This window comes from Pagrus major, chromosome 20 (assembly GCF_040436345.1).
Source record: "Pagrus major chromosome 20, Pma_NU_1.0".
Taxonomy (NCBI): domain Eukaryota; kingdom Metazoa; phylum Chordata; class Actinopteri; order Spariformes; family Sparidae; genus Pagrus; species Pagrus major.
Genome location: NC_133234.1, coordinates 6,197,042 through 6,485,399, shown reverse-complemented (window position 1 = coordinate 6,485,399; position 288,358 = coordinate 6,197,042). Strand labels below are relative to the sequence as shown.

The following is a 288,358-nucleotide window of genomic DNA, read 5'->3' as shown; positions in this document are numbered from 1 at the left end:
ACAAATACTCCAGTAATTATATCGGCAAAATGTATTCAAAGTTCCTTTGTAACTAGTATTCTATATTATTATTAGGTAGTTAATACTGCTGCATTAATGCATAAACATTTTGACTGGTCAAGCTCGAGCTAGTTTTAACTTTTAATAGGGTTAGCTAGTTTAGTTCAGTGGTTCCAAAAGGTCCCAAGATGAAACCTGGGAGTTCATGAGATGATTCATGGGAGATCTCTGATCTTTTCTTTTTGAGTTCTTGAGATAGTTTGGGCCTTAAATTGTTTTTTTTTAAATGAAACCATGTGTGAAGTTCTTTAGGTTCAATTTAAAATGTAGCTGTCACATTGCTGTGCTTATGCTCTGGTTAAGTCTAGGCAAAACAACTCCACTTAGTCTGGGTTAGGAAAACATGTTTTGGCTTAAAATACCTGTTATGCTGCCACAAACATGGCTGGAAATTGTCCCAAGGTCTCCTTAAAATTATCCAGTGGTGTCATGCTTACAAATATTGAAGCACAGTCTTGGAACTGTGGTCACTGGCTCGGCAGCCTCCTGCCTATAACTCCACCACAATCCCCTTCACGTCTGGATGTGACAGTCAGGTCAGAGATGTTATGTCAACAGGATATGAAATGTTTTGTAGAAATATCAATATGGTCCATAGCCTATTACATGTACAAATGTGAATCTGTCATTTGCAGAAACATTAACTGCATTAACATTTTATCTTGGTGACTGGGCTGAGAGGGGACCAATGGTTTAATCATTAAAAAAATGCATTGTAATTTATGAACTTATCATATTTTATGTAATTTGAAAAGTAACTAGTGACAATAGCTGTTGGAGTGAAAAGTACAACAATTCTGTACAAATGTCTTAATGTCTCAAATGTCTCAATATTGTATTCAAATGCTGTTCTTCAATGAATATTGTTGGTTACTTACCACTGCTAATATTTCTGAAACATGTATGTGCAGACAGTCATGGCTGCCTATAAGGCTTTAGTAGTGTACGTTGCAGCCTGTATAAAGCTAAAACACTGGATATGACCATTAAGTATAAATCTTAGTCTGAATTTCGTCTGCAGTGATGAAATCTTAAATCTCAGTTGAGATTGGTGTGGCAAATAAATTGCTCAGAATCCCCCAATGTGGCAAATTAATTCCGCCGGTGCTTTGGGGAGTAGTTTGTGCAGGATTAGGAGGAAAAGCAATTTTTGTGAGTTGTGATTTCACCCTTGTTCTTACAAGAGTGACATCACATCACAGTCGCATGTAAAACATTTCTGGTTGATGTTGTGAGTAATGTCAGTGCCTTTGTGTATAGGAATACAATTCTTTGCTCACATAACTGGTTTCTTGTCAGATAGCACACCCTTTGTGGTTGATTGTCAGTTAGTATCAGTGTACTAGCATGGTCAGTAAATATTCTAAGGTGCTTATCCAGTTTGTTGCTATTTCTGGAACTCTTAAGTATCCAAACCAGCCACCAACCACCATTTCCCATTGTGTATGCTGCTGTAATTAACTGGGTTGGCCTGTACCAGAGAAACTATTTTAGTCCTGAGCCTGAATTATCACTTTTCTTTAAGCCTTAAGGTCAGAGTGGAAAACTATTATGATTAACACCAAAAGGGACCCAAACGCAAGACACGAGGGGAGAGTGGATAAACAAATGAGTGAACGAACGAGTGGCCAGGCCGCCATCATCCCCCGGTCCCCCATTGGTGGCCCAGGGACTGCAGAGGCGCAAACTGACCCAGGGACTGGAGAGGCACCGACCAACCCAGGAGAAGGCTTGGCGAGGCATCTGCTGGGACCCCGATGCTGAAACTCAAGCGGCGTCAGCCGGGAGACCCGGCACCGAAACTCTAGAGGAGTCACCTGGTGAGCTGACAAGGACCCGGGCAGCAGTGATGACAACAAGCTGGGCACAGTGATGACGAGGAGCTTGGTACAGTGATGATGAGGAGCTTGGTAGGAGGCTAGCAGGCTGTTGGCTGATTAACAGGAGGCTTTTCTTGAGGTTGGAGTTAATTGTTAGGTTACGAACCATTAATGGATAGTCTAATCTGGGTCCATAGTTGGCTGGTTTGTACTGTTACGGTTAACACAAAAAGGGACCCAAATGCAAGACACGAGGAGACAGGGCCGAAGTTCAAACACAAAATCCAAAAATCAAAAATCAAAAATACCTTTTAAAGTATGAAAGGAAGGCAACAAAAGGCTGGTAACAAAAGAAAACAAAAACAGAGGAGGCAGGTAAAGTGAACAGGAAAAAAGATGGGAAAAGGACAAAGGGTGGAAGCGAGAAGCAAAACATGACACACGAGGAGAGAACTTCAAAATAAAACAGGAAATAACTAAACCAAAAACTCAAAACATGACAGAAAGCAATATGCATAACACACACACACACACACACACACACACACACACACACACACACACAGTTCCACATGACCACCTCAGCTCTCTGGGATAAACAAGCCCACAGATGGTCTGGTGTCACACCAGCTGGGAGACTCCCAGGGTGTGGGGTGTTGCCTTGCTGTTCCTCCATCTTGTTTGTTTCAGAGTGTGCTCTCCCCCTGCTTCAGAGAGATACATTCCTTACATGAGCTTCACATATTACACACAGGTGCTTATCATACTCTATCTCCCACATGCCCAGCAGTATTGTGCACGCAACACACATGGCTTGTGTTTGCACTGAAGGGTGTTTCTCAGCCCAGAAATACCACTCTGAAGCTAGTGCCAGTGGCTAGTTAGTGTAGCTAAGCATAAAGATGGCAAATAGGGGAAACTAAATCCCCCAAAACAGCACCACCCTTTCAAACCGTGTAATTGCAACGTTATGTGATGCACAGGGACTCAAAAATACTTTCTCCCCATATGTTTACATTGTGAAAGATGCAGCTGTTGGTCTGTTTTTGAACAAATGAAAACGAATGGCACTGAGGTCAAATTACGTCAAATATTTTGCATTTAAACAATTAATGAACCAAGTTAAAGTGCTATGGAAAGAATAATTATTTCACTACATTGGCAAACGTTTTTCACTTGTTCAAACAGACACACATTTAAAGCCTTGATTTGAAGGTCCAAATGGCGGAAGCGCATGTGTTTACAAGGCAAAGGGCAAGACAGTGAGTCATCCCATAGTGTATATGAAACATTTCAACTGTATTTTAACACAGTACTACTATGTATGACAAGGTTTCCAACAATGATAGATGGGTCCACGTACAGTATTTCAGCTCAATGCCAGAGAACAAAGAGAGGAGCTGTTTTGGGTTGTAGTTGTTACCAGATAAGGATTTTAGATCAGTAGGCCAGAGGTAAATCATGTAATCTGGTCTAAAATGATGAAGAAAATGACAACTTTTCCATCCTGTCATAGGTTGTCGATAGGCGCTGGTAGGTGTTGACCTTGATCAACACGTACAGTTCTATATTAAGCCCGTGATTAGAGCTGTTGCCATGAATGTTAGGAAGTGAGGCTAGCACCTGTTCCTGGTTATTGGCATGTACAGTACGGTGGGGACATTTCAGAGGCTCGTGAGCCAAAGATACTGCCCCGCGAGTGGGAAGCACATCTGCAATTCAAGGACGCTCAACATTTCACTTGATTAAAAGAAGAAAAAGACCAAAGAGAGGGGAAGATAAAGAGTATATAAAAAAGCCCCATCCAGTCTTTGTTATTCGCTGATAAACCCGGAGCTGAGACTTTAATGAATACAGGCTATACTGTGTTTGGCCAGGAAAGAATCTCAGTCGGTCGCAGCTTTCAAGTGCTGCCAAGTCATTTTAGTGGGGATCATCCATTCGACCCTATTCTTATTCCAAGCCAGACAATCATTCAACCTAAAAGCACCACATCTCAGCAATATGGAGTCATAATCCATATTTCATTGTGGCTCTATAAGCCCCACAGCCATGGAAAGAGCTGAATGTATTGTTGCTGTTGCACTTTCCTTCTCCTCCCCTGCCTCTGAGTCTCTGTTTGTTTTGGTTTGAAGGCGCAGTTGAAGGTTACAGTACCGAAAGGGTGTTGCACACTTCAATAGGTTTAAAAATAGACCTTGCAGGGTTTCTGCGTCATTGTAGGAGAATCCTCGCCTCACATACAACCCCTCCTCCCTCCTCCTCCCACCAGCCAGCCATGCCTGACTTCACAGCAGGGACTACTTGTATGCTAATACGGCATGGAACACTTCTTTCCTCTCACACCTGCATCATAATCTGCTGACGTAACTGCTGAAAAGGAATGAATACCCTTTTGAGGAACCTGGGTGGGTACTGCTCTAGAGTTATGTAGCGTACACTGCCCTCTCAAGTCAGAGGCATGACAAGAAGCTGGAAAAGCTGGCTGGTCTGGAGGAAGAAAAGTGTGAAAGAAGGCAGAGACAAAGGAGGGAGATACACAGATGTTTTTCCGACTACATAAATGGCAAACCATGTAGCCATGACAACACATTTCCTTCACCTTTTCATGCTGATAATGGCTTGCTGAAGCAGAAAGGAGCTGTTGAATTAGGCCTTAGTAATTCACCAAAGGCAAATACGTGTACTGAAAATGTCTTGCCTCAGAGGTATAAACTTGTTTATTAAGATGTGGGAGATAGAGAAAACACTTCAGGGTCTCTCAGGTAATGGTTCCTATACAGATAATCAGTGGGAAAATAGCAGCGTCAGAAGATTCCACTGACTTCTGTACTGCAGTTAGATGTTTAAGCTTTGAGCTTCAGAGTTTGTTTTATCTCCATTGTTTCAGTTAATCTGAAACAAGAGAATTGATGTGCCTGTCAGATGGTATATCAAGTATTAATATACTTATTTTCTCCAATCCTGTTGGGAAAGGAAAAGCGAGACACAGAGGGCACAAAATGTCCAGGGCTGAAATTATTAGTTGATTACCAGCATGGCCAAAGAGAAATAAAAGTGCGCCGCCCACAATGCAAAAGTCATTGAGACAGTCGATGTGAATATGATTTACAAAAGGTTTAAGGGTGCTTTGCAATAGAAGAGAAACTCTGTGAAACATTAAAGATGTAAACCATAACAAAGGAAATCTTGACTCGTGTTAAAACCACTTCCTATCTTTTTATGATTGTCTGTTATTCTACAGTATTGCTGACCATTGATCAAACATCCTATCAGGACACACTACTATGGTTTAAACATACTGTGCATCAAAAATGAGGGTTGTGTTGACATCCCGGATGTTGCCTGGCTGTCAGTTGGATGTCCTAGCAATGTCCGTATTCAGCTATTAAGCTACACGGTTTGCATTCAGCAGCTGAACACTACATAAAAACTGAAAATAAGTTGACTGTGTCTAAAAATAATCAGTTGACATTGGCTCACAAATGGCACAAACCCTCCTGGTAAATGTCCTGGTGTCAGGGTTAGGCGTGAGTCATCCACAAAGATCTCCTCACTAGCTGGACTTTGTTGCTCTTTATATTATGCCCTACCTGATTTTCAGGTTGAAAGCACTGAAGTCATACTTCTCCAATGAGTAGTGATCAAAGACAGCTTGGATGAAGTGTTTTGGCCCTTGCAAACACCCCAGGCTTAAAATGATATGAAGGGATTTTAATTTACATGTAGATGCACATAAAATGGTCAATCAATTGTGAGACAAATGTTGTATTAAAAAAGCTAGCTATGCATGAACTTTTTTCATATGATCAATATTTCCTGGTTTGTGAGAGACGGTCTGACTGGATGATTATTGGACGTGGACACAATGCCACTTGTTGGCACTAGTTGGTTCATAACCACATTGCAATCACTGGCATCTGACTGGAACCATTGTTGGCCAGCGACACAATTTTACAGAACAAATTTGAATTTGGAATTTAATCAAGTTTAACAATGATTCATTTCTTACTCTTCAAAAAAGTATAACTCGCATGTAATGATTTCTCCAGTATCTAGGATCCACTATGACTCTCTTTCAATGACAAAATTATGAAACCATGTTCTAGTGTCACCTTAGCTCTCGCTACTATACAGTCTGACAAAGTTACAAACTTTTATAATTTTAACTCCGTTGTTGCTGCATGTACTGCCTCATTGTCACAGATTAGATGATTTGCTTTGGCATCGTAATTACATCAGTAAAAGTTTTTACAATGGAAATAGCAATGTCTGTTGACTTCTCCAAGCTGCTTGGATGTTGTTTGTTGTTTGAACTTTATTATTATTTCCGTGACACTTGTAGTGAGTGTCACGGAAATAGTAATACAGTTTTTAACTAATTGTACAATAAATATAGTCATTAATAAATTAGTTTACAAATTAATTTATTAATCTATTTATAAATAGACTAAATTACAAAGCAATTCATTATTTGATATTTTAATTGGCAATAAAAAGAGGAATTAAAAATAAATATTAATCCATCAATAAATAGTTCAAATTAAAAAGGGATTTACAAAAACAACATTTAACAGTCAATAAGTACATCATCTAAAAATGCACCAATGAATTCATAAGTAAATAATGGAATTTAAAAATCTATTTGAAAATACAGTTTAAAAAGACAAATAAATAGCTGGATTCACAAATTGAATTAAGAATACAGATTTTAATCAGGCATTTAAAAGGGCAATTTCCTTTATCGATCTGTATTTTCCTTTTCCTATTAGCTATTTGATTTGTGTAGTCATTTAGCTTCTCCTTTTAGCCTCTCCATTTAGCCTTTCCGTGACACTTTGGTCCTTGAGCTGGTAAAACAATGCAAATTAGCCGATGTAACAAGCTCTCTGATTGGTTATTGTCATGTGCAGACATATAACATGCCTGGATGTGCATTTGAAGCGAGCGCACTAGAGACTTCCACTGACCAAGCCGGCTAATGTCCGGTTTAAAAAGTCTGAGAGACATATCTCTGAACATGGAAAAAAAGAACAATCTGCACGCTTTAGCTAAGACACCGCTCCAATATCTCTCCTTCTCTATTCCCAACTCATCCAAACCCCATCATTCTCTTCAGAGCCTGGGAAGTTTCTCCTGTATTTGATGTTCCCCGTCTGTGTAATTTAATCTCAGTGATTCCCTGCAGCTCTCTCCAACCATAAACCTCTGCTCTAATAATAGGAAGCCCAGGCACAGTCTCCTCTCTAATCTCTGCCTCTGTGTGTGGATGCTTGTGCGTAACTGCTCTTGCCTCTGCACCATAGAGATAAGGCTGCATTTGTTTTGGCCACTCTGACACCAGGCTAACTTTCACTCACAAATTGCCATAGTGATAGAGAATCAGCGAAGAAGGAGGGAGTTTGGAAGAGTTGGTGAAGACCAGACTCTTAAACCATTAATGTTTAGTGCGACTTTGCTGTTGTGGTGCAGGCTTTATATTGTGATAGGGCACAAGTACACTGTACCAGTCTTAAGTGCAGCATTAAGACGAGAGAGGAATTTTACTGTTTTAACAGTTAAGAATAGGCTCTGTTGGCTTTCACAGCTCTGTCATGTGTGTCTGGAGCAGCTTACTTCCAACACTCTGCTGTGGCCAATTTGGGAAAAATCAAAACATATCCTCCAAATGAGGTTTATACTGTATTTACATAGCACTGGGAGGCTTTAAAAACACCTAATATAGAAGGCTGAGGCAATGTTTCATACCTTTTATATCTGCAGCATTCATGATGGGCCTCAGGCCAGACTTTGACGAATGCATCATCACATTTGGATTACGGAAGGTTTGACTTCCCTGCTCGAGGCTGACTATTCGCTAAACCCGTACCCCAAACCTTTGATTTGACCACATGAAGAAATGGTGTGTATACAGCGATATTTGATTTCTGAAGAGTTTGGGTGACATCTTATTCCAAAACGTAAACCACATGAACAAAAAAGGGTACTGGAGGGATGCAGTATATTTGTAGGCTAGCCCAGAAGTTAGCATCATGCTGGTTTCCTCAACAAAATGCATGTGGGATTATTCGATTATTGCAGAAAATAAGCTCTGTGGCAAACATAAATTTATGATACACGTTTTTGTTCAGCAAGATAATCTTCAGAGATGAAGAGCACTTTATTTACTTATATTTGTGTGTGTGTGTATGTATATACTGTATATATACCCCAAATTTACACTTTTACACATTTACACATTTACACTTTCTGTTACTTTTGGATTACTTCAATACCAAACATTCAAATAATGACTAGAGAAATTAAATCAATATGACTTTTATTTAATCTTAACAAGTGTATTTGGTTTCACTTTAGATCAGAGGGATGTTGTGTGAGACTCGTTAAGTGTTGTGTTGCATGCACAAGTGCATGGTTATAGACTAGTATATTCTATTGTTCTTTATTTTATAATTGTGATTGTTTGTAATCCTATATTTTACTGCATCCATAATCTAATTACATTTTCTGCAACTTTACCAGAATACAGTTGCCTTTTTTGGATTCTGATCATGTAATCCTGTTCACTATTCCCCAAGCCTGCCTTAATGGAACCACCATGACGTAAAAAGCTAATGAAGCTCATTAGCTAAGCTAATGAACTACATTGCGATAAGCGTCTTACTTCACTATACTATACACAGTTTACTATAAATTAATAAATCCAGAAGTTGTAAAGTTAGAGTTAGAATGGTTTGCAAATAAAGTCAGCCTGTAAAAATGGATTAGTGAGTAGATTAGTGATTAGATGAGCCTAGGTGTTTGGCATGATGATGTTTAATCTCCCCAACAACCTCTGTAGTCTCATTTAGCAACCCATCTCTTTTAAGACTCTTGCTTTATAATTCAAACGTGGGGTGTTCACTGACGTATTTTATGTCGTATAACAAAATGTGAAATGATCTTGTGTTAACTGCAGGACTTTCAGGCCTTCAGGCATTTAACCGTAAACCCATTCAAAAAACCCACTGATATGAGATGAGGGAACCAAAAGTGCAGAAATACGAACATATTCTGGGTTTTAGTACTCATTCCTGTGGCACTATCCTAAAGATTGTATTAACAATTTCTCAGTGTGTTTGTCTGCTTAAGCATAAACTGCGAACGTTAATAACTATGTAACTAGCTTACTATGATGTCATGTCATTGTTCCGACACCCAATTATTCCAGATCATCACTAGCTAAATGTCTCATTGGACCAAAGCCCCATTTTTCTGAGAGTCTGTTAGCTGTTTGTTAGTTCCTAACCCTGCCCCTAAAATGTAGGGGTGGTACAAACTGAAAACTGAAAAGAAACTCTGCTTAATCCAATGACGCCTCGCACAAGTGTCAACAAAAGCCAGTTCCATGAGCTGTGAAAGTCGAAATTCCGTTGTTTTTTTGTTTTGTGTTTTCGTTGAAGGGTGCTTTTTTTTCTAAAAGCGTGCCACTGCAACACCCCATTTTAGCCAATCAGCAGCAACAGTTAGTCAGCTGTCCTTTGGTTTATGACTGACCTTTTCACAAAATCTTTTTTTATGACTTAAAGTTTATTGATTTTCAAATTTTGGGAAACACAAACCCACGTCTTCAGAAAGAACAAGAGCACAATCTTCAGCTGCAGTCAAACAGTGGAAAGACAATAGAAATAGTATAGGTATAGGTAAGCATAGGTTCATCAATTAGTCGTATCAAGATGACAATACATAGGCCGGATACCAGCTGTACCGCTGTTAAATGTCCATCGGCTCTCCTTTAAGGAGAAGTGCCTAAATAGTGTCCACATATGTCCTTCTGCTGCGCCATTGCCACAACCACCCTACTGCATTCAAGTCTCTTCAGGAGCTATATCCAACAAAATTTCCCTATATTTTTACCAATACACATAACAAGACAGTCTAACGGACAAATGAAATGTAAACATACCCTTTATTCAGTCCAGCACCTATGAACTAACGCATGCTAAAATTAGCTCACTGGTTCCACTGTACAGAGTGAAACTGCAGTGAAACTACTATTTTCTTGATTTTACGAATTGTACCTTTTTGCTTTTGCTTTTTAATTTTACTGTAATCTCATTATTACTTAACGCTTTGGCAACACTGTCTCTTCTACATTCATGCCAATAAAGCATATTGAATTGAATTGAAATTGAATTGAAAACTGCAGAAATCGACCTCTCTACAAAATCTTGAGCATAATACATAATCTGTGTTTGCTCTTGGAATAGAGCAGGTGAGGTTGTCTGAGTTTTGATTGCAGAGACAGTAAATCATAAATGTAAAGCCATGCTCTTTGTCCATGTTTGTCCAGGCTCCATCACCCCACTGCCATGTTTAATTTATAACTCATATCAAAATAGATGTTGTGCCGTTGACTCCTGCCTCTGTCATATTTCTCTCAGAAAAGGGAGGAGGAATCAGCAGTGCACTTTAAGCAGCCTTCTCCCACGGTTTAAATATTTCACTAGCTGAGAGAGTAAATGGCATCCTGATGCGCTACACGATATTCAGCGAAAGGTCAAGGTGGAATGGAAATATTCACATCTGTGCCATTTTTAAGACTCCTCAAGAGCAAGAGCTGCTGGGAAATCTGTCGGCTGGAGTAACATCAGCCTCAGATCATTGCTCTGCGGGTCGATACAGCTTTCATTCCACTACTCCAAGTCCAAGCCTTTCTGCAGTATCGACCCATCCGATGTCCTCTTAAACTTGTGGCTTGAGGATGTACAAAAAATCCTGCTATTTAGCTTTGTAATATGATTTCACATGCATTGTTGTCACATTCAAGAAAGTACATCATCATGTTGCTAATGCTAACTATTGACTGTGCCTTTTAAATTTCCACAAAGGAGTTTCAGTGCATCTATAGAAACATACAGAAAGTGAGATTCAAAGAATGTTCTCTCTCTCTCACCTTGTCTTTTTCCAGCCTGACAAAGATGTGAACTTTTTTGCTGTCATTGTGCAAATTACAGTTACCAAAATCCACTTCTGCAATTTTCGGATTCCTGAAAGGCTATTGTTTGACACACACAAGGATGACACACATCCAAGGCCAGCACTTACTTCTCCTCCCACGTGGTTTAGATTAGAACCTTTCAGCAACCACACAATGTTTGACTGCTGCTGTAAACCACTAGGGACATTATTATACAGGAGTGGAGTGCATGGCAAACGTGCTCGTGTGACTTGCGACAAGTGTAGCTCTGTACTAATTTAAAGGCTAATTGCAGTTTATTAAAACTTGAATCTTATTTTCATAATGACTAATTAGGACCATTCAGTCAGGCCATTGTGCATGCAAAAGCAGTTACTGAGTTCTGGTATCGCAGTGACATCACTATGGGAAGTGAACTCTTTCTTTCCTGGGGCTGTCACAAACATTTAAGTATATACAGTATATAGCCTATGTACTACGCAAAATGCTTTCACATCATCATGCCATTTTACGGTCATTCAATCAATACAACCACCTCATCACCACGTGTCTAGAAATAATGTTTTTATAAAACGTGTTTTCAGGAGAAATGTAATTGCCGCTAACATTCCCTGCCAAAAAAAATTGTATCCACTAATTAACAATGTTTTCTCGTTGAATCGATAAACTTGGCCGCATTATAGTCTTTCAAAGCATATTTGATGTTGCAAATTAGTACTAAATATATTACATTTGTTGTCTATCCTGTAAAAGTAATTAAATACCACCACAACCTGTACACATACTTAGGCTTGCTTTGTATGTGGGGAGCTTAGCCCTGGCATTAAAATGGCTAAACCTCTGCTGACCAAGGTAACAGCTGCTTGCTTGTTTAGGTTCATACCATTAGCAACCAGGTTGGTGTTAGGGCAACCTGCCATTTTCAGTGTGTAGGTTTCTATTGTTGTTTCCTGTAGGGATGGGGATTTTGAAAACACTAACATGCAGATAGTAGAAGGAGGGGATGCTGACTGAAATAGTCAGCCAGTGGCAGTGGCAATTTTTATCACTACAACACATAGTGATCGATATCGGTAAGACACTGTCAGACATAAAATTAATTATAGGAATGGACACATGTTTATCTCACAAATAAAGCTCTGAATTTACATCATGTCTTCACCTAAATGTATCTCCATTGGACAAAGCTACTATTGTTCTGATATAGTCATCTCACAGTTTGATTATATTACAGTGGAGTCTCACGATTGCCCCAACACTCAAGCACCCACTACATGACATCTGAAGGTGCAAGAAGTGGTGAGATAATCAGACAGTTTTTAAACACAGACTAATAGTACAGCCAGGTTATCTGAGCCACTTAATTTGGAGGAAAAATATTAAAGGTCCCATATTGAATGAGATTTCCATGTCTTTTTAGATTATAAAGCAGATCTAGGTGCTATAGAAATACTGTGAAAGTATGAAAATGCTCAATCCACAGAGAAACAACCTGTATTCAGAAACTGTGCCTTTAATTGAGCCGTCAGGACTTCCATAAGGTTGTGATGTCACAACTATACAGTCATCGCCCTCAGCCATGTCCCCAACAAGGCAGTGGTAGCGAAAACACCGGCAGGGCTGATGCAGAAAAATGGTGGGTGGTGGGTGGTGCCTGCTCAGGCCTGCAAGAGCTGCCCAGTCAGAGGGGACTGGTGCTACAGCATTTTTCAAATTGTTTCAACCTGTTTCATTTTTACAACCTACATTAAGGCACTGCTGTTTCGTTGGTTCTTACAGTATTTATGTATTTCTTTGCAAAGGTTTAATCTAATTTAATATTTTCTGGCAGGTCTGCTTTTCAGTTTTTTCAGTTTTTACGGTTTTTAACTTGGTGGAGTTGGGAGTGGGGGTGGGGTGTGTTAGATGTTAGATGTGACAGACGTTTTATGTCATGTTTGTTGTTGTAAGTTGTATGCCGCTACTGGATGTCTAAATTACCCTTGGGATCAATAAAGTATCTATCTATCCATCTATCTATCTATCTATGGATAGTATGAGAAATAGATTTTGGGAAGGATGGCCAAACCTACAAAACAAGATCTGGGTTGTTGCAAAAATGAATTACCTTCTTGTCTTTGATTGCTAAATAACACTTCATTCATGGAAGATGATGCCAAAAATACAATCTTAATGCATGTCTTACCGTCTGTCCTGTTTCTATACATATGCCTGAGTCCAAATTTAGAGGATCTGTTACGCGAGTGGATTTCGTTGTGCCATTGTTTATAAGCTTACAAGCCTAACACCCATGTCAGTTGTTTACTTCTGTAAAAAGACCAGTTCCATGCTCTGAACGTATGCATGCAATCCATCCCCAACAAGTGAGAGTGATACTTTGAAATTACATAACCACTTTAACTTAACTTTCATGCGGCAGCAGAATTTCAAAATAGCTCGCATTAGACATGCAGCCGAGCTGTGAGCAGAGTAGCACTGTAAAATTCACTTTTTCAAAGCCTGAGTGTGTGTCGTGTGTGTGTGTGTGTGTGTGTGTGTGTGTGTGTGTGTGTGTGTGTGTGTGTCTGTTAGAGCCAAACAGTTTCTCTGCATTAAGATTCTCATTACAGGATCAGCTCTTTCATCCTTGGGTTCAAAGCGCCGCCCTAGCCAACGGCAGTGGGCGAGCAGATACATACTACCATTTGATTGAGCGAGAGGAGGGGGAGGAGAAGAGGAGATCAGAGGGGAATGGAGGGACACGGCAGAGTGGAAGGAGAGATGAGGGCGGAATATGAGGTGAGGAGAAAGAGGGAAGCCCTGTGGAGGGCACAAGAGGGGGTGAAAGAGAGAGTTGAACGGGGGGCAGAGAGAGGTGGAACATTGGATGGGGACTAGTTTTTGGATTATGTAACCAAAGTGGAAGGGTTGAGATGAGCGCCTGAGTCTGCATTCATGCATATGCTCCCTTGTAAATTGCTATGTTGTTGGCCAGTAGAGAACAGAGCCATGTACAAGACACCAACAACACAGTATGAGTCTATTATTCACTTGGAGCATTTGAGTCTGCTTTGTGCACTCAGCCACCTCTCTCTCTCTCCCTCACCAGTGGGCTTTTCATCAGCAACTTGGTGAGATCACATTGCATATCAAGTGTTTCCATCAAATTGGTGTTATTTCCTCTCCTCCTCCAGTGTACTGGCCTTTTCACAGGGCCAGAGATATATTCTCTTTTTAATAGCCTCCAGTTCCTGCTATAGCAAATCAATAGAGTTACATTCTGCTGGCGTGGCTATCAGTGGGAAAATGAGCACCTCTGTGCACAGCTACTTACATCTGCCTGACGATATAATGTGTATTTCAGCTCTACATCAACCTGAGACATGAGAGCATGTTGGGAATAGACATGGCTGATGATTGGGACTCATACCGGGATGTGTGTGTATGTGTGTATCTGTACCTCATCATCCTCCTCATTGTCCGGCTCCTTTGTGAACAGGGGATACAGTGGTGATGAGGGGGGTCTGTGTCAGGAGGTGTCACCTTCCGTCTTTCCATATACTGACCTTCTGAGGTTACACGCTAAGCTTGTAAGCATTTGTGTGTGAATGTGCACACACGTGCATGTGTGTGTGTGTGCGTGCGTGTGTGTGTGTGTGTGTGTAATCCCACTTTGTGAGCCAATGAATCATTTGCAGTGATGGGTACTAAGATGCCTTGAGGTACAGAGAGCAGCGAGAGAAGGTCAATTCTCCCATGATTCTGTCAACTGTAGGTTTTCAATCAAGACCCAAGGCCCATCGAGCTCTCAAACTTCCATCCTTACAGACGAAACCAAAGGTGTGGATGGCAAAATAAAACTTAAAAGTTCTCTTTTTTGGATGGTATTGTTGTATGGCCATATATACAGTGCCTATGAAAAGTATTAACCCCCTTGGATGTTTTCCCCTTTTATTGCTTTTATAAATGTAACCAAGTAATGTCAGTTAATTAAAAATATATAATGAAATAAGTGATCGCATAAGTATTCCCCCCCTTCAAATCAGTATGTAGTAGATGCACCTTTGGCTGCAATCAGAGCACTGAGTCTGTGTTGACAAGTCTCAATCAGGCCTGCACATCTGGACACTGCAATTTTTGTGTAGTGTTTGGTGTCCGCAAAACATAACGTCTGATGGCCAAAAAGCTCCATTTTGGTCCCCTCAGATCAAAGAACCTTCTTCCAGTTGACCTTGGAGTCTTCCACATGCCTTTGGGTGAACTGTCGTGGAGATTTAATGAGCTTTCTTAAACAGTCCTTCTCTTTGCCACTCTCCCATAAAGCTTTGACCAATGAAAACCCGGGCAACAGTTGTTGCATGCGGAGTCTCTCCCATCTCAGCTGCTGAAGCTTTTAACTCCTTCAGAGTAGTCATAGGTGTCTTGGTGGCCTCCCTCACTAGTCTCCTTCTTGTCACTCAGTTTGTGAGGATGGCCTGCTCTAGGCAGATTTACACGTGCCATATTCCTTCCATTTCTTAATGATGGTTTTTAACTGAACTCCGGGGGATGTTCAGTGACTTGGGAATGTTTTTGTATCCATCCCCTGACTTATACTTTTTTAATAACCTTTTCGCGGAGTTGCTTGGAGTGTTCTTTTGTCGTCATGGTGTAACTGTAGCCAGGAATACTGATTAACCAGTGACTGGACCTACACACAGGTGTCAACTGTCAACTAGCACCAATTGGCTGGACCTTTGTTGAATTAGGTCAGTCACTATAAAGGAGATTAATATTTACGCAATCACTTATATCTTTAATTAAGTGACATAATTTATGTCACTTTGACATTAAAGAGTTTTTTGTTGTTGTCATGAATGCCAAATTATATTGACCAGTATTCTATTTATAAAAGCAGTAAAAGGGGAAAACATCCAAGGGGGTGAATACTTTTTAAAGGCACTGTATTTCTGTTTTTCTCACTAGGTGTTAGTGGAGCAAACTTGCATCGTACTCGTCAGAGATCACTTGTAAGCCAAAAACAATTCATGCTATCACTTTCCTTGAATTTTCTGTTTATGCTGGATTATCATTATGGCTGAGGCAGATGGAAACAGCTAGCTTGGCTCTTTTCAAAGTGAAAAGCTAAATCTGAGTAACACATTGTTTTATTTGTTTTGCCAAGAAATTACATTACGTAATAATGAAGGTTTTCATATTTATGATTTTTATTGTTCATGGGTTATATAAATAAGAAATACTATGTTTGGTTTTTTTCACTTTTGGCAGGCCCAGGCTGGCATTTCCTTCTAAATTCATCCTGACTCTAGCTCTGTGCTTAATACACAAATATAAGATACATACTGATCTTAACTCCCAAATGAAAACATTTCTGAAAGCTATTCCTCAAAGTTTCAAATGCTATAATTTCAAAAGCTATTATTTTTTCTTTTTCAAATAATCTTATTGCTAATTTTAACATCTAATGACATTATCTCATGACTCACTTGACTTAGCTTTCAGATTCTGTCCTTGATTTCCTTTTTGTCTGTTTATTACTTTTATTGTTTGAACATTTATTACAGTCATTACATTACTCTCATATATCTATCCATCTTTCTCTTTTCTTTGTGAGTTAGGCTATTTACTGTCTTCTGATTATATCCTAGCCTCCATTTCTGTGTGGTACGAATGTAATCACATAGATGACAGAACAAAGGAACATTCTTAATACATGATAAGAGAAAGAAAAAGAAAACCATATCAATCAATCAATCAATCAATCAAACTTTATTTGTAGAGCGCTTTTCATACATGGTAATGTAGCGCAAAGTGCTTTACAGAAATTAAAAACAACAGCAGCAACAATTAAAACAACACACACACACACACACACACATACACAGCCACACCCAGCTACTTAAAACCCAACAGGAAAAATAAAAAAGTGAGTAATAATAAATAACTAAATAGTGATAAATGAAACAGGGCACTAACAACAGGTATTGCTGAACTGAGGAAACGCTATCATCGATGTATTTCACTGAGGAGACACTAGAGGCAGTAAAATAAATAAAATAAAGATAAAATAATAAAACTCTAAAACTAACTAAGAATGATAAAATACTAAAAGAGGTTTAAAAGTCTATAACTGTTTATAAGTGAAGAAATAAAAAATAATCATAAATAAAGTAAAACAAGATAAAACAAGATTTTTAAAATAAATAAATGAATAGAACGTGAATAGATAAATCAAATAAAACCAGGTTTAAACAGGATAAAAACCAATAAATAAATAAATAGAATTCAGCTAAAAGCCAGCCTAAAAAGGAAGGTCTTAAGGTTGCTCTTAAAAGTATCAACATTCTCCAGTGCCCTCAGGTCCTCTGGGAGGCTGTTCCACAAACGTGGGCCGCGGTATTGAAAGGCGGCCTCGCCGTGAGTTTTTGTTCTCACTTTTGGAATGGTTAAAAGGCCATGACCAGAGGACCTGAGGGTCCTGGAGGGTTCATACGATAAAAGCAAATCTGATAAATAAGTTGGGCCAAGGCCATTAAGAGCTTTAAAAACCAATAAAAGGGTCTTAAAATCATATTAACCAAACCATATTAATCACATGCTTTAGCTTTCACAGCTTTCTCATCCCAGATGAAGACAACTAGACTTTTGAGCAAAGTGTTTGAGAGCACTCTCCACCACCATCATCAAAACACCAAATGAGGGAATATCTTTTGGAGGAGTGCAGTTTATCCCCCCAGTAGAGTTCAGAGTCATGATGAATCTATGCCACTCAACCTGTTCTGAAAGCTAATGGTGACCTTGCTAAGACACTTTTGACACATATGACACATTTTAACACACATTGGTCAGCCATATTCATGCTGAAAAAATTTACATACAGTATACCCAGTAAAGAGGCAGTCAACAAGCGTTTGAAACACTGAATACTTTATTGTGTTGTATTTTTTAGTAATTACAGTAGGAAGTAGATTTAGATTTGTGTGAAAATGTCACAAATGAAAAAAAAAAATCTCATAATACAGTAGGCTATTCCTGGAGAAGGGTGTGGGCATCTTTTCATTTCCTCATAGCAGAAGCATTCCTTTACTTCTGCAGGTTGTGCTCTCTGTCGGGCCTGATCAACCTGTTGACTGTCTGAGCACGAATGTTTTATTATTTTCTCAGGTTGCTCCTCGCTTCGAGGAAGCAAATATAATGCACCCTTTCCACCCTTCCTATTTGTGAAGATGCTACAGGTGCTTTGCTTGGGTTGCTCCAGAGCATCTCCAAAACAACCTAGCACAGCACCTCAGCTGCAGGATTTTTACATTTACTTCCTCAATCTTTTAAAGGTTCACACCTAACCAGACTGCAGGCGTACACACTATACCTACTTACAGTACAAACATGAGAATTTATAACATGCACCACACACATCATTTATGATGATTAAGTATTGTATTTACTTCTCTCTCTCTCTCTCTCTCTCTCTCTCTCTCTCTCTCTCTGTGTGTGTGTGTGTGTTTTATCTGCTGGTCTCAGCAAAGTGATTGTGTTCAATATTGATGCAATGCTCTTCATGCCTTTATGGAGTGTAAAATTAACGAGCTGTCGGCTATGCGGATGAGATTAAATGTTATGTGTGAGTGTGTGTTTGCGTGTGTGTGTAGAGTGTGCATGATTCATTGATGGTGGGTGTGGGGAGAGTTGCTGCTCTGCATGCTAAACTGACGCCACAGGCTGTGAGGGTCAGCATGCACCAAGCTCAGGAAAAGGACACCACAGTTGGGAGGAAAGGCTGGATTACTGTCCCTTTAGGTGATAGTAACACTCAGACCTATGCCATCTGCCCTTTATTTCCTATCTATCTTCATCAGAGGATGGCGTTTGCTCCATTGATGTGGAGAGTCAACAAGAAGTACTAGATACTTCATATTCATTATTTATATGAAATATTGTATATGTGAGAAGTGTGTGTTTATACATAAGTTGCATATTGTGTACAGTATTGCAATGGATGAATGACAGTTACATTAAAGTTATAATCCTATTATTATTTTTGTATTATTATTAATATTATTATTATTATTAGTAGTAGTAGTAGTAGTAGTATACTATTGTTATTATATTCCTATATTTTATACTATTGATAATAATATTAATAATAATATTAACAACAACAATAATAAAAATAAATAAATAATAATAATAATAATAATGATAATTCACTTTCAGCATTAGCCATTCAGATGTACTGTACAATTTGTTGTTACCTCCCTATTTTTTTTTTTTTTCTGTTACTGGCGGAGTCCGCCATTGAAATTGCTCACAGGACACAGTGCAGCATATAATTGTTTGTTATTGTTTGTTATTTTACCTCATTGATATTGGCCTCACATTCCTACCAATGCTCCTTCTCAGGAAAAGCATTAAAGTGGTGCGACATGACTTTTTCTTGTGAAGCAGTCAAAAAAAGCTGTCACTGTGTTGAATTATTGTCTAGGGTAATCTCTCAAAAGAACATGTTCACTTATCAGAACGCTATGTAGTTATGTTAGCTTCTTGCAGTATCTCAATCTCTGGAAATATGTAAATTGCTATCCTTCTAATTTGAAGACTTACAGGCAGACAGCACTGGAGGAAAAGGCTCTGGACTCCAAAGCCAAAGCTGCCTGCTGCTGTTGTTTAATGCAGGAGGTATTTTGGGGTGTGGGATGAATAAAACATTAGAGCACCTTGTTTATTTCCATCCCTCAACCGTAACTCGTTCTTTACATAATTGAATTCTAGTCCGTTTGAGGCAGTGCATCTAATTGAACCTCTACCCGTTAGCCAGGGAATGATTTGTTTCCATGCTGACTCCAAACTCTGATTCTCTGAGGGCTGCCTCTCACACAGGAGAGCTCCTCTAGATCGTGTAAAGGGCTGGGGTCAGTGTCTCAATCCCATTTGTGGTAGGAAAGTAGACATTTGCAGCACCTTGCCTTCTTGCCTGAAGATTTGAAGCCCCTTCTGCTTGAGTCTCTGTCCTTGTGTCTTTGTGAGAAGCTGCCACCCTTACTGGCAGCCTTTCAACCTGGATGATTTACACACTAAACAGGACTGCCCCCCTTCCCTTCTCCAGGTCAAAGCATCTCCCTCCCTCCCCTATTTCCGCGCCTTCTTTTTCCACACAATGTGATTTTGTTAATGTGTGATTTGTTGCCTAATCTGTCATGTTGCACATTATAGTACAGAGTGCTCCCCCTGAGAGGCTGTGATTGTGAGAGATGTTTAACCCATTGTGCAGTGGGGTTCTTTATGCACAGCCATGCCCTCTCTGTATGGACGCATTGTGGCTCAGAGTTAAAGATCACATTCAACTCCAACTTCCGCTTTCTCACACTGAACAGCAGCACATTAGCATTCTGCCAGTGGAGCAGAGGGGTTACAGGTAGTAATTATGACATTTTATTTGAAGTCTAAGATCTGAAAGCGGTTGAACTGTTTGTCAAAGAAAAAAATCTGATCAGGATTGACATTGCCCTGTAATGGGTGAGAGCAGTTAAAGTGTCAGTGAGCATAAATATAAGTGTAAGCACTTTAAGTACTTTACATTTATTTTTGGTGTCAGTGAGACAGTTGAATTTCCTATGAAGCTGAGGAGCTGACGCTGGAAAACTGTGATTACGAAGTGTGATTACAAACCTATTAAAGGTATGATAATCCTAAAGTAATGTGATAAAGTAGAAAGGGTGATGACTGGTTTCAATTTTGAATACAATTTCTTAGTGGAAGCATGAAAGTTTCCTTGCACAACACCTGCCGTAAATACAAATCCCAGGCCTGTAACAATTTGTCAGATGTAATGTAGGCGCTAACTACAAACAGAACTCATTGCACCATGACAATTTCTTCAAAACATGTATCTTGGAAGTAAACATGTATGAAACTACATAGTGCAGAAACAAGTGATAGGGAGGCAGAGTGGCTGAGACAGAGACACCATTCACCCTATAACAAGACTGTACCATCAAAATGATTTTGAAGCTGTTAGTTTAAGGTAAAAAAGTTACATAATGTTGTTTTAACATTATGCAACATTTCCTGATTTTGCCGCTTCATAATAAAATGATGTTCCGTTCTGTTGATGTGCCGAGTCAAACCAAGTAGAGCCAGGCCAGCAGATATGATGGAAAAATACCATAAGACACTGAACAGGCCCTGTCGCTCCCAATTAGCCCAGCTGAGCCTCTCACTGCAGCTAATTCAATCCCTCTACCTCTCCCTTTACTCTGGGAGTAAACTACTCACACACTTTACCACTTACTGCTAACCCACTATCAGGAGGTGTACAGTAGTACACTTTGCTCTCACTTCATTGTCTATTGTCACTTATTAAAGATGCTGAATGTAGCAACATTAACTGACCTGTAGATTTGTCATACAAAATGTAAGCATCCAATGTGGATGTTGTTAATGTTATCTTCAATATAAGATTTTTCTTGTATTATTCTATCATACTCCAGGTCATTGAGATACTTTATGCAAGATTGGCATGTGGTTGATACTAAAGCAACCAGAAAATAATCATGTTTAAAATTGTAATTACAACAAAATTTTAACTGATTGCTTTGTGGTTGGATTCAATGTCATCCACATTCCAGTGTTAAAATAAAGTTTTTCCCATTGGCCTGGCACTCTTTCCTACACTGGTTGTTGTTAGACTAAGTATTTGGTTTGTTTGCTGTAAAAGCTTTCTAACCTGTTTTGTGCCATAAAGGAATCTCACTAGTTGTCAATCCAGTGGATTTCCAGTCTATTCAAGCCAATGACACATCACCAGTAATTATCTAACTTGGACAAAAAGCTGGCCCTTTGATCGATGTACGATCAGCACTCTAAAAACCCCTAAATGTACTGTCATTTTGATGAAATACTTCAGTTCAATGTTAGTGAGCTGACCAGCCTGATTATTCAGCAACAGCAGTGTTTATTAAAAACTAACCCTGGATTCTGCCATAAATGATCTGGTCACATCTCTGCTGGGATCTCAAGACATAGCCACTGGCACACTCACAACGTCTTATAAACTCTTTGTGACTTGTGTTTCACAGCCTTTGTTTGATTTAAAGAGGCTATTTGTAAGATACGGTCAGAATTTTAGTTGAAAACATTCAAGAAATTAACAAATTTCAAAAGCCTTTGTACTGTATGGCAGAGATTTCTACTAAAGGTATCATGCTAACCAGCTAGCCCGGCCCATCCTGTCTTGTAATACCACTTTGTTCCGGCAAGAGCTGATAGTCTGATAGCGCCAGCAGTTTCAGCTGGGAGATATGCCAGCTGTTAGCGTAATAAAAGAACTCATCACGGAAGTAATAGTCCTGATCAGAGCCATTATAAATCACCTCCCTACTGTATCCCTTGCTGTCAGACTGACTTCCACCGGACTTGGAAGCTGTGTTCAGTCCCAGTTCGGTGCCCAGCCGTGTTCACTCTCATGCCTAGCTACCAAATCCAGTTGAGCTGGTGGTTCCCCCGTAATCCAAGGTCGCATTCAAGACAAATTTTACAGCCACTGGCTCCAAAGCTAACTGAGCTCACAACGAGCAGCAGTTGTCAGTTAGTCTGGTGATATGCTGCCACCTATGTTTTTGGAGCTACCTTCGAATTCTGGCAATATTTTTAGAAATGACAACTTTTAGCATCAAACCCTTTCACTTTAGAAGTCTATCCTCAACTTTTCTTTGTTTTACGCTAACGTGTTACATGCTAGGATGAATAGCGGGTCCTGTAGCCTGCATAAAGAAACAACAAGCAATTGGCTTATAACCAAGCCAATTGCAGTCAACGTTGTTGCACACTATGTAAAATGCAGAGATATGTAGAAACTGTCAGCCTTGTCCCTTATTTCATTAAAAGCAGTCTGACATATTTAATATTTTCAGCAACTTTGGAATGTCCACAAGACATTCTATGGATTTCAATAAGTTTGGCTGCAAAGCATGAGTTTGTAATGACTGCTTATTAATGATAGACACCATTTTAGGATACTTTCAAACATCAAATGTCAGCTAAACACCTTTTGAAGAAGGAAGAAAGCAGAAACTGGAAAGTTGCACTTCAAAATCCTTGTTACTCCTAAATGCATCCATCAAAAGGCAGTGTATTTGTTACACTGTCAGTTAGCAAGACAGTGCACCTCTCTGCTCAGTCACTGTAAGTGAGTAAGTAAGTGCTGAATAAGAGCATCAACTTAATGCATGACCAGTGACTAAAATGGATTGCATGCTGGGCTCATTGTCAGGGAGACTTCCCTGAAGAGAAAGGTCAGAGGTCCAGTGCTTACAGTAACAACCAGTGTGTCCATCAACAGTCATGTCTCCTGTAAAAGTGACCCTGAACAAAAGCACTGGCCCTACTCACTTGTTGTAAGCTGCTCTCAGGAAGACTGCCAGCTTAACGCCTGAGATGTAAATATGGCACAGTTTTTTAAAAAATGTTCTCCTTGCTTATCTAGCCAGTCATATACAGCCGCAATAAGGAATAATATGGGTCAGAAAAACAAAAAGTAAGCTGATCTCTTGTTTTGGAGGAAGGAGGATGTGTTTGAGGTTGATGTTACAGTCCAATGGAATGAATGAGAGCAGCCTTCTCACCAGCGGGACATATGTGGATCATGCGTGTGTGTATGTGTGTTCTCGTTGCGCACTGACTGACAGCCGGTTTCAGGTGAACGGAAGGGAAACCAGAGACAAGTAGGTCAACAGACACTGGGCTCACTGTCTCAGGTTGATCGGGTCAGTGTTTCCACTCACACCTCACCTTCCCTCGACCGACTGCACAAGAGACGCATCTTAACAAGTTGTTTAGTGTACAAGGTAGAAGCACTAAACAAATACTGTTATTCTGCCTGTATCATCATTTCATATAAGTAAAATACACCTCAATTCCACAATATAGTTGTTTAATGCAATGCAATGACAGCCTTTAGGCTTCATAGAGGGTTTGTTTACGTCTTTGTGCCTTTATTCATTGATGCCCGGCTTACTGGAAGAATTCATATAGAAACTGATACCGCCACACTGCGTTGATTACGAGGGATCTTTACAGGGATGCATTCGCAAAGGATTATGCAAATGTCCTTGCTCAGCAGTCAAGGATGAGGATACAGGATCCTGGGGAGGGAGTTACTTTAGCTGTTACAAAAAACCCAGGACAGCAGCAGTAAACAAAGTGAGATTTGACAGTTAGACACACTAAGAAACAGCCACAGGTCATATCTGCCTCAACTTACTGCTCTGTTTGTCCTCCTTCTCTTCCCTCCTGTTCTTTGCTTATTCTTATCTTTTCCCATGCCTAACCCTAGTGTTTGCATTCCTGGAAACCTCAGGCATTCTTTGACAGCTCAAAAGACATTGTAATCTCAAAGCTTTGCAACTCTGGGAAAAAGACCAGAAAAATACACACATGGAAGAAATTATACTTAAAACACGTGTTTAACAATGTGTAAGGGTATATTTTAATCCAAACTAGTATTTTTGAAATATAAAATAATAAGTGAAGTTAGTATTCAAATAATAAGTGAACAGAATGACAATATTTTCCATGATAACGTGTTTGAGATTTGGACTTTTTTGGCGCATTGTCATAAATTAAAATGATGGTCATTGATTATGATATTGTAGAAACAACACCAGTACGCCAATATCAGAAACACCTTGTTATGAACAACAGATTTTGTCACTTTCAAAAACTGAGATTCATTGTCAAAAAGCTGAAAACAAAGATTCTGTTACTTAGCTCATTGATGACATTTCTAAGATAATGTACGTTTTTCTTAGGACAGCGATTCTCTATACCTATAATTGATGCTGATAATGATTGAATGCAGTCCTGCCTTGCCAAAAAGTGCATACATACTTACATATACACCAACCACCTCTACCCGACCCTTGGAAAATAAAGGGACACATTGTATATTTGTTCATGCAAAGCCCATATTTTCTATGTGGATTAATGATACTGATTGATCATTTAAGTATTTTGTCACCATCATTGAAAGGAGTAAAATCTAAGACTTGACCATCATTAATAAATGGTCAATTTATAGTTAATTAAACTGTAGTTAATAGTAATTTCGTTGTTAAAGCATCTATTAAGAAGTTAGACAACTTTATTCACATCAGTTGCAACTTTTTAATGGCCATCCAAATAATAACAATTAATAGATGAACTTCACAGTATTTATTAACCATTTACAAAGTATTATAAACATCAGTTGGAACTTTACAATAAACAGTTGCTTAATAAATGGTTTATAAAGCATTTCATTGTTTGTTAACAATTAAATAACTATGACTATAAAGTTATTATTTATAAACGGTTAACATAAAGTGTTACTGAAATTACTTTCAAGTAATAATCTCGAAAATTTTCATGTAAATAAATATCTGTTAAGTCACTATCTCTCGCCGAATGAGGTAACACAATGATGAGTGAGCCTGTGGCCCACTGATGAAAGCCGTTGCATTTGCTGTTATACCAAAGTTGTACACTGGGTGTCTATGGCGACTTTCCCGGGAAAATATCACAAGCGGCGTACAGTTAGTGACGCGTTCACCCAGCAGTGGTTGGTCGGCCAGAGAGAGGAGCTGGTTCGCACGTGTAACAGTTTTGGTTGTCCTGGTCTCTGTTAGTGTCTGGAGTAAACTGTTAACGTTACTGTCAATGGTCATGGCCGAACAAACAAAGAGGTGCAAGTCGCTTTCATGTGGTGTTGTTATGGAGGCGTGGCAAAGCTGCCAACTGACAACTGACTGACATCACACAGGTGACACTGGATCTCTGGGAAGCAGTGAGGTCCAAATATACACCTGCAATTGCTGCTTACAGAAATCTTTGACATTGCCACTTTAATTACTCTCATCAATTAATAAAAAAGAAATACATGACAAACTCTGAAATAAATACATATTCAATTAACACAATTAACAAATAAATAAATAAAAATGAAGAAATAAGACATTTCTCATATATGCTTGATAGTAACATTTCACATTATGGGGAAAGCATGAGAGGCTGTAAAGATAATACATATTGCATTAGCAAATACACATATCCATTTCTGTAACCGTGCTTTAAGGTACACACACAGTCCACAGTAATAAATAGTATCTCATTATATCTCAGTTGTGCCCTGCAGCAAAGTGAGTATTTAGACAGTTGTCCAGAGTAGTTTCCAGGGAGTTACTGCGTTAGATTGTGAGCAAATTAGTTTGGACCCTGAGGGCTAAGTCAATGCCAGCCTCAGGGGCTCTGCATGAGAGTGCGGGGGTGTGTGTCCCTCAGCGCAGAGCAATGCATGTAAGTGTACTGGAGGTGGAGGACATCACACGTGTCTCTGCCAGCATCCAAAAATAAATGAGCACTTGTGTTGACCTCTTGTTGATGAATTCATCTGAGGGTAAAGGTCATGGATGTGTAAGCAGTGTGTATCACGTCTTTCTGCTTGTGTTCCTCCATTACTGCTCTTCCCCTTTAGTCTTACATTAACTTTAATACACTCAGGTCCCTCTTCACATTTCCTCTCTCATTTTCATCCTCTCCCTCTCACTCTGTATTTGCTGTGACAGCTGTTGCTCTTTTTAATTTTAGTAGGCCTGTTGGCTGACTGATGATTAATTGGATGGCGGGGCTCAGGTTGTAAATAGATGTTCTATTCTCATGGTTGTTTTCTCCAGTTAGGAGACCACGCAGCTGATTAGAATACTCACTGAATATGAAACATAGCAGGTGCTAGAAAGCCCAGGGTTAACACACAAATACAGTTGTCTGTGTTCCCTCTAGTGTGTGTGTGTTTATGTTTCATTGACAGACTGGAGGCATGTGACTATAAGCTGAATACACAGACATGTTAGCAATGCACATTAATGTATTTTTGCCAGACCAGAACACCCAAGATGTTGCTCCAAAGTCATAGTCCAAAATATAGGCCTACACTATAGCTTCAGCATCCTATTTCAAAAAGGGCAGGTCACAATAACACAACCGTCAGCACGTGTCCCCAGGCGAACAGTGGCTTATGAGGGACCATTACATCGACCCCTGTGAGGGTCGTGTGACTGACGGTAGTTGACTATTTATTAGAATTGCTAGCTAGACTCCTCAAACTATTAAAAAATCAAAATAACACAAGACACTAACTACATTCCACAGCAAAGGACTGAGACACTACATGCCTCACACTTGGATCCCGTATTTAAGCAGGGATGCAAAATTGTGAATACATTAGCAATTTGTACAGGTTTACATTTTATCCTTTTATCCTAACCCTTTTATCCCATAGGTTCTTTAAGTTAAACAGTTCACCCAAAATTAAAATTCAGTCATTATCTACTCACCTCCACTTCATTTTTGGATGAACTGTTGCTTCAAGCTAATGAATTTATTATCATGTTTTTTTAAAGCATATTAGGCATGGCATGGCACAGTTAGCAACATACGCACCAGAATTTTAAGCTAGGTAGTCTTATTTTACTCACATGTGATTCAGATTGCTAAAAAGAAAAAAACAAATGATGGACAGGGCTGATATCGTGATCAAACAGGGCTGACTGATTTCCGCTGATAAGACTGCATTTACACTGCAAACAGGAGCCTTTCCTACACAAAGTCAAGTCATACAATGTAAATATGTCTTTTAGTGTGTTTTTCCATGCATCTCCCATTGACACCACAGTCTGGCCCCAAAGCAAGATTTGGTGATGTAATGATCCTTCCTCCTTTTTTAAGTTCCTTGGAAACAATGGACCACTGAGGTGTGTATTTCTATGTAGAAGAAAAACCCCTGTAACCATCAGTGCAGTACAAAAATAGTTAAAAACCATCAGCAGATGAGACGATGTTTCAGCTTGTTCAGCAAGATTGATTTTTGTAGATAGTAGAAACGTGTTGACTATGTGATATCTCCACCATGCTAAGGAAAACACTGAGAAGCGGGGCAGCATAAGTGGTAATTAAGTACACTTGTGGGTAAAAAAAATCAAAGTATACTGCGCTGTAAGCTAGTAGTTTTATTGAGATCTGTGTATTTGTATGCTTTGCCTAATTTAGAGGAGAGAGAAGAAGATATGTCGTGTTGAGTCCCAGGTGTGTGTGCCTTTGCATGCAGGCTACACACTGGAGTGAAAGAGAGTTTATTATTTTCTTCTGAAGTTTATTTTGGAATCATGTAAGAATGGTTGCACTGTATATTTTCTATTGTTTTGTTCATAAATGCAAGGTACTGCATTGCTGATGTAATGTACAGTTACTGAAGAAGTGATGTAGCTAAACAACTTTGTACTGTATTTTTGACTTCTTTATTTAGAAACAAGCCACTACTGTTTTGTATTTTATATATTTTTGTCCATTTAGTCTATTTTGCCTATCTTGTCTTGGGATATTTGAGTCTAATGTGCAGAGTCCATTCTGATGAGTTATTTCCTGTAGACACTGAGCTAGAGACTGTCTATTGTAAAGGTACATTCACTGTTATTGAGTGGTTCTCCCATACCATTGTTATTAGAACCAGGGTACCAGGATGAATAGTTTGGAGTCAATATGCTGGATGCTTTTTCAGCAGCAGACTCTTACACACACTGTGTAAGAAGGAGCGCTACCGCAGATCATTCATCCCCACAGCCATCAGACTGTTTAACTCAAGCACTACCTGAACAATCACTTTCCACTCACTTGTTTGTTTTTTGTAAATATCTTATTTTTTTTCTATTTATTTTCTATTTAACTTTATGCATATGTGTCTGATTCTTTTTCCTGTACTTGTTGCATCTTGAGCTGTTGTAACAAGTGAATTTCCCCATTGTGGGATAAATAAAGCCTGTCTAATCTTATACAGAAATAGGGACAAAAATAATACAATGTATTTGAAATTAAGCAGAGGACATACTCAGGCAACAGGCCACAACAGGTCTAATGAAGTTAAACTTGTATGAAAACAAAATTGAGCTTTATGGTTCTGGTGGGCAGATCATATTATCTTTGGACAGGGCCAACTAGCTATGGGTTTCCAGTCTCTATGCTAAGCTAAGCTAACTGGCTGCTGGCAGTAGCTTCATGGTGTAGTATGGTGTAGTATGGAGTGGTATCAAAATCAAAACTTTTATCAGGAAAGCCAGTTAGAATCAAACTACTATTCCTTGAAAAAATGCTATACAGACTACAGTCTAACCTTAAGTTCATCCAGATTTTTCCCTTTAGCGATGCAGAGTTTTGTCTCTAATTGTCCAGGTTTTTAGATATCCATCTCTGTGAATACAGTTGGCCTTAACAGTATTCAAATCCCTTATATTAAAGAAACAGCATGTGCTTGCCAGTACATTGGTTTTAACATATTGCTGCCCTTGCTGCTGCTTTCATTTAGTTGGAATAACAAATTATGGATAGAAAAATACCAGTTTTCAGAAAATGCTGTTATTCCAGCACATGGTGCACATTGTTGAGGTGCACATGATGTACTGAAGTTACCTGAAATTACCTTTCAGTACTCTGACGCCTGGAATTGTGTTATCGTCCCCAACAGGCCAATTAATTGCCATGCAAGTGTGCATTGGTACAATTATGTTTATTTGTGTGTTGATTAGTGTTTGTGAATGTGTGTCAATGTGAGAAAACAGCACAAGAATAGACTCTGCCGTTTACTGATGAGCCTCATCTTGCTTGTTAAAGGTGTGCTGCAACTCCTCCAGCTTCAACTCCAACTCCTCTGATGCAGCTAAGTACTGCAACTGACAATCAATTAAATTCTGAGTATTTCCCCACATACATCTGTCATTCTAACTTTACTGTAAAAGGACAAGACATCTTTATCACTTCCTTAAGTCCTCTGTTTCTGATATCTCAGTTTAGCTTTAAAAGCTATAGCGTTCTCAATGCAGGCACACTCACAAATAGGCAAACTCTTTCCGCTGGCTTCCTGTGTGGCACGCACATGGCCACACATACATACACTTTTAGCACTCACCTATAAATAGATCCAGCTCAGTCCACTGCCTCCCTAACGTCACTCCACTTGTCAGTAAGTCTGAGCCTTGGAAACAGCACCCACGGCACCACTAACCTATCACATGATGAGGGGAAATAGCCAACAATCCAGCTGCCCCTATCACCTGACCTGCTGGAAAAAATAACCAGGGCTCAACAGGGCAATGCCAGCAGCCTGGAAGGGAGATTGGGAGGTTGTGGTTAAATCTATGGAGGCATTGGTGATTTTAGAGAGTACAAGGGCCATTTAAGGTGCAAAGAAATATAAATGTATGTAATGACAACATTAACGTTATCTGCGAAGTTGAGATAATTAAACCAGAATCGTGAAAAGACACTCGTAATAAAATCAACTAAGTGAGAGAATGAAAATCTGGAAAATGTGTTATTACTGTATGTATTATATCTAAACAGTTATGGCTTTCACTGGTCCTGAAGTTCCTGTAAAATGTTCATTCTGGATTGACAGTGAATTTCATTATCCTTTATATCATAAAAGAGTCATTGAAGACCATCAGTCATTAGGCAACAAATAATCTGTGCAAGTAGGGGTTGAGAAACACAATGATTTTGCAAGTAATGATTTTTAATAGTGTGATGGCTCATTATTGTTATTGATTACATTCAATTGTCCCAGTAGTGAACCAGCATTCACAATACCAGGACCCTGAAACTGAAGCAGGTGAGTAGAATCCAGCCATCATTCATTTGATTGTTTACACTAGTGCTTTTCCTACTTTGAATGTCTTCCTGGAGTAAATTATCTATATTGTACTGTCAAATTGAACTGATACTCCACACCAAACATACCATGCAAATACAACAGAGCATACACTGAGACAATAACTGATGGGGTAGACTGACTAACTGATTTTTTGTTTGGATTTTGTAACACGATGAGCTTACGCATCAAGTGTTTCCATCCAACTGTTCTTTTGTGCATTTCTGCACAGAATTGAATGAATCATTAAATTTATGATTATATAAATAATTTATGTATGTGTTTAAGTCTTGGCTGCTCTTCGTTATTAGTCAGTGCATGGTAGTGGACCAACCCTTTGAAGCGTGTCTGTGTAACTTTTGAAAGAATAAATAACACAATTTCCTCTTTCAGGTTCAAGTTTCAGGAACAATAAAAAATATTTTTACTCTAATTAATAAACTCAGTAGCTTTGCTGCTACAGTACTTTGTACTACAGTTTGTTTGTCTGATGTAAGCAGGAGCAAAGGCTGCCTAATGGTGGCAAACTTTAGCCAAATATAGCTGTGTAATGACTAGGGCTGTCAATTGATTCAAAAAATTCAATCGCTATTAATGGCATTATTGTCCATAGTTAACTTGCAATTAATCGCAAATGAATCGCACGTTTTTTATCTGTTCCAAACATACCTTAAAGGGATATTTTTCAAGTTTTTAATACTCTTATCAACATGGGAGTGGACAAATATGTTTGCTTTATACAAATGTATGTTTATTATTATTGCAACAATCCAAAACAATGACAAATACTGTCCAGAATGTTCTCCAGAATATCCTCAAAGGTACTGCATGCTCAAAAAATATGCTGAAAGCATAACATGGCAAACTCAAGCCCAACAGCAACAGCAGATGGGCATACTGACCTGAATGTAACATTCTTCAGTAATACTGCCATTCAAAAAAACATTTTCTTTATCCACTTCTGCTCAAGGAAGTTTGTTTCTGCTTGCCTTCCAAAACGTTATTGCTGTACGCTTCCTGTTTTCCCAAATTACGGGCCAGGATCACAATGTGCATGTGTTAATTGCGCTTCAAAAAATGTAACCCTAACTTTGACAGCCCTAGTAATGATATGAGTATGTATCTTGCTGCGTGTTTGAATATATATACATTTAGTAGTTGAAGTGTTCTAACTCTGACTCTTATTCTACCTCTGATAGGAAAGGGTGACAAAAAAGATGCACAAACATTAATTATATTGCTCCCATTGGAGCTGCACATATTTGAGTGTTCAACAGGGAGATTCCTCATGCTCAAATGTCCCATAAAACACAAGTTCAGTCCCATTTTATTTAAGATTTGTTCATAAGGAAAATCCTTAATCTCAGATGTCCACATGTCGAAATAAAAATGAATTTCCCAGCACGGCAATTCAGCTTTCGTACTGACAAGGAGAAGTAGTATACAGTATTTCCTCAGTTCAGGGTTGTGTGTGGAGCTTATCACCAGGCTAAAGGATAAAGTAGAGGACTGTCCATGCAACAGCCACCGTCCTCTAATATCCAATATGACATCCTGACCTGTGGCCACCTCTCCATTCTACCCTTTTGTTGGCTTTATCTCCAAATGCAGTAACTGTAAAGGTCATAAATCTTGGGTGCTCTCTCACATTGGCAGAGGCCACTCAGACGTACATGGCACAACAGCACACAAACCGGCACAATACTGCCCTGTAATTGGGATTTCGCAAAAACCCTATTCTTGAGGCTGAGAAATAATTATTCCCACAGGTTTGTGCTGCACATGAGCAAATATCAGCTGCACCTCGTTCTTGAAGTTCAACCTGACCTTGAATTTTTGACCTCAAAAGTCAGAGCGAGACAAAGAAAGGAAAAGAAAATGAGTCTTGAGATTTGTTTTGTAAAAACAGATTACAGACTCGCATACATACCTAGCATGGATGAGAGCTGCTGCAATGAGCCTCACGCACAACGACAACAGTGACATCTGTGAAATGTCCATAAGTCTGAACTTCCCATCATCCTCTATTCATCTCCTGTCATTTTGCACCTTTCTGTCACTTGTGTGTCCACATAGAATTGAATTGAATAGAATTTCTCAAACCTGTCAACCCAATAGTTGTTCTTGGGAATGGCTTATAACTGATCTATAAAGCCTTTCTAAATTATGTATTAACTCGTAATAAAGCCAGTAGTTACAATGAATAAACCCTTCATAAAGTGTGACTTACTGGAAATCATCAGATACGTGGATGACTTGGTGTCATATTTTGTAAAGTGATAAACAGGTAAAGGTCCAGATAAGTTTATGTTGTCCTTCAGTTTTGAGTGTTTCCTGGCATTATAAGCCCTGGTCAGGCATTAGCTGCCCATCTTGAATCTTCAGCCATACCGCTGTTACAATGACTGTTTTTATTTATTTCCCCCTAAAAATACACAAGAAATGCTAGAAACTATCTCTGCGGAACAGTGAAGAGATTCAGTCTGCTCACCAGCCAATAAATGAATTTGAATTTGATCTCTGGCTCATTTAACAGAATGGGATTCTTGCTTAGCTGGGAGACAATTAGAACCAATCAGCTATGAACACAGCCTTACCATAAATCTTATTTTCGGGCTTGCGCTGTGCAGAGTCCCATGGCTCATTCTGGTCTTACTTCAAACAAGGCAACCCTCCACGTCTTTCCCTAAAAGGAACTTATTGTATTGATTTTGCTGTGTGATAATTATAGCTTTCATTAAAAGAGGCTAAAAAAAAAGGGCAGTCTCCTACAAGTCATTTCACCCCAAGGACAGGTGTGTGTGTGTGTGTGTGTGTGTGTGTGTGTGTGTGTGTGTGTGTGTGTGTGTGTGTGTGTGTGTGTGTGTGTGTGTGTGTGTGTGTTGCCTTGCTGATGTCTAAATATGAGAGAGTGGACAGAAGATATAAATAAGCAGGTCAACCTCTGCTGAATCTGCCAGGTGAACTGTGTCTGCTGTCTTTCTCTAAGTTGTGGAGAAAACAACAATCAACAACATTTAGAGGACCTCAGCACTGAAAAAAATAATTAATGGGGTTAGTGTGTAAAGCTTAGTTTGTGTGTTAGCATGCTAATATTTGCCACAAACTGAAATGCTGACCTAATGATGGAGATACAGGCATATTCAGGGAATCAAGTTATTAATCCTGAGAGGTACATGAATGTTGGAACCAGAGTGCATGGCAATCCTTCCGACAGGTGTGGAGATATTTCAGTCTGGACTAAAGTGCTGGGCCAACCAACATAGCCATCAATAGAGCCACACTGTTGTCATGGATTACAAGCAACACAAATGTAGATGTGGGAAGAAAAACAATAACTGAGCAGACAGGCCAAATGAGAGATAAATAGAAAGTATGGGGAGATGGAAATTAGAATGATTTTGTTATTTCTTTATTTTCTGTGTAGCACAGAGGGCCTTTACCTCAGCACATGAAGCAGACGACTCAGGAGGAATATTGGGATTCAGCTCCACTCCTCGTCCTCTGTTTTCTATTCTGTCTGTGTGAAGCAGGGAGAGCAGGAGAGATAGACTGTTCTCTGTATCAGCACTCCAGGGGCTGCATGGCAGGCACACACAAGTTGCCAACAGTCTCTCCATCGCATGGGAAGCTTTTCTTCTGCATGCACGCATTCAAACCAGCCTAATATCTGAGAATTTATATTAGCTTTGCTCTGTTTTTCGTGAAAGTGCATGCGGGTACAATAGTGCAATGTGACACGGCGTCTGAGAGCCTGTAGCATTATAGCAGAGGGACGCAAACTCCCTTGTGAGAAACATATGTTTCAATGCGCCACACCTAACCTTCGCTAGTCAGAGGAGCTGTTTGTTTTCGACTATCTTCTCTCTATGTGTGTGTGTGTGTGTGTGTTAGGAGGAAGTACATCATTCTCCACTTGAGCAGTAACCTGCCCTTGGGTTACTGCAGTATTTCTGCCTCACTCTCTGTGGCCCTTTATTACTCTCTCTCATGATCTTCCGGGTAATTGTATCAGACATAAACATGCAGACGTGCTTACTAGCATATGCACGTAAAATTGCGGTCACACACACACGCACGCACACACATGCATGCACACACACACACACACACCCGCTCAGGGCAGATGTGCAGGCTTGAATGACTCGTTGTTTCTAAGTGGTTGCTATAAAAAGAAGCTCTCCCTGCTCCAAGTTGATGGAATTGCATAATGAGTGTGATGTCAGCATTGTTCTTCCCACAGTAACAAGTGACGCTTATGGGCAACGGAGGCGGGGATCGGTGTGGTGATCAAAGCAGATGCAGAGAAGAGGAAAAGCAGAGTGCAAGAATATAAAGGAGAGAAAGTCATAGCTGCAGTGAGTGAGAATTTTATGTCACTATGAGCTCATTAGCTTAAATCACAAAATGACATTGCCACAGAGATGTTACTGACACGTCAAATGTCATATTGCATAGAACAGAAGCTCTCACCTGGAGAAATAAGGACATCAACAACAAAACACATCCGGACATACAAGAGAAGTGGATGAAAAACTTGTCCAACAGAGAGCTCACCCAACCAGACAAGGATGTCCTTGCCGAAGGACTGAACTTTGCAGTAACACCAGAACAGATACTGATAGGAGATCTCATCACAGCAACAGAGTCAGCCATCAGAAACAACAAGTGGGCAGACACAGAGGCAGAACAGGTCGAAGGTATCAGCTGCTCTTGCTAATGCAAAAGCACCCCCCTCCAACCTCACTACTGAGGGAAGGAAGGCCCTGGCATCACTCAAAAGAGACCGGGACATCACCATCTTGCCGGCAGACAAAGGGAGATGCACTGTATTGCTAAACTAAGCAGACTACCACACCAAAGTCACTGATCTGCTTAGTGATACTAACAGAGACAGTGAGGCGAGATCCTACTAGTAGCTACAAAAAGAAGGTTATAGAATATCTGCAAAAACTGGAAAAGAGCAAAGCCATTGACAGGCCATTATATTACAGACTGTACCCCGGGGAAGCCATCCCGTGTATCTGTGGACTCCCCAAGATACACAAGGAAGGAGCACTACTCAGACCCATCAGCAGCAGCATCAGCTGAGTTACCTATAACATATCAAAGCACTTAGCCAGTATCTTAGCTCCTTTGGTCAGTAAAATGCAACACCACATCAAAAACTCACAGGATTTCGCCAACAAGGTGAGAGAAATAACACTGGACTCAGACAAAGCAATGGTTTCTTATGATGTCACATCACTTTTTACATGTATTCCCACTCAAGAAGCGGTTGACGACCACCTACTTCCAGTACAGTGATGGTTTCTACAGACAGATGCATGGCTGTGCCATGGGCTCACCGGTGTCCCCAGTAGTGGCCAACCTCTACATGGAAGAAGTTCAGAGCAGAGCCTTGATTACCTTCACAGGAACTGCTCCTAGCCACTGGTTCAGGTATGTGGAGGAGACAGTCTGCCCTTCTTGGACTGTTCAGTAGACACTGAAGAAGACAGAAGCCTCAACATTGAGGTGTACAGAAAACCTACACACACAGATCAATAATTGCTGTCAGAAGGCTGCCAAGCCATTTCAATATTTGTAGACATGACACCACAGGATATTTTTTAAGGAGACCTCAGGTCAATTTCCAGCCATGTTTGTGGCAACAAAACTGGGTGTTTTTAAGGAGACCTAGAGACATCTCCAGCTGTGTTTGTGGCAACCAGAACAGATATCTTAAGCCAAAACATGACCTAACCCTAACCAAGTGGTTTTGTTGCCTAAACCTAACCAGAGCATAAGTACCCCGTTGTCACTTGATAAAATAGAAAAAGTATACCTAAAGAACCAATAAGTTTCAACATAAACAAGTTTTAACTATCTCTAATGTACAGAAATGTACATGGAGATTGGGTTCTACAAAGGTAACAATATCTTTAACCTCAGAATATTTAGACCCACATATCCACTGTCAGTGCTGCAGTGTAACTTTATCTCTCTGCATTGGCCTTTTCCTTGATAAGTAAAGTGCAGCAGTGATGAAATCACAGTGAAGTAAAAGTCACAAGGCATTGCTGATCACATTGTGTATATACAGTAACCACCCCTCTAGACAACCTCTCGGTTTCTCGGTCAACAGGTTTAGCTAAAAATTAACTGATGAACAGGTCTCTAAGCAAAAACACACGCATATTCAGAATGTATTCCCTCCTGGGGTTCTTCTGAGCCCTCATATAATCATCGTGCTGTGAGAGAGATTAAGGGTGGCAACATCAATGTATTTTGGTCACATTAAAATGGAGCAAGCGTGCTGATTTGGAGAAATAGCCATCTAATTACCTTGTAGGATCAGAGAAATAATGAGTGTAAGTGCTGGAACGCAGCAGGAGGGAGAAATAGACGCTGAGGCCTCTATTGTTCAGAGAGTCTGAGTTAACCAGCGGTCTAATGAGCTAGAGAAGGTGTTTAAAATGAAACATTGGAATGTATTTTCTCAGTGTGTCTCCATCCTCAAGTTCAAATACTTTTGTCTGTTTCATATTGCTTAAGACAGCATTAAGAAAACAGGCCGTGATCTATTTTGGTGTTACAGACTATAGTACTGTTGTTAACTTAAAACCTCCCATGTGGTGCAATCCGTGTAATCCTTTTAATTGCTTCCAATCAAGCCAGAGAGCAGGCCCATATTGGGATCTGGCGCTGTCAGAGCACTGTTGCCAAGGTGCAGCTTCAGTCCAAACTTAAAGCAGCAAGATAGATCGTGTAAATACTGCGTTACTTGAAGGACTGGAAACAGCAGGGGAGAGCACCACTGTGCAAATAAACAGTCTCCTCAGCTCTGACGTGTTCACATTGACGTCAGGTTATGTTGTGCACAGCAGGAATTGTTCCCAGTTGTGAATGTAATCATGTCCCAGCTGCCCCCATAATCACACACCTACACACAAGATGTGTTCCTCCTCTTCCTCCCCTTGCCTCTTTTCACTTTTTAATGTTTAGCTGAAGCCTGCAAATAAGTCCAAATATAGCAGAGGGGAGGAGTGAGTGATCAGGATCAACTGAACATGTGTGTGTGTTTCAATGTGTTATGTCTTTCTGTCTTTTCTTCTGTCTTCTGTGTCCTGTTACTTAATCAGCCCTTGTATTTATAGTCTGTGTGCTCAGTTTGTTTTCTGGCTTTTATTCCTCATGTTTTTCCTGGTGTGTACTTTGCCTTTAGATTTGAACTTTGCTTTTCTCGGTTAGTACTTTGTTTAGCTTTTGTGTTTCGGCTTTGTATTTTGGTATTTTGTCAGATCTTGTTATTAAAAGCTAGCTTTTTGTTCTCTACCCTGCCTGCCTCCTAAGTGTCTTGTGTCTGGGTCCTCACTATTTTGCAGCACGTCACACAAACACTACTATTCAAATGTACACACATGCTGTATGATACCAAATTTGTATTTTTTTATATGTATATAATTTAGGGGGGTTCATTTTGTTGTAGTATATTTATCATGGTAAAGATGCGACGCTTCTGCATTTAATATCTGAAAATGAGACTCAGCACTCACCAGAGACTCTGGATCTCTCTATCTTTTTTCCCCCTTCCCTCTCTGTAACGTTCATGAAGTACATTTCCCCTCCAGCTCCAGTCAAGAACATAAACACCCAACAATGGAGGTCACCTCTGTGGGTCGCTGCTGCAGTCAGGTTAATAAATGGGGCTGAAGATAAATCCACCTTTTAATGCCAAAAGTTAAATTAATCTCTGAGATCTTCTCTCGTTGGTAAGCAGCCCTGGATCACAGCAGTATCCAAAGGGAGTCTGGGTGTTTATTCCTCCAGAAGGTTTGGCTCTGCACCCAACTCTCCTCGTGAACTGGGTGGCTCTGAGCAACAACTCTGGGCACACATCACTGAGCATTTTTTCTTTTGTTTACATTGAGACAACCCTAGCAGCAAAATTACTTATTGTATGTTATTCTAAAGTTAAAAGGTCAGTTCACCCAAAGTTGTGCAAATAAAGAAACATTGTTTCACTAATTTCTAGGCAGTGGTGGATAAAGTTCTTTGATCCTTATGAAAGTAAACGTACCAATATCACAATGTATATATAACCTCTCCTGCATTTTACAAGACCCCCTCCAGTCAATGGAGTTGAACACATTATAGAGTTTTTTGTATGCTATAGAGGGGATCGTTAAAATTCTACTATGTTAAAAAATACATATAAGTATAATAGTGTTTCACTGATGTAGCTGGTTGATCTGGAGCCAGTTTTAACTTCTTATATACTACAGTTAGTTTGAAATCTTTAATAATGCATTGTGTTTTATAATCTAATTACATTTTTTTATGTAAAGTCTAAAATATCAAATAATGGAAATTCCCAAGTGCAGTAAAAGTAGCTCAAATTTGTATTTAAGTATAACACTTGAGTTTATTTTCCACCACTCCTTCGAGTATTTATTTATTTTAGGGCTGTCAATTGATTAAAATATTTAATCGCGATTAATCGTATGACTGTCCATTTAACTCGCGATTGTTCTTAATGTACCCTAAAGGGATATTTTTCAAGTTTTTAATACTCTTATCAACATGGGAGTGGACAAATGTGTTTGCTTTATGCAAATGTATGTTTATTATTATTGCAACAACCCAAAACAATGACAAATACTGTCCAGAATATTCTCCAGAATAACCTCAAAGGCACTGCATGCAAAGTAAATATGCTGAGAGCATTACATGGCAAACTCAAGCCCAACAAGCAACAACAGATGGGCATACTGACCTGAATGTAACATTCCTTAGTAATACTAACACAATGTAGTGTCCAACTGTACACTTCTAAAGGTTATATAAACAATGTTAATCAGCCTGCAAGCTGTAGCCACCCATTTAGCTATCGCTGAAGTTTGTCTCACGTAGAGTTGGATATATTAATCACTGAGGCATCTGCCTCTATTTCAAAACCATGAAGATTGGTGGAATTTTGTTTTTGTTGCTCACAGTAATGACGAGACAGTATGGTCCTCAGTTTGCATAATGAAAGTGCTTACCTGATTGTCTAACACTGCCAAAAACTGTTTTGCCAATGGTGGAGTCAGGGGGGCCGCGTTGTTTTGATGAACTTCCAGCAACATTAACACCTACTTATGGCAGCGACTGGCCAGGTGTGTGTAGGTGTGAAAGAAGACAGGGTTTGTACTTTTCTCTTAAGGCCTCTTTTTCATTCTTAAACCAACTACCTAGTATGTCACTTTCTGTGTGTATAACTGAGTGCAACAACAAGAGGAGAGACTGAATGTGTGAGCTTTGACTCATCATGTACAAATTACATAGAAAAGCAATAAAACACTGAATATCTCAAGAGAGATTGGTAAGGCATTGAGTTGCTGCCAGAACAGGGCTAGGATGGCAGCGTCTTCGCCACCACTTTTGAGTGAGACATCAGCTTCAGTCCTGTCCAGTCAAGTGCTGTGATGAGTAGAGTTCTGAAAATCAATACTAGGGATGCAACGATTATAGATTTTGAAGGCATTCATTTATTTCACAACACTAGGGATGTATAAAATCACATGAGCATTTTTAATTAGAGGTTTTATTGTATTTTGTCCCCACAACATGTTTTTGTTGGCTTTTTTTTAAACAGTTGCTGCCTTTCGAAACAGAAATAATACACTAACCAAATAATGCAGTACAAAATAATAAAGAAAAATAAAGAAAAAGTCTTTATATCTCTTTGGAATCAAATATAAGCTACCTCTGTAAACATCCATGTCAGTATTTCCAACTACAATGCTGGAAGTTTTGGAGCATCAAATGCCATCAAACGGGGGAATGCAACATTGTGCTACGTCAAAATATTGGACTGTCGCACACAAATCAGTATAACATTGTATGTTGTATGTTTGTTATAAAGAAAAGGACCAGAGTTTCCATATGCTAGAGTTTTCATAATCTTCAGTATGACGTGTGCCTCTGAAAAACCCTCTGTTTGAAGGACCATGAAGCCCTCACACTTCACCCTACCCCTCTATCCAAGATAGAGGTGTAAGGCTGAGTGGTAGGGGCAGGGGGTGTCTTGGGATTGGGCCAAAGTGTATCCTCCACTGAGCTTTTTTCACCAGATTTGTGGTGTTCAATGACCACAACAGATCATCGGTGATGTGCACTCCAGTTTTGCAGAGGGGGGAACAGTGTGTCTGTGCCCCTGTGAAGTCTACAAGTATCCCAGTTGTCTTCTCTACTTCTTTAGTAGAAAGTGGTTTCTCTGAAGACAGTGTCTGTCAAGTTAAGGAAAAGTCTGTGATTTACCCAGAGTAACCAGGAGATTGTTTCTTGAAAGACAGTTGCCCTTGATAAGAAATTTTCAATGCTTTGACCACCACAAACAAAACTCCATTCATCTCCACAGTGTGAAAGCCATGTTTTCTTTAACTCTGGCAAAGCAAGCCTTTACGGACTGAGCAGATCTCATGTGATAGTGATCAGGAATTATTATATTACAGTACATTATTCAACCTCCAAACATGCACAGGCACACACAGGAACATAATGTACCAAAGCCTGTATGATTACTGAGCCATTAGCATCAGCTGTAGTGCAGCTGGAATGAATTCATGGGAGAATTGCACACAGAATACTTGTAGTATTCTGTAACGAGTATTTGGCCAGAGGTTAGCTTGATAGAAGAAGAAGAGATTTCATATTGGCAGCTTCCCCTGAAACGAACCTTAAACCTTGAGAAGACAAATGAGAAACATGAAAAGGCAGTGAGTCATCTCATCTCGTCTTAACCCTGTCTCAATCTGTATTCACGCAGAGCAGTCGTCCTGGATTGAATCTGTCTGTGGATCCACTGTGCCCCTCTTCGGTGAGTTCACACAGAACTGTGGCTGCTGAGGCTTTCCCAGTCAAGTGGATGTGCTGCATCACAGCAAATCTCTAATGGAGCCGAGTGTTTTTTTTAAAAAAGACAGACTCATTTAAGTTTCATCAGGCTGCTCTTCAGGGGCCGGGGGGAGAGAGTCGTCTTCAGCCGGCGGAGAGGAAAGGAGCTGCCGTGGCATCAGCTCAGGCTGACAGCCAAATCTCCCCTCCTTCTGCACATCTCTTCATCACATAAGTACCAGTGTAAAGTGTTTTTAATGCCATGTTTTTATCTTACTCCTGGGGGCAGTTTTTTTGTTGAGAAATATGAAGGATATCAATAACAGAAAACTTTAACATGGCAGCAATGCACCATAAACACCACTCCAACAAGTATGCCAGATTTTGAATCAAATTTGAGCTCTAAAATCTCAATTTTCAATAAAAAGAACACCATCAAACATAACACAGGCAGCATAACAGCCCTGATAACTACAAACATAAAGACAATGATTCTATGCTATGTGTTTTCATCAGAGTCCATAGCAACCACCATGGCAACAAAAGAAAATGTTGCGATTTAATTGTTTTCTGGCGAGACCTGGAGTAATTTTTGTAATCTCACTAGAGATATAATCATAAAACGTATTTTAATGCAGAAACCTACTGAATGAAATGTCTGCCATTTTTCTGTTTCACAGACAGTCACGTGACTTAGACGCAGAACAGTAAAAAAAAAAAAATAACAGGCAGGAAAAAAAGTAATGATCCCACAAATTTGGAGCCATTATTGTGAAATGAATACAATGTGTCAGGGACCAGCTATTACACATTTTTAATTTGATACTGGGTTGTCATTTTGGAGGATGCAGTTTGTGATGCCATTTAATTGTTATATACTGACAGATGTTTCTATTATTTTGTCCATCAGTGAGTTTAGGCTAAATAACAGAAACAATCCGCCATATACCACCAGCAATTTTAATTTGTAATGCTTGTCAATAAATAGGGAAAAACATACATTGTAATAATAAGTATGTTTCTATTTCAATCACGGAATGTCCCTTCATGACATTTCCTGGATCACATTAATGTAATGTTTATGACCATTAGAAGATCAGCTTTAGAAATACTCAGGGTGTGTGTGTGTGTGCGAGTATGTGTGGCTAAACAGATTGTTTTCTGTGTTTAGGTTGTTATTTGTGTCAATATGTCTGCAATTAAGGACAAAGTTGAGTGTGGGAGTGTTGGTATGCTGCGTTTGCATGTGTGTGCTGTGTGTGTGTGTGTGTGTGTGTGTGTATGTGTGTGAGAGAGAGAAATGGGAGAGTGAACATGATGTACCCAGGCACAGTTTTCCTGGGCCGCGTCCAAGTGTGGGAGTCTGCTTGCAGCTATGTACTATGGGGACACCTCCAATCATGTCGTCCCTGTTCTCTGTCCTCGCCCTAACCTGATATACCCCTGTGACCTCACTATTACCTCCACCCCATGACACATGCTGGCACTGATACCCCCCAATGCCCTTCATTTCCTCTCTTGTCCCACTATCTGTTCACTTCTGCCCTCGCATTTGCCCTTGTACTCCAAACCTGACCTGAGTGCTTTCATGGTTTTTGGCAGCCCCTTAATTGTTTCTGTACAGCAACCCCCACCTTTCCTCCACTTACAACGCCTCCTCTCTTTCTCCCTCCCTACCTTTCACTTGTCCTCTGGAAGTTTCGTGGAGTAGAGATTTTGGTCATGTGAGGTGAGTACTGTGTCCTGTGCCAAGCATGCAGGCTGGCGCCACTGGCAGAAAGACAAAAAGAAACCCAAAAAATACACACTGACACACACACACACACACACACACACACACACACTGTTAAGCACTACACTAACACGTGCACTGTGAATTTAAAGTGGTAATCCTTGAGATCCCCTTGTTTTTATTTTGGCAACATGTCTGGTGGTAGCGGTCATTACGGTGATGTTTTGGCTCTGTGGCCCACACCTTTCTGTTGATGAAGTTTCCAACTACACTTTCTCTTCTGTTCATTCAAAGAACGCTCACTCCTCTGTGCCGGGGTATTTTTCCCAGGAAAGACCCGTGGCTATGGTGTGGCAGTATCAGCCTTGCTGCCAATTTGAGCCTGTGGTCAAACGGGGTACTACAACATCCATTGTGGCTTTGAAAGCATTTTTTCCTCATGGACAAACATTATATAGCAGCATTATAAAAGACATCTGTGAAACAGCTGGCAGGACACTTCAAATGCTACACAAGGTCAGTAATTGATCTTTTGAACGTCTAAATCATGAAGGTTCACTGATATAAAACACACTCAGAGTCTTGAAAAACATGGCAGGGCCAGGGAATTGGGTTATAAACCATACCATGCCGAAGCAAAAATACTGGATAAGGAAGTTACATAAAAATGAACAGGAAACCATTTTGCTATATTAATCCAGTTCTCCTTCATATTTTCAAAGACCTACCAAACACCAGGTGTTTGGTAGTCTCACATAACCAGACCTATATTAGCACTGTGTCAACTCTAGAGAATAGTCCGGGTGCACCAATTATCATTCTGCTATAGGGGGGAAAATGCTCTTGCTTGTCTGTATTTCTTTGAACCAAACACAATCTTTTTGGTTGGCGCTAAACCCAATATGCAATGACAGTGCCCCAGGAAAATAGTGTCAGTGGGAACTTGTTTTGTACAAGCCCCAGCTTTAAAATGGCTAAATCCCCTGAAAAGAAAAGGTAAGAGCTGCAAGGATGTTCCATTAGCGAACAAGTTAGTGTGAGGGTAAGTTGCCATTTTAAGCATTCTGAGCTTGTTCTTGTTCTTTTCCTTTGTGACAGGAACTTTGAAAACATAACACATACTGTAGATTATGGACGGGGAGAAACTGCCGACTAAAATAGTGAGGCAATGACAGACTTACACCAAGTCTGTAGCTGCTGCTAGCTAGCTGGCTGACTTAGCTTGCAGCTAGCTGGACCACCAGGGGAATGTTGGTATCTACACCGCTAGAACAGGACTTTGGACCACTGGACTGTACAAGGTTATTTACAGTAGCTCCAAGCTATTAGACTGTTACCTATTGAGATACAAAGTTGTATTACAAGACAGGGCAGGCTGGGTTAACTGGTTAGCAGGCAAACTTCAGTAGGCCTCTCTGCAACATAGACGTCTTAAGGACCAACATTACAGATGTTGGAATGGTTCCTTTGTCAACAACAGGTATCATTGCAGCACTGGCAGGAGAAAGAGGGGCCTGGCACCTGATGCCAAAGGACTCTGACATCATTGTCATGGAGCAAGTGTGCGAGCAAATGCACTTGCCTCAGAGACGAGGGTCACACGCTCTGCTTTCAAGCCAGTAGGCCCACAGCTACTTTAAGCAGCTACGGAGTAATATAACGCATTTCTAATAGGATTCACAGAAATATTATCACACTTACTATGCCAGTAATGCATTACCACCTGAAAGTTTTCATCCTGGTCAGACCCACTGGGTTGCTGGTACCCTGTTTAAGCTTGTTCAAAGCAACTTGTAACGATAAAACATTTTTAACTTATGTCAATATGGCCATGAAATACATGGTTAGATCTGTTAGATTCTCCACAATTCAGTCGATCAGTTTATTTAATGGATTTAAATGCATTTTAAAAAATGATTCATGGATTTAGTTTGTAGAGCCTGAAATTAAGAGCCTTTTCTACACGAAAAGGTAAGTTTGTGACATGTACATGTTTCAGTCAGTTGATAACTGAAAATATAGAAATCTGTCTTAACTCAGTAATATATCAGTTTTGAATGGACATGTCTGTCTCCACTCAACAAGAGAAAGTATTAAGTTAGTCCAACATGTAAATTTAGCAAGCATCCCTTCACGTCACAAATGTGCCAGAAACAGTTGCAACAGAAGAGAAAAAAACAGTTGATCTCATCCCAAATTCCTTCCTTATTTACGCACCACCACCAGATGTTGATAACGCGTCATCACTTCGCGTGGTGGAAAATACATCAGAATTTAGTTTGTTCACCGGGGTCTTAGGTTTGCATCCAGGCTGAGCCGAGGTGATAAAAACCCGTGCCTGCAGACTCAATAAACCGGGGTGTAAATGTAAATGAGTGTACACTCCCATTGCACACAAAAGACCAATCTTAACGGGTTTAAGTGAAATTTTTGACCCGTGGAAAAGGGGGATTCAACTGGATTTGCCCGTACTTGTTTGGCCCATAGGCCACCCCTACTGCAAGAAAGCGGAGGGAGAGAAACGGAGGTTGCATCACCTTTGCAATGACTGTTTTATCGCACAGTGCAAGGAATCTTTTTTAAACAATACTAAAAGCAGGTTTTCAGCCATTTTAGCTATTGTAACGTGGCAGACTTTAAGCTAGACTTTAAACTTTCATTTATTTTTAATTTATTTTTTTTAGGCTTTCTTTCAGGTGGCTACATGTCTTGCTGATGGTACCATTTACACCACTGCAATGCTCTGCTTCCTTGCAGGTACTATGTGCTGCTTGTCAACACAGGGGGTGAGCTGACCATCACTGGCAGTTAATGAGGTACACCGAGTTGAAAAATAACACAAATATGACAAATATTAAGATAACTGTTCCAAGCTTCTGCATCAGCTGAATGGATAAATAGGTCATTATGTACTCCGAATATAGACATGGTTCGCATGAACACAATGACGTGAATGAAACGGCAGTTCAGTCTGATTATCATGCTAGGATGACACCATCTTAACATTTCTGCATCTGCTTTCGAGTATGTGACAATTTGAAGGTGTGCTATCGAAAATATGTGTAATAAATATCAAGATAGAAGAAGAATCTTTATTTGATCACGTCATACAATGTACAACATAGTGGAACTGGTTCTCTGCATTTAGCCCATCCTGAGGGAGCAGTGGGCAATGTACGTGCCCAGGGACCAACTCCAGATCTTAGCCAGTGTGTTGGTCAAGGGTACCGATTGGAGAATCAACCAAGTGTACATGTTTTGATGGTGGGGGAAGGTAACCCAGGTCGTTCTTGCTGTGAGGCAATAGTGCTAACCACTGCGTCACTGCTGAAATACGATAAATAAAATAATAAAATTGTGTCATGCTCTCACAAAATGTGTAGCCTATGCTTCAAATTCATTAAAAAAAAAAAAAAACATTAGTGAATTCAAGTTAGTCTCTTTTAACAGCTCCAAGTAGTCAGCATTGAGCAAAAGCATTCAAAGGTACACCAGGTTTATATCGACTTGTGTGAGGACAAATCGCTGCAGTACGTAAACATTAATGGTTGAAAACAGTGTACGCATGGCTGCAGAATAGATGGCTGTAGCCAACTCAGAAACCAAACTGAACCTTTAATACTGCCTGAGCTGGAAGTCCCTGGCCCTGAGAGAGTCTGGGCACGCCACTGGATTTAATAACTATCTGTTGCATCAATCAGCAGAAGCATCACCCATAGCAGATGCAATCCACCTTCAAGAAAATCAAAGATTATTAAAGAAAATTCTAGCATTAAGAAAGAGCGTTTGTGATGCGACAAGTTAAATAGTTCCAAGTTAAACTTGCTAAAGATTTTAGGCATCAAACAAGATTAAATATCTTGTTAAGATGGTTTTGCAGTACAAGCTCTTTTGGATAATACTGTAATGGAGGGGGGAGGTGGGCCCAGCAAGGTAAAGAGAGGAATGAGTGTAAGGAGTGAGAGATGGAGATGAACGAGGGAATGAGGGAACTGACGGGATGAGCGAGGGATTTCTGGGTTTAAGAGCTTTGCTGCGCTTTAACACGAGCAAATTATTCAGAGCCGGCAAACAATAGAGCCAAGAGACGAAGAGGACTCAACTGAGATCAACACCATGCAGGAATTAATGAAGTTCTCCGCCAACACACAGCAGAGAGATTTGACAGTCTGGAAGCTTGAGACACTCTCCTAATTGTGTTTTGATAAAATAGAAATGTCACATACTTCATTTTCCAATTATAACTGCTTTACTAATGGAGACTAGCTAAATTTTGTCCATTTGTAATGCAATTAACAAAAGATGAATTAAAACATCTGTTTGCATAGACATTCTGCTGAATGACAATTGTTATTCTATTAACATTTTGCTAAGACAGTTGTACCTGATGAATGTCAAACACAAAATGTCAGAAAATAACTAGTAAAATTAAAAAATTAAAGTAAGAAGCGAGAAAGTGTGCAACGACAACTGTGTCGAATAGTGTTGTCATGAACAGTGATGACTGTGCTGACTAAACTATCACAAGCAGTAATGGAATGTAACTAAGTACATTTACTCAAGTACTTAACTTTAGTTTTGCTATCTGCTGCTACTTTATACTTTCACTCCATTACGCTTGGGATACACTTTGACAACTTTAGTTACTAGTTACTTTGCAGATTAAATGCTGCATCAGAGCTGCCTGCAGTAGCACATTGTCAAATTAATTTATGGGCAATCTGAAGAAAAAAAAGAAAAAAAAAATTGTTTATTGGCCAATAATTGGTCGACCCATAGTATACAATATATACAGTACATACATATGAATACATGCATAATTTACTTTTACTTGTACTCTTTATACTATAATAAAGTACATTTATTGCCAGTAAAATACTTAAGTATATTTGCTATCAGTCACTTCAAATGTGCAAACTGATCGATTAATCGATCAGTCAATTCGGCACTAATTTAAAGTATTTGAAGTAAAAGTACTTCTTATGTGGCAGTTTCCTACAGCAACATTATTATGTAAATGTATGTAATGTATGTAATGTATTAGTGCAGTTCATAAGGAACATGTACTTTCCACCACTGACAACAAAAAATAATTCTAGCTCAAAGGACCAATCATTGGTGTGGTCCTGCCCTGACACAACATTATGCAATTAGCAGCACCAATTTATATCAGTAAATTATGTCACAGAGATTTACCAGCTCAAGGTGGATCAACTCCACCGGGCCAAAAATAGATGTTTTGTTTGAGTTTACCCTCCATACTGTTCTAACCTGAAACTACATCAGACATATTCTTTATGACTCAGATGTTTACAATGCTCTGTCTGCTGGTAACAAGGAGTGTGTAACATAGCTGATCGATCATATATTGATCTCTTTCTCTTTCTGTCTCTCTCTCTCTCTCTCTCTCTCACACACACACACACACACACACACACACACTGTGCCTTCCTGGTCTGCCAGCACCCTGATTAAACTTCTAAAGCAGATTGCATAATACATACAACAGAAGCGGGGCAGTGGAGATTTAGAACAGCAGCCTCCCACACTCTCTTTCTCCCTCTCTCTCTCTCTGATGAAGGGATTGCATAAGGAAGGAGAAGGGATGGATTCAGGTCATGGTGGCTCTGGGAGCCAGTGTGAGTGATTAGACCAGACACACTCAGGCAACTGGAGCTTGCTCCCTGTCTGGAGAGGAGGGATGGAGGAAAGTAAAGGAGAAACAGACAGAGCAGAGGCCGGCCTTCCAGGCTGTCAACCCACTCCTCTTGGCTGCTGTTCTATTCCTGACCAGCCTGTGTGCTGTTCCAAAAATAAAACACTATGAAGGGGTGGGCGAGCACTTGCATTCACTCCCCCTCCTCCCCTAAAAACACACACATATACTGTACACACACTTACTACTCATATTCAGAACAAACACAAATGTCTTCTACTTATTGTCATTGATTAGATGTAGAGATGTAAAACTCATCAATAAAATAAAACAAACATATCCAAATGTTCACCTGAAGGGCACATTTGACAAGAAAAATCCAAAAACGAGAAAAATCATACACATAAAAAAAAAAAAATTCACTTACAGTTTACCCACAATTTTAGGGAGGAAAAAACAAGGGGAAAAAAGATGGAAGAAACCTCAGGAGGAGCCACAAAGGAGGGATCCCTCTCCCAGGACGGACAGACATGCAGCAGATGTCACATGTGCAGAACAGAACAACAGAATCACAATTTACAAATTGCACTGACAGAAAATCTGATACAATGTAATATATGTGAAGTGTGTGGATCCAGGAGGATGACTGAAGTGGTGCCCGAGCCACACAACCTCCTCTCCACCGGGGTGACCTAGAAGACGGCAGGCCACACAGAGGTGCCTATAATCCATATAAACAGAAATGTAACAACGACAATATTTCAGGGGTGAGTTACATGTTGGAACTATTTAATGACTTAATTTATAAGTGCTGTCCGGCATATTTCTTTCCTTTGGAGTTAAGCTGGCTGTTTGATTAGGAAGGCTGAACATGTTGAAGCAACTTCCAGTTTTCTCCAAAGACACTGCAAAAGAAAGTAAACAAGCTTTTTTCCTAGAAAGTTGAGTCAGTTCTGTAAAGCTTCTCAAACAGAAAATAAGAGGTGAACTGTGCTTTATGGTGTTAGATGTTATGTTCTGTTTTCTACAGCTCACACACATGCATAGACCCTTTATCTGCTTATGTCACCTGTGTAACGAAAACACCGCCTGACACACAAATCTCCTTATACCATCAGTAATCAAACACATGACTGCTCTGATTTAAATGTTTAATTTGAAATACACTCCACTGTTATGTAATCTTTGCTAACGTTTACTGTTGTAAGGATTTCCATATCACATGATCAGCACAGGATCTTGTTATGCGTGAAAAACAATCATACCAATGAAATATTCAGGAGCAGTCAATCAAGGACAATCTACTGCTTCTGAAGGTGTCACTCAGTTATCTCTTCACCACATAACATGAAAATATATGAAGGGAGGATGCACTTTCTCCCCTCGCTTTCCACCAGTCAGTCACTGTTTTGCTCCAAGCATCGAATCTGAATCTTGCTGAGTGTGCAATGTGTGTGTGTGCGTGTGTGTGTGTATGTGTGTGTGGTTACAGCAGTGGATCGGAACTGACCACGTGTTCAGTAACTGGTTTACAAGTTGAGGTTGTAAAAAGCTTAATCTAGCAGCTGGATAGGAGACAGGAGCCTGCAGCCCATTTGAATAGCTCCCTTTAGTGTCTTCAATACATGGTCAATTATCTGGGCCTAAGACAACCACCCTTTCCCGCCAGAGGACAGTAAAACTCGAGCAGCACCAGAACAAATTTTACTGAACATGTTCATGCATTGCAGGTAATAACATTCTGACAATGGACCACTGGGCTCCAAGGTTGTCTAACTGATTCATGAATCCATGAGAAAAGACATTAACAGACAGGAAGTGTCATTATGTTGCAAGCCCACAGTCCTGTGCCACTGTGTTTTTTCAGTGAAGATATTAGACAGGTTACTTGAGCTTGTGCTACTCTCTAGTGGAGCAAAAGGGTTACTGCATCAGTTGATCACATGATCCTTGGAAGCTGAAACCAGTGCCATTAAATATGAGAGTTGTGACACTCCCATAGGAGCCTGTTGTAATTGGAGAAAGCGGAAGTCACGCCTGTAATGCCGCAGCTGATTGTTTAAAAGATTGAATACTTCCAGCATTCAACCATATTCATTTTCAGTGTTTCCCAAGCATGCATGCTGGAATGATGATGAAATGACGCATTAATTGACCTTTCATGAATCTACTGAATACTGTTATTTTACATAGCCAGCTTTAGTTGAGTTTTTTAGAAAGATAATAGCTTATTAGATAATATTTGCAATTAGTTGGTTAGTTAACCTCAACAAAATGTAATTAGCTAACTTTACCATGATCCAATATTAGTTGGACTACATTTAACCTTAAATGGCACTCCCTGAAGGATGTTGTTTCTTCGAAGACTGCCCATTTATGGAAAAACGTATCTGCATTCTCCCTGGATATATTATATAATAAAATGTCTTTATTTTTAATGCAGTTGCTATCCTTGTTTATTTTCCACTGCTGACCAAACTTCTCTCTTGGCATTCATTGATATTCACTGGCATGTGCATGTTTATGTCATAGTCTTAACACAAAGATGACATTACAATGTGAGTAATTCTGACCAGCACTAAGATCTTTTCTTTTAGCAAGAATAACAGTACTACAGTGTAGAAATACTGCTATAAGTTTAAGTCCCGAGCATTGCCTTCAAAATATACTAACAGTACTATAAGTAAAAGTACAATGGATTAATTTTTGTTGTAAAATTATAAACATTGATGGCTGTTTTCTGTGAGTTCTGTAAATGAATATGTAATTTACTATGTTCGCAGATGTTTTTCTTTATTAAAAACACTTTCAGAAATCACAAATCCTAAAAAAAAAAAGCCTCAGCTAAATCAGAGCTACATCTTTCTTAGTTTTGTTATGCTAAAAACTGTTATCTGGGGGACGGGGCACAATTAACAGCAAAGTTATATGATTAAAAACATTCAATTAAACATAGAATCTACAAATAAATAGTATTTTGAGCTGTGCCAAAACTGTTTTTGGTCAGCGGCACTGTGTGGAACTAGGGCACCTGTCACATTCAATGGCACTTGCTGAGACATGCACGGTTTGGCTGTGTCTGTAACTTCTACTAATGTGGGAGGAAGGGGTCAAGACATGAGTCCAACTGTAGCTTACTTATTGAGGGGCAGGTCAATGTTAGCAGTAATGTTATTTGTATTACTCAGTCAGTCCAGTGACCAGGATAAAATGTTGGCTGTTTGTTTCTGCAAACTATTGATAAGTTTACATTTGTTCGTATCATACATAGGCAACCATATTGAAATTAGCCACTAATTATTGAAAAGTACGTGTCATATCATGTTCACATTACATGTTTATGACCTGACTTTTATATTGGGATGTGTAGGGGATGGTGGTGGAATTCCAGGTGACAAGGCTGACACCACTGGATTCTTTTGATGATGAACCATGAAGTTTCAACATTTGTATGTGTGTCATGACTGGATATTTTTAAGGGTGCCTTCAAACAAAAAACTTAAACTTTCAATGGGGAATTGGGAAATCTATAGCCATGTTTGTAGAGACAAAACCAGGTATTTAAAACCAAAACATGATCCATTCCTAACCTTAACCCATTGGTTTTTGTACCTAAACCTAATCAGACCATAAACACAGCTTAATCACAACATAAAATTGAAAAATTAACCTAAAGAAATGTAAAGCTGCAACATGAGGAAAATATAAAATTCCAACATATCCAACAAATGCAGAAAGGTACACATTCTGTGCCTTCAAAGTCATGGTCATTTGGGGGCAGCTAAAACATGTGTTAGGCCAGTCCTTCTATTCATTTTAAGTGCAGGTGGTGCATTAAGGCACTGTGGTGGTGCAGACCTGCAAACAACAACAACAAAAAAAACTTATCACAGAAGCCTGTTATTAGACTGGCTGATCAGCAGTGGTGTAGTTTAATGACACCATAAATATAGTTTACAAGTGTAATACCTACATTGGCAGTTTTTCATGATTTCATAAGTGCTGGTTGCTGGAAACAGATACTGAGAGACACATTCAAAGGTCCACCAAATTGCTCCGAGTTTCTATTATGTTCCTTGGTGCCTCAAACAGCATCATGCTGCCAGGAAACTGCACCAGCAGGGGAGGAACAATACTTGGACAACCTTGAACTAATCGCCACAATGCCTAATTTGTTCTGTATGAGGCCTTATGGGAGTTCTGTTAGCAGACAATTGCAAACACATCCGGCAGACACTGAGCAACACTAGCATTTAACTTTTTCAGAGGAGCAATAGATAGAGTCCTTACTGACATCACAAACTGGCTCGGTTTGTGCACAACCATGGACAAGAAGGCTCTGCAGCGGGTGATTAAAACTGCCCAGATCATCCTACAGGTACCCATCTACAAAGCATCAGTGATTTATATACTAAAAGACATCTGTTCACCCTGCTGCAATCTCAAAAAAGATACAGAACTACTGCTGCCATACCACCAGACTACAGAGCAGCTCCTTTCCTCAGGCTGTGAGACTCCTGAACTCATACTCAACATTCCACCATAAAAAAGATGTTTTCTTGTGTAGTATAAAGGGGCTACAACTTGCATTTCATTCTACAACCCTTTGTTGTAAAATGAAAATTAAATTAACCTTGAACATTGTGATGTTTTTTTTTTGTTTTTTTGTCACCTTTAGCTGCTAAATGCTCAACTATGTTGTGACATCTGTGACATCTTTTACAGTATTTTTTTATATAAACAATACGTGTATTGTTTATGCAAAAAAAATGACTAGCTGCTTTTTTTTTTTTTTTTAAGAAATAATTCCAGAATGGGCCCTGAACCAAAGTAGTAGTTAGTAGTAGTGAGTCTTTTTTTTTTTTACAAGCTGTATAGTTTTCAAAATAGCCCACAGTGCTGCAGTGGTAGAATAAAGAGAAATATTTGTCTTGGGTATGTATTCCACATTTTAAGCAATAAACAAAATGGATAAAAGCTAAAATAATTATCAGTATAAAGCAAACATATGCATTTATTATATAAATGCAGTGTGGATACTAAAATAGCTCATCAGATATTATCATCTTTCCCAGTTGTAGCGAGGTTTTGGGACTGATATGGCCTCCAGCATTTGCATCAGACTTAATCGGATTTCTGTTCACAGTACAGTTCATAACACTAGCTAGACTAGCTCAACCTTAGGACTTACTAAATATTTCCAACTTCCCATCAATGAATGCATGCTAGCCTGGATTGTGTTGAACACTTGAAGAAGCCCAAACAGCTTTATGTACACAAGCCTCAGTCAACACCAGAGGATGCTGTAGCTCACACAACGTCTACAAACACAGAGCCACGTTACCTGCACTGCAAATACACTGCTCTGCACTAATGACATCAGGTTTACTGTGGTAAATACATGCATCATATTCCATAAGTGTTTGAATTAGAAGCTACAATGTACCTAATGTATACATTACCACTTCTGCACATGGAAGATGCATTAGATTTGATTGGTTAATAGCTGCAACTGATGTTTTTATCAACTTTCATTATGAGCTATGGCTGAATCAGTCAAAAACATGACAGATGACCTAACATGTTTGTATGAAGTTGCATAAGAAATGTAGTTTAGTCTCAAATATTGACGCAATCTCCCAGAGTGTGACAATGAGATCATCCTTGAAACAATTTGATTTTATCGGAACTAAGCAAAACATTTCTTTCTTGATGCTGTATTTTTCCTTCTCTTTTTACTTTAATGCTTTTATATGAATTCATCTTTTCCTGGCTTTCACTTATCATGGGACTGGTTGCATTTTCAGAAAAAGCATAATAAAGAGCCTGATACTATTGTCCAAACAGCATTTAGAGATATAGTGCTTTGCTCAATGCCACTTCTGAGTGTAATTCCCGGCAGTGACAACATGTCTCAATCATTTCTCCATCCAGAGCAGATGATCTGAACCTCAGATCAGCCTCTACCTACCAGCTTCAAACCTTTCAGCTGCTGCTGCCCCAGGATGATATACTGCCATGGGATCCTGTCCATCCCCAGTCAATGCGTGTGAGTGGCTACTGTATCTTTTCAATAGACGTTCCAAATGATATGACCATAACAGATGCAGGTCATGAATCAAAGGTCTTAAACCACCCGGCTAGCTGATGTGTTCAACAGGTGCTACTGTCCGATCTCCTCTGGATACACAACATTGAGGCACCACATAGAAATGCACATATAGTCAGACCAGCTCTACTGTCCTGGTCTGTGCTGTGTCCTCTCTACCTGGTGCAGGTCTACATCTTAGCCTCGCATGGACCACACGACTATTCCTGCCTTGTGTGAACCGAGCTCAGTGAACGCAATGACCCCATCAAATCAACAAAGCCTGAAAGGAAGGAGAGGAAAAAAATATGCAAGCGAAAATTCATGCGCAGCATATCAAAGCATAACTCTTGTACCCTTTTACTTGGCTCAGCTCAAATTAGAAAAGCATAAATGTGCTTACGAGGATCACACATGTTTCAAATATGCTGAATTTTAATTGATAATAAATTGTGTTTTTGTAGACCCCAGACTACGCATTGAAGTGGTTAAAGGTGTTTTTTTTAATAGACATAGGATGGAAAATCAAAGAAGAGAAAAATAATTCATGGCAGTTGCGGTTGTTTTGAGAGGTTTCAGTTTGAGAGCTGAGCTAGTTCCCTCAGCTGAACTGTAGGCTGAACCAATGAATACATTAAGAGAGTTGGTAAGTTATTCTAGAGGCTTTTTTTAATAAAATCTGTTAACATCGCAACAGCAATCAAAATCCAGTAACTGTGGCTGTTGTAGGCCTCTAATTAGCCAATCCAATCATTTAATTCAGCCTGTATGAAAACATTGGACAGGCTACCTGTCTGTCAACCTATGCACCTGTCACTCCACCTTTTGCGCTCTGCACTCATTGCGTATGACTGGAGTCTTCCACTGGGCTTAGCGGATGTATTGCTAAAACTATTAACGAGCTAGTGGCACAGGAATGGCAGAGAAAGTGCAGCCAAAGTTTCCCAATATTGACATAAATCCTCAACAGCGGTGAGTACTAACAAAATGTTAATTGTTTACATCCAATACGATAATGCTATGGGTTTTCTTACTTGTGAGTAAGACGTGAGGTAGTTGGATAAAGTTAGCAATGACAATGTCGTACTGTGCTAACAGTACACAGTCTATCAGCCTGTTGTTTAGCAGCTAGCTATCTCAGTAGCACAAAGCACACAGCCCCTTAGCGGAAGAACGAGTGAGCAGCAGCAGTGACAGACTGTTGTCCAGCTGCTAACCGAGTCACAAAGCACAAAGTTCCTGAATCATAGAACAGAGCGAAAGCAGCAACAACAGCCTCATTAAGCGTCTAATGTGAGCATAAAGCACACAGCTAGCTTGTCTAGATTTAATGGGTTAATGTTGTTTTTTCTCCCGGTTGGCTTGTAAAAATAAATAGCCAGCAGCAGGGCTGATACAGCAGATTTTAAGTTGTAGTTTCCCCACCAGTAGACACACTGTCAACTGGCTGTCGCAGCTGCAGTGTCTCTGGGCTTCTTGGACAGACGGCCTGTTTGCTCCACCTAATGAGTCTAGAGACACTGTTGCAGCACAGAGCAGCTCCAGAGAATGAATGACCCCGATAGGGGCAGCAGAAGACTGGGAAAGAGGCCGAAGTGGTCCTCTTGTCAGTGTGAAGAGGTCGGAGTGTTACTACAACTCAACACCATGGAAAACACAGCTACTGGGAGAGTTAACTGTTTGAATGAAGCGTGAAGAGTGGAACCAACTAAGACAACCAATCAGAGGCGGAGTTGGACAGGTCTTATTAGAACTCAGGTGGGACCCATAATAATGGGAGGCTGTCTTCTTGACCAGTATGACTGCACCCTCTCCTGTTCAAACAGAACAATACAATGACAAGGAGAGATGGTAGAATGTACTGATTTCCCTTGTTAGATCCATGAACTTTATGAGCAAAATAATCATGTGATATGTTGGTGACATCATCACAGTCCCATGGTAGTATTATGACATGTTTTATCGCAATATCACGAAATTTGGTATATCGTTAAATCACTATTATGTATGTACTTATTTGACTAAAAAGTCTAAGAGAGTTTATATATATATATATATGTATATATATATATATATATACATTTATATATATATATATGTATGTAAATATATATATATATATATATATATATATATATATATATATATATATATATATATATATATATACATATATATTCAATACTTTCCAAATTTAACTTGTTCTTTCTTGCTGGTTTCTACAATCTTGCAAAAGTATGCACATATGTGCCACCAAAAAACATTAATAAACCAAAAGTTTCCAGTAGTAGTCTATGGTTTAAGAAATCCTAACCCAGTGGTTCCCAACCTTTTGGCCAGTACCATAAAAAAAAAGTGCAAAGTGGTATGCAGCTGGAGATTTGGGGTTCAATCAAGAATCAGAATTGTCCCTGATTTGACTCCAGCTGCAGACCTTTGTTGCATCTCTTTCTCTCACTCCTATCTAATAAAGACAGAAAATGCTGAAAATTTGTTGCAAAATGTGACCCTTTATCACACAAAATGGCCTTTGTGTGGACATCGGTTGTGCTCAATTCAACTACCAAGATGAGACAGGGTCATCCTTAAGGAATTGTAGAAACCTAAAGAAGTGTAAGTGTCCTCTACGCCACAAAAAGAGATAAAAGACAAAAAAATAAACCAAATTGTGTGTACGAATAATTTTCCATTTCCATGTCATCTACCTGTGAGTATTGTAGATTCACAGGTAGGTGCACAACATGCAATGTTTAGTAATGTTATCACATTGGGCTGTCCATAAAAACAAGAAATACCAAAAATAAACATTATATATGCACAACTATGGAAGTTCTTTTCTGCCACCAAAAGAAAGAAAATAATGGAAATAATATTTAGTAAAATAGAAATACTCATGGCAAATAAAACAAAATTGTGATTTGATGATAAACTGTGGGGCAGTCTTAAAATCTTGACATATTTATCTCGTAATTTTGACTCACCATACATATTTTTGATTTTTATCATACATACATTTTCATCTATCTTCTTTTTCTGGCAGAAATGAGCTTCCATACATTACATAGATGTATAAAGAAAAACAATTTTTTTGACCACTTTGCTTTTTCTTGGACATCTCATGGGTGTCCCAAACCTGAGGTTGGGTACCACTTCCCAATCTCCAAATAACCCTATTTATATTTTCTTTTCAATTATTTAATCAATTAATTATTTATATTTCATGTTATTCTATCAGGTTTATATTTCTAAATTAGCATTTTGGACAGCACTCATATAGTTCATTCTTAGTGTTCAAGATTCAAATTCTGTTAAAGCTGCAATAAAGTATTCATTGAAATCAGCAGTAAATAATTAAAAATAAAATTGTATCATTATAATCATTAATAGACTCACAAATTAACTATGTAAATAAACTGATACAACTCACTGAACTCAGAATGTGCAAAGGAGCTGTCTATGAGTAAGTGTATGGGACAAATAAGAAGTATATGATTTTGAAACAAATAACTGTGTTCTGACTGGGTATCAAAGAGTCATTAAATGGCTGGCAGTCAAGAGAGCTGTTGGTAGGTTTGAGTTGTTGATCTGAACTTTGTTTATATTGCTTTCAGATGTGATCCAAGGTGCTGCATATCTAAAATTTCTCTACTCCGGGGCCTCAACAGCTGCTGAAGTGCAGGTCTGAGCTCCCCGGTGGTTTTGCCAGTAAAGGAACACCATACATGGGCTGATCTCCTGCCTCCCTCGCCGCTCTGGATGGGAGAAACAGAATCTCATCTGGGAAGTAGAACACCCTCGTTGAAGCCCACCAAGGCCTGTTCCTAGTAACCCAGAGATGCCTGCTGGCACGGCATGAAACACATAACTCTTGTATGGGAGTGGATCTGAGGTTTACAGCTTGGGCTCCTTATCCAATTAGACTGGATCATGGAGGCAAAACAAAATAAGGAGAAAGTTTTACAATGCCATAGGGGTCTTTAGAATGGATGGGTTCTGTTTGGGGGCTTTGGGGGATGGAGTGGGGGTGATCTAAGCTAGGGATATGTTATTCCCAAGTCTCTTTCATCACAGTCTGTCAAAGTAACCACACAGGTACAGGGAGCAGCTGCTGTGTTTCCCTCAACAGGTACAGAGGGACCGAATAACTCAAATTTAACCTAATTTGGTTACAACATCTGAAAGTTTCAAAAGATAAAACTATTCCGTCTGCCTTATAACTTTTGAACTTTTAATACTCAAAATATTATTCCATTTCTGTAGATATATATACAGAGTAATAAAAGGACACAGAAGAAAAATCCCAAATCTTTATTTTCTTCACACATTACACAGAATTATACAACATGCCACTTAATTTCAGAGAGAATGTGAAATACAAAAAAATAAGACAAAAGAAAAGCTTACGTGATAATAAATAGCCAAAAGGTATGAGCAAGTAGATGAAAAATACATGGCTGATTGTGAAAAAATGTAGTGGTTAATAAAATATATTACACCTCATTCATTTGGATGACCCAAATCTACCTACTGTATATGTAATACCCTGTACAGGTTTATGGGTGTATTTATACAACATGAAAAATGAGAAATATGTTATCAATGTATGACACAGGAGTGTTTCCAGGTATCAAAAGTGCCAGGTGGTTATATGGCTGGCAAATAGAAGAATCAAAAGATCTGTTACAGTTAAATTATGTACATTAAAACTCAATCGTGTCTGTTTTGTGCTTCAGTGCAAGTCTGCAACCTCGATTTCTGGTGGAGGCAAGAGAGGGCATGAGGGAAGTCAGAGTCTGGGGGATTCAGGTAACAAGAGGATCATGATGGATGTCTCATGGTATTTCAATCAACAACACCAATAACAGAAAAGCTCTGCTGCGAAAAGACCACACAAAAAGACATTCGCATGTCACATGACTTTTGCAAACTTTCAAAAACAGAAAGACACTCATTAAATGTAGCAAGGATGGTCCTAACATTTAAAACATTACTGCAATTAATGCTCAAAAGCCAAACAGCCTGTTGCAGTTGAATCAGGTTTTCTAACTCTAAACTTTATGTACAGATCATAACCCAAACCCTAACCCTACTGAGGGCTGTTGGTGATCGCTTTGAGAATATCACACGTGTTCTTTGAGATAACCTCTCTCAGTTTCCGTACTCTGCGAGGGCTGGAAGCACCCACGTAGCTCTCCGGCTGAAGGACAGCCATCCCATCATTTGCGTTGCCCATAATGATGACCTGTCCCTCAGTGGCCGCACCTGTGATGTTTGGGCACGGGCAGTTCCAGTCCATGTTGAGGAAGGTGACCTCAAGAGGCTCCTTGCCAAAGAAACGTAAACCCATCTTCTCATCCTTGAGGATCTCTTCCACAGTTACAAGGGCATGGCCCGAGTCCTTCTCCTCTGTCAGCTCCGTCATGCGACCCAGGATGACGAAGTCGCTCCGGCAGAAGCTCGTCACCATCTTACCTCTGGGCTTGCAGGCCTTGCAGTGGTGGTTTTTGGGGTAGGGGCACATCTCCTCACAGGCTTCTTTAGATTCAAAGTTGTTGTCATTGCCCTCACATCCTCCATAGATGAAGGACTGACACTGCCGCAGGCTGCTGCTGTAAGACCAGCGTGGCTCGTATGCCTTACAAGGGCCCTGCAGGCTGGGGAGCCCGCAGGGGCCCGACAGCTCTGGACCGCAGCACTGCATACACTCCTCATACGTGTCGAACACCTTCCTGGGCTGCTGGTTGTTGCTGTGGCAGTGGGTGAAGGAAAAGCAGTTGTTAGTCTTGGGCTCATAGTACCAGATGACCTTCTCCAGCTCACTCCCACAATCCTCTGGGTTATCGGGGGGTTTCACACACTCTTCAGGAAGGCAGAGAGTCACATTCTTGGGCTCGGGGATCTTGGGTGGCTCTGTGAGCAGCACAATGAGTGGGTGGTTGGCCTGCACTGAACCAGATGGGTTCTGAGCCGTGCAGGTGTAGACGCCTGAATCATGCGGCTGGGCGTTGTAGATCACCAGCTGACCAATGTTAGTAACCACCATATTTCCTTGCACGTGATTAGGCCTCATGACTACCCTCTCCACCCCCTCAGGTAGCTGCTTCTCCCAGGTGATCTCAGGCCGGGGTCGTCCCGCCACATCACACAGGAAGCTGGCTGTGTCACCCACATTTATGGTCTGGTGAGCAGGGCTGCTGATCACGATGGGAGGCTGAGGCTCAGTGGGAGGTGGGATAGTTGCCTGCAGAGGAGCAGTGGTAGGACGAAGAGTGGTCGCCTGGGGCAATGACGGGCTGGTGTTGGGCCAGGTGAGGTGGAAGCGGCATGTGACAACAGACAGGGTGATGCCCTTGGAGCACGCCTCTGCATCCATGTAGCACTTGTTGTAGTAGGTCATGCCGTCAGAGGCGCAGGTGAAGTGTGGCTCCCTCTCACAGCGGTCCCGGCACTTGCACACTGGCTGGCCGTCCCAGATGTCACACTCAGACCCCTGCTGAGGGCACATAAAACTGGCGCAGGTGGCCTCCTTGGGCATTCCCACGGTACCTTTCGTCCTGTCCACGTAACGGGCTGCCACACAACTCCGGTTCCCACAAACATTTTGGCAACACTTCTCAAAGGACTCACACTCCTGTAAGAGGAGAAGAGAGACATTATGGACACAGGAGGCTGCATGTATTTGTGAGGCATTTTCATACAGTTGACTTATAATTAATAAAACAGATAATAGATTATTTATAAATGCCATTCACTGTAGTATGCAAGTGGATAATATATATATATATATATATATATACATATATATATATATATATATATATATAGATAGATAGATAGATAGATAGATAGATAGATAGATAGATAGATAGATAGATAATTTATATAATACAGAAAGTGCGAGCAAAACACATTCACACTTTAACATTCACACTAAAAAAGAGGTTAAGGACATCTTCATGACATTACCTGATCAGATTCACACTCTCTTGTGCAGGTGCTCATTGCATCCACCCACAGGTTGGGGTTCATGTCATTGGGGCAGATCCCGGCGTGTGAATAGGTGATTTGAGGCATAACTCCGATCTGGTGCTCCATCCACACTGACACACACGCCAGGAACCAGATCCACCGTGGAAACAGCATCCACCACATCTCCAGAGCGGAACACAACTCAACAAGTGGTGAAGTTTTTTTGTTTTTTTTAAGTTGGAGATTTCTATGCGCTAGCAGTCAAACTCCACTTCTCTAGATATGAATAAAGGTAAAACGACGAAAACCTCAAAAACGCATCACACGTGTGAGTCTGTTAGCCAGGAGGATGTGTGACAGCTGATCGGTCCAGTTTAATATCCCACTCCTGCAGCAATGATGCACTATTTATACTCCCGATCTGCAGCAATCACCGTTAGCATGACTCGCCAAGTTACTCCTAACATGACAGTTATGAGTAGCTCCTGAGCTTTATCAGAAGTCCGTGGTGAGCGTTGGGCTGGGACTGACGGGGCACCTGCCTGTTAAAAGGATTGCTGGTAACCCCGTTTAACCCTTTGTGGGCTCCAGCGGCGCGAAAAGCGCTCTGTGCGCAAGGACGCACGGAGAGAAGAAACTCAAAGGCATCTTGTTGCTTTAAAAATATATGCATATGATTTAACCACCGTACAGGCTAAAACCTCATCTCCAGTTCATAAAAATTGAGAATGTCTGAATTCTTCTATTTTCATTTTAAACTTGTTGTAATTTGAAGTGATGCTGCACATGCGCGCACTTTAATTGCAGCCCACTTTGTTTTAAAAGTGTACAGAAAATGCAGGTACGATACTACACTATGTGTAGAAACTTCATCTGTATATATTAAATCAATGTATTTTTACTCACCTGTTGAAAGAATAGAAACTCTTCTTCAAATTCATTATAAATCCAACAAACTTAGTCATTCTGACATAAAGTGGGGAAATTAGTGTTTAGAATTGTGATCAACAATAAAATAAATGTTGAGTAAATTTCCATCAGGTTTGACATGATAATACAAAGAGAAATATGTTGATATTAATGAATAAATACAGATGCATTTATTCTTGTCAGTTTGGTACATTATCACAAAGTCTGTAGTGAAATATGTCTTCGTGCAGCTTTTTGAAGAAGTAACTGAAATACTGAGGCAGCTGACATGTTGTCTGAAGAGTCTCACTGTAACAGACTGAATAATTACCTGGGTTCTTCTGTTGCTACGCGGTTTCAATACAAATGACTTTTCTTTCTTTTCTTTCTTTATGCTTATTCAATTCATGCTGTGTAAAATGTTTGAACTACTGTTAATTAAAGTCTTTAAAAAATCGCTCACAATAAGTGAAGTGCTCGTAATTTAAAGGTTTTCAATGACATGTTCAGAACTTTTCAATTCACTGCTTTTACAATAAATGTAATATTGATTGAGAGTTTTTCCAGTCTCGACAGAAGGCTACCTACATGTGACAAGTGAGCTGCATAACAATTTCGATTCTTGGACGTGGATTTTATAGTACACATGCTCTACATTCTACAAAGCATGTCTTTGTACACAGGATTAGTTGTGCCATACGACCACTTTGTGTGGATTTATGAAAGTATTCTCCAGACAAACAAATTCCAGAAAAACTGTTGCAAAGACAGGCAGAGGGACATTATTTTGACAAGAAAATCTTGTCTGCAACATTATAACAGGTTATCAACCAACACTCAAGTTTTGATTTATGTGTTTGGCTTCATATCAAGGACTTAAAATAGCAAACACAACTCTTTGATTACATGTCTTTTCAAATCTGACTCGTAGGCCTGCAGAGGTGAGATGAGGACAATACAAGTACGAAAAAAAATATGATCAGGTGATGTGCTCTGGCGTGTGCGTTTTAATGAATGAAGGTGCTATTATGATTTGCTCATTCCTTTTCTGTGTCTTCGATTGGTTTCCTCCACAGTTCAGCTGAGGACAGGGAAGCTATTACACCGCCTTCCAGTGCAATAACAGTGGACTCCTGCTGTGTCAAAGTGTTGGTGGGGGAGATTGTTTGTTCCTGATGCAGACATGGTGTTTTTGTGTGTGTGTGTGTGTGTGTGTGTGTGTGTGTGTGTGTGTGTGTGCGTGTGCGTGCGTGTGCATGACAAGCAAATAAATAAAACCTGTTTATCTCAAGCTTGCCGAGCTTCCAGAGCTGCAGGTCTCAATCCTGTAAGAAGGATTATTTTTGCTCCATTTCACTGCCAATGACAAACAACTGCACATATTCTGCATGTATGATTATCAGCTTATCATAACAACCATTTGTGTCTTGTTTTTTCCCGTTAACTGACTGCAAACCCAACACTCTTCTTGTTCCCTTTTTTATTCACTTTCTGTACAATCAAACTGCAAAAATTCCTTTTTGACATACACATATAGATATTATAAATTAGATAATAAGTAGGGAGAGGTCAAATTTGCTGACATGAATAAAGAAAAAATACATTTTGTCACTTCCTCAAGGCTGGAAGTAGTCGGCTCACCTTACATGGCCCTCACACAGTCTGAACCTGCCGTGTACAAATGACATGTTTCATACGGAGGCGGAATTAATAAACTCCTGTCAAACCCAGTGAGGACGGATACATCTCGGGGCAACAAAAACATCGGAAATGATTCTTTTTAACTCAGGAAAACATCAACACACAAGGGCCTCTGTGGGATAAAATAATTTTATACCCTGAAAAGCACAGAGTTATCCAATGGCAGGCCCTCAGGTGCGAGGTTATTTGAGGATTCAAGCTTCAATAAAAGTAGCAGCTACTGGAAACTTTCTTCAACTAGATTCCAGTGAAATCTGGAGAATTGAACTTCACACCACTGAATTTATATAAGATACACAGTAAGATCAATGTAGGCTGCAACTTTCTGATCCTTGGTCACTGGCTTCATGAGTCCAATTCTAAACTACTACTGGCATTATACTATTAAGCACCTAATAATGAGCTTACTGTACCATGTAGTTTGCATTTGCAGTAAAAAAAAAATAATTCATGAACAACCTACATATATAGTACATGCACACACACACATACCAAATATTCACAAAAGCAACAACAAATAATAATAAAAATAAAACAAAACAAAAGACACAAATTTACTCCAACATCAGACATAGAGAATACAACAAATATTAGCTAAATTACATTTTGAATAACATATGACAACATTTTTGGAAGTAAGCCAGTTCACTCTCCGGCTACGAGTTAGATGAGATGTATATTTATATATGCCCAATTTATATGAAGCTACAGCCAGTAGCCAGTTAGCTTAGCTTAGCATTAATACTGTAAACAAGGGGAAATAGCTAGCCTGTCTCTATCCTAAGGGAACAAAGGGTGCCTACCAGCGCCTCTAAAGCACACTTAAAATAAATACAACTTGTGCTTTTTATGCTAGTTTTCATACAGAGTGAAACAACATACAAAGAGTGAAAACAAGCGGAGACATGTAGCCTGGCTGTATAATTTAGATTCAACAATCAAATTGTAACTTGTGTATTAGTGAGCTTTAGGAGTGCTGGTTACCTTTGAACAGAGCTGCTAACTGCTGACTAGCATTATATTTATTGTACATATATGAGAATATCAACCTTTTCATTGAACTCTTAGCAAGAAAGCTAATATACAGTTTTCTTGTTGAGCTATTCCTTTAACCATTTTAGACAACTGTAGGTGGTCCAACTATAGCAAAAGAACTTTCAAGACATTGGTATACACAAGTGTAACATTGAGCAATACTCTGCGGAATCTGAATAATGTGTGGAAAAAAAGACAAGGAGCTTCTTGCTGGAATTGTTTTTAATCTTCTCAATTCTGGATCCTGTGCCTGCAGCACAAACTGATGCAGCAAGTCGACAGACGGCCAGTCTAGCCAAACCTCCCTGCCATTTCATGTAGCTTTGCCCATAGGCAGGAAGCTGGCAGCCAAGTGCTCATTCATCCTGGGCCATCTGCATCAGTCAATGCTGGCGAGACAAAGAGAGTGTGTGTATGGCATCAATAATTGGAAGAGAACATTGAGAAATGCTTACCACAGCTTCTCTGTAAAACATCAGGCACAGGTCTGTGTGGGGGGCAAGAGACATCTTGCTGCAGAGGGATCTGAGGTAAACTTGTGTTTTTAATCCTGCCATGGTGCTACACTGTGTGAGTTCTACTGGATTAGATTGATTTTCCTTAATCCCAAATGAATCCTGACAACAACCAATTTCTCAAGTAGTAGTAGTTCTCTGTAATTGATGAAACACATCCTCCATAAAAATCCATTGACTCTCTAACTGTTGATGTTGATGCTGATGCAAAAAGTAAATACACAAACCTTGTTCATGTTTGTCTGAACAATATGTGCCACTCAATTCAACTGATTAAAGTCATTCACATTTGGAAGTCATGTTGTCCTTATTGGGTGTTACAGCAGAATAGTATATTTGTTTATGTGTGTGTGGTTATGACTGAGTCTGGTGTTTGAGACAACTTTGTGTGCTGCACAGATGTGACTTGGTGCCAGTCCATGTGAGAAATTACAGGTAGAAACATTCCGCTGACATCTTGACTGGTAAAGATTAGATTAAGTGTCAGAGATACTGAATGAGACAAGGCTTTAGTGACCGGACTAGAGGTAGGAATCCCTAGCTGACTGTGAGCTCACTCTAGTGGATAACTGGAATAATGACATTCTCATTCACAGTCATTATTTTTCACCATGTCTACTTGGCTCACCAGGACTGAATCATTCTTTTAGGTTTAGGCTTTTTATTTTTAAATATGCACTTTATTAGGCACTCAGACAAATCCTACCTTCGTGAAAGTTATAATGTTTCAGTTTTATAATTTAGTTTTAAAACGGTTTGACTCCCTTCTATAGAACCCCAGTACTTGTAGGCTCATCTCCCTTTTTCACTCAGCCATCTTGAAAAGCAGATTTTTCCTGCGGGCTTCCTCACCATCCAGTGTCAAAGAAGGATTTTACCATGTCTTTTTCTTACAAGCTTTGGGTCACCTGTGCCTTGCCTACGCTGCTCTGCCTGGGTCAGCGGCTGTAGGAGCCAAATGTGTGCTGAAACAATCAAGAAGTTGATGTGTTATTCACTGTTTGAACACTGGGTGTCACTGTACTACCAGCCTACAGGCTCAGGTATAAAGTTAGGAAAGTTCCTTTTGACTTTACGTGTTTGACCCCAGAAGAGCAAAGGGTTTTTGACCGCTGTGACGCTAAGGTTGTATACTGTAAGCTGAGTGTTTGGTGTTTGTTGGAACTGGAAATGGACATTGTTCACGTTTATGCACAGTGGAAGAAATATAGAGATTGTCATGCTGCAATCACATAGCCTGTGGATTCTGTGAGGAACGCAACACACAACGTATGGTCATCGAACAAACCGAAGCGCAACAACCAGGTCATGCCGGTGTTAGACATCTCAGTGGTTAAGTAATAGGCTAGCTCCTATAATGGCATTAGGCTGAGGGTGACTGTCACATCACCTGTCTTGCGCTCTTTGGGGCAAGCAAAAATGACGGCTTCACTTTATTGAGTGTGTTCGCTCCCTCCATGTTCACCCAGTGCTGGTGGAGTTGGGTGCGACAGCTTGGCCAAAGCCATGGACTAGCTACAATAAGCAGGATGACAACCAAGTCTAACAGGAATATGACACAGCTTCTGTTTTTAAGGATAATGGTGTCCCAGCAAACTACTACTATCCACATGATGACTTGCCTGACCTTTTAGACTCAGCCAGCGACAGGATGGCAACCCCGCTGCCTCCTCAGTTGCCCCCCCAAGATTCCTGCCATGTTGGTTCAGCCACTTTTGTCTCTGCTTGTGGCATCAGATGTGAATTCTTTGCCAGCTGTGTGACATAACAATAGTTTATATGAAAATTTCAAATCAGGTTTTAGAGTGCATCATAGCACCAAAACAGCATTGGTTAGGGTCTTGTCTCTGTGCTAGTCTTTTGACCATCACATCCTATTACAAAGACTGGAACATTTAATTGGTACTAAAGGAACTGCATTGAGCTGGTTCAAGTCCATTTTATCAGACAGATCTCAGTTTGTACAAGTTAAAATTAGTCACGGGGTTCCACAAGGTTCTGTGTTGAGACCAATACTATTCACTTTATATATGCTTCCTTTAGGGAACATAATTAGAAAACACTCCATTAATTGTAATTGTTATGAAGATGATACACAATTATACTTATCCATTAAGCCTGATGACACTAATCAGTTAGCTAAACTTCAGGCATGTATTAAGGACATAAAAACCTGGATGACCTGCAGTTTTCTGCTTCTAAACGCAGACAAAACAGAAATTATTGTGCTGGGCCCTTATCATCTTAGAGACACATGATCTAATGATATAGCTGCTCTGGATGACATTACTCTGGCCTCCAGCACCACAGTAAGGAATCTGGGAGTTATCTTTGATCAGGATTTGTCCTTTGTCCAGGATTTGAAGGACTGCCTTCTTCGACCTTCAAAACATTGCAAAAAACAGGAACATCCTGTCTCAAAAAGACGCAGAGAAATTAGTCCACGCTTTTGTTACCTCAAGGCTGGATTATTGTAATTCCCTTTTATCAGGCTGCGATAATACATTTTTAAAAACTCTCCAGCTTATCCAGAATGCTGCTGTGTGTGTTCTGACAAGAACTCATATTAGAGAACATATTTCTCCCAGGAGGATTTTAAAATTCAATTCTGGATTTTACAGGAAGCCAGTGCAGAGAACATATTTCTCCCATATTAGCTTCTCTGCACTGGCTTCCTGTAAAATCCAGAATTGAATTTAAAATCCTCCTCCTCACATAAAAAGCCCTTTATGGCCAGGCACCAGCATATTTTAAGGATCCTATAGTACCCTATCACCCCACTCGGACGCTGCACTCTCAGGATGCAGGGTTACTTGTGGTTCCTAGAGTCTCCAGAAGTAGAATGGGAGGCAGAGCCTTCAGCCATCTAGCTCCTCTCCTGTGGAACCATCTTCCAGTGTGGGTTCTGGAGGAAGACACCCTTTCCATGTTTAAGAGTAGACTTCAAACCTCTTTTTAAATGAGGCCTACAGTTAAGGCCTTCACAGGCTCTTAGCTATGCTGCCAAAGGTTTAGACTGCCAGGGGATTTCCTATGATGCTGTGAGTTCCTCTCTTATTCTCTCTATCTGTACATATTCATATCTCATTAATGCATGTTACTGACTTGGCTTCTTCCCTGGAGTCTCTGTTCTCTCTTGTCTCACATGTTCCCATGGATGGTGGTTGGCTCTGCCTCTGTGTTCCTGCTTGACTTCTACTATCATCCTCATTATATCCTCATATCCTCATATATATAATATCTCAATTTGTAAAGCTGTTATTATTGCTGTGGCTACTGTATCCCCCCTCCTCCTTTCTCTTCCACAGCATTCCCCCATCTTGGGAAATGTTGGGTCTAAATTAATCAAAGAGTATGGTCTAGACCTGCTCAATTTGGAAAGTGTCATGAGATGACTTTTGTTGTGAATTGGCGCTACGCAAAGGATATACCAGGATTTATTGAATGATGTGTGTTCTAAATTTTAAATCTGATCATTAATTTATACATTAAATTTGATAAGCTTGAGTTTAAATGGCATACAAGGGGGACTGAATGTGTGCACTGGAGACATTTAATATAAGACCTCTATGAAGTTGGTGAACTTACGTGAGACAAAAAATTAGGAAGAGCTGAGTGGGAATAATTGTTCACGTCAGCCTCTGACCAAGAAGAAATATTTCTAATTCACTACATCTCTGCGGGAAATATTTGTCACCTGAGGTTGACAGCTATTATGCATACTAAAAGTTTGCTTTCGAAAGTTACGGACAGCTTGTAGAACATGATGTGCCAAGAACAATGCCAATGAACTTGTTTCAAGTATTTTCATAACTCTAGTGTAGCAATCTGCCTCATTGTTTTCTCTCTAGGGCACATTTTAAACAGGAAGATCCATATGAAAAACAGATATCCTCAGTGCAACAACACATTTGCAGGACTTAATCATATATTTAAAAAAAAACAAATTAAACTGTTATAATAGCATAAATACTTTTACTCTTGGTGCTTTAAGTACATTTTGCAGATAATACTTTACTACTTCTAATAAGTAAGACTTGCTTACTTGCATTACAAATATTTCTATAGTATCTCTCTATTGTGGTATTACTAGTTTTACTTAAGCAGAGGCTTTGAACACTTCCTCCACCACTGTTTGTTTATATCTAGTTACACTTCTGGAGTTAACAAACCACTTCAAATATGTAACAAAAAGAAACAGATTTGGGGTATTCAAATGGTGTAACTGCAAGGCAAGCAGAGGGGTTAACTGTCTTGTGTCTGTCTTGAGTGATCCGGTGTCGGTTTTGTGGATTTTCACATTCTGCCGACTCTGCACGGAGGCAGCATAAATGCTTGTGTCTTTCAAAGTTCAAATCCGTAGTTTGTCAAACAGGATTTGTGTTAAGCTGTATACAATGCCTACAGTAATTTCAAGACAGGACACAAACATTGTTCTTCCTTTTTTTTTAATAAAGGCATTTTCATATTTCATATTTTGGTGGTACAGAATTCAAGTTTTTTTTATAGATTTGGTTCACAAAAGAATCACATATTAAACTGAGCAAACTTCCCTAGATGAAACAATTCTTTAAAAAGTAACTTAAATAATGGTACAGTACAAAAATAAGTGGGTGTATCACAAAAGTGTAGGTTTTTTCTTATGAGGAAAGTACAGTGGCACAGTATTTGTCTTGGTAGAAAAAATAAAATAAAAATCTTTCTTTCCTTTCTTTCTTTCTTTCTTTCTTTCTTTCTTTCTTTCTTTCTTTCTTTCTTTCTTTCTTTCTCTCTCTCTCTCTCTGCCTCCCTCCCTTCCTTCCTTTCTTCTTTCCTTCCTTCCTCTGTTGTTGATTGTTGTGCAGTAGACAGCTGATTTAAAAAACGATACATTCACTGGCTTTTTTTCGTCCCACTGGCAGAAGGCACTAAAGTACAGAATTGGACCAACTAGTACTTGCACATATGGCTTGTTATTTTCCTATTTAGATGCCAAAGCGAGTTTCCCACACAGGAAATTATAGTCAGTGCAAGAAACTTAAGACAATCACAAAAGAGAATGTAAATGTCCTGATGTGGGTTCAAACAAACTGTTTGCAACTGCTAATTTATCCAAGTCTGCAAAGGAGCTCAGGCTAAATTGAAAAACAGCAGTAAGTGCCCTGACATAAAGGTACTCTTCAGTTCCACTGCCAGCTCTGATGTTCAGAGTCGCACTGAACTAAGCTGAGCTGTCCTCGACCCTGGTTTGTAACATTGGGACAAAAAAGGTGGTTCTACTGTATCAGTCCTGCATCCTTAGCCATGTTGTAGAAGATTCCTCTCTGTGATATAAGGTTTGTAGGAGTATCAAACTCTGCTATCTGTCCCTTGTCCAACACCAGCACTCTGCAAGAAGAGAGAGAAAAGAATGATTAATTCACAAAGCCTGAATCATCTTCATAACAATGCTAAAAGGGCTCAAGGCTCAATACATTTAAAGGCAAGTGACACCATCTTCTAACAGTGTGGCATATCATCAAATTCAGTTTGCATCATCGACATGAATATAATTACCTGTAAGTACAGTATTGCCAAAGCAGGTTTTACAAGGTTTACAAAGTAAAAAAGTTGGGATCTTTATTCTGACATTTTAAGATAAAAGAAAACATGGAATGCACATTTATACAAGTTATACTATACATATCTATACAAGACTGTTGTTGGTCAAAAGAAGCAATTTGTAGATGTAAGTTTAGGGAAATGGACCTGCTGGGATAATCTGCTCAGCAATTTTCAGAATATTTTGACACTTTATAAACTAAGTGATTAAACAATAGTGAAAATAATCATTAGTTGGAGGTCTACGTGGAATAACATTCCTGTTAAAGTGATGGCTTTTAACATTCAGAAATATTGTAGGAGTTGGTCACAAAAATATTTGTCATAACTTCATTTAGATATGACAGGACTGGAAAGAGCCACAAGGGTTGCAAAATTGTGATTTTTTTTATTGATTGATTTTATTTTCATGCAGTGTGCAGAGATAATAAAACATGGGAAGAATCTGTTCAACAACCTAACATTGGATCATTTGCAGCATTTCCTCATTTTGAAACAGATTTTATTAAAAAAAAATTGTGCACGAGAGAAGAGAATTTGCCCAGGTATAACGAGACAAAAGAGCAATCAACTTCTATTCCAAAAATGTTATTTATTTCTTTAGCAATCTCTTGCCAAAATGGTTTGATTAGACAGCATCCCCAAAGTATATGAAAGTGGTCTGCCACTGATTTACCATACTGTGCACCCACAGTCTAAATCACATATCTGGACCAGACGGTTAAAAATTAAAAATCTGAATTGGTATGACCAGGGCTCTAGACTAACTTTTTCCCAGGTAGCACTGGTGCTACCTAGCTTTTCATTTGGTAGCACAAAAATAAATTAGGTAGCACACCTTATTTTTCTTTGTTGTGTGACATTAATAAAACGTATCATGCCGGTGATAGTTTTTATTTCTATACCATAGTTTTGCCTTGATATGACGTAAGGATTGACAATGACCCAAGCTTGACATTTGTAAAATGTTTTAATCACAACTGATTAAACATGAACAGCTGATTACTGCATGAGCAGTAGACAAAAGGTCTTCTTATAAAGAAAAATAACCGTAAAACCGTAATTACCGTAAAATATCAAATAATATCCCAGGCTATGAAGTTAATCTCCATAGCTCGGGCTATTATTTATCTCATTCACAAAACTAGGCGTGTATTTGAATCCAGGGTATTTGGGACAGGCGATTACAGTGTTTCCGCCAGGATTTTTTTAAAGAGTGGCGGCGAGGGTGGGCTGATCGACGGCGGGGGGAGGGGTGCGCGCGACCGGATCGTCGACTAGTCGCTGATGACATCATTCATATTTTTCCCATCATAACTAAAATCCCAGGAGGAGGGAAATGCTCTGCAACAATCTGTTTCACTGACTGACAGCTCATGCACAGAAATGAGTCCACAGTACAGCAGCTTTATAAACAACAAGCTGTAAATCAGTTTGTTTTTTGTAACATATAGGCTAGCCTACAGGTGCAAAAGAAAATACTGTAGCTACTGTTCATTAAACAATTAGGGAGGAAAACGACACACAGGCCTCGTCACCATCACAGTCCTGCTCAGTCACAGTTTCACTCACAGTTTTAGTTTTTCCTGGTTGGTTGCTGCTGTTGTTGTTGTGCGCGACGTAAAGCTGTCGATATGAGCGGAGTTTTTTTTTTGTTTTTTTTAATTGCCGGCAGCCCGGACACACTGCCCGCGGAAGCGGCAGTTTCTCCTGCTCTCTCTCTCCGCGCCGGTCAAACATCAACCCGTCTGTATCTGCTCGGTTTTCCAAACACAGGTCTGTCTCTAGCGCTGTATGTAGCCTATGGATGTGTCTTGTGTGCAGACGCAACTGACAAATACTTATAGACGGACAAGCAAACTTAATCATCATTTATTTTATTTTGAAAATTGACCGGATTCTCTCGCCTTTTCTGTGCCCGACTTCCTGTCTGGTACGCGCTCGTTCTATCCAGCTTGACTGCGCTCGTATTTTTTTCATTCAGCGCACTCAGCTGTTGTTTCAAGCCGCTGCTCTTGTAGCCTACTGTTACATGATCAGCGACTAGTCGACGTCAAGCTCAAAACGTCATTGTGGAGCAGGGGACTAGTCTGTGCAACCTCTAGTGGAAAACCTGCTTTACACTGTTTTAACATTAAAAAAAAAAAAAAAATCATCATTCTGAAGGTGTGGCGGCTTTTATTTTGCCGTGGCGGTGCGCCACGATCAATTACATGTAGCGGAAACCCTGCCGATTAATAGGCTACTTCCTCGCAAAAAAAACTTGTCCAGCAATACTATTGAAATAGGTCTACATTCTACAACGTAGTTTTATTTATTTATGTTATTTTATTAAAGTATGGCTTTGCATTGTTAAAACATCATGCGAAAACACACGCAAGGGAATTTCGTCTTTACACACCATACGCAGATACCCGGTAGTTGCCCGAATTAAGGGTTCAGCTTCGGGACAAAAAAAAAATATTTCTTTCTATTTGAGGCAAAAGTCATGAACAAAAACGTGTTGAAAATGCGCTGAAATTACAAAGTAAACGAAACAATTGTAAGATAATCCACAAGACAAATCACAAGTTTTAAATCAGTCATCACTTTGGACTGATTGACTGACTTACCGGTAGAAGAGGAATCGGCGCATTGTCTACCTTTGGAGTTGGCGGAGTTGTTCAGAAGTGACACCAAGGAAGAAGATTTCGTTGGCTTTAGTGATTATGAGTGACACTGATTGTTTGGTTGTAGCATGTTATATATGCTATATTTAGTCGAATGACTCTACCGTAATATGTTACGTTAACATAGCCGACCAGGCACGTTCTCAGTTCGTTGTTTATGCGTCATATAACGCAGGCTACACTTATTCAGCCTGTTGTTCTCTATTCTATTTTTATTTTAAATTGCCTTTCGTGACATGCGCATGCTGTTATTACTATTCTGTGGAAGCGCATCGTTCGTTTTTCCCGGCAGAAATGTACGTTGTTTAAAGCCCCCAACAGTGCGCTGATGGTCATGAAAATAGAGCCCGAAATGTCTATCCTTGGTGTTGGATATTATCAAATAAATTTCCCCAAAAAATTTGATGCGACTTATACTCCAGTGCGACTTAGCCTATACATGTTTTTTTTTCGTTCTTTATTATGCATTTTTGGCTGGTGCAAATACGGTATATATTATATTTATTATCAACCACACGTCCGCACGGTCACGGCTGAGGAGGGTAGTGAAAGGGGGGTCATCTCCAAGTCGCACCGGTGCGACCTGTTTGAAAATTAACTCGCACATTTTGAAATTAGGTCGCATGTGCGACCTATTAGGTCGCACTCTAGAGCCCTGGGTATGACAGCCATTTCACTATTCTTGCATGTTTCTCAAGGTGAAACCTTTTGCAGGTCTTGAACCATACCCTAAGGGCTACCATGGTGCATTGGTTTAGTTTCTGCATGTAAGAGTCACAGTTTTAAAGTTTTATTTGAAATGTATGTGTATTTAATTTGTATCCTGAGTAAGTACCAAACAATTTCAGAAGGGACATCAATTTGGATACACTTCTCTCCGGATCACTCATTCAGCAAAATATCATCCGCAAATAAACTTATCTTATATTCAGTATCTCCTAATTAAATCCCATTAATCTCTGGATCTTCCCTTATCACCAGAGCTAAAGGTTCTATGAAGAATGCAGAAAGGGCAGGGCTAAGTGGACAAACTTGGCAACACCCTCTCTCTAAATTGATGGATTGGCACAGTTGCTCATTAATTCTTCTACTACCTGTAGGATATACGTATATTGATCTAATGCATTGTACTGATCTCTTATCAAAGCCAAATTGCTCGAGTACTTGATAGAGATAACGCCAGCCAACCGAATCAAAGGCTTTGTCTGCGTCTAAGCTGATTAGTGTTGCGCTAGTATTTTCCTTAATTACATGATCAACTAAATGCAGTGTTCTCCTAATACTGTCCTGTGTTTGTCTTTCTCTGGCTGGCTTGAAGGCTTCATACCATTCACCAATGAAACCATCAGAAAAAGGCATTTTGTTTGCATTCAGTCGTGAGACACATTTTATTATTTCTTGTATGTCTAATTATGTAAATAGACCTCAGTTTGTTGTTTTTACGTAGTTTCTATGACAGAAGCTCCATAGGCTTAGTACCAGTTTCCTACTATTTTTGTTTGCTAAATCTAATTTTTTTTTCTCATTTTCTTTATCGTAGATTTTATTTATTTCCTGTTGAATATATTTACTACATCCAGTAAGCCATTAGCTTAGCTTAGCATAAAGAGTTAAAATAATTCACTAACCAGCAAGCTAGAAGATTTTTCACTCGATTTCACTGAGAGTTATGTGCTGGAACTATTTACTGGCCAAGCAAGTGACTTCCTGGATTTGCTGCTGATTGCTTGACAACCTTATAATGACAACAAGACACCAGGAAGTCTTTGCTCCCAAGCAAGAAACAATTCCAGCACGTAATCCTGTTGGCGAGTCAGGAGTTTTAAATAATGTTTATCTGCTGTTCCTTGAATGGAAATGCCCAAGTTGAGATACACTTATCATTGCAGCTGCTGGAGGATCACTGCAGGTAATGTCATTAATATTTTACCTCTCATTCCCCCTGCTATTGTTGAAAATGATCATTTCTATGACCCTTCCCACCTGATCCATACACTGAGATCCACACATCACTCCTCCTCCTCTTCAATTAAATATCAGTGTATTTTCTCATATGAAGTCAAACAGTTGTTGATCAGACAGAGGATAGTGAAACGGCAGGAACAACTCATTTTTGCGGTGTGCCTTACTTTGCGCCCAGATTATCTGCTGTTTTTAACAAGCAGAAGGTAACTGGACACGCCCTAAATGCACTAGCACCTTTCACTATAGATCATGTGCAATATATCATTTAAATAGGGCCTAATAAGTTTTGGTAAGTGAGAAACGCGGAATGTAAACTTTGTTTGCTCCACAGGACACCTTTTGAAAGGAGTACTGTGATAGTGATTTAGTACTGACCTACATACAGTTTGGGGAGTTGAAAGAAAGAAAAATACAAATATAATAAATGATGATGATAAATTGGATTAACAATCATCTCTATTTTTATTTCATTTATAACATCAGTATGTGATGTTCCTTACATTCCTAGGATTCAGTATTTAGTGACGACTTATTAATACGTCATTCCGTGGTGGAGCCATACTGCATTTCTTCTTCTACCTCAGTTTGTGAAGTCCTCCATATACCAGAATGCTTTTGGACATCACAGAGAAGGTCTGAAAGTTTATTATTATCACTGTTCTTTGTGTACTTCTTCTAGCTGAGTTTTGTTGATGATGAAATAAGTGCCTGTGCTTCCTTTACAAGACGATATATATACCAGCAATTTAAACGTTAAAAGTGTTCATATACAGTAAATATACTGAACCTTGTGTAGTCCATGATTGTGTTGAGTCTGTGAGCAATAGTAAAGACGGTGCAGTCCTCAAATTGAGTCCGAATAGTGGACTGGATGAGATCATCCGTCTCCAAGTCGATAGCAGCTGTCGCTTCATCCAAGATGAGGATCCTGGTCTTCCTCAGGAGAGCTCGAGCCAAACACACCAGCTGCCTCTGGCCCACACTGTACATACAACAATACATGAATCACACGAAACACAGCGCTGCAGAGAACCTTTAGCTTATCTGCTGACAACAAATATTTGTCCAATCACTGGTTTGCTGCATTTCTTCTCTTCTGAGCCTACCTGAGGTTCTCTCCTCCCTCTGAACACTCCAGCTCCAGTTTTGCCGGCTGGTTGCTGACAAACTTCTGAAGGTGAGAATGTTCCAGAGCTTTCCACACCTCGTCATCACTGTACTTCTCAAAGGGGTCCAGGTTCATCCTCAGTGTGCCTGAGAAAAGCACAGGCTCCTGTGGCAGAGAGAAGACTTTGAATATAACCTCGACCCAGACACAACTCCGACAAGAGCAATTCTTCATCTTTGGTATTTTAGTGGCTTGGTAGTAGTTTCAGTAAAACTAAAGCTGTTTTTGTTATTTGACTCTTATTTTTAAAAGGTGGTAGATGAGAGATTTAAGCTTCTCATATCTGTACACTTAATATGAAGCTACATCCAGTAAGTCATTATCTTGAAATAATTCACTGACCTGCACCTCTAAACCTAGCAAGCTAGAACAATTTGCGATTTCACTGAGAGTTATGTGCTGGAACTGTTTACTGGCCAAGCAAGTAAAAAATGCTGTTTTATGACATTTTGGTTTTTGTACAGATTAAATTAATGAGCTGAGGATGCTAATTTGTGAACTTTGGAGCTGCTGGTAGGTGGATGTCTTCACCTTTGGAGAGCACCAGGCTAGCTCTCTGTTTCCAGTCTTTGTGCAAAAAGGAAACTTGCCGTAGCTATAGCTCAATATTTAAGACATCAGAGTGGTATCAATCATCTAATCTGACTCTTGGCACGATAGAGACGACGATTTTCCCAAAACATCAAACTATTGTTTTGAAGGCAGACTATATTTGGGGTACTTAAAGGGACAGTTCATCCCAGATTCCAAAACTACGTATTTTCCATCTTACCTATAGTTCCTACACAGCAAGGTCTGTGGTTTATCTTACCAACATCTTCATCTCATCAACTCACACCAAAACAATTTGGATGGATAAACAGCACTGCATGTCAGATATGGAATATGGAAAGTTGCTGATAATAATCTTCAAATTATACATTATCCTCCAAGCAGGCTCACTGAGACAAGAGTTTGAGAAGTCGTAAAGGCACCAAGATTGTCTCTCAAAATTTGCTCAAGTATTTGTGTTATAAGACTGGGCTTTAAAATAAAACATTTTTCAAACCAGATCATTTTTCATCATCACTTGTCTTTTGTGGAATGTGTATGAATGTTTGAGTACCTGTGGAATGATGGTGAGTTTGGACCTCAGGTCATGCAGGCCTATCTCAGCTATCTTCACTTCATCGACGGTGATCTCTCCTGCTGCAGCTTCCAGCAGTCTGAAGAGACAGAGCGTCATGGAGGACTTGCCAGCTCCTGTACGACCCACGATACCAATCTGTACAGAAACACACACACAGCTGTGATTAATGAAGCCATCCTATTGACCCAATATTGTTTATTGATCGCTTCATCACACACTCGCTACCTTCTCTCCTCCTTTGACATTAAGTGTGAGTCTTTTTAGGACGAGGTCCAGTCCCTCTCTGTAGCGAACGCTGTAGTCGTGGAACTCCACATTACCCTCCATCGGCCATTCAGGTGGGGGCTTCTTATCCTCCACTTCCCAGGGGGCCTGTGAACACAAACGCAGCATTTCTGACTAGGAAAACTTTCTGAACAACTCATTAGCCTGCTTGGTTTTCTGCACAACTGATTTGTTTATCACTCTGTGTGTGCAGAGTCACTCAGAGCTGCCAAACATATTATGTCACCTCTGGGACACACTGGATGCTCCAAACAAAGGCTTTCACTAACAACTATACCAGCTTTAGAAGGGGCACACACTGCTGAATGATGACTGCTGTACAGTACACTGTGTACAGATATGTATCAGAGGGGCCCTTGTTGGCACCAGGTGATCTCACATTTCTGGATCTAGTTTTAGTTTATAGGACCTGTGTTGTTTGAGAACATGCCTTGGCAGCAGGACAGTTTTCTCGGAATGTGGGTAAATTCCTACTTTTTAGCTGTAGCACAAAGCCAACACTATTTTACTCTGGAAAGCAAACACATGCACAGTCCAACTTTAGCTCCAAAAGGGACAGAAGTGGACACATTTTATATGCACACACACACACACACACACACACACACACACACACACACACACACACACACACACACACAGGTAGAGTAAGTACCACCAGATACCTCTGTCTTTGTTTCAGAGTACTCTTTCACTCTCTCCACTGCGACGATGTTGTTCTCCAGATCTGAAGACATTCGCACCATCCAGTTCAGAGACATGGTCACCTAAAAAAAGCAAAACACGCTCGAATGTATTTCAGTGATCCCAAGTAGGTACTTCTGCTGCTGCCTGAGGCTATGTGGAAAGATTATGGAGTAGTTCAAAACATTTGAAAATAATAAGAGCACGCTTATGACGTATTCAATTCAGTCCAAAACCTAAGATATTCAATTTAATACAATATAAAGCAAGGACAAATCTGGTAATAAAGGTTCATTAGTGCTGACTGAAACCTACAGATCTGCAGCAGAACACAACATTGACACCTTATGGAAAATTGACAGCGAACTTGATAGCACAGTTAATACAGAGCAATAGTAGAAATTTGGAGTCATGTTTCTTCTTTAAATCAATCACAATTGTCTTGGGCAGCACTTAACCCAGAATGCAGTGACGGTGACGCTGCAAAAGGGTGTCAGAGGGAACTTATTTTGCACATGGGGAGGTGAGCCCTGGCAATTAAATGGCTTGCGTTCCATTGTAGTCAAACTTATGGCATGGAAAAGTGCAATGGAAGGGTGGTACATGCACTGCAACACTTTTAGATTGGAAGTCAGGAATACTGACTTGCAAATTCCGACTTCTGACTTGCAAGGGAACGCACCATAAATCCATGTAAAATGAAAGCAGCTGCTAGCTTGTTTACATTTGGACTGTTAGTGAACAGGTTAGTGTTAGGGTAACTTGCACTTTTACACATGAACAGACACCATTTATTGACCTTTCTGACCTATGATAGGACTTTAAAGGAAACTAACCTCAGCTGCTGATATATGTTATTTGTTGTGTAAACAGTTAAATGCTACAGATAGATCATATTATGTACCTGTAGAGCGTAGGACACTGACAGACCCACAAGGCCAGGGTTCAGATTTTCCTTTCCAGTCACAGCAAACAGAGCAGCAAACAACACGATGCAGTTCCCAATGAATTCAATACGCACTCCAAGCCACCTGTATGACAGTATTACAGCGGGTTGAAGTTATGATAAATCGGATTTAATGGAGAACTGAGGAACTCAGCTTCTGTAAGTGCAGAGATATTATAATTTACTACTATAAGATTATTTTAGGCATGTTGTAGTTCTGGTCACACCAAAGTTTGCTTTTGTCACAGCTGGTGCTCTGATTGCTGATTTTAAACACCTGCAGTGAATACCCTGATTGTAAAATATTGATAAGATTGCAGAAAAAGCATAGGTGTTATTAATAACATTATTGATCATATGTAGATGTTCCAGTTCCAAGGCCCAGATACTGTGCCTGGCTTACTGGTACACATGGAACAGAGGCATCGTTAATGGTTTTAGTAAAACATGTGCCTTCCTGCTATGAACGTGTCTACTGTGAAAAAGTATATCATTTAAGATCTTATTGATAACATTTTAATGTAGACAAATCATTTAAAAAAAAACACAATACATCTACAGAGGATGTAGAGAGGTTCAGACCATTCAAAACATTATCATAATTGTTAATCAATAATTTGAAAATGTTGTCGGGTCCAAAATGGTTTAATTGTTTTCTGTTGTGAGCCAGTAGAGTAACACGGTTGGTATCATGCGGCATCTGTGTTTAATCAGGATCAAGAGACCTGGTAGTTGTGAATTTCAAGAACAATCGATAAAAATGGCTGACTGTATGAAGTTAAGATTAAGTGAGTATGCACCCAGCATACTGTACTGCCCTAAAGTTAGCTAGCTAGTGCTAGCAAAGTTACTATTAGCTTGCGTTAGCAACATTCATTTTAGCTACCTAGCATTAGCGACATTAACGTTTGATTGCTAGCCTTAGCAACGTTACCTAGTGCAAAAAAACTGTCAACCACTTGAGGGGGCAGATGAGTCGGACAACATTTATGTTATCAATACCACCTTTAAGCAGAGGTGGAAGTTGTGCTCTCTATATTTAGTATAGACCAGTACTTAGTTAACACTGCAGCAAGTGAAATCATATTTAGCTCCTGTATGTGAGTTTACAAACTATACTGTTACTTCACTATACTGTTTTTTTAACAGTTGTAGGCCTATTCATGTTGGTCTGTGCCCCTTAATAATGCCCTTTGAAATCAAAAATGAACTGATAGTTTCCAGACTAATACACATTTGTGAATTAGTCTGCCGATGCCAGGCTAATTTAGCATGTTATATCTTGTCACTAACACCAAAGTATATATATTTCCGGTGCAGATATGACAGTGGTGCTGCTGCTGTTCTGCTGAGCTGAAACAGGACACTTACCTGTTGGACACTATACCAGGGTAGTAACTCTTTTGGTTGTCATCCACTTTCATATCACTCATCAGAATAAAGGCAGAGTGTCTGCCATAGGCTCGGATTACACTACAGCCAGTGACGGTCTCAGAGAAATGGGAGTATATGGGAGAGCGGCTGACTGACTCCAGGCGCTTTAGCTGCCGAGACGTTGCGACGTAAAATCTCTACAGAGGTCGAGAAACAAACACAACATTACAACTGAACAAGTCTTCTCAGATGATCAGATATTTAAAAACAGTTATGACGCACACAGATGATCCCACACACATACACACACAAACACACGCTGAGTAATAAAGGAAGCCTGTATGAACAAAACACCTGCGGTGCTCATTTGATATTCCAGTTTACTAATTTTTTATAAGATGCCAACCAATGTCATATTAGCTGCTCAAAGGTGGAAAGTTCACCTCAGTTAGGAGAATGTCTTACACTCGGAATAAATATGTGTGCATTCACTGATGTTAAACCGCAGGTGTTTTGTTTTCATCACACATATTTCTGCATTGAAAGCAAATTTTTGGCCTAATAAAAATAATACAATTACTTTGAAAATGTTAATAGCTTAGTTCCCCATTGTATCTACAGTCGTGCTCAAAAGTTTACATACGCTTGTAAAGAACATGTACGTATATCATGGCAGTCTTCAGTTCCAATGATTTCTACAACTCTCACTTTTCTGTGATGAAATGAGTCAAACACATACCACTTTGTCACAAAAAACATTCATGAAGTTTGGTTCAATAATTAAATTATTATATGTCTTCTGAAAATGTGACCAAATCTGCTGGGTCAAAAATATACATACAGCAACTCAACTAATATTTGGTTAAAAGTCCCTTGGCCATTTTCACCTCAATTAGATTCTTTTGATAGCCATCCACAAGCTTCTGGTCGTCCTCTGGCTGAATTTATAACCACTGCTCTTGACATATTTGTTTACGTTCAACTTAATTTGTTAGCTTCCTGGCACAGACTTGTTTCTTCAGCACAGTCCACATGTTCTCGATGGGGTTCAAGTCAGGACTTTGGGAAGACCATTCCAAAACCTCAATTCTAGCCTGATTTAGCCAATCCTTTACCACTTTTGATGTGTGTTTGGGATCATTGTCCTGTTGGAACACCAAACAGTATTATACTACCATCACCATGTTTGACAGTAGGTATGGTGTTCTTGGGGTTAAAGGCCCCCCCTTCTCGCCTCCAAAGATATTGCTGCTAATTATGGCCAAATAATGCACCAATTTTTGATAAATATGACAACAGAGTTCAGTGCGTGAAGCCACATCAGTGTGTCAATTCATCCAGCACGCCGGCGCTGCGGATCCAAAAGAAGTATGACGGTACAGATCATGACGTTCAGATCTGTGTGGTTTTTTCAACGTGTTTCCCTCGGTGTCCTCCTGTTAATCTAAACATGTACCCGCTGACTGTTTATAATCATATGGATGCTGTTATAATGTGTTGTGATTGAGATCCTGACCCACCATGCATCCTGGAAAGGGACAAAGTCACGTTTTTTGCTCTAAATTACACAATTACATAATCTCCATCAGTAAACAGGACGCTGCCTGACTCTGTCAGTCGGGGGAGGGATGCTGTTTTCTGGGGAAAAGTTCACTGAAGTCTCGGTCGGGAGGGCTGACCGTCACCGTGAGACAGTAACTACAACAACACAATAGTGGAAGGAGACAAACACTTGGTGAGTTAAAGTTTTTTGCCGGGGACAGACGCTGTTTTTCAGGCAGAAATGTGACGAAGAGTCGGTAAGACAGACAGGACGACAGACACTTCTCCACGTATAACTGCAGTATTTTCTTTCCTCGTATAAGTTGCCAACGACACTACTAGTTACCACATTACTGTTGTTTGTTCCTGTAATGTTGCTTTGTGGGTCATTTCTGTTTAATCTGATGAGTGAAGGACCTGTTTAGTTATCAGACTATGAGCACTATCAGATTGACATGCCCCCGCACCGCACCTCTGACTTATCCATTCACACAGATGCCGGCTCGCCTCTGCTGCGGCTCTGATACTACCTCCAGAGGCACATCAGTGCATAATGAATAAATTCATTATTGAACCAAAGAAGTGTGTGTTCCACTCATTCCAACAAGGAAAAATAAGAGTTGTAGAAATCATTGGAACTCAAGACCGCCATGATATATATTTTCTTTAAAAGTTTATGGAAACTTTTTGAACACATTACATGTGCCATCATATTAATATAGTGAATGGTTTGCCCCCCCCCCACCGGTCATTACAGAGAAATGATGCAGCAAAGATAAAGGGCCATGCAGGATCGATGCCATAACAAAACCATAGCAATACAATGAGCTTGTGTCAGTACGGCTGATTTTAGTCATTTGGACGTCCAGTTAGTATAAATGTGAGTGAGCATACAGACCCTAAACGCCCCATGAATCTCTGCTCCAAAATCTCTTTAAAAACTACCTGAACAATGTTTTAACTGATTTGTGACTGATGATTTCAAGTCAAGATTATCTGTGTTTGAAATCGAACAGATTTATAAGTGTAAGTGTAATTATAAGTGTTTTGGAAATGCTTTAAAATAGAATAAATACAACAAACAAACTGAACTTCAAGAGTCAATTTGGTGGATGGCCCCTTTAACTAGATGTAATAGCAGAAATATGCCAAACTGTGCCATCTTGAGGTCAAGTACAGGAGTGTGTTTTGATCACTACAAACTGTATTATCAAATCTAAAATGGCCATTATAATACTTTTTCATGCTAACCCCTACATTCACAAACTCTTAACTTGATGCAATACCTATTAACACAAATAAGAATTTGTTGAGTCATAATTAAATATTCAGATTCACATTCAAAATTCTAAATCATGCAGTTATTTAGCAGAAATGAATGTTGGATGATCTGGAATTTGCCTTGTTATTGGTACTACAGCAGGGCTCCACAATCATAGTTTTAATGATTGCCAGGTTGCCATTGGCAACCTTTTGAGAAACTGGCAACCAACTCCTGGCCTTTGATTGCCATCAGTGGAAACCACGTTTTTAACTTCCCATATTGTAAAAAGTTTGGTTCCCATTTCTTGTTTGACTATAAAGCAAGTCTAGGTGCTTTATAAATACTGTAACACACAGCCCTGTGAAACTGTGCCTTCACACAAGTCGTCACAATGATGTCACAACTATACACTCATCGCCCTCAGCCACACCCTGAGCACGGTTATGGTTTGAAAAAAACACCAGCAGAGCCAATGTGACGACATGCTGAGTGGTGCCCGCTCATGCCTGTAAGAGCTTCCCAATCAGAGCAGACTGGGTTTTTCGGGCAGGGGGCCTTAAAGCAACACTAAAACAAAACGTTCAGAGAAAGGGTGAGTAGAAGTGCTTTAGCAATGGACAGTATGAGGGAAGAATAATTTGTTGTTGTTTTTATATGCGACCTTTTACATATTTAAAAAAATAATGACAGAAAAAAGGAAATCGTGCACCCCAAAGCAAGACAAAATATCAATGTTTGTTGCATTAGTGATATTTAAACATTGACCCAAAACTGCTGCTGATAAAGTCACTAAGCCGGTGATGACTTAAGTTCTGTGAGGTATCAGATTTTGTTTAGTTACTGTAATCGAGCTTTTAAACATTCCTTTATGTCACATTTTCATTAATAGTATCTTAATCAATACAAAATATAAGGTGACTAAAAATGGCGACCATACTTTTAGTCTCAGGAACCAAAAGCTGATGCCTGGTATCCACTTATAAAAGTAAGAGCTGAGCCCTGTGAGGTGGTGAACATTACACACACCACTATTAACAACTGCTGTCAGACAGAGCTGCTCCTGTGGCAGGAATAACCTCATTAAATCTCAGTGGGCAGAAGTTATTGTAGCAAGCCTGACTGGTAAACAGGTCCCTCCGTCCCTTTCCTCATGATCTTAACAGATGAGCGAGTATGATTAGAAATGATCCTATCTAACCCATTCTAGAAAGGAGTTTGTAGAAAGTTGAGTAGCAAATCAACAGCCGACTGGACATTGTACTCCCTGTATAAATTAGATGAATCTACAATTCAATAAATCTAGTGAGATTACTTGTGCCTCCAGAGCAACCCTGCCTCTGATGATTAATGTCATATAACTAGAATTTTAATTTGAAAAAATTAAATAAATAAAAAATTACTAAATTTAGATTTAAATATTATGATTTGTTTCATTCTAAAAGATGATTGGTGTCACTAACAGATCCAAGACTAGAGCTTCCACAATCTAAAGCTATAGACTGGCCCCTGATCCACTGACTACTGGACCAAACTACACTGCACCTACAGCACTAGAACAGCAATGATCAACGCTTCAACCACATGCAACAGTCTACCAGCACACACACTCAACATCACTCACAGACATGCATGTCATATTAATGAGTTAGCAGACTCGTTTCCTATTTACCTGAACCCACCAATAGAACACCATTAATGGGGCTATGACTATGAGGAACATTGGGGTGAGGGCAGAGCATATGAGCAGCACATTCAGTGTGTACCAGAAAGTGCGCATCCATATGTCAATATTGTCTGGGATGTGAGCATCTATAGCATCCACGTCTTTGCTGAAGCGGTTTAGTAACCGCCCAGTGGGGGTGCTCTCGAAGAAGGCCTGCGGAGCTCGCAGGACCCCCTGAAGCATGTTGCGGTGCATGAGCTTGGCTGCGTGCAGCATACTGTAGGCCCGGCACAGCAGGCAGTTAACCAACAACAGCACACCTGTGAGAAGGGGGGAGGGGAGGGGGAGGGGTCAAGTGTGACAACACAACAACACCTGCGTTAAATAGATTAGGAGCCGTTCCGATGTCTAATGAAATGGCAGCTTCCACTGTCACTACAGGTTTCAGAGTCACATTCAGTACTTGATTGTGGCTTTTTTTTTAAAAAACCTTATGAGAACAAAAGTAAGATAGAGTACTTTGTTTTTAAATCATTGTTCATTCACTTTCAATTGTGTGCCTTCTTCCTTTTAGTGTGTGCTTCCATGGTGGTCAATACTGCTAGAGCTAAATACCAGTTCTGATATTTACAAAGTGTGTGCTCTAAACAAAGAGAAAACAAAAGATGCATCACTTCTTGCGGGCCAGCACAGTTCCCTGAAAGCAGAGGGGGGCAAAGTGGTATCAGAAAAAAAGATTCTACTACTACTATCATCATAACGTCTCATGACTTGTGGCTACACATGGCCACTCACAGGGGATTATAATATCTGCAGAAGTGTGAATTCAGTCAACAGCCCATTCAGTCATCTGCCTCCTATGAGTGTCACACATTAGCAGCAAATATGTTTGCAATGGCTACACTGACGAGATTCGTCTGGACTTGTTTCACCTCACCTTCAAGAAACTGAAACAAGTCCAATTGCCTACGATATAGCACTTAGAATTACCATGACCTGCATGACTGAGAACCATCATCAACATACACTGATGAGAGTAGTGCTGATTGGGAATGACTGATGTGAGCTACTACTTTACCTTCATTTAATGTATTAGTAGTACTACATGAAACTTGTCAAAACATTTTTTACGTAAGGTAGAATGAGGCCAGGGAATGCTGTGGCAGTAAAACCTGAAGCTCGCTATAACTGAATGGATATAACTTAGCTGCAACTAACAATCATTTTCATTATCGATTAATCTGATGAGTATTTCCATTAATCTGTTAATAGTTCAGTTTATATAATGTAAAAAAAATTGAAACGCTCATCACAATTTCTTAGATCCCAGAGAGACGTCTTCAAATAGCTTCTGCCAAAGACTCTTCATTTACTGTCATAAATGACAAGAAAAAGCAGCAAATCCTTACACTTAAGAAGCTGGAACCAGCAAATGTTTAACATTTTTGCTTGAACAATTACTGAATCAATTAATTGATTATCAAAATAGTTGTTAACCAATTGTCTTACGATAAACTAATAGATTAATTGAATAATCATTGCAGCTCTACAGCAGAAACACTGAATTTTATGATGACACTGTCAAAGAAATTGTATCTGTCACATCATGGCTGATACTTCTCCAATGGTTGGATCAGTGCACCCCTCCTAATCCAACCTCTTATACAACTGCACCTTAGGAAAGATAGAATTGTGCTTCTGATCAGGAAGTTAACAAATATCTGCGAGTCAAGTTTGCACAGAGTCATTGCATGTGTATCTCCATCTTTGCCTAATTTAACTATCACCATATCTGATGAATTTGTACATGTTGCTATCTTCTTTCTTGCAGGAAGTACTGAGTCAAACCCTAACCATTGACTTAAAACACAAAACATTTTCGAATACAAGAACCCCAGACACTCTGTTACAAACTTCCTGGAGTATGGACAGCCAACTTCTCCTCTACTTTCAAAAAACACATAATTCTCATGTGCATCACACACTAGTGACATTAACAGCTCCATAGACATTACTTTGAAAAATGTAAATCAAATCTCAGTCACACTGGCTTACAGTAAAGACCCATTAAACTAAGTAGATCCAGCTGTATTAACACTCAACCACTAGAGGGAGGTTATAGATCACTAAAGCCTGAGTAAAATTACTTCTGATAATTGGTACTCTAAGATCAGGTTTTACATTGAAGTAACTTCCGTGTATTGTATGCATATTGGGACTGGCTGTGTTGCTCAACAGGAAAGTGTGCATGTCTTTATGAGTGTGTTTGGGTGTGTGTGAAAGCAGGCTGCGGGCAGGACAGGAAGTGTTTTGGCTGCGGAGAGAGCAAAGAAAATTTATGATTGAAAAGGAGATAATCACAGCCCCGGACGCTCGTCAGGGACAACATCACAGGCTTTGGAGAAACAAAAGCCAAAAAGGGAAAGTTAAAGAAAAAAAGCTGCTGCACCAACTTGCATGCGGCATGCCATTCCAGGAAGAGGAAGAATAAAAAAAGAGGAACATGAAGGCATAAAGGATCATCTGATGTCAGAAAAGTTTCCGAGTACCTGGACAAATATGTATATGAAAGCAAGGGGCGCAATGACAACGGCAAAGATGGGTGTGCTGGAAATGATAACTATAATGGTGGAGAGAGACACAAAGACGGTGCCCAGCAACATGAGCACGGTGGCTGGGAGAGCCTCGTCTATGACGTAGATGTCCTTGGAGAAGCGGTTGATGATGCGTCCTATAGGCGTGGTGTCAAAGAAAGACTGGGGCGTGTGAAGTTTGTTGACCAGCAGATTATTGTGCAGCTTCTTGGCTGCACCGATGTTTCCCATGGCTAGTGTGAAGGAAGAAATCATAACCAGGATACCTGAGGTAGGGATGAACCAGAGGAGTAGGAGGAGTAAGATAGTGAGAGGAAGGTTATAATGTGGAATGAGAAAGCAATGGAATTACTAGTAGACACAAGAAGTGTCTGTCCTGAAAGTAGAGATGCAACACTGTAAAAGAACTGCAGTCAAACATTATGCTCCATATCCACAGCCTCCATGCACTCAACCAACACAAAACAGCAAATAATATCAATGCATACTTATTGTTGCATGTAGATGTAATGTGTGTGTATTAAAGCTATCTCTGGTGAATATCCTTTAGCCCAAAGCATCTGAGCTCTCCCCTGAGCTTGTTTTATATAAAGAAACCTTTAAAATGTCTAGCTAGCAAATACATTCAGTTAATTTCAACAAACTCTGCAACAAGAAGCTGTGTGGGTGGAAGAAGCATCGAAGTAGTTCAGGTTCAAAAATAATTTTAGCACCTTGATGTGGAAGCACATTAAATTAACTCTAAAATGAAGCCCTACTTCATTCAGTTCTTACTGTAACACTTAGTGTTTCTTACCTTGTGCAATGCCCAGTGCTGCGTACACCCCCACCCTCATATGAACATTCTCCTGAGTCTGATTGTTTGAGGCGTCATTAGTCCACTGGCTGAGCCAGATGTTTGCTCCGATGGCCGCGGCGCTCTGACAACCATACAGGAAACAGATGAACACCGACAGCAGAGGTCCCACCGCCTTGATGTACTCCAGGTACACCTTTGCTTTCACCTGGTTAGAAGTGACACAGCAGTTAACAGACAAAAATCACAAATTTCACAAAAGTTTTCTTATGTAGATAATTGGTATTTTTGGATTTTATGTTTCTTGAAAATAACAGTGTAATAGTGTGTTATCGCAATGTTATGGAGGTGATAAAGAACTGTATATTGTGACTTCGGCAAAACGAAAAGGGCTAATTCTGTTGAAAATTAATAATATTTTCTTGTTTAAAATAATCATGGTTGATCATGTATGGATCTTTCACACAAGAATACACGAATACACAAATAATATAACTATAACTATTGCTATATAACTTATTGTTGATAAGTGTGGTATTTGTTCAATAATTTTTACATATTTATTGATGTGTCTACTGTCACAACCATGACATGTCAACAAGGATTATTATAAATTATGACATAAATGTATGCATTTAAGAAGAAGCCGGAGGCAGCAAGCAACAGACAGAAAACACGATGGCTCCAGTACACAACTCATGAGTCTCTTCAAAAAAGGGTGTTTTTGTCAAAACCGTCAGACGTCAACACCGTCAGATTTGCTGTCTGACAGTGGTGACAAATAGTTTGACGGTGTTGACAAAAACTTCCAAATCTTCCCTAAATGGAGCTTTAAATATAATTTAGGATCACAATAAACAGTAATATGGCTTGTAATGTTTCATGTTACCCTCTTTGATTATAATAAATATACATGAACTCCCCTATTCCTCCACAAATAGGCCTACATATACCAACATGAATGTGACCCTCACTGACTAACACCATGAATGAAATTAGTTACACCATTTCACAAACATTTTATAAAATGTCACCAGATTAAACAAAATTAACTTCACACTAATTTAATGGTAATTCCATTAAATGAATTTTCATTTGTTTATTTTAGGAAGTTATGGCTAGGCAGCAGCTATTCATAGAGGGGTGATGTAAAAGAAGAAGAGAATACCAAGAAAACCAAGATGCTCAAAGTTTCAAAACATGAAAGCCTTGAAAAATAAACTTCAGGGGATAAAAAAGGAGATAAACAAACTGGAAAATAATTGGCAAAAAGAGCAAACTTTGGGCTCCAAGACTGGAGCCCATCTTGCAGGGGGATCACATCAGCAGCAAAGCCGTCAACATGTAGACAGTCAAACCCATGAGTACTCAGTAGTCAATCCATCATTACATCGGTGCTCAGTACTCATGGGTCAGACCACACCCATCTTTAAACTTAGCCTACACACCTGTGAAGTTTCACGACTGCATCTTGCACAGTTCTGATGCTTTCGTGCTGATAAAAATCTGTCCACAAACAGACAGACACGTAAACACCTGGCAAAATACTCAGTCTGCTTCTGTGGTAGTTCCTGTGACACACAGTGTCTTCAGGACCATAATTTACCATGATGACACATATACGCATACAGACATGGTGAAAACATTACCAGTTGATGCTGTCGTGGCTGGTAATAACAAGACTCAAAAATTTTAATGTCAAAGTTCTAAGTAAATATAATATGGATGAGAAAACAGTGAATAACATTAATGCCCTGATGAAGGGCATGAATGGATTCAGGGCATCAGGGCATTCATTATAAATAAATAGGAATAATTAGTTTTTTACGGTGTCTGACGGTGTTGACAAAAACTAAGCAATGACAGGAAAAAAGCATATTTGTTGACAAAAGTAAAAACTCAGGAGGTTGCACTGAAATATTGCATGATTGCTGAGAACTTGTTCTATCAACATATTACTTTTTATAATTTTTTTTCTTTACAGATTTGCGTTGGTGTTGTTCCTCAACATCACAATTAATGTTGCTCCAGGACCATCATATCAACTTACGAAAACAGCATCGAAAACAACACCTGGAATAAGTTTTGGTGGCTGATTGGGTTGTGTACAGGACTCCCACTCAGTAGATGTGAGTCTTTTTCAGTGAATCACTAAACTATGACATTACAATACATGATTGTTCAGTTTTGATGATAGACTTGGAGCAACATTAATTATGTTGTGATGCAGATATCAGATTGTGTTTGATTTGGTATGTCTGCAGCATGATGTGTCTATGATCTGTAATGTTTAAATGGGAAATATAATCAGACAAAAACATTTCTATGGGTCCATGTTTCATTTTATTTATTTTAGGTTCCTCCAGTCTGTTGTCTGTGTTCTTACTGCAGGATCAGGCAAATTAGTCTGCTGATGTATGAAAAAGTGATGGCTATTTTACAAGATTTTTTTTGTCTTCGGTCCATCTGTCGTATGCTTTCTTCTGTAACTCTTTCATGATTTATCAAAGCACAATGAAAAAAACAATATGGTTTGTTGCTGCAGATTTTTAAAGCAACATTATTTAACTATTTGACTTTAAAATAACAGCTTCAAAATCATTTTGATGGTACAGTGTCTTGTAATTGGATGAATGGTGTCTCTGTCACAGCCACTCTGCCCCCCTATGACTTGTTTCTGCATTGTGTAACTTCAGTGAGAGGGTAGGATCACAGTGATACATACATGTTTACTTCAAGATACAAGTTTTCAAGACATAATATTGCTATGACGTAATGAATTTGGTTTGTAGTTAGAACCTACATTACGTCTGACAAACTGTTACAGACCAGGGATTTGTTTTTAGAACTGTAGTGTTGCACTCAAACTGTGGGGGGTGTCAAATCCCACAAAATGCCAATTTCTATTTAAATGGTGGCTGAAATAAAATGCTTCAAGTAAGCAAACAATCTGAAATATTAAGCGTTGCAAGCCCCACCACCAAACTTCCTGTACTTTTGGACTACCCACTGAGCTGTAATTTAGACCCTGGTCCCTGTAGTGTGAATGCACTCAGTTCCTCCAAAAGTTCCTAGTCTCTGAGGAAAGTTCCTCAAAATGTCTATCTGTAAATAAAAACCCTGAAAATAAAAATAGGCAGTTATAGATATTTGCATGAGAAGAGAAAAGAGATTTGATAACTGACCCTGCCTGTTTCTGCGGTCTCTGCCTGGATGAGTTTCTCCTTATCATGAGATTTCTTTTTCTCTTGTTGCTCTGAGTGTTTCCTCTGGCTGCATCCGTGTCTCCTCACTGAGCGGGACTTGGGGTTCTCTCCATCTGCTGAAAGTATGCTGATCTGCCTGTAAAGTGAGGAAAAACAATGTCAATGTATGGAACTTATTCGGAGGATGCCATTTACAAAAAAATTCCACCAGAACAGCATTCAAGAATATGTCTGCTGTGTGTGTTGATGGACAAATAATAATATTCACTCAGTGGCTGTGTGCCTTATCATATCCAGATAAATGCAGAATGTATGAAAAAGTCTAGCCTTACAGGTAAAGAAACTAAAATCTTAAAATCCTTCCACTACCTGATGAAATTTCTCTTGGCTTCATTGATCGCTGGCTCATTGTCCGCCATGTCTGTGTGGTTGCTGAGGGCATCTTCAGGGAATAATTCTCCATCTTCAATTAACTCATCTGTAACAGCATTGTGAGCATTATGTCATAAAGCTTTTTTCAAAGAAGCTCAACCATAAAAATGATATGAGATATATGAGAAAAGAGTAAAAGCAAATGTTTCTCTACCAGTGGCCTCGTCCTCCTCTATGATGTCATCCAGGGAGTAGTTCCTGAGAAACTCAGCGAAGGCTCCATTCTGATTGAGCAGCTCCTGGTAGGAGCCCATCTCTGACACCCTGCCATCCACCATCACCATGATGTTATCCACCTGGGGCAGGAAGCTAATGCCATGTGTCACTAGAATACGTGTCTGGAGACAAACAACAAAATACACATTGTCATCTTACAAACTACACACATACAGATATCAAAACAAACCCACAGTCAAACATACGCACACCTTTTATTATAAGCTCAACTTCAATGACATATTCAGTGTGTGCTTTCCCAGCAGAATCAGGTCACACAGGAAGTCAAACAGCTCTTATCAGAAAATGGTACCATAAATATAAAAAACCAACAAGGAATAAACTAATAAAAGAAGCAGCCTCCTCTCTAGTAAAAAGATAAGATGCAACTTCTACTGGAACAAGAGTCTACAGCCATGCCAACAGCTGATGTTGGTATGCTATAAAACAAGTTTAGCAGGTATAATGTTTACAATGTTACGACTGAAGCTCATGGGAATGTTGTGAGGTATTTGGAGATAAACTTCAATTATTGGACCTGATGATAGTGCTGAATAAAACATCAAGATCACCAGTTGGCCAGTAAGTTGTCATTTTCATGGGATCATAAACGAGTGTACAAAAGTTTATCAGTCTATCCAACAGTTGTTGAGATATTTCAGTCCGGATGAAATTGGTGGAAAACAGACAGAGTAATGTCACTAGCATATGGATAAAAATCCTACACTGAGCCGGGGGCTTCACAGAAATGACTGATGGTTTTGATATTCACCTGGTCAATTATTCTGTGAACACACTGTGCATTGTTGTAGGCTAATCAGAATCAGAATCAGAATCAGAACTCCTTTATTAATCCCGCAAATGGGGAAATTTATGTGTCACAGCAGCCAAAGGACAGTTCAATATAACAATAAACAATAATAATAGTAAAAAATAAACAATATAATAAAAAGGTAGAAATAGAGATAGAATCGTATATACATAATATGTACAAATATAAATGGTGTAATCATAAACAGTGTGGGCAATGTATTGTTATTAATAAATAATAAATATGAGTATAAATCTGTGAATCTGTGGTTCTAACACAGTGCAGTAAAAAGTGAAAAATGATTATCATTATGATGTACTTATTTCACATTAGTATTAGAAATGACCAAAGGTGGACATAAAGCTCAGTTCAGACCAAAGATTTGTGACGTGACAAAACTCATTTAGAACGTTGCAGGGGAAAGTTGCAGCATGATTCAGGCCGGCTGATTGCTTGACAAGCAACTCAGCTTGTCAAGTCTGGTTTTAGAACATAATGCATGTAATCAATGTAATCAGCGTCTACTGCTTAACTGACAACTTCACTGCTTTTCCTCTGCTCCACTCGCATTTACATCCACTTTCCACCGCTCGCTCACTCAACTATAGTTCTCTCCACCACTCTCTTTCTCTCCTGCACACTCCCTTTGTAATGCACACACCTTTTATTTTCGCCATTTCATCTTTACTACAGAATGCAAATGTAACTCTATCACTATGCTCATTCATAGCACATCAAATTATAGCCAACCACAAAAAGCCTATGGTTAACACGTAGGCACAAACAGTTGTTGCAGCTGAGATGATACACTGTCTTGTCTTGTCTCTTAGGTGTGAACTGGCAGGCTTTTAGAATGTTGCAGATTGGCACATTGCAAGAAGTTGCAAGTTTCAACTCGTCTCATAGCTTTGGTCTGAAAAGGGCTCAACTTTGGTTGTTTTTTTTAATGTATTTGCTAAAATAATTATCTTTATTATGCCATGCAACAGAATTTGAGGTATTTAGAGAAGGACAGACTCTCCGCAAGAAAGCAGTCACATTGTTACTGTAGTCAAACAGATCAAGAATAATGAAGCTTTAGTCCAAACAGATCCAGCTCATTTTTAAACAATCGAGGACTTTGCTATTTCACTTAGCCCCAGGTTGATCCCAGCTATGTTAGTTAACACTACTGGTTGTATTTTAGATGTTTTTGACAAGAAATTATCATTGTTATTGGGTGAAAAAATATGATACATCTCCTGCGAATAATCAACTACTTGATTACTTTTAGGGAGTACTCGATGACTACCAAAATGCAACAGTTGTTACTGCCTTACTCTTAGCTATGCAAGCCTGAATGTTGGTCCGACGCTGAGAGTCAAATTCATGAAAGGTTTATCCAGCAAATAGCATAACAAATCACCATAAGGACTAATGGTAAATGTCATATATCTACTGACAACATGCAGTTTTTTTTTTTACAGGGCATTTTTATATTGTAAACTGATGTATGCACAGTTCTTAGTAAAACAAGATGAAAACCTTGATTTCGACTCTCCTCACCTTTCCTTTTAGCAACCCCTCTGGACCAATGAGGTTATCAAAGATGTGTTTGGCCACATGGGCATCCACAGCAGACAGTGGGTCATCCAGCAGGTAGACATCAGCGTCACTGTACAGAGATCGGGCCAGACTCACCCGCTGTCTCTGCCCACCGGAGAGGTTGATGCCCTGCAGGATAGAGATATGTCACCGGAGTTGCGTTAAGATACTATGTGGATTTTTCAGTAAAAGACAAAGGGTGTTTCTCAGGACACAGCCTCAATCAAATGGTGGAAAAATGTGAAGAAACTTAGAATCAAAAGACATCAAGATTTGCTGAAATGAAACCAGAACCAAACCCGACACGTGAAAACACAAACAAAAAAAGTGTTTACTCAGTAAGAGAACGGAAAATGAAAGTACCTTCTCGCCTATCTCAGTCATGTCTCCTCCAGGCAGGACCTCCAAGTCAGGAGTTAAGGCACAGGCGTCCAGAACGCAGGAGTATTTCTGCTCATTGTAGGGTTTTCCAAACAGGATGTTATCTCTCAGCGTGGCATTCTGTATCCAGGCCTGCTGAGGTACGTATGCCACTGACCCCTGAGGAGAGAGGCCCACAAACATGTTCAATTGATCCATTGTTAATATGAGAATATTGAGTGGTGTAGTTTTTAAAGAATGAAAAGGTAAAATAAAGACAATAAATTAATACTGTTACTTGCTGGTATGTTAAAAACATGAAACATGAAGTGAAGTTTTACCCGAACAGAGACATCTCCCTCCAGTTTCTCCATTTCACCCAGCAGCGCAGAGATTAGGGAGGACTTCCCACAGCCGACGTGACCCACCACTGCCAGCAGGGAGCCCTGGGGCACCATCACGTTTATACTACAAATACATAGTCAACACATGTTTTTAGAAGAGCCTCAGGAATGACAACACAGACACATGACAGTATGTGGCTTTTCATGACATACTTGTGGAGAACAGCAGGATCTTCTTTAGCCCAGGTGAATTTCCCGTTAATGACTGTCACTGAAAACTCTGTTGAGCGACAAAACGTCACGTTATTTCCTTTTGAACTGGCGACAGTGTGATGAAGTCTGTCTGACAGGATAAAATACTAAAAGAAGATTTTAAACTATGAGTCATCCAAAAGCTCATCAAGCTCTGAGTCACTGGGTGGGAGTGGAATGTGGTGATTTTGCCCTTAAGCCTTGAATTAAAATAGCTACGAAATTAACACAAAAGAATGATGACATATAACAACAATGCACACTTTTTCAATATATTGCAGACATTGAGGTCTGTTTAAAGCATAAGCAATGACACAAGAAAAAAGGAGCAGTGTTTAATCTTACCTGTGCCTGTGTTCTTTCGTTCTACAGCATTTGGGTCCAGCTCATCGTGACTCAGGAAAGACTGGATTCGCTTAAGTGAGACACTGGCCTGCAATGCAGAATAAACACACAGGCACTCAATGAAACCTGTAAACAAACACATACAGTAAAAGAAAAGAAAAAAACAGATCCTACCTGTACCATACTGCTGATGACTTGGGGCAGCATGTTGAGAGGAAACCTGAGGATGTTAAAGAGTGAGAGAGACACAAAGGCCTTCTCCGCATCCAGGACGTTGTTCTCATCCACAGTCACATACACAGCAAATGTTGTCAGGGCAACCTGGAAACACATCGGTAAACAGGCCACTCAACAACAAGGTCTGTCAGTTTACTGGAGAGATGTACAGCAGTCAGTTTGCTGATGCTTCACACATTTACATATTCATGTGATTCAATCAGTGACTCATCAATGACCTCATTATCAAAAGTTACTGAAATTGAGGGATACCAGTTTAATGATGGGGACACAGTTATTTACACTTGCTCTGAGCACTCTTGATCCAGGGACACGTGAAGCAGGAGAGTAGTGAAAAGAAGATGGCTAATCACCAATTTGGAAAAGCAGCCGAAATATTTTCTTATCTAACTCAGTAAATTAGGGATTTATTTTTGAGCAAACCACAGGTGATTGTTGGAAAAGTGTGAGATTGTTTGTGAGTTTTATTTATTTTATATTGAGTTTGAATGGAGTGTGTTTTACACTGACCTTACGAGGCAGTTCAATTAGTAATAGTTCAATAAAATAATGAAACTTGATTGCAGAAGGTTTACAGTTATATATTTCCTGTTTAAGAAGGAAAATAGGTTTAAAGGTTTCTCAACATTTTGTGAGTTTATTTTGTTATTTAGTACACTAAAAGCTCAGAGACCTCTCCCAGCTGATACCATCGGGGCTATACTATCAGACTGTTGCGTGTTGTAGTACAAAGTGTGGTAGTACAAGTCAAGACAGGATAGACGACGCTAGCCGGTTAGCATGATAACTTCAGAAGACTTCTCTGCAACACAATACATAAACGTCTTTGACATAACATCAAAACGTCAGTTTTTTATATTATATTATTATTTTTTCACATTCTGTAGATAATGTGATCATTTTTAATGTTTCACAGCTGCTGTAAGCCTTGTCGTTGTTTTAACTAACTTCCTTTACGTTTTGCAGTTAGCAATCCCTTCCCTCCTTTCTACATCACCACATGAATGCGCAGCGATAATCACCATACATAGCAGCAAACAGGAGGATCCTGCTCTCTGTGCATTCCTGCTATCTAATTCGTATTTCTGATAAAAAAAAAATGTATCACTTACAGCAGCTTTAAACTTTTAAATATTGGACCTTTAACCCCGTACCAATGAGATGTTATGACCCAGTGTCAGTGTTATTTTACATTACTACTGAATTACTGGACTAAAACAACTGATAATGCATCAAACACCCCATTGGTACTGGGTTAAGTTAACCCTGTATTGTAAGTGCAATATTGGCCCACAATGGGTCACTGTTTTTTTATACAATTATACTCTAAAAGTTGTGCATTTTGACAGCATTGCAACTATAGTGCTCCAATGCTGCTTTCAAATGCTTACTTAAATATCCAAATTCACTTTGAGTGGTGTTCACAATGTGATTCTGCTAACAAGTGATCTGTATGCTCCACAGTGCTGGGCAAAGTGTGTAAATGTAAGAGGGGACTATGCTGAAAAATAAATGCGCTAGGTTTCTGACTCCTTCTGCCTTAGGCCATGAACTATTAAATTATATCAATTACACAACTGACCCGTATATTCTTTTCTACTTGTAGTTTCTTAACAAAGTAGCTTTTTCATCACCAGGTTCTTGAAATAGATTCTACAAAAGCTCCTTTGTAATTTTGGACCACAAACTAGGCTATCTGAACACTTGGCAAATTGTATTTACAGCTGTCAAACATGATTTATAAGCTGCTAGAGGCAACAAGAGTTCCTCTGGCAAGCCCTTGATGACAAACAACAGTGCTGATGAGCATGTTGTAATCTTCAGGAAATAGCAAATACAAAGACATTTTTGAAGAAATTCAGGCAGCCTGTGTGGATTTTCTGGAACAGATTACCAATTAATTTCACATAACAAAGATACTTGAGGGAGAGACAGTATTCAGACATGAGGACTGAACCTACCAGAAAAGGGGCACTGGTCCAGGCCATAGTTGACAGCGCCCCCAGATACGCTGTCTTGCGCAGCACGTTGAGTTCCTTCTGTCGGATGGCTAGGACCTTCTCTTTGAAGGAGTTCTCCCAAGCATACAGCTTTAGGACTTTGATGCCATTCAGGATCTCGTTCATCAGCTTGATGCGAGCATCCTTGTACTGCATCTGCTCCACCTGGGAGAGAGCAAGCGGAAGATGGAGACAAGAAGATATATTGTTCCTTATCTGGCAATTAATAGACTAACAAAACAACAAACATATTGGAAAGTGGACAAAGGATACTTCTCTGAAGTGCTGACTCCATGTATAATGTCAAATCATGCAGAATTACGTATTTCACACTTGATTGAATTACAGTACACTTTGCAAAGGAATCAGCATATTTCAATGTACTTAAAACAAAATGAGAGTTTGAACTCTGTTGTTTGGAAAAGCTGAAGCTGATGTTGGTATTCACAAAACCAGACGTGCTTTTGACTGAGGCACTAGTATCATGAATTAAAGGATAGGTTCACAATAAAACAATGTCTTAAAACAATAGTCAGGTGCCCATATGAACACTGAAGCAGTTTTGCTTGCTGTAATCAACCTCCTGCTCATACTAGCCGTTAAAAGATCTCTCCTTAATGTGCCTCCAATGTAACTGATAGGGGACAATACCATTCGTCTGCACAAAAATGAAAGATTAAGTTTAAAAAACTGCCAAAAAACAATATGTGCTTATGAGTTGCAGTTCCATTGACAATCAATAAACAATAACAGTCAATTATAACCATGTCCTGTTCTTAAAGTTCCCACCTGGTAGGCTCGGGTCTTCATGGCAATGACAGCATTAAAAGGGATCAGCATGACCATTACAGCCACCCCAGCCAGCACAGATGGACCGAGGTTCTATAAAATACAGCAGTCAGTAAATCAATGCAAATATAATTCAAAATAAATACAGCGATAAAGCAAAAGTCTCCTGTGTTCAATAACTACATGTATTGTGCTATTTACAGTAATCCATGTATAATGTGTGAGCATACCTGCCAGAGGAAATAAAGTGCCAAAACAATCTGAAGTGGAGCAGACCACAACATGTTGAGGAAAGTGGTAAGATCCATGAACCTCTGTGCGTCCACAGACATCAGGTTGACTACCTCTCCCACCGTAGACGAGCGCTTGGCAGCGTTAGTTATCACAAGCGCCTGCAGAACAATGATGGGGGAAAAAAAACAACTTTACTCAACATTGTAACAAGATTATTTTCTCTGAAGCAGTATTGTATCTGTTAAGGAAATGTGCTATGCATGAGAATTTTGTGGATACCTTCCTGTAGATAGCTCCTATGACAGCTGTGCGTACATTCATGCCTGTGACAAAGCAGTACTGAAAGTGACGGTGGAGGATGAGAGTCTGCAGGAAGGCTGTGAAAAACATGAGGAAGGCCAGCGAGTAACCCCACCAATCAGGAACACCCTTCTGTTTTGTGAACGAGATCAGCATCCTACAGTATAAGAGTGACAAAAGGGACGATTCCTTTAGATTACACCCACAACACTAAAGGAATCTGTAAACAGCTGTGTTATAAATGGCAAATAGTTAACTTTTTATGCCATGCCCACTTGGTCTGTAGATACACACACATCTTTTTTCCATGCAAAACTATACTATACCACACTATCTCTAGGTTGGAGTTTATGTAAATAATAATGTGTTTGCTGTTTGAGCCTCAGGCCTAGAGTGTGCTGTATAAGGACAGTGTTGTTATTCAGTTAAATGATGGGATTTGGATGTAGAAAAGTGAAAAGTTTGAAATGTATTCAGTACTTCATTACTTACCTAAAAGCATCTAGACACTAAACCTTTGATATGCAGAACTCCCTCCATTCTTCTATTAAATTGCGCCTCAACAATTCAACTGCTAACACCTGTCTGTCTACCTGCCTCAGACGGTCTGTAATATGGTAAGCAACCTGCAGAGCACTGCAGTGAGGCTTTACTGAAAAACAAGATGTAGATCCCACATGACACCTTTTCCAGTCTCTCTTCATGCCCTCCCTGTAAACTTTCAATGACGTCTTGAAATAATACCACTTCTGTTTATGAGACACAGTCTGGTCTCTGTGCACTCAGAAAAACTGCTGACCCCTAATACCACTTTAAAGCATTCGCTTGACAACAGAACCATGCCCAAAATAATTTTTCAGAATTTCTCACATTGGCAAAGACATTAGCAGCTTTGTTGCTTCCCTGCTGTGAGCAGGTCAGAGCAGGTCAGAGCTCAATTTGCATGCCCTCCAAAGATAATAATCATCTGTGGCTTTCTCTAACGTGCTGATTGTTCCTAAAATACAACATGCAAAGTATTTTCATCAGTTGGCTGCTGGCATGCAACACATTGTTGACACTTCTGACAACACAGAAGTTGTAGTCAAGAAACTTGAGATGTCTTCTGACAAAATATCATCTGTGGCACTGAAATGAGTGTGCAGGTTCACAGAATCAGGGGGGTGGTACTGAGATGCTGGAACACACTGTTGAACCTTCCTTGTATTGTGGGCCCAAGTCAACAAAAAAATGTTTTGTTTCTTTGGTAAGACATTTAAAGGCATAATTTAGGAAACGTTTCTGATAGCTGTTACACTTTTAAAGCTGCTACCTCTGTCTTTACTGTATACAGTACACCGATCAGCCACAACATTAAAACCACTGACAGGTGACGTTAATAACATTGATCATCTCATCACAATGTGATGTTCTGCTGGGAAACCTTGGGTGCTGGCATTCATGTGAATGCCACTTGACATGCACCACCCATCCAAACGCTGTTGTGGACCAAGTACACCCCCTCATCACAACAACACTACTCGATGGCAGTGGCCCCCCAGCAGGACAATGTGCCCTGACACACCGCAAACACTGCTCAGGAACACAATTAAGGGCCTAAGGTGTTGACCGGGCCTCCAAATTCCCCAGATCCCAATCTGATCGAGCATCTGTAAGACGTGCTGGAGCAGGTCTGATCCATGGAGGCCCCACCCCCCAACATACAGGACCCAGAGGATCCACTATAAAACGCCCTGGTGCCAGACACCACAGGACCCCCTCAGAGGTCTTAAGTCCATGTCTTGACAGGTCAGAGATGTTTTGGCTGCACAAGGGGAACCTTCACAATATTAGGCAGGTGGTCATAATGTTATGCCTGATCAGTGTATATACTTATATATTTTTATTGTTTTTCTTTTTTTACTGTATATATGCGTATATTTTTACTATATATTTTATTTGGTATACTTTCCTTTTCTTACTTTGCATTATTTGTTTCTACTGACCTGAAGAGAAAGCCATTCACAATTTCATTGTACATGTGTATAGTGACAATAAAGGCATATTCTATTTTATATTCTATACCAGAGGGGTTGCTAACTAATAGCTAATGGTAATACTAGAGGAATTGATGGTGGTTGGATGACTGAGTGGGCCATTGCATTCAGCTGAAGCTACCCATCAAGCTAGTTGGGCCAGCCACTGTAGTTTAACCTGAGCTGATACAATGTAGATATAAGGTTGTGTCAAGCTGCTGAGTATCTGCTCTTTGCTTGGGTGAGGATAGGATCCAACAACACTTTAAAGGTGGTTTAGATTCGAGAATGGTGTGGAGAGGTTTTCTGATATAACAAGTCACTACCTGAAAGACTAATCGAGCTGGATAAGCAGGAATGACAGCTGGAATACTGAGCGGGCCATGGCATTCAGATAAAGTTGCCTAATTAAGCCAGCTGGGCCAGCCACTGTAGTTTAGCCTAAGTAGATACAATGTAGATATAAGGTGAGGCCAAGCTGCTGAGTATCTGCTCTTTGCTAGGGTGAGTATAGGATTTAAAGGCAGCTTAAAGGGTGTAGCAGAGTTACAGAGTGGTGTTGCTTATCATTTAGGCTCATACCAATTGCAGTGCCTGGTGATAGGTGAATACTGGGCTTTCAGTAAAGCAAACCTTTAGCACATTTTACTGTGTATTGACAAATACTGTTTTGAAAGTTGTGTTAATGTCTGTCATGGCACATATTATGTAAATTATTATCTTTTAACAGAGCCTCCTAGTGGCAGAGGATGTACATTTTCCTTTTTTCTTGTATTGACACGTTGTGATTAGTCTACTGAGAACACGTGACCCAAAGGTCAGAGTTGAACCATGAAGGCTTCAGCATTGCTGCCACATGTACTTCACAAAGGCTACTCTGTTGTGCCTTGGAGAGTAATTGGTTGTAAGTTTTGTAATTTTTTGTGATTACTGTGTGCAAATATATATCTCATCAATTTACAAGTAACACTTTTACTTTTAGAACTCAGTACAGCATTGTAGGTTGGTGATAAATAATGTCTTAGGCCACCTCCTCTGTTCAAAGACGGTCGTTCCAGTTTGACAAAGATGGATTCTTTTACTCCTCTTTCAAACCATCTGTCTTCTCTGGACAACATGTTTACATTGTTGTCCTCAAAGGAATGTTTTTTCTCCTTCAGATGTAAGTGGACAGCAGAGTCTTGACCTGAGGAGTTGACCCTCCTGTGTTGTGCCATTTGTTTATGGAGAGGTTGTTTTGTCTCCCCAATGTACAAATCTGTGCAGTCCTGGCCGCATTGAACAGCATAAACTACATTACTCTGTTTATGTCTGGGTGTTTAGTCTTTAGGAGGGTCAAGTTTCTGCCTCAGTGTGTTGGTAGGTTTAAAGTGAACCGAGATATGATGTTTATTAAAGATCCTCCTGAGTTTCTCAGATGTTCATAATGTACATAATGTACAACATTATGTAGAAATTGGCATTTTGTGTGATTTGGCGCCCCCCACAGTTTCTGAGTGCAACACCACTGTCATAAATACGAATCCCACGTCTGTAATAATTTGTCAGATGTAATGTAGGTGCTAACACAAACAAAACTAAGTATGTCATAACAATGTTATGTCTTGAAAACTTGTAACTTGAAGTAAACATGGGTTTAACACTGTGATCCTACCCTGGGTATTACAAGACAATGTACCATCAAAATGGTTTTGATCAAATTATTTTTAACCAAGTGTCAAATGGCTGTGGGAAAGAATCAAAAAGATTCAAGTATCGCTATGAGATGTTGATGAAGGTTCTTAGTCATCCAGGTCATGGTAATTCTAAGTGCTATATCATAGGCAACTGGACGTGGAAGTATCTCTCAGACGATCTTAAACAATGGATGGTCATCGCAAGGGATGGCTATGTGATGGAATAACTGACAACTTTCTGACCAATAAAGGAGAGATCTTCTTCAGAAAATGGGATAAATGGTGTCATGAGTCAGTCTCTTGTTCTTGTATATCTTTTATTTTGATACTATGCCCTCATGTGTCACTTCTTGCTTTTCAGTTCCTCCTGTGTGTTTTTCCACTCGTTCCCTCGCCTGTTCCTCTTCCCTCCTCACTCCACCTGTAACTGATCCCCTCGTTAGTGTGTCTGTGTATATAGTCTTTGTTCTCCCTCATGTGTTTGTCAGTTCGTTCCGTGTTGTTAGATGTTACTCTGTCTTGGTCCGTCTTCCCCTGTGTTGCCTCCCAGTGTTTCCTCGTGCCTCCCGTTTGGTATGTTTCTGATTTTGGTTTTTTGTTTCTCGTTTGATTTGAACTTTGCTTTTCTGTTGCACTTTGTTTAAGCTTTTTAGTTGACATAGTGTAACAAATGGATCATCTTCACTGCAAACAATGAGGACACTATTATATCTGGATCTGGATATGTAAAATACATTTAAATCCCTACATCTAAGAAGTGACCCCCAACCCCACACTATTTATTTATATTAAGTGACTTCTTTCAGCACTGACCGTACTACTGTTATTGCAGAGGCCTAAAACTTTACTTTCTTTTCTTTGTTTTTCTTTGTTGTGTCAGATTAGACATAATTATTTTTAAATGACTCAAATTAATCAAATATACAGCAAATCATGAACTCGTTTTTGAATAGAGCAGCAGTAGTACTACAATGGTCAGAGCTTTCAGCATGTACAAGTTCTGTGAAAGAATCTGACGGCTATAATATCAGAGAATTTAAAATTAAAATATTCTTATGCTAAACCTGATGGTTTTTTTCATGTGGCAGTGACACAACAACTCAGTACTAACTAGCCTTATCCAACCACATGACTGAAAAAAAAACATACAGGAAAACGATGTGGTCAGCCATCTCTGATACCTTATCTATATAAAGGGACCTGCTATCGCTCAGTTCAATCTTTTAATAGAAGCTGAAAGGAAACATACCCTATTTACATAATGACTTTGCATCCTGAACAAGGACAGTATGCATTTTAAATAAAGATGTCCGTCATACTTGGATCAAGTAAACCAACATGCAAAACTCAAATACAACATGCAAAAAGAATTCCTGAAAATAGTATTTGGGAACAGTAATAACAATGAGAGTTTGTTGGTGTTGGAAACTTGCAAATGTGGCGTAGCAAAAAAAAGCAGGCAGCAGTAACATGTCACCTGTATTTTTACCTGAGCAGCTGAGGGTTGACAAAGGTGATGACATCCTGCAGGACCTTGTAGGCCGAGCCAATCAAAAAGTAAGGCCCAAAGGCTTTGATGAGGGCTCGTAGGAAAGACGGCTGGTGAGGAGCAGCTTTCTGATTGGACAGTAGGACCTCTACTTCTTCTGGGCTGCTTTCACCTCCTCCTTCTCCAACAATGTGGTTGGTGGTCTTTGGTGGGGGCTTGGAGTACACAGCCTGGCTGGACAGATTCTGTTCACTGGACAATTTGGAATTTGGGAGGTTGGATGGGATAGAAAAGACACAGAGAGAATAACAGTAATGTAAGGGTAGGGAACTTTCATCATAAGTAAGTAAGTAAGACAACAGACCATAATTTTATTAAATATTTCTTAGTTGGACAAATTCATATTTTGCTTTAAAAAAGACTACTAATTTAGAAATATATTACATTACAAGCTAAAAGTAGGCTTAGACTAAGCTATACCAGAGTTGTGATGCTATTAACGCCAATAATCAGGGCCCCAATTTCATAACAATTTACTGTAAAGCTGCTTAAATCAACATTTTTATATTAACTATGGCTCAAATCACTAAATGTATGTGAAGAGGGTCACTCGTAGTGATAAATGAAAATAATCAACCAACTTTGCAGTTCTACTCAGCTCAGAACTTTTAAGCCACTTTTGGCTCATTGTTTTGGTTCAATGGGCCACAACTTTGCTGTTTTGATTCTGTCTCACTGCACTCATCAGTGTCATTTTTAGCAGGCAATTGTTTTCACAGAAATAGCTATAATAAAACCCCTGTATGCTACCTGCCCACCACAAAACAGCAGATGGACAAAGTTAGCAACAAGCTTGTAGGCAGTAGCTAAAAAGCCAAATATTTGCAGGTGTTTGTGCAGACCAAGCCAGAGCTAAAAGTGATTCAAAGTGATTATTGGACGTACATTCACCAGTTGTTTGGATATATGACCTCAAATGAATGTCAATTTTGCCACATGCACTACCAATTGAGCTAATGCCCCATTTAATACCCTTATTTGAGCCGAAATGTTAGTCTGAAGTCAGTGCACGAGCTCTGGGCACAAAAATAATAATGCAACAAAAATGCTCCGAGTGTTCAGTAAAAGGAATGCAAACAAAATCAATTCTAATACCAACTTCAAGTGCGAGAGTTGGATTCCAGCAGTGAACAAGCGACTACACCAACAATTCAACAACTGTGATGACATTCGGCTTAACGCCAAACTGGTTTCCAGATGAAGTGAAAAGGCCTAAACATGCTTTCCCATATCATTTTACATGTTGCTTTCAGTGAGAAAGCACAATGAAACCACAGCACAGGGAGAGGAAGCAGCCTGGAGGCCAGAGTTCACCAGGATTGTCGAGTGTGGTTGTTCACTGGGGTAGCACAACGAGGAGCTGAAGTCCTGTTCTCAGTGACCAAGAAACTACATTCATCGCACTCATACTTGAACAGTGGAATGCAATATCGCAGACATGAGAAAAGTAATTATTCTGCAGCACATTGTGCAGAACAGTGGGGGTGGATTTAATCCTTCAAGGCTCTAACAGTAAGAAACAAAACAAACTACCCCACAATTGTACAGAATACATAAGAGCAACAATGCTACACAGGCAGCATTCCTGCTGCTGAGGTTACAAAAGCATGCTCATGGCTTTGCTTTTACAGGAAAGGGAGAACATAAGTCTATACACACACACACACACACACACACACACACACACTCACACACACATATATAGCTCTGCCTTCAAAGACAACATTCCCTTCCTTCTCTATTGTGACAAGGAAGTAGAAGGTGGGGCCACTGAGTGTGACAACATTTGGACTTGATTTTTCTTTATATATATTATAGATGTGTGTGATTCAGAGTAAACAGTTCACTCTGGGAATTAGAATTAGCTTACAGTTATTTGAGACCACAAGTCTCATTCAGTTGGTTTATATGCACTCAAGTAACCTGATTAGTGTCCGATTTCTCCATTAACCAGTCATCTAAACATCATTTAAATGAGTAACCTGGTTAACACAGCTTAAATTCAGCTGAAGAAACCGGATTTCCTGCCAGCAATTAATTGATCCTACTGTACTAACAAGTATTGTGTATGTATCCAAAGTCTGACATCCTATTCCTCTGTGCCAAAGAGCTTCATTTTTGTCCAAAAACTAATTTAAAAACATATTAGAAAGCCATACTGTTACACCGCTAGAAATACTCACTAACGTACTAAATGTTTATTACTCGATAGGTGAAAGCAGTCCCCGACAAATCCAATTGTCAGAAATTATTGATCCTTTGTGAAAAATTAAACTTTGTAATTATAAACTATAATGATAGACCGTGACTCCAAGTAAAGCCATTTCATGAGGACACAGCCTGTACTGTTTATTTCAGAATTTAACAATACATTGCCTATTTGTCCATTCCTCTCACCTCTTCTTTAATCAACATACCTCTTGGCTTTGGACTGCTCCTTCTCCCACTCTTTGAGGAGGTTCGGCACCATCACCTTAGAGCTGTCACGTGGATTCATGGACCAAAGATCTTTTGCTTCCAGGGGCATTTTGTAGCCTTTAATGGCCATACTGAGAGAGAATAACAGCAGTTTGATTCAGTTTGGTACATTTAGCAATTCAACACTAACAAGGGTAATTAATGTAAACAAATGACACATTAGTTAAATGGTTGTCAGCCTCCACCTGTTATCATTATTGTAAGGTGTGTTATGTCCCCTTTTGTGTGTTTCATCTCTGGACAAAATATTATTCTAAAACTAAAATCCTTCTTATCTAAGAGACAACTCAGAAGGAATGCCCTCCACGAAGACACTTAATTGAGTTTCCTGGATTTGCTAATCATCATTATGTACAATTGGATTGGATTACACCGGAAATTTGGTTGATGTTTTTTCCAGCATGAGGGGAGATTGGCTTACAGAAGAAAAGAGAAAGAAGAAGCGCTTCTTCCATCAGAAAAAGAATAATATCCTGTTTCTTGTGGGAATCAACTAGAATTACTGCTTCGTGGATGTATGCCTCCGCACAACAATCAAGTGACTGTTCCTGAGTTATTGCCTTTAATAATGGCCAGAACATTTCTGCAGAACATTATGAATAAATGAATGAAAATTTTATTCCAGACATGTGAAATGAAACAAAAACAAAATGAAACAAAAAGTTAAATTAGTCCAACAAATAAGCAGAATAAAATGAAAAACATGTTGTAAAGTATATTCCATTAACAAGCACTGACACTGATTATGATGTCACAGTGGTTGTTTTTTGTTGAAAACGAACAATTTTGTTCAAAACGTTGTTATAAATATCATGTGAATTATTGATTCATGGCCAAAATTGGGGTTTGTGAGCTCACAGTGACCTTGACCTTTGACCATTAACCACCAAAATCTAATCAGTTCATTCTTGAGTCCAAGGTGACATTTGTGCCTAATTTGAAAAAATTCCCTCAGGGTGTTTCTGAGATATCAAGTTAAGAAAATGGGACAGACGTCCCAACAACCTGAAAACATAATGCCTCAGGCTCTGGCTATCGCAGAGGCATAGAAATAGCAAAAATGGAAATAATAGAACAGGTGGTGTGAGACTGAGGCCAACAATTATCTCAAACATGCTCTCATTTGTTTACAATACAGGTATAAAGGCAGAATTTCACATTTATTCTTTATCTTTATAGTGTAAAATGTTACATAACCTCTTCAGTATTCCAAACTGCAATTATGTGATTTATAATAGCGAATACTGTAGGGAGCGCAAAAGTGTTGAATATTAAATAAATTAAAAAGACATTATAAAATAATCATATACATGCTTGTATACATCCTTATTTCCCCTCGCCTATGTAAGGCATCCTTGGGTTGCTTGAAAGGTGCTATATAAAACTAAGATATTATTATTAATCATATAAGTTTTTATTTCAAAAAGCCAGTTTTCAAAATCCTGTTTTCATTTTATAATGGCATTTTCTCTGATGATAATTTCATTTCATGTCCATTTTATGTCCATGCTAGAGGTGTGTAGACTCCAGTGGCACCCAAACGTAATATATATTAGGATTACACAGATAACCAGTTAAGACTGGGCTATTTTTTGTTGGGGAATAATACTCTGCAGTGCATACTTTGTCATATCTAACCCTAACCCTAACCCTAACCCGGTAACACAAGTGCAAGTAGGTGCATGATGCTGAACCAGTGCACCAGTCACTGTTCCCTCACCTTTTAGCCAATCACAAGGCCTTCTACCTCCCAACAGGCTAAACAACTACCAAATTACCAAATTAAACCAGTTAGCTCCTTTAGCCAGAGCAACAACAATGCCAAAAATAACTTTTAATTAACCAACACAGATCTCCTTTTATTTAGCTTAACAACTACTCAGGCTTGGTTGTGAGCTTGGCGCATAATTGAGTATCAAGGTGAAGCGCCAGCCGTATTGGTAGCAGTCAGTTGGTAAAGTTAAAGTTACTTTGACAGCCTTTTCATTCTAAAGCTGTTCCCCAGAGAAAGAGCAGCTAGCAATAAAGAATAATCCACCTAGCCACCGACCTAGTTTAGCAAATTAGTCGCTATGTAAGTAGCATGTGCAGCCTTGTGAAGCTAAATGAAAGACAATGTTATACGTGTCTGAGTGCTTTATTTATTACAGCAGCAGCCTCTAGTTGGTTATTTCAGAATTACTTTGGCATTGTTTTTGTTCTAGCTAACAGGAGCCAACTGGCTATTTTTTTTAACTTGCTTATTAATACAGAACAGTTTAAAAGCACCACAACAAAAGAACGATTACTATTCACCGTGATTAAAAGCAAATCACCACACATACAACAAAGTGTGTGTCTGTGGATGTTGGGTGCAGTGTGAGCCCACCTCGTGAACCACCAAAACGTTATGGTGGAGAGAAAACCTGCTGTGGTTTCAGGGCAGGGATTCTGAAAAGATATTGAAAATGTGCAGAAAATAGGACAGAGAGGTTATACAAGGATAAGGAGGACATACTTCTGTGAGCAGCCAATAACGACCGTGCTCTCTGAGTGAGTGTGTGACTTGCTTGAACCAGCACGAAGCAGCCCCAGAACACACACTGAGACTTAAAACTGCTCAGAACACTGAACATACAATGTCAGCAGGGAGCATAAGATATACTGTATAGCATAAACACACACACACACTCCATGGATTCTGCACTACACTGTAGCAGCAGTGTACGACTCACAGGGTCTGTGACAACATTGGAGAAGAGAGGAGGTTTCTCATTGAAGCAGCAGAGGATCAGCTCACAGACCACCAAGGCGAAGTAGAAGTAGAACGTGGTGAATCTAAGCTTGTCTGTCACCGCACTCTGCAATGTAAAAGAAGGATACACACATATACACAAACAAAGAGGTCAGTTCAGACATAAAGTTGCAAGTATCCACAGTCGAGCAATGTGTTTACATGCAGGAAACAAATAGTTCTAGTTTACAAAAGTAAGAGACTGCAGCCGTGAAACTGCCAGCTCATATGGTGGTTCAGCAAGGATGACATGGTTAGAAGTACTAAAATACTTGTGTGTATGTATTCCGATAGAAACTACAGGCTAGTATTGTGCACAAGCGTTGTGTCAAAGCTGCTGGTGCTAACTGAGCTCGGGTACTAGCAGGACCTTGCGTCGCTGCTGTGGGGATAAGTTCTGTGGGCCTGCTGGAACTGCTGTTGGCAGCTCCCAGCAGCTGTTGAGCCCAGGAGGGTCTATGAGAGGAGCTGGGGGCCAGGCCACCCAGTGGGAGAAGAGAAAGCTGGGGGCACGGCAGCCCAGTGGGAGAAGAGAGAGAACAAAAAAAAAGAGCAGGAGTTTTGATAACCTGGTCAGTGGGGGGGGTCTGTCACTCTGCCCAATAGTGGCTCAGAATTAGGTCTATGGGCAGTCTATGCACCTAGGTGTGAAGACTGAAGAATTCTGGGGAACTGAGTTGAGTTCAGAGTCCATTTTGAAATCCACAGCTTGAGCTTATTCACTGAAAACAACAGCCTGCTGTGGTTGGAAACAACACTGATAAGAGCAGCAAGCGTGACATAAAACAGTAGCTGCAGGCTGGGTGGGGGCTCCAGACTTACTTTTCTCACCATCATCCCAAATAGCGATTTTAACACGTCCAGTACTAAATGTAAATGGTCCCAAAATCAGGGGAAAAAATATGATGTCTCCCCTGTTGATAGTGACTGTGCCTGGTAGTTAGTAGGTCCTTTCAGAATTTTAATTCTACTATTGTTCATACGTCTCGTGCTCGGTAGCCAGCCAGTGATTGTAACCAGTGCTGGAACAGCGCTGCGGAGAAAGGGACTACTATGATAACTGCGTGAGAAGACGCACTCTGTGATGGTCTGCACTCGGTTAAATTTGTCATTTGCTACGCTCATACATGCAAAAAATAAAAACTTAAATCCGGGAGGCCCCTCAGGGAAGATCAACAATGGGACTCCCGGCGCATCATCAGGGTTTTCAAGCTCTAGGGCTCAAAAGGTGCTACACATCTCTGTAGTCAAGTGATAATTCTCTGTGCGTGTCATCACTATAAGTAAGCCCTTTATGCACAAGTAGTCATGTAAAAAATATATATTATAGCTGCTTTAAGGTAACTTTGTTTTGCTTGAAAACAACACATTCCAGCCTTTGTAGTAGAAATGTTTAATAGGTCACTAATCACTTTGCTCCCAAAAGAAAAGCGGACTTATCTATTTAGGAGTCTTGTAATTCCAGTAGATTACAGCTATACACCCTTGGAAGCCAAAATTCTCAGCACCTAGCCAAGTAGTCACCTGGGTCAGCGGTATTTATCAATGATTGTTCCCTTGATAATTTGTGCAATGTGGCTGCTTCTAATACATATTTTACATTTTCCTTCAAGTTTTTTCAAATTGTCTTGTCATTGTATCTTGCACCACCCTTACACCATACACTGGCTTATCTTGTTGCCTGCAGGGTTTGTTTGCAGTGTGCTGCACCTCTGCAGCACTAGAGGTGAGATACAGTTGGAACAACAGGCCTACTATACCCATTCTGCTTAGTGGTGTACTAGGCTGACCCCTTCAAAACATCCACTCACTGTAAGCTCGCCAAGCTGAGACAACAAGAAAGTGAGGTAGGGAAGCAGAGTTGACTAACAAAGTATTCTTCAATGTCAAGAGATTGCAAAGATTGTATGAAGTACAAAAAGGTATCAAGACGAGAAGACTGGGGATAATGACCCGAGAAAGATGAAAGGGTACCAGACAGAGAAGTGATGACAGACATGTAGAAAGGAATATGAGGGCTAATGCATGTTCTCACCTCTTTGGAGGCCTGTAGGATCTTGGAGCGAAAAGGCACGATGGAACACAGCACAGACAGGAACCAGAAGATGAAGAGGACCCCTGATGACTGAACCCCGCGTAACCTCTCAAACTGGATCAGAAATGTGGCCAACAGCTGAGAGAGGAGGGAGGGGAATATTACATGGAGAGAGGAAAAGGGTGAGGGGGGGTTGGAGGGAGAGACTGAGTTTAGCACCTTTCACACATGCACTAACTCTGGATTTATCCAGAGGAACTGTATGTATGGACACAAATGTCTGCATTATTTTCCCCAGACTTCACCCTGCCAGCTCCTTAGTCCTAAGCCTAGGTGAGCCATATGTGTGAATAGAGCAGACAATTGTCTGGAATTAATTCACAGAGAGTGAGTGGGCGTATAGACAACGTGTGATCTTCAGAGTTAGTGCTGGTTTAATCAGCTGTGACATATACTGAAATGTACACCGGGACATGTGAAAATGGCATTTAAACTCCTCATGGTCAAAGTTCTATAGCACATCTGCCCAGAATATGTCCCTTCTTGGTCTCTCAAGCTTCCATACAGCCCATTCACACTGCTGCTGGACACAGATCCAAAATGCTGCGGCTTTCATTCTACGTTGGGATCTTCATGCACAGTGTGTAGCTGTTTCTGCGTGCCTGTATATTACTTTCCACTCTTTCTTTGATAATGCGGATACGTCCAATCAATCGGACAATCTCCTGTTGTGTGCTGCATATGTGAACAAGCAAATATGGACAATATCCTGATTTGATTCTCTGAATGTGGTCTGGAATTCATTTGTGAAAGGGGCTTTAGATTGGCTAAGACAGAATCACTGAGGGCATGTGAGGTAAACCACAGTCTGAGCTCAGAAGAGCTATGGTGCTCTATCTGAATGATTTCAGTCTTGCTTTTTCTATGTTGCTACTAGTACAGGTTTTGAGTATGTAGTGTGTTCACACTGTAAAAGTGAGTCAAACAAGAAGGAATGCAGACTGTATACGCTCAACTTGTGATTGTGCAGACAACAGTTTTCCTCTAAATGCAATGTACAAAGGAAGTAAGAGATAAGAGATTAAAGATTTCAGATTTGCGGTTTAATCTGATGTTGCACGTAATGCATCATTTCCTGCATGTTGACTTCTTTGTACACTAGCAGCTAAAACAGACAATCTGCTATGGCGATAAGTATCTATCAATAACTGTATGGAATTAAAAAGGTTAAAGGTTCATTTATTTGTTATTTTACAAAGGCAGGGTTACAAAATAGTTTAAGTCCCTTTATCCTACATAAAAGAAACAAAAAGAGTCTCGGAGCCTGATGAAAGAAGCTGCCCCATAGTCTGGGGGTATGGCAGCAGATTTTCTTTTTTACATCTGTATCCTTTGCTAGATGGCAGCGGATTTAAAACCCATAACACAGTTATTACAGTATATGAATAAATATAGTTACTGTGTTTTGTAACAAGTTAGGTTAGCACACCCACAGCCTAACTGCCCCGTCCCCTCAGAAAGGTGGCCTTGTGGGTGGATTTGTGGGGGGCAGCCAGTCTCTCCCAGTGTGTGAGAGAAGTACCAGCACATTGCCACAGTCACAGAAAAGCTCTTCTTGCTACAGTATAAAGGGTTTTTGAGTTGCTTTAGTCATCTCTAACATGGCTAGATTAGCAAAATAGATACTGAAAGGCACGCATTGTGTTTGCTGTCCCTGTTATGAAATGCTACTATTGCATTCTCCTGCATTCTTAACAGCAGAGTCGTGTGAACACTGAAGATTACTTACAGATAAATGTTAGCAAAGCAGATAAAGCAAAAACACTGAGTTAGTTAGATAATTGAAACATTGGCAAAACAATTATTGAGGGTCATATGTTGTATGCTGCCAACAGAGGGCAGAGTCGATGTTAATCAAAATGTGGTCATCAACATACGTGTTGTAGTGATGAGGGTTTTGTGGTGAACTAGACCTATTTAAGCAACTCAACCAACATTTGGTGAGTGGTGGGTGCTAATGTTGGACCATGGTCATAGTTTTGCAGATTTTTGGTTATATTAGAAATCTGAAGATTTCGGCCTGATGGTGGCATAAGATGAACAGTCAGAGGATTCATCCTTTGATCTTTGCTGAGGTGAAAAAGGTAGATAAATAATTAAGTACATTAAGTATGTGACTTAAAAATCCAGTGAAGCTTCTGCTACACTGAAGACACAAAATGTTGACAATCATCAAGGGTCTAATTCATAAACAGTGCATATGCACAAAATGAGGCCTGAAATGTACGCCTCACATCACTTCCCTCACATAGTTCTGATCTATAAAAAACTAATTTGACAGGAAAATGTGTGCACCTTTAACCCATGCGTAAGCACATTTTGGAGGCAGGGGGGAACTGGTGATACAGATGGTGAGGTTGTGAATTGAAGCCAGTCTGAAAAATGACGCTTCTCGCACATTTAATTCTACTTAATATGAAACGTTTTTCATAGATCCAGGTTATAATAAATATTCAAACCAGCAGTGTTATTTTTCCTGAGCCACATTTATTCCATAAGCACCTTTCAATTGTAAAAGCTATAAGCAAAGCCAAATCTCAAATCAAAGTCTGCTAGATATTTATTCAGGGCTGTCACACCATCACAATTTTTTTTTTTTTTGAACAGCAAAATCTGATTCGACTGATTAAAATCCTAAGTCAGGTCACAGCCCTATCACATCATAACACAAGCATGTCTTCTGACTAGCAAAGCATTATCATTCAGCATCACCATCATTAGACAATATAGAATCGATCAGAACTTACTGTTGACAGTGGCCCAGTTAGTTTGTTCACCAATACCAAGTCTGTAACTTGATTGTTAAAATTCTGTGTGGATTGGTCTTGTTGCATAAAATATGGTGCATCCCCTGGATGCACAGATAGTGAGTTCACTGCATACTTTCAGATTTTAATGCCTTAGAGACACAGGATGCGTACATATCAACTTCACTGATGAAATTATCATCATGTTGTTATACCATGTCAGTTTCCATTAGAGCGCAATGGAGACAGCATGGTGGCTGCCTTACATGCACTCTGCCTTCTCCAGTTACCTCACCTGGTATGTTCACCACCTGCACATCTGGATTGTATATATTGTGAAATTAAGTCAGAGACTGCTCGCTCACACAATACACTTTTTATCCCCATTGTGAGTCCTAATCATGATGCAGGCCATTTTCAAATGACATCCCAGGGTGGGGGATACGACTGATTGTCATGATCATGTTGGCAGGTGTGAAGCAGTCGGTCTGATCAGTGTAAACTTGTAAATAGGCTACTCTGGTAACACTCATGTAATGCTGCATGATGGATGCACAGACTTTCACTGTCCTAACACGGCTAGAGGACAACGTGAATGAAAGAACTAAAATTAAGTTTTCCTCTCAGTTGTGGCCATGAGTCACTGCAAAGAACCATTGATCAGCGGCTCATTTCCATGCATTAACATTCCTAAGGCACTTTGCATTGGCCATTTATGTTTAAATGTGGGAATGAAGAGGGCGGGATAAGGGGCTGTGCACAAATTTACAAGATGATTTGGGATTTATAAAAGGAAACTGCGCATTGTTGATCAAATGCCAGGTTTGATAAATCTGAATATTTTTTTAGCATATGAACATTTCCTCATTTGTACCAATCAGGATCAGGATTTTTGGAGCGTGCTAGAATGTTGAGGAAATAATGACATTTATTTTGATAGTTTTGAAGAAAAAGATTTAAACAATATGAAATGTTATCTGTGAACTGTAAGAAGTGTATTACTAAAAAGTAAATAGGACACCAAATTTATTAACTCAGAATTCTGGAAAAATTCTGTCTCAGTCTAAGTTGTCTTCGTCTTTGTACAAAGGTCTCTGTCACCTGAAGCCACTACTCCACCACCTGTTCCCTGCTTATACTGGATTATTTTCATCTCTAACAGAAGATTAATAAAATGTACACTGATGTTAAGTGTCTGTTACTTCAAACTGAAAGTACTTTTACCTCAAAACTGTACTCAGCTAAAGTACTTCAGTACATTTTTTCAGTGTAAACTTGATGTGTTAAACTGCAGTTGTTTGATGCTTCATGTTCCTCTGAAAAGATACTTTCAGTCTAACTGTGTGCTAAGCTCCGTTAGCTGTTTGCTTTACCACAGGACTCTGCTGCTCCCCGGCTGTTAACAGCTAACTAGCTCCCCTCTTGTCGATTTCAATACAGATTATAAATGGAATGGTAAATGGACTTGCATTTCAATAGCGCTTTTCCAGTCTACAGACCGCTCAAAGCACTTTACAACACTTGTCACATTCACCCACACACGCACATACAGATTAGCAGTGCTGGATTTCACCAGCACAACGTATGTACTGGGGAACATTTCTCACAACGTTATGTCTCATTCTGAGAAGCCAGCCAGTCATTTTAACTAGTACTGAAACAGCTCAGTGGAGAGAGATGTAACTATGGCAGCAGCATACAAGTCCCCATAGTCAGAAATAGTCAGTTCAATTTGTCATTTGGGATTGTCTATTCCTAGTCAGTACATTTGGTGTCTGGGGGGACGATGCGTCACAGTTTGTCTCAAGCCCTACAGCACGCTATGGCGTAATAGCGGCGCATAGAGAAACTGTCTCATCTTTTTAACTGATCGGCTCTTCTGATCTGGCTTTTTAGAGACCACCAATCGAACATTTTACAACAAATATTGGCCAATAACAATCGGTGAGCGCTCTGACATGAAACAAACAGAAATGTTTCCATCATGTTTTCCACATCATCTTTATTCATCTAAGGTTTAACTGGTGTCATCTAATTTGTGCGCTCATATTCTGCAATGGTTTGATGGTACCAAATGGAGAATTAGCGCCACAAGCTGTTTTCTCAATGCATTAGTAGTAGTGGATGAAGATTTACAAGAGTATTAGGTCCACATTTAGAAGCAATAAACTGAGATAAAGTTGTATTTTTGTGGAAAAAATACTAAACCAATGAGAGCAGTCTGTCTATATGTGTCAAATGAGCGATTCTGTCCTAAGTTTACAGGTTTCAACAGTGTGGGCTCTGTGAGGCTCTCTTCCAAGTCATGACTTATTAAAAAAAATGTTTGAAAAAGGGATGCATGATGTGTTTTTTTTAGTTTATACTGATAATTACCTGCTTCTCATGCCAACAGGATAAGATAAATGCTAATTTCATGTTTTTGTATTCACACTTGAGGCTGATTTAATATTTCATAGCTCTGATAAGATCTGTTTTCCCTCTTCTCAGAACCCTTGCTGACGACACATTTGGCTGTGTAGTCTCCCAAAGGAGGCTTCTTCTCACAATTTGAATTCTTGTGCAACTGCTTTTGGATGGACATATACTCACCATGGTCATGCCGAGAACCAGCGGGGTGACAAAGTAGATGGGCGGCTGGGTCTGACCATGCCGCAACTCATGGAATGTGTAAAAGAGATCTGTCCAACACACAATCCATAACAACAAGCCAAACACCTGAGAGCAGACAGATAGAGAAAGGAGCAACGGTGAAAAAACATTCATTACACTACTTACTGCAAAAATACATTTAAGTAAAAGAGATCATGAGCTGGCTGATAACTCATCCAAACATTAGAGGGTGGTAGGGTGTTTCTGTCCAGCCCTGCGCTCATTCATCGGTGTAGTATAACCATTTGTATTTCAAGTCAAAATCGTTATTATTTTCCTTTTTTGCAAACAATTAATTAAATGTATCGTTGGTGTATACTTATTTGACGTAAAGTGTCATTAACAAAATTATTGAATACATGTTCAATTATATGAATTCATGCTTCGTCAGGTCTGTCGGCCAGACGACAAGCAAACAACTTTTAAAATGCTTGTTCTCTGAATGGAGTTTGAACCGATAAGAGCTATGTTGTGCAGTGCCGAGACATATTTCCAAAACTTACCAGGTAGCCTGACATTCTCACTCACTTTATTTATTACTGATGCTTGGTTGATGTGTACCAATGATGTTCTGGGCAACTTTGACAGAAATTGAAGGGGCGCTATTTTGAATATGGTGTACAGTTGGCCTTAATACATCCATGGTGTTAGCATTAAGAAACAAGGTTTACTAACTTAGGCTAATTAGCACAGATTAGACATTTCCACTTTCTGGATGCAAACAACTTAACAGCATGATGTGTTTTTCTAAATGTTAAATGTTATGCAGGAACAGATGTCTTAAATCAGTATACAACCAACACTGTCGGCTTTTTTAAAAAAAGGAGGGAAAATGTGTTGTATGTTTGTAGACCACGGGGCTATGATGTGCTTCAGTCAGAAGTGTACCATGGAAATCAAGTTTTTCTTAGCAAGATCGGCACTTGAACATCAGACCACTGCCTCACTAGAGGCCAAAAGCTTGATGCTGTTTCCACAAATATGTCCAAAAAAAGCTTAATCTTATTAACTTTTAAGTGTAACTAATTGTTTTTGAGACAATCAGTAAAGTACTGATTGACCAACTGTTCTCAGAAGTGGACATTGCTGAGTGACCGATACCACCAGATGCATCAGTGTAACCTTGCTTTTGTGTACCCTATGATTAAAATTACAATAACAACGTCCCCTCTCACCGTTTTGAATCTGTTCATGATAGACATCATGATGTAGCCTCTGTTGTTCCTCTTGAGATAGAAGAGATAGATGGGGCACACAACCCAAAGGTAGATGCATGGCAGCCATGACAGTACAGAGAGCTGGAAACAATCTGGCAGGTCCGGCCGATCTGTGTGGAGTGTTTGATTGGCTACCTGCAGAGACACACAACACATGGAGAACAGCACTTTAGCTTTAAGTCCTGTATCTCTTAATAACAACCCCAAAAGGTGCAATTTGAACCATCCCACTGACCAGCAGAGATCACAACTACACACACTTCAGACAGTGCACATATGCATCACCACACCTCCACCACCCACACAAACACACCACCATAACTTCATTCAACCAGATGTTTTCCTTAAACAGAAATCTGTAAACACTGTGTTAATATTTGTATCTGTGGTTAGGGCTGGGAAAGATGATATGAAAGCCAGTTGTTCACATTTAGAAAGTTGGCTGACAGCCTCAGAGCAAGAACATAATAACCTCAAATTCCAAGAGTATGACTTCTACAAGCAACCTACATGAAGCAAGTTAAAGTAATAATCTCAAACATTTACATGTAAATAAATATCTGTTAAGTCACAATCTATTGCCGAATGAGGTAACACAATGATGACTGAGCCTATGGCCCACTGATGAAAGGCCTTGCATTTGCTGTAATAGCAAAGATGTACACTGGGTGTCGGTGGCAGCTTTCATGGAAAAAATCCCAAGCAGCATACAGTTAGTGACGTGTTCACCCTCTAGTGAGCAGTGGTTGGTCGGCCAGAGGGAGTAGCTGGTTCGCACGTTATTTGGTTTGCAAACAACGAACGGGACAGGCCTAATTTATTTTCTAGAAATAGGCAAGACTCTGAATCTCTAGATCACGCGACGCAGCAGCCTCGAGAAGCATGTCTCAGCGCATCCAGTGTGAACAGTCTAACCTTTTAACATGGACGCTAAAATGAAAAGCGAGAGGGAACGCCAAGCAGCAGCGTTGCACACGCATCCAGTGTGTCTAGCCTATAAGGTAGAAGCCATCAATTTCAGAAAACCTAGCACATTTCTTTTTCAACACAGTCCCCTCCAACATTTTCACACTTTGTCCAGTGGTCGTGGAGCATACAGATACTGTCTTTGTGGAAAAACTAACCAAGAAAGTTTTGGTAAGTGTTTTTTTCTTTTGTCAAATTTGGACAAAGTGTATTTTAAGATGAAAAAAACAAGGCAAGTAAGCTAATCTTAGTTTGGTGAAAGAGAGAAACATGAATTCAGACGGTAAACGGTTGTGTTTTTCTGTTTAAAGGGGTTCTGTGGAAGCCAATGATTAGTTTATAATGAGGCTTGAACACACTACACAACTTTCAAAGTCGTCAGATCGCTGTCCTGTACAGTCGATGTGGTTTTCACACTACGTGACTGATCAGCGACAGGGGGTCACACACTACAAGATCACACAAACGTGTCAAGGGAATGACGTGACCTTAACAGTCCAAGTTGTTTGTGTGCTAATTTGCAGTGTAAAAAACTGGAAGAAAAAGAAAATAATACGGGTAACGCATTACGAACATTCACCTTATTTTCTTTAAACCATTTCTGTGTAGCTTTCGCTGTATGCTCCGGATCATTGTCTTGCTGGGAAATAAATCTTCTCCCATGTCGTAGTTATCTTGCAGACTGAATTTTTAAACATTTACACATATGCCATATTTCTTCCATTTCTTAATGATTGATTTAACTGAACAGAGTGTTCTTTTTTTCGTACATGGTGTAATTGTAGCTAGGAATACTGACTGACCAGTAAGTGGACCTTCAGACACAGGTGTCTTTATACTACAATCACTTGAGAGACATTCACTGCTCTCTCCATTTCACCAATACTAATACTTATGAGACTATGAGCACCAATTGGCTGGTCCTCTGTTGAATTAGGTCAATTACTTTAAAGGGGGTGAATATTTATGCAGTCACTTATTTTATATGATATACTTTTAATTAACTGACACTGCTTTGTAGAAATCTGTTTTCACTTTGACATTAAAGAATTACATTTTTTGTCAAAAAAGCCAAATTATATACCATGATTCCATTTATAGCAGTAATATAAGGGGAAAACATCCAAGGTGGTGAATACATTTTATAGGCACTGTAGATTTTATTGTAAATTGATTGAAAAGACCCTTCAAGTTGTCAGCACTGTGGTCATGGTCATTCCAATATATATATATACTTTTGTGTTCCCTAATTCATATACTTTTATAAATCTAGGTCACTTCTGTCACTTGTGCACAGAACCTGAAAACACGGTCATAGGCTGCTTAAGGTTAAGAGAAGTCTGTGAGACAAGCTTCACATGTGTTAATATATCAAGGTTAAACTTTTCCATGACAAAGTATGAAAACAGTATGACTCATTTATTCTGCTGCTGAAGAACAATAAACGAGTGATCCAGCGGACATCCGCAGAAGAAAGGTAAAGTAAATATGGATCGTAGCAAGATGCAGCCCTGACACAACTGTTATCGTGCTCCCCTGAACAAACACTGTCGAACGCCCACCCGCAGATGGAACCAAGATAAACACAGCTGCCCGCCTCTAGCCACTCTCCATAAATCGCCACACCCATCTGCTGAAGCATGTGTGTATGGCTAAGTGTGTGTGAAAGTGGTGTGGTGGTAAGGAGGTGACAGGTAATTGCTCATGCTAGTGTGTGTGTGTGTGTTGGTGTGTGTGTAGTGAGGTCTGAAGGGTAGCTGTAAAATGTCCCACTCTACCTCAGAAGTTCTTAACATTTTGGCTCATGAGCCCTTAACACTTGTGCAGTGTTGAACTGATGGTTTCATTACTGTTTTTTTAACAGCAGCAATTTAAAAGATCACGAGAGAAAAGTTTCTGACTTCTTTTGTGAACTTTGAATTTCACGTCTTTTCCCATGATAATTCAACAGAAAGTTTACTTAACACTTTAGATCAGACGTAAACATTATGTAATTCAGTCTGCTTTCTTTTCCATTTTAGCTAGTCTAGAGTGTCTAAATGAACAGATGCCATTTAAAAGAAGTGGAAAAGTATAAATGGAAAAAGTGACAATATTGCACATCACTAGCATCTGATGCAACTGCTAACAAAGTGATAAAGAAGAGAGACTTTCATTGTGATAATGATGCATCTCACTGATGGACAAATAATGATGTCTCTAAAATAGTGCTGTAATTCATTTAATAGTGGAAGGCTTTAGTTTTTATTTTAAAGGAACAGTTTGACATTTAGGGAAATTGACTTATGGAGAGTTTACTGAGAATATCAGTTCCACTCTCATGTCTGTGCAGTAAACATGAAGCGATGCTAACAGACAGGAAGTTAAAATGACGGCGGCAGCTTTAACACGTTATAAATCATCTGTTCAATCTGTTTGAAAATTAAAGTCTTCATAAAACAAATTCTGTTTTTTAATGGGGAGGTTGTATGAGGGGTTATTTTTTTGCTTGGCAACATCATGATGGCAAAAACATAACAGCTGCACCGACTGTTGGTTCAGCTTAGGGCTGGGCGATTAATTGGTAAAATCGATTAATACGAGTTTGTGGTTTAGGAAGATTTTTAAAAGAGAGACAAACACAACAACATGGCAGCATGCAAAGAGTTTGTTCCCAAAAAGGTACAGTCTCGTCAGTAGTTTGGTTTTGTGGCGTCATACCTCGAACAAACCACGGTCCGCTGCAAAGGTTGTTTAAAGGCTGTTGCAACTAAAGGCAGCGGTACAACCAGTTTATTTCAGCATTTCAAACAGTAGCATGCAGCAGATCTGGACAAATGTTGTTCACTACGAGATGCACAAGACCGCGGCAGCCCACAAACACCCGCTAAAAAGCAGCCAACATGAGCAGAATCATTATCATTGTATCCCATATGACAAGAAAGGGGCCCGGTGGACAGCTTTTACGGATGCAGTCACGTTGCATATCGCTACAGATATGGTGCCCATATATACAGTGGAAAAGCCGGGGTTCATCCACATGCTGAAAACTTTCGACCCCAGGTATGTGCGAAGAAAGCCGCAACGGGGCATGTCTCAAGCCAGAGATAGTAGACAAGCTTGTCTTCCTGGCCAAAAATGTGTAAAAAAAAAAAAAAAAAAAGAAATGTTGAAACTAAAGACAGCAAGCACACACCTCATGTCCTGTACATCTACCAACATGTGATGTTTACTATGCAATGCATGCAGATGTTTAATTTTGTTTACATATCTTCAGGGATACAAAATACTTTTTGTATACAAAAGGCACCTTTTATTTATTTTTTAAAAGGGAACATTTTTAACAAAAGCTCTCTGCTATGTATTGTATTTTAAAATGCAGCCATTATTTTACCTAAAATGAGTACAGAACATTTATTAATCAAGTACTTATTTAAAAACACTTCAGTTCAATGGGAAACCTACAAAATTTCTAAAATACATGATTGTACTTTATTTCATACAGTCAGTTGTTGACTACATACAGAAATTGATACAAATTAAGCTCAGCGCAAGTTCAATCAGGAAGACTATCTTTTCATTCACCTCTCCCCCTGCTCCCTCTAATTCACCGGTCATAGGCGTTTCTTCATGTACTCTCTCTCCTCCATTTAACCAACCAGATTCTGTCAAGAATACTATCAGCCAATCAAGTTTCTGCTGTCAAACTTAAAACTGCTCACCTCTCTGCTGTCAGCTGTCATTTGAGGCATTCGTACGACCCTCCTCCTCCAGCTCTTCATCCAGTGGCTCGGTTCTACTCACCAGAATCAACTCCCGCTGTTGTCAGATCTCCAGGATCCTTCTTCCTCCATCACAACCACCAGTGTCTAGACTCCATCAGGGGGTTTTCTATTCTACACACAGCTTCATCACCTCCCCAAAATATTACTTCATCACGATGGAGTCTAATCGCCAAAGATTTTCTCATTCTCTTTAGTACACATGGCGATAAATCTTCATGTTCACTCAGTTCAGTCTCTCCTGATTGAACTACTTGGCTGCTTTAACATACTGTATATGGCAGCGAATCATAATACAAGTTTGACATTTTGACGTTCTGGACCTTGGAATTATTCTCCAAGTGGACCTCTTTGAATTTAAATTGAATACCCCTGAGCTAGCAGTTACTAAAAACTTAAGAAGGACTTAACACGGAAACTCAGTGATGAATTAGGAAACGCTGGTGCCAAAAAATAATCTTTCACATCATCATCATGAATCATCATCATCATCATCATCATCATCATAATTATTACATTTCAGCTTTTGTGTGGATAAACAGACGAGATAGTTATAACATTTAGTTTTTTTTGTTATTGATTATCATTTTACAAGCACAAAAGCCAAATGTTTGATGGCTCCGGGTTCCCAAATGTGAGAACTTGTTGCTTTTTTTGGTTTTACATTTTAGTACCTTCAGTATTCTTGTGTTTTTGACTCTTGGCTATATAAAACAAGATGTACAGTTAAACAAGGTATATTTAACTGTACTTTGATGGGCATTTTTGACCAATATCTGATTTTGAGTGAACAACAAATCAAGGAAATACTGTATCTGGCAGATCAACCCATAATGGAAACTCGAGTGGCACTCAGGAGAGCACATGCCTCTGCCAAGGTCCAACAGTCCCCTCTTGTACTCACTCATAGATACCAGCCACCTTAATAAACTAATAGGGTCTATTCTGGGCCATCCTCCACCCAAGGTTAGTGGAAATCAGTTCAGTAGTTTTTGTGTAATCCTGCTGACAAACCAACCAACCAACCAACCAACCAACAGGGGTGAAAACATAACCTCCTTAGCGAAGGTAACAAATGTTAGTTATAGACTTACTGCTGAACAGAGCCAGGCTAGTTGTTTCCCCAGTTTTCTAGGCATTTAAAGCATGTTCGCATGTTATTCCCCACCTCTTTCCCTTGTTTACTGTCATCTCTCCGCTATCTGTATATAATGACTTAAATAAATAAAGAGACACCAGTGGTACCACAGCCATGAAAGCAAAACCACAATAAAAAAAATGTAATTATTCAAAGATATCAATTCAGTTTAACTGAAGACATCACACTACAGCCAAAAAGGACATTACTAATGCTCCATTTTCATTACTGGCTTTTGCCTCTGCTATATATTTGTGAGCAGTAATGGCTGCGGCAGTGTTTGCATTGCAAATGTGTGCGCAGCACAATAACTTAAATGTCCTCCATTCTTATTTCTCCTTACTTCCTGCTGCCAAAAGCACATTACTTGTGTTCACACTACATGTAACAATACCTATCTCACGCAGCATGGAACAGAGTACTGAGAAAGTAAATTTCAAATTTAAAAGGATTTAATTACCTCCACTGCACACAGGGTAGGAGGCAGTGAGCAAATCCCATGTTTAATGACTGACCATACGAAACAAAGAGTTTTTCTTTGTTCACCCATATCACATCAATACTTATCATGGTGGCCAAGGCACTAAATGTACATGAGACCTGGTTTAATTAATTTCTGCTTCAAATGCAATGTTCATTTGAGCATATAAAACAATTCTTATTCGTATGATGGCTATTTACACTTTTGTTTTTTTCTGTACAGTACACAGTTTATAAACACAAGAAAAAATAAATGCTAAATTGTGTAAGCTGTTTGGTTGCTATGGAAGAATGTGGCTCTTGCATAAACTCACTCCCTGTTCACATTCTTCCATCTGATAAGGAGGCTGTTTTTCTTCATTGTTGCTTATCATAGTTGTGGCCCTAAAAGGTTTGAGCTTACCAATGCAATCTTAAAATGAACTGATAACTGCAAATACAAGCTTGTGGAGCCTTGAGAAAGTCAACAGTCAATATTTATTCACATACAAACTGATAATTAAATATGAAAAGTGACAAGAAGCCTTAGTAGTCAAGAGATGACTGTGAGAAGCATATCAAAGGAAAGCTATTAAATGACAACTAGTAGAAATTACCATCATTTCTAAACAAAACAGACTTTTACTGATAATTATCATGAAAAATAAGAGAAAAGCTGTCTTTAACAAACTGTAGTTCTTACTAAATTCAGAGTGTCTGGCCTTTTTTCACTCTCACTTCAAGGCAGTTATCATTACACTTGTAACCTGAAACTTCAACAAAAGGTGTGATGAAAAGGGTGAGGCGCAGGGCTGTAACAGCACAATCCTAGTTGAGTACTACTTCTTGTGATGAGCAAAATGAATGTTATGTAGGAAATTGGTGACATGGCCCATTAGGTGTTATTTTTTAAGGGTTCAACACTAGAAAACTCAAGAACTTAGTCAGGTATGTGTGGGATTGGACTGACAATGGCCTATCAACAACCCTGCCACTGTTATCACACTTAGATTCAAATGCTGGTTAAGTCTGATTGGTGCATTTAAGTAGCCAACATCATCTTTTTCTATGGCCCCTTCAAACCACTGAGCAGATGACAAACAGAATCTCTGATGTGAAATAATTATGACGGACCCAGTAATAATAACTAAAGTGGGACTGGGACCAATTATTTGTTAGGCAATATATTGTCGTCCTTCCTCGTATGATAGGAGTATTGATACGCTGGCACCAAATATTGATATTTTAATTTAGAAAATAAGGCTTTCCCTGCCAATTTGACTCCCCAGCGATACTTCTTCATGGCTCCTCGTGGTGGCACTTATCACATGAATGAGAGAAACTTGAACGGAAGTTAATTGGCCAGAGAAGAGGAAGATATAATGGCGGACATCAATGTGAAGAAAGTTACGTTAAGTGATGCCCCAGCCACGTTTAATAGAACAAACAAAATCGATAAAGACTACGCGATATGCAAGAACTCTCAAGTAAAAGTACACGGGCAACACCACAAAAGTGCAAAGCCACTTGCAATGCCACCACCCTGATCTCCTTGTTGAGAATGTGATTAATGCTAACGTTGTAAGTCAACCTGCAGCAGTGAATGCAATGTTTAAGGCAAAGCTACCTTTCTCGCCCCCGAGGGCTGCCAGTATTACAAAGTCCATCACTGGGTTTAGTTGCAAGGGCCTTGCTATGTACAGCCTGACCGAAAAAATAAAGGTTTTTGCCAAATGCACTGGAACCAAGGTATGAAATACCGAGCAGAAAATATTTCACCAAAAAAGCAGGAAAGTTGGAGGATGCACTACAGTCTGCATAGAGAATTGAGCTCACCTGTGATGAATGGACTTTACGGGCCACAGAGTCCTACGTGACAATCACTGACCATTTTATTGATAATGAGTGGGAAATGTACTCCTACGTGCCGCAAACCAGGCGGATGCACGAAACTCATACCTGTGCTTATCAAAGCTCAGAGAAGTGCACTCACCTCTGAGCATGCTGATCAGTTGCTGTTCCGGAAGAAGAACATGCAAATTTGAGGATGAACGGATATGTGCTCAGGTTTACATAATACAAATTACTACAAGGCACTGAAATTTTCTCAGGTTTATGTAAAGCAAACTGGTAAACTCTGAAATGTTCCAGGTTTATATATAAAACAAGTTTATAAGCAGTTAAATGTGTCCAGATATACAAAAAACAACTTTGCAAAGCTTTTTTAAGTTTATCTACTAAAATGTGTTACAAGTTTGTTAAGCTTCTAAAAAGTATAAGCATAAAATGTGGATAGGTTTACAACCAAAAGTTGGTTATGCTTGCAAAGCACTAAAATTTGTAATTTTATTAAAAAAAATTTTGAAAGAATTTTTTTTTTTTTTTTTTTTTACACTTATTTGTTTTCATAGTTCTATGGTTCTGTTAATTTAGCTTACAGACTTGCTTTGCTGTAGAACTGTGCTGTTTTCTAACAGTTTGGACTTTTGCCAGTTTATGTGATGGCACATGTGGACATTGACAAGTTACATTCAGTGTGTTTGTAACAGGCACTATGCTAAGACTTGATGCACTTTTTGTTCAGTGTTTCATCTCAGTTTGTGTCAAATTCTAGGAAACTGACACCAAATTGCAGTGAATAAATAGAGAAATCCTGCACTTTACCTTTTTACGGGCATTGTGTATTCTTCAGTTTGACAGATATCGTGATGTATTGTTGTATGTCTTGCAATATATCAATTATCGCAGAATCACTGTATCATGATATCATCAGTAGTGTGGGCCAACAAATAGTAAAATCAGACAAACAACCCCAAGATTAAAAAAAAAAAAAACAAGCCCCAACTAGTGTCCCACTAGAGGAGTTTTATAAAAATATTTACATTGTGTTCAAAACAAGAATGGCAGACTGGAACCAGCCACTCAAATACCATGAAGAGAAATAATTGGTGAATTTCTCTGCAAAAACTAAGCTTAAAAGTGCTATTTGTAAGAAAAGTTGATTTTTGAGTCTCATTCCCAACTCAACGCTTTGGGATGGCAGCCGACCCGTCCTACAATCCCAAATGCGTCATTACTTGATGAGCTAGGAACGAGACTTAAAAAAATCAACTTCTCTTACAAACAGCACCTTTAACATTGAACAGCTCCTCCTTGAAAACAAAGGCAAGAATGCAACAGGCTCTCCCTCACCTCCAAATGATCCATAAAAATTACAGTTCAACTCAGACTCAAACCAGACAACAACAATTTGGACAGTGTGGATACCTTCGACACATACATTGATTCAGTTCATTCTCTGCTCCTGTTTGCATGTGCTCTTTCGTTTCAGTGACTTGATGTTGTGTGTTGTCAGGGCCACAAGCCATATAAATCCATGTTCTCCAGCTTCCAAGCTTTAAGAATTTCACATTGTACTCAAAAGTGCCTTGAATTCAAGATGTTACACAATCTAAACCTATCACATTGCTCGCATAAATTTAATCTGCTATGAACCTTTTCTGTGGATGTCATGTCACAGAATGATATAGACCTATACTGTGAGTGGGCATTATGGACAATAATTGACTGAGACATCATTAGTGGTAGAGCCATTGGCAGCAAGCTGACGTCATGTCTACGACAATTTAAATTACTCTGACAAAACTTAATTTGAACACTTGTACATAGCTCAGTGACTCATACATTACTGATTTGAACAGTCCATTAAGATTTAACATCAGCCCATATTTTCTAACCCCATGGCCAGAGTAATGCGTGGCAGGTATTTCATGGAGTGGAGAATTACTTTATGAAAAAAATGTCTCTGATGTAATGTTAGTCTCTCTTTTTCTACATTGAAAAACATGACATTAATTAAAGTCTGTCGCGCATGTATGGCTGCTGCATATCTAACGTAAACGTACAACAGGTAATTAAGAGGATTTCGATCTTTTCAGCAGAAGTTGCCCTCAAATGATGATGACTGACTTAGAGTGTCCTCCATGCAAAATGGAATGGTTGTGTGGGGGTGACAGATTTCACTTATGCTTTCTAGTGTATTTCAAGGTTTGAGAAAATAAATTATATCAGGCTCTCCATCTGTTCTATGTTAGACTAAAAAACTGTCGAGTCGTATGAATGTGGGGCCGACGACAGTAAAGACTGCAGGAGGACAGGAATTGCTGCTGGCCATGTTGGCGCTGACATGGAAAACATTAAATCTGTGTTTTTCTGCATACTTTATAGTTTACTAGACACCGCATTCCTTAAATGTGAATGATAGGATAGACATTCCTTTTCAGAGTGGACAAAAAGTTATGATTTAGAATTTGCAGGGACACACAGGAAGTGACTGGGAAGTGACTTTGCAGACTGTAAGGATAATAAATCACAGAGCAGCCTTACTGTAGGATGCAGATAACAGAAAAGGACCACGCATGTTTTGAAGGTTTGAAAGGAATTTGACTTGCCACATTGACATCATGTAGTTTGCATACACTTGTAGTTTTTAATCAACATTTTGTCACAGGGCTGTAAGATGCAAACGAGACAGTTTCACAACTCTCAAGTTCAACTACTGGGAAGCTGGGAACGTCCCTTGTCATCATGCTCTCTGACTTCCTCAATCAAAACAGCTTCCTCTTTTTTAGTTTCCATCATAACAGACTGCTCTTCCTAAAATTCACTAATGACACCTCTTAATGACCAATGATGCTGACTCGTTCCAATCTTATACTGCTTGACTTGAGTGCTGCTTTTGACGCAATCGATAGCAGTTGATTAGATAGACTGTGGATATGGCTGGGCATATTGAATACAGTACTTTGGATCATCAATACTGTCTTCAGACAGAAAATTCTCTTGGCATTGGCTGCAAAAATCCACTTCCAGACTCACATCAGTTGGGCTCTAGTAATACACTGGATGTCTCCGAATGTTCTTCAAATGAACTCAGCCAAAACAGAGATTCTTCTTAGAGGCTCCAGCAACACAAACATTCAAATACAGCCATCTATTTGGTACCTGTCTAAATACATTAAGCCGTTAAGCTGTTGCTAGAAATCTTGGTGTAGAAATGTTGTTTGACTTAAATTTAAGCTTTCAGCAGCACATTACAAAACTTGTACAAACATGTTTTTTTCAACAAAGGAACATTGCCAGAATTCAAACTACAGTATGTAAAGATTTAAAGGTACAGAATGTATTTTATATGACTCTAGCTCATCATGCCTGGATTACTATAACATCCATTTTAAATGCCTAAAAATGCAGACCACCAACAGACAATAAAGAACTCAGCTGCTAGGCTTTTAACCGGATTAAACAGGTATCTTCTATCTGTACAAGGCACTAAATGGTCTGACTCCTCAGTATTCCTCTGATATTGTATTCCTGTATGACCCTGCTCACACTTTAAGGTTCACTGGTGGGGGGGCTTTTATCTATTCCAGACATTCCCAGCTGAAGACTTTGGGGGACAGAGCTTTTGAAGACCCTGAGGCTCTGCAACACCCTGACGGAGGAAATATGGCTGGCTTCTCTCAAATCTGTGCTTAAAATGTACTTCTATCACTCTGCCTTTCCTGATTTCATCTGATCCTAGTTTTTATTCAGTTAGTGAATGTTGCTTGGTACTTTGGCTACTGGCTGCACCTTTCCGCAACACACAATTCTAATCCAAGCTGCTGCTGACAGGCTGAATTGTTGGCATATAATGCAGCACATAAACAGGCCTTAGATCAGCCTGTTAATGTGTGTACTACGTGTCTGTCTGTTCTGCTTCTGCTATGCCTTCCTGTTCAAGTTCAAATAAAAGCGCCAACACTTTTTCTGTGCACACAAAAGGCTTATTTCGCTCAATTAAAAAAAAAAAAGTGTTAAAATCCGTGTTATTAAGCAGTTCACCTTTGCCAGGATATTTCATTCACCTGTCAGGTGTGGCATATCAAGATGCAATAAACAGCATGATCATTGCACATATTCTTGAGGTGGTCACAAGAAAAGGCCATTCTAAAATGTGCAGTCCTATCAACCAAAACATTGCCAAAGATGTCGCAAGTTTGGAAGCGTGCACTTGGCATGCTGAATGCAGGGCCACCAGAGCTGGCCACTCATGCAACATGCAAGTCACATCCCAGCCAAAGCATCCAGTTAATAGTTGTGATGAGTAACACGTTAACCCATCCTGTACAACACATGCAGATGCACAACCAGTACTAGGGCCGGACCGATTATCGGTCTGTCCGATTGTCAGGGCTGATATTCAGCATTTTTACGATTGTTGGTATCTGTGTTTTTTGTGTCTGATTGCCAGTGAAATATAAAAAACTGAAAAATGTTGTACTTCACTGGATCTGATGTAGCAGCCTTTCTCTGTGAGTGGTCACCACTCTGTGGTCTCAGCATCCACAACACTCTCTGCTGTCAGGATTAATCACGGATCAGCACTGAATAATCTGAATGTGCTTGCTAAAGTTATCAAATAAATGAAGTGGAGTGAAAGTATTAAGTAGCAGAAAATGGACACAATGAAGCAAAGTACCTCCAAATTATACATAAGCATATTATTTGAGTTACATTCCATCACTGGTTATTCTCCAGTTTGAGATTAAGATTTTTATTTTCCTGTAAATGTGGATTGGTTCCAATTATCAGTTATCGGTCTCCTAGATTACTAATAAACGGTACTGGTATCGGCCCTGAAAAAAACGTAATGGTCAATCCCTAGCTAGAAAGCCAGTGCACACAATATTTTACCTTAATATCACAATAATACATAATTTACTATCAACATTTGATGATAGGGCTGCACGATGTTTAATCACAATTGCAGAAGAGAGAAGAGAAGAGAACAATATTTGTAGGCCAGGGCATCTCTGCAGCACTACAGTACCTTATTATAATGCTGATTTGTCACATATTTAACCTTTTTAAAAGAAAAAAACTGCGGCCTCTGCAATTTTAGACATTTTACTTGGCCGTATTGCGATTTAGATAATATATCGATTAATTGTGCAGCCCTAACATTGTACAAGAAAGGCTCTTACTGTTAGTACATCAGAACAGGATATAGATCATATTTATGATGCTGAATATTTGCACTTATGGTGTAACTGGTGCAGAGATTAGATGACTAATTGATAGTCATTCAACAGTAAATTATTCATTAATAAAAAGACCAAAAACTTGATACTCTTGTATTTCTAAAATAAGCACCACCTTTTTCAATAATAAAAACAAGAGTTCATAGCTGCTCTTATCTGGTATTCAATAAGGATTAAAAAACAAGTGTTTCCTTTGACAGCCTTATACTTCACAAATACAATCTGATACCACTATTTCTCATCAGTTCAAGGACTTTTCAGTGACTTTCAAGTAGAGTCTAACCCATATGTCAGGCAGCTGATATCATCAGCTGATATTGGCCTATCAGTACATATCAGCATTCACACACACACACACACACACACACACACACACACACTACTTACGAGTATTTATTCCAATTTAGGTTTACTGTTTAGTACACTGATGTTATTTTGGACAATGTATAAATATATGAAGAATAATGCTCTTATATCCATGACATATTTTTCTTATTGCCTAATATCGGTATCAGCATCAGATCCAATATTCAGTTTTAGTCACTCACACTTGGTATGCTTTGGGGTAAAATCAAAGTGACCTGAATCAGACATAATTTATCCTGATCTTGTGTCAGTCAAGTATGAAAGTGAAGTGAATAAAATTAAAGCTGCCATTGTTTGCAGAGTGGGAGGGCTTTCAACCCCTCTTTTCATAAAGAGTGCATGCAGACTGTCACTTGAAAGTTTATTAATAAATCTGCTGAAGGAGTACTGGACAAGACACGTGTAGATTTTCCTTATGTAAAGACTGATTGAGCAATCGGCTAGATGTAAAGGTGTAGGTTACATGAAACACCTTTTACAAACAATGACATTGCAAATGAAGTCCTTGGCCAAGCCCATAACCTGACTCACATTGACTCGCATTGAATACACACTGTTGAGTGCTGGAGGATAACAACTGCCTCCAGTTTGTTTCAAGTGGATATAAACAGCAGCAACTAGTTTGGGTCACCTCAGATGGCCCCATAAACAAGCCAGCTCTCAGTGTGATATGCAGCCTGTGGAAAATCAGGTGCACAGTCTTAACCCTTTTTGAAACAACAAAGTGCCTCAAAGCTCTTGAGTTTGGTACACATAGGGGTTTTGTCATGGCAGTGTGGGACAAAAGCCTCTCAACCTTCAGACAGACAGTTTAAAGTGTTGTGATGTTTAAAGTCTAAATAGCATAGACGCAAAACATGGCACTGGTGGTACCTTAACCTGTTGCTCCAATGAACATAATGGTGTTATTTGTTATTTTATTTGCCTTTACTGCTGAAGCATGTATTGCCTATCACTGCACTCATTTGCATTGGAAAAGGAAGTTCAGGTGATTGGATTTAGTTCAGCAGACCTTGAGACGACCACTGCCAACAGCATCAAGACCACCCAACCAGACAAGCTGGACCACAAACATTGTGATCGCCCCATGAAGAGATAGAAAAGTGCCACAATAAGAGCTAAGCTACACAGCATGGACCTAAAGCTGCATCTCTACCCAGTAGGGCTGCACCATTCTTGCTAAAATGTGAATCACAATTTTTCTCCCTGAGAATTGAGAACACGATTCTCTCACAGGATTCTTATTTTTTTTTAACAAAAGCATTTATTGCACTAGACACTCAAATAAAGTTGCTGTCTCCAGGGCTTTCAATGGACAACATATCATAGTGCTGAAAGTAAAGACAACATATATCAAAGTGCTGGACTGGGAACTTATGACGATATGGTAATACACTGTATCATAGTGCTGTCAGTCTTCCTCTGTAATCCCATTCGAATTTCATTCTTATTATTTTCAATATTCACATTATTTTCAAATTTTGAATGCTCAAATTTAGAATACTATGAATATTTATTATGTACCTCTACACTGTATACAAACGCTTGCGCTTACATGCATTGCCAAAGCCAATGTCAGCATGTGGTTGTAAGTTCTGTGCACTACAGGGCATTCACATACTACCAATAACTTTAAACTGATAGCTTTCTTGCTAAGTAATAAAGTTTAAATACTGAAAAGCCCTGTGATGAGGAGGAGGGAGGCATCGCTTCTGATAATGTAATCTTAGAGATTTACGTGGTTGTGATTCATTTAACTTTATGTTCATCAGATGTGACAAAAGCATCTAATTTTCATATGTGTTTAGGCCAGAAACATCATAGCACAGACAGAAGTCGAACCCTAGATGTTACTGATGACTGTTGTCCTTTTATCACCATACATGTTGTAAACTTGTTGTTAGCTGTGAAGGCAACCCTCTGTTAACATAGCATTAAGTTCGCTACCTAGCTAATGTCAAAACCCACATCCAGCATTTGTTTGTTTCACCGCACAAGTGCTTCACCTCAGAGCTTCTCAGCAGCTGCCAGAGCTTTTCTGTGAAGTTGGGGTCAAAGGCAGAGTGAGATTTACTCACATTAGCAAAAACATTGAGGCTGGCTAAACTGTTTTTGACTGCCTCCTCCCTGCTTGTCCTACACGTGCTGGCTTGTCAGGTTACTATGGTAACACAGATTGACAGCACTGTGAATGAGGAAGAGAAATGAGACAGATGATTGAGTTGTATGCTTAAATGTTGAATTAATCAACAAGTCAACAATGTCAATTGCATAGGGAAATGGAGGCAAGTGAATCGCTGTCAACTAGAAAGGAGACCGCATAGATGTATGAATCGAGACTGTGATGTTTTACAGTGAGTCATGCAGCCCTACTACCCAGCCAACTCCTGGCTAATGTTTGGTCACAGGAAAATGGAACAAATAAAAAAGGGACTGAGGCTGACACAGCGACAGGAAATCAGAAACTGTTTTGTGCACATATGGCTTACAGGGAACACAGGACTCATAAGGAACATAATCCCAACAAAATGAGGATTGGATTATGCTTAGTTTTTAATGTTAAGATGCGAACTAGTACTTCTTCAATTAGATGACTAATCTAAAAGAATATTAGTTGCCAACTATTTGGATAACTGATTAATATTTAAGTAATTTCTCAAGCAAAAATGTAAAACACTTATTGGTTTCAGCATCTTAAATATAAGGAGTTGCTGCTTTTCTTTGCCATTTATGATAGTAAATGAAGAGGCTTTGGGTTTTGGATGAGTGCTTTTTTTGATTTTTGGACATTTATAGGCAAAACAATTAATCAATTAATAATCAGCACAATAATCAATAATTAAAATAATCATTGGTTGCAGTCTTAATACGGACTACATAATCAACTTTGTTGGTACAGTTTATCTTCCCCCAGATATGAATTCAAAACATGCACCACAGAATAATTACTTTCTGGGTGTATATGTGCATATCTACTGTATAATTTCTTACATATGTATGAATATACACAGCATGTATATAAATAACTATATTGTTTTATTTTATTGTAATTGTATTTTATGCATATGCATATTTGTGTGTCTAGCATGAAGGGGCTACAACTTACATTTCATTGATCAACCCTGTGCTATAAAAGGACAAATGAAAGACCTTGATTTTTTTTATTCCTTGTTTTAACATTAAAAACACAAATCAAAATTTTTGTATCTTAAGAGATAAAATTGACTGTGTTTAATTTGAAACAAGCCACCCAGACTCTACAGAGTAAGAAACTAGTTGGTGAAAATAGTGGTGCATTTAGCTGTTGAAAAGACAGATATTTTCATGGAGACCACAACAAAGCTAAGAGGAGTGTGAATATTGTGAAGTACATATATTCAGAAGTCTAGGATGTCAAAATGACTTGTATAAGCGTTTCAAAGTCCAAGAAACAATCAAAAGTGATAGGGCATGATGTATGGAAGCACCACAGGAAGGGTTTTACTTTGAAGCAGCTACAGACTTCTGGCATACACATAAGTATAGAGATAATGACTGGGTGTACTTTTTTGTTGATGTATCAGGATATCAATGAATGTTCAACATGCTGAATATAGTTGTAATGATACATGTTCATATATGATATTTAAGTTAAATAAGCTTGTAAATACAGTATGCTGTAAACTATATCGTATTTATAAATGCAGCACAAACTACAGACACACAGAATCTGCATGATAAACCACTATTTGGTCACATTTCACATCCCAATCACAACATTTACACATTACATGTTTTCTCAACATGTTTTCTCCACACCGCCCAGCCCTTGTGTGTGATTTACCACTGCAACAGCTCTATAATGACACTTCCCCATAGTCACATGACACAAACATACAACAACATAAAATTGAAAAAGTTATCAAGGACCTTGCAGCAATTGAGTTCTCAAAATTGTGATGTTCAGGATCAAAGAAATTAATATATGTGAACTGTAGGACTTCTTGATATGGTTTACAGCTGTAGGAATACACAATTGCAACAGAGCTAGAACAACCATTGCAAGATTAAAGCCACATTAGTGTTACCACAGCGAGAAAAGGATACCGAACATGACCTCAGATAACTCTAATAGAGCGACACCATCCAGGCAGTCTACATGGTGTTATGAGTGCTACTGTGGGTCTCTGTGAAAGAAATCCAAAACTTCCATAATATTCCCATTGGGATTTACTGTGTGTTTGTGGTACTACTGATTAGTAACCTCATTATACTAGCCTGTAGGTACGATACGTATAATTAAACAGAGTGTGATATTAAAATTTCTTGATGGGGATTTTGCCTCCTATGATATCTCTATAAAGGGCCCTCTGCCCACTGTATGAGCTTTTATCACCATACAGAAACATTCCCAGTGGGACTGTGGTGTGTTTTATTAGGCTCGGTACTTCCTACTCTCTGCTTTTGTCATCTACTATGCTATCCCTTTATTATTCCTAGAGGGGCTTAGTCTAGCTACTGTATACTGACTCTGAGATAAGTTTACGGTCGTTATCGTGTCGGAGGTGCATCATAAATACTAAAACAGTATCAATATTAAGCTGTGTTTGACGTTTTACTACATGACTGTCCTTCCTCGAGGATAGAACAGCCGTGTGCGACTTCTTAACACACCAAACGAAACCACCTAATTTAACATGACATTAATTGAGAGCTCGTTAACACAGTAAATGCTATTAAGTGGGTTATTTATGGTTCGCCGTGGCCGGTGGTGTACCTCTGAATGGCTGCCCGGAAACAAAACAAAAGCAGCTCATGACATAATATGGTACAACCTTGTCAGGTAGTACCCGAAGTACACACAAGGCCATGGGAGATCTTGTGACATACACGGCAGCAGTCATGACAAACCACCGGAGCCGACACCGGCGATGGGTGACGTACTCACCCAGAAGGGAAGCTCCGGTCCGCACAGCTTCTCCATCTCCGTCACGGCGGGATACCGGGAACCACCGGAGAGCTCTGTGTCTTCTCTACAGGTCGAGCCCTTTTCTGGCCGACCACTTTTCCTATTCCTTTCTGCGTGAAAAACACGCTCGCCGACAGTCACATGCCACACAGACAGGTATGTGTTGTGTCGGCGCCTCAGGTCTCTGTGTCCGCCGTCAGCGTGGACCGTCAAGCGACAGGAAACGGTCCGCTTCTTCCGCTCTGCTGAAAATCGAATTGAAAAGTAAGTTGGGGCAGGAGAAGAATTATTTCTATGGGAGGCTGTCGTGATGGCAAGGCGGGGCATCCGTTTACTAGGCCCCACCCCTTTCTCTCTCTCTCTCTCTCTCTCTCTCTCTCTCTCTGTCTCTCTCTCCCTCACTTTAACATGCACACACACCATGACTCAGCAGTTTGTTGATGAGTCATATCACAGTTTGCACGTGAGAGATAGCAATAGGTAATGTCTAAGGTGGAACTTGGTGGTTCCTCGTGGTCCTCAATCAATAAATTAATTAAGGGTCAACAGAGAAGCAAAGTCCCATCCCTTGTGTAATGTTGACACTATCACATAAGAACGTACATTTTTTAAACAAGGTTTTTAAAAAACGAAATAAAAATTGAGTCCTCGAGTCCTGCTACATCTATTTTAGACAATGGAGTGTTGAGGATGAGTTCAGGAGCCTCACAGCCTGTGGAATGAAGCTGCTCTGTAGTCTGGTGGTATGGCAGTGGATACTTCTGTACCTTTTGCAATAGAGCAATAGAGCTCTTTTTCAGGGGTGTGTGTTTTTGCCTCCCTTTTTTCTAAAATCAACAATAAACTCCTTGGTGATGGTGAGCAGTAGATTGTTCTCTGTGGACCACCACCCTCTCCAGTCTCTGCTGATGTCTCCTCTTTGCCTCCTTGATACCAGCTTTCACTCTTGCTCTGGTGGTGATGTATGCTTCGTTGTCACCTGACCGAACGGCAGCTTTTCTGGCTGAGCCCTCCATTCATCCAGGCCTTCTGGTTGGGGAATGATCTTGGCCATCTTACAGTGATCAGGTCATCAACACATTTGCTGAGATAAATAATAAATATTATATATATATATATATGTATATATATATATATACATATATATATATATATATATATATATATAGATAGATAGATAGATAGATAGATAGATAAACAAGAGGAGAAGATTGGGGTTATTACAGCTCTTTAAGGGAAGCTGCATCTTGTGTTTCTGTTCACTTCTTGCTACCTATCGAGATGTGTTACTTGTCACATCTAAAGGCTGATTTGTGCTCAACATTAGATACCGATACAGACGGAAAGCCAAGTCCGCATCCTGCATAAAAGCTTACTGTACGGTTACAGACTAAAAGGAGCATTACCACTGAAAATTGTGAGGGCAGTGTAGCCAATAGTTCACACGAGACGACCATAGGACATGACAAAGAATGTTTGTTGACACATAGCAGTGTTTTAAATGGCCTCACAAAACACCACCGTCTACCAAGCTGCTTTCACTGTAATTTTTCTGAACAGGTGCATTATCCACCTTTGTCATGTTTGTTGTTGTTAGAAACTATTGACTGTGAGCTGCCCTTAACCAGATGTATTGCTTAACATCAATGTCAGTGAGTGAGTATGTGGTGAGTTAGACTTATATCCTTTGCGATGGATGTATCTATTTTAGTACATAAAGGGAGCATAAATTATCCTTAAGGGAGAGAGGTAGTACTATCAATTTGCTTTAAGGTAGCAGTTTTTGACAAGGCAGCGTAAATTAGTAGAGCACCAGGTGCTCTGGGCAGGTTTGTTTTTAAAGTTTAAGCAATTTTGTCACTGCATTTTTGTCAAGCCGTTTTTTCTTCTTTTTTTTGCAATACACAATATTGACAGAGCTGAGAACAGCCCCAACAGTTGAACTTGTATTTGTGGTGGTGGGGGAGTGATAAAGGTACACTATGTAAATGAATAAATACATAGTTGTATAGTATGTATGCATGTTTGAATATATGTATGTGTGTCTGTATGTATTTATGTATGTATGATGTGAAGTCTTACATAAATAACAATAGGAAGAATAAGAATAATAGCAGTAATTATAGCAACAATACTAGTAATACTGATAAAACCAATAGTAATAGATTAGTAAAAAATAGTAAACAACAGCAACAACAATAATAATGATAATATTACTACTACGACTACTACTTATAGTAGTAAAAGAAAAGGAGTCAAAAAACATACATAATGTATAAAGTAAGAAATATACCAAATACTATACTATATGCTATAAATACAGTACAGGAAATGAAATAAAAAGATATATGTATAAACATATTATGATCAGTATTGTTGTTATTATTGTTGTTACCACTATTCTCATAGCATTGTGGGTCAATGTCTCCTTTCTGAATTCCTTATCTTTATGTATGTAGTGTGTGTGTGTGTGTAAAGACTTTGTACAGAAGTAGATCAGTTTTCCAGAGAGATGAGATGGAGTGATCCATAAGTTAGTTTTTCCACCGTGTGATATGTGTGTTGTTCGTTGATTTCCAATACATGAGGATTGTTTTCTTGCCCATAGATATCGCTCCGAGGAATAATCTATGGTTTGTTTTGTTTAGGTTGAGGGATGATATGTCACCCAGTAGGCAAAGTAAGGGGGATAAAGAGATGATGAAAGGGCAGCCCAGGAAGACTGAAAGTGACGAATGAACAAAAGCAATGAACAGGTGTGCCATGCTAGGTAGCATGAATATAGCCGTCATGGTTGTTTTGCGTACAGCTTGAACAAATTACTGATGAGGATCCAATATTCAAAAATGTTTTGTCCGGTGAAGTATCTTATATTGTATGAGTTGTACATTGGCATTTCATGTCATGAGGTAGATGTTTTTGCAAATTTGGTTCCAGTAGTCAACGTAAGGAGCAATGGACAGGTCTTTTTCCTATTTTAATGATGGTATGTACTGTATGGTGCTTTATTGGATTTAAATTTTATTCTGTGAATTTTGGAGAGCAGTTTTTTTTAAAGAGGAGATGTTAATTAACCCGAAGCTCGAGGGGGGAAGTTCTAGTGTGGTAACTTTAATGTTGCATATGTTTTGAACAGATGATTTTAGTTGTGAATATTCCAAAACCTCATTGCTCCTGATGCTGTACTTCTGGACCAGGTGGTGAAATGAAACCAGTGTATTGTTATGGAAGATGTGTTGGGACTGTGTGATGCCTTTTTCGGACCATGAGTGGAAATTGATTGGTTTCTTGTTGCTTAAAAAATCAGGGTTGTTTCAATATTTAGATGGTGCTGAGGTGGAGTTTGTGACTTTGTGGAATTACCACCATGCTCTCAGAGTTGCTGATTTAATAGTCTGGCTGAGAAATGGTAAATCTGAGATGGAAATATTGTTACAAACTGTTGGGATCATAGTGAAAAGACGGAAAGGAGAGTGGAAGGGTCATCCAGTGGAGGAGGTTGTCGAATATTGTTTTAAGTAGTGGGGTGAAGTTGAGACCGAACAACTCTGTGACAGCTTTGGGGAGATATTAATGCCCAGATATGTGATGTGACTTGTGCATAAAGGGATAGGTGGTGTGTGGGCTTCCACATCCATGTTGTTACTTTGTAGTGGGAGGATGGAACATTTATGCCACTTAATCGAGTCAGTAGAGGTGTTGGAGTATGTTTCTATGAGTTAAATGAGTTTAAGGTTTCTTATAATGATAAGTTAGGGTTTTGCAAAAAAAAGAAATATGTCATGGGCATAAAGACTAATTTTATGACTTGCGTTTTGGTGTCTGGATTCCTTTTCTCAAACTCAGCCGCACGCGTGCTGACGAGGACCTCCACACTGGGAGCTGTGTCTGGGCTGCTGCTGGGGTGCTGTCCTTGGGTCCCTTCGGCCCGGCCGGCTGTTGTCTGTCAGGGTTGGGGGGCCTGGGCACTGGTGCCCCCTGTGGCATAGCCTGCGACTCCTCCCAGTGTGGACGGCTCCAAAGGTGGCTCTTCCTCAATCCTCAGTGCCATGCCATGTCTCCCTATTGTCAGTAGTGAGAGTGTGCAGGTGTGTGTGTGTTTGTGTTTGTGTTTGTGTGTGTGTGTGTGTGTGTGTGTGTGTGTGTGTTTGTGTTTGTGTTTGTGTGTGTGTGTGTGTGTGTGTGTGTGTGTGTGTGTGTGTGTGTGTGTGTATGTGTGTGCATGTGTGTGTGTGTGTAATATGGAGGGTGGGAGGGAGGGGGCTTCTTTGTAATTGTTTTGTCTAATTAATGCGTAAAGCACTTTGTGTTGCATGTCTTTGCATGAAAAGTGCTCTATAAATAAAGTTTTGATTTGATTTTGATTTGATTTATTCCTTTGTTCTGGTGAATGGCTGCAGCTAAAGGCTCAATGAAAATGGTGAATAGGAAGGGAGAGAGTGGGCATCCTTCCCTAGTCCCCATGGAGTGTGAAACTTTGTGATGTTGGTCCGTTGATTACAGTGGCTGAAGGTGCAGTGTAAAGAATTTAACTTGGTTAATAAATGATTTCCCAAAACCAAATTTCTGTAATGTGGATATATGAAATGACCAGTTCACTTACTTTCTCTCGAAAGGCTTTTTCAGTATCTAAAGGTGACTATGATGGTTCCTGCTTGTCGTTGTGATGAATAAACCATTAAACTGAAAAGTAAAAGCGGGTAAACTTGAATTTTGTTTTGTTTCCATAATTACTTTTTGAAAGTAAAATGGGCCAGAAATGTTAATAGAACTCCGCAGGGAAGCTATCAGGTTCTGGTGCTTTGTTGTTGGCATTTGCATAAGGGCAGTGGAAAGTTAATTCTCTGTTATTAGTGATTCAAGTGTGTCAATATTGCATTGCTGTAGCTGTACTGCAGTGGCTCTTGAAGCATAAAAGGATCATCCCAGTTGCACTGTTTATCCTGAAGGCTCTGAACAAGTATCTTTACCCTTGTCATGTATGGCAGAGTGGACCCCAAAGGATCGCATTGTCGAGCTCGCCAAGTATGTCCAACTCCAACTAAGCCTTAGGGCTGATTCAGTATGGGTGGCAAGACCTGCCACTTGTACACATCTGGAGGGTCTTCTCACCTAATGTCTCTCCACACAAACCTAAGAAGGGACTGGTGTTCAGATAGGAGCCTTACTTGATGGAACATACTTTGTGTGTTGGCACTGCTAGCAACTGCTGATGTTGTCTGAAGTGCAGTAAGACTCCAAGAAGAGAGATGCCTAGGGATTGTCCAGGCAGCACAACATCATTAAAATTGAGGCCACAAACCTGGTGGGAGCAGTTGAACATGATACAGTTAATTCCATGGTGGCATACCAAATGATGGTGGCTGAACCATAATTTGTCTTCTGTTGAGGAGTCAATGCTGAGCTTCTTAACTAATTGTGCTCTGACCAGCTTGCGGATCTCCTCACAGTATGCTTGTGCCTGCTGTGGGTCCTTTCCAGCCTTCCTTCTGTACTGAGACTTGGCATCACAGACTCATCGGTTGCTTGGAAGAGAGGCATATTATGTTTCCGCAGCAACGGAGTAGTGCACCCTATATTTGTACTTCTTCTGCAGAGATTTGATGGGGTTGGAGTGTTCTGCCAGAATAAGGTGCTGCAAAATGAAGGCTCGCGCAACTCTTAAGCCCTTTTTTGGTTGAGCAGCTGGGACTAAGCGGAATGACACAACTCTGGGAGGGGCATCGTCCACTTGGAGCTGTTGCCTAGAGCATATGTTCCCAGCGCAAGGCCGTGATTGCTAAGAAGAATTTTAACAACCTTTAGCAGCACCCTAGTGGAATCTGATGGATGGTCCAAATAGAGAACCTCTGCAACTCTCTGTACTGAGTAAGCATTGATCCTCTTTGGGTGGTTCAGATGGGCGTCTCTCTGTTGACCTCATGGATGACCTTTAGATGCTTACCTTGGCACACAGCACGGTTTCTTGAGATCTGAGGCGCTTGGTGGGCCCTCGCACAGCACCAACACAGTTTGTTTGATGTACCTGTACAATACCTGTTCCCCTATAAGTCTTTGAATGGCTTGGCACTTATTGAGGAAGTGGTCTGAGCTCTAACGATATGGACAATAGGGCTTGACCTTACTCCTCTTCTGAGACAGCACTAGGGGTTGCCTTGCTGGATTTATGGCTGCTTTTCTACACTATGCAACACCAAAGCCACATGTGTAATCTGCTGCTTGTCCTCTTCCTGCTAGTTGGACTTCATTGCCTTGACAGCAGGACTCGTATCTGAGCCGCTCTGCCAGGTCTGTTAGGGTGTATGTGGCCCCTGACCCTGGTCTCTCAAGTGGGAGTTTTGTAAGAGGGGCAACGTGTAAGCATGTGAGCCACATCTAAGTTCCATATGTCCATCAGTTCCCAAGGTCTGGAGCATGCCAACCAGGGAATGTATCTGCAGTGCAAACCTTTTGAAGGCTGTGACATCTCCCTGCTTGACTCCAAAACCACAGCTATCCTCCTCAGAGCCACATGATGGGGCTGATCAAACGGTTTGTTTGAAAAAATGAATCCTACGAAAAACTTGTTTTGTGTTTTATGTTTATTTTTTACACTGTTACTGTTGGCTAAATGTTTACCCAAAACTGAAAGCAAGCAAGATATCTTTTCACAGCAAACAATTTGATATTTTCTAGTATTATTCATTTGTTATTTACTGTGCTCTTCCTATTGTAACACATCTCTAAAACAAATCTCTTCTGTGACAAAATGCTGATGACATAGCATTGACAAAGTTTCCATTGTTTCTAATGGCTTTTGTCTTTTGGTTTTGGATCCTGGGCCATGACAAGGATAATACAAATTAATTACAATATGCATGCTATTCCAGCCACATACTGCTCAGGGTGTTTTTCCATGAAAATCACAAATGTAATGGATAATTATCATCAGCTGCTATGCACTGCAGGACCACAACAACTCTACAACTCATACCATATCTTACCAAGACCTTGGAGGTAATTTTGCCAAAATTAAATAACCCCTCAGGATACAATCAATCACACTCTTTTATCAGATCACTCATAGCCAAACCAATTGTGGCTACATAAAGCCTAGGGCTAGCTTAACCTCATTTCACATTAACACTTCTTTAAAAAAAAGAAAAGAAAAAAAAGAGGCTTGCAGAAAACCCCAGGTCCAGGATCACTCTAGAATATGAAATCAGACACCAGATTTAATATCCAAAAAATGCTTCCGGCATGTGACGTGTTTACTCTCACAATAAAACAGATACAGGTCTTGAGTTTGCTGCCCTGTGGCTATTGCCCTTGGTCAAATGCCAAAGGCAGATGTCCACACAGAATCACTGAGACTGAAACTTGTATCATCATAGAAAGGCCTGCACGAATGACCACATGCCCCAGCGCGAGCACTTCGATCTCTTCCATCACTGAGAGCAAACAAAGGCCACTCAACGAAGTCGCGACTCTGTTCTGGCGCCCCAGTTGTGGAACGAACTTCCGGCCAATGTCAGGACAGCAGAGTCACTCGCCATCTTCTGCAAAAGACTCAAGACTCACTTGTTCAGACTTCACCTCGACCCCACATAGCATGACTGACTGCAAACACTTATACTGAACTATGGTCTCCCAGTCATAACTGTAACTTGGAAGTTGACCTCAACGCTTTTTACGAGTCGGATATTGGTAATAACTCCGATATGACAATATCAGAAGCAGAAAGAAAAAGAAAGAAGATTTCTCAGGTCATGTGGCTGAATGCCCGTGGTGCACTGTCGTTGACATTTTGAGGTTGCATCCAAAAAAATGACTCATACCATTTTCAGGAAAGAGGGTTTTACTTATGAAACATGCCAATTACTTAAGTAACGAATAAAATGTTGTTGTTTCAATAAATAATTATGGGTATTTTGGCTCAAAATAAAATTAGGTTATGATTGCTTGTATTAGAATGAACTTGGTTATTGCTTGTCTTCCTCGGCAAATAAAGCTTTACCCTTTTTCCCCCTTATGTGTGGCCCTGTTCTTAAGTTCTCTTTTTCTATTCATTACACATGTATTTCTGTAACTTTTGTGTAAAAGTGCAACCCTATTTCTGGCCACCAGGAAAGCAGTCTGAAAAAGCTATAAGCACGTCTGTCTTCAGCTGTGGTTAAATGACATAAGGTACACTGTAGTTAGTTTTGAGCACACCTTAAAGCCTTAAAATGGGTAGTCTGAAAAGCCTTACTGAAACCTGTTACTTACACACTGCCTGGTCAAACCAAAGTATGTACCTGCTTTCAAATTGATCAAATCTGCAGTTTGATTTTACATAAAACATGTTTTCATTGCATATATTTAGGATGAACATATACCAAAGGTCCAAATACCAGTCATGCTGCCAAACTACAAGTGAGTCAATTCAGGTCATATCGTAGGGGAAATTGTTTGTTTTTGGTTTGTAACGCAAAATAGCTGATGTGTCTTGCCGTGTCTTGTTGATGGGCTGATAGCAGCAGAAAGAGGGAATTTCTTTTTGTTTGACAAACTTAGGCAGCAAAGACTTCAAACTAATTGTGCTGGAACTCCTGCTCTTTGGACTGTAAAGACACTCAGCCATAAGACTTTGTTAAGTCTCCTCCTTGTCCAACAGGGGATCTGATTACCAGACGTTAAGCCCTTCTGTTCTCTACCTATGTTCCAAGAAGAGCTGTCCTTGGCCTGCAAGCAGATGCTTCTGTCCTTGATTAGTGGGACGCCTTTCTGATAAGTGCAGGTAAATGAAGCCAGCCAGCAGAGGACCTTCAGAGTGCAAACTGACATGTACGAGAAGCCCTCTGTTGTATTTACACTGCAGGAGCTGTCACAAGTCCTCAGGTATCTGTAGTGTCACATTATCCAAGTAGGTCCTATACAGTGAGGCTCCACCCCTAGACCTGCAAGCCCATTTATCTCTCCACGAAGGCCAGGAAGGATTTCCCTCTGGCTCACTGGCTGGTGTTTGATTTATACAGGAGAGCCAAAACTGTGATCAAATAAGTCTTGCTACTAAATAAGGTATGACATTTTAAAGTTATAAGTCACTAAAGCCCTGGGAAGCCGTGGTGATGCTTTCACAGAAAACACTCCCTTTGTAAATATGACAAAAGGAATAAAAAGCTGCATTTACAATTACAAATATATATTCTTGTTCATTTATCATTATTATTTGATGTGCTTCTTGTATTTCATTGTTCCTGTTAACAATGTAAACAGATTATCTCTTGTAAACTCCTCAGTGGGTCACACTAGGAGTTTCCAGGGCTGAGCACACCATCTAGTGGTCAACTACAGTAGGAATTACTGTGATACATATGTGGCATTAGGACCAGGATGAAGTTTATTATTGGCATTCATTTTCAACTACATTTTAAAAGCAGGAGTAGCAGTATATTTTAAATATCATTTCAAATAGTCTACACAACAAATTATAGTAAGTTTAACCATAAAAAACTCATATACAGTTCATTTTACTCATAAGGAGAATGAATGACTTAATTAGTTACTTAATGTCTCCTGAGGGCGCTTTGTCAAGTCAAGCTAACACCTAACACCTCATCACCACCTTACACCTTTACATTATTTTATTCTATATATTTTTATATTTTTTACACTCACCTAGCCAATATGACAATATCCAGTACCTTTCAGAAGGTCAACATGTCTGTATTACAAATCCTTTTTTTGTTTAGTCTTAAGTAATATTCTAAAATTAGTCTAATATTAGAGATACTACAATAAATTCATGAATGTTTTTTGTGACAAAGTAGTTTGTGTTCCACTCATTCCATCACAGAACAATGAGAGCTGTAGAAATCATTGGAACTGAAGACTGCCATGATATACGTACAGTCGCGGTCAAATGTTGACATACACTTACACATACACACTTCCAATGATTTCTAAAACTCTCATTTTTCTGTGATGTAATGAGTGGAACACTCATGAAGTTTGATTCAATAATGAATTTATTATAGATCTTCTGAAAATGTGACCAAATCTGCTGTATCAAAAATATACATACAGTGACTCTGATATTTGGTTAAATGACCCTTGGCCATTTTCTACCTCAATGAGGTGCTTTTGATAGCCATCCACACATTTCTGGTTGAATTTTTAACCACTCCTCTTGACAGAATCTGTGAAGTTCAACTGAATTTGTTAGCTTCCTGGCACAGACTTGTTTCCTCATGTCCACATGTTCTCGATGGGGTTCAAGTCTTGACTTTGGAAAGATAATTCCAAAACCTCAATAATACCCTTATTAGGCAATTCCTTTCCCACTTTTGATGTGTTTTTGGGATCATTGTCCTGTTGGAACACCTAACTGCACCCAAGACCCAATCTTCTGGTTCATGATTTTAGGGTTTCCTGAAGAATTTGGAGATAATCGTCCTTCATTGTTCCATTTACTTTCTTTAGAGCACCAGATTCACTGCCAGCAAAACAGCCCCACAGCATAATACTACCAGCACCATGCTGGACAGTAGGTTTGGTGTTCTTGGGGTTAGAGGCCTCACCTTCTTTGCTCTAAACATATTGCTGCTCACTGTGGCCAAAAAGCTCAGTTTTGTCAGAGTTTTCCTCCAGAAGGTTTTTTCTTTGTCCATGCGATCAGCAGCAAACTTCAGTCGAGCTTTAAGGTGCCTCGTCTGGAGAAAGAGCTTCTTTCTTGCACGGCAGCCTCTCAGCTCATGTTGATGTAAAACACACCTGACTGTGGTCACTGACACCTGTCTTCCAGCAGCTAATTCATTACAGTCTTGCTTTTTGGTGACTCTTGACCATCCTGACCAGTTTTCTGTCAGCAGCAGGTGATAGTTTGTGTTTTCTTCCTGATGGTGGCAGTGACACAACTGTGGCATGAACTTTATACTTATAGTTGTTGTCTCCAGTTGATTTTGGGACCTGTAACTGCTTTGAAATGGCTCCAAGTGACTTTCCTGACATGTTCAAATCAATGATGTGCTCTTTCAGATCAATACTGAGCTCTTTAGACTTTCTCATTGTAGTGTCTGTGGCTGAGTCTAATGGGTGAATCAAATAACCCCACCAGCTGTTATCAATCAGAATCACTCAGAGGAAGTTAAAAGGGCATGCTACAAAGCAAATTTGATTCACACAACTTTCTATAATCACCAAAATTGATCGTTCAAGTTACTGTATGTATATTTTTGACACATTTTCAGAAGACCTATAAGAAATTCATTATTGAACCAAACTTCATGAATGTTTTTTGTGACAAGGTAGTATGTGTTCCACTCATTCCATCACAGAAACATGAGAGCTGTAGAAATCATTGGAACTGAAGACTTCTGTAATATACGTGTTCTTTACAAGTGAATGTGAACTTTTAACCACGACTGTAATGTGAAATATCTGCATTAAAATGTCTAAAAACGACTAAACCTTCGTTGTGTGTATTAATGGTGAAGACAGCAACTCCCATGATCCCATACTACTTATGTCTTGAGTGAGAGACACCTAGTGGCAGAAATGACATACTGTGTTTAAATGTCAGGATTAACAGTAGGCTACTCCCTGATCACATAATTCCATCATGTTACAGGGCCTACACTAAGGTTCTTACTTCCTGTCACAGAAATTCTGTACTCTCACTTGTATTCTGTGCACAGCCAGAAGATGGTGTCATGAGCGCGTCTTTGGTCCTCTGGTTCGGCTCATGTTGCACATTAGGTTCGTCCACAAATTCTATCAGTCTTCCTCAATAAGATTACTGCCGACATATTAGGCGAAATGTTTTGGAATAAGAGAAGAATCCGAAGTCCCGTGAGGATTTTATTTTGAAAGTTTTAGTACGGGTGGGCGGGTGCGCACCTGGCATCTCTAAGCGTTTGCGCTGTCGGAGCACATCTGGAGAGCGGGTTCGTTCTCAATTTGAAACGATCGGCCTCATCCGCACGCAGCAGTCAGTTTCACTGTGCCATAAACAGGACTCCGATTTGTCCACTCTCTGACACTTTCAGTGAGTTTTTACTGCACACGTCACAGGCTGATGAGACATGACAGGAACACTGTATTGATTGGAACTGATCCGCGACAGCTGAGCTCGCGCATGAACAGGAATGAATCAGTTTAAAGTTTCCTCTGAGGAGTTGCGCTGTCTTCCACCAAGAGCGCCGATTTTGCCTGCAGCGTCACCAAAGAGACGGTTTGTGAGGCTGGGGAGGAAGACGAGCGATGGCTCTCAGCAGTGAGTATGACTGCCTTTGACTCTTGGTACAAATCAGTTCTGCATGAGTTACGATGGCTATGTAGTCCAGATGTCTTTTTCTTACTTTATTTTTTCTTTCCATCGAGTCTGTCATTTCCTTCTTATGCTCTTAAAAATGAATTGGGGAATCCCAGTCTACTGCTTCTGTTGTGTGGGTATCTCAGGACGTTAAATGCTTTGAGGGAAGATACTTAAGAGAGAGAAAATCACAAAAAGTACAATTAAAGTCATATATTGTTGCCCATAACATGCACTGAAACTACTGACAACATGCACTCCTTCATCTTCCATTATGGACATTTCTGTAGTTCTACCACTGACTTAAACTATTTCACTTCTGTTATTCATAAGAAATCTTTTATAATCATATTACCGCAGAGAACCTTTGGACCGTAATGTTAAGAAGATTACAGGCTTGATCAGAGGTGAAACAACGCCTCATTATTACACTAATGTACTGAGGGAGCTGAGGGAGGATGGTGACTGAGACTGGAAGGCTTTGTGCTGACGACAGACATGTATGTACCATGCTGCAATGTGATGGAACTTTGTAGTATAGGTTTATGGGAATGACCCTCATATTTTGTCTTGATGTTTTGTGTACATTTTGTGCTACTAGTGCTATGTTTTCACTTCTAATTGATACCTTCTTTTTATATTCCATTATTTTTTCTCTTATTTATTTATTAATTTATCAATTTATTTTCCACTGTCCTGTGGTGCATCACAGTTCTGTGGTTTTGAGGCCCCTGTTATTTTGAACGAGGCTTTTAAAAAGGCAGCTGAAGACATATCTGTTTAGACAGGCATTTGACCCTCATGCACCTGGTCTTTACTTAAAGTATTTATCACTTATCTTCTGTGTATTTTTATTACTTTTTTATGTGTCTCAGGTGGTCACTTCATTTTCTATATTTTCTTACTGTATGTTAATGCCAATGTAAATCACTTTGGGAGTTTGTCTGTAAAAAGTGCTATACAAATAGATTTTTTTTTATTTGAGTTTAAATTCTGATTTGATCTGTTTTTCTCTCTTGCACATCATTCAACTCCTTCATTTCTCTCCTTTTTGAACCACTTATCTCTCCTTCCCCCATCCTTTTCTTAACTTGATGGTGACAAAACTCTGTTGGGCCCTATTGGGAACCATTCTGCCTTCCTTCCGCAATGGATCACAGTCAGAGATGAAGGCACAGATCAGCTGCTAGGGATTCAGTGTCTTTTGCAATTCTCCTCAAGGACCCATCCTTCTCCTCTGCTCATCAGATCAGCTTCATCCACCGGCAGTTCATCCACCAGCAGGTCAGCCGAGGGCACAGCGGTTAGAAAGCCCAGCAAGAGCCGTGTCTGTCGCCATACCAACCGACTCTCAGGTGGCTTTCTCCGTGGCCCTGCCTCCAACTCAGGCTCCATGTCACTGACAGCGGGCATCAGGTCCTCACTGTCCATCCAAGCCAGGAAGGGAAGCAGTATGTCACAAATACTTTACATTTTCCCTGCATGTTTGGTCTGGAATTTCATTGTCATTGGAAGATATAGATATAAGGCTGCTGTTGGTACATGTAGCATTTTATCATTGATACATTTTTGTGACAAAGGTCAGCTGACTAGTCACAGGGAGCAGGCTGTGAAAAATGTTGAAAAGTTGTATAATCTTCTGTGGCTCTGGATTAGCTGTCTGAGACAACAACCCCTGATGATGTCATCAGGGTTATCAATTTGGGCTCATACATTTAACTCCTACTGCATTATTAAGAGTGGACATGGCAATTGACATGATGCTTTGACAGGCAACGAAAAGATATTAGGTTGCATTGTGGGAAATGTAGGATCCAGCATTTTTTGAGCTTGAGCCAGTCTAAAAGCAAGGGTATTGCATCGTCGCTTGTGAGTCCTCCAACTTTATTTTAAGTGCAATAATACATTGCTGACAGGGGGCTTTGATTATAGGGTAAACAAAGCCATCACTAAGACAAGAGATAGTATTTAACACTGCATTTCTCATTGTGTTGAAGTAAAAAAGGGGCATAAATCACTGATACATGTGTTCCAACTGCACAACTGTGCAGTAATTATACCTATTGCTTGACTATATAGTACTTTTACTCTAGAAAATTGACTGTACAAAGTATACATACAAATGCCAATATACATACTTAAATTCCTAGATTAACTGGCATCAGTCAGCACACATATTCCATAATGTCCTGTTAATATAGATACACCATTGGCTTATCATTCACAACACAGTGTTGTCACAATACTGGAATTTCAAACTACAATACTACATCCTGAAAAGTTTCAAAGTATAGTCAATACCATATTCGACAGGGCATAACATTTTTTAAATTTTTTTATGAAAGACATAATAATGCTTGTGTACAGCATGGTGGTGCAGTGGTTAGCATGTTGCCTGAAGCAAGAAGGTCCTCGTTTTGTATCCCACTGGGGCAGGGCCTTACTGTGCAGACTTTGCATGTTCTCCCGATGCTTGCGTGGGTTTCCTCCAGGTACTCCGGGTTTCCCCCACCATCAAAACATGCACAAATAGGTTGATTTTCCAGTCAGCACCCTTGACCAAAGGCACTGGCTAAGATCCATAGTTGGTCCGAGGGTTAACCCGCGCCCTGTGCTCTCTCTGGATAGGTTAAAAGCCCATACTAAAAGTACCAGTTTCACTATGTTATACATTGTATGATATGTGATCAAATAAAGATTCTTCTTCTTGTTTTGTTGTTGTTAAGTACAACAGCATTTGAGTTAATTCACTTCTGACCATAATCCAGAGAGTGGGAGGAGGCATTCCTATATGGGTGCAGCGGTGTATGTGTCAACTTACTATCAGAGAGAAGAGAGAGTGAGAAGGCACAGTGTTTGTTGATATTTCTGACAACACTAATACAAAATAGTGCACTTGGAAGATTTACAAATAGTAAACACATTTTATGTAGGTAAGTAAGTATTTTTGTCATACAATGATTGTCTTTCCTACTGGTTTTATGGTAAATGTCAATCTGCCATTAATGCTAATGAACCACAACCGAGACCCATCATTGAAACTTCTTTCTTTTGATGTCATGGCAGTGATCTCCGCAGATGTCTTAAGAGTGGACGACCCGTCTGAGCTGTCTAATCAGATAACTGCTCCAGGCATCCTGAAGATCTTTGGCAATGAAATCTGTGAGGGAGCTCACTATAAGAGTGTCTTGGCCACCACACACTCAAGTGCAAAAGAGCTAGTCAAAGAGGCCCTTGAACGGTAAGGCCATGTGTAATCTGTGCGTATGTGTTTGCATGTCTGTCTACCATATGTGTGTCCTTGTGTGTCTACACAGGGTGAATTATATTATGTCCATCCACATGCTTCCTCTGCTGTAATATACCTTTGTGCTACATAATTTGTATATAAAAGCAGTATGTAAGAACAGTCCTTGATCCACCAAACTTTGGCAGGTGATGAAAGGAGAGCATGTTCATGTTGTTGTGATTAGTATATTTCAGATGGACGTCAACTTGACCCGTTGTTTTGTTAAATATAATTGTATTACAGTGCACACAGTGTGCAAGTGTGCCCTATAGTTCATTTAGTAGTTCTGAAAAGGTCTTGAGCAAACCACAGACTTGTGTGAAAGACGGCCAGTGTCGGCCAGGACTCTAAGGCAGCCTCTCTGGAGAGTGAATGTCGGTCAGTCTTTGCTTATGTTTCAGCCAAACACATAATGGAATGATTAATACAAGTGGTATTCAGTTCGTAGAGGAAAGACTAAATCACTTTTCTTTTCCCCTCAGTAAAAATGTACACGACTGTGACATTTAACTACATCATTACTAAATCTTTTATATAGTAATGGGTTTGTGATACATTAACATATCAGTTCTGCTTGCGGGTTTAATGGAATATCCATAATAAGGTGTTACTTATTTTGAAAAAAATGGCTACAACCCTCTGAGTAAGCAGATCTAAATGTTTCTATTTTAAGCTGCTCTGATCAATATATACATTGAAAATCAATCAAATGACTAATATGAGAGGAGCTGCATATAGTATTGGTGGCAAATTATTTCCTGACTTTGCATTTCCCTTTTGCTGTGAGCTGTGAGTGCTTCAGCTCGGCCAACAACTTTACTCTTTTGGTTCACTCTCACCATTCCCTCTTCCATCTGTAGCAAGCAGTTCTCTTTTGTTGGGGAAAAAACTCTGAAAAACACGCTGTACACTACCTACCAAGCACCAAATGGCAGTCAGACAAATCCCTAAACCCTAGAGACCAGCTGGTTAACCAAGTGGAGAATATTACGTATAAAGAGCTCTAAGGAGTTGGTTGAGACCAAACTACAGCTTGAAGTAGTGTGAATATTTGACTAACATCCATATTGTGTCCAGAAAAATTACTCCAAAATGAAAGCAAATTCTTCTGGATGTGCAAATATGCAAATATCTAATATAAAGTTTGCAAACACTAGCTATTAGTCATATGAGCCCTAACTAAGCCATGTAGCATTAAAACCCCTGACTGTATTAAACTGAACAAGGGTACATTTTTTAAGCTTGTAACAGGAAGAATGTGTTCTCTTTTCTTTCAAAATACATTGTCTTATGTTTCAGCCCCCATGTAGAACTGCAATTAAAGCTCCTTTCAAAATATTCAAAATAATACCATATGTTTGAATGATCAGTTCACTCAAAAAATAAAATTCAGTCATTATCTACTCACCCCCATGCTGATGGAATGGTGAAGTTTCATAGTCAGCAAAACATTTCTGGACCTTCACAACATTTTGCAGCTTTGCAGCATTTTCCTAAATAGCTAAAGTACATGGTGACTTGTTTGATAACATTATAGAAAAAAGAAACAGAAAATGCCTCCATACAGCTTGTCTGTTGTAATCAAAGATTTTGGAAGCCGAGAGATCCCAAATTGATTAGAAAAGATTTTACCCACACCCTCGACGTGCGGTCGAGCTCGTGCACCCACTTCAGATGGGGTCTGTGCTAATGCTTGCAGCTTAGCAATTACAGTGATGATTTGGGCTTTAAAAATTGAGTAAATATTGTCTACTCAAATCCATTTGGGATCTCGGGACACCAGAGACCTGGATTACGTGGATTATGAGGACATTTTAAAAAAAATTTTTTTTTTGTAACGTTTTAAAACAAGTCTCCATCTACCTCAGCTGTTTGGGAGAATGCTGCGCTGCTCTTTTGTTGTAAAGTTTTGTGGACTACAAAACTTGGGGTGAACTGTTCCTTTAAATTGTGTGTAGGAAATTGAGACAATGTTGGGGAAAATTGGTTCTGTCTATGTTGCTGTCAAGTGATTCAGTCGAATATCACTAGGTCGGCTGTTTTGTGAGTGTGGATAAGTTGTGGCTTGTCAAGTAGTTAGCTTTAAGTAGAGTACAGACTTTTATCACTTGTGATTTACAATGCAATAAACCAAGACGTTTAAAAACAAATGCTGAATCAGTTAGTTTGGTCTTTTTTATTATAATTTTTTTGGCCTTTGTATGGCTTTATTGATAGGACAGCTTCAGAGATGACAGGAAACAGGATGGGGGGGGGTGACATGCAGCAAGGGGGCCCCAGGCTGGGACTCGAACCCCGGGCCACTGCAAAGAGGACAAAGCCTCTGTACATGGGACGCCTGCTCTACCAGTTGAGCTAATGGATGCACAGTTTGATCATTTTTATGATTATGTTCATGTCTTCTAGGTATGGCTTGAGCAAGGAGGAGGCAGAGTCCTACGTTCTCTGTGACACCATTGGATCCACTGGCAACCGTCAGTGGAGGACAGAAGGGTTCAGAGTCGTGGGAGACAATGAGAAGCCCCTCCTCCTTCAGTCACTATGGAAACCTAGAGAAGGCCTGGCGAGGCGGTTTGAAATCCTGAGGAGAAGTTTGGTAGAGGAGAAGACATCCAAAGACAAAGACACCATTACCGCTGGTACAGTGTGTGACTGTTGCCTCAGGGTGCTTCAGGGACTGACCTTTTCTCAGCGTACCACATCCTAACTAAGGGTGTCTGCATGTCTTGGAATAAAAGTTTCTGCCATTTATGTCAGTATTAAATCCAGTTTTAGACTTCTCACAGTGAAAATGTAGTTAGTTGGCACGCTCTTTTTCCAGAGAAATCTGCCAAGCCACACAGACCAAACTTCATTTTAATAGGTCTACAATTTCTCTTTTTCTCTTTCTTTTAAATTTCTGTTACAAATTATTGAAAGAAACTTTACATTTTATGACAACTTCTTGCAGTGACACACCCCTTTTAACATTTTTAATATGATGCTAAGAAAAGCTGTACGCAGCAAACTATTGTATCCACTGATATTTACAAAGCATGATGCAGCAGAAAAATACCCAGAACTGTCCATAGATGCTGAAAACAAACACTTTATGGCACTGTAAATGTGCCGGGTGGACCACTTTCTGTCATGTCTGGAGCTGTGGTTGACACAGCTGTGGTCATGGTGTGAGAGTGCGTCCTGTTTTGTGTTCTGCTTTTATGAATGAGGCCGCTTGTGATAGGCTTCCACAGTATCAGTGTCAGCCTGTGGATGCCTGCTCGTGGGTGAACTTTTTTCCATGAGCTCTGTCTTTCTTTCCACTGAGGTCTGTTTCCTGCACGGGGCTTCTCAGTGTTGACTCTGGCATAAACAGACAATGTACAAAATTGAGCGAACATACACAGGCTCACACAAAGCTCAGCTTGCTTCAGGAAAAAAAAATGGGTGTTGCCCTATCACTACATTCCATTACCCCCGTACTTAATGTATTTATAAAGCAGCTCGATTTGCACACATTTTAACAGACGTGTTCAGTCTAATTCCCAACAGTGTTATTTGTTTTTACCCTGTTAGGTATCAATGCCCAGGCTCGAAAGCTGCAGAAGAGCCGCTCTAGAGTGACCTCCACCCTCATAGAGCGGACCATGGGCCGAAGCCACAAACTGTGGAGGAGCAAAAGTGAGATGGACCTCTTAGATTCTGATACAGTGACTATACAGGACACAGATCATGAGAAATGTCATGAGGATCCAAGCGAGAGCCAGAATCAAACTTTAGTACAGCCAAAAACATGCCCAGCTCAGAATCACATTCACAGCCTCAGGGTTCCCTCTGAGAGGGACGGTGGGCTGCATGCCAAAACAGAGACCCTCTGTCCGCCGAGGCTGAGAGGCAAGCGGGAAGGAGAGGAGTCAGAGAGGGAGGAGACGGAGAGCAGCGATGATAACACCACACAGTACTCCATTCACCCTCCTCAGGACTGTCCGTACCTGCTGTTGCTGCAGGGCTGCAGCCTCGCACAGGTATCTCATTCAAGACACACACCTAATACAGTTGAAACTGCCGGTTAAATCATCAGTCCATATTAAAAACTATGTTATAAAAAGTTGACAGTACAGGCATGTGCACGTAAAATATTCCAGGTAGATGTTACTTATAACTCCCGGGTGCATGTCAGCAAGAAACATCCAGTCACCAATCTTACATTTCTGTTGCATGCATCACCTAAAATGTGAGAAGCTAAAGGTAACAGTGTTGAAAAAACTGAAGACACAGTATGTAATTCCTGTAGTGTGGTATCAGGAAACCAGTTGTCTACTTTGTGAAAGAACAACCATTTCTGATGAAAATCTATATGAATCAGGGAGAGGACGAGGTTTTGAAGTTTTAAAGATATTTATCTGGCTAGCACGTACATTTGTTCTGGAAGTGAGTGAAAGAAAGATGCGACACATATTTTTTATTAGTATTAGTATTTTCTTGACACAGCTGTTTGCAGGATGCATAGCGGCGAGGTTAAGTACAAGGTAAAACTAATAATTGTAATACAACAATGGTGAAACAAATTAAACTTTGTTTTACTCCTGAACATAGATCTAACAGATATGGTTGCCTGGTAATAGTAATTTTGTTGAGAAAGCTAAAGGTATCAACAGTCCCCTGTCTAGGAGAAACAATCAATTCAGGATCGGTTTTGAATCCTTTCAAATCCCAGAATTCTCTTGATCCGTTGAATGACTGACCAAGTGTTTTCATGTGGTCTGTCAAAAAATAAATTCCCTGGACCTAAAACTCCTGTTGCTTCCTTTTAATTGGCTAACTTACTTCTTACCGCAAAAATGTTCCTGGTAAAAAGGTAAACATAGGCTCTTCTAGTCTGCATGGCGTAAATCAGTCTGATTTTGTGAGGAATTGGACCCAGTGACATTAGGCATTAAGAACAGGCTAACTATATAGAAATAGCCAGTCTTCTCGCTGATGATCTCTATTGTTTCTGTAAGTCCTATAGAGGCATGGTTATTAAATTGAAACTGTGTCATAACCATTTAAAAACTAAATGGTTAGTATATATGTTTATGCTGCAAACCAGCCTACTACCAACAGTAGTAACTGAGTATTACTTTCAGGGCCAAGGAGTTTGTTGGACATTGTCGACCAACTACACATTAGTTTGGATGGATGGAGGGTAAAAAAAAGCCCCATTCATGACGAGCAAGAAGAGCATACCACTATCCACTGTGTAGTATTTTCTCAGTGTGGAAGCCACTCCTGAATGTTATCAGAGTTCAGGCTAACGTTAGTAACTCTATCACAATTAAGATGTTTTTTTATCTCTTTATCATAATTGGGAAGTCACCACACCAGCAACCCCAGCCAACATTTCCAAACACATTAGATATTGCTCATATGAAAAGCCTTTGAAAATACAAACATGCTGAGCGGGATACATTCAGATGCTAAGAACAATGCTGTTTCTTTGTGTCCATGTCTTCTACATGGACAGTCAACTGGAAAGGATGCTACCACCTCTGACACGAGTTACTCACATTCATGCAGGCTGATTTTACAAAGCTTTACAAACTGGCTGCATGTGCATTAGAACTGATCAGTGGACAAAGTACTGCATTATGCCCTTTACACACTGTCAGAGCTGCAACTCTGAAAAAATTCCAGAGTTGCAGCTCTAGCAGCGTGTTTTTTCAGTGTAAAGAGAAAGTCAGAGGGGAGAATCATTTGAAGAACGTCAGCAAGCGTAGAAAAACTGTGTGTCAAAACACTGATCAGGAAACAGAAAAAGACAGCCCTGGCACTGCTTCCTGGCTGATTACACATGGTAGTTTTAACTGTTGCACACCAGAGGCTAATCCTCAAAATACTGCTGTGATTTTGACTCTGCGTCACAGTTGTTCTCTCAAAAGACCCAGCCATGAGAAACACTATTATGAACAAGCTTTACAGAGTTTATCTGTGAATTAATTCAGCAAGGGGAATGTTGCACATAATAGGCCAAATCCCTGCATATTATGCTTGCTGCTCATTGTGATTAATTTAACTTTGGTTGCTTAATCAGGCTGGGATCAAGACTATAACTCTAAGACCTCCACATGATCAGACAGCTTAAACTGAGAGAGACTGTTATTATGTGGCTGGTGGTGGAAGTACTATGTGTCATATTAAATCACTCATTTTCTACACTGTCCTAAACTGATGTGACAAAATAGGAATTCACCCTCAGTTCTAGTTTTATACATTTGCTGTTTCTATTGAGCAGAGCTGCATGTGTTTCAAGACCAAGAGACACAGGTGCACAGTGGGTGATCCATCAAAAATGGATTGATTCACTTGTAGTAGTGACCAAAGTATTTGACTCCTTTAGTTAAGTCAAGTATCAATAGCACAGTTTAACAATATTCTATGACAAATAAAAGTCCTTATTTAAACTTTATTTTAGTATATGTGTAATTATTATTAGCATTTTTGTTGTTCATGTCAAAAGTTTTTTTCAAAATTTTTTTTTGTCAAATCTCAAATTGAGTGTCAATCAGTAGATAAAAATACCTCCCTTAACCCCCAATAACTGCTTAACCATAAGTCAAGCTCACCAGATCTAGGATCCAGTATGTATAAGTATGCCTGATTTTAAGGAATTCCCCATACATACACACACATATACATCATTAATAAAAATGAAGCACTGCTAATAACACTACTGCTACTAATACTAATAATAATACTAATAATGATAATAATAATCATCATAATAATCATCATAATAATCATTGCCAGTTATGTTAATAACACCAATAAACGAAACGACGGAGAAATGGGTTATTTGATTGGCATTTAGCAGCCAGTTTTTACAGTTTGGTGGACATGGCACCAAGAAAAGTTAGAGGGAAAAGTAAGAGAGAATGAAGAAGCTATGTATATTTGTTGGATGAATGTGTGTAATGTCAGAGAGCATGTCAGAGTTCAAATTTCTATGAATGAAAGGGATGAAATAGAAACAGAAAATAAGGATTTAGAGTATGGTTGTTTGTCATGGGGGTGACCTGGGGTCATGTATGTGACTTTGGTTTGGGGTTGAAGTTTAGATGAGTTATGAATGTATTCCAGGTATCATCAAAGACTGATACATTTCTTTCTGATACTGTTCTGTAAACTGTTATTCTTTCGATTGAAATGTGATCCTCAAGTGAGTTGATCCAGTAGGAGATGCTGCAAGATTTTTGGGATTTTCAGTTTTGAAAGATGATTTCCTTGGTGATAGTGAGAGAAATGAGTAGTGGGTTTTCTGTATTTAGTTGGGATAGTGACTTCAGGAATGTATCCCAACAAGCAGAGTAATGGGAACAATGGCATTCTGCACATAAGATCAATACTACATACCTGCAGTAATGGAGGCTGCACTTTCAGGAAGGCTGATTCCACCCAAAAGGTTTTATAGTTTATAGGCTTTTATGATATAGTTTTATCAGATATATCGTTTTTATTCATAGGTTGTATTTTATTATTTATTTTTTTAGCTGTTTGCTCTGTTTCTCAATAATAGTGCGCCGCCATTTTGAATATCCTCTCCGGCGTCCGACTTTTGCGATACTAGCACTGCCGTCCATTCTCACACTCCCATCCAAAACTTAACTTCTTTGGCTGAGATAATGAAAGGACAAAAGATAAAACTTAATGTCATACTGTACCACCAGACTGTAGAGCAGCTTTTTTTTCCTCAGGCTGAGACATCTCAATACATTCACTTCACTTCCCAATAAAAATAGTTTCAATTTTATTACTTATCTGGCCAGTTTAAGTCAGAATCTGACCTTGTGACAGGCATTAGGAATAACTATTTTAATGGAAATAGCCAATCTTCTTGCTGATGGCCTTGTTTGCTTATAGGTCATATACAGGCATCCCCATCAAATTAAGATTTTAATTTTGTATAATTCATTTCATAACCAGTTGAAAGTTCCTTGTTCCTGCGTTTTGATTGCTTTTACTGCATTATGATTGCTTTTACTTTTTTCAAAAGTAGCTGCTAGTTAGTAACAGCATGGCTAAACAAACAAAGAAAGGAACTCCACCTACAGTGGGTTTGTTCCAATATCTTCACCAGTGTCAGAAATGCCTCCGATACTGGAATCTGTATCATTGAGTACACAAGTCTATGCACCAATCAGATACAACATAGTTTATTTACTGGAAAAGGCATCAGCATCCCTTACACCTGTATGGTACATAAACAGCAAGGGACTTTTACAGCTTCAAGCACATGGATAACATAACATTTATGCAAGGTTAGTAGTAAACAGCTGTTCTTTTCATGCACTGGTATTGGATCGGTACTGAGCATTTGCTGATACAGAAAGATCAGGTATTGGACTTATTAGTTTAAAACTTAAAAGGAACACATCGATAGAAAACCAAAAGACAATGTAACAGTACTAGACACAATGAATTTCAGATAAAATCAAAAGAACGAAGAATATCCACTGAATTGGTGCAGAGTGTATTGTAACTTGTCACTTTTCTCTGCACTTAGGACTTTGTCATCTACCTACTGGCTGGGCCAAACATTGTATTTGGTGGGCAAAATTATCATGAAGATGGCTCAAAGCCTGACATCCTCCTCTTTGCCGCTGACATCTATCCGAGACACTGCTATTTCCATCGGCACGGCGCTGGCAGCCCCACCATGCTGCGCCCTTGTCAGAACGCCGTGGTCACGAGGAATGGCGAAGTGCTGAGAAAAGAGGCGCAGCTTAACCCTGGTGATGTCATCGGGTTGGGAGAGCACTACCTGTTTCTTTTCAAGAATCCCTTAGCTTCGGCTCATAAGGGAAGAGTAAGAGACAGGAAGGTGAGAGCATATTTTATATGTGCAAAGTATCTGCTATTTTTTGTCTATCTAGTATAAGATGGCCAGATTTCTGAAATTAAAATCGGGTACATTTCCAGTTCAACGGTCAGTATATCATTAAAATATTCAATGGTATTATCTATTAAATGAAAAAACAGGGATAATTCTGGTTTCATGTATTTTGACCATGTTAATTACTCTAATAAAACTATGGTGCAGGTACTACTTAAAGTAGGCTACTTAAAGTATGAAAAGTGAGTATTGATATTTTAACAAAAGGTTCCCTGTCAGTTTTTTACTATTACATCTGATGTTTCTGAGATTTGTGATGATGCATTTTCCAGATAATCCAAGTTTTTTTTTAAAGACTTTATTTAGCGTAAGAAGGAGGAGAATTTTCTCAGCACATAAAGAAATGAATTCATCCTTCAGTTTATCGCAAACATTCAACATCAACACATCTGAAGATGCATGTTTTCACTGGACAGGAAGGGGAGGAAAATCTGTCATCTGATGGTAACTGTGACTGTAAAAGACAAATGTAGTGGAATACAAGTACAATCTTTGCTTCTGAGATGCAGCTGAGTAGAAGTATACACTAAAGTTTCACAAAATGGAAATACTCACGTAAAGTAGAAGTTACTCAAATTTATATCTAAGCACAGTACTTGAATAATCTACTTACAAATGTACATTCCAACACTACAGACCAGACAGACCTTTCCGATCTGAACATCAAAATAAGGATAAATAATATGCAGGCTCTGTAATCATATCTTTACCTTCCCTCCTCTATCTCTATTGCAGCCCCCTCTGTCGGCCCAATCAAGCATGATTGAGATGTTAACTGCTCTGCTACCCAGTCTCGTTTTGCCACACAAAGTATTATTTCACTGTTTTTAATGCACAGTTAAAAACAGGGACATTTCCGGGGACAGCTCCAGCCGGGGACGGGCCACCAAAAACTGTCCCTGGAAAACAGGGACAACTGGTCACCCTAAACTAGTCAGATTTTCATTCCTAAATTCCCTGAGTAAGAACATATAAACATACATGTAACTCATACTTCATGATTCTTGTTTCCTTCTTGAAATTAAAGGAAGTGAACAGTGCTGTTCCTGAGCCCAACATGACTGCTGTCCCCTGGATCCTGGGTCATCACACGTCTGCCACCACAACAAGTCAGACTGGAGAAATGATCCTGTGCAACACCTGCATCACAATCTGCCCTGACCCCCAGGGATCCAGCAGCAAACTGTCCCAAACCAGAGTCTTTCCCTTTTTAAAATCAGCCGACGGCCACAGCCTGACCCTGAGATATCGGAGCGAGGACGAGGATCGCATTGTCAAAGAGATTGTTGCCACAGGAAGTAGCAGCATCAAAGACAGGCCACCATTGACTGTTGCATTCTTGCTGTGCCTGTGTCTTCAGTATTCGTCCACATGTCTCCATACCTTAGACATGCGCAGGCTGCTGTTGCTTATTGCAAGTGGAGTCCAGAGTGCCATGTGGGTGAGTCGTGGGGAGAAACGAGCTTGCTCACTAATATTTAGGTATGCCAGTAAGCAAGCCCTGTTATCTGACTGACTGTTAGCCAGCCTGTTAGCTCTGACAGCATTTCCCCTTCTTTAATAAAAAAAACTGTCAAAAAGTTGAGAGCCCCGTACAAAGAAAATAGAGCTACTGTTTATATTGTGTTGTCTTACTAGCATGTTAGTGGTTAGCTTGCCCACTACAGTAGGTCACCAGCTAGTCCTGAAAGCAGTCACTACATCACCAAGCTTCCAGAACAGGGCTACCAAAGTTGGCCTGCCATAGGGTGGGTTAGGCCCACCAGATGTTTCTAGCGAAAAAAAATGTAAACTTAACAATCTCCTTGGGCCCACCCAGACTTTTAATGAGAACTGTGATCAACGCACAAGATGTGCTATGATAAAGTTGTTTTTTTTTTAATTTCATAAACCACAATTCTCTGTGAGCCTGAGGCAATGCACTGCAAATTAATAATCCTAATCAGCTTAACTAGGTCAGATAAATGAACATGAACATGTACTCGAACTCGCTTGTTTTATCAGTTTTTATGACTTTTTTAAATGTAAATATCAAATCATAAAGATTCTATGGTAATCTCGAAATTTATTACAAAATTGAAAAAAGTTGAACTTTTCATTTATTCACCTGCAGTACTTTCATTGTCCAAACTTTGGGAATAACTGAATTATACTCTAATTGACTGAATATACTGTTCTATTTTTTGTGATGTAAATTTACCAAAAAAAATTTTTTACTCAGCACAGCCGGCAGAGTTACACTTCTCAGGCAGTCAGTTGGAATCCTAGTGCCATTTGGCACCTTAACAATACAATGCAGTGGCACCACATTCATTTTGCTGGAAGTCCAGTATTTTTGGCTAATCTTCAGGCCCTGTCTTTTTAAGGGGCCCTGTGTAAAAATGTAGTTTTTAAATTAGTTTGACTTATTACAATGTCTGCATGGTCAACAGTTTCAAATTAATCTGTGTCTGATTACCACTAGTAAACTAACAAACAACATATCTGAGGCCAGACATATTTCTGAGGCTCCAGGCATAATATACTGGATGAATAATCAGTGTTGGGCAAGTTACTTCAAAATGCAATATATTACATATTACCTTCATTTTAAAATCATATATTAGGTTACAATATTACTGTCTGCGTAGAGTAATAAATTACTTATTACAGTACTTTTTAGTTTCTTCTTTTTAAAAAAAAATAAGCCCAAATAACCCATATAGACCAACTGAATAGGCTAGATCTTTTTAAATAAAGGAATGACCTTGGACACAGGGATGAGCAGACAGACAAAGGATCACAGTCTGATATATTATAGGAGATAGGAATAAATATTTTTATTTGTAGGCTTAGTCATATGAAACACAGCAGACCTTCTATAATGTAGCCTTTAATGACATGACAAGACAAAAATGCCTTTTTATTTTAGTCCACAGAACAAGGAACGCATGGGCATATGTTATTCAAGAATGTAATTTAAAGTGCACTCGGAGGATCAGGCTTTGTCATTAGGACTGCGAAATACGATTCATTTCAGTCACACAGAGACTGAACTAAGAACTTATAGGCTCGGCTATATTAGCACATGCATGGCCTATGTAATATGGTCATGCACGGTGTGGATGGATTCTGAAAAAAACAACATTAACACTTCACTTCGGTCGGTAACGCGGATTGCAACGCATTACTTGACATAACTGTAGTAATATATTACTGAAATATTATTAGTAATGCATTCTAAGTTATACAGTAATATAGTACTGTAATGTGTTGCTTTTGTAACGCGGTACCCCAACATATACAAATATACAAATACAAATATAAAAAATTGCCTTGGGTCATCTGCTGTGATGTGCACTTCATCTAAGATACTTAAAAACAATACAATACAGACAAAATGCAAAGAGCGTGGGAGAAAGTGGGGGTTCAATGGGGACCACAGCTCAATTTATTGTCTATTTGAAATTACTGTGCAATTTTGAAGTAACGTTAATGTTGTTAAGTTTGGGGCCAAGTGTCCTCTTAAAGCTCACTACAAAGAAGTGTTTTTATGTAAATGAATGATCTTCTTATAACTCTTTGTGTCCTCCCTGTGGTCTATATACGATGGGAGATTTGGAATAGGCAATTATTATACTTTTTATCTTATCTTCTTCACATTTTTAATGTTTCTTTCTGAAAATCTGCAATTAAATGAAGTCAGTTACTATAATATGATCACTACATGTTGATGAACTCCTTGCTGTCTCCTTTGTTGTCATGCAGGAGCACACTAAGGACCTAGCTGCAGTTCAACCTGAAGTGTAAGTACACGTTGTAGTTTTTCTGCAGCAAACTATGACATTACATTCTACAGACTACACTGAGATAATAATAGATTATTATATATTTCAGTCCAGAAGGTGAAGGCATAAACCGAGAGAACATCAAGGCTCTCAGCCTGATCTCAGGACTGCGCCCCCTGGTGGGGTGGATGTCCAACAGTCTGGAGCTGCTGCAGTTCATCCAGTTCCAGCTGCCGCTTATTCTGGAGTGGAGAACCCAAAATGATGATGATAAAGAAGAAAAGGACTATGAGGAGGTGGAGAAGTTTGGTTAGTCAACTGCTGAGCTTGTGGTGGATGTATGAAAAATTAAAGCCGCACAAAGTATGATTTCTTTCAAGTTTTACCTGTTAATCCAAAAATACTTAATCCTCAGCAGTCTCTTGTAAGATTCTTGTAAGACTAAAAAAGGAGAATTTGCTGATGACATTTTAGGATATTTCTGAGTAAGAACGATAGCTGGACCAAAGTTTTTTATTCTGTCTCACCGACAGCAATTTTAAAGTTGCCTTGTGAAACTAAATCATACATTTAATATGTAACTGGAGCATTTATAGACAGTGGTCTGTGTGTTTGTGATTTTCAGCCCTGTTGGAGCTACGGTTGTCTTGTGTCCGTTCAGCCAGTGAGGAGACGATAGCTGTCCTGGAGGAGGTCATCATGCTTGCCTTCCAGCAGTGTGTGTACTACATCACCAAGGTGAGAGGAGGACCAAGCTCACAGCTATAGCATGCACAGAATATAAATAGACCCACACACTTAATGTACCTAAATAGAATAGCTCCTCAAGCCACTCTTTTGTGAGAAGGGCAAGTAATTAGTGACTTATATCTACTTGTACTCCAGTGTCTTGTATGGAAAACTACCTCACCTTACCCAACAATCCTTGGCCATAGGAGAAGAGTCAAACGAGGCTTGTGTAGCTTCTGCATCTGTTCCATTTACAGATGATTATGTTGTAGTTTAAGAATAAAGAGCCCAGTTAGCCACCCGCTTTCTAGTAGACCAACCAGCCTGACCAGACCACACTGGGGGCATTATGACATGGGAGAGAGACAGGACACTATGGGTTTGTGTGTGTGTGTGTGTGTGTGTGTGTGTGTGTGTGTGTGTCTGTGTGTCTGTGTGTCTGTGTGTGTGCATGTTGGGGGAGGATCAAGCACATGTGTTGAAGATAAAATACCAAAGAAATGTGTTTCCTGTAAAAAACACTGAATGACAAGGTAACCAGGAACATCTGCTCTTTGCGGAAGCATATTGCTGCCACACAAGAAAAAAAAAAAACACTATCACATTATAATGAAATGAACTTTATTTAAACTTAAATTAAATTTTATTGTACGAACATGGAGTTTGCCTTTGATAGTGATCAATAATCAATAAAGATGATGACAACAACTCTGTTTATTTGTATATGAGCAAAATGCTCTATTTAACTGGAGGAGGAAGCCTGTGCTGCGTCTCTGTGTGCGTAATGTGGTGCGCGAATCTCAGTCCTCTGATTGGACAGGACAGGTCATAAGAACTATCATTCTGATGAATAGGGGATGAGGTGTGGGTGGGTGAAATAATTCATCTTTGATGAGGATCATAATAATAATATATAACATAACCCGCAGCGATCCTCCAGCATCAGGGCCCATCTTTTTGCCAGCTGAAGTGGCACACAGCACAGCGCAACCTAATGTTTCTGCTGCTGGAGTCCATTGCAGGTTGTTATTAATATGTTCCTCATTTAAGATGATTCATTTCACCCCCCCACACCCCATCCACTATTATTATTAAGAATGATAGATCTTATAACCTGTCTTGTCTGATCAGATGACTGAGATCTGCACATTACATTACATACACAGAGACGGGTATGTTTTGTCCTTAGGGTGGACAGGCCTCTGCCTCAGTGTGTTACTGGGTTTGAAGTGAACAGGGATGTGGTGTTTATAGTTTGACTGAAGGACCACACCCATTACATGGAATTGTGACTGGAAAGTTTCAGACAAATTTCCAGTTGAGCTTTGTGGGTGTGGATAAAAATGCTATCCAAGAGGTACTAATGAGGAGATTGGTCTTTTTGTATTCATATAGTGAGATCTGATTTACTCCTTTCTGGACATTTCTTCCTAGAATTCATAGCTGAACTGCATGTCCAGTCAGATTATCCTCCCCATAATTGACCTAGATGCTCCAAACCAGCAAGGCCAAAGAAAACCATGTCAAGTATTGAGCCACATCAGAGGTACCATTAGCACAGCTGCCAGTTGGTGGCCAGACAGACTTTGTGCCTGATGCGCCTGATTTGATGCATCTCCTATATCAGTTTTCCTCGAGGAAGGAGGTTCGACAATGTATCTCTAAGGAGGAATCTATAGGAATTCCTCAATAGTTGCCGTCTTGCGAGTTTCAGACTGCACATTTTTTGCTTGGTGCAGGGGGATGTGGTTATCTAAATACCTGCCTCAGACAGCATTTGTTTCTGTCAGCAAGTCAGCCTGATGAACTAAATGACTTCCAGATGTGGTTCGTCAGTAAATCCATAAATCATCCGTAAATATAATAGCGTGTTCATGAAGTTCGAACTTGCAGGATCTTATTTAAATTTGATGTTCACTTGTCATGTTGCATTACAATGTGAATTCCCCCGGTCCTCACAACATGTGAGTTCACAGATTTTCTCCCAGCGAGACATGGGGTCAGTATCAGGTTCAGTACAACAGAAATGTTAAACTGTGGAAGCTCTTGATTAAAATTGCAGTGGATAGAATAAATAAGAAGGTGTTTATGTGGAGTTAAATCACACATGTCTCTGAGTGCTTAAGAGCTCTATTCAACCTTTGAGGAAGCTGAAGTCATATGTTTCCAATGATCTTTATCATGGTGGTTATTAAGCTCAGGAGATTCAAAACCATCCAGGAGGAAACTGTGTGAGCTATGTTAATCATCATTTTCAGAAAGTCTCTCCTGGAAGGAATTCACAGTGTTGCACTCAGTTGCTCACACATACGCAAAGTGAAATAATTGTGTCAAGCATGAATTAAATGTTCAATGTTATTTCCACTGCTAGGGGGCTCGGTATCAAATCAAAAAATAAGACAGGTGAGTGTTTTGTGGAAGGTGCCACTGCTCAGCTGCTCAGAGGTGGCTAGATTGTCTGTGGCTCCAGGAATAAACAGTTACATCAGATTCTGCTCTGATCCTGAGCCGTTTACTGATGGGAAGAGAGCTCAGAGATTACTTTCGGGATTAAAAAGTGGATTCATCTTCGCTCCTATTTCAGGGGAAAAGAAGAGGAGAGAGAATTGCAGTCTCTGGTGAGTGCCGAATGAGAGTTTACCTGAATTTCAACAAACAGAAACACACGTACTGTCCTTGTGTGCCTATGCTGGCTGACATTAGCTCATGGCTCATGTAAAGCAAAGTAAAGCAATTTGGCTGTTTGCAGTGAATAAACACTGCTTGGGCAAGGTGAATAAACACAAATGATCCTGCAGTAAAACGTGCTTTGCTGGTGGTTAGTATGCCATTTAACAACCACCACTGCTAATGAAAATCAGTCTGATGTGACAGATACTTCTGTATCTGTTGCCAGATGGCAGCAGGGTGAACAGACTGTGGCTGGGGTGGGTATCATCTATTAGTATCCTTTGTGCTCTGTGCAGACATCTCACTCACAGATGTCACTGATGCTCTGTTGATGGTACTAGTGATGTTCTAGGCGGTTTTAATCACCCACTGTAGAGCCTTCCTGTCCTGTGCCGTGCACGAACCATGCCAGTTTGTGATGACTGTTCCAGTCAGGATGCTTTCCATTGCTCCTCTGTAAACGTTTTATCAAAAATCAATAATCAACTCCTTGGTTTTTCTGACATTGAACAGTAGATTGGTCTCTGTGCACAACTCTGCAAGATTGTTGATTTTCCTCCCGATATGAACTCCCATCGTTGTTTGTAATGTGGCTGTCCTCATACTTCACAATAGAGTTCCCCTGGTGTCTGGAAGTGCAGTCATGGTTGTGCAATGTGGGGGGGGGGGGGGGGGCTGAGCACACAGCCCTGGGGGACTCCGGTGTTGAGCACTAACGTAGAGGAGGTGTGACTGCCAATCTGAAGTCTCTGGGGTCTGCTTGTGAGGAAGTCCAATATCTAGTTGCAGAGAGTTGTACTCAAGCCCAGAGTGTTTAGTTTTCCAGTCAGCTTCATGGTGAGACTGTGTTGAATGCTGAGCTGAAGTCAACGAACAGCATCCTGATGTAGCTGTTCTTATTTTCCAGGTGTGTGAAGACTGAGTGGAGGGCAGTAGAAATGGCATCCTCTGGGGATCTGTTGGTTCTGAAAGCATACTGATGAGGGTCCAGGCTGGCAGAGAGAAGATAGAGAAGTTCTGACTTGACTCCTTTCTCACCTCCATACAGCTTGTCAATAATCAAGTGAACTGTCTGTGAAAGTTGGGGTGTCCGTTTTGAAGAGCTTCAGAAGTGCCATTTGAAAAGCACTTCAGACAGAGTACACTGACCCCTTTAGTTTTGTGGGTTAGCATGTTAACATTAGCTAACCAGCATAAAACTGAGTAAGTAAATCTGAGGCTGATGGGAATGTCATACGTTTTGCAGGAATTGGTTATATGCCAAAGCATTGGACAGAACAAAGTGACCCTCTGGTGGTGTTAAAGGAAAGGTCAGTAGAATCAATCCTCTTGTAATGTGTATACAATTTAATGATAATCCATCCAATACTGGTGGACTTACTGACTGACACTGACTGATCGGCATTGCTATCCGTAGTGTCACAGCCGTAGACTATAAAATCCTAGCAGAGGAGGAAAAATATTTTTTGCTGACAAAAAGAGGAGGATGAAGATGTAGGTCTTCAGTGTGGATGGAGAATTGTACAAAAATTCCAGGGGGGACATGCAATGTTTTCAGCATTTTTCATATTCTGCAGGCCTCTCAGATTTTCTTGGTCTTTCCAGTTAATCCAGGAGTGTCGTGTCATCCATCATGACTGTCACAAGCTCCCATCCACATCTCTTGAGAACTGACTGAGGAATGTGGTGAGGTCACCAGTGTCAAGCTGAGTACCCTAATGTAATGGAGTAGGCCTAATGTTTTACCTTTCCCTGCCTTAGTGTACTGAGTTCACGTAGTGATTTATGTTAGTGCTTACCGCTGTGTAGCTAGTCTGACCCCTGATTCAGTTTGTGCAGGGAAGATTTGGATGTTTCAAGTTGTAAACAAGGCAGACAAGAGAAGACTGAGCTGAGGTTATTTTTCTGTAGCTCACATTTTATAACGTTCCATCCTACAAGACAGACAGTGGCACTGACACTAGTATGTTTGGAGTAAAATCAAATATAAATCCAAACATCCAAAAACATTTTTTTCTTACATCTCTTATTTGTTTATTTTGGGTTATTTCATATGTGTCCTTTCACTGTAATTGCTGCAGAAAGTTAAGGTGCCACTGGTGCACATTTTAACAGGCTTGTGGGCAGACTGTGTGTTTACTTCTCCATCAAGTGCAATGAAGGCCCAAATAAGCAGACAAAACAGAATACACAATTTTGACAATATAATAATACATGCCATGGATGCATGTGGTAATCCCAGAATGATTGAATCCTCTCCGGCTTGGCTGCAATGTGCGACATTTTCCAACCAGAAACACAGCAGGATTATTTGGCTTAATGCTCACCAATTTCCATTGTCTCGTGTGATGGGAGCTGTGGCTGCTATTCATGTTCAGCCTGCCCTGGCTGTGGGACATTAAAGTAAATGTAAAATGATCTGCTCAGGGTGGATTCCTTCAGAACTCTTCACTCAGCAGGCCTGTTGCAGTGCCATGCCAAGCCCACATGAGCTGTATTCAGCTTTTTACGAATGTGGATCTATGGCTGGCGCTGGCCTCGGAAGTTTGGTGGGTGTAAGAGTGAGATTTTGAGGGGAAGGGGGATGTCTGTGCACAATTAGCCTGAACAAAGCTATCCTTGTCCAGGCTCATTATGAAGAGCAGTAGGAACATTTGGCTGAAAAGGTGGAAATGTTACAAACTCTTTCTCTCTTATTTCGGCTGATTTCTCTGTCTGATATTTTATCAGCCATGTTGTAGTGTGAGAAGCACAAAGAAAAAGACCTACAGAGGCTAGTTGGGTGGTCTGATAATTGATTTAGAGGGGTTACATGTTTTAGTTTATCCCAGCGATCAGAACATCCAACCTCAAATTGACCCACAGGAATTGTCAACAATTTCCAGTTCCACATAGATGAGTGACTCACTCTCATACTGAGCTGCACAGTTCTCTTTATTCAACCAAACATGTCTTATCAGGTCCTCTACCCCATCCTGCCAGACCTTCTAGACTGCAACCCATTCAGGGAGAGTCCTGACCTGCAGATGACTCGCGGGAGTGCTCAGGTCCTGAGTAGTGTTGGACTGCAGGTCCCTGGTGAGATACAGCATCTTGTGGAGGTTCTGGCCGACACCTGGAGACTACTGTCAGACTGTCAGCTACACCCAGAGATTTCCTCGCAGCTCATTGGCTACCTCTTCTACTTTATCAACGCATCACTCTTCAACTCACTCATGGAGAGAGGTAACAGTGCATCAGTGCGGAGGGTAGATCAGTGGTGGAAACAGCGTTCCCCCTCAAATTTAGAAAAATCTATTTCATGTTTTATGGGGTACTGCTGTATATGCTGTATTTTGCTTCTGTCAAGCTAGGCGGAGAAATGCACAGACTGCCAAGCTCATAGTTCATCTCTCGTTTCCCTATCCACCTCAGGTGTGTTAAGGAGTTAACTGTACAAACATGGGTTAACAATGGTTTAGGAAGTAACTATTAGCTCGCTGACTTGTTTAGCTATAAATATGAGTGCGCTAAATTCATTCAGAAACGGTTGTTTAGAACTTCACACTACACAGTTCCAGTTTTAGAGCGCTCAAAGGATCCTCTGATATTTTTGGTCATAATTAAAACTAAAAGTCCAAATAGAAAATGAATAGCTTTACAAATAAACAATTATTATTCTACTACACTATGGGCAATAATCAGAATAATTAAACTTAAAATGAAAAAGTAACTGGAAAAAGCACATTTAAAATGAAAAATGATCATTTGAAAATGTAAAGTCAATGAATGAAAAAAAGTGAAATTTGACATGCAAAATCTAAAATGGAAATACAGAAACTAAAAGCATTAATTGGAAAGATGAAAATGAAAATGGCAATGGAAATAAGATAAGGGAAACATCAAATGTCCATCAAATGACCATTTCTACCACTGGGATAGATAGATTCTGTGGATATCTTTTACTGTGAATGCACTGCTCCCTAGTAGCTGTCAACTGACATGGTAGCAGCTACAGAGCCTATTCCTCTATTGTAATACCACTCAACTGCGAGGACTGACTCAAGCAGAATGCAAAAAATATTATCAGAAAAGAACCAAAGAATAAACTGCTTTATTTCTCATACTCCACAACCTCCTCCACAACCCATCCAATGAAAAGAAGAACAATGTGTTAGCCCATCTCTCCACTCTCTGACTTTCATAACCTGTTTATGGCAATCATTCCCAAGCCTAATCATTTTTACTGAAGACATAAATCGCATAAAACGCATTTTTTAAATTTTTTTTAATTTGGGGGGGCAGTTTTTTGCCTTCATAAGACAGACAACAGAAAGGAGCTGTCAGAAAATGGGTGGGTGGGTTGTAAACAAACAACCTTTTTTTAGTAACTTTCTTTTACTCCTGTAGCAACCATTCTGATAGAGGTCTACAGCACTGAGGATTAACTGTCATTCCTTTGGGCTTTGGATACACACACAATACTTGTTAGTAAGATCTTTTCATTGTTAGTTTTGTTCCTTTTAAAGGATTTGTTTACGACACGATTAGTACATATCATTACAATAATGCCAGCCTTATTCTGTCATTCTTGTTTTGTTGTGGCATCTCTATACATTACATGTACTTGTGCTGCTGTCAAATCTGCATTTACCTACAGCTCAGAGCTGAGAAACCCAAGTAAACGAACAAAGAACTGATTTTAAAGATGACTTTCTCCTAATGTATACACAGGCTCTGAGCCAGGTTTTTACCAGTGGTCTACAGGCATTCGCTTGCGGGCCACTCTTGATTTGCTCCTGGACTGGGCCCATACAGCTGGACTGGGAGAACTGGCCTTGGAGCACACACAAACTCTCTCATCATCAATCAATCTGTTGGCTACACCTAGGAAGAATTTATTGCAGGTAAAAATACACACATTTCACATTCAGCAGAGCTGGATTTATATAACTGTAAATAATCACCAGAGACATAACAGGGTATAGGAATGTAAGTTCTGCAAAGTGGATGAAAGAGTGCGTGAGTGCGTCAGTGAATGAGAGAGAACGAGACAGAGAGCAAGAGAGAGAGATTTCATTTTTGCGGTTTTGTATTACATATTGTGTAAAATATGGTTATGAAATCAAATATTGTCCACTCATTGGAATTCACCAATGTGTTTGTTGTTGTGTGTTGTTTGTCCAGATGTAAATGTAAAAAAAGTGCAATACAGGAATTGTATGAAGTCATGATGATGATTTCAATAAAACAGGTACTAAACTGTTTTACCCACCAGCACATCCAGAGGTCCATTAGATCATATTTCCCTGTCTAAGCTACAGCAGTTATACAGGACTGTTTTGACTGACACATGATCGGTGATGCCAGCATTCAAGAGAACCACATCAATCTAGAGGAATATATACAGCAACAGCAACATCATCGTACCGCAGCAAATGTGTCGATGATATGGTGCTCACAAAGACAATAAAACCCCTCCCCAACCAGAAGGCCTTGATGAATGGAGAAGTGAGTGCTCTATCTGGAGCCAAAAAAAGGTTTCTTTTCATTAGGTGACAAGGAAGCATACAACACAGCAACAGCAAGGCTGGAAGCTGACATCAAGGAGACTAAAGAGAGACCAACAACACTAAAGATATATGGCAGGTTAATCCAAAACATCAGAGGCTACAAAAGCAGGGATGCCCCCCATCTTTATCGAGGCCACGTTACTAGGTAAGCTAAAACTACTTTATCACTGTCACTTTGATCTCCTCAGCAGAGTCAGCTGTAAAGTCTACTCAGCCTCCAGTGGACCGGCCACTGTCAGTAACCACAGCTGGGAGAGAATATATGTAAAGCTGCTGGGCCTGATTACAACCCCAGCCATGTACTACAAACATGTGCCCATCAGCTAGTTGATGTTATTACTGACATTTTTAACATATCATTCTCAAAGGAGACTGTCCCCACCTGCTTCAAGACAGCCAACACTGTCCCTGTACCTAAAAAGTCTGCTGTGTCTAGTCTTAATGACTTCTGCCATGTGGCACTCAACCCCATCCTGATAAAGTGCTTTGAGAAACTGGTTCTCCAGCACATCAAAGACAACATCCCTGCCAGCTTGCACCCTCACCACAATGCTTTCAGAGCCAACAGAGCCACATAGGATTCCATATCCACTGCCCTCCACTCAGTCTTTACACACTAAGGTCTGACAATCGCTCTGAGGATTTCATCCTGGTGCCTAACAGCAGTCAGGGTACTGTTGGCTATGACATGGAGGTCTGTGCGACCCTCCAAGGATATGCCTCCCCAGACAATGTTTCTGACCTACAGCCAAACCGGTCATGTTGGATGATGTTACAGGCAGCATAATGTTCAGCACAGTGTCTCCAGACTCTTTCACACCAGTCACATGTGCTCAGTGTGAACCTGCTCTCATCTGAGAAGAGAACATGCCGCCAATAGTGGACCCGACAATTCTGGTGTTCTCTCGTGAATTCCAATCAAGCTGCACGTTGCTGGGCAGTGAAAACAGGTCCCACTAGAGGAATTCAGGCCCTCATTGCACCCTCATGGAGTCTGTTTCTGACAGTTCGGTCCAAAACATACACATCAGTAGCCTGCTGGAGGTCATTTTGCAGGGCTCTGGCAGTGCTCCTCCTCTTCCTCCTCACACAAAAGAGCAGATACCAGTCCTGCTGCTGGGTTGATGCCCTTCTACGGCCCTGTACAGCTCTCCTCATGTAATGGTCGGTCTCTTGGTATCTCCTCCATGTTCTTGAGACTGTGCTGGGAGACAGAGCAAAGACACCTGGAGGAGCTGGACTACCTGTGCGACCTGATTGGGCTGCAGGTATCACCTCATGCTGCCAGTAGTGACAAGGACACTAGCAGAACACAAAACTAGAGAAGAACCAGTCAGGAAGGATAAGGAGAGAGCAACTGTCTGTGGCCATCAGATGCAAAACCATTTACTTTTGGGGGGTTGTTTTGCATTTGCCTCTCCATTGCACCTGTTGTCACTCTAATTTACACCAAAGAAGGTGAAGCTGATTCACTTGTGCTTCCTAAATAGACAGACTGATATCCCTGAAGTTTAACTAACTTGGTGTTATACTGTGACTATTAAGTGCGTTAAGTGTGTTTTTTTGAGCAGCATAATTATTTATTTTTAAAAAATTGTAAATAACCATTTTCATTTCTTAACCGCTTTATCCGTGAGGGTCGCGGGGATGTTGCCGCTTTATCCCTCCCTTTCGGGGGGGATAAAGCAACCAAATAGACTTATTTATTAAAAAAGTAGTAAATAATACACTTATTTACAGAAATTAGTAGAAAATAATACATTTATTTACAAAAATTGGAATGAATAATACATTTATTTGTAAAGATTAGTAAAAAAAAAAATGCAGAAAATTTACATTTATTTGCAAAACAATTATAGAGAATAAAGTGATGTGAGGGTTCAGACTGGGCTCATGCCCCTGTGCTGCCTTCAAGTCCAGCCCTGCAGACTTGAAAAAACAGAGCAAGCTTGGCAGTGGGGAAGGTCACAAAATGAAGAAGAATGAAGATTGGATCTTTTTTTTTTTTTTTCTATCTGAATGAAGTTATTTTTAATTAAGGGCATTATAATTTACCGTAGGAACACATACCATGTCTCTCAAGTAAAGTATACATGTTTGCCTCTCTTTTCAAATAGTAAATTATTTTCCTTGTTTTGTCTCTCTGATGCAAAAATGTATTTGTATAACTGAAAACTAATATACTGAACGGTTGATCTGTGTGTGTGTGGATGTGTGTAGACATCTTGGGTGTCCTTGCGGTCTGACTACCCTGCCCTGAGTCCGGCCCAGCTGAACCACCTGCTGAGTCTTTACAGCCCAGCATCTCCGTGCACACACACCTGGAGTCCATCTGTTCATGAGCAGGCTGCAGCACAGAAAACCGGTGAGAGGTCAACATACTGGTCAGCTTTATTCCTGCCTTAATTCATAATACTAATTAGAAATAGGATAATATGCAAGATTCCCAGACATGATTTATTCTTAAATTAATTGTAATTTTCTTTTTTGCAATATGGCTCATCCTCCCTCAGCTGATGTCCTGGAGAGTTTTGACACCCTCCATCCTCTGGTGATGCCAGATGGGGGTTACCAGTTTGAACTGGGAAAAGAGGTAACAGATTTGGACCTGCTAGAAGAGCTGGACAAATTTAAAGAGTTCATTTCCACGCATTCAGACTCAACGTCCAATGAGGTCACAGCTACAGAAGAACAAAAGGTATAAAATAAATGTCATAAATGCCTTTTGAGTTTCACATAATACATGACAAAGTGTACTGAACTGACTACAAATGATCCTGAAAATTGTAAGTAAATATGAGGTGCTTGGCCAAAGTTCCAAAGTAAAAAATTGGCACAAAAGAAGTTGATGGAAACTTTGAATGAAATAAAAGTTCTGAATAAAAACTGCAAGACCTGTTTCTCCTTCCTCTTTTAAAGACCTGGCATATAGGTGTATTTCTACCACGCATCACTCCATCAGAGAGCTTAAAGGTGCTGTAAGTGTTCGTTTTAGCTAACTTCCTGTCCATTTTGCAGTTGGCAATTCCCTCCCTCCCTCCTTCTTTAGTTCTTCGTCCTGACTGGATAAAGTGAGCAGGGATACCAGAAAATTATTATAATTTTTTTTACTGCATGAGCAGGAGGAAGAGAAATCCCTGCGAAATGACTCATTTGACTATCATAATTTCAGCCATTCAGTCAAAAAAAACTTAGATTAAGTCTAGAAGAGCCGCAAGATTAAATCCTTTAAACTCTGTTCGAGTTAGCTGGGTGCTAAACTGGATGTTAGCCAGCTCAGTCAGCAGAAGTCTCTGGTGCGCACTCCCATGGGCCCCACAACGCGGAAGATCCAGCTATTTTTATTGCCGGGAGGTCGAGCTATTTTGGCTTCATGCTCCAGTGAGTAGCTTTCATAGGAATAAACGGGGCTCTTCCTCCAATACTGTATCCAGGTCTAATTATACGTTCATGCTATAAATAGGCACAGTGGTGCTTTGAGTGAAATTCTAAAGTGATTGGTTACAGTGACAATGCTAACATGCTGATGTTTACCATATATAATGTTTGGCATGATCAACTTACTTAAGATTAATGCATGCTAACAATTGCTGATTAACAACTAGTACTAGACGAGTAAACGCTTTACAAAAGTAATTACAATTCCTTCTGAAGGGGAACAGGAATGTGTGCACCAAATTCGATGGCGGTCCGTCCAATAGTTGTTGAGACACTTCTTTCAAATCCACAAATGTCAACATCATGGTGGCGCTACAGAAAATGTCAGGGGTACATCAAAGTCATTTGGGTTCATTCTCTGCAGATCATGAATATCTGTTCAAAACTTCATAGCAATCCAGCCAATAGTTGTTGAGATATTTTAGTCTGGACAAATAAGGTAGACTTAACGACAGGCCGGCATCACTATCACATCGCAAATGCTTGTGTTAAAGTTAACATTTCCATCACTGTCTGCCATGGTGTCTTTTGGATACTAGAACACTGAACACTAGCTTTCAAGCAGCTACTATTGTCTTTTCTTTTTTTTAAAAAATCACAATGACTTTGTGTATGTTACAGGGGCTACTTGTAGTGCCACAACCACATGTAATCTACTTAATTATGGGTCATTGTTGTGTTTACTACTTAATGTGCTTCTCTTAAGGGGGTTGAAATCACTTAATACAACTTCCATCAAAAACGTTTCTAATTACTCTTCTTTTTAAACTTTCGACAGAGCCAGGGTAGCTTTACCTTTAGCACATAGTTTCATGTTCAATGGACATTTATAAGAGTGGTATTGATATTCTCATCTAACTCTTGAGAGAAAACAAGTGTATTCTCAAAATTAACCTAAACTGAACTATTACTCCACCAATTCACACTGCTTTCCTTTTACGTGTTTAAAAGTATCAAAAACAAAGTACCAGAAGCAGAAAAGTTCAAATGTGCTCTTGATTGATTGATTGCTCCTAATTGTTCTCATGCCATTTGTCTACCAGGGTGGAACTATTACCATGGAGGCCAAACTGGCTAAAATGGATAATCTTCCACAAACCAGTCTGGACACCTTGGATACACTGCCGGTTAAGGTGGTTTTATCTCAAGCTGCCGGCCATGAGTGCCCGTCCCCTTCTGCTACCTCTGGTGCCTTATCTCGATCGCCCCCATCACCACCCTCTCCTTCCTCCATCCAGTACCTGAATGAGTTCAACTCCTGTAGTGCCCTTCTTTTGTCCCAAAATCTAAGAACTCCAGAGCTGCAAACCAGAGAGACTGAGACCAGTGAGATGAGGACGTCAGCTCTGGACCCCTCCTGTCTCCTCACCCCACCCAACACCCCCCACATCATAGATTCTGTTGATTTGGTAAAAGCATACCAGAATAAATGGATGAAGGGTGACAGTGAATCGCCTTCATGGTCCTCTGGTGTAGATGCACATGATGAAGGTATAGTAATACAATACCATTCATGGTTTTATTTGTTTGTCTCCAGTAAAAGAAAAAAATAACATGTCCTTTATTTCATCCTTAGGTGGATTAGTGTTTGAATGTCTGGCTGCCCTGAAAGTAGACATGAAATCAGATTGTCCAAGCATGAAAGGATTTGCTGAACTAAAAGAGGAAGAGGGGGAGCAGGAGGAGGAAGAGACGAATGACCTTTATGAGGTCAATAACGATGAGCTTTTTAGCTTGGAGCTGGAGAGAGGTGAAAGAGGAGTTGGTCTCGCTCTCGTTGATACAAGGGTAAGTGAAAAAGACGTGACCTCGTAAATCATAGTTAATGACGCAACACACCTGAAACTTCCAACTAGAAGAATAGTACCTTTCAGCCTAGTATTAAGTTACCCTTTACATTTCTGTATGTTTTTTTGGATGTTGCCTTCTTTAGAGCGCTGCAGACATGTTGTATTTTTGCAGGCTAAGCCTGAAGTTAGCATCAGCCTAGTTCCCTAAACCCTATGGGATTTTTCCATTGGATTTTGGATTATTGCAGAAAATAAGCTCTGTGGGAAACACGCAAAACAAATGTATGATGCACATTTTGTTCAGCTAGATAATCTTCACAGATGAACACCACTTTTATCATTTTTGAAGCATTAAAGATCGTAAAAAGCTAATGTTCGGCTATAAATGAACTACATTGCGGTCGAATGACTTCAACGACACCACCACTGAGCTCCCTACTACACTATACTATACTCACTTTACTAGAATTGATCAGTCTACCAGTTGTAAAGTTAGAGTTAGAATAGTTTGCAACTTAAGTCTGTCAGGAAAGGCTAACACTCTACAGCACACTAATGTCATGATGTTAAATCAGGGCTAGCCGCTGTTCCAGTAGCTTCTGTAACTCAATGCCATCTCTCATTAAGCATGTTTCTTCAGTTTATTCTCCATATTGGTGGACAAATTGACTTCTTCAATTTTGTTCTAATACATCTCATATACAAATTCTGCAGTTCTGAAATGGTATCCAGTACTTGTTTTGTGGTGCAAAATGAATCATTTGCTGTCTCTGTTTTGCACATACTTTATTGTAAATGATATCCAGACAGGTACAAGTCATTACTCTGAATAGAGGTACAGAGATGTTAAAATCAACTATGATAAATGAAACAGTCTTAACAATACCCAATCAAATGGCAACTGTGTACTAAAAGAACCTTGACATTTCTGATTTAGTTGATATATAATACAGGACTGGACTACCAGACGTCGGTCTGTTAGGTGTGTGGCAATAGTTTTACCAAAACACTAAGGGTTTGGTTTGTTTGTTTTGATGATATATTTTACTTTATTACCAGAACATTTTTATGTAAGTGCTCCCTTTTACATTCAGTGCTAAGTCTCCAGAGGAACACCGAGGCCCAAATTCTAGTTTAATAGTTTGAAAGACTGAGGAACGAAAGAGTTCTGCAGCCTTTTCAGCCTGCGGGACACTGAATCTTGTGTTTAATGGCAAATGCTAATAGTCTTGAAATAAAATATGAGACGGGTCTGATGTAATATTACCAGCCAAACACAACATTCTTATAGTATGTGCAGTCTGAAAACTTGACTCAAGCCTTTGACCTACAATCTTTTTAGTCTGGTTAATAATTAAATGTTGATTTGACAATGGAATAGGTATGGAGTAATGACACCATTAGTGTTTAGATTGGTTCCTTATAACTTATGTAATTCTGTCTTCCAGCCGTGGCAGCCTGGCAAACTTTCTATCTACTTTCATGTCTCCATTAGGGACTGGATTAATGAATAAACACGATTTGTTCTGTGTTGTTGGTAATTAGACACTGGAAGACCAAAAATGATTTCTTTTGTGTTCTTTTAATTAATAATAAGTCCATTCTTTAGACACACTCCACCAATTTCTCTGCATAATACTGATTCTAGGATCATCACAGTTTCAGCAAGTCTTGTTTGCTTCTGACTACAAAATCTGTCAGTGAGTCCTTGACATTTGACATCATCTTACAGGACACTTCCTTGAGGGTGAAAGGCATCTTCATCCGTGCGGTGGTCCCAGACTCTCCTGCGGCCCGGTGTGAGAAACTAGCACCAGGAGACAGGATCCTGGCTGTTAACGGAATCAGTGTTGTTGGACTTGACTACCAGAGGTAAGAATGATTTCAGTCAAAATCTGAGCATCTCATGTGTAAAATCTAATTTAACAGATTGTTTTTACACCTCTTCCACCTCTTTGTCTCTTGTCAGTGGAAAGGAGCTGATCCAGTCATCAGGCGATAGACTGAGGTTACTGGTGGCCAGATCTGACTGGATGGCTAAGGCTATACAGGCTCAATGCTGACAGCGTTTTTTCTCTTCTGGTTTTGAACCAGATTTAAAGATGGAGCTTGTTGAACATTCCAGTTCAGCATATGGACCTTAACAGAGAAATTCACCATGTTTTATGTGGATATCCCAATCAGTGTTGGCTACGTCATTGTCAGTAAAGGGGAAGAAGAGGAAAAATGTGAAGAGAACATCTTAGTTTTCATTGATATAATACTACATACGTATACAGTTTACTGGTTTTATATAGGGTAGTGTTGTATAATACACATAGTTTAATATCCTTCAGATCTTTGTCCAGTGAGAAAAATATTAATTCATAATATTTGTCACAATAAAACCTTTAAAGACATGTTGTAAAACTTTCAATGAATACAACAGAAACAATAATATGAAAGGTGGCTGAGTGGACCGATGAACTAATAACAGCTTACTGATAACAGGTAGGTCAAGTCACAGGTAGTCTATCATTCAGGTCATATTTTAAGCAACATTAAATGCAACAAGGAGAACTATGCATAAACCCACTTTGTCTATTATTTTGTGGTATTACTAATGGTTAAAGATAATGATCAAAAGAATGGGACTCCATCAATACGCTGCTCGCTAACTTCACTACAGCTGCGAGAGTGAGGAATATTATATGGCAAGTTTATTGTCTGTAATCTGTCTGCTAAGAAGAATGATATTCGTCAAAGCAAGTCATTTGGTGTTTTATAAGTCACTCTATGAAGCTGAGTCAGATTATTCTTTTTTTTCATTTCTTAATCCCATATGAATTTATGTTTGAAATCTTTCATTTGGTCTTTGTAAACTGCATCAAAGATCTCTGCTTCTGCCACGGTTAATTGGTTTTTCCAGTCTCCGGCAATTCCTGAAACACAACATGCAAGAGAAATCATAATAAAGCTGAAAAAATGGTGTGTGTGCCTATTTTAAATGATGGTTTTCTTGACTAGAAATACAGTATGTAATTTGCTACATTGTATTAAGTGTGTGTAAAGTGGTATTGTATAGTTAGCCATTCCCAGTAAATGTCATCTGTCTCTATATATTGCAGCCAATAACAATGTTTGTTTTTTTTTAACTCACCTTTCCTGAGAAATTCAGTCTTTGTCTGGTCCATGAACTCACGAGGAACTGTAGAGTAGTTTGACATTTTGTTCTGCTTCATGTTCTTGAACAGACATCGGTCTGCTATCTTCTCGATCACCTCAGCATCCCAAGATTTCCCCAAGAACTGAGAAATTCTTGACACTGAGTCCTTCAGGTCCTGCAACACACAGACACACATCTCATATACCTGCAATTATCCTCACAGTATTGACTGTGTTTACTCGTGATGTTTGGCAGTTTTGTAGATTACTGCTACATCTTACCATTATCATCTCTTCATAGGAGATGTACATTATGCGCTCTTTATCCTCAGCATTCAGCCAGCTCTTTACATGATCAAACCATGAGCCGAACATAACTAGAAGGGAAAGAAAGTCATAATCATTCCATTATGTTAAGTAAGTCATTGCACTGAACTTCACCGCCTGTTTTAAATCTGGTTAGCAGGTGAATGACCGTAGCTGGTTTATAAAATACAGTTCAGTTGAGGGTTCCTGTGTATTGAATTAGAAATAAATACTGTACATTGAACAGTGAGAACAACCTTTTCCATCAAGGAACTTGCGGAGGAACTCGCTCTGTGAGCCAGGGTTTACCAGGTACGATGCCATCCCATAATAGTGAAAGGAAGATGTAAATACATCTCTCGGGTTCCTCATGACATAGATGACCTGAAATGATGATATGACATGCATTAATCATTTATAGAGTTCTGAACATTGAACCCTTTTCAGTCTTCAAACATGCTGTGTGATACGTGACATTTCAATCTGCTTTGGGGCCCCTTTTTATTGCAGCCACCTTGTCTTCTTATAGCATGATAACCACTTTATTTTTTTGAGATTCAAGATTCCTGACTAGAGTTAACTGCTGTTGAACCAAAGTGCAGGGCTGCAGTATGTGTATTTTTAAATGTTTTTTTCAGGCAAAAATTGCTGTCAGTCTGGGGTGAGATAAAAAATATGCAGCACATGACTACACTCAGTGAAGACGAAACCAAACTTTTGCACAGTATAAGTTTATGTTTAAGTTGTTATCTTGATATTAGGTTATTTAATATGCTGTAATGAATTTATTTATTTATTTGACATAATTCTCTATTTTGGTCAGTAATATTTTCACAACCATGAAACAAAATTATAAACTTTTATCTTCTGATTTAAATATTTTTAGACAACTCTGATGGAGCACAGGATTTATCAGGATGGCTGCTTTACTTGCTATATGAACCTAGTGTGTGTATGTGTGACCTTTTGGATGCGTAAAAGAACACGGAACATACATCACATTACATTAGATCTTGTCCGCGTGTCAGGAGATTTAAATTAGCGATGAAGTTAAGCTGCTATGCCTCGTGCGTAAATGCGCACAGCTCTCACAGCTAAGGGGGTTTTCTATGGTAATGCTCGTAATATTCCATCAGTCATGGGTCATATTAGTCATGATATGATGTTGTTTGTATTCTGATAATTCATTTTCATGCAATGGAAGCTTCACACATAATAATAATCCCTAAATAGGGGCTTTATGTTTGTTCATACATTATATATCTGGCACATACAAACCCTTTGCTGACTGGTGGTAGGACTCAAATTACTTCTCTGAGATGTTGTTCTCAAGATTGTGCATGATTCCTTCCATAAAGAGTTACTGAAGGAGGAAGAGGCTGACAGAGCTAAGTAGTTGCTAGTTAGTAGTTAGTAGTTATAGTTGGATTTATACCATTGACTTCTGTCTCATATAGATTTACCTTTGGCTTGGCTTCAAAGAAGGATGGTGGCATCATGTTGTAGTGATAGTGTGTAGCAAACATGCGTGGGGACGGCCGCTGTTCAAGGTTTAGGACGCAGGACCGTTGTTCCTCCAGCCATGGAACACGGTCCCAGTTAGGAAGAGTGTCAACAGAAGCTGGATCACCTCCACTCATGATCAGAGGAGCAATCTCCTGCATCCAGGTTGTACCTACCAAAGGAAACAAGAGGTTTCAGAAGTGTATAGTTACACTAATGACTAATGCTCATTGTTTCTATTTAATTTCGGATTTACTCTTACTTTGGCACTCCAAAATGAAAGCTACTACGGTGTTACTGTACAACAAACACTATAGAAAAGAATGCCACTCATGAATTGTACACTTAATGAAAAGTATACAGCAAAAATAAACCACCAAAATCAACAAGGAGGGTATCTGAGGGCAACTTTTTTCTTCTTTTTAATGGTTTTAAATTTTACACAGCCCTGTTCTCTTACTCTATTCATGAGCCATGCAAAAGTTGTTATAACCATTAATGATAAATGTGGTGATGAAAGTTCTGTGTTCTCACTTTTTTAAAGTTACAATTCCATCTGTCCTGAAGGCAAATTAACATGAAATACAATCATTTAACAATTTTGTTTTTATAGGAATGAATCTTTTTGTGTCATTTAAGATATAAAGATGAATTCCATTTGAAACTCTTAGTTAGTTACTTTTTTAACGTTAATGTTTGATGCATTATCGATAGCAGGCATTTAATCAAAGGGGTCTCTGTTTCTCCAAATCTTAAGTTTAAATTACTCCCAACTCCTGTGCTGTTCTGCTCAGTGGTCATGTGTCCACTAGCACTTTTGGCAAACCGAGCTGTGCCGATTTGTTTTTCCATCAACAGCTTTAATTTGTCTAGTTGAGTCGAACCGGGCCTGCTCCTTGCTTTTAAGGGATACATATGTGCTTTGCTAGTTATAGCCTACAACAGTGTTACTCGTTGTGTGGCTCAAGAGCCTCATGTGGCTCGCCAAGGTTTAATTTGTGGCTTGCATGGCAGCTAATATTTATATAACGCAGCCAATACACATAAAAATACTCAAAACAGCTAAGCTATTCATAGATAAGATGGCAGTATAGGCTACAAACATGGAACCAGCTCAGACCTACCCGAACTCACTGCAGTGTTGCCAGTTTGGCAGACCTCTGGAGCATTTAAAGAGCATCACTTGTGTGTTATGGAGTGAGCGTTATAAAGTCTGATGGCACCAGGTAGGAATGATTTCCTGTGCCGTTCCTTTAGGCAGCGGGGTTGAATGAGTCTGTTGCTGAAGCTGCTCTTAAGCTTGTCCAGAGTTTTGTGGAGGGGGTGAGAGACATTGTCCATGATTGCCAGCAGTTTTGCCAGCACCCTGTCCTTCACCACCTCCTCCAGGTTGACAAGCTTAAAGCCAACAACAGACTCTGCCTTCTTGATGAGTTTGTTCAGTCTGTTAGCGTCCTTTGCTTTGATGCCCGCACCCCAAGACACCACAGCGAAGAAGATGGTGCTCGCAACAACAGACTGATATTGTACAATAATATTGTGAATATTAGTTTAGTAAAAAGTTATTTTGTGTATGAGGTTTTTTTTTCTGTCTTTTTATTTGGGGGGGGCGCTGAAGGTGAGGTTCGCCCAGGGCATCATGCAAGCTAGGACCACCACTGCTCATCCCAGTATTAAGGTATGCCTGTTTTTAATTAGGATTGTATTGGCTGCATTAAATACTGTTTGTTGTGGAATGACAAATTAGTAGGCAGGTGCTTAATGTTTGGGGTGGCTTTTGGTGCTTTGTGGTAAAAGTCGCTCTCCTATTGACTTTGTCCTGCTAGCGTGGCTTTCATGGAAAAAATAATGAAGATCACTGGCCTACAGTATTGTTTCCCTTGCTTTTAAGTGTTTTATATGTAGTCTTGCTGTCCCGTTTTAATGTATGTTTTGGGTATCATTGTCCTGTTTTATATGTAGCCTACTTTGCTTTGTACATGCACATGTACAAATTATAACGAGGAGCTATGGCCAAAGATTTTTGCGCCCGGCCCGGAAATAGGCCTACCTCACCTCTCAGTAACTTTACACAACGTAAAACATTTTTAATCTGGGTATTTTTATTGCGTATTAAACATGTTACTCTCTTACTGTGTAATATTTAGCTTGCTCATTTAAAATATAAAGTCTTATTCAATGAAGGTCTATATGATTCTTTGTCATGTGGGACAGGTTGGATGGCACCCTAGCACCCCCTTTTGGATTTTGTCCTGTTTCATATGTACTTTGCTGTCCTGTTTTAATATTTGAGTGGTTGTCCTTGCCTTTAAAGCCCCCCTCCAGTGTATTTTAGTATTTTTACATTTCATATTTTTCTCTTTTCCTGGCAAGGTTTTTTCAAATTTAAGCTGTTGCTAATATGGAATAATGACTACAGTAGAGTCGGACAGACAGAGAAGAAGGAGAGGAGGAAGACTGGGTAGGAAGAAGAGCGAGGCAGGAGGAAAGCTTTAGATCTAATTACAGTGCCTGCAAATGAATTATCCAAAACAAAAATACATACATATGAGATAAAATACAAAACTGAGGCACGCATGGGAATCTGTTCACCAAAATATTCACCTAAATAGTATACTATTTATTTTTTTTACCTCCACTCCGAAAACCCCGGTCAAACTAGACCCCAGTTATTTTGTGGTGCCTGTATATACTATATATTACAGTAATGCAGTGTAAGAACAGAATTCAAAATAAAAGCACTGATCTATGAATGCAATTTGCAATTTCACATTAATTCAGTCAGTCAGTCAGTTAATTAATTGATGAATTAATTGAATGATTTGTTAATTAATTAATCGAGCATATACGGAATTCATTCATTGATTATTCACGTAAATCATTTTATCAGCCTAATTCCAATCACATTGAAGCCTTAGCCGATGGAGGCCATGGCATTTCATCTGTGTGAATAATTAGTCCAACGTAAAAATAAACATAATATCAGGAGCTTCTGATGAGGAATTTCAAAACAAAAGCCCACTTAATAGTCAAATATTTTCAATATTTCCCTCACATTCAGATTTACATTAAAGGAAAACTACCTGTTTCCACAGACTAATTTTAATTCAGAATGATAGTACTCCACCTCAGAGTTTCACTCAGATAATACCAGGACGTTCTGATGTGGAATTTCAAAATAAAAGCCCTCTTAAAAGTATAAAAAAGGTCAATATTTCCATATGAATTCAGATTTACATTAAAAGGACACTACCTGTTTCCACAGACTAATTTCAGTTCAGACTGCTAGTGGTCCACCTCAGAGTTACACTCATATAATATCAGGAAGTTCTGATGTGGAATTTCAAAATTAAAGCCCTCTTAAATTAAAAATATCTCCAATATTTCTCTCTTAATTCAGATTAGTATTAGGAGGAAACTACCTGTTTCCACAGACTAATTTTAATTCAGAATGATAGTACTCCACCTCAGAGAGTCACCCATATAATAACAGGAAGTTCTGATGTGGAATTTCAAAATTAAAGCCCTCTGAAATGTCAAATATTTTCAATATTTCCCTTTAAATTCAGATTGATATTTCAACGAAACTACCTGTTTCCACAAACTAATTTCAGTTCAGAATGATAGTACCCCACCTCAGAGACTCACTCGTGTAATATCAGGAAGTTCTAATGTGGACTTTCAATATTAAAGCCCTCTGAAATGTGAAATATTTTCAATATTTCCCTCAAATTCAGATTTGAAAATACCAGGAAGTTCTGATGTGGAATTTCAAAATAAAAGCCGTCTGAAATTGAAAATATTTCAAATTTCAGAGGGCTTTAATTTCGAAATTCCACACCAGAACTTCCTTGTATTAAATGAGTGACTCTCTGGGGAGGAGTGCTATTAGTCTGATGTAAAATATGTTTGTGGAAACAGGTAGTTTCCTTGAAATATCAATCTGAATTTAAAGGGAAATATTGAAAATATTTGACATTTTAGAGGGTTTTAATTTTGAAATTCCACATCAGAACTTCCTGTTATTATATGAGTGACTCTCTGAGGTGGAGTACTATCATCTGAAGTCAAATTAGTCTGTGAAAACAGGTAGTTTTTCTTAAACGTAAATCTGAATGTGAGGGAAATATTGAAAATATTTGACTATTAAGTGGGCTTTTGTTTTGAAATTCCTCATCAGAAGCTCCTGATATTATGTTCATTTTTACGTTGGACTAATTATTCACACAGATGAAATGCCATGGCCTCCATCTGCTAAGGCCTCAATGTGATCAGCATTAGGCTGATAAAATGATTTACGTGAATAATCAATGAATTAATTCCTTAAATGCTCAATGAATTAATTAATTAATCGTTCAAATAATTCAACAGTTAATTAACAGACTGACTGACTGAATTCATGTGAAATTGCCAATTTCGTTCATAGGTTGGTGCTTTTATTTTGAATTCTTTTCTGGGACTGCATTACCGTGATTTCGGAGTGGAGGCGGGCTTGACCTGGCATTTTACAGTCGTACTTTAGTCGGTTAACTAGGAGGACGATATGACTTCTTGTTAAATAATCATTTGGCACACCTCTGCCTGGGTGACACTGAAATAAAGCGAACAGCCCACCGAACACAGGGAGATCCAAGCAAACAAACAAGCTCCAGCGGAAAGCAGTGAATGGGGAATGGGTAGGCCCATTAACAAATAGGTTGTGCTTGGATTTCTCTTTCAGGTTTTCACTTTTGTATCACGTACATGTACAAAAGGGAGAAAACCTATCATGAAAGTGTGAGACACTCACCTGACTTTGGATACGTTGCAACGATGATATCATCTTGGCGAAAAGTAAAGTCCTCGTAGTATTTCAGACTGTGCTGGGGGTGCAGGAGTGTGGGCACATAGACACCCTTGTACACTGTGTATAACTCTGCCTCAGTCATCGTTTGGAAGAAACGAGCACACTCTCTTCTGGTTTCTCTCTCTTTTGCTTGCCTGTAATTGACAGAAGTCTGGTAAGGAACTGGGATTTGGACCAACCTTTTCAGTAGGCCACAGACAGTGTTTCTTTGTCTTTTCACAATAAAGGTTTCACAAATCTGAATTTTAAAAATCTTTCACCTTGCTGGGGTAATGTGGAATGGATTTGAACAGATTAAGCATAATACATTTTTTAAGGAGATCTGGTCCAGTGTTGTTGAGATGTAAATAAATCTTCTTTGTCTGGATTTTCACAAACAGATTAAAGGGTTCACATATTTGAGTGGGTTTTAGATGGTGTTAAGGCTTCACCTAAAATATCTCAGCATTCGTAGCAGTAAGAGGTGCAAATAATGTGTGCTTGTCGACTGTAGGCTATATGTTGGACAGAATTATCGAAAGAAATTTTTTTTTTAGATTCCTTTAATTTGTCGTTTATTTAGTCCTGAATACAGGCACTTTAATTTGGCCTGGCTGCAGTTTAAATCAGTTATCCCTTGCTACCACAGGTGCCTCTTAACCAATGTCCATAAACCTATCTGATTATTTATGTCACTAGTTGGAAATTAATCCTGATGACAGAAGTTTAGGGATTTTTTTCCCGTTATATTCTGTGTTAAAGCCACTAGGTGGTGTGGGAGACCAGAAGTAGGTTTAGAAAGTTTGTGTGAGGGGCATTCTGTGTTAAACCTGAGCCCCAGTTTTACCTCTCATTCTGTAGTCATGAGACTTTTGGTTGATGATTACATTTGAGCTACTTGTGAAAATAATAAGTGTCAAAGAGCGTAATTCCTATTGCCTGGTTAAAAGTTGATAATGCCCATAATGTATAAAATATGTGAAATATTTAAAGGTTTGTTGAAAGCTCACACATACTGCATTGCTGCCTTTTATTTTTTTTATAAAGGAGCAGCTGCAGGGGTATGAACAGTTGGAAAATTTAAACATCAAACCGATTTCTGTAGCCTCTTTTATCAATTGTGAGCCTCCAGGAGCCCTTTCAATAAGATTCCCCCAGGTACTTCTTTTGAGTTATTGAAGTTCCTCTAACCTCTCCTCTAAATTGAGCTGTCGGAGGAACTCCAGGAACCCCCTAAGCAGGCAGGTTTTCTTGAAAATCCAGTGTTCCTTGAGGCCCTCCTAATTCTAAGGGTGTATCTTGCATCCTATAGTTTTTCCTCTGATTAAAGTGCTATAACTCCTACATTTGTCATATTGTGATATTACTATAGCCTACATACTGGGGGGCTTACTGTTTGTGTACCGTACATGTAGGTTTACATATTATTGTCAAATGTAAATATTTTTAATAAAATACAAAGGACAGATGTTTTTAGATCAAGATTGCCAGACTGTGAGGCAGAAAACTTAATTTAATGCTGAGTCGCATGTGGTCAATACATGATCTGCTTAATAAGGTCAGTATCAATGCCAGTGCTTATGCAGTAGATTAAATCAGATAAAAAATGTCATTCATTTTACTTGATAACTTATTGTTTAAGTGGATTGTAATGTATCTCAAGTGTTAAAATGAAACAAGAAGAACAATTGTGTGAATGCCTTCAGCATTTAATTAGGAACATAAAAGCAACTGTATAAATATTTGAATAAATATTACAATGTAAGCTAATGTAGTTGATTTATATTATAGCTTCAGAAATTGTAAAAAATACATATTGTAAAAAAGGAACTCACTTGATTATAAAAGGATTATCATTAGAGGAGAAATTTGCCATGTTTTATGTGGATATCCCAATCAGTGTTGGTGGTTAATGTAGTTAATTGAGGCAATTAAATCCCCAGTGCATGGTGTCTTGAAAGAGAAATTTGGGTTATTAGAGTTTTCCTGCTTGCACAGCCTGTCTACATGTACCAGGATGCATTGTATGCAATCTCCTGACGCTCCACCCCCTAATACTTCCAAACCTGCCCAGCACGTAGAGGGCTGTGTGCAGAAAGGCATCTGAAATGAGTGAGATGCGTCATTTCTAGTGAAGAGGAAGAAGAGAGAGAATGTGACGAGAACATCTGATTGTTATAATACTACATAGACTATATATGCATTTATATTTGGCAGCGTTGTATATACACATAGTTTTGTATATTGTATAGTATATGTAAGTAATATGAAGATCAATTTTGAACTTTAACGCATTTAGATTTTTTTTTCAAAATGTATTTCAATATATTTGCCACATAATGGAATATATTACATTTCTGATTATATGATATAGAATATATAACTTCTTCTACTAACCATGAATACAGTTGAAATCATTCTCAAAGAAGAAAATAGGGCAATGTTTTCAATAAATTATTAGAAGTTGTTTTCCAAATGTAGGTTACAGACCAAATGTTGTGTTTGTTGACTTGTGTGTTGTGCACATCAGTAGCGCTGAGCTTCAGGTTTTGAACTGTGGGGGGCAGCGTAGCACCGCGCAGCGTCTGGACGGCAGGAAGAAAGAAGAGAAAGAAGAAGAAGATAAACAGGATATGAACATGGCTGCTGACAGCGATGTAAGTTTTAGTTTTTTTTAAACATATTAACTTAATACAGGAGGTCAACCTAATGTTAAAGAATTGAATTAATGTTCTTTCTTTCTCTTCCAGCCCGAGTCAGAGGTGTTTGAGATCACCGACTTCACCACCGCGTCAGAGTGGGAAAGGTAGGCTAATCACTCTATACTAAAATTTCCAGTTAAGGCAAACGTTACACAGTCCCAGCAAACATGTGCTCAGCTATCCTTTCTGTCCCTGTCATGCTTTACTGACTGTCTATCGCGGTGACAACAGGCACAGACATATATACGCATTGACTCGCTGGACCGTACGTCGACGTCGCCGCCATATTGAATGTGGCGGTTCTGCCCTGTAAACAAACACAAGCAGATGTGAAAACTGTGGGTTTTCTGAATAAAAAGCGTTAACGTTTACATTTAACTGATTAGTATGTTCGGCCTATTCACTCGCACTCGCTAGCTTACCCTGGCACCTCTTGGCGCAGCATTTCTGTATTTGTTTTTTAATCCTTAAAGTTCCTCTGTGGTACTCAGCAGATTTCAGAGAGCAGGACCTCTCATGCACATATCTACCAGCCTACAACAAAGTACAGCCTGTTACTGTTCTCATTTTACAATTGTGTATTTGTACCGATTGTGTGGACTTTGGGACCGGCATGTGGCCTCAGGTCAGGAATTTGGATTTTATCTGCCTGTGCAGGTCTTAATATACCTGTGCAGGCTGCCCAAGTATAGCCTATGTATAGGGAAGGCTGTACTTGTATTAATTATTGGAGTCCTGAATAAGCTACATCATCCTTTTCTCCCTCTTTCCTCTTCTCCTCTGTCATCTGTTGTAGTTCTCTGACATTTTATCATGCATCTTTTTGTATCGAGCAGGCACAATGATATAGTTTCTATCAGAATACATCAGCATACACACAAGTTTTTCAGTATTTGTAACCATGTCGCTGTTGCAATACAAGCAGGCGTTTCTACTTTTAGAAAATAATCCATGTTGCCAGGCATTGTAATCCATTCCAGACTATATTCATTTGTTTTTCATCCTCGTCTTTTTTGCTGCAAATCTGCACAAACAATTTGGACTGCTTGGAAAGCATAATGCCTGTGTGACGTCTCGTATGTGTGATCTTGTCATGTGTGATGACCTGTCACTGATCAGTCATGTAGTGTGCAAACCACAAAGACTGCAAGATTCCTGAGTACAAGACAGAGGATTGTGTAGTGTGAATAGTATAGTGATCTGACAGCTTTGAAAGATGTCAGGTGTGACCAAGGCATTAGTGATTCTTCTCATTTTGGAACTGATTTGCTGATTTATGTTCTTATTAATCAGTTAATGGACTAATTGTTTCAGTGCAAAGTTACCTTATGTCCATGTCCTCGATAAAAATCAGTTATACAGTAACGGCAAAGTAGGATATTGTGTATATCCAACTACTACCTGCCGTTGACAGCAAAGCTCTTTATATCTACTTAAAGGTTTGTGTCCAGAGTCGAGGAAGTGCTGAATGACTGGAAGCTGATTGGGAACTCTGCAGGAAAATCTACCCTTGGGAAGGTATTGTGCTGAGTAACACCAGAGAACAGTATGTTGCCAGTCAGTTCTTCACCTTCTGTCTGTGATGATGCTGCATTATTTTAACACAGGGTATATACACCAGTGGCACCTGGGGGGAGAAGTCTCAGGACATTAATTTTGCTGACTTTAAGTTCTTCATCACTCACTACTTCCTGAAACAAGAATGTGAGAAGGACGATGGACAGGACACGCTTGAGGAAGGTACAGTCATGTCTAAATGCGCCATAATATATAGGTTACCTAATAAGTTGAATTCATGATGATGGCAATGTTTTAGGAGTTGGATTTTGACTTAATATTTACAGTATATTGTTAATCCAGTGTGTATGTGGTACATCTAGAAGCATAATACCTTAACGCCTTGCATTTTTTATTTTCCTTGTGCTTAAATCATAGTGAATGTTAACTGATGATCGTTGTTATGATCGTACTAGGTAAAAGTTGAAATGTGAAAGAATACATGAAATATATACACCCAGGCATCTGAAGTCAACCCAGCATCAGTTATTTTGTTTGATACAACTCTTGATCTTGTGTCCAGATGCCTTCCCCTTGGCAATGCAGGACCTTCTATGTATGAACAATGACTTCCCCCCTCGAGCCCACTGCCTGGTTAGATGGTGAGTTCTGTTCAGTCATTCCTTATACAGTATTTTGGTATAAGACACTTTATTTGTCATTGTAGTCATACAACAAAATATTGTTTGGCAGCACTCAGAGACTGCAAAATCATTTACATGCAGCAGATCAGTAGATTATGCCGAATCTTACTTATTTTAGATCATGGCTTGCTTATTGCATTATGCATCATTAAGTGTATCATTAAATACTGTATTAAGCTAATGTCAACTATGACAAAATATAAGGATATACCACACTTCAGAGATGCAAACTGGTTGGTAGACCAGGTGTGGAAAGATAGTGAAGCAGAGAAGAGTGTGATGCTGAATTGTGCTTTCTGCTGTGTTTGTGTCTTTGGTGACAGGTATGGTATACGAGAATTTGTCGTCATTACTCCTGGAACCAACTGCGAGGCTATCATCAGCGAGTCCAAATGCAATCTGCTTCTTAGCTCCATCTCCATTTCTCTGGCCAACAGTGGCTGGTGAGTTACCTTCATCGCTCAGTTTTATTTATTTGTTTTGTTTTGTTTGTATGTTGCTTAAGGAACTTCTAATTAGTTAGTTTTATTTTATAGGTTATAGCAGACTAAATTTCAGAGAAACTTTAAATTTATAATCTATAAATCAATACAATTCTGAATTTCCTACAATGTATGTAATGGCAATTAAACATACAATGACAAGCATTAAGCTGTATGTTTTGGGCAGCCAGACTCAGAATGTGTCAGCGTCTCAAATCTTTAGATTTTCCCACTCAGACGAAGTTAAGAGGCCATGCTACAAAGTAAATTTGATTCGCACAGCTTTCTGTAATCACCAAAATTTGAACCAGAATTTTCTAACCATTAGAATACTCCAAGCTTAAATATCGCCTCCTTTTAAAGTTTAGAATGTCCATTTATTCATTGATTCACTCATCTACCAAAAATCCATTTGTATTGAAATATTGTTAAATGCTTACGGCAAATATTGGCATATGCGATTAATTTTGATTAATCACAAAGCTTGGAATTAATTAGATTACATTTTTTCAGTAATTATTTGATAATTAGTAATATTATTAGGTTTGAGGTAACCAAACAAGGGTTCTAGTGTTTCATCCTTTTTGCTTTTTAAATTTGCTGTGTGAAAATGTGTGATTATAAGAGACATTGCAGTCGTGGCCACTTTCAGTTTGAAAATGTGAAAAATAATAGAGAAAAAGCATTGCATTCTTCATAGTAACACCTGCTCCTCTTTATCTTGTGCATTCAGCCAGGTGCCCATGTTTGTACAGATTCAGCAAAAGTGGAGGCGTATGTATGCTGGAGAGTGCCAGGGACCAGGAGTACGCACTGACTTTGAGATGGTCCACCTTCGCAAGGTGCCAAGCCAGTACAATCACCTGTCTGGCCTGCTTGACATCTTCAAGTCTAAAATAGTAAGTGCTTTGAAGAAAGACATATTAGAAAACTGATGTGTAGTGTTTGGCAATGTTTGAATAGTAAAAACTTTAATTTGTATGTAAAAGTACCATAATCCAGCTCGAACAGCTGAATGACCTGAAAATAGAGAGGATATGTACTGTAATTTAGAGACACTCACAACATACTATCATGTTGTAAAAATGGTATTATGTCTACAAACACACAAGAAATATCAGAAATGTCATGAGAAAATGTGTGGTTATTGAGTGGTAATTCCCCTTTAAGATAGTCACAGTAGGGTTTTGGCAACAAATGAGTATCAATCAGACTAACTTCATCAGGTCTAGGGCTGCACGATATAGGAGAAAAATAATTTGATTATTTTGACCAATATTACGATTGTGATATGATTCTCGATTCCTTGGATTGAACATTTTTGCGTCATCATTTTTATTTTCACTGAAGAAATTATTTAGGGGGAGGAGAACTGCTGACCCGGACAGGGGCTATTGTCGGGGGCTGGAAAGAGCACTTTGAGGATATCGGGGTATCACATTGCTTAGCCTCCCTGTGAAAGTTTATCCCAGAGTGCTGGAAAGGAACCTTTGACCGATTGGTCAAGCCTCGGATTCAGGAGAAACAATGTGTATTCCATCCTGGTCGTGGAACAGGTCGTGGTCTTGCAGGGGGGTCATGGAAGTTTGCCCAACCTGGCCTACAACTGTGTCCCCCTGGGAGTACTCTGGGGGTCACTGTGTGAGTATGCGTTGCTACGGGCTATCCGGTCCCGGTATAACCCCAATGAGAGCTGTTTCCATATACTTAGCACTAAGTAAAGCACGTTTCCCGTGGGTGTTGGACTCCGCCAGAGTTGCCAGTTGCATCTCTGCTCTTTGCAAATGACGTGATTTTGTTTGCTTCTTTGGTCTGTGACCTCCAGCAAGCATTGGGGCGGTTTTGCAGCCGAGTGTGATGCGGTTGGGATGAGGGTCAGCACCTCTGAGTCTGAGACTATGGTTCTCTGCTGGCAAAAAGTGGATTGCCCCCTCCAGCTGGGGGATGAGCTCCTGCCCCAAGGAAAGGAGTTTAAGTATCTCAGGGTCTTGTTCACGAATGATGGGAAAGTGGAGTGTGAGATCAGCAGGTGGTTTGGTGCGGTGTCAGCAGTACTGCAGGCGCTGCAACAGACTGTCATGGTGAAGAAGGAGCTGAGATAGATCAAAGCTCTCGATTTACCAGTCCACCTATGTTCCAACCCTCAGAAAAATGCCCCAGGTTTGTGCGGCGGTGTGGGATTGGCACTCCATGGTCCCAGTGTGTGACATGTTGGGAACCCCCCATTGATCAGTTTGGCGAAAGGAGATGCTAATACCATGCTGGTCCTACTAGTGATCGTTTGTCCTCATCAACAGATTAAAAATAACAGTAAACAACCAGGATGCGGGACATATTATTACTGTGTATTTTTAAACTGGGACATAAGACCAAACCTAGTGATCACAAGTGAAACATGGTGCTTCAGAGAGAAATGTCTGTTGTGTTCCCTCTATAGCATTTACCCATGCCAAATAACATGTCCTGCTACTGACCCATTCTGCTCTGCCTCTGATCTTCGGTCATACCTCTGCCAGAAAATGTTAAGCATGCCGGTCCTATGGTAATCATCGGCATCCACAGATACGTTTGAAACTGGTGCAAAATGCCAAACTGAGTGAATACACATGACACATGACGTTAGAATCCACTGTGGTGGAAGTCTGATCGCCAGCTTACACGATTGGCCACCATATGTTGACGTCAGTCTGCATTTCTCCAGATGTTGAACCTGTTTCAACTTTTTCGCTGCTGGCTGGGTTTTTGCCAAAACCCCTTGTGGCCAGCACCGCCGCAGCCAAACTAGACTACCCTCATTAAAATGAATGGGAAGACCTGCGATCTTGCCGCAGTGCTGGATTTGATCTGAATGTAGCCATAGAGCGGTGTAGTCTGTAGTCCTTAAACCCGGAAAACAAACATGCTTGGGCACTACGGATTGCCTAGTGTGAGTGTACCCCTAATGGCCACTTAAAGCGCTTTACAATGCAAGTCAGCATTCACCCATTCACCCAGACACATTCATACACTGGTGGCAGAGGCTACAATGCAAGGGGCCACTTGCTCACCAGGAGCAATAGCCATTCATACACACTTACAAACAGATGGAAGAGTGTTGGGGAGCAATAAGGCAAATTGGGGTTCAGTAGCTTGCCCAAGGGCACTTCAACCTTTAGACTGCAGGGGCTGGGAGTCGAACCAACCAAAATCTTGCATTATATGATGGAAGATATATTTTGCATTACTATAGCTTAGTTTTTAGTTTTTTCTTTGGTTTCACAGTTCCTTGAACAGTTGATCATTCAGGGCTGAACCGTCATTTGCCAAGCATAAATGGCACAGACCACTTAATGCAGATCATGTCACAATAGCTTATTTTTTTCTGTTTCTGTTTCTCCTCAGGGTTGTTCCCTGTCACCTCTACCTCCAGTCATCATTGCTATTCGTTTTACCTACATTCTTCAGGACTGGCAACAGCATTCATGGCCACAACAACCTCCAGGTAAGATATACAGAACAGAACAGAGGGTGATGTGGTTACACATTACAGTATAATCTCATTTATCACGTATTGTCATTTTGACAACAGGGTTCAAGATATCAAAGTAAAAAACAAGTACAATAATCTTGTCATGTCTCCGAGTGTATCATGTTGAGTCTTGTCTTATCTTACTTGTTATGTTTCGCTTCACTTAATATAAAGAAAAAATATATACAGTAAATGTGAACTGGGTAGTAAATAGGGAGAGTATTGTGCCCAATCTCAGCCAGTGAATGCTTTGCTCCTGTATCATGACCTCTTGGTGACCTCTCTGGTCTGGTCCTTGTTACACAAAAATACTCATAAACACAACAGTTTTTGATGACTGTAGTTTTTTGCAACATTGCATAATTGAATTGGTTTTCTGATAGACTTTGACACACTCCTTGGAGGGGAGGTGGGAGCGGTGGAGTTTGGGAAACTTCCATTTGGAGCCTGTGAGGAGCCAATCAGGTAAAGGCATTACAAAACTGAAATTACTGTTTCACTGGGCTTTGATGACATTTCAATTCTGCACAGTGTATGCAGGGGATATGAGAACTTTATCACATATATCATATTTAAATGTGTTATGCCTTCCTGATGTCAGTGAGATCCTTGTTGGGTTTTAGCATTTTGGATGCTTCTGTGTTTCCATTTGCAATGTTTATACCAAATAATACAAACTGTTCATCACAAAATACATATGAATAAATTGCTACTTGATGATTGTATCTTATTATGATGATATGTATTGTGTCTTTGCAAAACAGAATTGATTATTTGCTTTGTGTTTGGCTGTTTATAGTGAGCTTCATCTTGCAACCACTTGGCCTCATTTGACAGAAGGCATAGTTGTGGATAATGATGTCTACAGGTAAGAGTGTCTCTGAATCCCGCTGCAACAACGCCCTGCTTTTATGTTTGCTTGAAAAATACTGTGCCTATTACAACTCTGCCCCTTTTAAACTAAAAGCATGCAAGCTAAAACTAGGTTGAGAATAAGATTTAAGAAAAATGCTTTGTAGTAGCACTATGGCCATTAGGTGTGTCCTAAACTGAGGGAAATATTTATCGACTCTGACAGTCTAATTCTGTATTATCAATTAACACTGCAGCAGCCACATCATATGATGAGCAGTCATGATCTGTGTAAGTAATGCATTACACATTACTCGTTGCGTTTATAAAAAGGACTGCATTACTTATTTAATCCCTGTAGAAAGTTATTTGTTACACTTACTTATGCATTCTTGTAATTGCCAGTTAAGACTATAACGTTTAATCTTACTTGTACAGACATATCAGTCCTGTCCTGATATGGGGAATGTACAGAAGATCTTTTATGCTCTTTAATAATGTAATACCACACAGCCAATAGAAAAAGATTAAAGCCCAAACAGCATGGAAAAATGTTACAAAGTTGCTACAAGCAACTACAAGTCAACTGCTGTAGTAGAATTGAGTTGAATCACCTGACGTTAAAAGTTTACTGAGAGCTTGTTGCGTGTAGTCTTGTGATCGTATCGATCTGGGTTGCGGGTTGCTCACCCTCCAAAGGCTGCAACAAACTGTCCCTCTTCGAACGGAGAGCGGTGGATTCACTGTTTGGCCTTCACCTCGGACAAGTGGTTACCTCACTTTCCAACAGCCTGATAAATACCCGTTTTACCTGTGGGCATCAATCAGTAAGATCGATTAGCATTATACAGCTAAGCGTGTCAGTGAAAGGAGCATCCTCGCTTCCCTGTCGCTGAATACACTGCTAAAAAAAATCTCAGTCCCGCTAACAGAGAGCAACAGTAGCTAACATCAGTTTGTAAATCAAATCAAATACATTTTGATAGTTATGTGAAGGATGAATAATCCCAACATTCTCACCAAACACATGCCAAATAAGTTAGCTGCTCAGAGATAGGTGCTGTTGTTTGTGACTGCAAGGGCTTTTAGTTGATCAGCTTGCTAGTTTTAAACTGAAGCTCCTACTGCTGTTTTAAATAAAGCTAGCTAATTGAAACATTATACAGTAGCCTACAAACCTGCCCAATATCACATCAAATTCACGTTGGCTTTCCCCTGCATATGACAGATAGACAGACAGACACACACACACACACACACACACACACACACACACACACACACACACATCTGCCTGGGTGCTGCCCGTGTCGTCCTGATGGTGCATGCAGCACAGAGGAAATGGAACTGCTCCATTGAAAGAAAAACAAAAGAAGAACAATCTCTATTATTTCATCTGCTTTTTCATTAACGAAAATAATGAGAGATTTTGAAATTTTTATCGTTTGAAATCTTTATCATCGATAATAGGGTTAAATGATATTGCATGTTGATATAGTCACAGTAAATATTTAATGACGTCAGTGACATCTAGCGGTCGTCTCGTCTTTGTCATGGAAATGTTGATAAACATTATGTCATAGTTTTCATTAACAATATGCTCTGTTTGTGTGACCCAACAGTGACCTCGACCCTCTCCAATCTCCTCACTGGTCAGTCCGAGTCAGGACAGCCGAAAACCCTCAGTGTTTACTTGGTAAGATCAATCCCTCGTTATCCCTTGGTGGTAGGCAATGAGAAAAAATAGGCAATGAGGTGATATTTTTTCAAATGCAAAGCATCCTGTTTAATGACTTTTCTCTTTGCAGTGGTAAGTGGTAATGATCAGTTATCTGACCCTGTCTTGTTTCAAGGCATTTATTAATATAATATTATAATATAATAATGTAAATAATATAATACAATGAGCTGTACCTCACAATCTAAAATCTCCAAAGCGCCTTTGTTGGGTCGCTGTTTTATAGATCTTATCTAAGAAAACTCAAGGAGGGTAAACAGAAATACAGGATATTGAAAATCTAATGCCAGATTGTTATTTAATGAAGATTATTTGAATAAGATTAGAATATTAATAAGGGATGTTGAAAATTATGTATTAATTGAAGGTAATATTAATAAATGGGAATTTGGTAAATCCAAAATTAGGGAATTTATGATAATTCATACCAAGGAACTTAAATCAGCATTGCAGCAAATCAGAACTAAGCAATCAGGAAAAAAAACAAGTCGATGGAGTTACAAGCAAAGTTGGAAGATCTTTATCTTGAGCGAGCACAAGGTGCCTTTGTAAGGTCACAAGCGAAATGGATTGAATCAGGAGAGAAGAATTTCTCGTATTTCAGTAACTTAGAAAAAACTATACAGCAGAGAAACTCAACAAGTCTAAAGATAAATGGAATCGAATGCAAAGACTCGAGGAGCATAGAAAAAGAAGTATTCACATTCTACTCCAAATTGTACTCCTCGGACTACTCAGAGGATGCTGATGCTTTGTTTGACAAAACTAAGAATTATTATGTGTACTGAGGACTCTTTTAAGGATGTATGTTTGTAAGACAGAATTGAAAATTAAGGAATTGGATTCAGCTGTCGCAAAATTGACTTCAAATAGATCTCCAGGGACAGATGGGCTTACAGCCAATTTCTGGCAATGACAATGGCGTTGTCTGTAGAGCTTTTTGGTATATACTGTTTGCTAATGAAGTTGGTCCACTGAGATAGGGAGGCAGGAGATGACAGCTTGAAGCATTTCGTGATGGTGGTAGGACTTCAGGCAGAGGGTTTTTGTCTTTGCAGAGGGTTTTGGTCCGGCTTTTATAAGCAGTGTAAAAAATGTTGAAGGAATTTGACTCAGCTTACTGTGGTAGCTCACCTACATGGCACGGGCACCATGCACCTGGGTGTGAACCCAGACCAGGCCCTTTGCTGCATCCCATCTCTTAACCTCCCTTTCTTTCTCTCCTCAGCTGTCACTATCCCCCCCCCCCCCCCCCAAAAAAAAAAAGAATTAAAGACTTGACCCATTCTCCTCTCCCATGCAGGTGACTTTCTTACAGAGTTTTTCAAGCTCTGCTGCAGGAAGGAGTCTACAGAAGAGATTCTGGGAAGAGGATTGGGTGACGAGGAGGGCAAAGGTCAGTATACTGGCGGTACTGGCAACACTGGAATGAATGGCATTGTTCTCATACCATATTCTGAAGCGTATTCTTGTGCTGTCTTTCACCGTTGTTTATTTTACATACAGCCATTTAATACCACAACTCTAAATCCTGTTGTTCCAGAAATACAATATGCATGTGCAGAACAAATACCCAAAAATATATATAAAAAAAATTTGATGTAATTGATTGTTATTGTAAATAACTGTATTTCCCCCTGCAGAAAACAGTGACATCAGTTCTGCTTTATCTAAGCTGACTGAGCCAGCAGCAACAGTGCCCATCTCCAGACTTTCCGTCTCCAGTATGGTGCACAGTGCCCGAAAGCACATCCGACGCCACCGACACATTGATGATTCACCACTCAACACTGATATTCTCAATTCCGTCCTACTGGTAAGGTTTTCATGCTGACTGTTTTTATATGGTATTATTCTAACAGAAAATAAACACAACAGTGGGTTAGGTTAGAAAACTAAAAGTCCTATGTCCTACCTTCATCTTGCCCACGCACACCCAACCCCTGCTCACATGCACAAAGGTACATATTCACATATATTTAGAGAATTTCTCATGTCATTTATATATTTTTAAAATTACATTCTTTGTTTTGTTTCCCCTTCAATATATGCATTGCGTCTAAAACTGTTATTGTGTATTGTACTAATATTTATCACTTGTTTCTTTTGCAAAACTGTTTCTTGAAACTTTCATGCCAGGAAAGCTTTTGAATTGAATTGATTAGAATAGAGAATAGAGGCCATAGTCAATATGTGTAACTGATGGATTCATTTTATGTGTTAAGTGTTTATATGTTTTTTCTGTCTCAGTATCTCTTTCCAGATGCTGCTGTGGAGAAGTCATCACAGAATAGCAAAAAAAACCCTGCACAGTCTAATGCCCCTGGAAAAACCGAGCAAGACAAAAAATCTGATGTATGTTCACCCCTTCACCACACATTGTGATGACTTGATTGAGGTGCCAGCCAGGTGAAATCTAGTCAAAAGAATGAATCTTTTGAATGAGGAATGGTACATGTAACATACACTTTCATTCAGTTTATTCTTAAATCTGCAGTTCAGATAAATATACCAGGCAGGAAAATGAAGATGCTCCATGTAGATATTAAAATCATCATTAAAACTCAAACAAATAATTGAGAGCACAAGGTCAGTAGCAGGTAGCACCCCCAGAAGGAAGATGCAGTTGTGACACATAGAACACAATAGCATTGCCAGAAAAGTTGAAAAGTAGTCCACAGGAGTTAGTACCCTAGTAATGTTGTTTCAGTATGACAGTGCATTCTCTTTCGAAAGTTGCATTCCTTGTGTTCAGTTGACAGTTGGCTTATTTTAAGTATTTCCTTACATTTGCTTCCTGTACTGAATTAAACTTTTCCAGACTGTTTACCCATTGGTCTCCCTGCTTTCTGCAGAACCTATATCTCCAGATGAAGTCAGCCCCCAGTGACAGTCTGACCTACCGGCTGGCACTGTGTATGTGTCTGGTCAACTACAGCTATGGCGGGCTGCGGGCTGTTGCCCACCTCTGGCAGGAGTTTGTCCTAGAGTTGCGTTACCGCTGGGAAAACAACTACCTCATCCACGGGTGGGTATGACACACCTGTGCTGTTATTAGGCTTGTTTGGAAAGTGCTATGGGCATAGCACCTAAGATATGGTTTAACATTTTGAGATTTTGAATTGCCCTCCGGGGACAAATAAAGTTTTTTGAATTGAATTTGAATTGATCCACATCTCAAAGAAGATAGCAACAACCACCTTGTACCCTGTCCTATTGTACAAGAATTTTGTGATATGAGCACATCTTTATCCACTTGACTCACATGGAGATTTAATTTACACATTTCATCTCCACCTATTTTCAGTATTCAAACACACGTAATCATTATTATGAAAGGTATTCACCAGTTGAAGCACTAATTGAAGCAGTTCAAGAAATATTTGATACACCTTCACAGTCATTACTAAAGTTATGTTCACTCATATTCATCTTCTCCATGTGTTTCCTAATTTGTAGACTGGCTGGTGGTCCTCCTGATCTTCGGTGTTGTCTTTTACATCAGAAGCTCCAGGTACCCATTCATACAAAATGCACAGTGTGTTTGAGATATAAAGGTAGATGAAATCATTTAACAATAAACAAGACAGATAAATCAGTAGCTTTGGTTAAATCTTAATGGGAATTGTGTTTCTAATTGTGTATTACACAATATTTACCCATGTAAAAACAACAAATGTAAACCTACCAAAGAAAGGGTACAAAATTGGATTACAATAGACAAAGTTACGTTCATAATGACATAGAAATGACTAGGTGGAGGTATAGGCGAGATCATGAATATGTATGTGCACAGTTAGTTTAGAAAACAACAATTTTTTGTTACCTCATTTCCCTAGACATTAGACTTGTATTTGTTTAATTAGTTGAATTAAGGGGTTGCATTTAGTTTGTTATATTAGGGTACATTTAAATTGCACAATTATATCCTGTCAGTACTATGAGAAAAGCACTCTCACCACTAACTAAGAAGTGTCTCTAATACTCTTTCTGACAGCACAAAATGTATTTGGATTAAATAGAGGAAATAGGATTTAAGAATGGTTTCTCCTATATAAATGATCTCAGTTTATAAACTTAATCTGTATGGAACAACTAATTCAAAAGCATGGATTGTCAATTACTTGATTTAATAATATTGTAATTAAGATTAAATTAAGAAGGTGCCCACTGTACGAGTGGTGTGTAAAATGATCTACTGATAGAAGAAGACAGCAATGTTAAGTATTGTAGTCTGACAAACGCTTGTATTCGGGCATAGATGCTGAACTGCTGCATCGAGAGGAAGAGGGCCAGAGATGAAGCTCGCAAGGTGCTGGAGGGAAGCAAAGAGAGTGAGCGCAGGGTGCCTGCATCCACCTCAACAAAGGAGGCGTTTCCAGGGAAATCCTGGGACTCGTGGAGTGACAGTGAGGATGAGTTCTTTGAGTGCCTGAGTGACCAGGGAGAGACAGAGGCTCCACATACTGAGGGAAATGAGGATGGAAGTAAAAATAAAGCAGAGGGTAGGCTGCATCCCTACAACAACACGACTCTACTCAACTCTACGGAGCCTCTCTACGTTCCTGTCACACAGGTCAGAATCTCTGCGTCTTTTACCGTTTAGTGATTTTTACTGCCTGAATAGATCATACTACTGTATTAGATTAGACTCGATTTTTTTAAACTTGAGAACACACAAAATGTTAATATGATATTTGTTTGCTTTTTTTAATCATTGCCTCTAAGTTTATGTTAATTTGTCAAAATACTCAAGATTTGAGCTACAATTTTGAAAACCATTGGGAAAAAGGAAATATCTTTCAAATAACTTATTAACTTGTTGTTGATGTACTGTAACAATCAAAAAGAAGCTGCAAATCTTCAATGTAAATTTAACCTGCCCCTTCATTAACCAGGACACACACTTTGTTGCTAACAAGAAAGATGATATCATTGATGACATATATACAGTTGTGGTCAAAAGTTTACATGCACTTGTATATAACAAGAAAATGTATATCATGCCAGTTTTCAGATCCAATGATTTCTACAACTCTCATTTTTCTGTGATGGAATGAGTGGAACACATACTACTTTTTCACAATGAACATTCATGACGTTTGGTTCGATAATTAAATTATTATGAAAATATGACCAAATCTGCTGGATCAAAAATGTTCAAACAGTAACTCTAATTTTTGATAAATGTCCCTTGGCCATTTTCACCTCAGTTAGGTGCTTTTCATAGCCATCCACAAGCTTCTGGTAGTCCTCTGGCTGAATTTTGAACCACTGCTCTTGACAGAATCGGTGAAGTTCAACTAAATTTGTTAGCTTCCTGGCACGGACTTGTTTCTTCAGCATGGTCCACATGTTCTCAATGGGGTTCAAGTCAGGACTTTGGGAAGGCCATTCCAAAACCTCAATTCTAGCCTAACCAAATTACATTATGTAATGAAAGTCTATTGATGCTGATGCTGCTGTGTGTGTGTCTGTTTCTGTATGTGTTTGATTTTCAGGAACCTGCTCCCATGACAGAGGATCTGTTAGAGGAGCAGTCAGAAGTACTGGCCAAACTGGGCACATCAGCTGAAGGTACCCACCTCCGTGCCCGGATGCAGAGTGCCTGTCTGCTCTCTGATATGGAGTCCTTTAAGGTAATACAGGCAGACTTGCAGACATTCAGTCTGTATATGTGCTTTATTTATCAAACAGCAGCAGCAGACTGTAGTCCCAGTTTGTATGTCGTTTGTGTATGTGTTTTTGCAGTGTGTACCTCTCTCCAATTTTCAAATTCAGAATTCTTCACCACTAAAATACACACAGTGCAGATGTGATTTATTTAACAACAAGCAAGGCAATATTGGGTAAAAGGTGCATAAATGGGCTAGTGCAGGGGTCTGCAACCTGCGGCTCTTTTGCCGCTCTGCAGTGGCTCCCTGTGGCTTTGACATTTTTCATGGAAATGAATAATATATATATATATATATTTTTTATCATCACTGTTCTAGGCCTACAGTGATTCTTGCATTCTCCGACAGCAAACATGTACAGCCTACACATAGAATTGTATCTGTTCTATCAAGCTGTTTTTAAATCTAGGATGCCGCTATGTGTTTTATTTACTATCAAATGAGGCTGCTTTTTATTTTGTACATTTTCACAAACACAGAGAGGACTTAAGTAGGTCTGCATATATCGTTCTGTATTGCTACTCTATTTCTATGTATTCTATGTAAACATGGCATCATTGAAATGGAAATGCAGAGTTCAAGTACCTTTTACTGTTAGCATAAGCAGCCCTCTGCAGAGTTGCCACATCATGTAAAAATATAAATGAATGCTCATTAAAGCCTATTGAAAGGCTAATTTAGACTTTCTAGGCTGTTACCTTCATTATAAGACACAAATATGTATTGCGGCTCCAGACAGATTTTTCTGGCAAGGGACGGAGCAAAAATGTCTCTTTTGATAGTAAAGGTTTGCTGACCCCTGTGCTAGTGTATGACTGAAGGATGATTTTTACTAACAAAAGTTAAAGCAACAGTATGTAACTCTCATAAGCTCAACATTCCAGAAGAGGCAACAACTGTAACATCTCACCTCACGAGATTTCAGACAGAGACCTCCAGGATCACCAAGCCCTACTTGTATCTTGTATGTTAACACTGTCTAGTGTTAATTGTGTCTGTCTTAATTATTAATCAGAAGTTACAAAGTGACAGTTCAGTACCTTTTTATGAGACTGAATTATTGAATTGGTCAATCTTTTCCCTTTCTTAAAGGGTGGTGCTCCCGAGGCAATCTAATGTAAATTGGATCTTATTATTTATCATAATTAATAATTATCCCTGATAATCATTCATTATAATTGATAGCCAACTTTAAAACAGATTCCCCATTAATGTTGTGTAAAAGCACTACACATTTTATATCAGTTAAATTTGAACATGTAGTGAAATTAGTTTTCCTTCTATCCACAGGCAGCCAACCCAGGCTGTGTTCTGGAGGACTTTGTGCGCTGGTACTCACCTAGGGATTATGTGGTGGAGGAGATAGTTGACGAGACGGGTAACACAGTGGTAAAAGGCGAGCTTAGTGCCAGGATGAAGATCCCAGGCAACATGTGGGTGGAGGCATGGGAGACAGCTAGGGTTACACCTGCACGCCGCCAGAGAAGACTCTTTGACGACACTAAGGAGGCCGAGAAGGTAATTTTTAGTTTACCTGGATGATACACCTACAACTGACATCAAAAAGTTAATGACTTAACTAAATCTTTTAGTCTGTTCAGTAAAAGCCTTTCCTAGGTGGATATGACTGTTGCCCCTGCAATTAATATACTGCACCTTATCCTCTCGCACCTTATGTTCCACTTACCTTTTATACCTTAGTATTTTGTTTTATTTTATTCTATTTTACTTACTACCTTACTTATTTTATTTTATAGCTACTTGAACATTTATGAGAGTATATCTCTATCTATATCTCTATATCTATCTCTCCATCTCTCTATCTCTCAATAGAGAGTGCACTATATCAAGGATCTTGTGGAGAGTCATATTAGTCTATGCAGACATGACAGATGTAACTGAGAACTGGAAACTAAACTTGAGTTTTGACTGTCTTTTCAGGTTCTGCACTATTTAGCGGTGCAGAAACCTGCAGACTTGACCTCCAGTCTCCTGCCCTGCATACTCCATGCTGGTATTCTGAAGTTGAAGGAGGAGGGTGAGTCAAGATTGTTTTGTCATGACATCAAACAGCATGAGGTGCAGGCTTTCAGTGCTAGCAAACAACAGTGTAACATACATACATACATACATACATACATACATATCTATAGATATAGATATAGATATAGATATAGATATAGATATAGATATAGATAGATATAGATAGATAGATAGATAGATAGATAGATAGATAGATAGATAGATAGATACACACACACTAGGGATACACTTCAAGCAAGAAAGAAGGTGTACGGAACTTATACCATTCATTAAACTTTGGACATAATGGGTTGATTGAACACTTTTTGACAGCAAAACGTTTATTGTTGTTACTGACATCGGTCGTACACTTCTGGTATATTGGGCTTACTTAGAGTATTGTTAAGGTGGATGAAAAAAACTAAATGCTGAAAATATGTAGATTTATGAAAATGACTACAGATAATTAAGTTTAACTAATGGAAGGACACTATGTATATGGACATTACAGTGTGGGAATTATGTATATATTTTGTTGAAACAATATTTTAGGGTGTGATACAACTCATGTGGGGGTCATTACAAAACCTTTGTTTTATTCTCCTCTCCTCTGTCTCTTTTTAATTCCCTCCCAAACAGAGTCAAAAGAAGATATTCCATCAGTCAAAAAGACCATTCAGCAAGCTACAAGCCAAGCCAGCAAACTACTGCACCCTCCCAACCATGACTACAAGAAGTTAGAGGTCAGTGACGGGCAAGACTGTAAGTGAACTCCACATGCTGCCAATTTTGACTAGGATGAGACACCTGACACGTTCCTCACTTTTTGTCCAACCATTCCATTTTACTTTTTGTGTTCACACAAATGGTCTAAAATGGGAAGAATTAACATAAGACAAATGCTCTGGGTTTCCCAACTTGTTCAAAACTGACACTTTGAGATGCTGACCGACCCGTCCTACAATCCCAAAGCGTCCCAAATAATTTGATCTCAAGACTGCCATATAGACTGCTATACATGTTCTTTCCAAGTGGATGTAAAGTTTTGACCACAACTGTACATCTTAAGTCATTTTATTGTACCAGGACATCTGGGGATAACAATTGCAAACAAAGCCAGAGATGAATGTGGACCAGTAGATACAGAACTCCTGGAGACTGTCTCATTTATGAATCTTTTATTTTTTTTAAATTATGTGTTCATAAAAATGGATTAAGATGAAAACTTACATATGATTCCTAAATGATTATTAGTACAAATCCTTTATGCCAAACCACAGAGTGAAGAAAAACTAAAATAATCCTCAAATACAGACTGCACTTTACTTGTTAACATGTTTGAGTCAGGGCATACTTTATGTGTTTAAGTTTGTCCAGCTCCTGTTCTGACAATATGTTTGTGTGACCTTTCTCTAATTGTAGGATTTCATTAACCAGTTGATGGCCATAGAGACAGTCATCACCAGAGCTCGCTCACTGAAGGCCAAGTTTGCCCTTTGTGAGGGTGAGAAGGAAGAGGACAGAGAAGAGCTAGAGAAGTAAGATACATGCAGATTTTTTAACAGCATTCCAGTCGAAAACACATCATGTCATAGACCCGTTACATCAGAGACACGTGCTTTTTTAGGGAGGGTTGTGCTGAGAAAGTGAATCCCCCATTAACAATAATATTCATGAACTTTAGATCTTATAATGGCCTAAAATATGTTAAAAACCTGTGGGAAAATGACTGGATGTTACTCGTTAAACAGCTGATGCCGGTCGGCTAATGCATGCATGACTTAAGTGCTCTGTTTTAACTAACACTTTGCTCCATATATATGCAAATCACTTGCACTGACCTATCTGCAAGGAGTAACAGTGACATTGGTTGCTGGCACGGGGGTCTACCGTGACCTCTCAACTTCCCAGTGCCACTGGACAATTTTACTGGATGCATCGATGCCACAGGTATCACTTTCGATGTTTTTCTCCAGGTTTGTGAGCTCCCTGCTGGAAGAACCAGAGGTGTTGGTGAACGGAGCTGGCCAAGGGCCAGCTGGAAGCATCATCCGCAGGCTGTTTGTCAACTCGCAGAAGGTAAGCAGCCTCACTCTCCTGCTCCCTTCGACACTGTTCACTAGGGTTGATTCTTTTATTATGTGGTTAAGGTAGCTGGTCTGTCTCTATGTGAAAAAACAGGTTTTATAATTTACTGTATGTTTTTAAAATGGGCAGGTTTCGTTTCAATATTGGAAATGAAACCAATACTAGTGGCACAAATGGGTCGCTCCAACTTATCAGCTTTATACCTGCGTCATAAATCTGTCAGCCAGTCAGCCAGTTGATCTGGTGTCTCGCAGGCAAGTTGAAGTCCAAATTAGTTTCCTATATACATGAGGTTGGCATATCTATAGTGATGCTGTTACGCTGAAGTGTCAGCACTTGTACTGGACTTTTTTTTGACAATCAAAATTAAATGCAGTATGCTCAAACCTCTTGGCCCATGAGCTGGACAGCAGTGTGTGTGTACAGTATGTGTTTATAAAAGTTGAATAAAAGTTATTATGTATGAGGAATGTGGAATATTTATTTGCTTCTTCTTTTTATGGCTTTATTATGAGAGGACAAGAAAGAGTGGCAGGGAATTGGGAGAGAGAAAGAGAGAATGGGGATGACATGCAGCAAAGGGTGGATTTGAACCCAGGGCCACTGTGGCAAGGACACATCCTCTGTACATAGGGCGCATGCTCAACGAATTCATTCCTACTGTGTTGAATATTTTGATTTTTAGTGTCTGTCAAACTGGCAAGGGGAGTGCCACAATTTCACAGTTTTTCCAACTGTTAACTTGTGACATGTACTCTTAATTACTTAACTAGGAACAACCTTGGCACAACTGATGGCATTAACATTTGTAAAAGGAGAGGTTCTAATTGTTTAACATAGTTTATTCAAAAACATTCAGACACTGCTACAGGTGTGAGCCATCATCAAATCAACCATGTGTATGGCTGTATGATGTTTGGAAATTAATTGGAAAAATATGAGCTTGAATCCGTGACACTAGGATTATGAGCCATGTGCTTTTTCCCCTCTGCGACAGAGGAGCAGTAGTGGCAATTGTTCAGCAGTAGAAGTAGTTGTAGTAGTAACAGTAGTGTAACAGTGGTAGCGGTAGCAGTAGTAGTAGGACTACTTGTGGTTGCAGCAGCAGTAGTAGTAGTTGTGTTTTACTAGTTCAATGATGAAATCAGTTGAAATGTTGTGATCAAAAACACACCTGTTGTTGTTGCTTCAGTTGAGTATGTGGTCCTTAGCATTTTCACTACAAAAGTTATATAGTGAATTGCATTCCAGACCACCTTGACAAGTGGTTTGATTGATTGGAGCACAATGCATCTTGGTTGTCGTTTACACTAGTGTGTCCACTTGTGTTCGGATTGGCCAAGACACATGTTTATCCCAGGTATAAACAGGCATGTATAAACAGATCTTGCATTATTGAAATTGAGAGAATCTGAAATGCTTTTGCCCTGGGAACAAAGAAGGTTTAGAGGCTTAGGTCTCAGGCCTTTAGAATTACAGTGTATGTGAATGCTTGTAAGGTAATGGGCTGTCGGGCAGTTCCCCAGACCCTCTTGAGACACAAGTAGGTTGTCTTTCTTTTTGTTGTACATTTCCGACATCCCACCGTGATTTTGTGTTGTTTCTCCCCCCTGCTGCTTACGTCAAGCTGGCTGACTTCACCAGTGATGAGGTAACCACCAGCAATGTGACTTTTCCTCCCAACTAGCAGTATACCTGTACAACAGTCTATCAGTAACATTCAAAAAACAAACAGAGACACGCACACACACACACACACACACACACGAGAATCCACAAATAACCATAATGGGCAACTGAATTCTGTGTGCACTAGAAGGAACTGTTTTCATTTGTTTATTGAAAATGTATTTAGTTCTTGTACTAATAAAAACCTCCTATTGGTGTCCTATTGGATAGATTTTTTTATACATATGTGTATCTATACTGAATATTATACATTGTTTCAATACTCTTTTCTGCAGCTTTGATACTGGTATCAGCTGTGCTTTCTCACTCTCTCTCATCTCCGACAGCAAGTTGAGAGACACACTACACTGCGGTACCCACATAGCCCTGTCTCGTAATACTTACTCAAAGTGCTGTCTCCTCATTACTTGTCTACTTTGCTCCATTTTGTTAAGGTGTTAATGGGAAGTGCAGAGCCTCAGCAAACAGTTTTGTTTGCTCAAGAAAACAGCAAGACTGCAATTTGGAAATACTTTGGAATATCTGTTTTAGGCCCTGAGGTCTAAAATAGCCCGGATGCCTCGTGCCCCTTTCTTTGAGATTATGAAGAATCTTGAATAATACCTTTCCACCCACTATTCGTATGGCCCTTTTCACCAGCAGAGTGTGGATCTCTTCTTGTAAAATACAAGTGGACTCTCCCTGAGCCTGAGAATAAATGTAAATTCCCTTGAACTCTGATAGAACTATAGCAAACTGAAGCCTGTAGCCCTTGTCTATCGTTCTCAACACCCATTCTGATTTTGTACAAGCACTCCACTCCTTTATCCTCAGCGAGAGGGGGCTGACTATCCAACTCTCCAATTGTGTAACATTAACTGCGCCCTCGGCATCTTCTTCTCACTGGGGACTCTCTGTCTCTGCTGGAGTTGGCCCCTGCTGTGCATGCCGCTGCAAGCTGGTCCTACTTATCACATGGCCTCGAATGGAGATGGAGGAGGGAGTAGAATAGGTAAGGCAAAAAGAGCTGTGCCCACCCGCTCCTCTTTTGCCAACAGTGCGTCAAACGGCCCTCTTTTTCCTCCTCATACCCTGAGCAGGTGGAGTGGGTCACTTGCCATCCTGGGGGCTGGCCTGGTTTGCTGGCCTCCTTACCCACGGGGGATCCTCTTTATCTCTCATAGCGAGGTTGGTGATGTTTAAATACCTGGCTCTCTCTTGTTGGACCATCAGGCCCATTGCTCTGTCCTTGGCCTGGACCGCAACTTTATGGAGATGAAGGCAGTGGTCAGTGACTATGCGGATCTCTTCCCACAGCTTTGCATCCAGCTTCACTGTCATCTCGTCCTTCAGTTATGCCTGATAGGCCATCAGGAGCGAGGAGGCATTCAGGGCTTGGACAGTGAGGGCGGCCACTTTGTAGCTCTCGTCTGTCAGACCATACTGAAAGTGGTCGGCTTTGGAGGGCAGGGAGGCCCCCTGACGCTGATACCGAGGTGTTGGGGTGAAGATGAGACGCCACCACCTGTTCCACCTGCAGTATCTGACGCAGCCCATGCGCATCCATCCCCAGGCAGTCAAGAAGAGAGCCTTAGGGGATAGGGTGCTTATCTGTATGACTTGCCTCTCCATGTAGCAGCCAGCTCATCCAGTTTTGGGAAGACAGGAAGCAGCTGTTTTCCTGTCTTCTTTATCTTGGGCAGCCTCTTTCCATCATAGCGAGACTTGATTGTCTCCACTTGCTCTGCAGGCCATGGGATGTTCAGCCTTGCAGCCATGCATTTATACACCTCCACGTCATCGGGGCCAGCCGTAATGTAGTGAAGAGCTTCTGTTGAGGGCACGCAGGGGCAAGAGAACAACATGAACTCTTTTTTTTTAAGCATTTGCATTTTTTTAAGCATTTTTTAAGCAAGCTTTTCAAAGGAAAGTGGCACGAAAGCAATAACATCAAAAACTAAAAGGTTCTGGTAGTATATTGTTCTTTTAATTGAAATGAGACATAAAGAAGATGATTATTTTGATTTGCAGACTTTGTTCATTTTTTGTCTCAATGCTTTTTACTGAAATGAATATAAACTAGAAAATCTGTACTTCCTGCAAAAATACAGTGGGAATGCTGACAGCTGAAGTGATTTTGAAAAATAATTGCTTGAAATGCAAACTATAATGCATTGCATTACACTGCTGAAAAACCCTCTTGTAGTAGAAGTAGTAGGTCGAAGAGTGAGGTGGGGTTGAAGAGGATTTGAAGATTTCTCCATTTTCTTCCGTTGTAAAGTTTTCTTTTGGCAAAGCTGAGTAACACAAAGGCTCCTCAGGGGACAGTCCTGTCTCCCTTCCCGTTCACACTGTACAAGTTTTAAGATGATTCCGCCACTGTGGGCTGTATCAGGAGGCTGAGTACAGTGGACAACGTTGTGGTGGTATAAACTGAATCACCTGCAACTCAAAATCAAACGAAGCTGGTGGCGGATTTTAGGAGGCAGAGGACCTGCCTGAACTCTGTAATCATCAAAGGAACCAAAGTGGACAATGTCGAGGATTACCTAGGTGTCCACATTGACATTTTCCTGGAAGTAGAACTGGAGTCTTTTGGTGGAGGTGTCAGAGAGGAGGATGCTGGGAAAGCTGCTCAGTATTATTGACCGTCTCTCATCCTCTGCCCACCACACTAGAGTCATATCAGAGCACATTAAGCCATAAACTGCGACCACCTAGGTGTACCAAGAAATGCGACAGGAGGTCTTTCCTACCAGTGGCCATCAAACTATGAATCTTCCTCCTTCTGCAGGAAGGACAGCTAAAACTTTGGATACTGAAAACCTTAATATCATTACGATATGCAATATTACTTTTTCACTGTTAATGATGCAGTATTTCCAACATCATGTACAAGATTATCTTTTAATACTTCTCAACATCATTGTATATACTACTGTTTCTATTTAGTTTTATTGTCGTTTTATTATTTTCCCTTTATTTTTATTTTATCTTTATTGTTGCACTGATGTCAGCATTTACTCCTTACACTTTTCAATTATTAGTCTCTTGTGTTTTATATATTTTGTACATTCTCCTAGCTAAATAATGGATGGACAGTGCATAGGAACTTGGTTTAACATCTGCAGTCAAGCTACAAACTGAAAAGGGAAAAAAAAAATCAAACAGCGTCCACCTAACCTACAATAGCTGTCCAACCCACTTCTGTTGTGTGATTATCACATCTTTGGAGCCCCAAAGTGACACCTAGTATAGTCCAGTGGGACGGTGACTGATGATAAGCGTCACCAGGTGGAGCAGGCCATACTTAACAATAGGGCTAATAATAGTTAAGTTAGGAACATTACTTTTTCAAATGAAATGTTTACTATCCTCTGATTATCAGTTGTGCCAAAGACTAACTTTTAGCCATAAAATAACAAAAACATACATCAGAAAACTAGAAAAGCGTTTAACAATAAACTTGATCGAGTTTTTATAACATTACTTAGATGTTACTATTGGAGACCAACAGCAAATAAACTATCGTTAACTATTGGTTAACAGTTTGTTTGCTTTGGTATTTTCATTAATTATTTGAAGCGAATAAGCTTTTTTACTGTATAAATGTGAACTAGAGTACAGTTTATAATTTGAACTGATGCATCAGGCTGCAGTTTTTCAAACTATTTACAGACCTGTTCAGCAACTTTCTTGTCTACATTTGTATTGCTGGTTATTATACTTTCACCCTCTCTCCACCCTCAGGCTGCCCTCCTGGAAGAAGACATGGGGCGTGACAGGAAGCACACTGGAGGAAGCAACAAAACGTCTGACTTTCCTTCTCCGGCAGGCCGGGAAATTCTGTTGCGTACCTGTGTCCCACGGCCAGCACCATACTCCAAAGCGCTTCCGCAGCGCCTCTTCTGTGTGTTGATGAGGGAGGAGTTCAGGCTGGCAGGAGCCTTCTCTTCAGACACTTCCTTCTTCTAAGACAGGATGCTCATTAAACAATATTTCATCCAAAACTATGTTCAATTTCCTGATGATAATTTAGAACATAAGGCCAGAACTGAAGTAGCAGGTCAGAACACTAGCATCTTTAATAATTCAGTTAGTTGGTTGATCCTCTGTTGGTTAAAGATTATGCTTGTGTGTGTATATTTTTATTTGGACATATGACATACAGTATGTGTTTGCTACCAACACACTGATGAACACTGCATATTTAGTTTAATCCTAACTGCAATTTGGTTGCAATAAAAAGGGAAGAGAAAAAATAAGCATTCTTAGCAGCATCACGTTGTGGGCACACATTCCATGTACTCCAGACTGCTCAAATTTGAGGTCCACAATTGAAAATATCAACTAGCATTTATTGGCTGCAATTTTGTCATCATTTTATAGTTAAACAGAAAAGTGTTAATGAAATAAAAAGGTTCAAAGGTTCCTTTAACTGTCATTTTACAACACAAGATTCTATAACACAATGTTTCTTCAGTCAGTCAGTCTGGTGGTTATAGCAGGCACTTGTATGCTATAAAACAAATCTTCTGTATTGTCATTTCAACCACCTAGTTCTCTTGTTCAGATCTACTTTGTATCTACTGTATTCTGCCTATTATTGACCACATGCCAAGTGATAGCATAACATACACTTTTCATAGTTAAATGTTCTATCCTTGTGTAGTGGTGTACCCTAAGGTCTTATAAAGTCAATTATTTTTGCACTCGCTTGTAGGCTTAAAGGACCAGTTCACCAAAAAATTAAAAATTCAGTCATTATCAAATCACCCACAGTGACGGGTGCAATTTTGTAGTCCACAACACAAGTCCCCATCTACTTTAGCTGAATGCTTTTTCTCTGAAGTTCCAGAAATATTTTGTGAATGAATTAAAATTTTTGGTTGAACAGTTCCTTTAATCCGCTACTGCTTCATAACACAAGTTTATTTACTTAACTTGCTTGTTGATAATACATAAGTGCAGTCGCACAACAATTGATCCTGCTGTGAAATACAGTTACATACTAAAAAATAAAGCTTTACTTGTTGCAACAGAAGCCTATGAGATCACTCATCAGTGTGCATTAATTTCAATGAAAATGTGTTTATCCCTGAGCCAATGGCGAATGCTATGTAGGTGTAACATTGATGTGAGCCATCTGTGTGTGTTGGCAGTGTGTGTACAGTACATGTACAGTACATGTTAAATGTTGGTCCAAATTGTTCTCTACTCGGAAAATCAACACTCTAAAATCAATTCTCCTGTTTCCAGTCAGTGCTTTGCGCTTGCCTAGGTGTATCATCAAACATATTTGATAGTTTTAGCAGGTATGACTATTCCAGAGGGCAATGGGTTAAGGTTTTCTGTGGACTTTTAGACCAAAGTAGAGCTATGGAGCTGTTTTGTTTAGCTCATGTCTAACTACAACTGGGCCCTTTTTGGAGATCGAGGGAGGGGTTGAAAGCTTAAGCATTTATTATTCATTTAAAAGTATATTCCTTTTTCCTTTTTAACTATATTGTTGCATAAAATAAAAGTATTAATTGATTAATTACATATTTTAGTGGGTTTTTTTGTGAGGGGCTGCTGCACCTACTGCGTCATAATCCAAGATTCACAATATCTTTTCGGTAAAACGCTTTTTTGTGCTCTCCACTGTCAATATTTACATTACACCTTTGTTACTATGACTGTTAAAAGTATACCATGAAGCAAAGTAGCACAGTGAAGTAACTACACAAGCATATTTGACTGCAATCCACGATCAGGCACAACCACGATCCGTGGAAAACTGTGAGAGGCACCTGCGTCCCGCACTGAAACTGAAGGGTGGCATTACAGAAGAGGACCTTGATAGCTGAAAGCTCTGTTTCCCATCCTACTTTTGGATACTTCAGGAACCACAAGTAAACCTGCATTCTCCAAGTGAAGTGTTCTAGTGGGGTAATATCTCTTCAAGACGTGATGATGCCTTGCTATTAAGGACTTTGTAGGTGGCCCTATCCGTTTATACGGAGTATGGCTTTGATAATTATCAATAAATATGATGATGAGATTTTCCTTCATCCCCGCTGAAAGAGCGAGAAAGTGTGAGGGGGAAAGAGAGCGATGGAGGGAGAGAAAGAAGAGAGTGCGCAGGGAAAAAAACTGCCCTTCACGGGGTGTGTGTGTACTCTTCATGTCCGCATATACACTACTTAGAGTATGCATGTATGTGCAAGTGCTCATGTATGTGCAAGTGAAGTATGTATTTTTGGCCTAAATGGCTTCTCATACATATTCTAATGACTATGCATTATTGTAAACATTCTATCCTGTCTAAAATTTAGGGCATGATGGTGTTTTTCATTTTATATTTTACATTTATTTATTTAAAGCACGTTCCCCCATGGACAGGTCATGGAGGTCGGATGGATGGAATTATGGCAGGGTTTCTCCCTCATGGTCTCCGGACCTAGCATGCTTTTACCCTAATCATTTTATCCAGCTTTCCTTTTTTTCTCCAATGTGTGTGCTTACTTTTATTCCATTTTATTATTTAGACCTTTTATCTCAAGGGGCTGCAACCCACGCCATCATCCACCCTACTGAAGCTCCATCCCTCTTTTACATGGATATTTTATATGAATTTTCTATATTAAATTAATTTATACCTTTCCCCTTTTATTTATTCCCTACTTGGCACTTGTTACTCCCTTACAGACACACAATCAGCCACACACACACACACACACTTATACATGACAGCTGACTGGACGGGGGCTTGCTCTTCCCTGCTGCCCGTGCAACCAAACTTCCCCAGGCAACATTCTCACCTCTAACTAACCCTATCCCTAAGCCCCCAAAATACTTACCTAACAAAAAAGTCTAAAAATCTCCAACTGGGCATGGAACACACCCCGGGGATTTGATCATCCCCGACGGGGCCTTCCTTGGTGTGAGAGTGTCTAGTGATAAGTGGCCGAACGACTCGATGATCCAAGGGTCCACTACAGATGTGTCCTGAAATTTAGGACTCAAATATGAAAGATCTCTCACTTATATTTAAAAACTGAACCTAACCCTAACCCCTTCCTTGAATGCCCAAACCTAACCTAGATGTCTAACCCTAACCTGGATGCTTAACCCTAACCCTAACATCTACTTTGGATGCCTAAACTTAACCTAGCTGTCTATGCCTGACCTGGATGCTTAACCCTAAACCTAACATCTACCTCAGAAGCTTACATCTAACCCTAACCTCTACTTTGGATGCCTTATCCCAACCTTAACCCGACCACGATGCCCGATCTTAGTCTCAACCTACCTGAGACCTAACCAACCTTGATGCCTAAAACCCAGTCCTAAAACACCGACCCTATTCCTAAAACCCAAGAAACACCCTTTTTTGGTTTTGATGAAAACAGGACAATCTGACCCACAAAAATACTTACCTGTAAAGGGACCAACAACTAAAAAGGCACAACACCTAACCCCAAATGAATACATAGACAAGGCAAACTGCTCCATTCGGCTGTCTCGCGGCCTCCCGGGGGCTGATTGAATGCAAGCCACAATCTACCATAGACAAGGACTCAAAAAAAGACAAAGAAACATAATAAATACTTATCTTAAACCTTACAACAGAGTACGGTACTGAGTAATGTAGGACTGCAGATGGCATGCGTCGGCCCGTGCATTGCCTTTGCCACCCTGCTACCTGCCCACGTTGTCGGATGAAGCAGGAGGTGTCATCGAGACAGATGGGTTAGGCCCTAAGCTCTGCAAAGCTACAGATGGCACTATAAGAGTCTTTTCACAGGCTGACTGTGGGTTTGGGACAACTAAACTAACATTTTGGAATATAACCGATGCAGTGTCACTAAAATCACCAAAGTATTTTCTTTAAGGTGGATCAGAGGTGTATACTCGAGAAAGACAAACAAAATATGTTGAAATTATTTATTTAACAAAATAGCACTGTTCTTTTGCTCCTGTTTTACAATACCACCATTAACTCTACACAAATGATGTTTTCAATGTTATAAAATAAAACAGATTAAGAAACTATCAAAGTTTAATACAAACTGAGATCAGCCACTGCAGCACATGAGGGCTTTCAAGACACATGTGAAATGCAACCTGGTTGTTTGCTGACATTGAGATGTTATGATCATGGAATGAGTACACGTTGTATAGAACACACAACACTGATAATATCTGGTGTAGTGTCATTAATACGTGGATGTTGATAGAGAACTAGTCGAACCTCAATGTATGAAAAGCTGGCTTTTGTACATTTTCATTGGGAGTGAAATGACATCCCACAGCACAGATGTTTCAAAGAGTTAAGCCATCTTGCCACTTTAACCATTTGGAGACTTAATAACACTGCTTGATTCTCTTCATCAATACTGCAGCGCTGTTTTGAACTGAAGCTTCAGAAATGTTATGTGGATGCAAAACTTCACCTGATTATTCATCAGCATGAGGATGAGAAGATAATGACTCAATTTTCTTTTTTTTCGGTGAATTGTTCCTTTATGTCTTTAAACTGAGCACATTTAGTGAAAAAAGTCTGATTGTAAAAGACAAGTTATTTCTTCTTATAACAGCATTGAACCTCCAGCATACAGCTGTTTGGTGTATTATCAAATCAGAAACAAGCCGCATTTAAGTTTGATTTAGTGACAGCTTTTCTAAATGTTTAATTCTTTAGCATTCGTAAGTCAGTATAAGACTTCATAGAACCTCACAGAGTGGACAGAGGTTTCTACAATCCCCTCAGAAGTTACAAAAGGACTGAATGATCAGCTATTATCAGACAACATACCAATTAAACACTAGAACTAATCTCTTGTTGAAGTTGCGCAGGACACTACATCAAAGTAAAACAAGTTCTATGGGAACAATTGGATTATTTTAGTGTTTGTTGTAGGTTCAAATGTCTGGAGGCTGAAGTGTACAACAGTTTCTAAAATGACTGATAAAATTGAAACAGAATTATGTAATTAAAAAAAATGTTGAACAGAAACTTTTTTTTAAGAGTAACTTCCCAATGGGGGGGAAAGCAGAATTCCCCTCTGACTCCAGCCAGCTAACTGATGCAGTTGTACCTGTTGGGTTCTGGATTCCACCTGTACAACACAGCACAGTGAGAATTAAGCCACTCGAGGTAATTACAAAACTACATTTCTTGGGATGTCGTTACTTTTTTTTTAAAGGATTGTCAAATTATTTGTCTCCCTACTATCAAGTTAGTACACTCCAGCCTCTATGCAACCATTGATGATCCTCAATATTCACACAAGAGCAGTAAAATAATTTAAAATATTAATTAAAAAGTGATAAATAAAATATGTATGTTAATGCCTACACTTTCACTTGCACATACAAATTTACAACTTATGCGACATCAGTAAGACCACTTATAATCTACATGTGTCCAGGGTTAACTGTATGTTTGTAGTGCTGAGTGTTTTTTGCTCTCATCGTACTGGATTTGGTCTGAATTACAGATTGTACAGTTGAAGCAAGTATTAATTACATTTTGGGCTGCGTACCAAAATAATTCCAGAGTGGCAAATGAACTGAACTGTTACTGATTCTTTGGCAAATATTTCCTACACTTAATCACGTTTTTGTCTTTTTTGAGGAAATTTCTTCTTTAAGCTTTATGTATTAAAGGAAAAGTTCAACATTTATCCTTTGTTCACTTTCTGTCCCAGAGTCGGTGGCAAGATGAATATTCTCATGTCTGTGTGTTGAGTAAATAGCTGGAGTTAGGACATGGTTAGCCTAGCTTAGCATAGAGACTGCAGGCAGGGGAAACAACCAGCATGTTTCATTACAAATTTTAAAAGAAAATCATCTACCGGCACCTCTAAAGCTCACTAACTGACAAAGTGCAGCTGCAGGGACTGTTCTTCGAGACCGCCTGTCACAGTGATGTTACAAAGTTTGGTATCTAAAACAGGTTGTCATCATTTGTGCTATACTGTCGGTAGAGATGCTCCACAGAAGTACAGATGGATAAAAATGTTGTTCATCAACATTATTATTAACAATATGAGATACAGCATTTTAAATCAGTGACCTTTAGAGGGGTTGGAAGGTGGTTTTTTTGTTTGTTTGTTTTTTACTTGTTGTATCCCCCGTTTTCAGTCTTTATGCTAAGCTAGGCTAACCACATCCTGACTCCATCTCTGTAATTAACACACCGCAAAAAAAAAATGTATATCACAAAAAGAACCTAAATAACATGCACATTTTCCGTCTCATTAGGATAACATAAACACTGATTCAAGTTTGCCCCATTTAAGGAAATGGAAAATAATATTTTCAAATACTTAACCCGAACCCTATAATGAGCAAATCACCTGTTGGCAAGGAGGAACCCGCACCAAAAAAATAAAAACACTGATCCATTCTAAAGTGTACAGTAACAAATGACAGGCCTAGTGTGCATTTACAAAAGCAGATGACAGTCTATGGGATGTCAGTGAATCCCTGTGTGAGCAGCCACAGGAGGAACCAGTGTGACTAACTGGACTGTAAACCTGATTCTGCGTAAGTGACAGTCAGGCGCTCTGATCTACGCCTCACTGTCATAACCCAGTATGGGAGCCAGCCATCTCTCCACCTCCTCCACACTCATCCCTTTCCTCCTGGAATAGTCCTCCACCTGAAGAAGAGCAGAGGAAATTCAAGTTCAGCTTGATAATGTGACCTGAATTCTCTCAGTTACATCAAAAGATTTGTTAGAAGATCTGGGTGTGGATCTTTGTTTTGTGTTATTTAAGACTAAGGCTGAGTTGCATCAACAAGGATTCATTTGATTTTAGATTAGTTCTCATCAGAGTTTAGTAAAACTAGGTTTAAAATGGGCACATCTAGTTGCACAATTAAAAAATAATCTGTTTCATGAAACCACATTTATTGATGTGAACCAAAGTTTTTTGTTTTTAAGCTAAATTTAATATTTATGATTACTTTTTCTTTATGTTAATACTTTATCAAAACTAATACAACCAAGGAGTTAATTACATGTTATTTTTCATTTATCTGGTGTGATGTTTAAATCGTTTTCACATTGATCTATGTGCCATGACTGACCTCAACCTGCACCACTGGGTGGCACTGCAGGAAACACAATTCTAACAGAAGAGGATCTTCATGTGACTGGGGAACAGACCTCGGCACAACATTAGAGTATCTTATATTGCATCAATGAAGGGAAATTGTAACTGCATGTGTTTGCATGTGTAAGAAGTTGCACAAGTTTACAAATTGTTATGTGTATGTGGATGGATTATTAATTTGCACTGCCTTCCCTTATACCTACTTTCACATAAAATTGTTCTGTTTACGACTAAATAAAACACGGAAAAACTTAGTCTTGTGTGTTGATCAGAGTTGTAATTAAAGTTTGGGTGCGCCCCAGTTGATTTTCCAGATTTTCCAAATGGGTTTTCTAAAGTTATTTAAAGCAGTTTAAGACATGCATGTTCAGTTGAACCTGTTCCTTGGTGATCCTTCCCACAGCGAAGTAAGAGGCCTGAGGGTTGGAGAAGTACAGTCCAGACACTGAGGCAGCAGGCGTCATGGCCAGGGACTCAGTCAGACAAATACCTACGCACACAGCCAAAACATGTAGTTGCATGTAGTTAGTACATCTGCACAGCACACAGCCAAGAAAGTAACAACCCACATCACACACACACACACACACACACACACACACACACACACACAGATAAGCGATAAAAGCAGAAGGTCAGTGTATTATTTTGACATTTGAAGAATCATAGTAACCTTCATTCAGAGGAGACAAATCTAGCTTTGGTTAAAGAGGTTCTGCATTCCATCTACAGTGCATCTGGAAAGTATTCACAGCGCTTCACTTTTTCCACATTTTGTTATGTTACAGCCTTATTCCAAAATGGATTAAATTCATTTTTTTCCTCAGAATTCTACACAAAATACCCCATAATGACAACGTGAAAAAAGTTTGTTTGAAATTTTTGCAACTTTATTAAAAATAAAGAACGAAAATATACCATTTACATAAGTATTCACAGCCTTTGCTCAACACTTTGTTGAAGCACCTTTGGCACCAATTACAGCCTCAAGTCTTTTTGAGTATGATGCTACAAGCTTGGCACACCTATCTTTGGGCAGTTTCTCCCATTCTTCTTTGCAGGACCTCTCAAGCTCCATCAGGTTGGACGGGGAGCGTCGGTGCGCAGCCATTTTCAGCTCTCTCCAGAGATGTTCAATCGGGTTCAAGTCTGGGCTCTGGCTGGGCCACACAAGGACATTCACAGAGTTGTCCCGTAGCCACTCCTTTGTTATCTTGGCTGTGTGCTTAGGGTCGCTGTCCTGTTGGAAGATGAACCTTCGCCCCAGTCTGAGGTCCAGAGCACTCTGGAGCAGGTTTTCATCAAGGATGTCTCTGTACATTGCTGCATTCATCTTTCCCTCGATCCTGACTAGTCTCCCAGTTCCTGCCGCTGAAAAACATCCCCACAGCATGATGCTGCCACCACCATGCTTCACTGTAGGGATGGTATTGGCCAGGTGATGAGCAGTGCCTGGTTTCCTCCAGACATGACGCTTGGCATTCAGGCCAAAGAGTTCAATCTTTGTTTCATCAGACCAGAGAATTTTGTTTCTCATGGTCTGAGAGTCCTTCAGGTGCCTTTTGGCAAACTCCAGGCAGGCTGTCACATGCCTTTTACTGAGGAGTGGCTTCCGTCTGGCCACTCTACCATTCAGGCCTGATTTGTGGAGTGCTGCAGAGATGGTTGTCCTTCTGGAAGATCCTCCTCTCTCCACAGGGAAATGCTGGAGCTCTGTCAGAGCGACCATCGGATTCTTGGTCACCTCCCTGAGTAAGGCCCTTCTCCCCCAATCGCTCAGTTTGGCCGGGTGGCCAGCTCTAGGAAGAGTCCTGGTGGTTCCAAACTTCTTCCATTTACGGATGATGGAGGCCACTGTGCTCATTGGGACCTTCAATGCTGCAGAATTTTTTCTGTACCCTTCCCCAGACCTGTGCCTCGATACAATCCTGTCTCGGAGGTCTACAGACAATTCCTTGGACTTCATGGCTTGGTTTGTGCTCTGACATGCACTGTCAACTGTGGGACCTTATATAGACAGGTGTGTGCCTTTCGAAATCATGTCCAATCAACTGAATTTACCACAGGTGGACTCCAGTCAAGTTGTAGAAACATCTCAAGGATGATCAGCGGAAACAGGATACACCTGAGCTCAATTTTGAGTGTCATGGCAAAGTCTGTGAATACTTATGTACATGTGATTTTTTATTTTTAATACATTTGTAAAGATTTCAAACAAACTTCTTTCACTTTGTCATTTTGGGGTATTGTTTGTAGAATTTTGAGGAAAATAATGAATTGAATCCATTTTGGAATAAGGCTGTAACATAACTAAATACTTTCCGGATGCACTGTATAATGTGGCTGTAAATCGATGACACAGATCTGATGTTCTTTCATCAGGATTAACAGCAGAAACCTACAAAGAGACACAAACCTTAACATCCCATCTGTACTACTCTGGGATATAGTCCAACAACACAACCCTTACCCACTGATAAATATTGTCTCAAAAAAGTGGAATCACCACAAAGCCCTATTGTGAACATTCAGTTTAAGTTTTTAGCACTTGACAACCACTCTGAGTCAGGAGTCTGCCAACAGAAACGTTTTTGATTTTTAATTTATCGAGTAATAATTTGTCCATTAATAAAAATAAAACATATCATAAATTGATTGATAATTGCGTGTTTACTTGATCCTCAAATAAACTCAAAGTGAATACTATCGATAAGAGGAAATCAATTTCCTTATTCAGTCTAATAACGAATGGTTTTTGGTATTCCATTCCCTTGTGTGTCTGCCTCACATGAAGACATGTGACCAGTGTGCCACCCAAAAGATACAACCCACAAAACATTCAACCCACTGAGCAGCAGCAGAATGTCCTGTGTTGTGGGTAGGACTTGGTTATGCACAAACAAAAAAGGCACAAATCACAAACTACAAGTTCATTGCACCTGAGGTATAGTGGCGTAATTTCAATGATTTTCAAAAAGTCTTAAAGGGTCTTTAGCCTCATTCACACTGCCCTTTCAATGCAGGAATCATGCAGCGATACTTTGCCTTGCCATCTGTGTGAAAGTTACAGATGAGGAGAGGGGGGACAGTTTCGCTGCGGCTCTGATCCGGAGGTAGTATCAGAACCGCAGCAGAGGCGAGCCGGCGTCTGTCTAAATGGAAAAGCCGACGGGGTGTGTTGGTCTGATGGTGTTCACAGTCTGACAGCTAAACAGATCCTTCACTCATCAAATAACAGAGGCGAGCCTTCGCTGTGGCGTTTGAGTCGATAAAAAGTTGTTCCACTCATCTGAGCTGCCTTCTCCAGTTATATTATTATGTTATTCCAGTTATACTCTGATCACTGACCTGCTACACGCTCAGTATATGTAGGTTTGAAATAACCCTGTTACTACAGTGCACATCAACATGTTTTCAATGACCTGTGTAACCTAATGTCTCTGTGTAATCTTATTACTTGAGTTCAAGTAATGTACTTATTGTAAAGGTAGATCGAATAAATGTAATAACTGAACAGTGTTTTCCTTTTGCTGTTCCAAAAAAGAAAACTCAAGTGAAAGAACAACACAAGAGCATTGGGAGCCTTTTAGCTGCAGTGGTGATAGTGAAGTGGCTCTTACCAGTCTTCTCCTTGATCCCAGCCAGGCTCCACATGGTGGTCTTCTCTGTGTGGTCGGGCTGGCTGGGGTAACCAGCTGCAGGTCTGATGCCCCGATATCGAATTCTGTGGAGGTCTGAGGCCTGCAGAGCCTCATCAGAGCTGTAGCCCCACAGCTCCTTACGCACACGAGCATGGAGCTCCTCAGCAAAGGCCTGGAGGAAAGACACAATATTGTAGCAGAAACCAGAGCAACAGTTAACATGCCATTCAGTTCCACATTTAATACAAGCAGTGATGAAGCCTTGGTGTGTCAGGAAGCTGTACTGTACCTCAGCCAGACGGTCAGCCAGGGCTTTGACCATGATGCTGCTGTAGTCGTCTCCCTGAGCCTGGAAGTGCTGACTCAGCTCCTCAGCTCCGAACACACCTACAGCAAACACACCAACGTAGTCTGCCACACCACTGTCTACAGGGGCAACAAAGTCAGACACACACAGGTACGGCTCTGAACTGGAGCTGTCCTTCTCCATCTGCAGCACATCACACACACACACACACACACACACACACACACACACACACACACAGAAATGTGTTACTGTGACTTTGCAACTATCCATTTCTGGCTCCATCATGAAGGAAAATAAATAATGAAAAGTACTATACAATAACAAATCTAAACACTACACATCAGCTGGCTGATGCCTACCCATTGTAAGGCAGCATAATACGTTGGTTCTGCTCAGTCTCTCAGAGACTATTCAACAAACAAGAGGGGTTCTCAGACGTCGACATTACAGTTCATTAACACCCGTCGCCGGAGGTCACCTCTGTGGATCGCTGCTGCAGTCAGGTTTATAAACAGGAGTGAAAATAATCTAATATTTAAACCCAAAAGTAATCTCTGAGCCGCCCCCATAGCAGCAGAAATGACATATTATGCATTTAAGGCTGCTGCTGTAAGGTTGATGTTTGTACCTGTGTATGACACAGAAGCAGACATGGAATGAATACACTGCAACTGCTAATGACCCACACCTGTTGCCGTAAGCCATAGAATGTAGCGAGGGGTTTGGTGTCTCTGTGCACCGTGACATCTTCTTTATACACATTGATGTCATCGCCATCGCTCTGAGCACGCCAGAACCCCACCAGGCCCCGCCCCTTCAGAGTGCCGTTGTCAATCATCTTGTTGAGCAGCAGCTGTGCATCATCAAAGACTCGCTGAGCCTCCAAACCTGCAGGAAGCAAATGTTACTAAGATCAGACATGTCTGTAATAGAAGTCATTTCACTCACTGCTGCCAACGGTTTGGTGTTCTCGTACTTCTTGTAGATCTCAGGATGATGCCAGTGATGTTTTTCACTGCACCACGCACCAAAACTGACTGACCTTCACTTACATCTGCATAAAACGTGTACATTCACAATCTATACACACTTTTTTTTAATAAGTCAAGTCAAATAAATAAACTTTTTTAACTTGATTTTTTCATTTTGTTACAGTAAATTATATGGAAAGACCACAAACTTATAAATTAGCAAGAAGAAAATCTGTGTCGTCGAAGATGTTTTTTTCTATTTACAAAACTGAGCGTTGACATCTTTTCACAAAACTAAAATACACAAGCAACATCTGAGTAGGATACCATGCAGCAGGATATGATGTACAATGAACCCTGACAGAGGTGCAGCTCATACCGACAGTCTTGTCTTTGAAGATTTTGGGGTAACCTCTGTTGGGGTATTTTCCTCTCAGCTGCCACACATCAAAGAAAGGCTTCCAGTCGATGAAGTCCACCAGACTGTTCAGGTCGTACCACTCAAACACACGCGTTCCCAGGAACTGAGGATGCACTGGATCACAAACAAACAGCATACCTGCTTTTTAAAAAGGTCCATACAAAAAATGTAACATACACAATGTATGTTACATTTTTTTTATCCAAGTCCTACATACAATGAATCCTCTGTATTTTCTTGTTCCAGCACTTTACTAAAGTTCTAAGATGTTTATATTATAATGACTTATCTTACCTGGCCTGGGCAGAGAGTGCCAGTCTATATGTAGAGCCTTCTGTCTGGCCTGGGACAGAGACAGATACCGGCGATCCTGAGGCAACACAAGCAGACGGAGGATGAAGAGGAGGGCATGGTAACTGTAGTTATCTTGCACAATTTATTACAAGTAAACTCAATATGCTCGACATTAAAGTGCATATGCAAACAAGCATCCACCCAATTCTAATAAAAATCTGCACATTAAAGCTACTGATATTGTTATGGAGCAAGCATATATTGGCATGTTCTGAAAAATATAATGTGATATATTACAAATATTTCCATTACAATATTTCCATCGTAGTAAATGGCAATTGTCCATATACATGTCATTGTCATTTTGCTTCAAGAATATATTGCAAAATATAGTAACTTTGAGTTTCTGTTGGCCGTTTCTACCATCCAGTCTTACCTTCAGAGAGTCGTAGTGCTCCTGCCTGATCTCCTCATACTCCTCTTTCAGGTCCTCAAAGTACTCTTCCCTCATTGCCTCATCCAGGAGCTGCGAGCACTGACAGACAGGAAAATAACATCTTTCAAATCTGTGGCCACATCAACTCCTATCAACTCTTGGAACATCAAATGCAATAAGAGACAGTGGTGGAATGTGAGGAAGTACATTTACACAAGTATAGTACAAGTACCTCAAACATGTTCTTTAGTATTCCCAGTTTCTGCTACTTTTTACTTCCACTGCACTTCCACAAATATTGTACTTTTAACTCCACTACATCTATTTGATATCTTTAGTTACTTGTTACTAGTTAGAAATTGCATGCTGCATTAAAGCCTCTTCTTTAAATTACTTTTTTAATCTGCACTCGAAAAAAAACAAAAAAAACTGGCACTGTTCGATAACTTATCCAATATAGTATAGTATAGTATATAGTATTTGTATGTTGATGTGGATCCCAACCCAGGTGCTGATTTCTTACTTAGCATTATCTGTTATCTAAAAAAGCAATGCACAGCATTGTACAGCCTAAATGGAGGCACACCGTCTTTTAGGTGATTACACCATATGTCCCAGATATGCATTCAAACAGATTGAAAGCAGTCGGGGTATTTAAAAGAGAGATTTTAAAGTCCATTTGTAAAATAAACAAAAACATGTTTTACTTTTTAAACCTGGCCTGTTGTTAATACGTTTCTATTCATATCAAAATAATACTATGGGTTTCTCTGTAGGGTTAGCTTCTAGTCCAGTTGATCCACAGTGAAAAATAACACTAATACAATGTAAGTTAGATGTTCTTACCACCACCACACTCCTGGAGGCATCCAGAACATGGACAACAGGAGAAGTGTAGCGAGGGGCGATCTTCACTGCTGTATGTGTCCTATTAAACACAAAACACACGACAGAGAGAGTACTGTTCAATATCAGCCTCATTATGCAGAGAGCACAGGAGGTAACGCTTCCAATAACTGATCACATATAATGGATACATTCCCTGAAAAGTATGGTACAGCTGATTTGGTGTAATGTTTTAGAAAAAAACACCCTTCTGTTCCAAAGCATCATGGAAGCACCACGTAGCCTCTGTGGGCAGACAGATGATGACGATATTGTTGTACACTGGTGCCACAAAGTGACTTTACTTTCTGTTTTTGTGTTCAATAGATTGTTCCCAATTGATTAGTGAAATACTGTTATTAAATTTTAAATAAATGATCTGATTATTTGACCATATGAAACCAATGATCTGTTGACCTTAACATATCATTACTCAAGAGTCTAACAATGGCATAACAGTCAGTGTTGAGAAAAAGTGCTGAAATTGAAAACTGAATCAAACTGTGGAAAGTCAGATTGAATGGTGGATTTTGGAGAATTGTGACAGTCCATTTAAGTCATGTACAAAACAGAATACCATGTGACAATGACAATGTTCTGTGGTCTGCTTTGAAGTCACATTCAGCAGTGATAAATATGCATGATTGGTCAATCAGTTAGATCAGCTGAGTTGTTACTTTGATGTGGTGGCTCCTCCAATCAGAAGTGGAGTTGTAATCCCCAGTCTCTGCATCTCTTTGGCCACATAGATCATCTCATCCAGAGAGGGGGTGATGAGACCAGACAAACCAATGATATCTGCAGGAACAAAGCAAACAAACACCCCCACATGACTCCTCCTGCTCCTGCTGCTATTACAAAAACATTTTTTTAATCAGAAGACAAAGATTCTCATTGACTGATTTTTTTCTGCCTAAACAAACTAAATAAACAAACTGTCTTTGTTTTCATGACTGAATAAACTAAATAAACAAACTCCATTTATACTGTTTTACTTTGTTTATATGTGGCGGACCCTGCCACTTTTCTAGCTTCAAACAGTGTTCTGGGACCTTTTTTCCTCTGACAACAGCTTGTTTATTTAGTGGAAAAAATAAGTATTTTAGTTTAGTTTTATTATTACTTCATTAATATTATAAATTCTTAGTTTGCATTTCTTCTCCAAAACTATATAGTGCCTCTTTAATACAGCTATGATGATTTGAATAATTTGGACTGGCCATAATTTGGATCTGTGGTGACGGGGCAAATTATTTGAAGTTAAGTTAATTTTCTGGCTTTGCCCAATTAAACTCTTAAAAACAAGTTCTGTCAGCATCTCACATTAACAATATGCAGTCTAAACTGTTGAGTGCACCTGCTTTCTGTTGGATGGCCTCTCTAAGGATCTTATCACAGGGAACCATCACACCGAGGTCGATCACTCTGAAACACAAGAAACAGTCTACATTCAACAGACAATCTTTCTACAGTTCTTTTTCTTTTTTCTTTTCTACACATATTTATTACTATGTGCAACATATTGTGAGCCAAAGTGCTGCTGACACACTAAATACACTAGAAGGGTGTGGTAGAAAAGAAGCTCTGCTAAGTGCAGAATTAAAGAGGGCACTATACCCATTCAGCACCAAACCAGTCTTACCTGTAGTTGTTGCAGCCCAGCACCACACCTACAATGTTCTTCCCAATATCATGCACGTCTCCCTTCACTGTAGCCAGAAGTATGGTGCCCTGATAGGGATCCTGCAGAGCCAAAAGGAAACATCACAGGGAGTGAAGGACTGGAGAACAGGAGGAAAACTTTGTCATAAAGCTGCTCTCTTGGCTGGAGGCCCTTTCTTCTTTATCATCTTCCTCTGTATGATTTTAAGCACTGTGACCACTTCAGCTTACTCTGTAAGGATGTCCTAAATCAATCTGTGGGATTCGGTGTTCACACGGAGTACACCAGTTCTTAAAATGGCTAATTTCCTAAATCACTGGAATCACACCACACCAGCGCCTGAGTCATATTGCCTTGATGTTCAGTGACATTTGCAGGTGAAACACACCTTTAAAACCAGTGCTAATGGCTGAAACCTGTAAACAAACTTTAGTTTTAGCTTAAGTTTTGTTTTTGCTGAAGATGAAGACATATACTATACTATATTATAGGAAACGATACAAAAAAAAAAGCTGTGTTACATCATATGCAAGTTATATCTTGTCAAAACACATATCTGATTCAAATATGATTTTTTTTTTTAAATGAAGTAAAAATAATATTGGATTGATTCTTTATATTCACAGATGCAGAATAAAGGACTTGGAATAAAGGACACGTACATATATACATATATATGCGCATCTTTACACACACGCTCTTACTCATATCTTTTATACTCATTTCTGTGCTTCTGTCAGCACAAACTTTTATTGGTATGTACAAGTGTAGACTTGAAAGTATTGTGTAACCTTTGGCAGGACACTTCAAACATTTAATGTTTCACAACAGAATCTCTCATAGTAGTTTATGTTTGAATATGTAATGTGTTTCAGGCACTCCAGCTTGCTAAAAACAAGTTGTTACAATGTGTCCCTTTCTCTATAAAAGTTATTTAGATGAATGGACTTGCACTTTTTAGGGTTTAACAGAGATACGCTACAATCAACTGGTATTGTATCACGTATAGGTCCCCAGTGAAAAGTTGTTCTCTGTGGGAATAGCCTGGTCAATATGACAGTTGCATCAAAATGCAATTAAATGCATCCATATTAAGTTGTGACTGACCACGTCTTCAGTCGACCCTGACAATGCCATCATCTCCTCCCTCTCCTTCTCCATGAAAGGAATCAGATGGCCCACCGCCTTCTTCATAACACGAGCCGACTTGATCACCTGCAAACACACATGGTTTTATTCCTGATTCAAAATGCTGAAATGTTTAATCCAATTTAACCGATGGTAACTGAGATACTGTGTCTGACAGAGATACACAGAATTCAATGTGTATATTTGTCCTGGAATTCATTGAACCCTTGAAGTTTGTAGTTTCTTGCCCACTACTGCTGATTGATAGAATACTGAGTATATGTACAGGATCTCAGCATAGTGTCGGATTTATGATAGGGCTTTCCTTGGAAAATAAATACATTTGGGATAAAACCTGTTAAGAGTTTTATAGGTTGCATCTAGGAATATAGGAATCAGTGTTGTTATTCAAATGTAACAAGCTAAGACTCTGGTCTTTTCTAATGATGTAAATAAGGCTCTAAAAAGGAGGGAATAAATATAATTTTTATATAGCACGCTTATGGAAAAGCTGTGTCCCAGTGCTGAGCCACATCTGTGATTGTGACCCGTCTTCTGAAGCCCAATGGAGACCTGGTAACATTACTTTATCCCTTTCACCACGACACAAGTCTGAACTAAATACCATCAGATAAATGTAAAGATGTCAGTAGCACAAGGTTACATACATTGTTTTGCCTTCTTAAGATCACTGTAATAAATGTGTCATTAAATATATTGTGTCATTCATAAAAAACAAAAACAGTTGAAAAAATGATGAAACACTGAACTTTTAAGTCGACATTCAGTCAATATTAATCATTTTCCTCCTTGCAGTGGGCAAAACAGGGACAGCCATCATGGCTGAACAGAAAAGAGAAGAAAAGCTCTTCAACAAACCTCTACAAGAGCGACATCACAGTCCAGGCCAATGCAACAAAGGTAGACACATTCAAAATCTAGAAGGAGTATCCACCCTACCTGTGGCAGGAACATCTTCCCAGCTCCAAACAGATCTCCAACCACCTTCATGCCGTTCATCAGGGGGCCCTCGATGATGTGAAGGGGTCGAGTGTAACGGTCAACCTGAGCCCGACACTCCTCCACATCCTCCACCACATACTTCTCTATTCCCTGACAGCAACGACACAGGATGGAGCATTAAAGAAGAGAAGACAAGAGATGAAAACATGAAACAGACAACAGGTCAACTGTTAATAGGGGAAGTTATATTTGCTTTTTATACATAAATAATGACTTGTCTCTCTTTATCAGTGTTTACTCATAAAGTTAAAAACAAGGTGACACTAGGATTTTAAAGTCAGCATGTGAACAATCCTGTACAGCTGCATAGAGTTACTGAGTGAATCACAATCACGTCTCTGATGCATTAAAATCCGAAAGGACGCAGTGACGTCACTATCCATGCGTCCAGGGGGCGCATCATATTATATCCCAGATAATGCCACATTGTGAACAACATATCTGTATTGAAACAATTTAAAAAGGAAACTCGCCGTCAAGACAGAAATCTGCTGTTCACCGTTTCCGACCATCTGTGCATTTTGTGCATATCTCAATCATCGTGACACGATACTGATTCTGCTGTAACCAGACCATTCAACATTCAAAGCTTCAAACGTTTTATTGGTGAATAAACTAACTGGGTCACTGTCTGAATAATCAGCTCTGATTGATTCTGTGTTCTCTCCTGATGATGATGATGATGATGATGATGGAAGATGCTTTGCCATTCAGGAGACGCGCCGTGTAGAAACCATAGAAATAAACCACTACTTAGTTTATTTGAATTTTGTAGACAAGTGTTTTAAGATGATGTGATAGGGCCGATTGAGACTTTCAGTTGAATCAGATTTGGCTGTTCAATAAAAGGTTTCAACTATACGTCTTTTTTCAGTTCAGCGCCACACTAAACATCTTTATCAGCCTACATCAGTCTGTTTTACCTGCAGCCTCAGACTCACATTTTAACGCCTTTCTTCGTCATGTGTGACGTGAAAGCATCAGATTTCCACACAGTCAGAGAAAGTTAAAGTGTGCACCTTGCTCATAGTTCTGAGAATTGAACTCTGTGAAAAATCTCTAATCTAATGTGATCATCACATCTTACCTTAATGAGAGCGTACTCCAACCTTTCCTCCACACTTCCCTCTCTCCACTCGTCTGTCTGAACCACCTTCTTCCCTCCTTTCACATTGTTCTGTCAACAACAATGATTAGGTCAACATCTGTTAACCAAACCAAAGTGACAACAACCTGGTGTACCTGGATTTGTATGTGTATGTGTGTGTGTACCTGTGCATAGGCCAGTAGTTTCTCAGTAGCATCAGTGTCTCTGTTCCAGATGAGGTTTTCACACATAAGCAGCAGCTGTTTATCGATGTCATCATAGACTGGAAGGTTCCCAGCATTCACTATACCCATATCCATCCCATCCTGAGACAGGACAGAGGACAGACAGCATGTAAGTGTGCGTTAGAAGTAGATCACCTGTCTGTGAATTCTTATAGTATTAAACTTCTTCTCAATGGAATGGTATTTCCTAAGGACCTAAGGAGATTTAGGAATTCCTCCCCATCATGTGTGTTTTGTGTGGCACATTTTCATGGGACAAACACATCATGATTCACTCATTTACAGCTCAAATACTGAGGATTATTATAATTATATCTGAGATTCCAGATTTACTACATGATCAAAAGTATCACCCAGTTCAGAACATCTTTTCACACTTAACCCTATTTTGGTTTTATCTTTGCTGCTTAGACTTAGAGCCACCACTCCGACACAATATCATCTGTGGTATTCAAAGCAGCCTGCACCACTCCCTGTGGAGGGACGGCTGTGTGGCAGTGTAACCTTGATAGCATGGTAGAGAAATGCTCCGTGCATGGCTTCTCTGATGGCCTCCATCCCTCTGAAGGAGAAGGACAGGTTGGACAGACCTCCACTGACCCTGGCTCCTGGTAATGTCTCCTGCGCACGCACACACACACACACACACACACACACACACACACACACCATTTAAGACTCAGTTCAAACGTACGTATTTCCCAGTCTTCTTGTAATTGCTGTGTTCTACAATGATTGAAGCAGCTATTCAGAAAACAGCAGGTACATTTAAAACCTTGTGTGGAAAAAGAGCAACAGTTTAAATATATGAGATTTCCATCATTAATATAGCAGCACGCAGCTATTTGCTATCTGAAGACAGCAGACAATGATGTCACACTTCCCTGTGTGTTGTTTCTAATCTGAGCTTCTCTGCTCTTTGTTGTCCTTCAGAGGCGGCCACATGTGCATGTTAGTCCCTCTTGTCCTCCCAGCGGCCGTTTTCAACATGGTGGCCGGGTCAATACTTACTCTAAGTAGTACACTCAGATATGTTTGTAAGTTGCGTCATAGGCCATGCAGTAACAGAATCTTGATTCATATGTGATAACTAGTTTAACAGTTTTATTTGAGTCTGGTAAACCATCGTTTTGAAGCTAAACACAAAATGGAGGCCGTCTGGTTCCAAATAGACTTTGCATTTACAGTTTGGTCTCAGTGTTGTGAGCAGTGTGTGTTTGTATGCTGCTTTCTTTTCCCCACACTTTTGTTGAGGGAACAGTGTTTTGGTCTGAAATGCTGGTGCTCTGCTGCTGCTTTAGTGGCTGTGATCGTCATATACAGAACTTTTTAAGTACTCTATATTAATTATTCAGATAATCATTTGAAAATAGGTCTAGTAAGTAAAAACACCTCCAAAAGTAAAGAAGTTTCATTTGGCAAGGTAAACTTAACAGGAGTTAAATCACATTCCAGTTATAGGAAGTGTTCAGTAACTTGTGCATGGAGCTAGCCAGTAAGTTTAACAACCTTTACCACGTTTTTGGCGTTGATTTCAGTCTGTCAGGTAGTGGTTGCCTCTCCCAGACTGTGTAGAGCTTCAAACAACCTCCATAAATGAAATGGTTGGTTAGAGGTTTCAGAGAGGAGATTACCGAGGGAGTATGTGGGAAGAGTCTCAAGGACACTGAGGCCGGTTTCAGGTTCAGGTTTGGAATCAATTTGACCTTGAACAGTGAACAATGAACAGTAGCAGATGTTTCACGTTTGATTATTTGATTGCGAAAATTATTATTTATATAATTATTAATGGCCATTTTGTGTGAAGATACTCCGCGAGGCGGACAGAATTTCAGGCTCCTGCAAATGATGTGGTGATTGATTGAATTTACAAGAGTTCTTCTTGGAGCTGACAGGTGCTTTACCTTGATAAGTTTGGTGGCTCTGATGAAGTTGATGGCATAGTCACTGTGTTCCTCCATGCCTGTACCGATGGTGAGGATGTTGGGGTCAAAGATGATGTCATTGGGGTCAAATCCCACTTTGCTGACCAGCAGTTGGTAGGCCCGAGTGCAGATCTCCACTTTACGGTCTGTATCTGTGGCCTTGAGAGGACAGCAGACTCGTCAGCACATGTGGGTGTGATTTTGTGTAACAGTATGTGTGGTTGTTGGTGTGTGTCTGCCTCCTCACCTGCCCCTCCTCATCGAAGGCCATGACCACGACAGCAGCTCCGTAGCGCTTCACAGTGGCAGCTCTGAGCAGGAACTCCTCCTCTCCTTCCTTCAGACTGATACTATTGACGATACACTTTCCCTGACAGCATTTCAATCCAGCCTCAATCACTGAGAAGTTAGATGAGTCGATACACAGAGGAACCTGTGGAGGAGAGGGAGAGGCTCAGTCTATGTTTCTGATGTACTGAGCAGGTTCATTTCTACGTTAGTTGTTAACAGGTTCATATGCTAAATTAGACAATTTTAAATGAAAGCACACAACTTAAAGTGTCTGTGCCTCGTGTGTCTACTGAGGAGCCAGAATCACATTTTGTGATGTCTTTTTTGTGCTCACAATTGATGTGAGTGACATCATTCTAGGATTTAAAATTAAAGTTGTTTTGGACAATCTTTAATTACAATTACAGATGTCAGCTTTCTGTGGTTCAATATCAAGTTTGTCTGATAATGTAGACTACTGTTCTAAGGTTGGATGACCACAACAGGGTAATCAATAAAACAGATTGTAGCTAAGGCAGTGTGCGACTCAGCCAAATGCTTACATTCTGTTTTCTTGATGTTTTACGCATTGTCGCAACTTTAAAAAAAAAAAAAAAAAAAAAAAAATCAGGTTTCTAAAAAAACTCTGATACCATGTTTGGTGAACATTGGAACAATAACCTAATCAGTGAAGGTTTGAGGACCAAAACATGGTATTCAATAAAGCTGATAGTAAATGAAGACAGGATGGGATTCAGTTAATCACTGAGGACTTTTGAATTAAATTATTACAAATAGAATGTATTGGATATGTTTGCTCAGTGGCTGATAGTAGATGTTGTAAACAAGTTGAAGCAGATACATAATATCAAATTTGGAAATGGCAACAAGTCTGTATTCACTTACTAGCACCACACACATGCACACAGGGTCACACACTACACAGGGTCACAGGGACACACACTACACAGGGTCACAGGGACACACACTACACAGGGTCACACACCACTCAGGGTCACAGACACACACAGCACACAGACACACACAGCACACAGGGTCACACACTCAAGCTCCTGATGCAAAGCGATGCACAAACAAAAGACAAGATAAGATAACGAGTCAACAACCATGCTAACAGCTCTATGAGGCTGTACTTAGGCACAATGGTGTTTGAGCTAAATGCTAACATTCTCACAATGACAGTGATAACATGCTGATGTTTAGCAGGTATGACGTTTACAATGTTCACCAATTGAGTTTAGCATGTTTGCATGCTAACATTAGCTAATTAGCACCAAACACAAGCTGAGGCTGATGGGAATGTCATTAGTTTGCAGGTATTTTATCATAAACCAAAGTATTGGACAAACCAAGATTTTAACCTGATGCTGGCGCTAGAGGAAAAGTCAGTGACATCATTCTGAATGGGACATGAATACATGTAATGAATCTAATGACAATCCATCCAAAAATGTCTGATATCTCTGTCTGGATCAGCTGACAGAGATTACAATCACTACACAAATTGGGTGTCAATTTCTGTAATGTAATCTACGCAAATAATATGGTAACATGGCCAAAAAATCTTATTGAGAAATGTAATGTGTTCATTTCCACTGCTTTTAAAACTCCTACCCGTGCGATGTCTGGCTCAGACCCAACAAAGTTACAGAATCGGGCCATAGCTGACGGCCCCTCCAGCATCCCCTCATCCATGTTTATATCCAGGACCTGGGCACCCATCTCCACCTGGGCCTTAGCAATACTTAGAGCCTCCTGGACAACCACAGAGAAGCACAAATAAACAGTTATACAAAATCCAGAATTTCACCTATGCTCATGATTTGACCACAATTTCTGAATATGAGAAAAGAATATTAATGAAAATGATGATAATTTAACGCCTGTCTCACCTCATAGTTTCCTGCCATGATCAGCTTGGCAAACTTGCGTGACCCAGCCACATTGCAGCGTTCGCCGATGTTAACAAAGTTGGTGTAAGGGCCGATCCTGAACGGCTCTAAACCTGGAAAGACATCCAGCATGTTGAACAAACAGGAATAAGCAGAGAGAAGGGGCTCTTCTGTTGCAGGACAGGAGCTTTTCAGCACCAATGCCTACTTTTAAAAACAAACTCCCATATCTAGAACTAGGTTTAACTGGCTTTTATGTTTGAGACATGGTTTTTCATATCAGCCTGTTTCAAATAAGGACCTGGTTCTTTTTGTGGACAAAGTAAATAAACAATTCACTATCTGAGAATTTACTGTACTTCAAGTCATTGGATCACCTTCATTAATCCATATTCATTATCAACTAGAAGAACCAGTATTTTACAAATTCAGACATGAAAGTCTCCCTAAACATGAGATTCACACATACATATTACATACTGGAAGTTTTAATACCTGACAGCAGCAGGTTGTCTTGATAAATATCAGCAGGAGGGACTCTTGGTTGGCAGTGTTTGACTGCTTCAGCTATGGCTCTGTTTGAAAAGAAGAAGGGGAGGGAAAAATATTTTAACATTTTCAAAACTGCATAAACTTGAAAAGAAACAATTGTCTTGTCAGAAACATGACAATGACCTGATGTGTCCTGGAGTGGTCCCACAACAGCCACCCACAATATTCACTAATCCATCCATAGCAAACTCCTGCAGACAAAAGTTCAAACAAACAAGAATCAGCTTGACTTTCTTTGCACACATTTATCTATTTTTTTATTTTCAAATGTAACCTGGATAGTCTCTTAAGACCAATATCTTATTTTGGAGAGTGTTCAGGCAAAAAAGCAACCACACAACCAACACACAGAGAAAGGAATAAAGACATAATAAAACATACTGATGTCCATGACTAAGTTTACAATCATAAGAATAGTTCTACATTCTGAGAAAATGTGCTTATTAGCTTTCATTTTGACGAGATGTGATGCAGTGAGAAGATGAATATCACATGAGAACATGGTAAACAGTCCTGCTGCTCAGATCAGGTTATCTGTCGAGGCAGATGGATTCACAAGATGACGAGAGAATCCAGCCCTGATTTGCTTTGCAGCCTTCCCAGAACACATAGCAGAGACACTAAGGGATAGTTCCTGCAGCGGAAATGCTATTGCCAAATGCATAAAGGCCCCCTGGCTGAATGCTTCATGTTTTTCAGAGTAATGTAGAAGAAAGTCTCCTATTCTAGGAGTGCTTTACATTGTAAGCTATATTGTAAAATTTGTGAAATATTTGCTAAAAGTTTTTGTCATGTTGTTAAAATCAACCATTTCTCAACATGGACTTCTTCAGCATCATGATGTATATCTCAACATTTAAACATCAGTCCTCAAGATAAATCAGAGAATAGAATAAACCTTTAAATTGGAGGCTGTTACTTGTGGAGTTTCATCATACCCTCCAAATGTGTTGGGAAGACCTAACGGGATAAAGATCAGACACAGACAAACATCATGACATCATTACATCATCAACATGACGCAACGGAAATGAGGCCACAGGTCAGTGTGTGCTCCAGCTGCTTAGAAAGAGCAGCAGGGGAATTTCTTCTGTCCATTTGGACAGTGTGGTAACATGAACTGAAGCCCAAAGGACACAGTCTACCTCCACCTCACTGAACTACTGTCCATACAGCGTTGCTCCTAGTGCACTACCATTGCCAGCCCTATCTTGCTGGCTTGAACTTCACCCAAAACTAAACACTCAATAAATGCTTCCTGTGCGAGACTCTGGTCATTTCTGTGGTTATAGTTTTTCTGTTGATAGTTGGGTATCATTGGATTGCATTATATGTAAATGTCTGAAAGGGTGCTCAAGTGGTCGATGTCCCCGTTCACTTTTATTTTTTAACCTTTATAAATTTGAAACCGTAATATATAGAAATATATAGCACATTTGTATGAAGTTTGAAGTGTGTCAATGGAATTATTATAGCCTTCTACAATGTTATTATAATTAATAAACTGATTTAAAAACAATTTAAAAGCCATTATGTGTATGATGTACAAATAAATCTAAATTCCTTATTTCCTTTTTCTGTCTGCCAGTGAAACCATTTTTAATGTAATTATAAAAATTATTACTTAAAAAGGCTTTTTATATTTCGTGAAACCTTAATAAACCATACCATTGACAGAAATTCAGTTCCACCCGAAGCACCAGGAGCCCTGATTGGTCAGCTGTTGGGCTCCGACCCCTCACATGACTCCCGCCACAAATCTCATCGGCAAATTTAATTATCATTTCATCAATTAACAAGACTAGGTCAAAACGGAGTATATGCCTGGACCATGTCTGGTCAAGATCCAAAAATGTGGCCAATTTGTTACTGGGGTAGTCAGTGGTAGAGTTTACCATTTGAATTCCTGGATAACAAATACTCAGCATAATATTCCTTTGTCAGTGCATTCACAGATTTCTTGTTTTATTGATTTTTCGTCATGTAGCTGTAGCCTAAAACACATCTATTGCTGAGATCTACTGATTATCTCCCCAGATGAAACTGAGAACAAATTTAATTTAAAATGAATTTAAATTATGACCAAAGAATATCTTCCATACAGAGGACGCTTTGACTGCTCTGAAACTCAACCCAACAGCTGTTGGAATATTGGCATACACTGTTTTAACTGATTTAATCATTTACATTAAATATACAAAAGAGACAACAGTAGCCAATAAAGTCTACTTCTTTGACTTTGAAAGTCCCTTAAAAAAAATAATAAATCAAAAAATCGCTGAGTTGTCTAGTTAACTTCATGAACTTTGAGAAATGCTGTCTACAATTCATTCTTTAATATTTGGACCTTCCTGTTAATTCGGCAAACGTCATACATGAAGATATGTTATCCTGTGTGTAAAAAATGTCACATCAGTTTCTACCAGTGACGAACATGTTTAATTGCATACAGAGTGAGGAAGTGAGACCTGATCACAATCCCGTAGCTTTGTCGCCCACTCAGTCACTCAGTCATGCTCATATGCGTTTGTAGGGCCGGTTCTGTTATTGTGGTCCAGCCGAAAAAAGTATCATTTAAAATTCAAAATTCAATTTTAAATTCTCAATTATAAAAGGCTTTTTTTTTTTTTTTAAAGTATAAATTTGAGAGGAATAAAACACTGACAAAGTTAAGGTATGGAGTCTGGCAATCTTAAGAGCCTGTACCTTCTGTTCACCTGCTGTAATCAGTCATTCTAATATAGTGTATATTAGCAGAGGAGCCCAAAAGTTTGCATGTACAAGGTATTTGAATGTAAGATTTGGATTTAATGACATTTCAAACACAAATTTTTGGACTGTGCTGTACTCAAGATATGTAGTTTTTTTAGATTTAGTGAGGGATACCTGCATTAGGATAACAGATAACAAAAGCTGTGGTGCTTTTTCCAATGGCCTCAATGAACGGCCTCATTTCTGTTGCCCCCAAGGCACAGTTCAGACCAATACTGCAACACACACACACAGAGACAGAGACGGAGACAGAGAGAGAGAGAGAGAGAGAGAGAGTAGTAGAAGCACAAAGTTATGTTATTTTATCATAGTTATATCATTAGTGTCACTGTTTTGTCAAAGCAAGTGCAGCTTCATCAGTGTATCATGTATAGTAACTCACCATAGAGGTTTACTATGTGATACACTCACTACAAAGGCTTCACCTGTCTGACCGGACAGAGTTCGTCCACTCCGGTCAACAATGGTACCTGAGATCTATACATAGAGTGGGACAAGACAGCAAGTAGCGCATTAAAATACATTTCAACTAAGCCCAACTAAAGGACGTATTTATCCTTGGTTAAGATGTCCATCTTTTATCTGAAATTGGTCATAAACGTGATTAATTTATATTTCCATATCATGTTGATAAATTGAAATTGAGGAAAATATAGTTTGATAATAAAACGCAAACTTCAGACCCATACAGACTACAGTATTTTTACATTAACTGTGTATGCTCATGTCCACCCCATGTAGGAATTATCAGAAATCAGCAAAGAGATTGTAAATAAAATATGATAGACGTACAAATATAGGTTTTCTTTCATAGCTCTTTTCAAACAGCAGGTCGATGGCAAATAAGGCAGCCTGTGGAAGGAAACAGACATAGATAGAGACATCAGTCACATTACATAGAACATCAGGTTACATCATCTTTTAACAGCAGCTTTCAGTTTAGAATAAAAAGGTGCGTTGTTTCTCTCTTGTATTTTTGTATATTTTTTCAATTCTTAAAACTAATTAACCAGAGAAAAAAATAAAACATGCATTGTTTTTTAACTTTTTTTCAAAATTTGGCCCTTCTTAAAAAGGAGTTCATTAGGCCTGGTCTAAAACATGTCATACTTTAGAGAATACTTTTACACCTAAGAGTTTGTTTTTTGCCATACACAAAGCCAAAATGCAATAACTATATATATTTAGTCAAAACATATGATAAAAGGTGTCATATGTTGTACAGATTGTAAAGCTCCTCGAGCCAGATGTATGATCTATAAAAAAATGATTTAGCTTGAAGGTAAAAAGTTCAAAGTAAAAATCTTTTTTGTTGTCGCAAATTAATAAGTCAAAAAATATATACAGTGCCTATAAAAAGTATTCACCCCCTCGGACGTTTTCCCCTGTTATTGCTTTTATAAATGGAATCATGGTCAATATAATTTGGCTGTTTTGACAAAAAATTACAAAAAAAACTCAAACTGAAAACAGATTTCTACAAAGTAATGTCAATTAATTAAAAATATAAAATATAAAGTAAGTGATTGCATAAATATCCACCCTCTTTAAAGTGAGTGAATTAATTCAACAGAGGACCAGCCAACTGGTGCTACTAGTCTCACAATTAGTGAAATGAAGATCACCTGAGTGCAGTAAAGGTGTCTCCAGTGATTGTAGTTTAAAACACATGTGTCTGAAGGTCCAGTCACTGTTAATCAGTATTACTGGCTACAATTAAACCATGAAGACAAAAGAACACTCCAAGCACCTCTGTGAAAAGGTTATTGAAAAGTATAAGTCAGGGGATGGATACAAAAACATTCACTGAAGTCACTGAACATCCCCCAGAGTTCAGTTAAATCCATCATTAAGAAATGGAAGCAATATGGCACATGTGTAAATCTGCCTAGAGCAGGCCATCCTCACAAACTGAGTGACAAGAAGGAGACTAGTGAGGAAGGCCACCAAGACACCTATGACTACTCTGAAGGAGTTAAAAGCTTCAGCAGCTGAGATGGGAGAGACTCTGCATACAAACAACTGTTGCTCGGGTTCTTCATCGGTCAAAGCTTTATGGGAGAGTGGACAAGAGAAAGCCACTGTTGAAGAAAGCTCATTAAATCTCGACTAGAGTTCATCCAAAGGCATGTGAGAGACCCCAAGTTCAACCGGAAGATGGTTCTTTGATGGAGCTTTTTGGCCATCAGACTAGACGCTATGTTTGGCAGACACCAATCACTACACATCGCCACAAACACACCATCCACACCATGAAGCTTGGTGGTGGCAGCATCATGCTGTGGGGGTGATTCTCTGCAGCAGGCCCTGGAAGGCTTGTAAAGGTAGAGGGGAAAATGAAAGCAGCAAAATATAGTGAACTCCTGGAGGACAACCTGATTCAGTCTGCAAGAGAACCACGACTTGGGAGAAGATTTATTTTCCAGCAAGACAATGACCCGAAGCAAACAGCCAAAGCCACACAGAAATGGCTTAAAGACGACAAGGTGAATGTTCTGGAGTGGCTGAGTCAAAACCCAGACCTCAGTCCAATAGAGAATTTGTGGCTGGGCTTGAAAAGGGCTGTTCACGCCTGATCCCTGTCCAACCTGACAGAGCTGGAGCAGTTTTACAAAGAAGAATGGAGTAAAATTGCAGCATCCAGATGTGCAGGACTGACTGAGACCTATCCACAGACTCTGTGCTGTGATTGAGGTCAAAGGTGCATCTACTAAATACTGATTTACTTACATAGTCACTTATTTTACATTATTCATTTTTAATTAACTGACATTACTTTGTAGAAATCTGTTTTCACTTTAACATTAAAGAGGTTTTGCCAAGTTATATTGACCATGACTCCCTTTATAACAGCAATAAAAGATAGGGTGATTACTTTTTATAGGCACTGTATAACAAAATTAGATGGCATCTGTTACAGTATACCCAGTTAGCCTGAGATATTTAAACCTCATTCTCTCAACTTTAGCTTTTCTGTAATTACTGCTTTCATACAAAACCACACAAAAGGAATGACATTAATTATTTAACGTGTAAGCCAATCAGGGGAGAGCTACCTTAGCGTTGGCAGTGTCAAAGATGGTTTCCACCAGAAGGATGTCTGCACCTCCATCTAATAGACCTCTGACCTGCTCTGTGTAGGCTTCAACAAGTGCATCAAATGCTGAGGGAGACACACATATTTCCGTGAATGCAATTACATACTGTACATTACATTGCAATGATACTCGTTTGTAAGTTGGGGGCATTTTTCAAACAATGAAGGAGCTAAATGGATTTCAGCCATCATCAAGTGTATTAGTAACAACTGTGCTTTTTCTACTGTCACATCAAAATGTCTGCTGCTCCAACTGAGAATACATGTCGTATTGAGGGAGTGAGTGTTTAGGACAAGTACCAGCATGTTGCAGTAGCCAAAGAAAAGCGCATGCTGTTCGGGATGCATTAGTCACCCTTTAAAGTTTCTGAATAAATTCAGATTGCAACATAATAGTCAGGCTACTGACCGTCTGTGTATTGTGTTCGCTGCCAGAGAGGAGAGATAAAAAGTCTGTGTTAATGCAGCGTTACTACGGTGTCTTCCTCAATTATTCACACCAGAGTTGATGAGAATGCTTTATTTTCCTCTCTCATTTTATTTTGCTCTATCCCTTCTGTGAGCCTGCCAGAAAAGAGACAGAGTTGCACCAGCTTTGAGCATGCAGAGTCTCTGCACACTATGCATCATGTCAGAGAGGTAATTTAACTATATCTTTAAAACAGAAGATACCCCATGAACAGCAGTGCTTCTCTTCTTGGTGTAGTCAGTGCAGGGCAAACCACAGTAGATCCATTTATTTTTTTTTAAATTACGCATGAAGCTACAAGAGAAACGTGTAGTTCGCTCCTTCTTGTTTTTAATGTAACTGTTACTGTAATTATAAAACAGTGTCATTCGCATCCTGGTGTGTGCTGGAATATTGCTTTTTTTCACCTGTATCATTATTACTGCAGTTGTAGGTGGTGTTTTTGTTGTACTGGACTGTATTACATTGACAGGTATTTCTAATATTCTGCCACTTCCTCTTTGTTTAGTTCAAATTTGGTCTCATATCTGCTTACCCAAACGTTGATACATTGAAACGGAAGTAAATGTAGTCAGCTGGACTTTGACAGAGATTCTGCTACTCTAATGTATGAAAATACAATATTTGAAACAGCAAAGCTACGCTAACTACTTGAGACCTGACAACAGAGATTCAGTCACAGGACAGTAGGGTCAACATGTAATGTAAACAACTAACAACACTAACCACCATTCATACAGTTACTATGATATTTAAACACTGCCAATAACATACTGAACTACTGTGACCACTTAGTGGGTCAAAGTTAAGTGTTATAATCAACAGTAAATCTTATCTATCATGTGTGTTTCTCTCTCTCTTTGTAGGTCGGCTGCTCGAAACTCTGTGGCTCCTGAAGCGGTACCTATCAATAATCTCCTGCATGTCCCGGGTCCCTGTCCAACTCTTGCCCTCCTAAATCAATCATACACTTTACTGTGTCCAACAATGCATAGAGACAAAAGAAACTGTTGAGTCATCTTACTGATATTCCTGAAGTCAGGTCTCTCCACAGATGGAGATACAGACAAGGTTTTATTGGTGGGACCCACTGCTCCAGCCACATAGCGTTTACATCCTGATAAGACACACACAAAGATTACAGTTAAGGTTGCACACATAAGGAAATCCCTAAGAATCAGTGACTGGACATTTATCTACTGGACAGCAATGTGCTGCTGTCACACTAAAAATTCATCTTACCAGTTTGCTTGGTGACATCGTCGGCTGCCCTCCTTGCCAACTCTGCAGATGCCCTGTTGAGGCGATAAGCCTGCACAACAGACACAACAACACGTGTGCATTATAAAGAATGAGCTGGTGACAACCTGCCTTATAATCTTTTTATGATTATAATCACCTGGAAATAGCCTTATCTTGAAGAACAAATTGCAATAAAAACCTCAACCAATAATTTAATTACCTCCACCAAAGAGTTTATGTTTTCACCGCGTCCGTTTGTTTGTTTGTATGCTGGTTGGTTGGTTTGTCAGCAGGATTACACAAAAACTACTGAACCAATTTCCATGAAACTTGGATGGAGGATGGGTCCCAGCCCAGAACAGGCCCATTAACTTTTGGTGCAGATCCGGATAAAGGGACGGATCCAGGGTTCCTAATAAAAACCAAGATCTAGCGGATTTAAATTTGTTTTATTGGATATTGGATTAGAATTGATTAAATTAGAAGGAGAATGTTGGGTCTTGGCCGAGGTATGCACTCTCCTGAATGTCATTACACCATGTATGGCAACGTCTATGGGGCTAGGACAGTGACAATACATTTTGTCACTGGAAACTGAACTGAAAGAAGAACCAATGGCAATGAAACATCTGTATTAAAAAAAGAAGGTTTTATTGGAACCCTAAGGTAACACACACCTTCCTTCCATGATTGCGCCTGAAATTCTAAAATCACAAGTATACTGCTATAACATTAGCTAATGTCAGCAATCATAGCTAATGTGAGCTAATGTTAGCATTAATAGCTAATGTTAGGTCGGTCTTTCTTTGTTTTGGGCTGATTTTCCAAAATCCCTTAAGACTAAGTGCAGGGGATTCAGATCACCTGTGTGCAGGGTGGGGAGACTGACTCCTGATTGAGGAGTGGAAGCAGCTTGGAGCATTTCCCTCCCAGCCAGTCATGGTGTGATGACACCCTTTTGTGAAGGCTTAAAAGAGGTGGGAAATGACACACAGCTGGCTCTCACCCTCATTCTGAATCTGTTCCTGACTCACTGGGAACATCATTACCCTTAAATTGCATTCCCCCTAGATTTACATGTTTTTTATATATATTTTTATGTAGGTTGGACTGGCCTGTAAGCATTTTACTGACAGTACCGCCACAATATTTTAGTGGAACTGTTTAAAAATAAATGTGTTTCAATGTTTTAATGCCAATGGTTCCTTATTCAGTCTGGGTTATTTCTTTTTTCAAGGCCAAATTCTATTTTCAATGTCAAAATTGACTAACTGTTCTAGCTCCATAAATGACCACTGTACTTTGTTTTGATGAGAATTATTTAAAAAAGGACCATTTTACCTCCAGTTCCTCAGAATGATGAAAAATTCAGCAATAAAACAGCTTGTATACCATGTTGTCAAACTATGTAATACATTGCTGTGTGATCTTTTACCCGATTTGATACAGATGTTCTGATTTTGTGTGCCGACTTGTTTTTAGGCCAAATTGATATAGTAGGTGTTGCATTCAAAGTTACACTATGTTGTGAAAATGGAGCCAAAGCAACTGCAAAATAGTGAAAAATAGACAAATAGATGTCTTGTCTGTTCATCTAAAAAGGAATTAAGTTTGTTAAGAGAAGTGGGTCTGTGTCTCAGCCACGCCTGCTGGGTACAGGGATGTAACGTGGTTTAGGTGGAGATGACAGAAGAGTGAACAGCTGCATGTGGAAATGTGGGTTGGTACAGTTCAAGGAAGTGCCTTCATCAGTGGTCAATTAGTTAACTCCAGTCAGTCTGTGTACTTGACCTTTGTCTCTACTACAACTTAAGTGCATGAGTGGTCCACAGAGGTCCACAGTGGTCTAGCAGGGTGAGAGCAGGGTCACGCATCATACCATGTGCTCCAGTCCATAGTCGGCCTGGGCGGTGGAAGTGCCACTGAATGTGTTGGTCTCTATGATGTCAGCACCAGCCAGCAGGTACTCCTTCAGACAGAGGAGGGCAAAGGTTAGACACTGTGCACAGTTTGCATTGGGACTATTCTCTCAGTAGATAGTATTTCACAGTGACAACTTTGAGATTGTCAAGTCTTATTCTGCATTGCTTTGGGCAACACAAACAAAATTCCATCCACTTCATTTGTAATGGGGTGGCGGAAGAAATCTCAGAGACAGATACCTCACAATGACAACACGGTGAGTAAGCCAAAGCTGTGTGGGTGAACAGACGGCTCTGGATGAAGTACCTTGTGTATTTTATAAATGATATCGGGCTGTGTGATACTGAGAAGGTCGTTGTTGCCCTTCAGTGGAAGAGGGTGCTCTTTAAACTCGTCCCCCCTGAAGTCTTCCTCTTCAAGGTTATGCTGCTGGATCATAGTTCCCATACCACCGTCCAGGACCATGATCCTTTGCTGCAGCACTGCTTGCAGCTCAGACTCTAATGGACATCTGCATCCTGGAAAGAAAATAAATGGGACTCATAATGTATCTGGGATGGGTAGTTTGCAAAAGAAAAGAAAAATGCAAGCGGCTAGAAAACATACTTGAATTGCAAATAACTAAGTGATGATATGCAATAGGAAAAAATGAAGACATATGTATATATACACCAATCAGCCACAACATTAAAAGGACTAACATTTGAATTGAATAACCAACACGTATTTCTGGTGCCAATTAAGGAGGGTAGCAACATTTAATCACATAGTCGACTAATCACGCACGTTCCCGATATAAACTGTATATCGACTGAATATAATATCAATGTGTCGTCAACTAAAACCTCATTTACAGCAGAGTAGGTGGCAGCTTGCTGTGAGGCAGTTTGTTTCTTCGCCTTCTCTATCATTTGACATTATTTTGTTACATTTCCGGGGGTTCATTTTAGCTTCTGATTCAATTAGATTTTTTAAATTAATACCATCTTTTGTGCACAGACTCCTGCCTGCCATCAGCGTCTTCAACATCCTCTGCCCTTTATTCTGGTTGGTGGCAAAGTTAGGATCAGACTGGGCGGATAAACATTCAACAGCAACTTTTATGTACTCTACGACACAACTTGGTCACCACATTTAAGCACTTAAGTTCGACACACTGCTCCAGCGTCTCAACAGCCCATCAGTCCATGGTGCAGAGAAGCACCAAGAACTGTTTTAGTTACAGCCTCGAGCCAAGGTTCAAGACGTCATGAAGGCTCCCACACTGGGTCGGATTTAAACAAAAGTTTGAGATTCTGCCTTTATAGACTTTAACTCATCATCACTCAAGACAATTTGATTTTCTAAACCTTTAAAAAGCAACTTGCACATGTAATGATTTTTTTGCCGAGGAAAAGGTAAATGTTTTCAAAAACACTTGTCCACACTGTCACATTACAACACATGAGAGAGTCAGTTTCTGAACATGTGGGGCTCAGTGTCAGTCCGACCAGTGGAGAGTGAGTCTTGAGTGAGTTTTTAGTGGGTCTTGAGTAAGTTTTTAGTGGGTCTTGAGTGAGTTTTTAGTGGGTCTTGAGTGAGTTTTTAGTGGGTCTTGAGTGAGTTTTTAGTGGGTCTTGAGTGAGTTTTTAGTGGGTCTTGAGTGAGTCTTGAGTGAGTTTTTAGTGGGTCTTGAGTGAGTTTTTAGTGGGTCTTGAGTGAGTTTTTAGTGGGTCTTGAGTGAGTTTTTAGTGGGTCTTGAGTGAGTTTTTAGTGGGTCTTGAGTAAGTTTTTAGTGGGTCTTGAGTGAGTTTTTAGTGGGTCTTGAGTGAGTTTTTAGTGGGTCTTGAGTGAGTTTTTAGTGGGTCTTGAGTAAGTTTTGAGTGGGTCTTGAGTGAGTTTTTAATGAGTTTTGAGTGAGTTTTGAGTGGGTCTTTAGTGAGTCTGTCTTTTTTCAGTATTTCTAAATTTCATTCCACTTTTTTCATTGTGGTGACTTATTGTTTAATTGCCATTTTTAAAAGAATCCATTAGATGTGTAACCCTTGGAAAGACAAGTGTTAATCAGGATATTTTACAGCGTGTCATCGCTCTCTGGTGGAGAAACTGTGTAATGTCAGTACGGTTTCTGAGTTGTGATGAGCCAGTATTGCCTCATACTTTGGCCACCTGATGAATTATTTGGAACATCCCTTCCTTGAACCTCAGTTTGCACACACACTCGTCCTGCAGCTGTCTGATGGCAAGAGGGATTTTATCAAGTGACTGACTGATCACACACTTAAAAGATAGGACACAGTGAAAATGTGTCCAAAAGGAGAGAATCATTAACTATACATGTTCAGTAATTAACCCAAAGCCTCCCCCAGATTTGCTCTCCCTCTACACCCACTGACCACCTGTTGTTTTTATCAAGCCTTCACTGGCTCCTCTGTTCTCCTGCTGACCCCAACTGTTCTACCATCTACTATCTCCTCTCCTGAGTTCAGACACAGTGAGGTGAATTGTAACAGACTCACATCTGAACAGTGTCTGTCCCTCATCACACAGCTCAGACCTGCTCTGCCACATTGTTTCCTGCTGGACTTGTATCACAGATCAGACCTGCTCTGGACTTCGTGTTGTAACGCTGCTCAGTCAGCTGAATTCTGCATACAATAAACTGTCACATCCGGTTACATGTTACAGTTAGCTGCTATAACTTGCCACACACACACACACACACACGTGGTTTGAAGTGGACCCACAGAGATCATAGCACTGCAGGCTAACAGCTAACTGTCACCGGCGGACAGCTCAGAATATTTACCGGCTCCGGAGGAGAACTGACGGATCACGTTGGTCGGAGCCATCTCGTGAAGAAGCAGCCTTAAAGCCCGCGTGAAGACCGAGCGGATAATCCTGCAGCGCTAACTTTCACAGCAGACTGGACTCTTATTGTCTCGCCAGCGGACGGTCAGAACCCGACATGCACTTCCGACCTGAGTCCTTCAAAATAAAAGCTTTACCACGACAGTTGAGGTATCGATTGATTTGAGAAGTTAGACTCTTACAATGTGACATTCAAAAGAAAGTAAGTAAAAGTGAGTGTGTTGAATATTGTGTTAATCTCAGTCTGACTACAGATGATGTGTTTTCTCCTCCATCTCTTGTCAATAAACAACATGTGTTTTTATTACTGTGACATCCTGAACATCATATTTTCAAATATCCCATTAAAAGTAAACACCATCCTAAAATTTAGAAAATTCTGAGGAGAGCGTTAATAACTACACTTTTATTTTGACTCTTGACTTATTTTTTTTATTCAACTGTTCACCAACTATTATGATTATTGATTAGTAGGTTTGAGTAATGTTTTAAAAGAGAGAGTTGAAATTGATCTGAAACACTGATTCCAGCTTCTTGAACATGAATACCTTCTGGTTTCTTTCCCTTTCTGACATTAAACTGAGAATCTTTTGGGTTGTGGGCCAAACAAAATATTTGAGGAGGTCATCTCGGGCTTTGGGAAACACTGATGGACATTTCTCACTACTCCCTGACATTACATGGATCAAACAACTGAAGAATCAAGTGAGAACATAATCAACAGATTAATCAACAATGGAAATTATTGTAATTGTTTCAAGATGCTCTCTCTCTCTCATGACATGCTGAGATCACCTGTGAAATCACCAACTATCAGGAGAAAACTTAAATAAATCCCAGACGACAGTTTCACTGTACAGTATGTAAACAGGCAGACCTAAAAGTACCAGCACAACTTTAGGCAACGAGGCCCTTGACGATACAAAACTGAATAATTCTTGTAATGTACTCATAACACACCAGCTTAGAATTATATGAAAGCCTTCGAAGCTAAAGCAGATGTTGGAGAAGTTGGAACACTTCAACTTGAAAAGGGCTAAACCTTGATGGGATCATCTGTAAAGTTAATGATAGAGAGAAACACAGTGTTGTGCAGTCATTACTGTGTTTTATTAAAACAAGGCCCAAAAGTCATTTTACTTTTCCCATCACAGCTAGAAAAAATCTAGAAAAAATACAACAAAAATTAACCTGCCAAACTTCTGAAACATGCTAACAGTCCAAAGAGCAGATCAAGCATCTCAGTCACAGTCTGCAGAGGTTTGCCTCATGAGTCCAGATACAGGGAGTTAGTCGTCCTGGGGCGCCCCCTTCAGACTGGACCTCTGCTTCTTCTGGTCCATCTGGCCCATGACGCGGTACAGTTTTTTACGGGCCTCCTTGTGCCTCTTCAGCTTGGCCTCCTCCTCTTTCTCCTTCTGCTGCAGGAACTCCTTGTGTTTTGCGTGCTGCACCGTGCGGGCTTTCTTCCTCTTGTTGTGGTGGACTGTGGTCAGGGCATGGAGCAGAGCTGCCACCTGAAGGAATGGGTGAGAAAAACAGTATTTAGAGATAAAGTCATGTTGTAGTGCAGAGAGAAGTCCAAGGTCATCTGGTCAGTAAAGAATCCACAACAGACTGGGTCTAGTCTGCACAGTGTGGCCATCATTCTTTAAGTAATGATGATACGTCAATGTTGAGATCTGAACAAACAATACTTTTTATGTTGAGGGCCATTAGTGCTCACTCCTAATTAAAGATAATGAGCAGCTGTAGATTCAGGTTTTGCTCACCTTCTTTTCGTGAGGCTCCCTGATCACGGTGGGTCTCTGGAGATCTCTAGGCGTCTTTCCTTTGGGTTGTTGCTGTTTGGGCTTGCTCTTAAAGGGCAGAGCCTTCTGGAGCTCCTTAGGGATGTGGAGGGGGTTGAAGCGCCTTTGGGCTCGGACCACCGGCTGGAAGGGAAGGGAATGGATATTCACACATCAGGTCAGGATTTAGAGGAGCTGTTGTGTGAAGTACAGGTTGATAGATACTTTAACTGTATAACAACTCAACACAAATGAAGTGGAATACAGAGTTACACTTTTTACTTAGAATTACAATTCTTCAATCATTCATAGATTACCTTTTAAATGTGCCATGGAGGCCTAAAGTGTCAGGTAGGAATGGAGTGACTTTACTTTCCTTAAGCTTATTTTGGTCAAAGATAGCTGTTAATTACATCTTGTTCATTTGTGACTACCATCCCCATCGTGGGTCAGGTAGCCTCACACTATGGGTTTAGCTGTCCTTTTACGTTAATGAGAAATAAGAAATGTAGGCAATCTTTAAAATGAATTTAAGAACACATAAAGAGAACATAAACAGGAAAGTTCATTCCTATAAGTGCAATCTTTTATGCTATTTAAGAATATTACAAACAAAACCGAGAACAATAACACACATCTCACACTGATGTCAGTCAGTCACTATCAGTGACACATAGTGTCACATCTGACTACCAAGCCTGAAGACATGTGACAAACATCCCCAACTGGGATTTTGTTTTTTGTTAGCAGCTTTTAATCAGCGCCCTCTAGGGACATCTAATGAACATAAATACAAACCCACCTGACAACAAACCCTTTTCTCCCCTACACATATCTACCCAGACACAGACACAAATGCACAATGAAATATATGACCAATGATAATTTATCATTAAACTCTATTTTTTCAGGTTAGTGTTTGTCTATTAAATGCAAGAAAAACGTGTTTGATAAACGACTGAAATGATTAGAGACGATCAACATTTTGGTGATTCATTTTCTGTGTAATCATTTCATTTGATCACATTTTTGACCTGAAACCTTCTGGAATGAGCTGCATCACTAAGGGCAACACGCTGCTCTTAAAGGGCAACTCCACCAACTTCACACATTAAATTGTGTTTACAAGTTTTGGGGAGTACTACTACATATGTAAAAAGCCTGTGATATGATAAACTGCCTCAAGTGATGTCACTCAGTGGCTAAGTTGCATTGTGGGTAATGTAAGCACCAGGTTTTAAACAGCAGTCCACTGGTCTATCATTGCACTCCTATAACACTGTTGAACCAGAGATATCACCTTTTTCATTCCATGCATTCCTTTTCAAAACCTGCTGCCTATATTACCCACAATGCAGCTTAGCCACTGAGTGACACTACTGAAGGCAATTAATCAGACTACATGCAGTTTACTCCTTCTTTGACACAGTCAGTAGTACTCCCCAAGACCTTCGATGTGTAACATTGGTAGAGTTACTCTTTAATCCTTCCTATCAGCTGAGGTGTTGAGAAGTCTGTCAGGCTGAGGCTACCTTGTACAGAGAGTCTGTGTTGGGTTTGTTGCGGATGCCGAGGTCATGTTTGAGCTGCCCCAGGGTCCTCATGCCCGCCCAGCCATCCTTCTGCCCGACAGGCAGCAGCAGAGAGGTGACAGGGTTGTAGAGCTGAGGAACAGTCACTGGATACCAGGAGCGCAGGAACACAATGTCTGCACAACAACAGGTCACACAGAACCAAACACATCAAGACTAATACAGACAGGTCCTTCAGAGGCAACATATCATTGTAAAATGTATTCCTACACCTTTGCATAATGACTATAAAATAAAGATTAATAAAGATGACAGTAACTTTTACCAAATGTAAGCAGTACAGTCACAAACAGACACTCACCACTCATAAGCAGGCGGTCCTCAAACGTGGCTCTATAAGCTCCAGGTGGTGTCGACAGCGCCTTCTTGATCTGACCTCTGACCCCTGATACTGTCCGGACAGACGCACCTTCAAATTTAGCTACCTCCAACACTGTGTTGAACATGCCCTGTAAACACACAGAGAGAGTTCAATCAAAACACAAGAAGTATTAATGATGAGTTTTTTTCATCAAAACTCTGGCCTGAGTCAAGTTCTGTCAGCTTTGTTATTTTTGTGACAAGGATATTTTTTACGTAGTTTCTTTAATCCAAGACAGCTGTCTCTTATGGGAGACAACAAGAGCCACCTTGTTTGTTAACTATGCTGCTGATCAGCCTCCAAGTAAAGAGTCTCTAGAGCAAATAATAACTATTATGTGGAGTTTTTCACATAATTGATCAATCACATGTAGCTAAACCTATTTTTGGGGTCATACTAACTGAGATACCTAAAGGATAGACTGAAGTAAATAAAAGTTTCCCTACCTTAATGAAGCAGGTGTTCTTAAAGATCTTGTAGGGGTAACCAATGAGTTTGAGCTTCTTCACTACAGTCACAGACTTATCCAGGTCCAGGACAACTCCTGTGGCTGCAATACGGAAACTAGCCTGCAGACAGAAAACAGGAATTTAGAAACTAAATATCACCCAAAAGCCTTTAACACATAATTCCACATGAATCATTTATACAGCTGTGTTTAGACTCGGAGCCACATGACAGTTAAATTGTAAAAGTATTGTATAGTATTGTAAAGTATTATTGCCATTTTGCTATTTTCTGTTGCCATTTGCTAAACTGACAACGTTCTTAAGTTTTGAATTGAACCAAATGTTCACTCTCATCTTCACTGCTGTAACTTTTGTGAATAACTGACTTACTTTAGTTCCTGCTACTGACTGCACAGCTAAGAAGCCGGTGCCCTGCGGTGTGACAGGACCTTCAGTGAGACAAAGAGTCAGAACATGTATTATTATTATCAGACAGAGCTGATCATCAGAGACAAGACTGTGAACATTGCTTCTCAACAGACCTGGAATAAAAGTCTCTTTATAAGAAAGTCATAACTTCTGCTGACTTTACAGAGCCAATGCATCATAGATGACTTAACCCTTTGTTTCTACCACTTAAAAACAATACATACAAGTTAATGAATGCAGTAACTAGTGCAGCAATAATCAATCCATCATTAATAATCTTAGTAAGGCAGTGTTGTGTGTAAAGTAGGCGTTAACAGTATAATCTGATTATATCGTGTGACGGATGTATCAGAGTGGACGAAATATCAGCAGATTTGATCCTATCAGACGTGTCTGTCGGGCCTGGGAGCTAAACACACTGCAACTAAAGAAAACACATGAATCTTCACTAATGTAAAGACACATGGACAATATTTAGACTCAATGCTGCAAAGTGGGAAAACAAAACCAAAGACAAAAACGCTGCTAGTATCATTATGTACATGTAAACATGACCATTTGATATACAATCTACTTAAGGTCCATAAAGAAATCCAATTCAACCCTGAACACCATCAGTCAACAATGAAGCGTTTTTAAACTGTGTCTTACCCCAGATGGAGGCTCCACAGTGCATGTGCTGTGGTGTGTATTTGAGCAGGCGGTGGCGTCCGTTGTGATCCTCGATGTGGTAGAGGGGGATGGTCTGGAAGCGTCTCCAGCCTAATGACAGGATGAGGGGGTCCCGTGTCTTCAGGATGCGGTTGTGCCAGCGGTGTTTCTTCAGTCGCATCTGACACAGACACACAGTTTTAGATATGTGCTCACCATTTTGAAATGATACTGAGAAAATCTAGGGGGAAATGTAGGGGTATTTCTCATATCAGGACAGGGATTACTCTCTGCAAGAAGCAGCAACCACATAAAATAAACTAATAATGTCTGATACAGGAGCCACGAGCAGCCGTTATTTGATTGTATCCTATTCAGAGCTCCAGATTCACTTTTATACTGGTTGCACTGGTGTGCCTTACTTTTGCACTTAAGTGCACCAGCAAATAATTTAGGTCCACCCAGTAGCACATTTTGTGTTTCATAACAAATAATGAAAATGATTATAAGCAGGAATAAAGGTGCAGATTAATGTTCGTCTCCATTTAAATCAGCTTTGTTGTGAAAGAAGCCTAAAGAAGATGTAACAATTAGCAACCTCATGGACATTTACAGTTCATACTAATCATGAGCAAACAAAGTGCCCATGTCAGAACACACATGAAACCAGTGCACATACCTGCAGGTATCCTACGTTGCCCTCGCCGGAGCTCAGACCTCCGAGGATGATGGGATAGTGGGGATCGAAGTTTGTGACAAACTCACAGGGTAGGGAGGGGATTTCTAATCTGACGTACATTCCTGGTCGGAAGCCTTCGTACTGCACTCTGGTCTCATCATCCACGTCCTCAAACTCTGCCCGGTTCAGCTGAGGACAGGAAATATGATCATTAAATATTATTAGAGAAAAGCCAAGAACATATGAATCTAATTACTATGAGGGCAAAAGCACCCAAAAAAGAACACGTCTCTATAGAACACGTCTTTACAGAACACGTCTTTACAGAACACGTCTCTATAGAACACGTCTTTACAGAACATGTCTTTACAGAACACGTCTTTACAGAACACGTCTCTATAGAACACGTCTTTACAGAACACGTCTTTACAGAACACGTCTCTATAGAACACGTCTTTACAGAACACGTCTCTATAGAACACGTCTTTACAGAACACGTCTCTATAGAACATGTCTTTACAGAACACGTCTTTACAGAACACATCTCTATAGAACACGTCTTTACAGAACACGTCTCTATAGAACACGTCTTTACAGAACACGTCTTTACAGAACACGTCTCTATAGAACACGTCTCTATAGAACACGTCTCTATAGAACATGTCTCTATAGAACACGTCTTTACAGAACACGTCTTTACAGAACACGTCTCTATAGAACACGTCTTTACAGAACACGTCTCTATAGAACACGTCTTTACAGAACACGTCTTTACAGAACACGTCTCTATAGAACACGTCTTTACAGAACATGTCTTTACAGAACACGTCTTTACAGAACACGTCTCTATAGAACACGTCTTTACAGAACACGTCTTTACAGAACACGTCTTTACAGAACACGTCTCTATAGAACACGTCTTTACAGAACACGTCTCTATAGAACACGTCTTTACAGAACACGTCTCTATAGAACATGTCTTTACAGAACACGTCTTTACAGAACACATCTCTATAGAACACGTCTTTACAGAACACGTCTCTATAGAACACGTCTTTACAGAACACGTCTTTACAGAACACGTCTTTACAGAACACGTCTCTATAGAACACGTCTCTATAGAACACGTCTCTATAGAACACGTCTTTACAGAACACGTCTCTATAGAACATGTCTTTACAGAACACGTCTTTACAGAACACATCTCTATAGAACACGTCTTTACAGAACACGTCTCTATAGAACACGTCTTTACAGAACACGTCTTTACAGAACACGTCTTTACAGAACACGTCTCTATAGAACACGTCTCTATAGAACACGTCTCTATAGAACATGTCTCTATAGAACACGTCTTTACAGAACACGTCTTTACAGAACACGTCTCTATAGAACACGTCTTTACAGAACACGTCTCTATAGAACACGTCTTTACAGAACACGTCTCTATAGAACACGTCTTTACAGAACACGTCTCTATAGAACACGTCTCTATAGAACACGTCTTTACAGAACACGTCTCTATAGAACACGTCTTTACAGAACACGTCTTTACAGAACACGTCTCTATAGAACACGTCTTTACAGAACACGTCTTTACAGAACACGTCTTTACAGAACACGTCTCTATAGAACATGTCTTTACAGAACACGTCTCTATAGAACACGTCTCTATAGAACATGTCTTTACAGAACACTTCTCTATAGAACACGTCTTTACAGAACACGTCTTTACAGAACACGTCTCTATAGAACACGTCTCTATAGAACACGTCTTTACAGAACACATCTTTACAGCACATGTCTCTATAGAACATGTCTTTACAGAACACGTCTTTACAGAAGGCCTGAACCAGCTGTGGTACCTCCGCCTGTTTCTGCATCTCCTCCTTCAGGTCATCGAAGTAAGTGGCATCCCCATCATCATACTCTGAATCAAATCGCTCCTTAAGCCTGCGTTTCTTCTCCATACGCTTGTTCTTCTGGACCTCGTCATCATCCACCTTCACCAGTCTCTCTTCAGCTTCATCATCATGGTCATCATTCTCACTGTCCTGCTGGTGACAAGGTGCAGAATCAAAACATCATCCAATTGAGACAATCAACAGATAATAATGACAAACTGAAGTAAAAGTGATCTTCTTGAAACAGGCAGAGAGGAAATTACAGTTTGGTGGGGTACTCATATTCTAGTGGGACAGATGTTACTTTATATCTGGAACAGTAGAACAAACACAGAATCCACTACTGATATCAAAACTACATTCTTACCAAACAGAAATATTGTATAATGTTTCACTGTCAGTCAGTCAGTGGAAATAAATGGTTTGCACACACTTGACACAATAATGATTAAAGCAGAGTCAATATCACAACAAGTGATTAAAAAAACAAACATGCTGACATCTTCTTTATGTTGCATTTAACATTTTCCTTTTAGATCAAAAGATCCAGCTTCCATAACTTGACTTAACTTAATTTTAAAACCTTCCAAATACAAACTGTATGTGCACATATTCTTTAAGGGACGCATCTTTTGGGAGAAGTCAGGTAGGAACTCTAGTCACACTAGTTGCAAAAGTGTAGAGATAGTGATGTTGGTCGGTTCAACATGTGTGTCCAGAATGAAACATCTCATCAGATAAAAGATCTGAATTCATCTATTCTATGTAAACAGGAGACCTACCTCAGCTGCATCCTGCTGCCCAGTTTGTCCCTTGTGGACTTCTCCTGTTTCCAAGTCCTCAAAGTCTCCATACAGCTCCTCTAGACACAACCAAACAACAACACACTGTATGTGAAGGACTTGATGCTACCACAGGGTCCTTGTGCTTCAACAGTCCGGAAAGGACTCAAAGTTACACCAGTATACTTCAAATCCAAACTGCTCAGCCCCTCCCACTTGTTTGGTACTGAAGGTTTCACATTAAACTGAATAATTCAGTAGTTATAATTGTTTATGTTTTCTACCATAAGTCAAAATTTTGATGAGTGTACGTGACTGAGCACACTGGTTCTCCTCTCCTCTCTTACCATCCTCCTTCAGCAGTGTGGCAGCATCTTGGCCCTCTTCCCACTTCCCTGTTACAAAGCAGTCCCTGATGGAGTTCAGCATCTGGAAAAAAAAACACGACAACAAGTATTTAAATTTCAGTTTCATATCGACAGCTCATTAACAACTCGAGACACTCTGAACTGTCCCTGTAACACCAGTGCATCACCAACAACTGTACCTCTTCCAGGTCCCAGTTGTGGGAGGTGTCGGGCTGGAAACGAGAGCAGTCGACTGCGTTTGCTTGGAACTTTTTGCTGTTTTGAGGGCGGCTGACTCGAAACAGCCCCCCCAGCTCCTCATCCTCATCCTCCTCATCCTCTGCCTCTACAACTGAAAACAAAAAATGATGATTGTTAAGAGACACTGAAGATCTTGATCCATAATATCATGTAGCTTTGAAATTTATATTCAAAGCCTCTGATATTTGTTACAAAATGCCAAAATATGCCTTAATACACAGCTTCTGCTTATCACTTGGGCAGTTTGCTGTTTTGTAGGAGACACAGAGCTACAGACAGCTAATCATACTACAGGAGCAGCAAACTGGAAGCTGTGTGAATGACCGTATTATGGCTAAAACATGAATATTGGAACATACAGATCTCTTATTAAATGGACAGTATGTAGAAATGGATCATACTTTAGAGTAGTTTAACTAATATGTGTAATGATCAGGACATTTTACACTGTAAAGATAAACTAGTCAGAGAGCTCTGCTGGACAAACCAAGTTTCTCTTTCTAAATGACCTTAAACCTTTGACATATGCTTCTGCTGACATACATTATGGTAATACTAATTAGAGCTAGCCTAACAAACTCATGGGCCTGATGTATTGTCCTCACATATACAGGGTATTTCCTTTAGCATACATACTTTATATAGGAACACAGATTTATGTACACTTGCAACCAAAGCTACCTGAACCGTAAACCAGTTTTCTCAGATTCGGAGCAGCTTCTTGTTGCCGTAGAAAAGCTTCTGATGCTTTCTGCTGCAGAGCGTCCTTCCACCTCAGAGCCCCTGTGGACCGAAACAGGAGAATGAACTTAGCTGAGAGATGATGAATAAAACCACTGAACCTCCAGGTGCTAACCTTCATTATCACAACATGGCCTGTATGTTTGTGTCTTATCTTCAGACTCTATTTGACCTATGAAAGCTTTACAGTCCTTGTCTGTATCATATTTACTCAACAGGGAAAGAATTCCAGCAAACTTTCTGTATCATCTGAGCAGACACACACTGTCCCTGTACAGCTCCACGGTATCATCTTGCTTTTAAGCTTGGTTAGCCCCGGGATCCCAGATTGATTTGAGATGACGTTATTTACACCATCAACTCGTGGTCAAGCTCGTCCACCCACTCCAGACGGGGTAAGTCTAACACTTAAGTAACACTTTAAACTTAACAGCTACAGTGAAGATTGAGGGGTGAAAACAGTGTAAACTACATCTTCTCAAATCAATTTGGAATTTCAGGGCTTCTGCAGACTTGGATTATACAGGACGAGCTGTATGGAGACGCTTTAGAGTTTCTTTTTGTTAGTTTTTTTCCGTTTTAAATCAAGTCTCCAGCTGCTTCAGTTGTTTAGCAGAATGCTGCGACTCTGTTTTGCTGTGAAGCTCCAGAAATGTTTTGTGGACTACGAGACTTCACCTGACTTACAGATTTAAAGTGAAAAACATTGGATTAGTACAAAACATACCCTGATTTTAGGAATGTGAATCAGCATCAGAAGAGAAGAAGTATTTATTTACCCTGCTCTTCCTCCTCCTCCTCCTCCTCCTCCTCCTCCTCACTCGCTGATTGTTTCTTCACCGTAGCGTCACCTGCTTCATCCTCCTCTTCCATCGATTCGTCTTCTGAGTCTTCGTCATCATCTTCCTCCTCTTCATCATCATCATCACTCTCTTCCGAACAGTTTCCAGAGTCTCCTGCTCTCCCAGCCTCCCCCTCTTCTTCGCTCATCTCCAGCTCGTCTTCGCTATCAGCAAACACCGGCACCTCCTCCTTCCTCTCCTCCAGCTTCTGTTTCTTCACTGGTGGAGGCTCTCTAACATTCTTGTCACTGGTGTCCGATTTGGCTCTAGCCTCTTTGAGAAAAGTGGACAGGTTATCCTCATCTTCATCTTCATTCTCTTCTTGCTCCTCCCGGTCACCGTCTTCACTCTCATCATCATCATCATCATCATCACTGGAGCCACTGACATCACTGCCCTCCTCCTCCTCCTCAGCAAAGACCACCTTCCTCCTCTTCCTCTGGGTGTTAGGGTCCCAGACTTGCTCCTCCTGAAGACCCTCCTTCTCTCTGTTGCACGCACACACACACACACGAAAAGTTAACATTCTGTCAAATACAAGGCTGCAGATAATATATATATATATATATATATAGATAGATATATATAATCTGCAGCAGTAGAACATTTGAATGCTTTGTGTTTACATCATATAGTTAGGAACACAAAGTAGGAGCCACATTGAGAGGCTCAAGTTCATCCCTTTAATCTCTCACATAAACACTCAGAGGCCACTTCAGCAGGTGCACCTCCCTCATACTGGGCAGGATCCCTCTTTACACCCACAACAGCATGAATCCTTGATGACATGCATTCAAAATGTGGCAGAAAACTATCCTTAAAGCTTCTGCTCCAGGCTCCCTGGTAGCGCCCCATGTACAGAGGCTGAGGGTTTGAATCTGACCTGTGGCCCTTCCTGCCTGTCATCCCCCTCTCTCATCTCATTTCCTGTCATTTTTCTAAGCTCTCTAAGCTAACTAATAACGAAGGACTTTAACTATGAAGAATTTATAGGAAATTAAATGTGTTTATCAGCTTTGTTTGCAACGATTCTTCAATAATATTTTATGGAGGAAGAGTATTTACGGCCGCTCAGTTGACCACTACTCAAGACAAACGCACCATCAGTTGAAGATACCCTTTCAAGCAGGTAGCTCTGTTGTAATTAAATTCAAATCCCTGCTGCACTGGGCTGACAAGGCCGAGCCGAGCCGAGCCGAGCCAGCACGTGTATGGAAAAGCTCCATAATGCTCTGTACTGTAATCTGTATCTGAAGAAAAGAAGCGAAGCGAGGAGTTGTGAGGTGTCTCACCCGCTCTGCTCGTCGATGTCTGCGGGGTCCAGGGTGGCAGAGCCGCTGAACAGAGACACCTTACTGGCAGCCATCTTGACATCCAGGGTGGCATGTGTGTCAATGAGAGACTGGACCAGCTCTGTGGTGGGCCGCACCTCCTCCTGTATGAGGGAGAGAAGAATACACTTCACACCAGCTACAAACAATGGTTGTACGCATGTTACTGAACCAAAAACAGGCTGTCAGAAGCTTAAACACACACACACCTGCTGTTGTTTGACGTGGCTAGCAGGAAGGTCAATATACACAGCGTCCTTGTCGTAGACGACCCCCCCGACCCCGGCCATAGGTGCATAGAGAAGACGTTCCTTCTCATTCAGCGCTCTCTTCTTCTGAGCATCTGGCAGTGCACACGGGTCTGGCAGGAAGTTTACGTCTGCAACCTGAAAGTCTCCAACACCTGCAGAGAGAAAACACACAAATATATATGATTGTAAATGTTTCCAGGGACCTTCCATCAGTACTATGTGGAGCATTTCTGCTTTAGACAGTATGACGTACAGTGCAAAAGGTTTTTTAAGGTAACCAGCTCTATGATTACGTACCTGGGATATGGACCTGGCCTTTGTTTTTCAAATATGTCCCCCGCAGGTAGCCGTAGAGCGACACCGTCCGGTCACACTTGGGGTCTGTTCTCAACCTCTCAGGGTCAGTCAAGTCCTCCATACTGTTTGAAAGCAGAACAGGAAATTGAGAAAATGTTGGAGCGAGTATAAAGTAAAAGTATACGAGCACATTTAGAAGTTGTTTCTTTTTATCCCTGACATGACATTGTTAGTCATGGTGACACAGTCACAGTCCAGCTACCTTTCAGGACCAAACAAGTCATCAGCGGCGCTCCTTATAAAACACATTCTTGATTTGCATAAAACAGAACAGAACATTTGGACACATCCAGTCTGTCATTTGTATCCCACTGTGTCCAATGAGTCCAATGAGTCCACAGGGCAAATACTGTAAATCTGCTGCAAACAAACGGGGCAAACTACCGTAATACTCATTACTCACCGGTCCACCAGGACATAAGGGTGGGAGGTCTGCCAAACCAGAGGACGAAACTTCATGACGGAGATGAAGCGGCCGAGGTTCTTCACCTCCTGAATCTGATATTCACCGTACACCATCCCAGACAGATAGAACAGCTTGGCCCCCTGACAGGTTCAAACACAACATCCATGTAAAAGGGTTAAAAAAGGTCATACTGTCACAATACATACGCGTTATAGTTAACGTACAACACTCTTTACATCAAACAACGTGTGTTTACCTGGTAGACCTCAGTCCAGAAGCGATGTTTAAGGTTTTTCTTGGTCTTCCTCAGTACCTTGTTGTTCTTGAATGAATCCAAGTGAGTCAACACACCCATGATCCGAGGGAAGCCGTGTACCTGACAGATGTTGAGGAACTCAAAAGTCTCCATCTCAAAGCCAAAGCTGGCATCAATCAGCATCAAAACCTGGAGGGAACAAAAACACAATGCATCCCTCAACAGTTTATTCAAATTAAGTTATTCAGCTACAGTACTGAAGTGAATGAAGACTGTCACTCACCAGGCTTAGCACAAAGTACACGGACATGTTTTATTATGTGATACTCACTGTAATCAGCTCTTTCATACATGTATTAAATGTGCTACTTTACTGTGAATTGTTAAACTCACCAGGTCAGCCACTTTTGCGAGGTCGATCATTGTATTAATGTCATTGTTGCACTCCATGAAAGTGAGACGCCGCTTCTTGCCTAAAGAGTACAAAAAGTAGTCGCTTATCAAACACCATAAATAATGACACATTATGGTTAATGGCCTCGTGATGCACTGATCGCCATGAAAAGATCAATTATTGCCTAATGTGTTAGTTAGCTTCTTCTCCAAATGTCCTGTTTGTGTGGCAGCTCATGACGTTATTCTACAAACAAGCTGGAAGTGTCTGAAGTGAAACCGACAGGAATTCTCTCATAACATTTCATGGGAAACACTTTAATAATAGTTGCAATATTTCAGTCCTGACCCATGTGGAGCCATGATGCTTTACCGGCTATTAAAAATGGGAAAATGTTCTAAAAACAAGACATTTATCATCATTTTTGTTGTTGTCAATGTAACTTTGTTTGCCAATCTCTGAAAAACTGTATCTACTAATCTATAAAGCTGTAAAACTGCTGGAGTGACTTACTACAAACATATGACAACAGCAGCACTTGATAGAGGTGAAGCATCACTAACCCATCAATGAAAGAAGAAAACTTACCAGAGACGATGGTGACGGGTCCACATATGTCCCCCAGCTTCTGTCGGGTGAAGTTTTTGATCAGGCAGCGGATCAGGGTACTTTTTCCCACTTTAGGCGGCCCAACAACAACAATCACAACCGGAGGGGGTTCCAAAGGAGTCCGGTCTACAAGAGGGATGTGATGCTTTTTGGCCTTTATGTCCTGAGCCCTAAAGAAACAAATACAAGAGTCATTTCACACAGTTTGGGTCATTACTCACATTTTTATTAGTCTAGTATACTGGACTTTAATTAGGGGTTAGGGTTGTTCCTAAGAGAGCCATCAGGGGTTGAGTTTAACTGTAAAGTTGATGAATTCTGAGTATGTATGTTTCTCTCAATCAACTAACTGAGATTGTTTAGCTCATGTGTGGAGAATGAAATTAGCCATCATCACTGAAGCTCATAGGCAATGAGTCAAAACAGCAACACGTCATTAAAAGGCAGAGCCTCTGTTTTAGTCCAGTGGACGTTGACATATCAGTGCATGTTTATGACGACTGTGCACATTACTCCTTAAAAAAAAAAAAAAGAGCCCAAGTCATGTGCACCGACATGAAAATGTTTTTACAAATATAATGCAGAAAAATATGCTTGTGGTAATTTACAATTATTAAAGTGAAGGTAGTGATTATTAAATATCCTGCCTCTGTTACACATCATCATTGCAAAAGATGTGTGTTTATGGACCGAAACATCGATATCAAACATGTTTCACTCCCTTATATTGGTTTGGGCATCAGACTGACCTGTGGAAGGTCTTGGCCATGCGTACAGCGGACTGAACCGCAAACGCTTTGGGATTGCGTTTCCGGTCATCCTGCTCTGTGGAGCCTTGCTGCTTCCTCAGCTTCTTCTTCTCTACCTTTGGCCCGCTGTGCTTCTGCTGGTGTCGCTTCTGTTCCTTCACTTTTCCGTCCATCCTGTCGACTAGAGCACAAACAATTTGCGGGTAGAAAATACAGTTACTGGGACTTTCCATGTTATAACAGCACTGAATTGCACTAGCATGGAAGAGTTTACAAACCAGTGACAGGCTCTCTGACTGCTTCTATTACATTCAAAGCTAAAGTGTGTGACCGTCCACACCTGGCTGTCATGTCAATGGAGAGAGATAATTAAATGATGGTGGTGTTTGGAAAAGTCACCTCTGTGGATGTATTTGAATCTAAATTTCCAAAACCCGGAAAATTCAACACCTGAAAGTGTTACAGGGATTTGCTTTACCTCAATGCCTTAAAAAAGTGTAAAACTCAACAACATATTTCAGGTTTGAATCATTGATAGATTCATCAGAGGTACTCTCTTCTTCAGCCACTCAACAATACAGAATCAATTACACACATAATAAAATCAATGACACACAACTGACAGTTTTTATATGGAGACAATAATGCACAACAGTATGCACAGTCATATCCTAACACAATAACAATAATGTTTTTTTTTGCCAATACTTAACCAAAGCCATGCACAATTTCCATGAACAAACAAATATTAATTGGAAAACATTGTATTTTGTCATGTTAAAGCCAGGCCTTTGGTTTCACTAAAACATGAGCTGTTTAGTGTTTAGTGTCCTCTTTAACATTCAGTTTGCTGAACTATACTCTGAATAACGATTATCAGATATGTATTTCAGCTGGCTTGTTCTCAGGCAGGGACACACGTGTTTGTCTTTGTGTGTATTGTAAGGTGACCAGTGAGGGACCAGAATGAAACAAGCTACAGTCTGTTTACAACATCATGTCTGTTTCTCTGCCTGTATGAACTGAAGCTAGCATCATGTCTGTTTCTCTGCCTTTAAGAACTGAAGCTAGCTAGCACAGTCCGGTTCCTTCACGACAGCTATCTTACACATACACGTGTGTTAAATATTCCCAAAAACACAAATTATGAGTCGCAGTACCTGAAGTTAACCCAGTTCTGGTCTGGTCCCAGTCAGAGCCTGTTTTCTTCAGAGCTCACATGTGTATCATGACCTCCGGCCCGGAAGCGTACAGAGGAGTCACTTCGTAAGTGAGACGAGTGGAAACAACATTCTATGATACGGTTCCGCACGAGTGTAACAGGCTACAGGGCCCGTACAATGGCGCCCTCTGCCTGTTGAGCGGTGAAAAGTCATGAAGCTTCTCCGGTGGCCACAGAGTTAGAGAACAAAGGTCAAACTGTTTCCACCTGTTTGTTATTATATTATGTTATTTACTTATTTTATCTTCAAATGCGTGTTTAATACAAAATACATATACATTAAGAATATTATATTATGAGATGTTTATATTTGATTACCTTACGTTTAATGATGATGATGATAATAATAATAATAATGATAATAATAATAATAATAATGATAATAATAATAATAATAAGTAGTAGTAGTAGTAGTAGTAGTTGGCGCACTCCTTAATATCTTAGATATATATTAACTAACATTAAACTGGAGTTGGCCTTGGACAAAAAGACAAAACAATAAAAAGAAATCTGAACAAAGACAAGTTATTAAAGAAGATAAACTATATCATTTGTTGTGCAATACCTTTAAATACTGTCACTGTTTCCTGCCTCATCCAAGTGCCTTCATTGTTCGATGTGTACAGCCTGCAGATAGAGGACACTACCTCATCATATCTATGTTGTTGTCTTTATCATGTTTTATGTGTTTATTCTACTGCTGCTGGCCTCTGAGAATCACCAAACATCATGTTATTGTTTGCCTGCAATGACAAAGTTTCTTCTGTCATATGAAGAACAAGAATGTAAAAAAAGATTAGTAAAATATAGTAAACAGACAAAGAGAAGAGATTAAAGAGTAAAGAGAAAAGAAATCAGAATTATGACGTGACATTGAAAAGATCGATACATTCTGCAGTCCTGAACGTCTCAAACCACTTTGTGTGAGCTTGAAGTTTAATGTTCAGCTGGTTGGCAGACCTTCACAGGGACTGTGGGCCGGGCCAGAGGTGATACATCTGACAAACTGCTGCCTCAAAGCTTCACAGCCACAAATCTGTTGTTTCCTTCACTTGTAAGTTCCTCTTTATGCTGTGGCTTTCATATTTTAGCATCATCTCTCACAATTGCGCACTGCCTAAATCTAATAAAATGAGACAGTACACAGCATCAGCCCCTCTCTGCGTCGGAGTTACGGTTTACATGAAGTCGTAGGGGCTGTCAGGTAAACTCTGTGTCCTACTGGTGGGCAGCAAAGCCTCACTGTGCCTCAGTGGACACACACTCTCTGCAATTACAACAAGTTTAACATCTACTTCACTCACAGTACTCACAGTAACAGCACATAACTTGATTCAGTGTTACCAGAGCTGCAGTAAAGACTTGGTGCCACTAGATGGTGCCAGCAGACAAATTACATTCCTGTGGACACAAATGTAGACTCACAAGAGAGATGAAAAAATGTGACAAAGGACATAAAATGAATAAAACAGTAAGTCTAATGGCAGTGAACATGAGAAAATACTTCACTCCTTCACCTCCATCCTACAACACTAATCCCCAAACGTCCGCACGCTGAGAAAAACATGAACACAACTAAATATGATCATCTGTTAATCCTTTTCCTTTTTGATATACAAGACATGTAATCAATGTTTTACCTCATCAGCTTCAGTGGTTTTTGTAAATATATACTTCTTCTGAATCTGATGGCAGCAACACGTTTCAACATGTTGGGACAGGAGCAACAAGGAGGTTCAACACTTTGTCAACACATGAATGTATAAAAGATTTTACTACATGAACACTTTGTTAAACTGTTGTCAGTAAACACAGTTCATATCCTGCGTTCTGATTTCATTTACTTTTTACACAGAATCCCAACTTTTGTGGATCCGAGCTTGTACAATCATAATTACAATCACCGTCATCATCATCATCCTCGTCTTGTCATCACTGTTATCATTAGCATGGTGTTATGAAGAGTCCAGTATATCCGGAGCTGTTCTCAAAGCCTTTGAACTTCCTCTCTTTAACATCGAGTGCTTGTTGTCCTTTGGATGATCCATTTTCACCATCCTTCCAATAATACTAGAACCGTTGTAATCATCTGGTTGGCTACATCTGGTATTTAACCCCACCCTCTCAGAAACACAGAGCCAGAGCCAAACTACTGACAGTGGATTAGTAGCTGTTCATTAGTATTTACTGCAGGTCACTGATCCTTCTTTTATGTTACATTATTTGTATTTCTTCTAAAACCATCTGTTTTACTAATTCTCATCGTCAATCAATCAACAATTCTATCAACTTTTAGACAAACGTGACCCGAGCATCGCCCCATAAGTCATCAGTTCATTACAATACAATAAAGTGACCTGACATCTCAAAACTAAAGAGGAAGTTGAACTAGAAACCAGAAAAGGTCACGTTTTATGCAGAAAATGTAAATTGGCTCACGGCTGAAAGATTTTTAAAAAAGGAGCTTCATTATCTTTGTGTATATCAGTAATCCAAAATGCGACATCCATAAAAAAGTGACTCCACTTATAAAAAAGAACATATATCAGGACTATACAGTAGATGATTGGTGAGAACAACCCTGTCCAGACACTTTCCAAGCAGCATCATAAAATCTGAAGTAGATCATAAAACATGATTCATGCTCAGCACAATTTGTTTGTCAAACATCCGCTGAAAGGTCTCAGAATATCTGGAGTGAGAACCAAAGAAGATTAAGAAGACGGATGGAGGGCTCTGGATAATAGCAGAGGGATGGAACGATGGAAGGTTATCCAGCAGCAGAAGAAAATCAACTGAAGGTTTTGTCATTTGAATTCATTTTGAGAACTGTTAAAAACATTTATGTTGCTAATTTATGCCATTAAAAAGAAGCTGGATTTTTGTGTGACTTTGCCACAGTGGAAGAAGTGATGTGATCTTTTACTTCAGTTAAAGTAAAAAGCAACATCATGGTGAAAAAGTACTCAGTTACAAGTCAAAGTCCTGCAGCTCCATGGCCACGGAACTGAGCCAGACGGCAGATGATTGGTTAAGAAATATGAAAAGGTGTCGGTGCTGTACTGTTCAATATTACTGATCATGAAATGTTGCTGAAAAGAATAAATGTTTTGAATTTGACAGTTTGCATTATCATTGATAAAAACTTAGTTAAACAATAGTGTACAAACTGTTTTCTTTAATGTGCTCTCCCCGATGGCAGTGGTCACCCCAATGGCACAATGTGACACAACACAACCACTACTCAGGACAAAGAGCTCAAGGTATCCACCTGGCTTCCAAACTCCCCTGATCCTGAACCACATGATCATCTGTAAGACATCCTGGACCAAGTCAGATCCACCGAGGCCCCATCGTTGACTAGACTTTTCTCTGACCCATCAGGGGTTGACCTGTGGTTTCTGGCACCAGGACTTTGGTGCTGAGGTTTCTCAGCAAAACATTGCTCTGTAATGAGGTCATCAATGTTATTCACTTCATCTGGTCTTAATGTTGTGGCTGATCAGTGTACTTTACCAGACACACAGACGAAAAGCAGTTTATAACTAGAACAAATGCAACAGATCATCTTATAATTAAAAAAGGATGAACATATTTCACACAACAAATTACTTCAGAAAATGGTTTAATAATTAGTACATCTTGTTTAAAATCATCATCAAGAGCATTTTCTGAAGACAATAGATGACCATGTAGGTCGACTGTGAAAGCAGCTTATTATGACCCATTGTTACCTTTATTGTCACTTGGTGACCTCTAGTGGCCATAGTAAATCTTACAGCAGCAAAAGAAGAAGATGGGGGGCGTAGTGGAAGAGGTTGGGACTGGACAGACAGGACTCTAATCAGGACACTGGTCACTGCATTTCATTATGTAGTTAAGTTACGTCTCATACATAACATAACATGAAATAGCATAACATAACATAACATGAAATAACATAACATAACATGAAATAACACAACATAACAACATAACATGAAATTACATAACATAACATAACATGAAATAGCATAACATAACATAACATGAAATAACATAACATAACATGAAATAACACAACATAACAACATAACATGAAATTACATAACATAACATATAACATGAAATAACATAACATAACGTGAAATAGCATAACATAACATAACATAAAATTACATAACATAACATAACGTGAAATAGCATAACATAACAACATGAAATTACATAACATAACGTGAAATAGCATAACATAACATAACATGAAATTACATAACAAAACATAACATAACATGAAATAACATAACATAACATGAAATAACATAACAAAACATAACATGACATGAAATAACATAACGTAACATGAAATAGCATAACATAACATAACATGAAATAACATAACATAACGTGAAATAGCACAACATAACATAACATAACATTACATTACATAACATAACATAACGTGAAGTAGCATAACATAACATAACATAAAATTACATTACATAACATAACATGAAATAGTATAACATAACATAACATGAAATTACATAACATAACATAACGTGAAATAGCATAACATAACATAACATGAAATTACATAACATAACATGAAATAGCATAACATAACATAAAATGAAATAACCTAACATGAAATAACATGAAATAACATGAAATAACATAACATAACATAAAATAGCATAACATAACCTAACATGAAAAAAACATGAAATAACATAACATAACATAAAATGAAATAACATAACATAACATAACATGAAATAAGATGAAATAACATAACATGACATGAAATAACATAACATAACATAACATGAAATAACATAACATAACATGAAATAACATGAAATAACTAAACATAACATGAAATAGCATAACATAACATGAAATAGCATAACATAACATAACATGAAATAACAACATAACATAACATGAAATACCATAACATAAAATAACATAACATAACATAAAATAACATAACATAGCATAACATAACATAAAATAACAACATAACATACATGACATAACATAACATGAAATAACATAACACAACACAACATGAAGTAACATAACATAACATGAAATAGCATAACATAACATGAAATAACAACATGAAATAACATAACATGAAATAACATAACATAACATGAAATAACATAACATAAAATGAAATAACAAATATAACACAACATAACATGAAATAACATAACATAACATGAAATAGCATAACATAACATGAACATGAAGTAACATAACATAACATGAAATAACAACATAACATAACATGAAATACCATAACATAAAATAACATAACATAACATGAAATAACATAACATGAAATACCATAACATAAAATAACAACATAACATACATGACATAACATAACATGAAATAACATAACACAACACAACATGAAGTAACATAACATAACATGAAATAGCATAACATAACATGAAATAGCATAACATAACATGAAATAACAACATGAAATAACATAACATGAAATAACATAACATAACATGAAATAACATAACATAAAATGAAATAACAAATATAACACAACATAACATGAAATAACATAACATAACATGAAATAGCATAACATAACATGAAATAGCATAACATAACAGGAAATAACAAAACATAACATAACATAACATGAAATAACATAACATAACATGAAATAGCATAACATAACATGAAATAGCATAACATAACATAACATAAAATGAAATAACAAATATAACATAACATAACATGAAATAACATAACATAACAACATGAAATAGCATAACATAACATAACATAACAAAACATAACATAACATGATATAGCATAACATAACATAACATGAAATAAAATAACATAACATAACATGAAATAACATAACGTAACATAACATAACATGAAATAGCATAACATAACATGAAATAACATAACATAACATAACATGAAATAACATAACATGAAATGCCATAACATAACATAACATGAAATAACATAACATAACATGAAATAGCATAACATAACATAACATAACATGAAATAACATAACAAAACACAATATAACATGAAATAGCATAACATAGCATAACATAACATGAAATAACATAACATGAAATACCATAACATAACATAACATAACATCACATAACATGACATAACATAACATAAGTTATATAAGTTACTTGAGTGACATCAGTGATAAGTAACACACTTATTTTAACCCAAACCACAATCTTTTTCTAAACAGAACCAGTCTGTCACTGAAGCACAAAGGTCTGTCGCTGGCAGCTGCGAAAGTCGAAAGTTGTTTTTGTCGTTGATTGTTGTTGTCTAATAATATTTTAATATTTTTCAGAGCTTGTCCGTGTCTGCTTTTTAATTGTGCTATGTTATATTAATGTTTGAAAGCTAATTACAATCTAAATGAAAAAATGAACTAAATTACCAAAAAGAACAGAAGTGTTCTCAGCAAAATGTACTGAAAGTATCAAAAGTATGACTGAGCAGCAGAACAGCCTCATCATTGAATTATATACTATATGATGATCAATATTGACACTTTAACCTATAAGTAGCATTTTAATGTTGCAGCAAAGTGGAGCTGATTCATATGTTTATATGAACAGCTGATGAAATACCTCTGTGTATTGTGAGATTATTGTTTGTAGTGAGATCATTACAGACTCCTGTCCTCCCCTTATACCCTGGAACCTTTCAGCCTATTGTATCGTATTGTTTTGGTTTGACGGCCCACAAACTCAACTCCCATCAGCATCAGGCAACTCAGACCCTGCACTCAACACCCACTATCTAGTATTATATGTTCCAATACTACAGCATGCTTTCTGGCTATTCTTACCCACAATCATCTGCGCACAGAGGATACATACGTCACAGTGTGTCACACAGATATAAACAAAGACACAAGCACTGACAGATTAAATTTTTTTTAAATTTATTATACTATTTTAATCCCACAAGGGGAAATTCTTTTCATTGACAGCTAGCTGCCAATAAAAGATGAAAGCTCATTTAAGTTTACCATGTGTTGCTGTGTCAGATACAGGAGCAAGAGGGTCAAAGTTAAAGGTTCACTGTCATGATGAAGTGGTACGTCCCATTTGTGCAGTATGAACTTCGTGAGGGCAGCTGCAGTACGTGCTAAAAGTAAAAAGTAAAGTATGTGATCTGGATCACACTCAGAGGGCTGAACAGCATCAAAGCTGTCTGATTTACAAACGGAGCATTTAATTAAGTTAGATGGATTTCAGATAAATTATTAACATATAAGAGGAGAGCATGGTTAAGTGAGTGAAAACATTCAGTTATATGATCGATCAGAAGTTACTTCTTTATGTTGCTCCTGAAAACATTTTTCCTTTATCGTCTAGATTTGTAAGCTACCATCATGGCTCGTGAACTTCTTCAGGAAAATGGTCATTTACCAGATATAACCACAAAAATATGTGAATATGCATGTTTGCAACATCTGATGTATGTTTAGTACCAGCAATCTGTCCACAGGGAGTTTCCGCCCGTGGGCGTATATGAGAGTGCGTGTTTAGTCATAATAAAACAGGCCCAGCTCTTCCTGCATATACCCTGTGGACTGACTGACTGACTGACTGACTTACTGACTGGGCCGTGAAGGAACTGCTGACTACAGAAAGAAAAGGAAGAATAGAAAAGACATGTTTTTGATCATCATCAGCCAGTCAGAGCAGCTAATGATGACAGGAAACACAAACTAAATGAGAAGAAAAGTGCTTATTCATAAATCATTTTTCTGCACAGTGAAAGTTCGCTCAGTAATGTTTTTAATAGACATTTTCAGGTCTGTGGCTGTGACATGGTGAGTCTTTGCTCAACATAAATAATAACTGTAAAAACACAGCTGACGTTGTGACTTCTGCAGCAGACTGCTGCCAACAAACTCTGTTCTTAACTGTAGTTAAAAAACTCAGCTCTCCGTCGTGTCATGACCCTCAAACAAGAGCGAGTGGACAGTTTTTCGCTGGTGATTTTCATAAATGGCTCAAATACAGTTTTAATCTTATTTAAACAAGAACATTAACATGCAGACTCTTATCCCAGTTTTGAGGCGTATCCTGTTTTTTTAATCTGGGGATACAATGTTCACATAAATAACCACATTATTCGTCTCCCTTTATACATGATATTTATATTATTGAGGCTTTGGATGATATAAGTCTTTGACTCTCTACATCCAGTTTTTCTTAATTTGATGTAATTTCTTGAACAACTGACTTAGTTTAGCAGTTGACGATGAATCCAGATTGGTTCCTGGCAGCCTGACCCACCTCTGCTGGATCTGACTGATCGGATCACAGAGAGTGACGAGAACTGGTGTTTATATGCCACAAGTTCATCCACATTCTGAAAACAGGATGTAATGTTTTCATGCGCAGACAAAAGACAAAACGTTGACTGTAGCTGGAATACTAATGTTCACGTAAAAGCAGTCTGTGCAAGACTGATATCACCCACGTTATAAAACACCTAGGAGAACAGTGCAGCTGGACATCAAGACTAGAACCAGCTGAAACTGGTCTTTTTTTTGGCTGGACCACAGCAGAGCAGGGCCCGGGGCAGAGCAGAGTGATGAAGTTACACCATTGGTCAGCCAGGTGTTGGAGATTCCCCATTGGTCATTCTTGAAAAGGAAATGAACCAGTGCAAACGTTTGTTACATACAGTTACTCCAAATTCATTGAGCAGGCTGTGGCTGCAGCCTTCTACAGCTATCGCCAGTGGGTTCATCCCTTTGATCGCGCAGCTACATGGACTCCACCTTTGTCTCACCTTGTAAGTTGAACTGAGACGGGTCAATCAAAACAAAGTGGATCATAGAAAAACAAGAGACATCCCACATATAGAAATGAATGAGAAAGCAGGGGAGTTATAGAGAATTAGAATAGTTGTTATTATAGTTAGACTTGGTTAAAAAGTTCTCCTTCAAATCAAAAGTGTTAAAGTAACATGCAAAAACCTTTATTTTTCTCAAACTGGCGCCGCTACAGTTTGGGAGTGTAATCTACTTGCAGAGTTTCCTGATGGAGAGATAGCTGAACCACTAACTTCTGATAACTAAAGCTGCTGTTAGCTCGTTAACTAAGTTAGTAATAGATTACAGTCCTATTAGCTTTCAAGCTTAAATAAAGCTTGATTGACTTTATTAAGCACAGCTCCTGTGCTAGCAGGAAACACCGACACTCCACTCAGCTGCATGCAGTCAGTCAGCTGCACACTAGATGCACGGCTAACTTGTCTAACGAGCAGCAGTTAGCGGTGAGTTTAGCAACAAGTAAAGCTAGTTGCTAAAGTTTCAATCAGGAAACTCTGCTGTTGGAGGACATCAGACAGCGTGTTGCCTGTTGATGTGGCTCCTTCTTGTTTTACACTAACAAGATATTATATAATATTACAGTATTTAATATGACGGCTGACCCATCCTACAGTCCCACAGCATCATTCTTTGAGTTAGGAATGAGACTCAAAAAGTCAACTTTTCTTACAAATAGCACCTTTAAGCATCTGTTTGGGATGCTACATCCTCATATTTTATTCTCTACTAAAGACAAAAAGCTAAGAAATGATTGCACTGTCACTGACAGTCAGTTCTCGACCACTCTCTTCTAATTCATCTGATAATCCAGGAGCTGGTTATGTTTAGTTTATTTGATTGTGTGGAGCAGAGGAAGGGAAGGAAAGCTGCTGGTTCATCCTCAGGGGCAGCAACCTGTCCTGATGAAGGTGTGGGAGGCTCTTTTTGTTACTGATGTTTAAAAGTCATCCCATGTGAGTGTGTGAGAAAATCTAATGTATATCACCTCTACTTTTTGTTGTCTGTCCCACATCTGAACTGCACTCACCTACCAAACAGTGCAGTAAAATGACAACTTCTGTCCTGGTTGTCACTTTTTCAATCATGTATACAGGCTCTGTATAATACTGACAGGCTGTATCAGCTTCAGGTCACAGATTTCATCTGTTCATGTAAAGTTAATGATTAGTTAGCATCCTGTGGGCTGAAGAGAGAAAGTCACAAAAACACTCACAGTTTGTCACCATTTTACCCTTCCCACCAGGAGCACACACACACATACACACACACACACACACACACACACACACACACACACACACACGCACACACACACAGACCAATAAAGCAAGCTGATGAATTGGTCCACTTTCAGCGCTGCGGTGTTTGAGGTGGAATGATCCGTCATTTAGCAGAGATGACCTGATGTTATCAGAGAGTGAGAGAAAATAGAGAAGAGAGAGATGAATGAGACCAAAACAAATCCATAGCCAATATTTCCACATCACTGAGTCTGGCTGTGGTGATTTGAACAATAAACACACATACAGTACGTGGCAGCACTCTGTGGGTGAACCACTGGTTACAAAACTGGGTGTTGCATTAAATGAAGTGGTCGAGGAAATCCCCTGTGTGCAGCCAGTCAAAACTGACATCATAATTAATATATTGCAACACTATTGTCAATATTTTTTTTAACTTTAAATGTCAATAACCCCAAGGGGTTGAGGGACGAGGTGAATTCAGGGACAGTTTGTTCCTGTTGTCTTAAATCTCCAAGAACATAAGGACTAGGTCTGCATGACTGTACACTGCAGTGCTGACAGTTAACTGCTAACATCAGCTCATCCAATGTTAATGTGTGACCATGGTCACCACAGTAGTTTGACAACTCAAAGGGAGGACTGAGGGGCCAATATGAGTCCAATCAACAGCTGAAATAATAAAGTGCTTAAAACTAGATTTAAATTGAGGACATTAAGATGTGTGATACTAAAGATGTGCGTTCATCATGTAGATTTAGATCGCACTTTAAAGATGCAAACTCTACTAAATGCACAGTATGAATTTTCTTGCCACTAGAAAATAAAAACAAAACAAAACAAAAGACACAAGAAGAAAGGGATCATGGGAGCTGCTGTGTTCATTGTTTAACAAGTACCATTGGTGATGAAAATCTGTCCATGTGACTCAGGAAGAAATGTTCATGGATGAGGTGATGTTTGAAGTTTTATTCATGTTATGTTCAATCACGTTCACCTGCTTCCCTTCCTCACTCTCTGAGTCTCTCCTGGAAGTTATAGCGTCAGGTGACCAGATGCTTTGAACATTGTTGGTGTAAAGGCCCTGAGGCTCTGGGGCAGTTGCCTGCTTTGTCTCTTTGGTAATTCAGCATTGACCGCTTGTGGAAATGTCACCTTTGCACACTTTTTAAAATCTAGAAGATAGATAACTAAAGGGATAAAGCTTTGTGATTTAACAGCCCCATGACCTTTTTGCTTGTGCCCCACTAAGGACATACGATCCTTGAGCCCTCTACTGGTAACTCTCCAAGACCTCCTCGTTCTTCTTTTGTATTCTAGTCTGCAACAAACATCGCACCCTGAAGAGGCCGCGTCGAGGGATTCATACTGTAAATCTTGATTTCTTTTTGCAGCAGACAGAATTAAACTAACCATGACGATGCTTCTCACTCCCTACGCCGTCACAGTCACTGTCTTACCTAACCTCCTCCTTGTCTATACCCGTGCTCCACTCTCCCACACATTGTAATAATGCACACATGTTATAAAATGGTAGCATTTGACTATATTTAGCAGCATGTCTTTCAAAATCATTATTGCCACACATTAATCCACATACACACAAACTGGGAGTATGGCCTTGTCAATCATCTGTGACCTATGAGCTGGCCTTCATCAGTGGCTTTCACTTCCTTGTTTTGGATGTGTGGATTCCCCTCATGACAGCGACACGCTGCCACTGTTTGTGGCGTAGACAACATGTGAAATGTTTGAAACTTCGCTCCATTTAAGGCAAAAATGCAGTTTGATGCATCTCATGTTTTGTAGCCCCAATAGCCCACAGCCATTATAAACTTACCATAACCATTATGAATAGACTATGAGTAATGTTGACAATGTGGTACAGCAAGCTGGTAGACAAGATAGTCATGATTTCTATCAGTATCAGTCAATGAGAAACAAGTTCATTTGGGTCTTTGAATGGCCGACGCCCCTCACCTGAGCTGCCTGAGTCATCATGATCAGGCTCTTGACCACCTAACTTTGATCGCATCCTCTCGTTCCCTTGTGGGAACCGTTAAGTGTCTGTATGAGACTTAAAGGAGTGCAAGCGGCTGTGAGGGAGACTCGCGTGCACGCAGGAGCGTGCCTCCAGGCAAATATCGTATAGTGACTGTTTAGGCTAGAAAAATGTACTAAATGACGTCATTTCGAGTAAACTCTGGATGTCGCCACTTCAGGACACTTGGATTGCAGCGGACGAGCAGTATGGAGGAATATTACAAAGTTTTTGTGTAGTTTTATGGACCTTTTCGTCTCAGACACCATTTACGCCCGTTATATGGAATTTTGCTGCAGGAGGTACCCCCGCGGGTCTCCAGCTGCACTTTGAGGAATAAGAAACTACACCGGACTTCTCATCAGCATGAGGGTGAGTCGATAATGACTGAATTTCGTTCTAGAGTGAACTATTCCTTTAAAGCCTTTCAGTCAGACAGCCTGTCTAATGCATAGTTAACGTGAAACTGCTGGTGTTTGGTTAGGTTTAGCCAAGAAAACTACTTGTACTACTACTACTTGTTGACTTCTTAGGGTGAGGGTTAGGGTTAGGCCTCTTCCCTATGCAATGCTCTTTATACTACTACTCCTAACTTCCTCCTTTGCAGCTGTAATAATTGCGACGGCTTTCAGAGGTTGCCACCTAACAAAAAACCTAAATATGGGTCTTAAAAATCTGCTTTCATAGTCAACATATATGGTTGTTTTCCTGATAAGGATGGGCTGCATGTACACACATTTGTGACGATGTTAGGTCTGTGAAGTAAGTTAATTACATAACATAATTTAACTTCAATTAAAATAAGTCAACAATGACTCATTTTGTCTTGTCCTGTGTTTTACCCATCAATCCAGCCCGACATATGCAGATTTTGTCACTCTATAATAAGTCACCTGATTTGCTCTGAGCTGAGAGGAAGGGTTTACATTTGAGCTAGTTGAAAGCCTGGTGTGTCTTATACAAATGCTAAAGGTGTTTTGTGCGTCTATATGACGTGCTGAAGGGCAGATTTGATGACTTAAGGGTCCCGTACATATAAAATGTCATCAAACAAGGTCTGAACGCAAAACAGGTTGGAAAAATAATAATAAAACCACAATGTCCTTTAAAGGTGTTGGTAGGTGGACTGGACAGGCTGCAGTAGTGTCCAGTCTGTATGCTAAGCTAGGCTCACCACACCCTGACTGCAGCTCTGCAATCAACACACACACACACACCAGATTGATTTAAATCTTCTCCCCTCACTTTCAGAAACAAAGTCAATAAATGTTTAATACCACTTTGATAGGGACAACCCCTGTTTTTGCTTTCATCCCCAATTGTTAGTGCATTTTAGTTTCAGTTGTTTTTATTAAGCTATTCTCTCTTCTTCTTCTTTCTCTTTGTATTATTATTTTCACTTTTACTTCCACAGCCTCTATAGCTACAAAACTGTCACTCTACGTATGGACATATGCTTGAATGTGTTATTGTGATCACAGGAAATGATTCATCACAGACATTTGTGTGCATGTGTTTCAAGCCTTTGTGTAGTATGGACATTATTCAGATATTATCCTGTATTATCCATTCAATAATTGAGCCTCCAGCTGAAAGATCATAATATCTATTTCCTGTCTGAGTCATGATCTATACACATACAGCACACACACACACACACACACACACACACACACACACACACACTGTGCCTTCCTCTCCATGTCCTCCACCCAGATCATTCTCATGTTTTAAAGTCATCAGCTCTCTTTTGCTCCTTGTTTTCGTTTCTGTCTGTGTTCCTGTTTCCTGTGTTCCTCATAACCTTCCCTCTGAAGCTTGATCATTACTGTAATTTTGACGCTTTTTTATATTTAAGGCTCAGAGTTTGGGCTGTTACAGCAAACTTTTTTTGTGAATGCTAAAACCTGAATTGGTCTTTTGTGTTTAATCCTGTTAATCTGATGCTCCAGGAAATTCAAACATTACGAGGAATAATTCACACACATTATTTGCCAAAACTCTGCCTCGCTCTATCTGTCTTTTCTTTCCTCGCTCTCTGATTCAGCCACAGTTACAGCCCATTTGAACAACAGCAGCACTGCTAGTTGCCTGTTCAGGGCATACCATAATGTATAAAAATTAAAACTGTCTTTTAGCTAAATTTAAACTTGGTGCAAGGGCTTAATGGCACCCCTGCTGCAAATACCTTCATGTACATCCTAGGTTTTGACTTATCGTTCAATTTCTGATATTCACTCCACACTAAACAGATGTATCATACATCATGACATCATCAGGTTATATAATGCTTTGACAATATAACCCCCAGTCATTTTGTTACAGTCTTTAATTCACTTTGTAAAACTGACCAAGAGTTTGCAGTAGGATGTTTCTGCAGGATATGTGTCCATAAAAAGACTTTCTTCAAACGTCTTAATTATATTTTGGTCTCAGTTTGGTATTTCAGTAGCCATAATGCTGACATGTGGTTATACTGTGATGTAGCTACTGCAGCTGTCATCAAGAGCTACTTTAGAGTCCTTAAAGTAGTGACACATAAAAACCTCCGTCTAAAGTCTGGAAGAGCCGAGTCAGACAACGCTTGTGTATGCAGTGACCACTTTGTGAAAGGTAAGGCTACAATCATTTTGCTACTTAATTGTATATATCTGGCTAAAATCTAAAGAAATACATAATTAGTTACAAGCCTCAAGACTCTTGTACGCCTTCATTTGGCGAGCCTTGGTGTAGGAGGACTTGTTCTGATGATACCTGCTGCGTGCAGGTCCATCTAAGGCTTTAGCGTATTCACTTTCCTCCATTCCCAACGATTCCCAACTGGTGTTCTTCACTTCCTGCCCCCCATCTGACTTCCGTGTGTCCTCGGGATCACGTGACTGCAAACAAGTTATTTGGCAAATTTGAATTTTGATCTGCTGATGGTGCTAGATGAAAAGTAAGGGTCACCAAAGTGATTATTATTCATCTAGAAGGGAACGCAAAGATCTGAAACACATTTTATTGCAATCAGGAATGACTAGTACTTAGTTGTGATATTTGAATCTCATGGTTGTTCTAGATGAGAGAGGATCACCAAAGTCTACCTGATACCTTGGCTGGACACCATGCATATCTGTATCTGATTTCAAGGCAATCCATCCAATAGTTGAGATATTTCAGTCTGGACCAAAGTGACCAAAGCTGCAGTGCCGTCCCTCGTGCTAAGTTGTTGGAATGGTGACAGAAATGATTGACAGGAATGTAGAATTAACTTGTTATTACTTATATTACCACATCTTTGCCCACCTATTTGCTGATGTAACTCCCAAATTCTGTGATATACTTGTAAACTCTGGACTTTGCTTATTTTAATCCTACGTTGCTGCAGTGTGACGTCTTCATCCAGATATTAAACCACCCTCAGTTGATGACACCCAGTCAGTGTGAGGGAAAAGATGGCTTTGCTGCCTTTGGCGAGCTCAGTCATCTCAGGAATGTCCAACAGGAACCGGAGGACCAGGAATCCCCCTCACCTCTCCTCCACTGTCACCCATCCCACAAAGACCTGTGCAGGTCCCCGTCCATCCATCTACCCCTCCATCCCCTCATACGTCATCCATCCATCCATCCACCTGTCAGGCCGTGGCGGGACCCAGCGCGGCCGACAGACGTGAGCTGCCATCAGGTTGAGTCTTCTCTTACGAGGGCCCCTCTCAGAGCTGTCCAAGGGCCCCGTCGGAGCCTGGAGTGCCGCGCCAATTCAATCTTAGTAGTGGACAAAGTGAAGAGAGCGGGAGCCGTCCCATCAGTCTCCATTATGGGACAGCGTTGTTGCTCCGCTGTCATGTTCCTGTGGTACTCCAAGGGAGATGCTGTCTCATACATCATCAGGGAACAAAGGGCCTGGCTGGGGGGTGGGGAGAGGAGGTGGGAGGAGGTGGGTCCTTCCTGCCCCTGAGACACACACACACACACACACACACACACACACACACACACACACACACACACACACACACACACACACACACACACACTCCAACCCCCTTCTCAAGTTCCACAATCATCAGCCGTCCTCTGAGGGGGAGTTCTGCTCAACTTGAGGTTCGTTTCAAAATTATCTTCCAAACTGAGATCTCCGGACAACAATAAGACCTTCTCTGTTATAACAGTCAGCAGTATGTGGTAAAGATTTATTACAACTCATGGATTGGCTGCACAGAAAATATAAAATATAGGTACATTTGCTAAATGTTGTGGGGTTAAGTCACAGATTTAACATTTGGGGTAATTTATTATAAACTTCAGGTTTTTAGTCAATGTTTTGGTTGAGTTCACATTGTCTGCACATAACCCTAACCTGATACACAGTGTCTATATGTGTGTATATGTCAGTCTTCAACAGTGAACTGACTAAGTGATAGTGATATCGTCCTCCAGCCTCCAAAACTGGCAATCTGGAAAAAGAAAAGCATTTTCTGTATCGAAAATCATGTCCCAATATCTGATACAACCCCACGGCTCCAAAATGTTTGCGAGGTCACAGGATGTCCATTTTGTGTAGCCACTGTGTATTAAGCACCGCAAAAGTGTTATTTTCAAGTGTACAGTAATTGTAGCAGGTGCATTGTATGTCATTTAGCAGGAAGGACAGATATAGAGAAGAGCCTCTGACTGGTGAATGTGACAACAGAAAATTAGCATAGCAATGGGCAACTCTGCTGTCACTACAGTAACTCCAATCAGCCCTCCCCCGTTCACCGCTGTCAGTAAACTAGTCAGAGTGTGTCCAAAATAAGATGGCAGCCTTTCTCTCTCAGAAATGTAGCTTTTGCAAAACAATCACCAGAGATAAATCTGCCAATGCTGGCAGAAAAGTTGAGACAATTCTGCTCCTCGTAAAATCAAATCCTTTTGTCCTGGTGACACTCATCATAGACTTATCCCTGTTTGCTTTCATTTCCAAGGGTCTGAATGTTAGCTGGTAGAGATGTGAGAGATTGTAGAGGTCTGTCCTCTGCTGCACGTATCCAGAACGCTGTGTGGTCGACCCACTCAACAAACTCTTTAAAATGTTTGTGACATTCTCCATTGCTAACAAAATGTCATCCAGTTTAAGGGTTTCTGCCAGAAAGGTTATTAGTGCCTTTTATTTGTGTTTGTGTGTGTATAAGGGCTAACCCTTCAATTTACTTACACACACACTGCATTGCTGTGTTCACAGCTACAGCGTTAGCCTACTGCTAACTTCATACTTACTGTCACACACACTCTCTCTTTCTCTCTCTCTTGACCGCACACTCGCTAACGTTACGCACACGACCTACACACTGAGTTATTCCAGAAAAAAGTTACTTACTTAACATGTTTTAGTTTTTAAAACAACCTACATCTTTAAAATACATTTTAAAAACATTCCCTGATGCGTAGGCCTGGTGGGCAGCTGGTCTGCAGTTTGGAAGAAGAATCCGATCTCAAGCTTGCAATAGGAAATAAAATCACTTCTGAGCAGTTGTGCCATCAGTGGACTCACCATGTTTTTCTCTTCTATAGCCTCATGCGTGTTAGTGTTAACCTTGTGATCTGTACCGTGGCATTGTACTCAGTTTAAGATGATATCACGTGTCCAACAATTTAAGATCATAGTGCAATGCTAAGTCACAGGCACATCCTATTAATCAGTGGATATGTGTGTGTGTGTGTGTGTGTGTGTGTGTGTGTGTGTGTGTGTGTGTGTGTGTGTGTGTGTGTGTGTGTGTGTGT

General features: G+C 39.7%; 7 protein-coding genes across 9 annotated transcripts; 2 read left to right on the top strand and 5 right to left on the bottom strand.

Annotated features, from left to right (window-relative positions):
* Positions 1-59,966: 59,966 nt before the first annotated feature.
* On the bottom strand, positions 59,967-62,032 carry LOC141015938 (WAP, Kazal, immunoglobulin, Kunitz and NTR domain-containing protein 2-like). Its single transcript, XM_073490160.1, has 2 exons — positions 61,847-62,032; positions 59,967-61,511 (listed from the first exon to the last, which is right to left on the bottom strand). The coding sequence occupies exons 1-2, from the start codon at positions 62,030-62,032 to the stop codon at positions 59,967-59,969; spliced, it is 1,731 nt and encodes a 576-aa protein (XP_073346261.1).
* An 8,408-nt stretch (positions 62,033-70,440) lies between these two features.
* On the bottom strand, positions 70,441-138,946 carry abcc3 (ATP-binding cassette, sub-family C (CFTR/MRP), member 3). Of its 2 annotated transcripts, XM_073489075.1 has the most exons (31): positions 138,683-138,946; positions 119,939-120,115; positions 118,704-118,829; positions 113,305-113,442; positions 111,211-111,336; positions 110,865-110,926; positions 108,436-108,567; positions 105,959-106,210; positions 100,758-100,935; positions 100,475-100,636; positions 100,245-100,337; positions 99,417-99,620; positions 97,393-97,539; positions 97,219-97,306; positions 96,835-96,901; positions 96,619-96,745; positions 96,281-96,457; positions 95,879-96,046; positions 93,461-93,644; positions 93,244-93,352; positions 92,854-93,010; positions 89,669-89,876; positions 88,828-89,138; positions 81,807-82,006; positions 80,394-80,520; positions 79,471-79,572; positions 78,746-78,892; positions 78,497-78,655; positions 77,330-77,496; positions 77,011-77,205; positions 70,441-71,376 (listed from the first exon to the last, which is right to left on the bottom strand). In XM_073489075.1, the coding sequence occupies exons 1-31, from the start codon at positions 138,716-138,718 to the stop codon at positions 71,265-71,267; spliced, it is 4,638 nt and encodes a 1,545-aa protein (XP_073345176.1). In that variant the 5' UTR covers positions 138,719-138,946; the 3' UTR covers positions 70,441-71,264. The 2 variants fall into 2 exon arrangements, with proteins under 2 accessions (XP_073345176.1, XP_073345177.1); XM_073489076.1 differs by lacking the exons at positions 88,828-89,138; positions 89,669-89,876; positions 92,854-93,010; ... (18 more) ...; positions 119,939-120,115; positions 138,683-138,946 and adding an exon at positions 86,379-86,437.
* Positions 138,947-150,787: 11,841 nt separating this feature from the next.
* Positions 150,788-183,186, top strand: LOC141015154 (ras-associating and dilute domain-containing protein-like). The gene is made up of 18 exons (XM_073489094.1): positions 150,788-150,938; positions 152,226-152,428; positions 154,044-154,218; positions 156,673-156,905; positions 157,822-158,270; positions 162,788-163,105; positions 164,205-164,618; positions 166,925-166,962; positions 167,054-167,253; positions 167,570-167,682; positions 173,304-173,568; positions 175,057-175,229; positions 178,116-178,260; positions 178,409-178,593; positions 180,377-180,824; positions 180,910-181,121; positions 182,856-182,995; positions 183,093-183,186. Exons 1-18 carry the CDS (start codon positions 150,811-150,813, stop codon positions 183,184-183,186), a joined length of 3,933 nt encoding a protein of 1,310 aa, XP_073345195.1. The 5' UTR covers positions 150,788-150,810.
* LOC141015156 (sulfotransferase 2B1-like) lies at positions 181,893-193,407 on the bottom strand. The gene is made up of 7 exons (XM_073489097.1): positions 193,392-193,407; positions 190,866-191,056; positions 186,037-186,248; positions 184,831-184,957; positions 184,550-184,644; positions 184,263-184,443; positions 181,893-184,044 (listed from the first exon to the last, which is right to left on the bottom strand). The coding sequence occupies exons 2-7, from the start codon at positions 191,002-191,004 to the stop codon at positions 183,935-183,937; spliced, it is 864 nt and encodes a 287-aa protein (XP_073345198.1). The 5' UTR covers positions 191,005-191,056; positions 193,392-193,407; the 3' UTR covers positions 181,893-183,934.
* Positions 193,408-193,435: 28 nt separating this feature from the next.
* On the top strand, positions 193,436-218,881 carry rab3gap1 (RAB3 GTPase activating protein subunit 1). Its single transcript, XM_073489096.1, has 24 exons — positions 193,436-193,558; positions 193,652-193,707; positions 195,043-195,121; positions 195,211-195,343; positions 195,684-195,762; positions 196,128-196,247; positions 197,020-197,185; positions 199,668-199,767; positions 200,178-200,259; positions 200,594-200,662; positions 202,269-202,342; positions 203,688-203,780; positions 204,028-204,200; positions 204,635-204,739; positions 205,240-205,412; positions 205,844-205,898; positions 206,646-206,960; positions 207,886-208,023; positions 209,350-209,577; positions 210,001-210,097; positions 210,721-210,824; positions 211,504-211,619; positions 212,058-212,160; positions 217,588-218,881. The coding sequence occupies exons 1-24, from the start codon at positions 193,535-193,537 to the stop codon at positions 217,810-217,812; spliced, it is 2,907 nt and encodes a 968-aa protein (XP_073345197.1). The 5' UTR covers positions 193,436-193,534; the 3' UTR covers positions 217,813-218,881.
* Positions 218,882-221,752: 2,871 nt separating this feature from the next.
* mtr (5-methyltetrahydrofolate-homocysteine methyltransferase) lies at positions 221,753-254,264 on the bottom strand. Its single transcript, XM_073489440.1, has 33 exons — positions 254,001-254,264; positions 251,519-251,730; positions 251,169-251,258; positions 249,290-249,359; positions 249,072-249,164; positions 247,538-247,644; positions 245,274-245,333; positions 244,864-244,958; positions 244,596-244,696; positions 242,608-242,669; positions 241,833-241,900; positions 241,653-241,732; positions 241,158-241,270; positions 240,880-241,020; positions 239,222-239,407; positions 238,954-239,133; positions 237,554-237,670; positions 236,990-237,130; positions 236,805-236,894; positions 235,655-235,807; positions 234,674-234,781; positions 233,546-233,646; positions 233,261-233,328; positions 232,581-232,701; positions 231,865-231,946; positions 231,019-231,117; positions 230,583-230,658; positions 230,247-230,402; positions 229,585-229,784; positions 228,876-229,076; positions 228,566-228,758; positions 225,323-225,435; positions 221,753-224,488 (listed from the first exon to the last, which is right to left on the bottom strand). Exons 1-33 carry the CDS (start codon positions 254,041-254,043, stop codon positions 224,399-224,401), a joined length of 3,810 nt encoding a protein of 1,269 aa, XP_073345541.1. The 5' UTR covers positions 254,044-254,264; the 3' UTR covers positions 221,753-224,398.
* Positions 254,265-255,150: 886 nt separating this feature from the next.
* Positions 255,151-270,494, bottom strand: bms1 (BMS1 ribosome biogenesis factor). 2 transcript variants are annotated; one of them, XM_073490155.1, is made up of 23 exons: positions 270,404-270,494; positions 269,244-269,424; positions 268,474-268,664; positions 267,885-267,964; positions 267,492-267,680; positions 267,233-267,375; positions 266,770-266,891; positions 266,431-266,624; positions 266,183-266,325; positions 264,828-265,378; positions 263,989-264,090; positions 263,247-263,398; positions 263,047-263,128; positions 262,700-262,779; positions 261,879-262,070; positions 260,014-260,202; positions 259,335-259,515; positions 258,645-258,703; positions 258,252-258,374; positions 257,746-257,893; positions 257,385-257,560; positions 255,835-255,996; positions 255,151-255,579 (listed from the first exon to the last, which is right to left on the bottom strand). In XM_073490155.1, the coding sequence occupies exons 2-23, from the start codon at positions 269,414-269,416 to the stop codon at positions 255,352-255,354; spliced, it is 3,660 nt and encodes a 1,219-aa protein (XP_073346256.1). In that variant the 5' UTR covers positions 269,417-269,424; positions 270,404-270,494; the 3' UTR covers positions 255,151-255,351. The 2 variants fall into 2 exon arrangements, with proteins under 2 accessions (XP_073346256.1, XP_073346257.1); XM_073490156.1 differs by having other exon boundaries at positions 261,879-262,067.
* Positions 270,495-288,358: the final 17,864 nt, after the last annotated feature.

Excerpts from the sequence above, each read along its gene's own strand:
- mtr (XM_073489440.1), bottom strand. The coding sequence starts at position 254,043 with ATGGCTCCGACCAACGTGATCCGTCAGTTCTCCTCCGGAGCCG. Across the intron at positions 241,271-241,652 it reads AGACAACCTGCTGCTGTCAG|GTTTAGAGCCGTTCAGGATC; the intron begins GTATTAAAACTT and ends ATGTCTTTCCAG. Across the intron at positions 236,895-236,989 it reads AACTACTGGCCTATGCACAG|AACAATGTGAAAGGAGGGAA; the intron begins GTACACACACAC and ends TGTTGTTGACAG.
- abcc3 (XM_073489075.1), bottom strand. The coding sequence starts at position 138,718 with ATGGAGAAGCTGTGCGGACCGGAGCTTCCCTTCTGG. Across the intron at positions 93,011-93,243 it reads GCCAAGAGAAATTTCATCAG|GCAGATCAGCATACTTTCAG; the intron begins GTAGTGGAAGGA and ends CTCACTTTACAG. Across the intron at positions 79,573-80,393 it reads CAGTGTCCTACGCTCTACAG|GTGACCATGTCTCTGAACTG; the intron begins GTACATAATATG and ends TGCTTTTTTTAG.
- LOC141015156 (XM_073489097.1), bottom strand. The coding sequence starts at position 191,004 with ATGACTGAGGCAGAGTTATACACAGTGTACAAGGGTGTCTATGTGCCC. Across the intron at positions 184,958-186,036 it reads TCTTTGAAGCCAAGCCAAAG|GTCATCTATGTCATGAGGAA; the intron begins GTAAATCTATAT and ends TCATCATTTCAG. Across the intron at positions 184,444-184,549 it reads CCTATGAAGAGATGATAATG|GACCTGAAGGACTCAGTGTC; the intron begins GTAAGATGTAGC and ends TGTGTGTTGCAG.
- bms1 (XM_073490155.1), bottom strand. The coding sequence starts at position 269,416 with ATGGACGGAAAAGTGAAGGAACAGAAGCGACACCAGCAGAAGCACAGC. Across the intron at positions 262,780-263,046 it reads CACACTGCTGAAGGAGGATG|AGGAGCTGTATGGAGACTTT; the intron begins GTAAGAGAGGAG and ends GGTTGTGTCTAG. Across the intron at positions 257,561-257,745 it reads GGACCGCCTGCTTATGAGTG|ACATTGTGTTCCTGCGCTCC; the intron begins GTGAGTGTCTGT and ends GTTGTTGTGCAG.
- LOC141015938 (XM_073490160.1), bottom strand. The coding sequence starts at position 62,032 with ATGTGGTGGATGCTGTTTCCACGGTGGATCTGGTTCCTGGCGTGTGTG. Across the intron at positions 61,512-61,846 it reads GAGAGTGTGAATCTGATCAG|GAGTGTGAGTCCTTTGAGAA; the intron begins GTAATGTCATGA and ends CTCCTCTTACAG.
- LOC141015154 (XM_073489094.1), top strand. The coding sequence starts at position 150,811 with ATGAATCAGTTTAAAGTTTCCTCTGAGGAGTTGCGCTGTCTTCCACCA. Across the intron at positions 150,939-152,225 it reads ACGAGCGATGGCTCTCAGCA|ATCAGCTTCATCCACCGGCA; the intron begins GTGAGTATGACT and ends TCTGCTCATCAG. Across the intron at positions 180,825-180,909 it reads TGTAGATGCACATGATGAAG|GTGGATTAGTGTTTGAATGT; the intron begins GTATAGTAATAC and ends TTTCATCCTTAG.
- rab3gap1 (XM_073489096.1), top strand. The coding sequence starts at position 193,535 with ATGAACATGGCTGCTGACAGCGAT. Across the intron at positions 199,768-200,177 it reads ATGGCCACAACAACCTCCAG|ACTTTGACACACTCCTTGGA; the intron begins GTAAGATATACA and ends GTTTTCTGATAG. Across the intron at positions 200,260-200,593 it reads GCCTGTGAGGAGCCAATCAG|TGAGCTTCATCTTGCAACCA; the intron begins GTAAAGGCATTA and ends GGCTGTTTATAG.